This window comes from Sarcophilus harrisii, chromosome X (assembly GCF_902635505.1).
Source record: "Sarcophilus harrisii chromosome X, mSarHar1.11, whole genome shotgun sequence".
In the NCBI taxonomy this organism is placed as follows: Eukaryota; Metazoa; Chordata; class Mammalia; order Dasyuromorphia; family Dasyuridae; genus Sarcophilus; species Sarcophilus harrisii.
Window position 1 is genome coordinate 80,277,781 of NC_045432.1, and position 260,961 is coordinate 80,538,741.

The 260,961-nt window shown below is 47.9% G+C and overlaps 8 protein-coding genes across 17 annotated transcripts; 2 read left to right on the top strand and 6 right to left on the bottom strand.

The window, feature by feature from the left end:
- Positions 1-3,202: 3,202 nt before the first annotated feature.
- DLG3 (discs large MAGUK scaffold protein 3) lies at positions 3,203-71,050 on the bottom strand. 6 transcript variants are annotated; one of them, XM_031944979.1, is made up of 21 exons: positions 70,331-71,050; positions 67,537-67,590; positions 67,143-67,193; positions 66,402-66,526; positions 65,840-66,009; positions 65,361-65,497; positions 64,749-64,893; positions 64,346-64,505; positions 61,256-61,412; positions 60,940-61,042; positions 20,867-20,981; positions 9,722-9,898; positions 9,563-9,638; positions 8,716-8,815; positions 6,165-6,206; positions 5,316-5,366; positions 4,839-4,940; positions 4,471-4,643; positions 4,005-4,114; positions 3,798-3,889; positions 3,203-3,385 (listed from the first exon to the last, which is right to left on the bottom strand). In XM_031944979.1, the coding sequence occupies exons 1-21, from the start codon at positions 70,685-70,687 to the stop codon at positions 3,279-3,281; spliced, it is 2,604 nt and encodes an 867-aa protein (XP_031800839.1). In that variant the 5' UTR covers positions 70,688-71,050; the 3' UTR covers positions 3,203-3,278. The 6 variants fall into 6 exon arrangements, with proteins under 6 accessions (XP_031800839.1, XP_031800841.1, XP_031800842.1 ...); XM_031944981.1 differs by lacking the exon at positions 8,716-8,815 and adding an exon at positions 7,385-7,430 and having other exon boundaries at positions 70,331-70,687; XM_031944982.1 differs by lacking the exons at positions 6,165-6,206; positions 8,716-8,815 and adding an exon at positions 7,385-7,430 and having other exon boundaries at positions 70,331-70,687.
- A 5,586-nt stretch (positions 71,051-76,636) lies between these two features.
- Positions 76,637-92,814, bottom strand: GDPD2 (glycerophosphodiester phosphodiesterase domain containing 2). Its single transcript, XM_031945087.1, has 16 exons — positions 92,634-92,814; positions 92,409-92,533; positions 83,448-83,551; positions 82,967-83,060; positions 82,684-82,743; positions 82,465-82,563; positions 81,945-82,038; positions 81,722-81,867; positions 81,525-81,607; positions 81,278-81,428; positions 80,821-81,042; positions 80,482-80,630; positions 77,310-77,457; positions 77,094-77,176; positions 76,882-76,910; positions 76,637-76,772 (listed from the first exon to the last, which is right to left on the bottom strand). Exons 1-16 carry the CDS (start codon positions 92,812-92,814, stop codon positions 76,723-76,725), a joined length of 1,818 nt encoding a protein of 605 aa, XP_031800947.1. The 3' UTR covers positions 76,637-76,722.
- A 1,657-nt stretch (positions 92,815-94,471) lies between these two features.
- On the bottom strand, positions 94,472-182,639 carry KIF4A (kinesin family member 4A). 3 transcript variants are annotated; one of them, XM_031945040.1, is made up of 31 exons: positions 182,580-182,639; positions 163,430-163,570; positions 163,201-163,318; positions 156,778-156,968; positions 155,149-155,241; positions 151,800-151,966; positions 151,528-151,622; positions 144,541-144,657; positions 143,748-143,923; positions 142,960-143,021; positions 133,177-133,309; positions 132,417-132,475; positions 132,226-132,331; positions 129,338-129,394; positions 128,239-128,424; positions 123,840-123,943; positions 122,666-122,810; positions 120,870-120,980; positions 119,556-119,639; positions 118,880-118,993; positions 116,145-116,300; positions 107,268-107,362; positions 106,294-106,423; positions 103,479-103,649; positions 103,143-103,250; positions 101,890-101,967; positions 101,442-101,540; positions 100,746-100,913; positions 96,686-96,802; positions 95,277-95,399; positions 94,472-95,134 (listed from the first exon to the last, which is right to left on the bottom strand). In XM_031945040.1, the coding sequence occupies exons 2-31, from the start codon at positions 163,547-163,549 to the stop codon at positions 94,910-94,912; spliced, it is 3,708 nt and encodes a 1,235-aa protein (XP_031800900.1). In that variant the 5' UTR covers positions 163,550-163,570; positions 182,580-182,639; the 3' UTR covers positions 94,472-94,909. The 3 variants fall into 3 exon arrangements, with proteins under 3 accessions (XP_031800900.1, XP_031800902.1, XP_031800901.1); XM_031945042.1 differs by lacking the exon at positions 182,580-182,639 and adding an exon at positions 182,509-182,569; XM_031945041.1 differs by lacking the exon at positions 182,580-182,639 and adding an exon at positions 182,363-182,458.
- A 173-nt stretch (positions 182,640-182,812) lies between these two features.
- PDZD11 (PDZ domain containing 11) lies at positions 182,813-186,159 on the top strand. Of its 3 annotated transcripts, none has more exons than XM_003774956.2 (7): positions 182,813-182,891; positions 183,918-184,017; positions 184,745-184,828; positions 185,090-185,146; positions 185,384-185,482; positions 185,630-185,690; positions 185,845-186,159. In XM_003774956.2, the coding sequence occupies exons 2-7, from the start codon at positions 183,931-183,933 to the stop codon at positions 185,877-185,879; spliced, it is 423 nt and encodes a 140-aa protein (XP_003775004.1). In that variant the 5' UTR covers positions 182,813-182,891; positions 183,918-183,930; the 3' UTR covers positions 185,880-186,159. The 3 variants fall into 3 exon arrangements, with proteins under 3 accessions (XP_003775004.1, XP_012408860.1, XP_012408859.1); XM_012553406.3 differs by lacking the exon at positions 182,813-182,891 and adding an exon at positions 182,912-183,081; XM_012553405.3 differs by lacking the exon at positions 182,813-182,891 and having other exon boundaries at positions 183,899-184,017.
- Positions 186,160-187,654: 1,495 nt separating this feature from the next.
- Positions 187,655-190,666, bottom strand: LOC116420267 (ras-related protein Rab-6B-like). Its single transcript, XM_031944639.1, has 7 exons — positions 190,648-190,666; positions 190,295-190,348; positions 189,298-189,403; positions 189,082-189,193; positions 188,699-188,792; positions 188,486-188,552; positions 187,655-188,036 (listed from the first exon to the last, which is right to left on the bottom strand). Exons 2-7 carry the CDS (start codon positions 190,313-190,315, stop codon positions 187,969-187,971), a joined length of 468 nt encoding a protein of 155 aa, XP_031800499.1. The 5' UTR covers positions 190,316-190,348; positions 190,648-190,666; the 3' UTR covers positions 187,655-187,968.
- Positions 190,667-199,935: 9,269 nt separating this feature from the next.
- On the bottom strand, positions 199,936-200,878 carry LOC100932997 (arrestin 3). The gene is made up of 4 exons (XM_031945089.1): positions 200,632-200,878; positions 200,340-200,370; positions 200,136-200,196; positions 199,936-199,980 (listed from the first exon to the last, which is right to left on the bottom strand). The coding sequence occupies exons 1-4, from the start codon at positions 200,876-200,878 to the stop codon at positions 199,966-199,968; spliced, it is 354 nt and encodes a 117-aa protein (XP_031800949.1). The 3' UTR covers positions 199,936-199,965.
- Positions 200,879-212,889: 12,011 nt separating this feature from the next.
- P2RY4 (pyrimidinergic receptor P2Y4) lies at positions 212,890-219,043 on the top strand. The gene is made up of 2 exons (XM_003774965.2): positions 212,890-214,467; positions 218,533-219,043. Exons 1-2 carry the CDS (start codon positions 213,425-213,427, stop codon positions 218,534-218,536), a joined length of 1,047 nt encoding a protein of 348 aa, XP_003775013.1. The 5' UTR covers positions 212,890-213,424; the 3' UTR covers positions 218,537-219,043.
- Positions 219,044-229,594: 10,551 nt separating this feature from the next.
- On the bottom strand, positions 229,595-241,616 carry AWAT1 (acyl-CoA wax alcohol acyltransferase 1). The gene is made up of 7 exons (XM_031944585.1): positions 238,059-241,616; positions 237,093-237,200; positions 236,591-236,661; positions 233,968-234,172; positions 233,487-233,661; positions 231,962-232,161; positions 229,595-230,652 (listed from the first exon to the last, which is right to left on the bottom strand). The coding sequence occupies exons 1-7, from the start codon at positions 238,141-238,143 to the stop codon at positions 230,498-230,500; spliced, it is 999 nt and encodes a 332-aa protein (XP_031800445.1). The 5' UTR covers positions 238,144-241,616; the 3' UTR covers positions 229,595-230,497.
- Between the last annotated feature and the right edge of the window lie 19,345 nt (positions 241,617-260,961).

Sequence of the window (260,961 nt, forward strand, 5' to 3'; positions counted from 1 at the left end):
GCCTGGTATTTTTTAAGGCTCTTAATATAAATGGACTTATTTTTGGTCCAAGGTGTTTTCCGCATCTACTGAAACAATCATAGGGTTTGGGCTATTTCTTGTTCTTTATATGATCAGTTATGTTGTTTGCCTATACTGAACCATTTTGGCGTCTCTGGTCTGAATTTGATTTAGTCATGGTGAATTGTTTTCTGGATATATTTTTACGGTCTCTTTAAGAAATTTTCATTGTTTGTTTCAAGATTTATCAGTGAAATCGGTCTGTAATTCTTACTCTGCTTTCCCTCCCTCTTGGTTCAGGAGGCTGCCCCTGAAGAATAGTCTGGCTTCTGTTTCTGTGAGAGTATTTTTTGGTAGCATTTGCATTAAAGGCTCATAAAGGTTTAATAAGAATTCTCTTGTAAATCCAATGATCCTAAGCTATTTTTTAAAAAAATGAGATTGGGTTAAGCTCTCTACTTTTTGTTTTGTTAATTGGGGTAATGGCTTGTTCATTTGAATTCTCAAGTTTAATGACATATAAAATTTTCTGAAGATTTTGTTCCCCTTCTCCTTTAACTTATGGTTTAATGATTTACTATCTTTTTAAGCCCCTTAGTTTTGTATTCTTATTTTCTTTTGTATGAACCTTAGGCTTGCTAATGTTGTTTCCTAGTCTTTCTAGTTAACTACTCAGTTCATGGATCCTTTTTTTCTTTTATTAATATTTCAAGTTTGCAGAGGGAAGTTTTCCTGGACTGCTTTTTAGGTGTCCCACAAGTTTTGGGGTGCGTTATCATCTCAACCATAATCGTTACTGTGATTTGTTCTTTCACCTACTCGTTCATGATATCATTACTCAGCCTCTACTTAGGTTTACCTGTTTTGGTCCTATTTCTAGCTGCCTTTTTGCATATGTTCAGTTTGCTTAAAGGTGCCGCAGAATACGGGGAAATAGGTGTGCTTTAAGCTTCCCATGCAGCCTCCTGTGTCGGTCAAACCTTGGTTATTCAATATGTCATATGTATGTAATGTGTGGATTTCTTTGCTGAATTCAATTCTGAGAAGGCATATTAGTCTCCTAACATGTTATTAAGTGGAACGTCTTTATAATTCATCTAGCTTTTCTCTCAAGAACTTAAGATCTGGAACATCCCAATCTTTGGCATCCCTACCTCTATCTTATAGAGTACCAGAATGGAGGTTCTCCAGCACGGGGTCAGGAATAGAGCCCAGTGTCATTTCTATTCCTCTTCCCTTTACCAGCCAAGTGGCAGTCCTTAGTTCTTCCCCCCCCACCCGACCCCCCCCCCCCCCCCCCCACCCCCCGTCTAAGAAAGAAAACACACCGGCTTTCAAGCACTTGAAACAAAAGGAAAATTTCCCCCAAAAGGTCATTCATTGCCAACTATTGTTTATTAAAAAATATACGTCTCCTTGGAAGGAACAGTGGTAAACCAACTAATGTCAAGGTTACTTTTAATCTTTGCCTTTCTTCTCTGGGAGGGGGAGTGAGCGAGCTATGGTCCAGAAAATTCATTTTAGCTCACAGCAAGTAAGCCGCCCTTGTCCGATAACCCCTCCCTCACCTGGCCCCAGTGTAGTGCCCAGGCGAAGCTGCTCTTCCTTTTCCCTGGCACCCCAGCCTTGGACAGCTAGTCTATGTTGCTGGTAGAATAACAGTTGAATATGTTTCGGAAATTTGGCTAGGAGTTCCTAACTGTCTTAAGTACTGGGGGAGGGGTGTTTCTACAGTGCTCCAGCTGCCATGGGCCAGGAAAGTGGGGTGCAGTGTACCAGCTCTGGGGCCCAGATCCTCCCACGTTCTTCCCTGTATCACCAGTCCACAGTGGGTAAGAGTGAGACATGGCAAGGTAACCTACCTTAGCCAGGCACGTGGCCTTCAGGGGGAGAAGAGGGATAGAGCCCTGTCTGTGCTTTTTGTTTTGCTCTGGTCAGGCCTATCAGAAAAGGGCTTCTGCTGCTGATGCCGTTGCCGGCATTTGTGGGCGTACGCCCTGGGGAAAAAGCAAGGAGGCTTGATTTCTCACTATTACACGGATGTAGCTGTGCAGCTCAAATGTGCCCGATTTGAGTCTACTTTCCTCCCAAAGTAACAGTAAGCTAAGCAGCTGCTGGTGAGGGGGTGGAATAAAGGCAGCTGGAGAGAACACTCATTTAGTGGAGTGCTGAACCTTTCAGGTCCTAAGTAGTCAGGGCTGCTTCACTGCCCCAGCACAGAAGGAAAAGAATAATAGCTCTATATCTCACCCCCAAGCATCCCATAGGAGCCCTCTGGGTCCTTGGCCCCCCGGGGGGACCTGGCCCTACGGTGGCCAGGTCCGAGCTACTTAGAAAAAAACCCTCACGACATTGTACAATGAGATGCTCAGTTAGCAAGGGTGACATCCGAAATCATGAAAAGGCGGACACGGCAAGTAGCACAATGTGGTTTTGGTCTTAGAGCAGCTTAAAACGAACAAAAGGAAACCTCCATGCAAACCAATCTGGTGGGTGGCAGACCCCTGCCCCTGCCTGGGGAAAACTGCCAGCCAGGCTCAACTCTCGGGAGGCAGGAGGAGCAGAGGGGGCGGTGTCTACCACATTTCGTACCATCTTCGAGCCCTTTCCTGCCGGTTTGCCGGCGGAAAGTTACCATCGCTAAAGTCCCTAAAGGTTTTCTGGTCCAGCTGTGTATGTTTGTGTGTGTGTGTGTGTGTGTGTGTGTGTGTGCGTGTGTATATATGTATACATACATATATATATATATATTATGTTGGTGAATAATATATATATATATATAATAATTTCTATATATTTTATATAAATTACATATACATATAAATAAGATGCTTTCAGTTGCCATTTACATCGTACTGTTCAGAGCTTCAAGAGAGTGACATGTGGGAGAAAGGCCCCGGGAGCTCGTTGTCATGCGAAGCCCATTTCAAAATCCAGGTCTTCTGTCCTGAGTCTATTGACAATCCATCAGCCTTCTTCTCTGCTGCTTGGTTTGGAAAGAAAAACAATGAGTGATGGAGTGGCGCCTGAGCTGCTCCTGGGAAGGTCCATGCAGGAATGGGCACAGTCACGTGATGAGCGAGACGACATCATCCCAACAAAAAGAAACAGGACTAGAAAACTCAGTTTTGCAACAGATCTAAAAAAGGGGACAGGAACAGTAGTCATTGTTCTCACCAGAGGGACAGGGAAGAGGAGGAAGGAGGGGACGGGTTTTGCTCACAAGAAAATGGTTTTGGGGAAAGGGCTGGGAGGAGGCGAGGGGGGGGTGATGGTCTTCAGAGTTTTTCAGGAGATGGGACCCAAATGTAGTGCCCAGACTGGTCCTCGATGATCTGTTTGATCTTGTTATAGATTTCTTCCAGTGAGTCACCCTGTACGATGGCTGAAGAGAAGAGAACAGTCAGCGCCGTGTCCCGTGTCGGGGCACAACCTCCCCCAATCCCCAAGGCTAGTCTGTAAGGGTGGCAGGGGATTGACCGAAAGGGCTTGAGCTGGTTTCTTCATGCCCTTGGAGGCTCAGAGCCCAGAAACCTCTTCCTTTGGGGAATCATCTTTTCAAATGATCCAAGGAAAGGCCACATTTCAGTCAGGTGAGTGAAAATCAGCATGGATCTCCCCCCCCCCCCATCTCCCCAGGATTCAAAATCATGTCACACCCGAGACTGAGGGTGAAAAGCCGGCTCAGGTTGCTGTCTGGGTAGGTCACTAGTGGGTCTGAGCGTGGGAGGAAACGAGCTTTACCCTGAAGTTAACCCCTCTGACTAGCCTTGGCAACACGGACAGAGGCTTCTCACCTGTGAAGTACTCGCCAAACTCCTGCTCCAGCTTCATGGCCTTGTCAAAGATTTTGTTCGCTTGCTCATAGGTCTGTCTTCGGTTCATTTCCCTGCAGACGTGGGTGGGAGAAGCTTTGTCAGGCGGGGTTTAGCGTTCATGGCAATTGGAGGAAAAGTCCAGCCTCTCCCCCCTGCCCCTGCACCCCCATTTAAAAGAGCACTTACACAAGGGCTTCCACAGACTTGGGCTTGATGAAAACAGCAACCGGGTAAAGCTGGGCTTGCTGCAGCCGCTTGATGGCATTGCCAGACACGTCTAGGATGCAGTGTTTCCCCTGGGGGAGGAAGGGGAGCCGTGAACCTTGGGGAAGGGTCTGGGCTCACTAACCCTCGGACCAAGAGAAATCAAATCTGCATCTCAACTTCTGTGGCAGAAGGTTACAAGTCTCCCCTCGACCCTGCAGAGCCCGGGGGCCCAGAGCGGCGCTCACGTAAGTCCTCTTGTGGCCCCGGGGCCCTCACTCTCCTGGAATCTCCCGGTGTACCCAAGTCTCCCTGCCCTCAGGACTCTCCTCAACACAGTGCTGGCCAGAGAAACGGGCCCGAGAAACCTGGCTTGAGGTCCCCAGGTGGCCTCCCTAGAAGTGGCCCCCACACTGGGTCTCTTGGGTCTTGGTCTCTGAGGTCTCACCCTCTCTGCCACGGCCCGCACTGATTGGATGCTGGTGCCATAGAGATTGTCGTTGAATTGGCCCGCTTCTATGAACTTGTTTTCCTGAATGTCCTTTTCCATCTGCTCCCGGGACACCACAAAGTGATAGTCTTGGCCATCCACTTCATTTTCTCTTCGAGGCCGAGTGGTGTCTAAAAGAGGAACGCCGATTAGGGCTGGGCGGCCCACAGGAGCAAGAGCACGTGGGTCGGGGCAATAGTCTTCCTGCCACTGGTCCTGACCCGACACACCCCAATTTAGGCCCTGGTGTCCCTGAAATGGACTCCTTCCCTCAGAGAGGTTAGGATGGACCGAGCGCCGGACCGTCCTAACTTTGGGGCTCTTACGTGGTACGCAGGATCCAAATTTATGTGGGAATTCCGAAATCAGGTCATCGTTGACTCGGTCCTTCATGGGGCCCAGGATGATCACTGGCCTTGCATAGTGAACTGGAGAGGAGGTACAGACGCAAGATGAGGGCCCAGCGGGGAAGGCTCCCCACCCTCACCCTGGGCTCAGTCATGACTCGGAACAGAGTGAATCTCCTTCCAAGCCTATGGAAGGTCCTTTTATCGGGGGGCGCTCCAGTCGATAGGAACACCTCTAAATGGGGTCAGTAGCTGAGCAGAATCCCTGGAGTTGAATGGGTGGTGCCTGAGGGCTGCGTGAGGGGACCCAGTACTTTATCAGACCCACTCCAAGTCACCCTGCTCATCTTTTGGGGTCTGCGAGTGGCCAGGGGCCTCTGACAAACAATGGGACAAGGCAGTGGTTCCCGCTCCCTTCCTGCGGGTCCCCGGGGCCACCGTTCCCAAAGGGCTTACTTTCTTGCCGCGTCACTGGCTCATAGGATAAAATTGTGTCCTCCTGTCCTTCTGTAATAAAGAGTGGGGGGGGGGGAACTCATGAGTGTCTTCTAGGGCACCTCCCAACCAGGGGCAAAAACCTAGTCTGGACCTGAAAGGAAGCTCTCCCCTGGTGTGTGGACTAAGCCCTCACTGCAGAGGAGAGGAACTGAGGCACACCCAGTGCCCTCTCCCCATACCTTCGGTGGTATTTAAAGAACACCTACCTGGCCAGTCGCGACAATGCGGAGTCCTGCTCTCAGACCCTGCGGTTGTTTCCCCCCTAGCCTCCAAAGGTCAAGGCCCTATACCTGCACCCCGCCCAGGCCTGCAAGGTTAAGAGCCTGAGCTGGTTGGGGGTGGGGGAGGAAATTGCAAAGAGAACCAAAGGCTGCGTCACTGAATTCAGGGCAAAATCTTGACTGTTCACTCAGAAGCAGGGCTGCGTCGGGCCCCCTTTCTCTTAGGCTTCCTGAAGGCAGGGCGGGTTTTGGGTGGGTTTTTCCCCAGCACTGAGCACGCCGATGCCCGCTGCTGGGGGTAAGCATCTAAGAAACGCTCACCGGGCCAGATGGCTCGACACGCTGCCAACGGTAAGCTCTGCCTCACAGACCCTGTGCCTGCCACCAGGCCTCCCCCTGTGGGCACGCACACGAACCCCTTCCCTGACCCCCCCACGAGGGGAATTGGCCACAGCATCTCCAAGACTTCCACTAGGAGCAGGCAGGGTAGCACCTGTCTGACCAGAAGCAGCAGCCATGCACCAGAGGAATGAAAATGGTTAGAATGGCGGATGAAGCCACGAGACACGGCGAGACACACACTTACTGGAACTGCTCTCGCTGTCACTGGTGTTGGAGGTCACGCCCTCTGCAAGCCAACAAGAAAGAGACTCCAATTCAGAACACACCACCGAGGGCTCACACACAACTGTCACAGATGTTCTGGGAGACAAGACACGGAGGGGGGAGCAAAGCCAGCTCGGGGAGGGCGAGGGGGAAGAGGCGGGAGCGCTCGCGGAGGTCTGCCGCCAGGGGGCCGGATGGAGATAGAGCGCAGCTTTCTTCCGCGGCCCCCACTTGGCGAACGCTCCATACCGAGACGACCCCAAACGTTTCTCTCCCTTCCCTGGGCTTGGTGTGGGAGGGGAAGGAGGAGAAGGAAAGAGGACAGTCTTTGTCTCCCACCACAAGACAGATGGACGTGTTATGTGAATGGACAAACGCACGGGACGCTCGGGGGGGTGAGAGATGAGAGCCAGAGCGGAGAAGCTGGAAGGAAGGTTCAAGTTGGCAGCAACACCCCCCTCTCCCCTTCCACCAGGGCGGGCGCGTGAAGATGAGACACGAACGGACCAAAGAAAGAGGCCAGGCAAATTTCAGCCAAGACAACACTGTTCTAGGGGATGCTGTGGCCTCCCCCAAAGTGCAGCCCCCAGTAAAGCCCCTGGTAGCCAGAAGGACATGACACAGTAGGTCTGGCTCCAACGGGTATCCCAGCTGTCTGCTGCTTATCTTGAGTGAACTGGGCACAAACCAATGGCGTTCCCTCCTTGCTTGCTCCTCCCTGTTCCTACTCTCAGCTAGTTTCCCAAAACTGAAGTCAGGGCCTTCCAAAGAGCCAATGCCTAACAGCTGGTCCTTCTGTGGCGCTGGATTACGTTCACCGCCCCCCCCCCACCTTCACTTGGGCATTGTCACTGTAGGCTATGAGCCCCTTTTCCTGGTATCCCAGCACTTGGGCCCGGTCCAGGCCCTCCGAGGGCTCTCCCCCAAAACTACTAGTGCTGTGGAAGAACATATTCCACCAACCAGTGTCCCCCTCTACCTTCACCCCCCCCCCCATTAAGTCTCCCAAGAGTGAGGGGAAGAAGCCAGGTCTTTGCCACTGGAACAAGACTTCTCACAGCCATCAGGGCCCCCTGAACTTTGGAGGCCGGCCTGTTGTGGCTAGGACCGTGGGTCCTACGAGAACCCTTACGCCCCCACCCCCACTGCTCCACTAACATCAATGGAAACCAAAAGCGAATGGAGGTAAGTTGGACTTACTCAGATTCTTTGCTCCATAATAATCGTCACTTAACCCAGGGAAGTCCTGATTTCACAGACAGCGAGGAAATAAAAAGAGAAGGTAGGAAGAGATTGGAAAGAGAAGATGGGGGGGGGGGGAAGAGGGGAAGGAAGAATACAGAACCCAGAGAACATTAGTGACAGGCATACAGAACCACGCAAAGGGCCAAAAGCGCTGCGGCCCCAGCTCGCCCTGGGATGCCCAGCAGCACCACTTGGTGTCGAGGCCCAGCTGCTCTCACACTTGCAAATTCAGTATTAGAGAGCTAATGCCTAGCCTGGCATGGAGGGCCAAGCAGGAAATCTCCCCCCTGAGGGCCTGGTGGGGGGCAGCGGGTCTCAGGACAAGTAGGATAGCCACAAGGGAGGGTCCTTTGAAATCTTCCCACCACTTTGGAAACGGCCTCCAAAGGCTGAGCCCAGCCCCTAGACCAGTAGCCCCCCTCGATGGGCCTGGAGTTTGTTGAGTTACCCCAAAGTCCTCTGCTGTGAGAGGGGGGCCACCAAGTGCCCCTTGGTAGAATGGGAGCCACATGGGCTCTGCCATCCATTTCCCCCAAACCACCCCAATGAGCTCAGTGCCCAGAAACACCTCGGCCCACAGAGAGCTCCTTTTCAAAACATGGGAACGGAGGCCAGGAACTTGGGGCGCCATCCCCCACCAGCAGCTTCTCATACAAACCACAACAGCCATGGTGTTGCCCCACAAGCATCAGTCACAAAGGCCCCAGCCTTTCGGCTATCCCCATCAGCCTTCAACTCCAGGGTATCTTTGCATAAGCACCAAGAAGAGCCCAGTGGGCTGAGCTTGGGGTTCAGGAAGGCTTAACCCAAGCTAGCGGGGAGACACAGAGCTGCCTAATCCTGCGCTTCCCGGTTATTTTAGCCATATTTGCTGCCTCCTCTTCCAGCCCCTAATTTGAACACACTTAACATTAGAAATCAAAGAAACAAAGGGCTCGAGAGAGGGCAGGCCCGGCCCTCGCCAGAGCGGGGCGGTATACCCTCAGCCCAGCTCTGCCACAGGAAAAGAAAGAGTCTCTAAGATCCCTATAGAAAACCAAGGGAGTCTTGGATGAGGCAGGGCAGTGAGGATGAGAGGAAGAGGCCAGGGTGGAGCAGGGACTGGCTGGCAGGCTGGTACCTCGGAGCCCTTGCCATCCATCTCCTGACGGAGCCAGCTGTGGCCAACTTGGCCCAACCACCCTCCCTGGCCCTTTCCAGTGTCCTGAAGGAAGGAAGGAAAGAAGGAAGGCAGGCGTCAGAGTGCTGGGTGGGTGGGTGGCTCTCCCTATTCGGCTGCTACTTACGTTCCTGTCCGTTGTTCTCCTGGGTCACGTTCTCTTTGCTCTTGTAAAATGGAAACTTTCGAGAGAGGCGAAAACTCTTTTTACGTTTCGTTTTGCTCAACTGTGAAAGAACATGAAGATGGCGGGGAGGACAGGAAAAAAAACAGAACAATGGCTTTAAAGCATGCAAGGAAAATTAAAATGGAGACACGGGGAGCGATGTCAAGGACACTTGCTCACACATGGATTCTGGGAGGTCAATGGAGACTGATGGAAGAAAAGACTTATGGGTACAAGGCATGGAGGGCAAGAGGGTGCAGCTCCCTAGACCACACTCACAGCATCCACTGGCACTTCCTAAAGACCAAAGCTGGCCTCCTCCTGGGCTCCTGCCCTACCGTGCCACTTACAGAGATGGCCTCCGCTACTCCAGGCCCTTCCTTCCTCTCCTGCTCCAGGAGTTCTGCTCTGTGAAGCTTAGAGGAGAAAAGGGGTGAATGGAGAGGGCCCCTCATTCGCCGCAGGTGGAGTTTGGCACGCGGTGGCTAGCCGCCACGGCCCTCGCACCGGCACGAGGTGGAGTGTCCTGGGCATTCTGAGTCCAGGGACCCTGTGAGAGCTGTTGCTGCTGAAGCTTCCACCAGTTTGGTTCCTTTCCCTAATTTTTCAGGCTGCCCACAGGCATCGTGGCTTCTAGGTTGCTCCGATGCCACATCGACTCTGAGGGCGGCGAATGATCCGCATCAGCCTCGGACGCGCCAACCTTTCCTTTGCCGGACATCGGCCAGGCGGCCCCTTTGGAGGCACGCTTCGGACAAGACTCTGCCCGGGCCGGCAGCTTGCTTCCTGAGGCACCACACTTACTTACCCTGTTAGCCTCAATCATCCCTGTCCTGGCGTGGAACTTCACCGTTTTCAATCGGGCTCGCTCTTTCTTTTCCACCCTGGATGGAGGTCAGAGAGAAGGGTCTTTGTTAAAGGTGCTCAGGACCCAAGCCAGGTTCCCCCTGGCAGGGATGACACTTACCTCTTCTTGCTGGGGATCACGCCAATTTGTTCGCTCTCTCCGTGGGGGGTGACCAGTCTGGCCTGCCACCACTCATCATCAGAAGCATTGATGACATGGAGGATGTCCCCATAAGAGAAGCTGAGCCCCTGGCTTGGCAGACAGCTGTCCCGGGTCCGGTCGTAGTCAAATAAAGCCCTAAAAGGCAGCCAGAGCAGAAGGGCTTGTTAGCAGCCCCTTCCCTGCCCTTCTCTCTCAGCAAAGGCTTCCACTCCCTCCCACTTTCTAATCATACCAAAGAATTCCCGATACTCCCTTTTCCCAGGCCCTCCCTTTGTGATAACTTCCTGTTCTGTCCCTCTCCTGGGAGCTCTGCACTTTGCACCCAAAAGCTCACAGTGTGGGAGGCCTTGAGGCAAGCCCTGTAGCACAAGACAGTCTTTGCCCTCCAGGAGCTTGTGATCTAGTTGGGGGAAAAGGGGTGGATCTGGGACAGGGAGGATACACTGTCCAAGCAGCAGAGGGGGAACTTGAATTATTCTTGAAAGGAGACAGCAGATTCAGAAGCAAGAAAAGGTGAGCCAGGGCCCAAAGTGCCCCCTTTTTCAGAGGCCCTGAGGTAGCCTAGGCTACACAGACTGGCTCAGAAGAAACCCAATCTTGCCCATAACAGGGAAGGGAGGCAGGAAAAAAGCTGCCTGTTCTAATGAGGTTCCCCCAGAAGTGGGAAAGCAGCCCCTCTCATTTACAGACCAGGCCTGCTCCCTGCCTTCAAAATACATGCAAAAGAGGGGAGTGAGGCATGGGCAGCTGGTGGGAGAGGTCCTAGGAAAGGCCTCCTGCAGAAAAACACATTTGAACTGGGCCTTCAAGTTCTAACAGGTGAAGGGGAGAAGTATAAGGAGAACAAGGGAGCAGAGGCAGAGGGTTGGGGGGGCCGGCACCTGAAAAGGAGGCCTTCAAGTTGAGGAGCGCTGGTGCCGAGGCAGGAAGGTCACTGCCAACCATCGGCTCTGGGGACAGACATCCTCAGACATGGCTCCTGGTGCCTTTATTGTGGAGCCTTGAGACTTTCTGCTCAGAGGTGACTTGTAGTGAGGAAAGGATTCCCTTCTACCTTCATCATTTATGAAGAAGATGATCAATGGAAAAATAGTGGTCTGAGTCCAGCCTTTTTACCAGAAGCCTGGATCGGGAGTCTGGATGGCACTTGGCCTGGGCAGTAGGGCGCCCCCCCACCCTTGCAGCCCTTGAGTAAACGTACCAAATCCTAGTTTGTGTCAGAGGAACTGCCATGGGACACCTATGTAGAAGACGTGCAGCTGTCACTGTGTCATGAACGGGACAGAGTCAGGGAATAATTGGAAAACTTCCTTGCTGCAGGGAGGGCTCAGTGGAAATAAGCTGTTACCAATCTATGAAGAACCTAGCCCAAGTGGTTTTGTGACACCCTCCACTTCTATTTAACAGTACTTAAGCAGGAGTGAAGGAGGCAAGTCAGGGGTCAGAGTGACCTGGGAAGGAAGCTGTATTCTGGAAGATGGGGTGGCACAACTCACGTTTTCCTAGCTTTCCCAGAACAAAGGTCCATGAGGCTTTAAAAAAGCTCTGCCTGCTGCAAGGGAGGGGATGTATGTGTGTGGTGAAGGATGGTGAGTAAGGAACCGGGGCAGAATAATGACAATGGCAGATGTAGTCAGCAGTCACATGGCAGAGATTGGAGAAAATCCATTTCTTTCAAAGTTCTTCAGCTAGATAAGACACCAGGAGCAGGTAATTCTTCTGAAATTACAACCACCCAGTTAACAACACTGTCCCATCACCCTGAGGAAAGCCCTTTGTCTCCTACAACATACGCAACAGGAGCAGTGAGGAACAAGAACTGAAGCTTGAGGTTTCTCACTTCTCAGGTCAATTATGTCACAGGCACAGGGAGGAAAGGAAGATGGCAGCAAGTCTGTTGTTCAGTAAAAACATGGCCAGAAACTGGAAATTGAGTAGATGCCCATCAGTTGGAGAATGGCTGAATAAATTGTGGTATATGAATGTTATGGAATATTATTGTTCGGTAAGAAATGACCAACAGGATGATTTCAGAAAGGCCTGGAGAGACTGACACGAACTGATGCTGAGGGAAATGAGCAGGACCGGGAGATTATTCTATACTTCAACAACAATACTAGATGATGATCAGTTCTGATGGACCTGGACATCCTCAGCAATGAGATCAACCAAATCAGTTCTAATGAACTGAACCAGCTACACCCAGCGAAAGAACTCTGGGAGATGACTAAAAATCATTACACATTGAATTCCCAGTCCCTATATTTTTGCCTGCCTACATTTTGGATTTCCTTCGCAGGCTAATTGTACGATATTTCAGAGTCCGATTCTTTTCGTACAGCAAAATAACAGTTTGTTCATGTATACCTGTTTTGTATTTAATTTATATGCTAATATATTTAACATGTATTGATCATCCTAACATCGGGGGGAAGGAGGGGAAAAATTGGAAAAAAAGGTTTGGCAACTGTCAATGCTGAAAAATTACCCATGCATATAACTTGTAAATAAAAAGTTATTAAAAAGGTAAAAAAAAAAAATGGCCTAGAGCTGCACGTGACAGGCCGCAACAAGAGCGACAAAGAGATGGACTGACCACGTCCCAGTAACCCAATTATACAAGGTAGAGTTTTTCAAATCCGAGTTTAAAATTTGGCACCGTGATCACAGTGGGTGGCAGGGCAGTAACTAAGAGTCTACATGGTGATGGTTGCCATTACAAGCGCCTGTTTCCTACCCACCAGAACCCTAAGAGGTACAGTTTCCTATTGAATTGGATTTTTTCCTAAAAATGAGTTTCAAGGAAACCCTTTCAGCACTAATTCTCATTCAGGTCACTTAATATGAACACACACGCTAATCCTTGGCCACCATCTAGAAAACAATTCAACACACCACCAAAGAGTAATAAGCACCTGCTTTGTCTAAAGGGGAAGAAGCTAGGTGCTGCTGCTGCTGCGAATCGAATTTGTGAGCCTGGCAAAGTCACTTCACTCTGCTTGCCTTAGTTTCCTCATCTATAAAGAGACTTGAAGGAGGAATGGGCAAACCACTCTAGTATCTTTGCCAAGAAAACCCTAAATGACTTTACAAAGGGGCAGACAACCGAACAACAAAGCCTGGTGTCCTACACTAAGGATCTCCAAAAACTGCTAGGAAAACATTGGTAAATTTCAAGCTCTCCTGATTTCCCCCACAAACAGAACAAATTTGTGCCTCAGAGTGAACCTAGAAAGGGGAAGCAGCTAGGTGCTGCTGCTGCGAATCGAATTTGTGAGCCTGGCAAAGTCACTTCACTGCTTGCCTTAGTTTCCTCATCTGTAAAGAGACTTGAAGGAGGAATGGACAAACCACTCTAGTATCTTTGCCAAGAAAACCTTAAATGACTTTACAAAGGGGAAGACAACCGAACAACAAAGCCTGGTGTCCTACACTAAGGATCTCCAAAAACTGCTAGGAAAACATTGGTAAATTTCAAGCTCTCCTGATTTCCCCCACAAACAGAACAAATTTGTGCCTCAGAGTGAACCTAGACTGATGAAAAATCAAGAAGCCCTGGGGCAGAATAGGGGGATCCAAACAAAGAAAGACTGGGAACCCATGTGAAGTGTAAACACTTCCAGGCTCGCTCCATAGAAACACCAAGTGGTGACCCCTTGAAGCCATGAGACCGAGAAATAACCAAAGAGATTCTAAAGAATGAAAGATAGAACAGAATGTGAAATATCTTGTAAGAAAAACAACAGATGTGGGGAACAGACACTGTAAGAAGAACCGGACTACCTGAAAGCTGTGACCAAGAAATAATCCAAGAAAATTATCCTGGAGTGATAGAATATGAGGGGAAAGTAGAAACAGAAACAATTCACCCATCACCACCTCAACGAGAGATCCTTTGGGCAAAATGCACAGGAATATCATGGCCAAATTTCAAAAACCCCGGATCAAAGAGAAAATTTTGCAAGAAACAAGAAAAAAACAATGCAGATACGCCGGAGCTACAATTAGAATCATACAGGACTCATCTGCAGCCACAATAAAAGACCGCAGTCCTGAATCATACATACTGGCAATCAAAAGATCTAGGCCCGTGGCCAAAAATATCACATCCAGCAAAATTATCCATAGTACTGAATGAAAAAGAAATGGACATTCAGCGATTTTGCAGATTTTCAGGACTTTCAACCAAACCCAAAGTCAACAAAAAAAACCTTAATGTATAAAAAAGACTACATCCATGACTGATTTCAAGGAACTTAACATGGCCGTGTGTACCATATGTTTAATACTGACATCAGCAAGTGGGTAGCTCAAAAGAAAGATTTATCCAAATGAGGTGCAGACAAAGAATAGATACAGAGGCATTAGAGGGGGGAGGAGGGCTCATAGTTTGATAAACCAACTCACATTGGGAATGGGTTAAATATATACCATGAAGGATCTAGTCCCCTCCAAAACTTATAAAGAAATAAGGGGGGAGGGAGATGCTCAGGAGAGTCAGCAGGGATAGGAAAGAAGAGATATACATGAATGTCACAACAAGGATCAGGAGTCAAATTTATTAAAAAAAAAAAAAAAGCATGACTGGTAGTCATTGATGTTCAATGAAGTGAGAAATCTATAATATATATATCAGCTATACTAATATTGTTTTAGATGCATGTTTACTTAGGGGTAAAGTATGTGTATCTATATATCAAATATATCTGTGCTTAACTATAGACTGCTTGGGGCAAGGAGGGGGAGATGAAAGAGGAAAAAAAGAACAACCTATGAGGAAGCAAAGAAATGTCAGACACTCGTGAATATACTATTACATGTCCTCTCTTGAACTGGAAATTTATCGTTCTATATTTTGAATCCTCCCTGATGTTCTTCTGGGCACACAACAAGGTTCTGTTTGTTTTGGTTGATTTTCCTTTTCTGTCTTTTAAAAAAAATAAACAAATAAGGTTTTTTCCTCCCGAGAAAGAAAAGAAGACTAATAGCTGAGAAAATCAGGGAGGGCTCAAGCAGCACCTGAGCTGGCCCCAAAAAGAAGCTAAGATTCTAGGAGGTGGAGATGAGACAGGACTAAGGGAGAATGGGTTAGATCCGGTGACTCCAATGGCCTGAGTTCACTGTGCCATGCTAACCCAGAAAACCAAGGCGATCTTGGGCTGGCACTGCTAGGCCCAAAGAGGCAGCACCCCTGCTGGCCCAACTGCTCCGGTCGAGCCCCGTCTGGCCCACTTGCCTCTCGAATACACAGCCTAGAGCGGACACTGAGAGGCTGGAAAATGCCAACAGGCAGGAATTCAGGATTGGAACAAACCTTGAGTTCACAATGCAACATAAGAATGGATCTGAGGAAACTGGGTTAGAGTCAGACGTGAAGAGATGGCTGGGAGGGACCTTGAACACAGCTTACACAGCAGGGGCTCAGGCTCTCAGAGTGGCGACAGAGCTGGAGGACCGTTTGCCCAGGGCCAGAGAAGATTCTTTTTCCAGGTTTGGGCCAGGCCAAATGGTGGCCTTCAACCTCTGCCCACGGTCCACACTAAGCCCAGACTCAGGTGGCATCAGGCAGTTGGTGATTTGCCTCATCGTCCCTCCTTTGGGGAAGGGGAGAAGACAGAGCACCTTCATTTGGTCAAGATTCAGTGAGGTGTGTTGGCTAAAACCCCAGCCTTGCCCTCCCGGAGCTCCCATCCTCACAATACTGGCAGCAACAACACGATTCCAGAGAACTTTCACCCGCTCTTACCTCCTTAGAGGCTCCCCACATCACCATGCAGGGAAGGGGCAGCCAGTGGGAGAGATCTAGCACGTGCCCTGTAGTACAGAGGAGGAATGGAAGGCTCACAGAAAACCTGAGGGGAGCTTCCGGATCACAAGGGCACCGGATCTCACGGCTTCTCCAAGCCCAGAGACCAGTAAGTGTGAGGAGAACAGTGGAGCAAAAAGCAGGACTTGTTGAGAAATCTGAAGTCCCCCCCCCGCACATAAGCAGAGCCACTTATTATAACCTAAACAAAGTTCGAATCAAAGTCAGCAACAGTGAGACCAAAGGTGACGTGGCTAGGGTGTGGAGTCGAGGGTCACCAATCTGTCCCTTGCCTTCTGCTGTGCCCAATGGGTCACTCTAGTACTCTCTCCCTGCAGCCTCCAAAACGGTTCCTGGGACTGGGGGAAAGGCAGGGACAAATTGATGAGGGGCCCTCAACATCCCAACCCACCTCCAGGTGGGCAGCGAGGGCCCAGGCGGTGGTGTCCGCAGTTGGTGGAGAATCAAGGCTGCCTCTCGGAGGCAGAGCAGCAGTCCCATTCCTTTTTCTTCCTCCTGTGCCCAGCACTGAACACCCAGGTTCCTAATGAGGTGCCTATTGCCACTGGATTTGACTGTCCCTTTTTGGAGCCAGAGAGCTCGGTTTCCCAGCCTTCCCCTGCCACTTAAATGTAAAGAGTGGTCAACATTCACTTTTGTAAACCTCAGAGTTCCTATTTGTTTCCTGCCCCTCTCTCTGGGACTGAGTTTCCTCAATTACAAAGGGAGAGGTTGGGCTCCATCTCCCAATCTCTGACCACGGCAGCGAATGAAGCTGGGTGAGGATTTTCACTATCTTGTCGTCTTATCCTTAAGATGTGTTTAAAACCAGTAATAAATGTGTGGTTTTGCATTGCACGGATTGTTTCTGCCCAAGCGTGGGGAGTCCCGATGAGTCTGTATTTTACAAAAGGGGGTGTTATTCCAAAAGTGGGACTCGTTCCCTATTGAGAAGTGGGTGAACAAGGTGACTGACGATGAAGAAAATCCGGAAGCAGGGGGGGAGGGGGGTGTCGCAATGTTCTTCCAGTTATTTGGGCTTTTCTGCCCGACCTCGAGGGCAGGGCATTGGGGAGGAGGGAAACCATTCCCAAGGGGTCACAATCTCCACAAGCCCTCTCCTAATTGTCGAAATGCTAAAACAGGATCTGTCCTGTGTCTGGGGAGAGCTAATCTATGAGCGTGGGCTCGCCCACCAAGAGGAGGGGGGCTCCTTGGGGGCTGGGACCATCTCAATCGTGTATCTGCGCCCTCGGCGGTGGCAGGTACACATACGCGCTCGGTGAACAACCAACATAATGCTGCGGAAATAAATGGAGGCTCGGCTGCCCAGAGCTGTGAGCTGGCACAGATCCTGAGGTCTCACAGGAAAATAGCACAGCCCAGAGAGGGGAAGGACTGTCCCAAGATCAGCTAGCCAGTGAATCAAAGATGTCATTTGGGGGTCAAAGGAGGGTCACACATTTAAGTGGGCAGCGCTTTGGGGGAGGTTAGTCTGCAGAGGCTAGAGAGAGGACGGGACCAGGGCAGACTTCTTCATGTCCACCAAGGTGGGAATTCCCACAGACTGTGGGAAATTCAGGACTGGGGATCCTCAAAAGGGGCGTGATTATGCAGACTGATTCAGGAGTAATCCTGGGGGGGCGGTGTCCCCAAAGCGCTTTCTTTATGAGTTTATTTCACAAGGTGCTCATGATCAACTTAGATCTGAAACCTTTGTTTTAGAAACGGGGAAAAACTGAGGCCACTAGGACGCTGGCACTGGCCGAGGCGGGACGTGGCTGTTGCCTCCTAGCACCAAGTCCGGTACTCTTGTCACTACATTAAGCTCCCTCCTGCACTTGCAGTGAGAGGAACTGCACCGGATGGAATCACCAAAGGAGACAGATAGGAGAAAAAAGAGCACCAAGGATGAATGTGGGCTCAGCCCCTCCTCCCTTACACAACAAGAGCTGACCGAAGGATCAGACCTGGGCTCCGGCGGCTCGGCCGCGTGGGGAACGAGGGCCCACTGTCTGGCGACGGGATGGATACCCGACGTGAGCGAGGGCTTGAAGATGAAGCTGAAAGTTTCAAGGGTGGTGGGGCTGTGGTGGGAGATTGGGAAAAGAATGGGATTGGGGGGAGGCGGGAGAAAACGTGAAATTCAGGAAGCCGATAGGACCTCCAAATCCAGGTGTCCCAAAGCCAATGAGGGCCCAGAGCTGGGGACGGATGCCAAGGTTGGCTGGAGAGATCTGGGAATCCTCTGCCATGAGATGATCCCGGATCTCATGGGAGCTGAAGAGATCCCCACACAAGAGAATAGAGAGCAAACAGAAGGGGGCTTTGGGCAGAGAGTTGGGGGCTAACCACCCTCAGTGGACAGGACCTGGTTGAGGGTCCAACAATGGAGACAGAGAAGCGCGAGAGAGAATCCAGGAGGAGAGGGGTGCTAGCGCGATCAAATGGTGCCTGGAAGTCCCAGAGGAAGAGCGGAGAGAAAAGGAAATTAGATTTTGGAGGAGCTTCAGAGAGGATGGTTTCAAGCCAATGGACTACCCAAGATTTAGGAGGAAGAGGAAACCGAGGTGCCTGGCTGAGGAGGGGAGAGCTCAGGGAGGACACCAGGGAACTGAGACACAGATAGGGTTGTGAGCCACAGGCAGGAAGAAACCGAAAAAGAGAGAAACGGGGATGGCGGAGGTGTCTGGAAACCCAAGAATCCAGTGGGAACTGGTGGCCCAGTGAAGCGTCCAGATTCAGTCTCAAGATACTTCTAAGCGACCCCCGGAGGGCTGGGGCCTGAATGACAGCCCCCACATCCCAGGGTTCTTAGGAGAGCCAATGAGAAATGCCTTCTACTTATAGCCTGAAGTACTTGGGCTAGTTGGCCAATCACCAACCATTTAAGCACCTACCCTGGGCTGGGCACTGAGCCAACAAGCACTGGGCCCACAGAGGGGATGGTGGAGCTCACCCTCAGACCAGAGAGACAACAGACTCTGTGAAACAAACGAGGACAGGGCGCTTTGGGGAGAGGGGGCAACCACGGAAGCCTTCTCCAAGCAGAAGTCAGATCTTGAAAGAAACCCACAATTCTCTGAGGTAGGAACGCGTTCCCAGCAGGAGTGTCAGGGCCCAGCTCCACCTCCTCAGTGTACGGCGGAGGTCAAGGTCACATCAGCGGGATTCCAAGGCGGGGTTCTCTGGCTCCAAGTCAAATGCCCTTTCCACTTGGAGTCATTCACAAAAGCCTTTCCCTGGAAGCCTTCCCTGGCCGCGGGCCTGACTCGCTCTGAAAGCCCCCGGTTTACTTGGCCCTGGATCTTTGTGGAAACCTGCCCGACCAGTTTTCTTGGGCTCCAGTACTCCTGGGCCCGAAGAGACCTTGCTCACAAAGCCGACGGCTCCCAATTTCCCCCCATCTCCGACGGGCAGCCCCCCAGTCTCCGAAAGGCAGCCCTCCAAACTTCTTCATGGCGGACAAGTCTGTTTTAAAGCTGCGAGCCTAATATAAGCATCTCAATGGGGCACTGCGCTGGGAGGGGTGTAGAGCACAAAAAAGAAAAAGTCCCAGTCCCCATCCTCATGGAGCTTAAATGTGTGCCAGCCCGGGAGCTCCAGGTCACACCAAATCCCAACACCCGTCTGCCATGTCCCTATCCTCTGTGATCATCAACCCCAATTCTCTGTCGCAACCCTGGGGCTGCCCAGCATTACAATGTAGCCAGAATCTGGCCTGGGGAATCCCCTGAAATCATGGCTACGGGCATGAGCACCAAGTTACAAGGCCCAGCCTGGTGCCCGACACACAGCAGGTACCACCTAGAGGCTGAGGGACGCGCTGCTTGATGCCCGAAGGCTTCCCTACCAAATGTTTCCTGAAAGGAAAGACTCTGAACTCGGCCCTGGAAGCAGTCAGGAACACTCCGAGAGTGCTTCTGCTTTCTCCGAGTAGTGAAGTATTTGACTCTGTCAGTCACCAGGGCTGCCCAGAGGCCCCCACCCCAGGAGTCCAGCCTGGGAAGTCACCGAAGGACACTCGCTGCTTTGGAAGCTCCTAGAGGCCGGGACCAGGCGGGGGGACGCAGAGGAGCGTGCAGGGAAAAAGGGCAACGGACTGGGAGAAGCAGGCAGTCAGCAAAGTGCATAAAGGGGCTCTGCCCACCCGGCCTCGGTCAGGACCCGCCCGTGTCCGCTGATGGAGAAGCCAAGGGGTGCAGCCGAGTCACCAAAGCGTGCTTCCTCCTAGTTCCATTTCTCTCCCTTCTCAACGTCTCTCCACGATCCACAAGGATCCCCTTGTGGGGCTTTGTTGAGAGGGCTATGAGGGCGATGACTAAAGGAAGGGCCAGAATGGAAATCCCTTCCCTGTTACCCCGGGAAGGGAGAACTGGGACATTGGAGAGGACAGGGGAAATATCTAAAAATTAAGCTCCAAAGGAACTGCCTCCAAAGCAGTTTCCCACATTCCCTGGAGAGCCACATCCGGGGGCAGGGGGGAGGCCCACTCGTTTCGATTCCTTCCTAGCAAGGGCTCCAGCTAGACAAGACGCCTTATTTTTACTCCCAAGCCTAGCAATGCTCCCTTTCCATGCCCCTCTTTTCCCCTCAAGCAGGAAGTGGATTTCAGGCTTAGGCAAAAAGAGGGAAAAGCACTATTAATACACAAGGAGACCAGCTGAAAAGGAAAAGGGAGGTTTCTGGGAGACTATCTGGCCAAAAAAGCTGGCTCCCTTCTGTATTCTGGTATTAAAAGAAAAATAAATCTAGCAAGGTATAGGATTCCCCCCCCCCAATCGGGAGCCAAAGCTCTGCCAGAGTTGCGACAGCCCCAGAATGCTTCCAACGGGTACCACCTTTCTCAAGTGGAGGCAGCCGTGGCCACGTTTAGCCCCCAAACTAGTCCCGGGATTTCTGTTTCCATTTTCCATCCAAATGCAGCTCCTCCTAGAAAGCCATGAGTAGGAAGTTCAGCAGCACCGTGGCCAAGTTCAAGGTGCAAAAGCGTGGGGCTCTAGGGCTCAGACTCAGTGAGCTATATGAACTGAAGCCTCCTAAGGAGAAGGGGGGACACCAGGCTTTCCCCACTCTCACCAGACAAGAGTACTGAACAGTATCATCCACCCAACAGGACTCTGCAGCAACTCCAAGGATCGGGCCCACTGAAAGAGACCCTGAGCAATTCTCCAGTCTACAAGCACCCGGGAGCCATGTTTGTCCAGCTCCAGGAGTCCACGCTCCCTTGCCTGCTGGCTAATCGGGAGGCCGGACAGAGGTAGGGCAGACGAGCTTTCTGAGTCCGCGCATCTTACCGGACGTAGAGAGACCTCTTCTCACTGGTCCGAAGTGACCCAGATCCGGAGCTCATGCTGCTGTTCATCATCTGTTCCCGCAAGTCATGGATTTTGGATTCGAAGCGACTGTACTCTGAGGGGAGAGCGAGAAGAGAATAATTAACCCAAGGTGCCAAGTGGCTTCTACAATGCAACTTCCAGAAGCAACTGACAGATCTCTGTCAAGTCGATTCGGAAAGCAGCACCCGCCAAGCGCATTGCTTGTTGGCCAGGAGCCAGGACCCGTCTTACCTGGGAAGGGAGAAATCTTTCCACCCCGATAGGAGGAAAGAACACGCTTGAGAAATGGGCAACATTTGGACAACCTGAGCTAGAGAAGGCGTTTGTTGGCCCTGAAACCTGATCCTTGAACAAACAAACAACTGGAAGGAGCTTCTAGTTTCTTCTTTGCAGCAACATCAAGACCAAAGGAAAACAGATGGTAGAAGAGACTCCCCCAGCCCACTTTAAATAACAGATGGCCCCAAATATAAAGAAAAGAGTGGTCGGAGGAAAGGCCCCCAAGGCCACTGCCTCCTTCTCAATCCAGGCAGCAGAAGCAAAAAAGGGCTCCTCACTTTAGAGGGAAGTGCAACTTTAACAAGCAAACTCATTCAACTCACTACGACTAGGTCGCCACCTCCCTTGCCCTGTACCACACTGGCGTATCTGCTCCAGAAGCTCATGTCCCGTTGCCCATCACGCCATCCCAAAGAGCCCTTCCCTTCTCTTGTTAAAATCCCAAAGAAAGATATGTGATCTGAACCATGGGGTCGGGGGAGAAAGGTGATTATCACCACCGGATTTGCCACGAGACTTTCTGAAGTACCAACTTCCCCTAGTGCATTTCCACGGAGTTCATTTTGAATGCCCATCCCCTTCACAGAAACCCACCTACTAGGTAAAACAAGGTGATGGGTATAACCCAGGGATATGGAAATGAGAAAGAGTGAGCCAACTGTCACTCAAATTTGTTTTTCAGAATGGAAGGCCTTGTTTCTGAGTGAAGCAGGAAGTCCCTGCCAGGCCGATTCCACAAGACGCCACAGAGCGCTGGCACTCGGCACCCCCCGTCTCGTCTGGAGGGTCACATGGGCAGAAAACCAAACACCTGTTCCGACATATGACGCTCCTCCTTTCCTTGGTAGGGCCTGGTGCCCTTTAGCTGAATAAAAAGGTCAGTGAAGGTGGAGGGAAGGGGTGGGGTTCCCGCTCTCCACAAAGGCTCGGTCTACAACTCCCGGGCACGGCAGGCCCAGAAGCGCCACCGAGTGTTCTGGTAATTTGTCTTCGCTCTTCTTTTCCTCCCCGAAATCATGGAGGAAGCACCGTAGTCACTGACTCATCTCAGGTGGAAAAGGAAAACTCCAAGTGTGGGCCCCCCACCTCCCAGCTGATGTTGGCATCCCACCGGGCGGGTCCGAGGCCTTGGAGTAAGGAGGGGCTTCCAAGGTGTCTGGGGAATTTCTAAAAAGCCATCGCACACTGGAGCTGAGAGCATCCATAACTCCCCCCCCATCTTACAGAGAAGGAAACGAAGGCTCAGAGAGGAAAGTGAGTTTGCCAGTGGACACAAAGCTAGCGAAGAGGCAGGAGTGAGCCTCTCTTCGAAGGCTCTCAGAGCTCAATCAATGACAAGGAGCTCATTTTACTTCTACATTTCATAATAAGCTACCTTTTGGCGTGGGGCTACCACTAAGCATCTTACGTTTGGGTCTGAACGATAACCTTCAGAAGCACAAAATGGCAGAGGCTGGGCTAGAGCAGAGCTGCTTAAATTTCACTTGCCCAAGAAACTTTTGTGACCCCGAGTACATGGGTATAGAAACCAAACACTTGGAGATGATAAATCCCAACTTTGTGACACTCACATTCAGGTAGCAAAGGAGGCTGCAAAACATAATTTAAGAAGTTGGGGACTAGAGAACAGTTTGGCCGAAAAGGATCTTGAGGTCCGAATGGAGCCAGCAGCGTGAGCCGTGAGGCCTTTGGGCCACATTAGGATGAAGGAGATGATGAGCCTGATGGATTGCGGCCCTCTCCCCTAGCCCAACACCACCTGGAATATCTTGTCCAGTTTTGGATACGCTTTGAGAAGAAAAGCTGGGGAGAATCTAGAAGAGGGAGGCCCAGATGGTCAAGGGCCTCGAGTTCATGTGAGCAGAAGCACCTGGAGGAATGGAGCAGCTCAGCCTCAAGGGGCACATGGGAGCCCGGGGACTCGCCCTCCTCAGAGGGCTTTCTAGCGGGCACTAGCTGCACCAGATGGCTGCTGAGCTCCCTTCTGGCTCGAAAATTCTGATTCTACTGAAAAGAAACATTCTCGGCCCCTTTTCTTTTAGCTGGTGTTTGTGACTGGCCCCTCCCCATAATCCCTCCCAACTTTCTCTCCCCCTCCCCCTCCCCTCCCACCAGAATGAAATTTTTCCCCTATAAAACTAACATAAAAGGGGTAAAAACCCCTTTATTTTACAGAGAAGAAAGTTGAGCTCTTGAAAAGGGGAGAGGTCCCCGAGTGAGGGGGTCAAGTTGATCCAGAATCGACATCGCCTTTTCTCCTTTCCTCTGACTGTCGACCGGCCCGGAGCCTTAATACCCATTTGCACGAGAGGGGCCCGGGTGCCTGGGGGGGGGGGTGCCGGTGCCGGTGCCGCCACCAGCCCAAGCTCGGACCAGAAGGGTGCTGGGACCGCGCTCGGCTTCCTGTCGCCAAGCCCTCACGGATAGAGGGAGGCCGCTACCATGTGGCAGGAAGAGATCCTGGCCAAGTCGGGCCCCTTTACAGGGAAGATGGATGAAAGACAGAAGTATGTGGTAAACCCAGGGAGGAAAAAAATAGCTGTCCTCATATCTGTTTGCTCTTTAACAACTTGTTTTTATTTTCTGTTCTCTGGAAGCTACTAGTTCCATTCCCCTCCCACTGAGCAGCCGGGCCATGATAGTTGCTTAGTAACTAGGTTCCTTCAAAGGGAATTTTAGAAAGTCTTAGCCGGAGCACACTTCTCCGGCGGCTTGAGGTGACAATCCGGCTTTCGTGAAACTTGGTGCTCCGAAGTGAGGGTGTCTGCCCGGCGCTCTCCTGGGCTCCCGGGTATTTCTGAGTCCGTTGGGGCTATTTGCAGAGCGCTTTCTGGTTGGCTGATGGCATGTCATTCGCACGGCCCAACGACCCTGGGAGGCTGGCACTATTATGAGACCCGGAGGTGAAGGTCGGGGGTCAGCCAGCTAACAAGCCAAGGCCCTCTATCAGCAGCAAGCCTGGGGCCGACTAGGACATAGCAGCTGGGGGACATGGGGATCCCAGCCCCGGGATTTCTGAAATCACGTGACCTTGGGCAAGACCCAAATACCTCAAACCTCAGTTTCCTTACCTGGAAGTTTCTGGGGCTGCTCCTAAATTCTTTGCTCCTGTGTATGTGAAGAAAGACAGAACCCCTTTTTAAGCATTTCTTAAGCACCTACTGTGTGCTGGCATTTATTTGCCAAATGCTTTTTTCCTAACAGGATCTCATTGGATCATCACAATAACCCCACCACTCTTCTCCTCGTCTTACAGCTGAGGTAACGGAGGCATAGGGTTCAGTGACTTGGCCAGGATGACGCGGCTAGGAAGTGTCTGAGGTCACATGTAACTTCAAGGCTTCCCTGCCTGGAGCCTGGCCTGGGTCTTCCTCCACTGTGGCACCCCAACTGCCTCTAGGACTCTTATGGAAGAGTGACACACAAGAAGCCGTCCTTCTGCTCAAGCACAGAGACTGCTCTCAAGCGCCAAGGGAATGCTCACCACCTTAAAGGACCGCCTCTTGACCCGTCTGCGGGTGGCAAGCCCTGCCATCTATCAGGATGGGGGCCAGCTGAACCTCCAGGTCCCTCTGATCCTGCTGGAGGATAGGGGTGCTCAGAGCCAAAAAGCAAAGCTGGCTACAGACCGAGAGCCCGTAACTCAGCAGAGCCACCCGTGCCAATTTGGGCAGGCCACACACAGCCAGCCACAATGACGTGCCACGTGAACGTGGCAGGTGTGAGATTCCGATGGAAATGTTGAAGTGAGACTGGGAAACAACTCGGAGGGGAAGGGGGGGGTTCTGCCTCCCGCTTGGCTCCGGGTCACAAAACAGCCCTGCCCTCCCCACACCGTACTGCTCCCCACATCCCTTCCATCACTGAAAGCTGAGCTTGGCAAAGTCAGAGGGACACCTACGTCTTGGCAAACCGACGACTACGTGTCGGTCACTGTGCCGAACTGGGACCACAAGGAGGGTAAAAGGCAACCCCTGCCCTTAGGAAGTTTACAGTCAGCTGGGGGGGGGGTGACATACAAAGGTCGGTACAAAGAAAATGTAGACAGGGTAAACTGAGGAAAATCCCAGATGGAAGACTAAGACTAAGAAGGAGCAGGAGAGGCATTCGAAGTGGGCCTTGAAAGGTAGTCACAACATGGAGGATGGGCACCATGCCGGGTGGAAGACCGCCCACTGCAGGAAAGGTCCAGAGCAAGAACCCTGAGGTCATTGGCACTGGACCTCAGAAATCACAATGGAAGGACACTGGAAGGGGGAGGGTGAAAGATGACATGGCAATATCAGGGTCTCCTCTGAGGCACTCCCTCCTCACCCCAAATTGTACCGAGTATTCTTCCTCCCCTCAGATGATGAGCCCACCATAGCTCACAACTGCCCAAGGAGCACACCTTCTCCCTCTCTCTTTCCCCTTTTCTCTGTCTCTCCTTCCTTCTACCTGTCTCCCTTCCTCCTCTTCTCACTCTGCCCCTCTCTCTCCCTGTGTGTTCCCCCCCTCCCTCCTCTCTCCCCCTTTTCTTCGTCTCTCCTTCCTTTTCTCTCTTCCTCCTTTTGTCTCCCTCCCTTTTTTCTCTCTGTCTCCACTCATGACTCCCAAATCAACCTCCCAGCCTCCATGGTGTCAACACTCACACAGGAAGAACAATAGCGCCAGAGGTGCCTACCTCGCCAAGCTGCCGTGAGGCTCAGGGTACTCGTGTACAGTGCTTTGTAAACTCTAAGGTGTTTATGGAAACGGCAGCTATCACCTCTGTTATCTACAGCTGTTACCTCCAGGTTTATGCTCGACTATCCCCCAAGACATGCTATTTCCCAGTGTCCTCCTCATTCTCCATGGCAGTCCCATCCCAAGCCAAGGTCACAAGCAGTGACCAGCTTCCTCCAGTCTCTTTCGGATTCATCTCAGGCCTCCTTCCCTTAAATCCCGTTCGCTTGCATGTTGTGGTGTCACCTTCCTGAAGTCCCGGTCCTCTTGGAGAACAGAGAACAAACAAGCACCTTCACTTCCTCCAGCTTCTAGCCACACTGAAGCCTGCATCACTTCGAGATTGGTGGGGCGAGTCTTCCCTGCCCCCTCGACCACTTTTATACCCACTGAAATAATCTCTTCCTTCGTTGGTCCCCAGCCAAAACTCATCCTGCGGCCTCAGCCTGGCCTTCAAGGCCTCCCGTCCCTCCACACCTCAAGTCATCTCTCATTACTTCACAAAACCCAGCCGTGCCAACTTGTCTGGCTTTAAATATTGCTCCCTCCACCCCGAGTGCCCGCCCGTTGCCCTCCATGCCAACCCATGCCCCTGATCTCATCTAAAAGCCAGCTTCGCGTTGCCTCGGTCTGGGCAGATTTCGATGAGCTGTGGCAGCGGATTCTGCTCGCGCCCCATGACCTGGCAAGTGAACCAGGCTCCCCGGGGAGGACTCACGCGGCACTCAATCTGAGCTGCCATCCCACAGTGGTCAGATGGGTGACAGAGGCCCTGCTTCCTTGCCTCCGAGGATGCTCCGAGAAGGCAAGGGATCCTCCCCCCTATCGCTTCTCTGGTCGAAGCGGACAGTCGCAGCCTCTCTGTCCCATGCAGGAATCTCCTGGATGGCCGGAAACGGAATACTTCTAGCACCTAGAGGGAGAGCGCTCCCAGAGCAGCCCGTTCCCTGCTCGGGCAGGGCTGCTCACTGCCAAGTGCTGTCCCAGGAGCCGAAAGCTGCCTCTCGAACCGGGCTGTGGTCAAGAGGGGTTCCTGAAGGGACTAGATAAGCTTCTGCCTCAGGGAGTGATGGCGCTGAAGCAGCAGCTGGGAACAACCCAACCATGGGCCACAGGGAGAGGGATGGGGCTGGGAGGAAAGGCCTGGGAGTCACCCAGGGCAGCCGAGTCCAACTCGGAGAGCCGGGGCCACTAATTAATCCAGTCACCAGTCGGATCCCTGCCAGGCCAGGCTCAGCGCCACGGAGGGGTTATGGTATTTTTCTGTCTTTTGTGAACTATTTCCCCAGGCCATTTTGTCACACTGAGGAGCATCTGACACCCCCCTCCCCCTTCCCATCTAGAGCACTGAGTAGCTTACCCAGAGTCATACAGTCAGCATGTATCTGAAACCCTAAACCCTACCCACACCTCGACTTCATCAATATGACTGATACAAATGTGCCCCAAGAAACAGCAAAGGCCAACCTCTGAGCCCGGCTTTTCCTCAGTCCCAACCATCTTCATTGGCATCCCAGCTAGCATTTCCATAGCACTTGAAAGTTTGCAAACACTTTACAAACAGAAAGTCAATCACAGGAGGCGGGGTCTATTCCTATTTCACAGATGAGGAAAACGAGGCAGAGAGAAGTGAAGTGACTTACCTAGGATCACACAGCTAAGGCAGTATCCGAGTCCAAATTTGAACCTGGGTTTTCCTCCACTGAGTCCGAGCATCCGTGAGGACCAAGGAGGCGCTCGGCAGCTGGCCTCGTGGGAACCCTGGCCCACTAACACATGGGGACCCGGTGCTATACCCTCCCACCTGCCTAAGCCTGCTCCTCCAATTCCCCCAACGGGCACCTTGGATTCTAACTTCACCCTTATAAAACTGAGGTCCTACTGCCTCCCTCCCTTCTAAACTCCCCACTTTGTGGGACCTCTCAACACTATCTTCTCCCCTCAATCTTCTGCCCTCTCGTCCAATCACTGCTCATGCCTTGTCAAATGTGGACCCCGAGTTCCCTCCCGCCATGACCTGTCTCGTTCCATAACGAGAACAAGTCTCGTGCCCAGACGGTGGCTACCAACGTGTGTTCTATAACCTCACCAGGGCCCTCGTTTCCCTTTTCCTTGCTCATTTACCACGCTCCCCAAACCTCTTCTTTGCCCGCACCAACCACACTCCCCTAGATCTCATCCCCTATTGAGAAAGTGGAAAGAAACCGTCCACCGTGAGCTGCCTCTTCTCTCCAGTGGATTCGCCGCAGGCTCAGAGGAAGCGGCGGCCCTTCTGCTTGCCAACACCAACCCTCTATTTTTCCTCTTGATCGTTGCCAACTCCTTTCTAACTCTTCTGGCGGGTGCCTCTGTAAAATGCCCTCATTCTCAACCTCTCTCTAACTACTAGCTCCTCCTCTGCTGCTACTGACGGATGTGTCCCGCTGCCTTCACTTGACCCATCTCTTCTACTTTTTATTCCCATGACGCCCCCTCTCTACTTTTTTCAGTCTAATGGCTAGAAAAAAGCCATCTACATCTCTTCCTCAACTTTCTCACTTCTCAACCCACTGCAATAAATTGCATTTTAACAGTCAAATATGAGGGCTTCTTCTCAGTTTTCATGGGGCACTGTCTGGCCCTACTGACATCCCCCCTCAGATGCTTTCTCCTCCCAGGACCAATCTCACCTTCTGAGGGAGTAACTCAGGGTTCACTCACGGGGATCTCATCGACTCCAAGGCTTCAATGTTCATCACGCAGACAATGACCAGAATTACTCACCTGTCGAGCCCTTATTTCTCAAAAGCGTCAGTCCCACATCACCAATTCCTTTCTAATAATAATGATGGTGGTGATAACCCGCATCTACATGATGTCTACAAGTGCCAGGCACTACGCAAAGTTCTTTACAAACATTATCTCACTTGGTCCTCCCCCCCTCCCCCCCGCAAAGGTAGATGTATCATTACTTCCAACTGTACAACCGCCCACACTGACAGTATGTACAGGACTTCTAGCTTCCCTTCTGAAGTCCTACTTCCTGCTATTTGCTACTTTCCACTGGCTACTTCTATCTTACTGTACTGATTAGAAAGGAGTGAGGGAACAGTCTGGGGACCGGAACGAAATATAATTTTAACACAAAGGGGTTAGATTCCATGATCTCTACGATCTCTTCCAGCTCTAAACTTATGATAGTACTATGACTATCACCTTTTTTCTAGAAACTATGTTTCTTGTGCAATGATCAACTCTGACAGAGTTGGATCTTTTTTTTTTTTTTTGCTGAGAAGAGTTAAGACAATTCCAAAAGATTCATCATAGAAAATGCTATCTGCACGCAGAAAAGGAAGTATATGAAGTCTGAATGCAGATCAAAGCATAATTTTTTCACTTTGGGGTTTTTTTCCCCTCTTTTCCAATTCTTTCACAACATGACTAATGTGAAAATGTTTAATATAATTTTAAATGTATAACCTATATCAGATTGCTTGCATCTTGAGAAAGGTCTCTAGAGAGCAAAAAAAAAAAATTAGAACTCAAATCTTATAAAAGTAAATTTGGGGCAACTACATGGTGCAGTAGATAGAGTACCAGCCTTGAAGTCAGGAGGACCCGAGTTCAAATTTGGCCTCAGACACTTAACGCTTCCTACCTGTGAGACCCTGGGCAAATCACTTAACCCCAATTGCCTCAGCAAAAAAAAAAAAAAGAAAAGAAAAGAAAAGAAAAAGAAAAGAAAAGAAAAGAAAAAAAAAAAGAAAAGAAAAGAAAAGAAAAGAAAAGAAAAGAAAAGAAAAGAAAAGAAAAGAAAAGAAAAGAAAAGAAAAAAAGTGAATGGCAAAAACTAAAATAAAGAAATAAATGTATGAAATAAACTAAAAAATAGAAGTCATGTTTCTCACCAACCTGAGATTCAAATGGCTATCATACTGCACTGTTGACAGATAGTAAGCTTGTAGTTCCTTAAAACGTCAAGATCTTTTTTTTCAGACAAACTGTGGCTTAAACCATGCTTTTCCCATTTACCATTTATGAAGTTTATTTTTGGAATCCCAAAGCCCTGACATTTATCCCTATTGAATTTCCCCTCAATATTCTAGTTTGTTCGGATCTTTCAGGATTCTGATGGCCATTCGACGTGGGAGCTATCCATTTCAGCTTTCTGTCGGCTGCTGACCCGATCGCGCATGCCATCTATGCCTCGTCTTCAATCACTGATGAAAATGATCAACCACACAAGGAGGACGTACTCAGTTCTGTAGGGGAGACCCCCGGCAAGATGACATCAAACCATTAACAATGAACCCCGTGAACAGCCATTCAAGCAGCTAGGAATTCATGTAATCGTACTATCTAGACATCTCGTCCACATCTCTCATCTTTTCCACTTGGCAGAAATAAAGGTTTAGATCTACATCTTATACCACATACCACAATAAGCTCAAAATAGATAAGTAATCTGAAAATAAAAAGCCACAGCAGAGGAAAAAATTAAGAGAAAAGAAGATCAAGTACTTTTCATAGATACAGCTAAGAGAATTATTAACCTAGAAAGAGACAGGGGAGTTCATAAAAGTTAAAATGGGTACTTTAATTTCAATGACATGAAATCAAAAAGCTTTTGTGTCAACAAAATCAATGCTGGTAGAATAAGAAACCTTTAGAAAAAAAAATTTTTTTTTGCATCAGGTACTTCTTAAAAAGATAAATCCAAAAAAGGTAAATTTCCATTAATTTCCAAATATGACTAAGGTGAATTAGTGGCCAAAGCACGTAAACAGTTTGCAAAAGAACTGTGAACTTTTAACCACATGAAAGATTGAACAGTAACAATTATAGCCATAAATCAAAATAACTCTGAGGTTTCACATCATATCCAGAAAACTGGCAAAGAATAATAAAAGATGGAAATTGCATGCAATTTGATAGGAACTCCAAAGCTACTTGGGAAAACTTTAAAAGGTGCATTCTCTTCTACCAAATTAAAAAATGCAAAAAAAGAATGATGAAAATAGTTATATTATTTGACCCACTGATTCCCCTTGTAGGCTCATAACCTAAGAAGATTAAGGTGAAAAAAAAAGTCTCTTATACAACAAAATATTCAAAGCAACACGTTTGGTAGTAGCCAAAAACTAGGAGCAAAGATGCCCATCAGCTGGGGCATGACAGAACAAACCACGGTCTGTGAACATTTGTAATGCCATCTTACTATGCTGGAAGGTCAAGTATGATGAATACAAAGAAGCAAGAAAAGACTTATATGAACAGGAGTAGAATGAAATAAGCAAAACCAGGAAAATAATACTACATGTCTCTAAAGTACTACTTACATTACTAAAATAATGTAAATGGATGTCATCCTCCCCCCCCCCCAAAAAATTAAGCTGAACACTATGAAAGTATAATGACCAAGTCTGGCCCTCTAGACGAACGGAAAATTTATCTCCTTTCCTTTTTTCCAGAGGTGTGGCAGAATATAAACAGTGCCAGGTGATGTTGATATGGTGGTTCCTTTTGCAGCAGTGCTTTTTATCCACCTTCCTTTAAAAAAGGATCTTTATTAAATGGGTAGGGGATAAAAGAGAGGTATGTTTCAAAAAGTCTTTACATCAGTAAATAGAAAAGTATTCCTTAACCAAATCTAAGTGAATGACATCTACAGCAGAGGTTCTTAACCTGGGGATTGTGAACGTGATTTTAATTCAGTGTGGTAAGTGTATTTTGACAAAATGCCTCCACTATGTAACCCTATGCATTTTACTGCCATAATGAGATCCCACTGGTAAAATGCTTTGTAAACCTGAAAGTGCTAGATCAGTGCTAGCATGGATCACAAAGTCCAAGGAGGGCCAAGGACTCTTAAAGAGCTGCCTGCCAAGTTCCCTGGGGGCAGGCAGCTACCAGGAAGCAGTGCTACAAAGTACAGGGCACTTGGGCCTGGAGGCAGAAGACTCAAGTTCCAAAACAGGTTCAGATGCTGACTAGATGGACGGCTTGGGAAAATCAAGCCACCTGTCTGCCTCAGTTTACTCATCTGTAAAATGGGAAAAATAACAGCACCTATCTCCCAAGGCATAAAATAAGATCCTTTTTGTAAAGTGCTTTGCAAACCTTAAAGCTCACCAATTTCTCCTCCACAAGCTCTGTCTCCCTTTCACCCTTGTCTCTGTGTCCACGGCCACCACTGGACAGCATCCACCAGGCTCTCAACTACAACTCTGGCCCTCCCTGCCTTTGGTGCTTCCCACGACTGCCCAAATGATATTCCTATAGCAAGAGGCTCATCATGTCATCTCTGATCAGGGCCGAACTAGCCTGTTGAATCGTGGAAGCCCTTGCAGGGCACCTCCTGCCCATCTTTCTTTTTTTTTTCTTTTTAGCTTTTTATTTATTTATTTTAATAGCTTTTTATTTACAAGTTACATGCATGGGTAACTTCACAGCGTTGACAATTGCCAAACCACTTGTTCCAATTTTTCCCCTCCTTCCCCCCTCCCCCTCCCCCAGATGACAGGATGACCAGTAGATGTTAAATATATTAAAGTATAAATTAGATATACCATAAGTATACATGACCAAACCATTATTTTGCTGTACAAAAAGAATCGGACTCTGAAATATTGTACCATTAGCCTGCAAAGGAAATCCAAAATGCAGGTGGGCAAAAATACAGGGATTGGGAATTCAATGTAATGGTTCTTAGTCATCAACCAGAGTTCTTTTTCTGGGCATAGCTGGTTTAGTTCATTACTCCTCCATTAAGAACTGATCATCATATAGTATTGTTGTTGAAGTATATGATGATCTCCTGGTCCTGCTCATTTCACTCAGCATCAGTTTGTGTGAGTCTCTCCAGGCCTCTCTGTATTTATCCTGTTGGTCATTTCTTACAAACAATAATATTCCATAATATTCATATACCACAAGTTATTCAGCCATTCTCCAATGGATGAGCATCTACTCAGTTTTCAGTTTCTGGCCACTACAAACAGGGCTGCGCAAACATTTTGGCACATACAGGTCCCTTTCCCTTCTTTAGTATCTCTTTGGGAGATACTAAAGCCCAGAAGTAGCACTGCTGGATCAAAGGGTCTGCACAGTTTGATAACTTTTTGAGCATAGTTCCAAACTGCTCTCCAGAATGGCTGGATGTATTCACAGTTCCACCAACAATGTATCAGTGTCCCTGTTTTCCCACTTCCCTGCCAACATTCCGCATTATCTTTCCCTGTCATTCTAGCCAGTCTGACAGGTGTGTAGTGGTATCTCAGAGTTGTCTTAATTCGCATTTCTCTGATTAATAATGACTTGGAGCATCTTTTCATATGGCTAGAGATAGTTTCAATTTCTTCATCTGAGAATTGTCTGTTCATATCCTTTGACCATTTATTAATTGGAGAATGGCTTGATTTCTTATAAATTAGAGTCAATTCTCTATATATTTTCTGCCCATCTTTCAACAATGATTTCACATACTCTCTCTTCCCTTCCAACTACCAGCTCCATCTCCTATCTCCATGTCTCTGCCAATGCTTGGAATGCCCCCCAATCCTCCTGGAATCTCTGGCCCCCTTCACGATCCTGCTCTGCTACTGCCTCTTAGGAGAACCAAATTGTTACTGCTCCTCTCCCTCCCTCTCAATCATTTTGCATTAACTTTGGAAACGATATATCTGTACTTATCTATGTAAATGCCAGAAGAACGTAAGAAAGAAGTACCTTTGGATTTTGTAACCCCAGTTCTAAGATGATACCATTAATACTCTTCTTTTGTTTGAAAAGAGGTCCCGGGTAGGTCCAGGCCTGCAGGGAGTGGAGGAAGTTGCCCCTTCTACCAATGCATGTTGGTTTACCGCTCTACAACATAAGAGGTTCAGAGAGATGCCTATGGGGTCACCCAGAGTCACCGAGGCAGGATCGGAGAACAAGCCATTCGGATTCAAGAAGATCACCGGGACAGGTCACACATAAGAACCTTGTATGGAGCGTGTGTTTATTAAGTGTGTGCTTAACTTACTGTTGGCAAACAGGGCCGACCACAAAATGGAGAATCACGAGAGCAAACCAAATGAGAAAGCCCAAAGGGCCCTAACCAGAGCCCATCCCTAGAACCCAAGACTGCTCAGCAAAACACACCTGTCCTCCTAAGGGCAAAACATTTGCTTTTCTCCAAAATATGAAAAGCTACAATTATTATATTTTATATTTAAGAAAACTGGATACAGATGAAAGGTACTCAGCCTCTAATCTCAAATCTCAAAAGCATGGGGGTTTCCCAACTTAGAGGTCATTGACTTCGTCATGTTCCATTCTGGCTTATCTCAATGTGAGAGAGAACACCAAAAGGCAGGGAGACCAAAAGGCAGTTCTCGGAATGAAGAAGCCTAAAGGTCCCACGATCCCCCAGGGAGCAGGCTTAGAACAAAACTACCAAGCCTGCTCTTTAGGGTAATGAAATGCCAAGTCAATAGTAATAAACATCAGTCTCTTGAAAGCATGTGAGTAACTTTGACATAAGAATAAGGGGAAAATCATGCAAACTTTACACTTTCAACATGATAGGGATTGAGAGGACCCAGGAGCTGCTCCCTAAAGACAATGGCTCAATGTGCTGCCATAGCTCCAAATGGGTAAACCAAGATCTGGGCATCACGAGGAAAGGTATCGGAACCCAGTCTACCGTCCTCAACCCACACCGGGATTCAGTCATGCCGGGGAGAGGCCATGAGCAGTTCAGATCAGTACACTTGGTAAAAGACAGGGAGAAAAGAGAAATGAGAATGATCAAGGAAATGGGCTAGTAGATAGCACAGTGGATGAAGTTGGGGGGAGGTCTATGTCTTTCTGAGCTCAAATCTGACACTTACTAGCTGTGTTACCCTGGCCAAGTCTATACTGTTTGCCTCGGTTCCTTTGTCTGTAAAATGAGCCGAGGAAGGAAATAAGTAATCGTGCTAGTATCTCTGCCCAGAAAAACCTCCAATGGGCTCACAAAGAGCTGGACACGATGGAAACAACTGAACAACAAGGAGACAGAAGGAACAACTACGTTTGAGACTAACATCCCAGTGGATGAGCAGACTCCCCCCAACCCCCACATTCTACCTATGTCTGGCTAGTTACAGGTACAGAGCTTGGAGCAGGACACACTGGTGGGAATCACTAGGACCCAACTCTAATAGATGATCAAAATCAGTTTAGTGACCTTCTGCACTGAGAAAGGAAAGATGAGGCTCCAGAATGGCAGGAGTGGTGAGGAGGAAAAGGAGGAAGAGGAAGGACTTGAGTAAATCTGGTAAAGAACAGGGTTCCCTTAATTCTGGAGGGGAAAAGATGAAGGAACAAGAGTCTGGAAAGAAAGGGAAAGGGAAAGAATCCTAACCATGGCTCTAGGAGAAAAGAAACCTAAAGAATAAAAAACAACAAAATGACAAAATTTAGCTTGAGACTAAAAGGTGCCCCTGGCAGTAAAAATCAGGAGGATTTATTAAAATCACTTGTGGGGGGTGGTAAGATTTCCAAAATACTTTCTATCCATTATTTTGTTGGCTTCTCCAAACACCATGTAGGATGTGTCCTAATGGCTCATTTTCTTCCTTTTTTTAAGAGCTATTTTTCTCCCCCCACACACTTAATATTTGATTTTTTCTAATTACAAGTAAAGATCGTTTTCAATATTTACTTTGATAAGATTCTGACTTCCATTTTTTCTTCCTCTCTTCCCTAGATGGCAAGCAATGTATAGATTATACATACACAATCATACTGAACTTATCTCCACATAAGTCATGTTGCAAAAGAAGAATCAGAACAAAAGGGGAAAAACCACGAGCAAGAAAATACCCCCCAAAGTAAAAATCTAACAAGTCGGTTTCTAGACCAGCAGTTCATGCCTTTGTAATGCTTTACTCTCCGTGAGAGAAAGTTATAACAATAGCTACACTTGATTTACAAGCAAGGGAACTGCCTTCTGGAGTGAAGTGCCCTCTCTAAGGTCACACAGCTAGTAAGTGCCAAGGCTAAGGATGTGAGCCCAGACCTCTCTGCCACTACCTGGCTCTACCCAGAACATTGCCTGATACAAGAGACAATGGCCACAACTCCTTGGATGCTTACAAAGGAACAATGGGCCATGAGCTTTTGCCATTCCAGACCTCCCCTTTTCATTCAAGTACTACTTAAGACAGACTAGAAACCACCATTCTAGTCATCTAGTCCAGCATTTTTTCCAATTGTGCTGGAATGGATTCCCTGCCACACACAGGTGGTCTGTGAACAAATGCCGGGGTGGGAACTACCCAAGTCATGGAGTCCAACTCCCTCGTTTTAGAAATGTGGCACTCGGGCCCAGCCAGGGGTCATCCTGGAAGCCACTAAGATGGGACTGTAACCCAGAGCCAGGGTGCTTTCCACATCATCATATAAGATAAGTTTTTTATGTGTATGCCAAACTTGGATTTATACCAAATAGGCGTAATAGGTGTGAAAATAGGTGAAATTCGGCCCTACTTTCTACAGACTAGCACCTACAAATAGGTTCCGCCAATCCATCTTAAGCCCCCATATGCTTCACAGCCACATGACGCCCCCTAGACCGACCCACATTCTCACTGTCCTTGTTTGTTCTATCCTAGAAGACCTCTCTATCCTAGAGACCTTCCAGAATCAGCCAGACCACAGTCCATATTCCTGAACTTGGGAATGCTGACCTGAAGCCCAGAAAAGCTTTTCATCCTTTCTTTGTCTTGGTAGATCACAACAATAACAACAAACTTTTCTTCAACTTGACAAAGTGTCATTTTAATCACCTGTGGCAATAGCCCACAGAACATTCAAGTGAGGGCAGCAAGAAAAGGGCAACTTGTCCCAAGACTATGTCTATCTGAATTCTAAATTCTGAACAACGTCCTTAGAATTACAATAAGCCTCCAAATAGCCCGGAGAACTCAACTCTACTAGGATGGAATCATTGTCAGAGGGCCCAGCCCCCCCAGCCATCACGCCAGCCCCCAAACTAGATTGGCAATGGTTTTCATCAGCGCTGCCATTCCAAAGATCCATCAACTTCAAGCTCCACAGAAGAACAAGACATTTGGTCTGCACAGAGAATGAGATCACCTTCCAGAATTTGTATCCAATTACAAAAAGCCATCACTTTATCTACCTGTCCAGCCTATAAAATGCCAAATAGTTAAAAAAAAAAAAAAAAAAAAAAAAAAAAGGACAGTTTTCAGAAGCATTTCTATCAACCTCAGAAAAAAAGATGGAAAAAAAAGATAACTCAAGTCAACCAGCATGCTGATTAAACACCTGGTACCAATACCAGGGATTGGGCTAAATCCTGGGGATACAAAGAAGGACAAAGGACAGTAGCACCCCCAAAGAGTTCCCAACCCAGAAGGGAATGCCGAAAGCTGTGTACGAACAAGCTCAAGAGAGGCAAACTTGGAGATGGTCAATAGAGGGAAGGCCCTAACACGGAGAACGATCAAGGAAGGCTTTTTGCAGAAAGTCGGATTTCTGCTGGGCTCGGTCCTCGCCAGGCTGCAACACCAGCCTCTCTTTCCCTATCCTGGAAGTGCCCTCTGCCCTGGACTTCCAAATGGAGACTTCAACCAGAAACTCTGTGTCAGAAGCTGGCCAGGCTGCACGCTGGACTTTCTCCCTCATCCCCCTGAGCCCGATTTGCAACTTTTTTTGTTCAACGTGTTCCACTGTGATGAGGCAACAACAAGCTCCTTGAGGGTACATTCCAGCTCGTATTCCATTTCATTTGTCCTCTCCGGACCTACCACAGTGCCCAGACATAGGAGAGGCAGAATAAATATTTCTTGACTTGGCTTGAAGGAAGACAGGGAGATGGAAGTGAAAGGGGGAGAGCCCTCGGAATAGGGGTCAGCCAGTGAAAAATGCGTGTGTCTGAAGGGCAGGTGAGAGGAGGAAAGGCTAAGAAAGACAGAAAGGCAGGAGAGGCCAGGTTACAAATGATTCTGAATGCCAAACGGAGGATTCCAGGTCTGATCTTGGAGGTGATAGAGAGTCACTGGAATTTACTAAATGACAGAAAGGGGAATGACATGATTAGAATTATGCTTCAGGAAGCTTGGAGGAGAGAAAATCCTAAGCCAGGAAGAACTGCCATCAGGCCATAACAACAGTTTGCTCAAGGACAGAAAAATTTGGAAAAGCAACTACAGTTAGTGGAAAAAGGTGTGGATAAGAGAGGTATAGAAGGACTGCCTCGCCACAGAGAGGGTCCAGGTGACATCACAGAATTTCCATTTGAAGTGGACCCAGGCAGGCCGATGTCATGATTTCTTCCAGCTTCATTTAGTATCATGCTTTAAAGAACGAAGGCAGTGGATGGTGGGAGTAATTCGGGGCAAGACAGGATAGGATAAAGGAGCCGGTGACTGAAGAGAGGGCAGTGTAGGCCTAGGGGTCAAGACGGGGAAGGAAGGAGGGTATGACTAGGGCAACAGTGATGCTTTGGGAGAAAATGTAAAGGGTCAAGGGGTTGGAACTCAAGATGCGGATTAATGACAGGGTTTTTAGGGTTGTGAGGCAGAAGGGAAATGACAACAGACTGTGATGAGGGAATTTCAGAATTCTTGACCATGGACCTATGGGAGATGGTAAGATCAAGGAGATGGCCATCCTGATGGGTAGTTGAGGTAGGAAAGAGGAGGAGGAGGAAGTCATGGTTTTTAATTTAAAGTAAATTGAGGAACAGGGAGTTCAGAGTGTTTGAGAGACTACTCATATGTATGTTTAAGTCCCCTAACATGAGGGAAGGAGTTGAGGAAGAAAGCAACTTATGAGTCAGGCATTGACTCATTGATAAAAGAAAGGGAGAGTCCTGGGAGGGGGTAAAGGTGGGGTCAGGAGATAACAGCTCCCAGATTTCTGATTAGCTGGTAAATCTGAATTGAGTAAACCTCAAAGGAAGAGGGGTTATGAGTGACAGTGAGCTGGAGGGCCTAATGAGGGGAAGGTGTGGGGAAGGGTGCGCAGCCTGTCCTTGGTGTTAGAAAGGAAAACAAGTCCGTTACCTATGGCGCAGGAATGCCGAAGAGCACAGTGGTTTTAAAGTATGACTGACTGGGGGGGAGGAAGCAGTGAAAGGGGGGGGGGTCAGAATCGCTGGCATGAGGAAGACAGGATGGGGGTGAGGGTTTGTTCATTAAAGAATGAGGTCAGGCGGGTTCTCAATATCCTGGGGATTCAGTCACAGGGTGGAATTCTCTAGTCAGTAAGGGTGAAGCGTGTAGGACGAAGGGGAGGGACCCATGCTGGAACAGGCTCAGGTGAAGGGACGTTCATTGTTCACCATTTCGGGACACAAAGTCCCCAGAATGGCATTAATCAAGTGCTGAGCACTTAAGTGATTCCTACGTGCCGGGCACCAGACTGATATCTGGGAGTACAAAGAATAAACAAAAAGTCGCTGCCATCCCTGAGCTTGTTCCAGCACGAAAGTCAACCCTTAATCAATGAGCAGCACAAGATAGCTCAGGAGCAGATGGAGAGGAACCTCTGAGGGAGAGGGTGCCAGCAGCTGGGAAGAGAAGGGAAAACCTCCGGTTGAAGCTTCAAGGAAGACCAAAAATGGACGAGGTGAGGAGGGAAAGTTTTCCTGGCATGGGGCTCGGCACACCAATGCAAAGGCAGAGTTGGGAAATGGAGAGCTGCACGTGGCAGCCATCTTGCCAATTTGTTTTTCCTTTTCCTTTTTAAAAAACAAAATGTTTGTTATAAAGAACACCGCTGTAGGAGGGCAGATAACACGGGGGAAATGTAACGTAAAAACAAAATATATCCATCAAAATAGATCGGAGACTATTGCAAGAGTCCAGGTAAAAGGTGCTGAGAGTTTCAGCTGCGTTGAGTGGAAAGGAGAGTCTGCACTGAGACAGTGTAGAGAAAAACAAGTGCTTGCAAATGTCAGATCAGCCAGGGCAGAACAGTGAGGATGACACTGAGGGACCAGCACGATGGTGATACCCTCCACAATAAAAGAGAAGTCCAGAAGAGGGGAGGAAAGGGAGGAATCATCATCATCATCAATATCATTATTTCTGTAGTGTTTTATAATTTCCACCTCATTCTCACAACAACCTTGGGAAAGAGAAGTCACACAGCGAGTAAGTATCTGAGGCCAGATTTAATCTTTGACATTCCTGTCTCCAGGCTCAGTTCTCTATCCACTCCAGCACTCCCAAGCTGAATCTACCGATGGGGAGAGTGACAGATTTGGAGAATGAGTCCAAAGAAACAGCGAGTTCCCAAAAGGACAGCAGGAAGGTTCAAAGTCAATCCTCAGGTCTCCTCACTATTGTCCTCAGCTGATGGAGATGAGGGGGGGGAGCAGCCTGGCCTTTGGGGGGGGAGGGCACTGACAGCTGACCCTGAGGGAATGCCCAAAGGTTTCTGAAGCAGCTCACACCTACGTTCTCATTAGGCTTCACCACAACTCAGCAATGCTGATGCGACAGGTATGTTCAGCCTCATTGTACAAAAAAGCTCAGAAAGGTTAAGAAACTTGCCAGTGGTTGAATTTCAACCCAAGGCAGGACTTCAAAGTCAAAATGCCATGTTTCCTCTCCAAAAAAAAAAAAAAAAGATTTTTAACCTGGGGTCCGTGGATGTATTTCAAGGGGTCCCTAAACTTGGATGGGAAAAAAATGCCATCTCTCTTTTCCCTGAAGTTTAAAAGAAATTTGTACTTGATTTAATCATATGATTCCCAACATTTTTACAGTCAAAGGTTCTGATAAAGGCCTCATTTCCAAAATATAGAGAGAATTAACTCTATAAGAAATCAAGCCATTCTCCAATTGATAAATGGTCAAAGGATATGAACAGACAATTCTCAAAGAAACTGAAACTATTTCTAGCCATATGAAAAGATGCTCCAAGTCATTATTAATCAGAGAAATGCAAATTAAGACAACTCTGAGATACCACTACACACCTGTCAGACTGGCTAGAAGGACAGGGAAAGATAATGCGGAATGTTGGAGGGGATGTGGGAAAACAGGGACACTGATACATTGTTGGTGGAATTGTGAACACATCCAGCCATTCTGGAGAGCGATTTGAAACTAGGCTCAAAAAGTTACCAAGCTGTGCATATCCTTTGATCCCGCAGTGTTTCTACTGGGCTTATCTCCCAAAGAGATCTTAAAGGAGGGAAAGGGACCTGTATGTGCCAGAATGTTTGGGGCAGCCCTCTTTGTAGTGGCCAGAAACTGAAAACTGAGTGGCTGCCCATCCATTGGAGAATGGCTGAATAAATTGTGGTATATGAATGTTATGGAATATTATTGTTCTGTAAAAAACGACCAGCAGGATGATTTCAGAGAGGCTGGAGAGACTTACAGGAACTGATGCTGAGTGAAAGGAGCAGGACCGGGAGATCATTATATACTTCAACAACAATACTGTATGAGGATCAATTCTGATGGACAGGGCCCTCTTCAACAATGAGATGAACCAAATCAGTTCCAATGGAGGAGGAATGAACTGAACCAGCTACGCCCAGGGAAAGAACTCTGGGAGATGACTAGGAACCACTACATAGAATTCCCAATCCCTCTCTTTTTGCCCACCTGAATTTTGGATTTCCTTCACAGGCTGATTGTACACTATTTCAAAGTCCGATTCTTTTTGTGCAGCAAAATAACGGTTTGGACACGTATACTTATTTTGTATTTAATTTCTACTTTAACATATTCAACATGTATTGGTCAACCTGCCATCTGGGGGAGGGGGTGGGGGGAAGGACGGGAAAAATTGGAACAGAAGGTTTGGCAATTGTCAATGCTGTCAAATTACCCAGGCATATATCTTGTAAATAAAAAGCTATAATAAATTTTTTTTTAAAAAATCATATGATTCCCTTCAATGATAAATTCTATCACTGGCTTCACCAGGCTGAATGAGGAATCCATAACACAGAAAAAGATGACCAACCACCACTCTAAAGCAAAGCACACTGTGAGTGGCGACCCACATTTAGTTAACATTGAGTTAAATGTGGGGGGACATGAAATGATGATTTATCAGGAAATATTTGATTTGCATACCTATTTTATCTCCCCATATACCCAGGGTCATGTAAAAATCTCTCAAGTAAAAAGGAGTCACAAGCAGAAAAAGTTGAAGAAGCCCTGGGCCACAGGAAGAGATATTGTTCTAATCTAAGCCAATATAAGAGGTCAGCAGAAGTCTGTGACACCGGGAGATAGGGGAAGGGAGTGGAGCTGTTCCCAGCAGCAAGAGTAGCAGCTTTGGGAGTTCTCAGCCCAGATGCAGTAAGGAAAAGGATCAGATAACTGATCAGGAAGAGACCATAGAGTTAGGGCAGTGCTAGTACAAACCGCCCAGTTCTACCGCCCAGAAGCAGTTCTATGGTAGAGAAGCACTTGGGGTCAGTCCCAAGGGACCAGAGACGAGGGTCACAGCTCCAAGGCCAAGAGGAGGGTTACTGCTTGCAGGGGGGAAGGGGAACAGGTAAAAGACCAGAGCACAGACAAGAGAGTGGTCACCTCTCCCCAGTTCACATCACCTTGGAAGCACTGACAACTTATAGAACCCCAGAACAATTTCTGAGAACAGTAGCACAAAAAGATCTGAAGCTTGTGAGGTGGAGTTTCCCCAACCCCAACTGAACAGAGCCCAATTTTAACAAAGTTCATGCCATCCACATTCACAGAGAAAACTATGGAGACTGAATGCAGATTTAAACATACTATTTTCACCATTTTTTTCTTCTCTCCTTTTTTTTCATTGTTTTTCCTTTTGATTTCTCTCTCCCAACATGAGTCACATGGAAATATGTAAAAAAAAATGAATGTATATTGAAAATTAAATTTAATTAAAAAGCCCATGAAGTTCAAAGTCAAGAAATAGGTGGGAAAGCTAGTAAATAACCACAAAAGAATTTCACCATAAAAAACTACTACAGTGGCAAGGAAGACCAAGACAAAAACTTAGAACAAGATAACAACATTGAAAATAGCTACAATAAAGTCTCAAAGAAAACTGATAACTGGACCCAAGGCCAACAACAATTCCTGGAAGCAACAAAGAGATGAAGGTGATAGAGGAAAAGTTGGAAAAAGAAATTAAGAGTATTAAAAAAGAAAGAAAGAAAGAAATGAGAGTAATACTTGGTTTAAAAAAAAAAACTCAATCTGAAGAAAATAACACCTTTAAAAACATAATTAACCTAATGGTTTAAAAAAAGAACACAGAAGTTCACTGAAGAAAATAATTTCTTAAAAATCAGAATTGGGCAATTAGAAGCTAATGAATCCATGAGACCTCAATAAAACAATAAAACAAAATCAAAAGAATGAAAAAAAAGTAGAAGTATGAAATATCTCATTGGAAAGACAACTGACATGAAAAATAGAACGAAGAAATATAATTTTAAAAATTATTAAACTACTACAAAGCCATGATCAAAAAAAGAGCCTATATATCACATTTCAAAAAATTATAGAAGAAAACTAACCGAATATATTAGATCCAGAGGGTAACAGAAATTGAAAAAAAAATCTACTGATCACCTCCTGGAAGAAATTCCCAAATGAAAATCTCAGGAATATTATATTCAAATTCCATAGCTCCCAGATCAAGGAGAAAACATAAAGCAACCATAAGGAAACAATGCAAATATTGTGGAACCACAGTCAGGATCACAGCAGATTTAGTGTCTTCCATGTTAAAGGAGCAGAAGGCAAAGGAACTAGGATTACAACCAAAAATAAATTTCCCAGCAAAAACTGAGTATAATCCTTCAGGGAGGAAATGGATATTCAATGAAATAGAGGACTTTCAGGTAATCCTGGTAAAAAGACCATAACTGAAAAGAAAATCTGACATTCAAACACAACTGAAGAGAAGTATAAAAAGATAAAACATGAAACAGAAACCACATTGTTTTGCCTTCTCAGTGGGTTGGGGGTACGAGGGAGACCATTTGGAACAGAAAATTTAAAAAGAAAATATTAAAAATAAGGAAATAATTTTTAAAAGGACTAGGTCTCTAGAAAGGAAACAGAAAAGCAGAAGAAATGAAATTAGCAGTATGCTCTGTATTAAATATTCAATGATCAAGCTTTATTAATGACAGGCAAAAGTATCACAAGAATATTCAGCAAACCCTGGCCAGCCATGGTCTTAACTTCAGGGCTCTGCTAATGTGAGTTCAACTTAGTTTTTCCTCCAGTCACAACCCTAGTTAACTTTAGACATGGCCCCTTGAGACCAGGAAGATCAAAAATGTCCAGGAAACATAGAAGCAAATCCAAGGTGGCTTACTGGCCAGGAAGCACCAAAGCAGTAAGTGACTAAGAAGTTTTTGAAAAAGGAAAAGGCAATTTGAACTTCTCAAATGGGAGAGAAAAGGTGTGGGGCCTACAAAATACAGGGTAAAAAGATGGGACAGTGAGGGGAGCAATAAGAATCCCAACAGAGTCAGGAAACAGTCAGGCATCCTACCTGGCTTGAACAGAAGGTGTATACCACTAGCAGGAAATGAAGCTGAACAGTTCATTGGAAGCTACGTCAGGCTTTAAAAGCCAGGAAAAACTGTTTGGATTTTACTCTGAGGGCGACAGCATTCATTTGCCAAGCGTTTATTAAAGTACCTAGTATGAGTTAAATAGTTTTCCAGCAGGCATGTGACAAGTGGTGTTTTCAGGTGAATCCACCAGAGTCATGAACAAGGTTAAATGGATTAGAAGAAGAAAGAAGACACTGAAGAGAAACAGAGAAGACCAAGATCCCACACTTAATCTCCTAAAGACCCCATTGGCACATCAGATTTAGGGGTCAGGCCATCTGCCTCGGCAGTCACCCAATACCTCTGATTTCTTTTTAATTGGGCTAAATGAAAAACCATCTTTGAGTGAAAGAGAGAGAGAGAGAGAGAGAGAGAGAGAGAGAGAGAGAGAGAGAGAGAGTCTGAGTGTGAGTGTGTGTAAAATAGTGACCTGGCATCTCTTAGATGAGAGTCACTCTCACTCCTGACACTTAGTATAGCATGTGACCCCAATCCAATAATTTCATGCCTCAGGAACCTGTTCAGAAATTAGTTCAGAAATCCCCTTTTCATATTCCTGTTTTGAAACTTCACCCTAAACAAAGATCATGACTATTATTCAACATTGTACTAGAAATGTCAGCTTTAGAAATAGAAAAAAGAAAGAAATTAAAGGAATTAGAGTGGGCAATGAGAAAATAAAACTATCACTCCTTGCAGATGATATACTTATTAAAGATTCCTAGAAAACCATCCAAAAACCTACTCAAAACAATTCATAGCTGTAGCAAAGTTACAGGATATAAAATAAATCCCCACAAATCATCAGCATTTCTATATGTTACTTGACAAAGCCCATCAGCAAGAGATAGAGAAATCCCATTTAAAATAGCTATAGACAAAATAAAATATTTGGGGGACTATCTGCCATGACAAACTCAAGAACTATACAAACACAATTACAAAACACTTCTCACAAAAAGTCACATCTAAACAACTGGAAAAATCTCAACTGCTCATGGGTAAGCTGAGCTAATATAACAAAAATGACAACTCTGCCTAAATTGGTCTACTTATTCAGTGCCATAACCAAACTGCCAAAAACTGTTTTATAGAACTAGAAAAAATAATAGCAAAATTCATCTGGAAGAACAAAATATAAGGAATATCAAGGGAATTTTTTTCCTCTTTTCTTTCTTTCTTTTTTTAAATCAAGGGAATTAATGAAAAACAACAACAACAACAACAACAACAACAAAGCATGGTGGCTTAGCAGTACCAGACCTAAAACTGTATTAGAAAGCAGCAGTCATCAAAACCATTTGGTATTGGCTAAGAAACAGAATAATGGATCAGTGGAACAGATTAATATACAAGGCACAATAATCAAAGCCCATAGTAATCTAGTATCTGATAAACTCCCAAACTCCAGTTTCTGGAATAAGAATTCACTCTTTTATAAAAATTGTTAGGAAAACTGGAAAATAACTTCAGAATCTCAGCATACATCTACATCTCACACCCCATACCAAAATAAGGTCAAAATGGGTACCTGATTTGAGCATAAAGGATGATACATAAACAAATTAGGAGAGCAAGGAAAAATTTAGCAAAATGGATAACTTTGATTACATTAAATTAAAAAGGTTTTACACAAAGCAAATAAGATTAAAAGGATATAAAGTACAAAGCAATGGCTTGTGTGGTGTGTCTGATAAAGGTCTCACTTCTAAAATATATAAAGAACTGTCTCAAATTTATAAGAATGCAAGTCACTCCCCAATTGATAAATGGATATGAACAGTATTTTCAGATGATGAAAATTAAAACCATCTATAGTCATATGAAAAAATGCTCAACCCCTCCCCCCAAAAAAGCTCTAAATCACTTATTGATTAGAGAAATGCAAATTAAAACAACTCTGAGATACTACCTCATATTTCACAGATTGGTTAAGATGACAAGAACAGAAAATAAATGTTGCAGGGGATGTGGGGAAACCGGGACACTAATGTATTGTTGGTGGAGTTGTGAAATAATCCAACCATTCTGGAGAGCAATCTAGAACTATGCCCAAAGGGCTATAAAAAACTTTGCCTACCCTTTAACCCAGCAGTGCCATTACTGGGTCTGTATCCCAAGGAAATCAAAGGAGGGAAAAGGACCCACATGTGCAAAATTGTTTGCAGCAGCTTTTTTTTGGAGACAAAGAATTAGAAAATGAGTAGATGCCCATCGATTGGGGAATGGCTGAACAAGTTGTGGTATATGAAAATAATGGAATATTATTGTTCTATAAAAAACGATAACCTGATTTTAGAAAGACCTGGAAAGATTTGCATGAACTAATGCTAAGAAAAACCAACAGAAAACACCAAAAATGTGCAATGATCAATTATGAAAGATTCAGTTCTCAGTGATCCAAAATTAATCCCAATAGACTGGACAGAAAATGACATTTGCAACCAGAGAAAAAACTAAGGACACAGAAGGTAAATCAACACATGCGAATATTCACTTTAAAAAAAAAATCTCTCTTATGGTTTTTTCCCTTTTGTTCTGATTTTTCTTTCTTAACATGACTTATATAAAGCAATATGTATTCAAAATAAATTTTTTCTTAAAAAGAATATAATTGCTTTCATATAGGACCAATGAATGTCCTGATGGAAAGACTCCAAGGTTTGTTTGTTTTTTTAAATAGTCTTTATTTTAAATGCAATTTTCCCTTTAATTTCTTCTTTCTTTTGTTTTGAATATTCAGGAATTTTGATGATTTTTTGAGTTTGATTTATTTAAATTATCTATTTTTTATTTTTATTCTGGACAATTTATATTTTGTAAATATTATTCCATTTCATCCCATTATTGTTGGTATATAATTAATTAGAACAAATCAATAATTTCTAGTAGGAAAAAAAAAAACTTCACCCTATCTGCCTTTTAGGATACATTAAAACTCCAGTTTATCCTCATGGGATGGGAATGATTTCTAATCAAACAGTATCTCAATATTTGAAAACTTTCTCAGGCTCAGCTCAAAAGCCACCTCTTCCATCAAATCTTTCTTGATTTTCCCAGTTGGGAATGTGCTTCCCTTTCCTGGACTTTTCTTAATCTTCAATCACAGGTAGATTCTCAATAGTGCACATCTGCAGATATTTGATTTCCTCTTCTCAGGCCTAAAACGCCACAAGAGCAGGAACTATATCTTAATGAGCTTTGTACCTCTTCCAGAACTCTGTGCATCAAGCAGATGCTAAAGAAGTGGTTGTCGAATGAACAAATGTAGCAAAGGTTTAGAAAGAGGTCCCTCCTCCAAGCCATACACAGGCTTCACTTCCCTTTCTAGGCTCGACCTTTAACTGCTGAGGGAGAGCTGGATGAGAATCTTTCCATCTTTAAATAGCAATGGCTTCTCTCTGTATGGAAGTAATATGTTCTTCCTTTCTAGAGTCACAAAAAGCTAGGGCTGGAAAGGATGTCCAAGGTCAGCAAAGTCCAACCTTCTCACTTTATAGAGAAGAAAATGGAGGCCAACAGAGGGAAAGGGTTTTGCCCAAGATCTCCCTGCCAGCCAGGGAGAACGCAGAGCAGCTCTGCCGTAGCATGCTATCTACTGGGTTTCAGGAATTTTTTTTTAAATACATATATACACACACATACACAAATGCGCGCGGGTACATCTTTCCTATCTGACTCTTTCATTAAATTCTGCTCCATAACTTGACTTGCTATTACTTAACCTCCCCCCACCCCAGGAGCCCTCCCCCTTGTCTTCTTCCCTCATCCTTTGCTTCCCATATGCCCATCCCACTTCCCTTAATTTTTTAGATTTTGGAGGGTGCTATACCCCTTTCATGGTATATATGTAGTGTTGCCTACTGAACCCCTTCTGATGGGAATGGAATTCTTTCTGAATGGAAAAAAATCACTTGAGTAGAGAAAAAGCATAACTACTACTTACTACTTTTCAGCCTGTGAACAAATAGGAACAAAATAAAGACTGAATTATCTGTATAATCCAATACTTGAAAATTTCTCATGTTACCTTTATCAGAAGTTTATGTAATTTCTGTTTTTAAAACATCACATATGATTAAAATGAAAACCAGAAACTCTTCCATTTGGGTTCAAATAAGCCTATATGTTGCTGCATCCCCAAACTCCCCAAAGAGAAGTTGAATAAATTTCTGTGTCTGCTGGTTCATGATAAGTGCTCATCTCTGGAATTCACTTGCTGACCTGGAAAATTCACCTCTCAATGCTTCCTCACAAGTATCTGCTTCAATTAGCTTTGGTATATAAAAAAGAACCAAGCTCTCGGGCTGTTTGCTGGTACAACTAAGAAATTAATCTTAAAAAGCAGCCTAATCACTGCCTACAAATGTAGCAGTCACCAGACAGTACCTGCCCCCAAATCAAGCCCTGCAACTGCATTGTGGCAAACACCCACTAGTAGCTTACAGTCTAATGACAGACATGAGGGACTAGATCATCTCAAGGCTGGACTTTAAACTCCCTCAGCATCACCTTCCATTTTCCTCTTCTTTGCTCTAATTTGACAGAGGTCCTTTGGGACACCACCACTCCAAGAGAACCCACAGGTGAGATGAGCTACCGCAACAAGGGTTGAGACAGTCAAAGATGCGACTTGGGGCTCACGAGAAATAGAGGACAGGAGCAACTGCCAGGCCCGCCTGGATCCCACAGCGATGGTCTCAATGACAACTATTTTAACATCTCATTATACACTCTACCATCTGAATTGAGCCAGAAAAAAAATAACTAATTTGGGGAATCAAAAGCTCAAGAATCTCAAGGGAACATAATGAATGAAAAAAGGTAGTAAGGGAGGGGGCCCAGCAATAACAGATCTCAGACTATCTTAAGCATTAAGCATCAAAACTCTTTGCTAGGGATTTAAAAATAGGTAAGTCAGTGGAACAGATCAGGTACACAAACCTACAGAAGCAAATCAACACAGCAGCGTAGGGTTCGATGAAGCTTCCGGGGTAAGGCTTCATTATTCACCAAAAACTTCTGGGAAAACTAGGAAGCAGTTTGTCAGAAAGCAGTTTTATATCCATTTCTCACACCATATACCAAGAAAAGCTATAAATGGGAACATGACTTAGATATAAAGGGACAAAGGAAACCAATTAGAAAGAATTCATGATCAAGGGACTGGTAGAGAGCATCACAGAAGAGAAAATGGACAATTTTGAATACATAAAATTAAAAACTTTTTTTTAAATAACCAAAGTCAATTTAGTTGTAATCAGAAGAGAAACAGTGAACTGGGGAGGGGGGGGAAGATCTTTATAGGAACTTTCTCTGACAAAAGTTTAACATCCAAAATATGTAAGGAACTGATTTAAATATGAGAACAAGAGCTGGTTTCTAATTGATAGTCAAATGATATGATTGGGTAGTTCACAAATGAAGGTACTTGAAGCTATCAATAGCCATAAGAAAAAAATTCTCCAAATCCTAAAAATGAGACAAAGATTAAAATCACTATGAAATTCCATTTCACACCCATCATATTTGCCAAGATGACAAAAAAGGAAAATGACAATTGTTGGAGGAGTTGTGGGAAGAGGCTGAGAAAAGCAAGTGGGAACTCTCACCATCAAGTCCCCGAACTGGACACATCTTTTGACTCAGGAAGACCTTTACTAAGCACAGACATTAAAGAAAAGACCTTGATGTGTATTTGTGCATATATTGTTCTAGCTGTTGTAGCAATGGCTGATCAAGTACAGAGAGAGAGAGGGGTAGATAGAAGCATAAAGGAATATCAGTATGCTGTAAAATATTATGAAAGGGATGGTTTCAGCGAAGACTTCTATAAACTGAAGAATCAGAATGAGGTAACCAGAAGCAGAACTTTTTATACAGTAACAACACTGTAAAGAAAAACTGAAAATTTTAAGAAATTTGATAAACGAATGAGCATTTCTGTTGCCAGAGGCCTGATGTGCTATACATCTCCTGAGAGAGAGGATTTCAAGGTGAACAACAAGATAAACTTTTTAACTGACTTGAATGTTCCCTTTTCATCATGATATAGTGAAGGTTCAATTAACTTTTCCTAAATCTTTTTGAGGTATAATTCAAACCATTTTAACAAACAACTTCCAAGTTATAGTGCTAGAGTTAAGAAGATAAAATCAAAAGTCCCTGTCCTCACGAAATTTATATTTTACCACAAAGATTCTTAACTAAGAGTCCAAGGAACTTTAAAAAAAAAAAAAAAAAGCTGATCCTAGTAGATGAATCAAATGAGTTTCCTTTGTGTATTTTTATTTACTATAGTTAACAAAATGATTCTGAGAAGGGCTTCATGGCCATAAATAAGATGAAGCCCAGTACTGGCGAAACAAAAACATCCATTTCTAGACATGGGGGGGGGGGGGTGTTCCTTGACCATGCATATTTGTTTATGAAGATTTTTTTTCCCCTTTTGTTTTCTCTGGGGCAAGGAAGAGTGTAGGGGAATGGAAAAAGTTGAGAGTAAGGGAGGGGTTTAGCAATAATATTATCCCCAAAAAAGGAAGAAAACAAAGAAGCATTTTTAAAATGCATAGAAGGAGCAGGAAAAAGTTCAGAAGGAAAGAGATGAGCAAAATGGCTTTGAGAGCAACAGATAGAATTTATTATATAATTAAAAAGAAAAGCAAGCTCTATGATAAGGAATTGTAGTTTCTTCTGCAACCCTCAACATCTGATTTATTTTTGATACGGAAATGCTCACTTTATTTGTTTTTTCATTAAGTTACAAGATATCTGAATGCATTCTACCCACAGGATGGAAAAAGCAAACCAAGCAAGCCCTGCCTGCTTCTCAGCCCTGCGTTGGGGGAATCCGGCTGGACATTTGTCATCTCTACATCTCACACAGGCTCAGCAAGGCCACCCTGGCAGGCAGGATGGCCCAGTGGCTAGACTTCTAAGGCTTATGGTCAAGGAGCCTTGGGTTCAAATCCCTCCTCGAACATGTCATTTAAGTTCTGTGTGCCTTGGGGATGGTGTGGCAGTAAGAGCAGCTCCCTCTTTTCTGGGACCACTTTGAGCACCACATGAGCATGTCCAGCAACAAGGACTCAGATTATCATCACACCCCCAAATGAATGGGAGCTTGTGGAAACAGGGGCTGGTGGAGGCTCTTTTTTTGACATCCTCAGCACTTAGCTAATAAATATCTGCTGAATGACTTGTCCAGGGTCACCCAATTTTGAAATGTTATAGGCCTGATTTGAACCCCAAGGATGCCTAACTTCAAGCACAGCACTCTGTCCACCATCCCATGCCTTTTTTTTTTTTTTTTTTTTTTTTTTTTTTTTTTTTTTTGCTGAGGCAATTGGGATTAAGTGACTTGCTAGGCAGTGTTAAGTGTCTGAGACCAGATTTGAAGTCAGGTCCTCCTGACTTTGGGCTGGTGCCCTATCCACTGGGCCACCTCGCTGCCCCTTATCCCATGCTCTTGAAGGAATGCAAAAGAGGGCAGGAGATTCAAGAAGTCTGGCCTGACAGTCCCTGTGGAGGTAGCGGGATGTGGTGAGCATGTCTTGCCTGCATCCTGGCCTCTGTTTACTCCTTCCTCTCTGTGTGGTGAAAGGCTCAGATCAGATGAGTTTTAAGATCCCTGTGGCAGCTCTAGCACCGATTCCGAATGCCAAAATTAGCCAAACTTTTGTGCTGGTGGACGCCCATGCCCCCTTTCACCCTACAACAGAAGCACTCTAAGACCCCTCGACATCACCTTTAGACAAAGGTCCCTTGCTCCAGGGCATGAAAAAGGAACAGAAATGCCCATTCTGTCAGCCTTCCAGCTCATGGGGTCCCCTGGTTCAGAACAGCCTGTCCTACTTAACAGGCTGCACCGGCTTCACAGCAAGGTGGCCCGACTTCTGTTAATGTATTTCGATGTTTTAGTGCACGTCAAATAGAACCTCTGCACTCAAGTGTCCTCGGGACTCACTTCAGCGGGGTTGGGACAATCGCAGATCCCTCAATCTCCATTAGACTGAAAATGTGGCCCACTTTAGACCCCACTTCTGGAAAAGGGCCCTCAAGAGTGTGACTGCAGGGACCTGGAGAGAGCTCTCTGGGCCCAGATGGAAACCATCACAGAGGAACACTTGGAAAATTCCTCTCTAGCCCAAGAACACAGCTATATTTTTCTATGACACCGACTACTATGGGACCTTGTGGGCTAATTTTGGGGAGTACTAGCTAAGCCCCTAGATTCAACCTAGTCTTTAACTACTGCCCTCCTTAACTTGGGCAATACGAGTCAAAGGTAAAAAGATGGTTCTAAAAAGTTGGCCCTGCTCAAGTGCTCAGGATCTGTTCAAAATGGATTCCTGAACTGATCCCAAAGAAATTTGGTGGGCCACAAAGAACCTTAGCTTTGCAAGGGATGTGGATGCAGGCAGGAAGGTGGCGGGCAAAGAAGCTCTTTGGGCCACGTAGCTCTGAGCGTCACACGAGGATCGAGCAGAAAGCTAGGGCTTCCTAGCTTGCCACAAGTTCAGGAAACAGCCATGGACGCCCCCAAACTCCAACCCTAGCCCCCTCTCTGTCAGAGTGGAATTTAAGACTGAAGTTTAATGTCAGGCCACACTAAGTCCTGGCAGAGTCAAAAAGCCTTTTGAGGGAGCAGAGCTCCAAGTGACAAGGGCCCTCCCTGCCTCAACAAGCATGGTGTGGGTAGGGCCTGCTGTGGAGAAAGTTCTAGAGAGGCAAAAACAAACAGTGGCCCTTACCCTCCTGATTCAATATGGGCATTGAGTCAAGACAGACTCGGGTCAAGGCCACTGATTTCATCAGTATAGAGAAGTCCCAGGGAGGAAACTCCTTCCCCCAATTCAGACCAGCGACCGTCTCCAAGGGACCAAATGACCAGCTTGGGGACAGACAGCCAGTTTTTTGGTGGCCAGTCCTTCAGCCATAGTAGAAAGCGGAAAAGGATAAACATGAGAAGAATTGAGCCGTTTCCCACATGGTACCCCTGCCAGGGCCCAGAAGGGAAGGTGGCTCACCCTCCTCCAAATGTCCACTGCTCCCTCCTGATCCCCCAGGGGCCTGGTATGGTCGCCTAGCTCCAGGCTCAAGCCAACTTGGCAAAATCACAAAGCTGGAAAAGATCTCAGGGATCGGCTAGTCCACCTGCCTCAATTCGACTGTGGGAGGCGGTAGTATGCCAGGAACTACAGGCTTAGAGGTTAGAACAACAGGGTCTTCTCAAGGGAGCCAGAATGCAGACAGAAATAAGAAGTGTTTTGAGGAAGGGAAGTAGGGAAGTACACGAACAACCTGGGCTGGGCTGAAGGATACATGGACAGCTTGGGGGGGGGGGGGGGAAGGAAGGACACAGGGAAGGCTTGCCTAAGGAAGAGGCCCTGGAGCTGAAGAGCTAAGGGCAGCAGGCACAACAGACCTGGCTGTAGGATGCAATATGGGAAGGCAAGAGGGGACACAATGGGAGGTCTCCACCTCAGAGCACAGCAAACAGCGCAACTTTTTTCAGGAAATGTTCTTTGAGAGTGGAGGTGTCTGGGTATCTGCAAAGAAGCATCTCTGGTAGTAAAACAAATTTATCCGACCTTTTTTTAGAGACTCGTGAGTCAGACCATGGAGTGTCTTAAATGCCAGGCAATAGGGAGCTACCGAAGGTTCTTTTTCTTCTTTTTTAGAAGGTAGGTAAAATTTGGTCCCACCTGTGTCTTTAGCAGTTACTGTGACACTATTTAGTGCCTGAACACCAGAGGGAAGAGATGGAAGGCAGGAAGGTCAATTAAGGGGCTGTCCAAGTAAGAGGCAAGGAGAAGCTGAACCAGGCTAGCTGAAATAGAAAAGCGCAGAAGGGGCTTCAGGGAAAAGATGGTGTGGTGAAATAGGCCATGAGGCCTGGATCTCCAGAACGAGGCAGGAGGAGGAATTGAGAATGACCCTGAGGTCACAATGCTGGACTAAGGGGATGAGGATGCCCTTAATAGAAATGGGGAAATATTAAGAAAAAAAGCCGGGGGAGGGTCGCGATTCAGAAGCTGAATGACTTGGTTACGGCACAGAGCTAACTGGGCAGTGAGGCCTCCTGTCCGGTTCTGGGCTTTCCCGCAGCTGCCTCGGAATCTTGACTGAGGAAAGCCAAGCCAGATAAACAGCTGCCCCTGCGCTTTCCCAGGCCGGTGACTAAGAGCCACCTAAAACACCCAGGATGCCGTACTGTGAATGTCAGAAATGTACACCACAAATGAGAGAGCCATGCAAGCCACACTTGCATACTCTGAAGCCAAGCTCACACATCCCCAGCATCCTCAGGGTACCCCAGGACCCTGCAGGCCTGGTGACCCCCGTTGGGCTCCATGCCACACACTTCTCTATGACCTTCTCCTCTGTCTTCTTCCTTTCTCCCCCTCTCCATTCTTTCTGCACCCCTCTCCCTTCACCCCTCTCTCTCCCTTTTCTATTTTCTGTGTGTATGTGTATCTGTCTCTCTGTCTCCCTCTCTTGCCTTCCTTCCTTTTCTTGTCTCTATTTCTCCTCCCTTTTTCCCCTTCTCCCATCCCATAACAGCCTCCCTCTCTCCTTGCTGGCACTAGTTGGTATCAGACCATAAGTACCTTCAGGTCAAAGAGCTGGCTTCCCTTTACAACTTCCACCAGAACCCGGGCAGAGACTGGGCCCAATAAAAGAGGCAGAACTCATTCTGGTGCCACTGGATCTGGCAAACAGCTTCTTGTACTGCCATCTTGCTCCAGATCCCTTGGGCCGAGGCAGAGAAGCCTCACACACCCACCCACCCCCATTACCCCCTCTCACAAAGGCTTCCAAAGCTTCCTTTTGGCCAAAGGGCCAGCAGCAGCTACATCCTCCACCCAAAGAGGTTCAAACCCGGGCCGGGACCCTCCGGCAATTTTAGGGGGAACCTAGAGAACCCGCCTTGAAAAAGTTTTAAAGATTGGTCCCCGTTCCCTTCCCTTCCAATTTTAATGAGTCCGTAGACCCCGTTTAGGAACGTCTGATCTAACCTAAAGAGAGCAAGGGCTCCTTCTCCTATCATGGGAGGAGGTGGGAAGCCGGTGCTTTTAAGTAAATAGCAGCCCCAAGCCCTCTCCACCCAGCTGGACTTTACATCCCAGTTCAGAGTGCTAGTCATAAAGGATTGCTTCCTGGTTTACTGAAGTGACCAATTTAGGACTCGCCTTGGAATTCTGAGCCACAAACTTTCCAGAAAATCTCCATAGTTGTAAAAAACCCAAACTGAGGGAAGAGCAAGCTGAAAGCAAGTGAGAACCAAGGTATCCTTAAGAGGAAGGCCCTTCCCTCCCAGATGATGGCCTCCCCTCATTCAGAATTCCACTGCAACAAAAAGAAGAGAGGCCACAGTCTGGGGAGGCTGGGCTCTTTCCAGGCCTCCTCACCTAAGCTGGAGGATGACTCCCAGGCTGCCAGGCCGTGGCCCATCACTGCCCTTCAGCCCACTCCTCTGGGACTTCCCCCTTTGCTGCCTGAGCAATGGCCACAGGCACCACAGAGCTTGGCACTGCCTCTGTTCTTAAACCTGACTTACCTGCCAGGAAGAGGAAGTCGGGCAATTGTTCCTCACTTTCTTTTTTGGATTCTTTCCCATTTTCTGTTGTTTGGGTTTTTTTCTTTTTTAATGCTTTCACATGTATGGAGTATGTGTGAATTACCTTGTGATTTTTAACTTTACTTAAAAGGCAGGGTCTGGAAGGCATCCAGCTAGGGATGTGTCCCGGGCCAAGCCCTGGGAGCAGGATGATCCAACCCCCAAAAGCGTGTCCGAATTCCTCCCCCAGCCTGCTTTGTCAACTAGAAGAGGAAGAGGGGAAGGAAGAGGAGGGAAGAGGAAGAGGAAGAGGAAGAGGAAGAGGAAGAGGGAAGGGGGAGAGGAAAGGGAAAGGAAGAGGAAGAGGAAAGGGAAGGGGAAGAGGAAGAGGAAGGGAAGAGGAAGGGAGGGGAGGGGAGGGGGAGGGAGGGGGAGGAGGGAGGGGGGGAGGGAGGGGGGGAGGGGGGGGGAGGGGGGAGGGGAGGGGAGGGGGGGGGGGGGGGGGGGAGGGAGGAGGGGGGGGGGGAGGGAGGGGAGGGGAGGGGAGGGGGGGGGGGGGGAGGGGGAGGGGGGGGAGGGGGGGGGGAGGAGGGAGGGGGGGGGGGGGAGGGAGGGGAGGAGGGGGGGAGGGGGGGGGGGGAGGGGAAGGGGGGAGGGGAGGGGGAGGGAGGGGGGGGGGGGGGGGAGGAGGGAGGGGAGGAGGGGGGGGAGGGGGGAGGGGAGGGGGGGAGGGGGAGGGAGGGGGGGGAGGGGAGGGAGGGAGGGAGGGGGGGGGGGAGGGGAGGGAGGGGAGGGGGGGGGGAGGGAGGGGGAGGGGGAAAGGGGGAAAGGGAAAAGGGGGGGGGGAGGGGGAAAAGGGGAAAAGGGAAAAAAGGAAAGGGGAAAAAAGGGGAAGGGAAGGGGAAAAAAAGGGAAGGGGAAAAAAGAAAGGGAAAGGGAGGGGAAAAAAAAAGGGGAAAAGGGGGGAAAAAGGGAAGGGAAAAAGGGAGAAAAAAAGGGAAAAAAAAAGGGGGGGAGAAAAGAGGGAAGGAAGGGAAGAAAGAGGGAAAAAATAAAAGGAAGGGAAAAAAGAAGAAGGGAGAGAAAAAGGAGAAGAAAAAAAGGGGAAAAAGAAAAGGAAAGGGAGGGGGGGGAAGGGGGAAGAGGAGAGGAGGGGAAAAGGGAAAAGGGGGGGGGAAGGGAAGGGGAAGGGAAGGGGGGAAAGGGGGAAAAAAAAAAAGGGGGGGAAAAAGGGGAAAGGGGGAGGGAAGGGGAGAAGGGGGGGGAAAAGGGGGGAAAAAAGGAAAAAAAGGGGGGAAAAAGGGGGAAGGAAAAAGGGAGGGAAAAGGGAAAAAAGAAAAGGGAGGGAGAGGGGGGAGGGGGGAAAAAAGGAAAAGGAAAAAAAGGGGAGGAAAAGAAAAAAAAGGGGAAGGGGGAAAGGAGGAGAAAAGGGGAAGGAGGGGAGGAGGGGGAGGAAAAAGGGGGGAAAAGGAAGGAGAAAAGGAAAAGGAGGGGGGAAGGAAAGGGGGGGGGGGGGGAAGGGGGAAGGGGGGGAAGGGAGAAAAGGGAGGGGAAGGAGGGGGGGGGAGGGGAAAAAAGGGAAGGAAAGGGAGGAAGGAAAGGGGGGGGAGAAAGGGAAAGGGAAAAAAAAAGGGGGGGGGGGGGGGGGAAGAGGGAAAAGAAAGGGGGGAAAAAAAAAGGGGGAAGGGGGGAAAGGGGGAAGAGGGAAAGGGGGAAAAAAAAAAAGGGAAAGGAGGGGAAGGAGAAAAAGGGGGGGAAAAAAGGGTAAAGGGAAAAAAAGGGGAAGGGGGAAAGGGGAAAAAAAAAAAAAAAGAAGGGAAGGGGTGGGGGGGGGGAGTGCCCAGCTTTTAAAAAGAAAAATTTTTTTTCATTTTTCCGGGGTTCCCCCCTTTTTTTGGGCGCCCTAAAGGGCCCTTTCCCAAAAGCCCTTATAAAAGAAACCCCCAGGCCCCCCAAACCCTTTCCCCCCAGGAAAATAATTGTTGGCAGCTGCCCTAAAGGAAAGGAGATGAACTAAAGCCTCGGGAAAAGAAGCCTGATGGAGCGAATGAGAACATGACCTACTGGAAGCCAGCACCTCAAAGGCCAAGAGAACCTCAGAAATCCTCAGCGAGCTGCGAAGCCTGCAATCTGGACACCTGGGTCCACTTTGTTGGGGACCTGCCTGCCAGGATTCCATTGCAGAAATATCTGTCCAGGCTCAGAAGGGGGGGAGCTGGGAACACTACAAAGTCACGTGTCACCTGCAGAAATGGCTTACAATTGTGTGTGTATGGGAGGGAGGGGGGGGAAACGTGGGGACCCATGACCAAATAAAACAAACTAGAGGGGATCATGCTCAGGGAGTGGGACAAAAAAAAAAAAAGGCAAGGAGCACTGGGAAGCCCAAATCTCGAGCCAAGGGGGGGACTTCAAGGAGCAGGTGACGCTAGAGTCCATGTTTAATGGGGCTAAGGAAGGAGGGGACAGCCTGCAGGGAAAAGGCCCCCAAGACCTACCCAGGGAACAGAGGTATCCAATTTAGCTGGAGCATGAGTTACTTGGAGGAAGAGTAAGTTCACACATGGCGAGCAGAGGCTCTGAAAATGGAGGCAGCTAGGACTTCAGAGGTCACCTGGCAGAAAGCCCTCCCATTAAGGTAGGGAAGGGCCTCAACCAAGGTCACCAGCCAGGAAGTGGTGGAGATGCCAGACCACCGCGGAAGGCTGGCCTGACCCTGGTGGGGAGCCGGACATTAAGAAGAGCCATTTGGTCTCCATGTAGCCTAGACTATTCCAGAGACCCGGACTGCCCCCGGATCCATGGCCCGAGGTGCTTCCTAGGTGTGGCTTCCTCATGCCATCCCCTGCTGGCCAATGTTTTGAGAGGCAGACTTGGATTGTTCCTTGTCCGGTTTTTCTCTGGAGAGGCCCAGCTCTTTGCTACTTTTTCTGACACGTTAGCTCTCTCCCTCAACGCCCTGCCTCCAAAATCCCCTTTCCGTGCCACAGGGGGACTTGATGGTCTTCAGGCTTAGGTAAGCAGGCCTGCTGTTTAACTAACCTTCCTCCACAGAGGCTCAGCCTCTACCTCTCTCTGTAAGGGAGCCAAGAGGCTGACCCACTCACTGAGCTCAATCGCTTCCCGGGAAGGGCAAGGAAGGCCTAACCAGAATGTAGACCAATTTGAGGAAGAATCAACAGCATTTACCACGGGGGAGGCGGCACAGCCAGTGGGAGGAGGCCAAAGGGAATCTTGGGCTTCAAAAGCACAAAACGGCTTTCAAGTGCCCACTGGCGGAGGCCTAGAGTGCCCAACTGTCCCTGGGAACCCCAGGCCACAGAGCCCGTCTGGGAAATAGCTGCTTTCCCTGAACCCAAAGACCGTTTGGGTGCCAGCTGCCCAGGTTGTGAGAGGTGCGCCCGCTGAAAGACTGAATGACCACCTGTTAGGGGAGCTCAGGAGGCCGCCTCCACAGCACCAGGCAAGGAAAAAGCTTTCCCTCGGGCCGGGCGCTCCCCCGCCCCCCCGCCCCCCTGCCCCCTGCCGCGGGGCCACCCCAACGCCGAGAGGCACAAAGCCCCGGCTCCCAGCGCGGGTGCCCTCCATCAGGCAAGGTGGGGGCTAAGAGCAGCAGCCCCGCAGGGAGGGGCCACCCTCCTTTTTGGCCTTCCAGGTGCCTTCCGACTGGGAGTCCCCGGGAGGGAGCCAAGCCCTCTCTTCCCACAAGCGACTTAAGAGCCCAGGGAACCTGCTCCGCTCCCCCCCCCCCCTCCCGCCGCACCTCCGGGACAAGCCCGGGGGCTGGGGAACCTCCGGGGCCCTCCCCCTCCCCCCAAGCTCCATCCGGGAGGGAAGGAGTTTCACGAAGCAGCCCCGAGACAAAACGAAGAGGCTTCCGAAGGCAAAGTTGGCCGGACAAGTGGTGGTGGGGCGACTAAGGCAGCGTCACAGCTGCTCCCCCCTCCCCACCCCCGTTTACCCAAAGCATCAGGCTGGGGAAGCTAGGGCCGGGCACGAGCCGGCGTGGGGGAGGGGTGGGATGGAGGACTTGGGGGAAGACAGGCTGCTGAGCTGGGAACTGCCACACGCCAGAATTGGGGGGGGGGGGGGCGGCGGTGCAGAGCAGCACCCGACGTCCCATCCCTACCGGGTCCTTCTACCCCTTCGGGTGCCCTCCATCTTTTCTTCTCCCTCCCGCAGGGCCCGGACTTGAGAGAGATCCCGGCGCCCGCCGGAGGTAGGCGCCCGGGGCCCAGCAGCGGCAGAAGCCGCCGGTGGGGACGGGCCGTGGGGAAACTGAGGTCTCGAACTCTCGGCCCGCCCCACCCTCACCCCCGGCTCACCTGTGCGGGCCCCGGGGCCTCGAGCCGGGGAAGCGCCCGTCGCTCTGGGTAGCCCGCCGGGTCTCCGTCCGTACGTCCCGCGCGGGAGGCCGGGGACACAAAGCGGGGAGCGCGGGAGGGGGAGCCGCGGGAGGAGGAGCCGGAGCCGGAGGCGGCGGCGGCAGCGCGAGAAGGCGGGGCTGGGCCCGCTCTACCCCGCCCGCCACGGGTCAGGAGGCGGGACTCCGCCCCGGGCCGCCCCGCCCCCGCCAATCGGCGCCCGCGGGCCCGCCCCTCCCCCGCCCGAGGTGAGCCTCGGGGGCACCTGGGCCACGGGCGGCCCCTTGCCTCATTTGCATAACGGCCCCGCCCCCCGGGCGAACACAAAGAGAGCGCGAGAGTCCCGAACGCTGAAGTCCGCTCAAAGGCCACTTCCAAGGGAAGGGCGTGGCCTGCCCCCCCCCCCCCCCCCCCCCCCCCCCCCCCCCCCCCCCCCCCGCAAGGCAGGGGACACCGACTCCCTCCCTCGGCGCCTCGCCTCCCTCCTCCCCCCACCTCAGGCCCCTCGCGGCAGCGGCGGCCCAGATCCCAGGGGGAGGGGGCGACCTCGGTCTCCTACCTTCCGGTCTGTACTGGGCCACGATGGTGACCGACTGGCCGGCCCGCTTCAGAGCCGCGGCCGCTTGCTCGTGGGTGGCGTTCCTCAGGTTCACCCCGTTCACCTGTTCGGAAAGAGCAGCCATGAGCCCATCCTCGCCGCGGCCCCGAGGGCGGGCAACAGGAGGACGGCGCGGTCCCCCCTGGGCTCCCCCGGCCTGAGGCGCAGAAGACCCCGGGACGCCCCCCACCCCCTTCCCCCTTTACGATTAAAGATTGGCCCGCACCCACCCCCATCCCCATCCCACCCCAGGCCCGTCCTTCCCCTGCCCACTCACAGAGAGAATTCGGTCTCCTCGGCGCAGCTCCCCACTCAGGTCAGCCGGGCCTCCAGCCAGGATGAAGGACACAAAAATGCCCTCTCCGTCTTCTCCACCTACAATGTTGAAGCCCAGGCCTGTGGAGCCTTTGTGCAAAACGATCTTCCGGGGCTCCCTGGTGGGAAGGAACACAGGGATCAGCCTCAAGTGGCCAGGGAACTAAGGGGGGGGGCTTCAGGCAGGCAGCTGCCCCCCGAAGCCTATCAGGCGTTCCCCCAAACGGGGTTTTTTAGAAGAGCCGCTCCATTGAGATCCTCTCCGCAGAAGGACAAAGGTCCTGAAATTGGGGTATTAGCTTATGGAGGCAGGGAAGATGCTAGCACCCACAGAAGTTTTCCTATTAGCAGATGTGCTACTGAACTGAAACCCAGCAGCCCAAGCAACCGGAGCCTCGTAGCGGTGGAAGCAAAGGCTTCCTAAGCTTCTTTCCCATCTGAAACGCTGACCCGAGCTCCTTCACATCAGAGCTCCCATTTGCCTGCTACCTGTTGTCTTGGGGGGAGGGGCAGAAAAGAAAGAAGGGTTGGGACTCCTCCAGGAAGAATGCTCTAATTTGGGGGGGAGGGTCACAGAACCAACTCCAAAATCACCAACGCTTTGGGAAGCTCAACGGGAAGCGGCCCCGCGGGTCCCAGTTCTCTTTGCCATGGGCCGGAGGTGGGTATACATAAATAATAAATCTCCCATTCAACCCCGAGCCCAGGAGCTGCTCCTCCTCTGCCTACAGTAACCCCAAAACTCCAAACACTGGGGCAAGTGAGGCCTTTAACCATCGCCGGTGCCTGGGATGTAAAGATCACAGCCTAGGCCGCCAAGTAGGGGAGCGAAGGGGATAAGTGAGGAAAGGTTCTCCTCACAGTGAAGGCAGCCATCTTGGCTCCTACCTGGTATCCTCTTCGGGCCTGAGGGCGCTAGGGGGCCACACCCAGAGAGACTGGGCTCTGGAGGAGCTAGGCCAAAAAACCAGCCCAGGCTTGGGCGGGGCCTCCCACGGGCCCCAGGCTGGGCCCCTACTGGCGCTCTCAAAGTGTCTCGTCGGAGTCGTTATCTCGGGGAAAGTAGGCAGCGGCGGCGGCCGCGGCCGCGGCGGCGGCCAGGCAACGGTCATCTTCGTCATCATCGTGGTCATTATGGTCCGTGTGGTAGTCATGGGTGCGGTGGTGGTCATCGTGGTCCGTGTGGCGGTCGTTGTGGTCCGTGTGGTAGTCGCGGTCATGGCGGTCGATGCGATGGTGGTCACGGGCGTGGTTGCGGCGGTCGTGGTTGCGGCGGTCGTGGTGGTCGTAGTCATGGTCTCGGTCATCTTCATCGCTGTCGCGGGGGCTGTTGGCGCCGTCATCCTCCTTCTCCTGGCCTTCCTGGTCCTCTTTCTGGTCTTCCTCCCCTCCCCCCCCCTTCTCTCCCACCACACCCTTAGCATCCTCTTTTGATTGGTCAGCCGCCACTCCCGCAGGTGCCACGCCGGCCTGGCTGCTTCTAGAACAGCAACCGCCCCCACTCTTCCTTCTCTTCCTCCTCTTCCTCCTCCTCCTCTTCTTCCACTTCCTCCTCCTCCTCTAACTGGTCCTCTTCTTCCTCCTCCTCTACCTCTTCTTCTTCCTCTTCTTCTTCCCTGATGGGGGGCTCCAGCTCCTCCTCCTCCTCTTGGTCCTCTTCTTCTGCTTCCTCCTCTTCGTGCTCCTTGTCCAGTGGCTCCTGGTCCTCTCTCTTCCTCATCCTCCTCCTCCTTCGCTTCTTCCTTCTCCTTCTTCTCCTCTTCCTCATCCTCCTTCCCCTTCCCGCCGGGACGGCCAGGTCGAGCCGCCGTGGAGAAGCTCCCCCGAGGCTCCCAGACGAAACTGGGGTTAGCCTCGCGGGGCTCCCCTCACAGCGGCTTCGGTCCTCGACACCTGGCCTTGACCACAGACTAGACCTGAAAACGCCTGCCAGTGGGCCTCGAGCTCGCCGTTGCCCTTGGGCCTTTACGAGTGCACAAGCGCCACTTCCGACAGTTAACTGAGCATGCGCCCTTGAGCCAATCGTTCCAGCTGGAAGGGGTGGGGGAAGGGCTCAGGCAGTGCCCCCTTCAGGTGGGGGAAGAGAATGCCATAGGACTCCAGACCGCGTATGGGGGAGGGAGGCAGGAATACCACAGACATCGAGACCCAACGTTCCACCTCCAGGGGGGTCGGGGCGGGAGGGCGCCTCTTGCGGCCCCGACCTGAGCGTTCAACGGAGGGCCATAACCGGTGTAAGGCGCCTCCGCGACCCAACCCTAACGGACAACAAAACCAGCCCTTTTGTAATTTACGGACCATCTCCAGACCCCGACAACCTCTCCCCATCTTTTGCCCCCCTGCTGAGTTCCCACCCCACCCCCAATTCCAACTCGCACAAAAGCACCCCCTGCAAGTCTTCTTCCGAGTCACTAGAGACTGTCTCCTTGAAGGGTGGATGGGAAGGGAGGAACCGGGCCACCAGGTCCCAGGCTTGGCAGGGCTGGAAGCGCCGCCCTCTGAGACTCTCTAGGGCACCCCCTGATTTGGCAGAAAAGGAAGCTGAGGCACACAGGGTGGGAGCCACTTGCCCAACTGCGCCCAGTTACCAAGGAGCTGGACGGGGCCTGGGACTCCAAATCCAACACTTTCGACCGAGGAGGGAAAAGGGAAAGACAAGAGACCAGACGGAGGAAACGGGAGAAAGAGAGAGAAAGGAGGGGAGCTAGCTGGGAAGGGGGAAAGGGAAGGAGGAAAAGAAGGCTGCAAGGGAGAATAAAGTCCCAGGGGAGTGCCAGGAGCCAAAGGGGTGAAAGGGCAGACAAAGGGGACTGAACTCGGAAGGCCAAGAGAACAGGGATGGGCCTGGGGCTCTAAGATCAGAGGGTGAGGGCCAGAAAGAACACAGAGAAGGGAAGAACTGGGAGAAGAGGGCCCGGGGGAAGGGCAGGGCCCACCTCCACTTTGTCTCTGCTCTACAACCAGGTGACCCAGTGGGGGGGGCTGTCCCCCACTGACACTCTGCCATCCTAGCCCCTGCAGCACCTCCAACACACCAAGGGCAGGTTCTTACCTGGTGAAGTCCTCCTCACCCAACATGTGCCGAGGGATGGGGGAGTAGCGGGCTGGGGGAACCTGGGAAGGAGCAGGATAGCTGACCTTGCTCTCCCCGGCCCCTAGGTAGCCCAGGCTGGAATTATGGCTTATGTGGTTGTCAGCCAAGGCAGAGAAAGCTGGAGTAGGAGAAGGGAGAGAAGAGTCAGGGACTGCCTTTCTCCCTTCCCTCCCACCCCCCTCAGCCTAAGTATCCCCCAGCTTCTCCACACCCCCACCCAAAGGCCGGGGACTGTTCAAAGGCCTGATCCGCCCATCTCATTGCTCTATGGCCAAAGTCTCGCCTCCAAAGAAAGGGAAACCCGTTACTCAGGACAGGGGTCAAGGCTGGCGGCCGGGGCTGAGGGCCGGCAGATACGTACTGCTGGCGTAGTCAGGCGGCGCGTACATGTCATTGAGGTGCACGCTGCCTGGCTTGGCCACTTTCAGATAGACCATGTCGGACGTATTTTTCAGGGACGCCACAGCTTCCTCATGCCGCACGTCCTGCAGGTTGGTGTTGTTCACCTGGGTGGACAGAGGGAGGGAGGGCTGGCACGCAGCGGGAGAAGGGGGAGCCCGGCCTCTGCGGGATAGGGGGCCTGAAGGAGTGGGGGACTCCTCCAAGAGGAGCGTCTCCCTGGGACCCAGTCACTGGCGGTGGCTTCCCGAAGGTGAAACTTGAGCTTAGGAACCAGGGACGTTGGAATGGCGGGGCCTTGGCAGTTTCTTCTGGCTCCAAATCTACTATTATCCTGTGATCCAAGTGGGAGCCGACCCTGAGGTGGAACCCACCTCCCAAATAAGAATTTCAGCTCAAACGGAGCTGGGGCCCCCGGACCATGAGCCTTCCCCCCCCCAAAAAAAAAATAAAATGAAAAACCACACTTGATGACATTTTTGGATGGGGAGAGTTCTCTCCAAGACTTCCCAGTATCCAGCGTCCATCCCCCATTAGAGAGGCCCGGCATAACCACCCCTCCCCAGGGTCTCACCGCCAGCAGCCGGTCCCCGATCTGTAGTCGGCCATCCTTCTGGGCAGCACCTCCCTCAATGATTTTTGTGATGTAAATACTGTTGTCTCCAGGGATGTGCTGGTTCCCAATCCCCCCTGCGATGCTAAAGCCCAAGCCTGGAACAAGAGAACAGGGCCAGGGGAGGTGGCAAGTGAGGGGGGGGGGAGGAGAAGAGAGGCAGAGATCTGATTAGTGGCCACCCCTGCTCCTCAGTGTACCCCCAGTCAGAACATTAGGGAATGAAAGCTAAGTCTGCCAGACTCGAGTCCCACCTTCCCAAAGCCACCCCTGGTGACTCAGTCCCAGGGAGACTTTCCTTTTAGGGGAGCCACCTCTCCTCCGGCCCCCTACCCTGTAGAGGCCAGCCCCCCCACTGCCATTGTATGCCAGCCCTCCCCCTCTCTGCCCATCCAGGTGAATAAGCTTCGGGGGGAAGAGGCCCACGGGAGTCAGCACACCTTTGGGTCCCTTAAGCAGGTTGACCTCCACCACGGTCTCAGGCGGTGGCTGCCTCCTCCTCACCACCAGGCGCACGACAGGGCCGGCCTCCTTGAGGGCCTCCACAGCCCGGCTGTGGACAACCTCAGAGACGTCCACCTCATTCACCCTCAGCACGCAGTCGTTCACCCTGCAGAATCCCCCCGTGGGACACTTCAGCACCCACCGGGTCCTCCCCTTTCCCCCGACTACAGCCCTGTCTGCCTGGCCACTCTCTGGGCCTCACCATAGGGCACCTGTTATCCTCTATAGCTGAGGAAACTACAACTCTGAAGGGGAGCCATTTGTCCCAAGTCACACAAGCAGATGAAGCTGGAGGGCCGGGGCCTAACTTGGTCCTGGGATCCCCAACTCGGTCCTGGGATCCCCACCGGGGCTAGCTCCTCTCTGCAAGGGCTGTGGCAGAGCACTTGCTGAAGACCCTGCCAGCCTGGCTCGGGGTAGGGGACGGGGGGCAGGCAGCACAAGCTGGGCCGAGCGGGCAGAAAACCGGCCCCGAACGTCTCCCCTCCTCCGGCTCACCCCAGCCTCCCATCCATGGCAGCTGCCCCGCCGGGGATGATCTTGGTGATGAAGATGCCCGGGTCTTCGGGGATGTGTGGGTTGTCTATCCCCCCTGCGATGCTGAAGCCCAGGCCCGAGTTCCCCTGGGGGGGTTAGGGAGAAAGAAGGAACTGCTCAGGGAGGGGATGAACAACAGGCTCCCTGAGCTTCCCCTTCCCTCCTTGGGACCGGGTCTCCTGGTGGTCAGAGAGGTGGGAGGGGGAGTGGGGCCAAATGCATGGCGCGAGAGACTCGGGAGGTCCACGGGTGGCCACGTCACTTATACAGATGCACTATGCCAACCCCTCAGCCTTGTGGGCTCTCGGCCGGTGGGCCAGATCTGGGGGGCCGCCACGAGGAGGGTGCCGGGGACGTTTGGCCTGCAGGTGGGATTCCTGGGCCCAGTGCTAAGAAGGCAGAGGGCTCTGGGCCTTCCCTGGGGGAGGTGAAGGGAGATGACGGGAGGGGGGACAGGGAACGGAAACTTTGGGCTGCTTGCAGAAGTCACCTTGGAGCTCGGGGTTTCTGAGCCCCCAGGCCTCTGTGGCTCAGGCTGTGGGACCATGACAGGGGACCTCGGTTTCCCCAGGGGTTTGGTATACTGCGGCCCTTTTAGCAACAGCCTTTGGCACAGATGTGGCCTGAACCCCCTTTCTTCTTAAAGATCGCCTTCTCCTTGTGAGCTCAGCCCCTACGTCTGTGTTCCCAGAATGCACTTACCCGTTCCAACACAATCTCCTCGTATTTGAACATCCCATCACTGCCATTTACCTGGGGAGAGACACAGACAGTTCCTCAAGTGCCTTCCTATTCTCCCCTCCTCCCACCCACCCATCATCCTGCCTTCCTAACCTCCCACCACCCCTCCGCTCCCCAGAGCAGAGGAGCCTAAATCTACAGACAAGGGGGAGGGGGTTTGGGGAGAGAGACTGTTGGGAAAGATGGAACTGACTGGCAACTTAATTCACTCTGTCTTCTGCTCCAAGAAACACACACACACACACAAACACACACACACACACACACACACACAGACACTCACACATGGCCCTCTCAGGACCAGGACACTTGGCCAGAGCAGCGACCCCAGTTCAGACCAGAGGGGCACACTCACCGAGAGACTGGGCTCCAGGGTCTCTGCATTCACCAAGATGGGGGCAGGGCTAGCCTGAGGGCAGAGACAGAGCACCGTGGGAGAAGGGAATGGGTCCTCTCCCTTTTGCTTCCCCTCCCCCCGGGGGGCCACCTGGCCCTGACCCTCCAAGGCTGGGAACTGACTCCCAGGCCCTTCTCCGCCAGAACCATCCACGTCAGAAACCACTGCCCATCCCCACCCCCACAGTGAATACAAGGGGCCCGGGCCCCCGTCCGACCACGCTGCAGCCTGCTCCCTGGTGCCTGAGCTCAGACCCCTGGCCCTACTCCCTTTTCTAGGGCTGGGGCCCACGGGGCCGGGGGGGGGGGGGGAGGCCGGGGCTCACGTCCCCTACGTCGGACAAGCCGGGGCCACGCCGCATTGCTGCTGATGGAGCTCCAGCCCCCTCTGGGTGGAGCAGCCCCGGGGGCTAGCGGTGACTCCCCAAAGAACAAAAGGGCAGCCTGGGCTCTGGGAGGCGGCCGCTGACACCCGGACCCCCCCGGGCCGCGATCACACACATGGCCATCTCTCCCGTGGGAACACAGCCCGCGGAGCCCGACAGCCGGCTCCCCGCCCCCGCCAGTGCCGGCACTCGCCCCCGTGCCTCCTCCCAGCCTTTTCCCCAGGGCCCCACATCCCTCACACTTGGGATCAGCCCAAGAAAAGCCGGCAGCCCCTGAAGCAGCAGGGAGGAGAGGAGACTGAGCACCAAGGAAATCGGAGGGGGTGGTGGGAGGGGGAGGAGGGAGGGGGATGCCCCCCCACCCCGGCGCCCTCGTCCTCTGTTCTAAGTGGAGATGGGAGAGGGGATCGCGGCAGCGATGGGGTGGCCCCCAGCTCTTTCCCAGCTCCCCCCCCCCCCCCCGGCCCGGCACCCGTGGGCAGCGGAGAAGTGGCTGCTTCTGGCTTGTCCCAGCCCCAGCCACGCCGCCCGCCCTCGGGGCCGGAGGGCCGGGCGGCCGCACATACGTGGGGCCGGGCACATGTGTGCACACACATGTCCTGCCGAGTCTCGGGCCGGCTTCACCCGCCCCGGCCCTGGCCCTCCCCCCGCCCCCCATCTCTCTACACAACTGAGCTTCGGGCCGCATGTGTGGGCGGGGGCGGGGGGGGGGATCCAGAGCTCCCCCCGGCCCCGATCCCCGGCCAGGATGCTCCCAGGCAGGTTCTGCTCCCCTCCCTGAGCCCACTCCAGCCTCCAGGCATGGCATGGCATGGGGGGAGGGGGGAGGGGCCGATGGGACCGGGAGGGTTAAGGGGGGAGGACAGAGAGCCAAAGGTACAAAGATAGGAGGCTGCAGGTTGGACGGAGGAGGCCGGGGAGCAAGAGAGCTGGCCAGCCTCCCTCCCCGCGCTCCCGTCCTTCCTGGGGAACCGAGAGCCCCGGACGTCGGCTGTTCCAGCCGACGGGCGGGAGCTGGGGAGCCCTCAGCTGCCACCCCACCCCGCCCCGAGCTCCCCCTCCCGGCTCGTCGGGAGGGCCCCGACCCGGAGCCATGGGCAGACATGGACGTCCGCCCCCTTCCTCCCGCCATGCGTGGCATGCCAGGGCCCTGGTTCCGCCGGTCCAGACTCCATTTTGCTGCCTCACACACATGCTCCTTCCATTTTCTAAGCTGGTGGCTGGGCTGGGGGGAGAAGCCGGGGTTGTGCCCGGCACCCAGGGAGCTGGCGAGCGGGACGGAGGCAGGGGCAGGGGGAGACGGCTGCGACCCATCGGGCGGCAGCCGAGGGAGGGACGTGGCACACCGGGGCAGTCCTCCACACCGGGGCATCTTGCCTTCCACCGGGCACCGTGCCGTTGGGGGGCCCGAAGAGGGAGCTGGCCCTGCTTGTCTCCCCCCCTTCCCCCCCCCCGTGGTTGCCCTTGTCCTTCCCCCACCCCCTACTCCCCAGACTGAGCCGACGTGCCGGAGACAAAGGAGCCGGCGAGGAGGCCCACGGAACATCTCGGACAATAGAATCGCTCCATCTGCCCACCTCCGCCGGGCCGGGCGACGGGGCGCTGCTACCGAGCGGGCGCCCCCCCCCAGCCTCTGAGGTGTTGGCTACCTCCCGTCCCTCCCCTGCCCATCGAACGGCTCACCGCGGGCAGATACCACACACGCGCGCTCACACTCGCTCACACGCACACGCACTCACACTCACACTCACACGCACGGCCACATGCCAGCAGATACATACATTGAGCCGTAAGAGCCCTTAGAAACATATCATGCAGAAAGACACCCACACACCCACACCCACCCCCACACACACACTCACCCACACACACACACACACACACACACACACACACACACACACACACACACAAAGAGACCTGTGCAGAGGGAGCTCACAGGCATCTAGCTACAGACGTGCACACAGGCACATGGAAATCCATAGAATCGCCTTTCTCCCACACACACACACACACACACACACACACACACACACACACGAGAAACCCACAATCCTCCTTCTCCCCCGGAGATGCGCCCCCTCCCCAACATACATACACATAGAGGCAAAAATCTGACACCCAAACTGGGGGAAATTTGCCCTTATGGGGTGCCCCTCACACACGGGGCCCCTGAAATTCTCCCCAAATGGCCACACACACACACACACGCGCGCGCGCGCACACACACACTCACTCCCTTCTCCCCAGCTGCATTGATATCTTCTCTGAAGCTTCGGTTCCCTCACACTGCCATCTTCAGTCCCCCAACCCTCCAATTTCCTGAGCGCCCCCCCCCACAGCTCCCCTCTCCCCCCCGGTCCATACCTGTTCATACCAGTCCCGGTTGGTGCAGGTGCACTCGGGCCACCAGCCGGGGCCACTGCCGTTCAGTTTGGGGGTGCTCTTGCCCGGGCCGGGTTTAGGGGTCACAGGCCCCACGTCCCGGCCTGTGGGGATGAGTTTGGCTTTGGTTCGAGGGGTGGGGGCGGCCCCCGCCTGGGAGGGCAAGGTCTGGGAGCTGTAGCCCCCGTAGCCCCCGCCGCCCCCATTGCCGCCCCCTCCTCCGTAGGGGTCGGGCACCTGCCAATCCCCGTAGCCGGGCGGTTCGAGGCGCCTGAGAGCAGCCAGGCGTGTCACCTCGTAGCACTCCGGGCACTTGCAGCAGTGGTGGTGTTTGTGCATGGCACTTGCCCCCGCCGCTCGGCCCCCCCAGCCTCCGGCCACCTCGACCCCGCCGGGCTCCCGGGCACAATCGCAGGGCTCCGGCCAGGCAGGAGGGGGGACCCGGGGGGGAGCTCGGGCCGAGCGGGGCCTGGGGCCGGGCGGACGTCCCGGGGCCTCTGCCCCGACGCTGCCCCGACCCCACGGCTCCCCCTCCAGCACCGGTGGCTCCGTGTCGCCTGTGGTGGCTCCTGGGCCCAGGCCCAGAGGTGGCTAGGGGGAGGGACCGGGAGGAAGGGAAGGCTGGCTCCTGAGAGGACCGCGCCTGCTCTGGTCCCCAGGATGGAGCCGAGTGGAATCAAGAGCATCTCTCCCTGGCTCCCAGAGCAGTTGCTCTCAGCCAATCAGCGCGCAGATTCGGGCAGAGGCAGCAGCAGCAGCAGGAATGCTAAACAGCAGCTCCTTAAAGGGACCGAGGCAAAGGCAACCGGCGCTGCCTGCCCCCTCCCCCTCCCCTGCTTGGAAGCCCCTTCCCCCCCCCTCACTCTCTCAACCCAGCTCCTGAAATCTTGGGGGACGGCGCACTTGGAAGAAGGATCGGGGCGGGGGGGGGGGGGGCCAGACCTCGGAGCCGCTTCAGCCTCGGGCTTCTTTGTGCCCCCTCCCAGAGTCACCAGGGTCTTTGCCCACTCTTCTTGAGGATGGAACCACGAGAAGCTTGGCAACTCTGGTGCTCGCCACGGGGGTGAAGCCCCCGAGGATGGAGATGAGACCCAGGGGCCTGGGGAGATGGGGGGGGGAGGTCCTCCGGATGGGAAGATATATTCGTCTGCTACTCCCTGCCCACCCGTCGTCCCACTGCCTGCTCTCCCTCCCCAGCACCAGTCGGCTCCCTTCGAGACCCTCGTACGATCAGGCTCACCCCGACCTCTGGCCGACTCGTCCAGACCGCCAGTCCCGCCTTTTGCTCTCACCCACCCTCACCGTCCAGTGCATCTTCTTGGCCTCCCTGCCTCTCGGAGGCCAGGAAAGCCGAGGCTACAGGACCCGGACTGGAGCCAAGCTGGGAAGGGAGCCCCAGTCATCTAACACCTCGTTTGCCGGGGAGCCGCCCAGCAGAGTCACCCCCACGGCCCACGGGCTTGTCCTGGGGTGTCGACAGCCCCCTTTCCAGGGGGACGTGAGGACTGTGGGGAAGACCCTAAAGCCGGTAGGTTGAGCTCCCCCGAGCTGCGCACAAATCCAAGTGACAGGTTTCTGGGCTCCAATGAGTAAGGTCACTGAGACCCCCCCCCCCCTTCCCAAGAGCAATATCCCCACCGGCGGGTGCTGCGGCTCCGTCCCAGCTCTTTTAAGCTCTGGGATCCCAGAGAGAACAGAACTGAGGAGGGGAAAAGCACGAAGGGGAAAGCTAATGGGGATGGGAGGCTTCTGTAACTGAGGCACAAAGCCCGGGAATGGGGAGGGAGAGCTAGGAAGGCCAAGGGCCAAGGACTTGGAAGCTTGGGAGAGGGGCTCGGAGGAGGAGCTTTCATTTGGACCTAGGGACAGGTGGAAGGCCAAGGGAAGGTGGGCTGCTGAGCCCTCCAACGACCCTGACCCTGACCCCAACTCCACCCCCCAAGTCCAAGCTTTTTTGGACTCTTTCCCATGGTCTCCCGGGAATGGGGGAGGAAAGAGAGGTCCCCCGCCTCCCGCTAGCCTGGAACTCTAGCTTCTTACCTGACACTCCAAATAGGCCTCTGTTTCTAAGGGAGAGGGAACTAATGGTCCAGGGAGGGTCAGGGGCCGGCTAAAGCCCCTCAGATGTCTCTAGGCCATGGAAACAACCTCCCTGAGAGGAAGCCTCCCGAGGGGCCACTCCCGCTGGGACCTGTAGGGGAACTCCAGCAGACTGGGAAGCAGTGCCCGAGGTTCCCCAGCAGATCCCTTGGGAAACCCTGGACTGTGAAGGGCTAAGCCCGTGGACGTGGCTCCGGGACCATTCACAAAGTCGCTGACGGGCGCTCGGCCAACATTCCCAGCCTGGAGCATCGGACCCTTGCTCGGACCCTAGGGCTACCCGGACACGGGCCCCTCTGCCTCCCCCCCCCCCCGATCCTGGAGGGACAAAGGGGGAGCCGTTAGCGTCTCTGGGGAGTCTCTTAAAATGTAAGGAACAACTAGGTGAGACTGACAGGGTCTTCATCCCTGGGGCTCCGGTCAGAGAGCTCAGCCTGGACCCAGCGGGAGAAGGGGACGAGGGGGGCAGATCCTTTCCCGGCCCCGGCAATGACTAAAGCCCACCCCGACACACCGGCTTGGCCGGCGGTGGGACCCTGGGTTTCCCAGCCCGGCCAATGGGGCTTGAGGGCTTCGCGCCCTTCCCCCTCCGTCAGATTCTGGGGACCAGGATGCTCTGGTAGCCCCGTCCCCGGGTTGGGCCTGGCAGGAAATCCGGGTTTGGGGCCTGTCAGTGCCGTGGATGCTCCTCCCCGCTCCCAGCCTCACTTTCCCACTCTGGAAAACGAAGCAGGCCGATGGGGCGGGGAGGGGGGAGGGGGCTGTCTCAATGGTGGCGAGTCCGGCTCCACCCAGAAGAAGGGGGCCGCCGCTCGGGCTCCCGAGAGCAGCCCCCTGCCAAGGTTAAGAGCAACCCCGCACACCTGCAGGTGGTCGCTTGTTGCTAAGCAACAGCAAGGCCTGAGTCGGCGCCGAAGGGGGGGGGGGGAGTGCGGTGGGATGTTCCCACCCTCTCCCTTCCCCAGCCACGTCGGGAGCCGAGGTCTCCGGCAGGGGAGGTGAGTGGGTGTTGCCGCTGCCCCCCATCTGCTGACTGTTGCCTCGAGCTCCCGGCTCCGCTCCCGCCCGAGCCCGGAGCTCCGGCCCCGGCAACATGGAGCCGCTGACGGAGCCCACTCGCCTTCCCCTGCGGCTCCCCCCTGCTCCGTCCTCGGGGGGCAGCCTCGTGGCCAAGAAGGCCGCGGGAACGACTGGAGGTGGGGGGGGCGGGCGGCTCGGCGCCCGCCCCCGCCCGCCCCCGCCCCGCCCGCTGGCAGCCGTGCCAACCGGCGCAGGTGCCCTGGAGACCCCCCCACGGAGCCGGGGGTGGCGGCCGGAGCAGCGCGATCTGGGGCTCGGGCAGGAAAAAACGGCTCTTGCTGGTTTCTCCGGGGTGGGAAGCAGAGGGAAGAAGGGCTGGGAACAGAGACATCAGGGGCCGGCCGCCACCCCCGGCTCCGTGGGGGGGGGGGGGCACCGAGGCTCCGCCCACTTCCTCACTGTCCCCGTTGAGCCCCTCGTCAAACCCTGGCCAGTCTGGCCCCAGCCCCAGCCCCTCGTGCCCCGACTGTCTCAGTACCCGCCACTGCTTCCCGTCTCTCCCCTCTATTGTTCCCACGGTTTCCTAAACCCCAGTCGGGTCCCTACCCAGACCCAGGGCAAGGGCCGGTGGTTCCCTATTATTGCCTCTAGGAGAAAATGCGCCGGCCCCACATTAGCATCACAAACCCTTCCCGGCCTGGGTCTAAGGGTAGAGCCTCGCAGCTCCCCCCACGCCCCCTTCTGGCGGGGCTCAGCCAAACTGGTCTTCTCACTGTTCTTCACACAACCTCCTGCCTCTGCCTCTGCCTGGGAACCTCCGGCAAAACGGAGCCCCGCGCCTCCCTCTGCCGAGAGCCTCCCCTAAGCCTCGGGGCCCTCTCTCCCTACCTTATTCTGTATTTTCCTGTTGCACCACCCCCCCCCCCACCCTGGTAAACCGTGGCTGGGGGGGGGGGGTTTCCCCGCAGACCTTATCTCTACCACCCAGCCTAGAATACGCGCTCTTGGACTGAACTGAGGTGCTGAAAACCTGCTAGTTTCTCCCCCTCCCCCCATTTCAGCTGAGGAGGCTGATCTACGGCTCCTCTGGCCAGTCTCTTGGTTGTGGGACTTCAGCCTCTTCCTCCCTGGCCTCGGGTCCCAGGATCACCGGCTCCCCACGGGGAGCCTCAAAGGAGGGAGGGAGCAGCCGGCCTTTGCTCCAGGACTAGGAGGCTCTGGGCCCAGGACCTCCTGGAACAGGGGGCCCTCCCCCCGCGGGGAGCCCCGATTCTGAGCCCGCCGGGCCTTTGGGGTGCCGGGCGAGGCGCCGCTCCCGAGGGTCCCCAAGGGCTTCGCTCCCGGGCTCTGGGGCGGAGTAGCCGTCCTGGCCACTGTCTGGGTCCCTGCCATCCCCAAAGGGCACGAGATGGAGCCGGAACCCAGTTTCACGTGGCCCTGAAACCGAACTGGGTTGGAGCTCGGCAACTGCTCTATTAATAGCCCCCCAGCCCAGCCCGCTAGCCCCAGCCCCGGATGCCAGGAGTTGTGAGTCAGCAGCTAAAAATAAGGGAGCAGGAAAACTCGAACCCCAGCGAGCCGGCCCTCCCGGGGGCTCGGGGCTGGGGACTGCGGCCCGAGATCCTCCCAGCCCCAGGAGCCCAGGTGGGAGGCGGGGGAGGGACGCCCCATGGGGGGAGGGGGGGGCTGGGGACCGGCTCCCGGGTGGGAGCTGGGCCGAGGCAGACAGGTTGATGGGAAAGACGGCTAAAAAACAAAAAAAAGGAGAGAGAGCGAGCCCCAAATGAGCCCTCCCGAGACTGGCACCTGCCCGGTCCCTCCCATGCCGCACGTCCCTGGGGCCCCGGGAAAGGCTACTCCCCGGGAGGAGCACCAACACTGGGTGGCTTCCCTCCATTGCTGCTTTAGTTCTGGCAGGGAGGGGGGGGAGGAGAGAGGAAGAGAGGAGGGCTTGCAGGAGCTCCGAGCCTCTGAGCAAATTCAAACTCGCCCCCGCCAATCAAGAGGCGGCTTGTGCTGTAATCCCCACATCCTGTTGCCGTGGACACACACGGATGCCTCCGGCGGAGCGCTGTGGGTACCAGGGCATCTCCACGGGGCAGGGGAGGAACCGGGCACGGCGTCCCGCCCGACAGCCGCCTTCCCCTCCCCCGCCCCCTTCCCCTCTGACCGGCTGACATGAGAAAGGAAAACTCAGGCGGGCAGCCCGGAGGAGGTGGCCCTCTCTCAGCTCTCTGGCTCCCGGTTCTCTGCTCCTGGCCGGGGAGTTTTTGAAAGCTCCGAGCCCTGGGAGAGGCTGGGAAAATCTGGAAACGGAGGATTGGGAGGGAGAGGCCCTGGGCAGGAATACCTTAAACCAGCCCTTTGCCCACGTCAGTGTCAAGTTTCCATCTAGAAAGGGGGGTTCGGACCAGGCGGTCTCTCCAACAGAAGGGGAAACTGAGGCCAAGGGGTCGAGAGGTTGGGCCAAAGTCTCCCAGAGTGCCCGAGTGGACACTCGCACCCAAGTCCTCTTGCTCCAAACCCGGGGCCGTCTCTCAAGCCCTTCCTCTGACTCTCCGTCCCCTCCTTTAGGAGACAAGGTCAGACTCAAGGTGACGGAGGCTTGCGAGCTCCGAGGCCGGAGCCTGACTTTGGGCCGCCGGGAGCCCCTGCGGCCGTCGGTGACGGGCCGGGGGTGGCGGGCTCCGCGCCGGGGGGAGGCCCCCCCCCCCCCAAGTCCTCAGCTCCAGTGGCCGGGCGCTGTTGTGCCGGCCCGTGGAGAGGCAGGGTGGAGCTGGGAACGCTAGGTGGTGCTGTTGGGCAGCTAGCGGAGGCAAGCCACTCCGGCCCGGGGCCCATTGGGGTCCCCCGCTCCTTGGCCCACCCAGAGCCCAGGGTCGTCCCCACCCCCTGAAGCGCTAAAGACAAAGGAAACAATGTGGGGGATTCCATTCATTGAATGACAGAGTCAGAGAACACCTTGTTCGCGGCGGCCCCCAGGAGCTGGGGCGGGCAGGGAGGGAGGTGGGGGGGGGGCGGCATCCAGGGAGGGTCCGAGGTCCCCCCTCTCCTCCGGGGGGGGCGGGTGGAAGGACGTCCCGGCCAAGCCGGGGGCCTGCCCACTCACCCACCACGGGCCGCCCGGGGTCCCGACTACTCCCAGCCAGCGGCGGTCCGGCAGCAGCGTCTCGGGGTCACCGGTCCCACCCAGTGGAAGCAGGAAATCCTCAGGCTATAGAGGGGGTAGGCCTGGGGGTCAAGGGCCACCTCCCTCATTCCAGCAAGTTGTTGATCTTGGTGAGCAGCACCGCAGTCTCTGAGACTGGAGGAATACAGCGAGCGTGAGGACGGACAGCGGAGGGGACGGGCGGGAGCGGGAGGGCAACATGGAAGCCCAGGAGCCAACAAATGGGCAACACCCGAGCTCTTACCGGCCTGCTCTCTCTCCTTGGCACATTTCCTTTACGGAGGAAAGGGTTGTTCTGTCAGTCGGGCGGCTTGAGCTTCCCCCCTCCCGGCAGCGCCCCCAGTTTGGGGGCTTCCTGGTCACGGGGATGGGGGCCCGAGGGGCCCCAAGCCCCGGCGGCCCCTCGGGCTCGTGTCCGTGACATCGCGGGGGTGGAGAGGTCAGAGGGGCACTCACCCCTGTAGGAAGAAGATCCAGAGGAGCAGCAGGGCAGACACACAGTCCGAGACAGTCCAGATCACCAGGTAGGTTCGGGGGGACTGTAGAGACATGTAGGGGTGAGCCCTCCCCTGCTGGATGCTTTGGGGGGGGGGAGAGCAAGGGTTAAGGGTTAACAGAAGGCAAGGACGGCAGCGGAGGGGGCGGATGGAAAGGGAAGCCAACGGTCCTTACGATGAGCCAGACGGGATGGGGCAGCTGCTGCAGCAGCTGGCAGGCATTGGTGGTGACCGAGTCGGCCCCGGCGCACCAGAGCAGGGAGAAGAGCCAAGGCTTGTTCACCACAAACAGGTTCACGGAGACGTTGTCGCGCTGCAGGAGCCTGTGGGTGCCGGAGAGAAAGAAGAGGGTCCCGTGGGCCGCGGACTCCACGGGGCCAGACAAGTGCCCCCCGGCCTCCGACGTTTGGCGCCTCTGGCCGGCCCCGGCTCGGCCCCGACACCTTCCCAGCGGGACTCGGTAGCTTTCCCTCCAGGCCCAGCTTCCTCTGTGGCTTCCCAGAAGCACCATCCACTCGCCCAATCCCCTGCACTCGAAAGCCCAGTCCTCCTCCACTCCTTCACTCACGACCCTCAACGAGTCGCCAACTCCCATCGGTTTTCCCTTCATAACATCTCTTGCACCTTCTTTTTTACATCCACTCTTGGTTGGGGTCTCATCACCTCTCACTGAAGAGCTGCAGCAGCCTGTTCCGTGGACTCCCTGCCTCTAGTCTCTGCCCCTAGTTGCCCGAATTGCCACCTAAATCTTCCCGCGTCTTGGCTCCGATCATTCACGTTCTCCAAAGCCTGCAACGGCTCCCCATCTTCCGCTCTCCATCAACAACCCGGAAGCACCCTAACTTTCAGGCCTCGCGGATCCCTTCCGAGAACCCTTCTAGACTGGCACTTAGGGGACTCCAAAATCCAAAGGAAGCCAGGATGGGCATACAACCCGTGCCCAGGTAGGGCACTACTGGGTGATTTGAAGGACAGAGCACCAGAAGGAGTCAGGAGGGACTTCCTGGAAGAAGTGGCCCAGGGGATGAGCCCCAAAGGAAGCCCGGGATTCCGAGAGCCTCCCCCTGAGGAGTGAGGGCATTCCAGGCACAGGAGACAGATGAAGGACAACTGGCGTGAAAGATAGAGAGTCTACAGAAAGGAGCAATGGGGATCGCGACCCCGGGCTGGGGGAGGGCTTTCGAGGCCGGGCCAGGGAACTGGCAATGTGTCCTTCCAGCTACTGATGCCTCCTCCGGGCAGTGGGGAGTCACCGGGGAAGACTGGCAACTGTGGGAAGGATGCGGAGTAAAGAGACCAGCGACCGGGGCAGCCTGCCCTCATCCAGAGGTGGAACGAGGGATCCCGGGGGCCATAGCATCGAGGGAAACGGACATGAAGAAGACGTTAGGGAAGAAGAATTGAGAGGATCCAGCAAATAACTGGAGGGTGGGTGGGTGATGGAGAGGAAAGAGCTCAGGCTTTGGAGCCGGAGGGAGCTACTGGAAATGAGGAGGAGCTGAGGAAAGAGGCCGAGCTCAGGCTGAGGCCGCGAGGCTGGAGATGGGCAGCAGGAGGTTGGGAGTTCAGGACCGGACTGCAGATGAGCCCTGGGTGGGGAAATGCAAGTCATCTGGCTAGGGACAATAATCAAATCCACAGGGAGCGATGAGCTCACCCAAGGAGGGCGTATGGGGGCCCGGGCCAACATCCAGGGTCGGGGGGAAGGAGGCACGAGACGAACCAATTGAGGCAACTGAGAAGTACTTGGGCAGATGCAGGAGACCTGCAAGAGAGCCTAGAGACAAGGGAATAGGGAGGAACACAAGGTGTGCCGGGCCCGAACTTCTGAAAGGGAGAGCAGGAAGAGGACAGAGACCCGGCCAGTGCACCGAGGACAGAGAGCCGGCCAGTGCCCTTAGTGGGTGACAGACCATAGAGCAGTGGGGGAGAAGGGAGAAGAGGGGGCGGAAGGGGGGCTGCGAATGTCTGCCAAACCGTCCCAGAGTCCAGCTGTGAAAGGGAGGACAGAGGAGGGTAGCTCAAGGGCATGGCAAGGCAAGTTGGGGGTTGTTTGGTTGTTCCGGCCGGGGGAGAACGGAGCATGCTGTTAGACGGTGGGGAAGGGAGCCACAGCTAGGCAGCAGAGGAGGGGGAGAGAATGAGCAGGCAGAAGGGAATGGTGTCCAAGGCTTGAGTAAAATGTCGCTCTTGATCTCTTTTGGAGAGTCTGGAGGAGAGGAAGTGCTCCCTGAGCGCTTGCTCCTCCTCCTTTTCTCCTCTCCCCTCTTACTATTAGGGCTCATCTCGGAGCTCCAGCAAAGTGAGGGGGAGGCAAGGCCCCAGGGGCAAAGGGGGGGCCCCTTGGACTCCGGAGGGGGCGGCTCCCACACAGAGGGGACTCTGCCGTAATGGACACACATGGGATTCATGATTCACGCACCCAAGAGCCTACGATCTTCCATCCAAACCTGAAGGGCCCTTAAGGTCCACCGAGTTTAAGCTTCTCATTTGACACAGAAAGAAATGACTTTAGTTTCGCCACCACCGAGCTGAACTTTGTCTTTGTGAATACAAAGCCAGTCAGTAGGTGCTGTGCCGGATGGAGCCCCCAGCTTTGCAGTCTGGGAGATTCATCTTCCCCAGCTCAAATCTGGCCTCAGACACTTCCTAGCTGGGTGACCCTGAGCAAGTCACTTGATCGTGTTTGCCTCAGTCTCCTCATCCGTAAAATGAGCTGCATAAGAAAATGGACAGCCGCTCCAAGATGAACCCCCGAATGGGGAATGAGGGTCACACACAACTGAATAATGAACCACAACAAAGGCAGTGAGCTTATCATCGGGCCACGTTATCTCCTTAGGGGTCGATTACGGTGGCCAGAGGTTGGAGCTCATTCTCCAGGAGGGGTTGCCATTTTCCCAGAGGCAGGAACATCCATCCCTAAACTGGGTGCTCCCAAATGGAGGTTACCATTTAACCCGCGCCACCGTGCACCTCTCTCTTCAGCTCTTCCTATGAGACAGTGCAGGACAGTAGGAAGAGCTGGGCACCCGGGGTCAAATCCCCCCACTAACCACTTCCAGGCCTTTGGGCAAGTCGCTTTTCCTGTCTGGCTGAGGAACCAGGCCGTCGGACTGGACAAAGGCCTGGAAGAGGGCCGGATTCCTCTCTGGCAGTGTCTAACAAAGGCTTGCCCCTCGATAAATATCCGTTAATGAAGGGGATGGCAGAGCTCTAGCCAACCCGCCGTCGTCCCGGGCCCCCCAATTCCTCTTCCTCCCCTAGACCCGGCCCCGGAAGGGAAGCCTCGCAGGTACCCATCCCCGCCCTCTCCTGAACGGCTCCCTCTTTCTCCTCATGCTCACTTGATGTCTGTCAGTGGAAGGTCCTGGTAAGGGAGGTTGAGGCGCTGGGGCCGCTCAGTCCCGTTCTCCTTTCGATACCCATACACCTGGCGAAGGCCGGGCGCCCGGCGTTGTACCTCAGCCCGTTCTTCATCCGGCAGCCAGAGCACCTGGAATTTGGGGGGATTTGGGGGGGCAGAAAATGCGGAGTGTCACCGTGGCCGAGGCCATGGGGACGGGACGGGATCCCCTGGGGCGGGAGGTCGGGGTCTCCAAACCACAACTCCCTTCGTGGCCGGCTCGTGGGCACGGGGGGAGCCAAAGCTAGGGGTCGGGAGGTGGGGATCCCCAATATATCACCATGGCCTGGGGCACCCCGGCACTCAGCACGGCATCCAGGGTGCGGTTGACGAAGGTGTGGTGATACGTGTGGTTCGGTGGGGGTCGGCGCAGGTCAAACATGACGGAAAGATTGAGGGGGGCGGCTGCCAGCAGCAGTTCTCTCAGCGACGGCACCGTCTGGTTCTGGGCTTCCCGCCGGTCAGCGTCCGAGAGCTTCTCGGACCCCCAGAATGGCTTCCTCTAGAGTGGGACACGGGGCGCGTAGTTCAGTCACTGAATTTTAGAGAATCTGTCCGCTCACTTTGCACACTGGGAAACCGAGGCCCCAGGAGGAAAAGAACGTGGCCTGAGTTCTTAGTACATTTGAGACCGAAACCTGGGCCCCCGAGTCCCCTGGCGAAGCTGTGGGAGCAGGGGCCACTTCTAGCTGACCCTCCGTCACCCCACCCCCCCCACCCCCAGGGCACGTCCTCACCTCCAGGAACCAGGTCCCTGCATTTAACTGCTTCAGTTCGGCCCAGGAGAAGTCGGCGCTGTGTCCGGCCGCTCGGTCGGGGAACACGGAAGCCACGTTCGTGGTCCTCCCCAGACGGTCGTCGTGCATCAGGAAGGGCACTCCGTCGGAGCTGGGGGCACAGGGTGTGTCGGGGAGGCCCGACCTCCACCCCCCACGCCATGGTTACCCTGTGCCCTGGACTCTCCCTCCCCATGACTTCCCTCACCTGACCATCACGTCGGTCTCAAACACGGAAGCCCCGCACTCGGCGGTCTTCTGGAGGGACATCAGTGTGTTCTCGGGGGCCAGCTGGGAAGCCAAGCGGGTGAGCTTGTGTCAGTGGGGATGTGAGTGGGGGGAGGGGAGTGCTGGGGGGGGTGGTCTTCCCTCCCTCCCCTCCCTTTCCCCATGGTGCAAGCTCACCATGGGAGCCCCTCGGTGCCCCACAAGCTCGGGCTTCTGGGGAAGTTGGTCGTGCTCCATTAGGCAGGGGGACGAGATGCCCAGGGGGGCCAGGTAGATGGCCAGGGCCACCCCAAGGAACAGGAGCAGCAGCAGCACCTTGGGATCTGTAGGAAGAGGGGAGATGTGACGGGGTGGCAGGGGGAAAGGGCCCACGGGAAGACGGGAAGGCCGGGGCTGGTACCTCTTTTCTGAGCCCTGTAGAAGGTGTCGGCCACTGGCCAGGCCAGGAGGGTGATCGCCACCACTGCTCCCAGATGCAGAAACGGGGCTGTGGCCTAGGGGGAGGTAAGCAACGAGGAGCGGCGCCCTCCTGGAAACCCCCATCTCCCTGCCTCCTTTCCCTTGGGAGTCTGGGGCCTCCTATGGTTTTAGGGGGTCCAAGGTGATCCATTGTGGGAACTTCCCGAGTGTAGGGGGATGCCCAAGGAGACGCCCCATCCAGTAGGGGCCAAGAGAGTGACGAATGGAAGGTAGATTGAACCGACCAATGGGAGCCAAGAGAGAATGACAAATGGTGGGGTTTAGATTGAATCATCTAATGGGGGCCAAGAGAGACTCTGATAAGTGGGGAGTAGATTGAACCGACCAATGGGGGCCGAGAGAGACTGATAAATAGGGGGGTCGATTGAACCATCCCATGGGGGCCAAGAAAGACTCTGCCAAATGGGGGCTCATCCAACGGGACCCCTAGAAATGGTCACCTGCAAGGACAGGTGAAGGCTCTTCCACTCCTCCTGCCACTGGATTTCCAGTCCCACCAGGGCAGCAGCCACCAGCAGCACAGTCAGCAACAGCAGCCCCTGAGAACACAAGCGGCCTGACTTCCATCCAGGGTGGCGGGGAGAGGCGTGGCCCCGCTTGGCTGGGACGCACGCCCCCGCCTTCTCCACCTCGGCCCTGGCACCCCGGCCCTTACTCACCTTGTGAAGCCAGTGCAGGTGCAGGGGCTGCCCACACAGATGAAGCAATAGGGCCAAGAGCTGGGGGAAGAGGGGGCGGGAGCAGTGAGAGGAGAGCTGGGCTCCCACGGACCCCAGGGTGACCTTGGCCAAGCCCCTTCGCCTCTTTGAGACTCAGTTTCCTTTTCTGTAAAATGAGAAGAGCTGGCCTAGGTGTTCTAACTGACTCTTCCATTGGGCCCGTGATCTATGGCAGAAGGGGAGGGGCCAGGGGTAAGGACCGGAGCTGCGAGCCCGGACCTACCAGCAGCAGGGTGGAATACGTAACCATCACCGAGGCGACGGGCAGCAGCACCAGGGACCAATCCAGCCAGTGGCCCCAGTGTCGGAACAGGAACCTAGGAGGGGAAGGGGCAGGGAGGTTTCCAAGCTGGGAAAGGGCTGGCTTGGCCCTCATGGGAGTATGGGGGGGGGGGGGGGGCGGGGCTAGGAACCGGGGTCCGGCAGATGCCTTTCAGGGGGACTGTGAAGGGTTTGTGGGGGGAGGGGGAGGGGGAGTGGGGCTGAAGGTCTCTGGGTACTCGGCTTATGAAAGTGTGGGAACTGGGTGGGACTGCCAGAGGAAACTGGAACTCTGGCTTCATTTGGGAGTGTGTGTGTGTATGTGTGTGTGTGGACAGGATGTGTGTGCACACATGTGTGAACCTGTGCGTGTAGCACAGGGTTTGTGTACACGTGTGTGTGCACGCCTATAGTTAGGGGATTAGGTCGGGTCTGTGACACACTCATTGAAATTGTGGAGATCATTGAGCAGAACGAGCCCGATGTACAACCAGCCCAGCGAGAGCAGGAAGGCCGCAGCCAGGACGCCGAACCAGAAACAGTCACCCTACAAAGGGGGGAGAGACGGTCAGTCTCTGTTTGGAGGGCCCCCGAGGACTGGAAGATCTAGGGGTGGGAGACCCACCTTGGAAGGATGATTAGTATCCCAGAGGGATATGGCCCTGGTGCCCCTTTGGGGCCCTCCAGGGACACCTTGTGGTGGGGTTTTTCTCTTTTTCCAGTAGGTGACAGGTGAGGGAGGGCCATTAGGGAGAAGGTGGATTTCCATGGTAAGGCCAGATGGGCCCTTTAGGGAGGGACCCTAATTGTTTGGGGATTTGGCTTCCTCCTGCCTCTCAAGGGGAATTTTTGCCCAGGTGTGGGCGAGGGAAAGCTTGCCTTGGACCTGAGTCCTGGGGTGGGGGAAAGGAAGGGCACAAGGGGGGGACCCGAGGGCTCTTTTCTTTTCTCCTTGGGGGGTAAGTTAGATATTGGACAATTATTAGGGGGAGAATTGGAAGTTGAAAGGGCTGAGGCAAGACGTGGGATAAGGGGTTTACTGGGAGCACCTTTGAAATTGGGCAGTCCCTTGGGGACAAATGGGAGTGAGGGAAGTTTGCGAGAGGGGGGGGAGGGGGGTTAGGTGGGGTTTGCCCTGGACCAAGAAAGGGGGTGTGTGTGGGGGGTGCCTGTTTTTAAAGTCCTGGGGAAAAGGGAGGTTTGGACGGAGGGTTGGAGAGTGGGGGTGGGGTTCTTCCCCTGCCCCTCCCCGGGTCCACCCTCCGTTAAGTTTCTGCCCTGGGGAAGGCGGAGCCGGGGCAGGGTGTGTTGGGTGGGTGGGGGAGCTCCAACTTGGGGCAATACTTCGGCCTCCCTTCCGGACATGGGGGGAGGGGGGATGGCAGGGGAAGGGGAGGGGGGGACTAAGACAGAAGCGGGCTCCAGCCTGGCCCCCCCCCCCCCCCCCCTCACAGGCCGGGGGCGAGGTCAGCGGGGTCCCGGAAAGTGCCCCCCCCCCCCCTTGCAGGGAATTGTCCCGGGAAGTTGGAGCCTGGAAGGTGCGCCGGGAGAGAGCCCCCGCCCCGGGGCTCCCGGCCCCTCCCGCCGGCCACCCTGCCCCCACCTCGCGCCCCCTGACCTCCCGGGACCCCAGTCCTCCCCAGCCCGTGTCTCCAGCTCCTTCTACAAGTGCCACCCCCCAGGGAGCGCCCCCTTCCGTCCCAAGGGGGTGCCCGTCCCGGAGGCGGAGCGCGGGGAGCCGGGGCTGCTCGGGGTCCCGGCCGATGCCGGCCGGGCGTCTCGCTCCGGTTCCAGCCGGTCCGGGAGCCCCCCCCCCCCCCCCCCCCCCCCCCCCCCCCCCCCCCCCCCCCCCGGCAGTCCCCGGCCGGACACCTGGTCTAGACACAGCTCCTGTCGGGGGCGCGCGCACACACACACGCACGCGCGCGCACGCCCCCCACACCCCCCACAGAGACCCAGGCGCGCTCACGTTCCCGGCTCTTCGGTCCGAACGCGTCCGTCTCCTGGCCGAGCGGCAGCGGCAGCCCCGGCGCCTTCTCCTTCTCTTCCTCCTCCTCCTCCTCCTCCTCCTCCTCCTCCTCCTCCTGCTCTTCCCCCTCCTCCCCCCGGCTCCCCCAAGGCCCAGGTAGCTGCGCTCCCGGCGCCTACGGGCTGCGGGGCAGGTCACGGCTCGGGGCAGCGCGCGCCCAGCCCGGCGCGGAGCCCGGGGTCAGGAGCGGGCGGCGGCGAGGCCGGAGGCCGGCGGGAGCCGGGGATGCGCCCGGGGAAGGAGGGAGCGGGTCCTGGGCCCCCGGCTGTCCCGTGGCGGCGGGCGTGCGCCTCCCGGCTGCCCCCGGGGCTCCTTCTGTGCCCCCGCCTCCCCGTCTCTCCTCCCAGCGGGTCGGTCCCCTGTGGGGCCGGGGCTTTGTCCTGGCTCCGGGAGCCCGGGGCAGGCTGGGGAGGGGGAGGTCAGGGAGGGGGAGGCCGAGGTCGGGAGAGGCCGAGGAGGGGGAGGAGGCCACAACTTTTGCAACTTGCACAGAAAGGAGGGGCAGGGGCAGGGGCAGGGAGGAAGGCCACGGCCCCGGCTGGAATCTCCCCTGGGAGAACCGAGGGCCGGCTCCCATCCCTCCTCCAGGCTCTGCCCCCGGCCGTGCCCACAGACCCTGCGCTCCGAGCGGCCCGACCCGGCCCCGGCCCCTACCTGCTCCCAACAGTTGTGTTTGAGGCCCGTGTCCCCTCCTCGTCCTGTCCTGCTTCTAGAGGGTCGCAAAGCTGGGCCAGGCGGCCAGGGGTCCCTCCGGCCCTTCGGCCCCGGGGCAGGGGCTAGGGCCCCTCTGGGAGGGGGGGCAGAGGCGCTCAGGGGCCGCAAAGGTTCCCCGTCTCCATCTATCCCGGCGGCACTTGGAGCCGAGAGAAGAAACCCTGCCGGGTGCCAGGGCCCAGCCCCCCTCCCCGCTCCTATTGTGTCCCGAGAGGCCCAGGCTGGCGGCTCGGGAGGCTCCCCTCTTTCCTTCCCCATTAAAATGCAGAGCGGCCGAGCGCTTGCCGGCAGGCCCGGCCCTCCCGGCCCCTCGGCCTCCCTGGAGACGGCCCGGCCAACACCCCCTCGGCTCCGAGGGGGCCGGCGGAGCGCCCTCAGCCCGGCCCGGGTCACAGCCTTCTCTCCGAGCCCGGGAGGAGGGAGAGGCCGCCGGCGCAGGGCTTGGGAAGCTGCCCCGGGCAGCAGGAAGGAGCCGGAGCCTGGAGAGTAGCCCTAGGTCAGCCCCCCCCCCCCCCATTAGTATTTTATTTTTCCAATGACACTTAAAGCTAGTTTTCAACCCTCCCTCTATAAGGTTCGCGCTCCCACCGCCCTCCCCAAGACACTGGATTAACACACACACGCTCACATGGATCCCACTAACGCCCTGGCCTCGGGAGAAAGACGAGGCAGAGGAACAATGTGCACACAAAGAAACAAAAGCCGGGAGAAAATGCCCTGGATCACTATGGGTCAGAGAAATGTAAATTGAGGCAGCTCTGAGCCCCCCCTCCCCCCACCTCTCAGCTTGGCTAAGATGACAGGAGAAGAGAAGGATGGATGTTGGGGGCACTGATGATGCACAGCTAGAGTTGTGAACTGCTCCAACTCTGCCCGAGAGCAATCCGGAGCCATCCCCAAAGGGCATGCTTGCATCCGCGGGGGGAACTGCTGGGCCTGTGTCCCAAGGAGATCTTAAAAGGGGAAAGAACCATGTTTGTAGTGGCAGCAAACTGGAAAGTGGAGGCCCTGCAATTGGAGAATAAGTGACGATATATGAAGGTTATGGGATAGAAACGACCGGCAGGAGGATCCCAGAGACACCTGGGGAGACTGACAGGGACTGATGCTGAGGGAAGCCAGCAGGGCCGGGGGATCATTACCCACAGATCATCGGAGGATGAAGTGGGATGGATGCGGCTCTTTTTGACAGTGAGGTGATTTGGGCCAGTTCCAACAGACTGGGGATGGAGAGAGCCGCCCGCACCCACAGAGGGGCCTGGGAGCCCAGGCAGCCCGGGAGTTTCACCGGGCTTTGCTTGCTTGCTTTTGGCTTTCTCCGTCCCCCCCGATTTTTTGATCTGTTTTTTTTGGTGCAGCGCGGTGATTGCGGAAGGCTTGACTGTGTTTAAACATTCCTTGATGTCTAGGGGAGGGAGAGAGAGAAACTTGGAACACAAGGGTTTACAAGGGTGGATGTTGAAAACTGTCAACATGGATTTTGAAAAAAAAAATATTTTTTTTTAAAAGAAAGGGGAATCTGGGGGGGGGGGGAAGGGAAAAACCTTGAGAAAGAAAACAAAAAAGTGAGAACAACCCGCTTGGATCCATCCACAGGCTCAGTTCTCTCTCTGGATGCGGACGGCGTTTTGCATCCCAAGTCTACTGGCATTGTCTCGGATCTCGGCATTGCTGAGAAGGACTAAGTCTACCATAGCTGATCACCAGCACGGCTGATTAGCACACGGTAGGGCAGTTACTATGGAGTCTCACTAATCTCAAATCTTTCTCTGTAGGCGGGTGGCTTCCTTGCTGCCATCCCACGTGCACCCATCTCCTCCAATCCTCCAAAATCTCTCTTGATCTGACCATCCCATTAGCTCTTGCCATATAGATTGCTTTCCCTTCCTAGCTAACCTCGACAAAGCCCGATGGCTCCACTTCCTCCCCCCCTTATTCTGCTTCCAACCTCATCATTCAACAGCTTTCTCCCAAGTTGCCACTTGCCAAATTTGAATGGCCTTTTTCTCAGCCCTCATCCTTGAATCCTCTGTAACGTGAGTGACGTGGCTGACTCCCCTCTTCTGGATCTTGCTGCCCTCTTCCACTTCCCCACCCGCCTGCCCCCTGCTTCTTAGTTTCCTTTGTGGGATCTTCAAGTCTTGCCTACTGTGGACCCCAACCTCGGGACACCCCCATGGCTATATTCTGGGCCCTCTTCTCTTTTTACTCTATATCATTTTCTCCCGTGGATTTCATTGCTCGGAGCCCCCGAGCTCTCTCCTGAGTTTGTCTCTCATCACCAATTGCCTTTTTGGACATCTCAGAAACTCACCATATTCCAAACTAGAACTCATCCCTTTTCTCCTCAAATCCTCCCTTCTTTCTAACTTCCTAATGTCAGGGGAACCAGCCCTGGCTTCTGAGTCACCCAGGCTTGGGAGCTCAGTTATCATCCCTGACTCCCCACCAGCCTTCAATTGTTTCTGGACCATGGACATTGTCATGTGGTTGGTCTCCCGCCTTCTGCTTCCTCCTTAATCCTAGCACTTTCCTTTTGCGATGACACTCCATTTTCACTGCAAGTACTTTGTAGGTACACCTTTTTACATGTCGTCTTTCCCAAGAGAATGCGAACTCCTTGAGGGCAGGGACTGGGTTTTTTGCCTTCTTTGTACCCCCAGTGCTCAGCAGGGAGACCCTAGCTCTAGAAGCCGCCCAGTCCACTTTGGGATGGCCATAATTGTTCAATTTTTCCCAATTTCAAGCAGACAGGGCCCGGTATATTGTAAGTGCTTAATAAATGCTTGGCTGACTTCAGTCAGAACTCTTGCCATGACATCGTCATCCAACATTCTTGGCATGGAGTCCCGGTTTGTGGAGGTCATCCTCAGGGGACACACCAAAGTAGCCTTCCTTCCCCCAGAGAGGCAACGTGGATAGATAACTGTCCTTGGAGCTTTAAAGACCAGAGTTCAGGTCCCATCTCTGATACCTCTTGGCTCCAATCCTGCCCCTCTGTGCCCTACGCAAGACTCAAAAGTGTCTTTAGGAGGTACTCACCTCCATTGGGAGCGGGGGTTTCCTTATCTGGGAGTTCCCTATATCATTGGAAATTACAGTCCCTATGTCCTTAGTTCCTCTTGAAAACTGGTTAGAGGAGCCTAACCTTTATGGTAGAAGGAAGAGAAAGGATGAATGGTCATGTCACACATTTGGAAATTGAGAGTCCTCAGCAGCCAAAAGGAACCCCCACTCTTGTGACCGTCGAGTCACTTCACTCACGTGCAACTGTCTGTGATCCCATTTGGGGTCCTCTTGCCATTTCCTTCTCCAGCTCATTTTACAGATGAAGAACTGAGTCAAACAGGGTTAAGTGATTTGTCCAGGGTCATACTGTAAACATCTGAGGCTGCATTTGAACTCGGGTCTTTCCGACTCCAAGGCTGGTGCTCTATCCCCCGAGTTGCCCAAACCCCCGTTGTAGCACGGCCAATATGGTCATCCAACCTTTGCTTGAAGACAGGCAGGGAGACCCCTGGATGGGGAAGCAGCCCCGGCCACTTTTGGATGGCCATGATTGTTAGAATTTCTTTCCCAATTTCAAGACTAAATTGGCTTCTCTGCAACATCCTCTCGCCATCGGGTTCTGCCGTATCGGGCCAAACAGAACAAATTTCAATCCCTCCTGCCCCGAATACTTATTTTTAAAATATATTTTTATCTCATTAAATATTTACCAATTATATGTAAATCATTTATTTATTTATTTGAGCTTTTTTTTTTCTTCAGAACATACGCATGGATAATTCTTTGACATTAACCCTTGCAAAACCCTGCGTTCCAATTTTCCCCCCCTCCTTGCCCCATTCCCTCCCCTAGATGGCAAGTAGTCCAATATATGTTAAACATGGTAGAAATATATGTTAACTCTAATATATACATATGTATTATGCAATTATCTTGCTACACAAGAAAAATCAAATCAAACCAGGAGAGAGAGAGAAAGAGAAAGAAGCAAAATAAAATGTGAGGAAACAACAACAAAAAGAGTGAGAATGCTATGTTGTGATGGAAACAACAACAAAAAGAGTGAGAATACTATGTTGTGATCACAACATAGCATTCTCACTCTTTTTGTTGTTGTTTGACAGTTCCCACAGTCCTCTCTGGGTGCTGATGGCTCTCTCCATCATAAGATCATTAGAACTGGCTTCAATCATCTCACTGTTGGACAGAACCACGTCCATCAGAATTGATCATCGTATCATCTTGTTGTTGCCGTGTATCTCCTACTTCTGCTCATTTCACTCGGCATCAGTTCATAGAAGTCTCTCCAGGCCTTGCAATGTAAATTGTGAATAATTATTTCTCAAAATTTTGGTTCCAAATTTTCTCCTTTCCTCCTGCCCCTCCCCCTTCTTGAGAAGACAAGCAACTTGATATTGATTATGCATGTGAAATCGTGTAAAGCACATGTCCATATTAGCCGTGTTGCAACAAAAAACACAGACAAAAAATAAAACGAAAAAAAAAAAGAAAGTAAAAAACAAGTATGCTTCAATCTGCCTTAAGAATTCGTGAGTTCTCTCTGTGGAGGTAGAGAGCACCTTTCATCCTAGATCCTTTCAGATTGTCCTGTTTTGATCAGAGCAGCTAAGTCTTTATTATTGTACCATATTGCTGTTATTTTGCACGATGTTCTCTCCTAGTTCTGCTCCCTTCCCTTCACATCAGTTTCATGTAAGTCTTCCCAGATTTTCCTGAATCCCTCCAAGACTGCTTGGACTAGTAGTTCACAGTTCCATTAACAATACATTAGTTGGAAACTGAATGGATGTCCATCAGTTGGAGAATGGCTGAATAAATTGTGGTATATGAAAATTATGGAATATTACTGTTCTGTAAGAAATGACCAACAGGATGATTTCAGAAAGGCCTGGAGAGACTTACACGAACTGATGCTGAGTGAAATGAGCAGGACCAGGAGATCATTATATACTTCAACAACAATACTAGATGATGACCAGTTCTGATGGATCAGGCCATCCTCAGCAATGAGATCAACCAAATCATTTCTAATGGAGCAGTAATGAACTGAACCAGCTATGCCCAGAAAAAGAACTCTGGGAGATGACTAAAAACCATTACATTGAATTCCCAATCCCTATATTTATGCCCACCTGCATTTTGGATTTCCTTCACAAGCTAATTGTACAATATGTCAGAGTCTGATTCTTTTTGTACAGCAAAATAATGTTTTGGTCATGTAGACTTATTGTGTATCTAAGTTATATTTTAATATATTTAGCATCTACTGGTCATCCTGCCATTTAGGGGAGGGGGTGGGGGGGGTAAGAGGTGAAAAATTGGAACAAGAGGTTTGGCAATTGTTAATGCTGTAAAGTTACCCATGTATATATCCTGTAAATATTTAATAGCCTTTTAAATAAAAATAAAAAATAAAAAATAAAATAAAATTTGATTAATGGTGGGGAGGGAGGTAGCACTGCCTTATATAAGATTAAAAATAATAAACTATTTCAATAAAAAAAAACAATACATTAGTGCTCTTCAACAATGGGATGAACCAAATCAGCTCCAATAGAGCAGGAATGAACTGAACCAGCTACACCCAGCGAAAGGATTCTGGGAGATGACTGTGAACCATTACATAGAATTCCCAGTCCCTCTAGTTTTGTCCCCCTACATTTTTGATTGCCTTCACGGGCTAATTGTACACTATTTCAGAGTCTGATTCTTTTTGTGCAGCAAAATCACTGTTAGGACATGGATACATATATTATATTTAACTTATACTTCAACATATTCAACATGTATGGGTCAACCTGCCATCTGGGGGAGGGGGAGGGGGTGAGGGGAAGGAGGAGAAAAACTGGAACAAAAGGTTTGGCAATTGTCAGTGCTCTAAAGTTACCCATGCATATATCTTGTAAATAGAAAGCTATTAAAAAAAAAAAAAACCCAAAAAACAATACATTAGGGTTGGGGCAGCTGGATGGTGCAGAGACCTGGCCCTGGAGTCGGGAGCACCTGGTGTGACTGTGGCCACTGTCGATCCCAATTGCCCTGCAAAAACCCCAAACCTCCCTGCCCCCTCCCAAACCTAGTGAGTAAGTGTCCCAAACTTTCCACATCTCTTGCAACATTTGTCACTTTCCTTTTCTGTCATGTTAGCCAAGCTGATTAAGCGTGAACTGGTATCTGACTTTTAATTTGTATTTCTCTAATCAGCAGTGATTCAGAGCGTTCTTTTGAGTGACTACTGATAGCTTGGACTTTTCCTTCTGAAATTCCCATGACCAGGGCTGGCTCAGTGTTTAGGAGGCTCCGGAGGAAAGTGTGGGAGGAGAGGTGTTGGACGGACCCCCAAACTGAAAGTCTTCAGAGCCATTGTGCTGATCTGATTGCCGTGTGCCCACGAAACCATGGCAGAGCCGTGGCAGGGCAGCGAATCGCTTCCATTTGAATCGTCTTAGAAAGATTCCGAAGGTCACTGAGTGAGATAAGGTACCGGGCACTTCTCGAGCTGAGCTGTCAAGCATTCCAACTCTACCGGACAGAGGGCAACTCTGCCGGGCTGGCCACGTGGCTCAAATGCCAAAAGGATGTCTGCCCCAAACACTCTTTTTCAGAGAACTCACACTAGGCAAGCGCTTACAAGGGGGGGCAGAAGTGATACTCTCAAGGTCTGTCTGAAGTACTCTGAATCAATTGCAGGACACGGGTGGCACTGGCACAGCACCGTGCAGTGTGGCGTGCCCTCGTCAGAGAAGACGCTGTACTCTGTGAAACATGAGACGTGCACATTTAGAGCCAGTTCTATTCCAAATGTTCATCTGGACTATTTGTGCTTGACTGATGGTAGAGCCTTCCAAGCACATACTGGTTTGATTAGTCACAGCGGACACACTGTACTTTGACCACAGCACAGTGATGTCGTTTTGATCCTCTTCAAGAATGAGGGACAAAACCAGTACCATAACTCGTTCAGCCATTTCCCAATCGATGGGCATCCTCTCAATGTTCGATTTCTCGCCACCACAAAAAGAGCTGCTTAGACACATTCGTGTACAAATAGACCCTTTTCCCTGCTCTCTTTGGGGTACTGGGTCAGAATATCCAGATTATAACTTTCGGGGGCTTAGTTCCAAATTATTCTCCGGAATGGTTGGACTAATTCACGGTCCCATTAATGCAGTAGCGTCCCAGATTTTCCACATCTCTTCCAACATGTCATTTTCCTTTGGTCATGTCAGCCAATCCGATTGTGAGGAGGTATCCCACTTGTTTTCATTTGTATTTCTCTAATCCGTAGTGATTAAGAGCATTTTATGTGACTCTTGATAGCTTTGACTTTTCTTTCTGAAAAGCACCTGATCATATCCTTTGACCATTTGTCAATTGGGGAATGGCTCTGATTTTCATAAATTTAGCTCAGTTTCCTATTGATTTGAGAAATGAGGGCTTTATCAGAGAAACTTGCTATAAGGCAGCAATTTGGAACTCTGCTCAGAAAGTTGTTAAACTGTGCATACCCTTTGACCCAGCAGTGTGTCTACTGGGCTTATCTCCCAAAGAGATCTTACAGGAGCGAAAGGGACCCAAGTCTGCAAAAATGTTTGTAGCAGCCCCTTTTGTAGTGGCCAGAAACTGGAAACCGAGTGGATGCCCATCAACTGGAGAATGGCTGAATAAATTGGGGTATATGAATAGTATGGAATATTATTGTTCTGTAAGAAATGACCAACAGGATGATTTCAAAGAGGCCTGGAGAGACTTACACGAACTGATGCTGAGGGAAATGAGCAGGACCAGATCATTATACATGGCAACAAGACTATACTATGATCAATGCTGATGGACATGGCTCTCTTCAACATTGAGATGTTCAGTAATGAAGAGATTCAGCTACACCCAGAGAGAGGACTATGGGAAATGAGCATGGACCACAACATAGCATCTCCACTCTCTCTGTTATTGTTTGCTTGCATTTTTGTTTTCCTTCTAGGTTTTTTCTTTTTCTAGATCCGATTTTTCTTGTGCAGCAAGAAAACTGTATCAATACGTATACATATATTGTATTTAACATATACTTTTTCATATTTAAGTGTTAATTTTTTAGTTGATTCTCAAAGTTTTCTTAGGTTAAAAAAAAAAGGTTTTATTAGAAAATTTTGCATAGCTGTTCATTAAGGAAATTGCTCAAAGTTTTCTCTCTTTTTTTGTCTCCCTGGTTGAAGTATCAGCACCATGCTTGTGTCACAAAAAGAACCTATGCACCCAATACTTAAATAGCCATCTGTCTCCACCCTGTGCTTCCTCTACACTTGTTCCTGCAACTGATTCTCATACGGCATGATCTTGATGCCTCTAGACCCTCCCTCTTCTCCTACATCCTAGTTATCCTCTTCTCCGTTCTCTCTGCGTCATCAATCTGCTTCCTAAAATGTGGCGCCCACAACTGATCCCTCGGTATGGCCCAATGAGACCTTCCTCCAGGAAGTTGTGCCTTTCTGAATTCAGTCCAAGATTGGATATCACATCAACACAGTTTGTTTCACTGGATTCCGGCCTACTCCTTCCCACCCGCGCCCCTCAAGCATCCATTTAAGGCCACGAAGAGACAGAAAAAATGATCGAGTCTGGTTTCTGCAGTGACTTATCCGCCGTAGGTACACAGGTAAACAGACCATCTTCCCTAACAGAGAGACAAAAGGCACACACGATTTCAAGTTTATTTACCCAATATTAACTTAACAAAATGTCATTAACATTTGCCAGAAGACCAAGGGTCTCTATTCCTACGAGAACAATAAGCCATTCGTCTTCTCGGGCCGAGGGCGGACATCTCCTATGGATTTGGATGGCACCAGATTGACTTCCAACATGAATCCTGGAAAGGGGAAACTTCTCAACTGATAGATCAATAAACATACGGGACTTTTTAGGATTATGGGAATAATTCATGGCTCAATAGTTCCAGGAAGGCTGCTCACAACAGAGGTAGCTTCTGGAGATAACAGGGGGAAGTGGAGAAGAGAACAATTTCTTCTTTATTATGCAACAAATAATCAGAAACCCAAGAGAGGCACTAAAGCCCCCTCCCTCAACAACCTCTAAAGCAGCATAAAGACACTGCCCAGGCTCGGCTGACTAAGTCTAGTGGCCCGCCTCCTCCTCATCGACGCAGCCAGAGAAGAAGTTGATCGTGCTGCTCAGAACTCGCTTCTGCTTCTTCTTCTTCTCCTTCTCCTTCTCCCCAGAAGCCTTATTCTCCTGGGAGGCAGACGTAGGGCCAGACTCGGAAGAGGCAGGGGAAGCAATCTGCTTCTTTAACTTTGTGGCGGACAGCACCTGGCTCGCATCGTACATCTCACGAAGGATCTAGGATGACAGAGATGGGCATGAGCAAGGTCCTGCTATCAGCAGCCACCCAGACGGGCGTCACTCTGAGGTCAAACGACAACTCTCTGACATGGCTATCCCTTCCTGACACTGCCACAGCCCAATCCCCGGCAGTTCCTACCTTGCTAGTGGGCGTAGCACAGACGGGATTGAAGAAGCTCAGGCCTGGGGTCACTTCCGTGGGATCCTCCAGCTTGAAGGAGCCTTCAGAGACGTGAATACTTTCCAAGCTGCTGGATGTATCCTGAGAGACGGACAGGCAGATTGTCACAGTGAGATCTCGCCTGCTCCTCCATAACCGATCGGAAGCAGCGTTTGCCCGGCTCTGACGACGTGCACGTCGTTCAGAGGGAGGCAGCAAGGGGTTAGCCTCGAAGGGGTACCAGTGGTGGCCAACTTATTTTTTCTTGCCAGAGAGGAAAGGGGTTTGAAGACAAGTGCTTTGTATTCAACAGGACCATCATTTGGTACACTGCCATCTCTCTAATTCCCATTTGGGATCCCCGGGAAAGGGCCAGAAAAGGTGACTGGACAACGACCCCACCGTTTCCAAGGCAAGTCTAAAACTGGCCAGGTGTGGGCAGCTGAGTGCACCGTGCTGGCCGCTGAAAACTCAGGAAGGGGCGGTTCTCCTCTTTAGGCTTTGGGCTCACTGGTTCCCCAAGATAAAGGCCAGCATTTAGTGTAGTTCTGAGAGACCAGCAAGGACGCCTCACCTCCTTCTAACTGTGACATGAAGGCTGGGCTCCCAGAAGTTGGCTCAGTATACATTTTCCTGAGAGCAGCATGCTGGCATGCCCCCTCCCCAATTCCTTTCAGCTCTAAGCCTAGGATCTAGTGCTAGACTTGGAAAATACCTAGGCTTTCTAGCTTTGTGACTAAGTTACATTCTAGGATAACTGTGGATCTATAAGAAGCGACCTCATTGGGCTGTGGGGAACCTAAAACCTTCAAGTTCTATGGAAAGGAGAGGAATGAGAAAGGAAGTTCCACTGGGGAGGGGACTTCCCTTCCTTTTTATCTTTCTAATACCCAGCAAAGGGCTTCCTACAGGAAAGTACTTGAATGATCTGTATCAGCATAAGGAGACTCCCTGTATGGGAAAAGGGCTGCAAAGTAACCCATTTAGTCAAGCTGACTGGTTGAATATTCCATTTGAGGAAGAAACCTGGAGGAAGCAGCACGGAAGGAAACCCGAAATAAATGGACCCCCCTCCACACACTCTGGGATGAGGGGAAAGAAGTCAGCTTAAGAGGGCTTAGCATTGCTCAGCTCTCGTACTGTATCCCACGGTTAACACACTGGGTAATTTCGCTGAACTGACCTTTTCTCCTCCTTTTATGCTTGGATCCAAGGGCTCAATGGGAGGAGAGAAGAAAGTGTAAGATTTGAAAGGGAAAGCCGGGTGTAAAAACAAAGAGATCAATAAAAATAAATATTTTTTACAAAGAACGTTCTGGCTCAGAGGGTCCGTCTTTCCCAGGGAAAGGCGAGCAGGTTTGGGGTAAGGGGCAAAGACATCACTCAACTGCTTGCAGTTCTCGGTTCCGGCACCTTGTAGGGTCACAGACACAGTCAGCTCCACAGTCCATCTTTTGTTTCCTGCACCCGCACTGTTTGTTTCCACACCAGCCTTTGCAGGTACACTGTGGGAAGAAAAGAAAACGCCTTAGAAAGCGGAGGGACTTCCAGTCTTCCTTCTACAACTGGCTTCTGCATATCCTCAAGGCACCCCGACTGTCCTGCCCCTAAAACAACCAAGTCACTGTAGCAGCTAGAAGCCCCAGGATGCCTAGTGACAACCTGGAAAAGGCTTTGCTGGTATTATCAATTGTTCACTCATTTGACGAATGTGCATTTGTCAAGCACCCACTATGTGCCAGGCACCCTGCTGCTGGGTGCCAGGGATGCTGTTTTTCCTTTGTTTTCAGAGGACCAATGATATCTCAGGTGCTATCTTAACTTGGGAACCGGACTGAAATGAGGCAGAATTGCACAGAACCGTCAGCTTCGCCCCAGCGGCAGGATGAAAGTCAGGATGACCAGAGACGGCTCGGGATGCAGGGGCTGACCTCGCTTTCTTTGACATCTGACTAAACTAAGGGTTCCCCTTTGTTTAGTCCCGCTTCAGCTGCCTTTCTGGCCATTGTAATGGGCCCGTACCCATGCTTCACCAGGAGAAGTCTTCATGTGCTTGGGGTATGTCTCCCTAACTAACCGTTGGGGTCGAGGCCTGTTATCCTCAACCTGGTTTAGCCAGTCTACCGGGGCAGTTTTCCTGGGGCGTGGCCACTCTGTGTGCTCCAGCTTCTTGGAGTCACGGGAAAGAGTCGGCCGAGTCGGGCAGATGGACAAGCAGCCTTGAAAAGGGCTCGTTCTTCTCAACTCTCGGGCCTTGCATTTTATGTAAGAGATTACATTTTCATAGGGGAGACAAGTACACATAAAAAACCTACAAGGCACAACTGTACAGTGAATAAACACAAGAGGTGATGAGGGTCTGAACTAAGGTGGGAGCTGGGGCAGGAGAGAGAGGGTTGGATGTGAGATCGATTACGAAGGTAGAAAGGGCAATATTTGGCAACTGGTTTGGAAATGTTGGATGTGGAATATTATACTAAAGTCAAGACCATTGGGAGCTGGAAGGATGGCAAAAATAGGCAACTTTAGAAGCCTCTCAGGTTTTTTTTTTGGGGGGGGAATGATCACGAGTTCAGTTTTGAAATGTTGAGGTTAAGGTGTTGGAACTATCCACTAGGCAACAGGCCTGAAAATCAAGAGGGGGCCTGAGGCTGCAGAAAGATGGTAAAGTGTCTGAGAGCTGATGGGATTGTCAAGAGAGAAAAGAGACTGAGAAGAGAAGAGAACCCGGGACAGGAGACCTCGGGGAACATCCACAGTTAGAAAGCACAATGTGGATGATAAAGCAACAATGGTTACTGAGGAGCAGTCCGGAAAGAACAGTGCCCTAAAAGCTAAGAGACGAGAGAGGATCCAGCAGAAGGTGGGCAGTAATGGAACGGACGGGGAGAGGATGAGGATGGAGAAAACCTCTGTCACATTTGGCAAGGAAGAAAACATTAACAAACTTTGAAGAGCGATTTCACCTGAATGAAGAGGTCAAAAGTCAGCCCTCAAAGGAATGGTAGAAAGATCCATTAGAGCTTATGTAAGACCAGAGACTGAACAAGTGGGGCTCCTTAAGCTAGAAGAGCAGGGTTCTGGCTGTTACATCCTGTCCCCCTTTGATACCACCTCCTCAAGAATTTGGAATAAAGGTTTTGCAATCCAGGAGGTGAGGGGGAGCATTTCAAGGAGGAACGGCTGACATGGTGAGGAGGGCGTTTCAGAAAGGGGTAATTTTCCTTTCATTTTTAAGGTGTGCAGGAAAACATGGAGGCACACTTGCACGATTTAGTGCAAACTTCTTTCTCTCAGTCCTTTTGCTCCAGGTCTCCCAGCACTGGCTATGAATTGGTAGGAAGCAAAGAAAAAGAGCACCAGGACAAGAGTTGAGAGCTGGGTATGTTGGGCTTATGCCTAGCTCTATGGACCTAGCTCTACCTACAGCTATAAAGGAAAGATAGATCTTCAAAGTGCTTAACAGCTGCCTGGGCAAGAGCGCTGACAAACACCATCCGGGTATCGTGGTTGGAAAAGTATCTGCTCTAACCTAGTCTTAGAGATTCCCCGGATGGTGGAACTGGAAGGGAATTTTGTTGACAAGAAAGCAAAGGCTGGAGAGTGTGGGCAGGCAGACTCAGCCCTATTACTTATTACCTTTGATTACAGGCAAATCATCAGAGAGATCTGAGTTTCATTTTCTTTATCTGCAAATTGAATCTAACAATACCCACAGTCCCTCTATAATGCTCCGTGCTCAAGATCAAAGCCCAAATATTTCAAGTTTCTTGGTGCCCTTTCTATGGCCTACACTGTCTATTCATTAACAGCTCTTGGCCCCAGGTAGCAGGGCTAACATGGGGCAGCAAGATAGTTCGGCGGACAGAGTGCCGGGTCTGGGATCAGGAAGGCCCAAGTTCAAATTCCATCTCTGTGTGAATCTGGGCAAGTCACTTAACTGGTATTTACTGGAATCCACTGGAGAAGGAAACAGCCAATCACATGAGGAACTCTGGCGAGAATCGTTCCCTCCCCCCCATCCCCCCCACTACAGCCACAGGGCCACGGAGAGTTGGATATAACCGAATAGCAGCTGCCACAACCACACGGCTAAAGGGCAGACTGGGCTCTGGGGGTGACTTTGGATAAGTCACAACTTGAATATTTACTCCTTTTTATGACCTGTCAAGCACACTTCTCCAGTCTGTGCTGAAGGCTCAGAAAGGAGAAACGCCACCTTCTGACATCCCTTTACTAAATTGCCTGGCCCCTAATGTCCTCTTATGCATCTCCCGGGGCCTCCCTCCCTAAGTCTTTGTCACTCAGCTGCTCGACTTCAGCTACCGAGACCTGCTGTCTCCCCCAGCTTTCTCTGCCCTTTGTCAAACACCCCCCTCACCATATCAGTCTCTTCTCCTTTGAAATGTTCCAATACCGACTCCCAAGCCTTCCCGGTCCCATCTCACCCGGCTCCAAGCTCTAGCGCACAACCACACTGAGGTTTTAGAACCACTGAGCTCCTTGAAGATGGGGACTGTTGGTCGTATTCCCACTACACTCAGTCCAAGGGATGCTCAATAAAGTGTAACTCACTGGAGATTCTAGTCTCTAAGGGCCAGCTTTTCTCTGGCACTGTGGGAGTCGTACAAGGAGTTGACAGTTATTGTGATGAAGCAGCCTCCCAGCAAGCCAGCTGTTTTCACGAGGGAGAGAGAGAGTGAACTACACCAATGGCCAAAAGAAGGCTTGAGCAGCCCCGATGGCATCAGGGAAGAGCAGCGGCTAGTGAAAGGACAAGGGAGAGGCTCAAAATGGCCTTCAAAACCATCTAAGTATGATAATTAGGCAAAAATGGATTATTACTGAATAAAGAATATCAGATTGTTCCTGAATGGTTTTAATCTGGTAAATGAACTCCTGATAGAGCATTCATCTGAAGTCGATGTCTTCTCCAAAAGATGGAGAATCAGTAGGGCAGAACTGGGTGGAGAAGAGAAGGCTCCTGCCCAAGTTCTGTTATTTTTTCTTTCTTTCTTTTTTTTTGCTGAGGCAATTGGGATTAAGTGGCTTGCCCAGGTCACACAGCCAGGAAGTGTTAAGTGCCTGAGACCAGATTTGAACTCGGGTCCTCCTGACTTCAGAGCTGGTGCTCTATGCACCGTGCCGCCTAGCTGCCCCTGACTTGGTGTTTTCAAATCAGCCTCAATGTAACCACGTGGAGCATTTACTTAGAGAGACCTTGAAGTGCAACTAGCAGGCAACCTTTGACAGCCTCTACACCAGTCCCAGGCTCTGCAGAGCTGGCTTAATAACTCCTCTGAAAGACATTAGGGTCTCTTCATAGGGTTCTAAGAGAACACAGGAAAGGGCAAAGTTGACTTGGCTCAGACCCAGTTCAGATGCTTTAAATGCTGTGAAAGCCAGGGTCAAGGACCGTGGCCAGAGATCTGGGGAAGTGGCTCTCACCCCTTGCACGTTCTTCTTGGAAATTTTGAGTGATTTTTTTGGCTTCCACTCATCATCATCCTCATCGCAATCAGCTTCGCTCCCAGAGGGCTCTGTAGTAGATTTGAGATCCTCGACTTCCACGGTCTGTATGTGGGACTTTTCTTTTGTCAGACGGGAAGGCCTTGGCTAAAAAGAGAGAAAGTTAGAGTTAAAGCGAAATTAAATAAAATGGGCGCCACATCCTTTCTGGCAGCTGCTAACAGCTACACTTTCAGGGCAAAGTCTTTGGATTCCATCGTGCAAATTTTACTTGGCTTCATCAGCTAGGACAACTCTACTTTTTAGTTTCTGGTCTCACAGAATCCCAGATGGAATGAAAATGGGAGACTGAAAAATCTGAGGGAGTACTGAAGGGTTCCATGATCTTATGAGATAGTCTATATCTCTGGACCGAGAGCTGAATAATACTTCTCCTTCCCTAAAGCTGGGATAGAGACCTCCTCTGCAAGCACCGTCCCGTTCCAAACTTATGGGAACAGTAGCAGTCGGCCTTCTCCAGATTTTCCGGGACAGTCCAGGGCATCAGAGCTTGTGGTAGATATTTTATTAAAGGAGTTCTGGGATTCTGCTGGCAACTTAAGAACCCACCAAAAGCTACACTCACAAACCAGGGGTATGAGATAGCATTGCCGGCATTAACTCTGGCCACTGTACCTTGGGGGGGACATACTCGAAGGAAGAATCGGGAGACAGAATGCTAAGTTTTGGAGGGTGAAGTTTCTGTGAGCTCACGACTCGGAGAAGGTTCAGTTTCTGTTTGAAAAGAAAGACAAAGCATGTATGAAGCGGTGGGCAGCCTCTGAGGACACAGGCAAAATCCAAACTACTCAGTATCAAGTGAGCTCTGGCCTCCTCACTTCTAAATCGCCGTCAAGTTACGACAAGGCCACGGCAAAATGAGTTTCTGCTTCCCCAGATGAGACTTAGATTTGGACAAGGGCAACTCAAAAATTCACGTTCATCTCAATGTGAAATATTTATGCTCTAGAAACTCAAAACACAGCACAGAGTGGAGTCATCTGATCATACTGAAGGCTACTCTTCAATAAGACTTTTGGCTTCAGTGGCCTTGCCAGAGCTCACCTTTGAGTGTGAATCCTACCTGCTTGATGGATTCATTTTCTTGAAGCAGCAGCTGGTTTTGCTCACACATTTCTCGCATCTTCTCAAGTTCTTCATCCTATTTCCAGGGTAAGTGGGGTTATTTGGGGCACTGCCTGTGGACTAGCAAACCACTCACAAGGATTAAAAACACACACGGCTGCTAGTCGTCACACACTGGGGAATGGAACCAGCCAAAAAACTCTTATTCTGGCTTCAGGAGCAATGAAAGCCAGGCCTTATCTCACTGCTCTAGGCAGTCTAGACTCCAGTCTAGGCAGCCAAGCAACTTTCCATTGCCCAGCCCGGTTGAGGACATCTCTGCTTTTCTTGACTGGTCCAGCCCTGCTTTCCCCTTGTCAGAACGAATAAGAAACTTGTGAAGGCTCAGCTTTTGTTTGCCAAAGCCTTGAGCAAGTTTGTTTCATGGCTTCAACAAGCGGAATAATAGATGCTAAGCAAATATGGTCCACATCATAGCTCTGTGAGGAGAGACTCAAGGAAACCTAAAAAATGGATTCAGATTGGGGGGGGGGGGTGTATGTGTGGAATATTCTAAACTGGGAAGAAGTTAAGCACTGCAGTACGTTACTACAAGATGCGATGCTCCTAACCTCTGGAAGGGATTCAGATTCAAGGCACTTTGCCAACATGTTGGATACTAAGAGCCAGTTCAGAGATACAGAGAAGCTTAGGTCTCATCCCTTTGCTCTGGATAGGCTGTATTTAGGCCCCGGGACAGGGAGATACAAAGAAATCCAAGCCCTGCCCTCAGGGAGTTACAGTTTATCACAGGAAGCAAAGTGTACACAAAGAAATTTGTCCAAGGTCACTTAAGGGGAGGGAACACTAGAGAGATAAGGAAAGGCAGCCCAGAGAAAGTGGCAAATAGGCCAGGGAGGGACTCTCAGAGGCGGAGGTCATAAGGGGAACTTTTGCAGGAGGCACAGCTTATGCAAAGGCAGGGAGGGAGGCAGAGAATCAAATGACAAGTGTGGGGAAAAAGTACTGGAGTTTGACTTCTAATAGGCAGAATCACTGAGCAGTTTTACTTAACTGTTTTAAAAGGGTGACTGTCGGGGGTTGGTTTCGGTGTTTCCTGGTCTTTCATCAAAACATAAAAACCCAAGCTACTCTGTAGGAGAAGCTAAGGAGAGACTTTTACAAAGGAGCATTGGCTCACAGTTCTGCCCCCATGGCCATATTCTCCGACAAGTCTGGGGCCCCCTGCCCCAGGGAGGGCTGCTTTCTCACCTGAAACTTTAGCCTGTCAACCAGCTGCTGCTCCCGTTCGTTGATGGACTCCGCTACCTGGCTCTCTATAATTTGGTTTTGCTGCAATTGGCTAAGGAGGTAGAGTACCTAAAGAAAGACAAATCCTCGATGCTGAACGCTTCACAGATAAAGTGTTAAATGTCTCCTGCCCAAAGAAACAAAGCAATTCCAGGTTATCCCCGATGCCGATTGAGGCAATCTCAGTGAATCAGGGTTAAGCACGCTGTTCCTGTATAGAGCACTAGCTCTGGCTAACAGGCAAAAGTATGAGAGGATCAGCTGGTTGAGCCCTGGGCCCCGTGCTGGCCACTTCACCTTTTCCTGATGCTGTTGCTCTAACTTCACCAGCTGCTCCTGAAGCTCATTCTCCACCTCAGTGGTGTGATTCCGTTCCTCAAAGACCATCTTTTGCAGTTCAGAACAGTTGTCCTTGCTCTGTTTCAGGTTGCTTTCAAGTTTGCCGAGCTGTACTTTAGAAGAGACCAACTAGAAGGGACAAGAGAAGATGAATTAATCCAGAAAACTACAACTTTTTTTTGCGTGTTAGGCCGGGCAATCACCATTTTCCTAAAATGAGCAATAGGCATGGTACACTGGCAAACAAATATCTGAAGCCTACAAAAGGCCTTCCCTTTTTGGCTTCATTTCTCCAAGCAGGGCTATAGCCAACACCCCGAGAAATAGGCTACGACACGTCACAACTCTGACACATGCATGAAGGCAAACCCCTGAAGCTCAATTGTGTCCCATCTCACTCTGTGCTCCATCTGCTAGCATGTGAAAACCTGTTGGCTGAGATTACATTAAGTGGGTCTGGTTCCTACATGTTTCTTCTGAGATATCAAAAATTTGACTTTACTTTTACTTCAGGGCCTCCACCATGAATTGTAAATGTTTATAGCGATCAGGATTCTTGCATGAGATTATGCTGATTAACCCAAACCAATAAATAATAAACAAACATTTATTAGGAGCTGATTACCGGCCAGGCATTGTGCTTAATGGGGAGGATACAGAGAAAAAGCAACAACATCCCAGATCTCAAGGAATTGACATTGTAATGTGAGACAATCTGTACCCTAATCTGTTGATACTGGGAGAAAAAGGAAAGGCTTCCTGCAGAAGCTGAATCTTAAAGGAAGTAAGGAAGCAAAAAGTCAGTTTGGGAGGGAAGAGCAAGCCAGGCATGGGGGATAGTCAGTGTCAAGGTATGGACTGGACACACATAGGTATAGACAAGCTACCTACAGAGGCGAGGGAAGGTAACCTTAGAAGGAATTGAGAAAGGCCTTGTGGGTGAGGTGGCTCTTGAGCTTAGTTTTCAAGTCAGAGACTAAAAGACAGAAGTTGGAAGAAAAAGAACTCTAGGCATGGGAAAAGCCAGCGCAAAGGCAAACAGATGGAGTGACCTGTGCAAAGAATAGCAACCAAGCCAGTCTGGGCACACTGTGGCTTGCGAGGAGGGTGTAGAAGTTAGGAGACTAGGGAATGCAAGAAGGGGCTAATTTGTGACACCTTTGAAATGTCAAACAAAGGATCTTTGATCCTGAAGGCAACAGGAAGCCTCTGGAGATTAGGAGTAGAGAGGTGAAGAGGTTAAATTTACATTTTCGAAAAATCCACTGAGCCAGTGGCTGGGAGAGAAGCCTTCCTCGGGGACATCAACTAGGAGGCTCTTGTAGTAGCCAGTTGAGACCTAAGGAGGATCTAAGCTGGAGAAGTGGCCGTGGGAGGAGAGATGTTCGAGAGAGAAACATTCTAAGATCTGGAAACCAATTAGCTATGTAGCATAAACATGCCAGAGGAGCACAGGACAACTGGGAAACTGGGAGGACCATCAATGACATCAACAGTAACAGAGAAGCTCAGAAGAAGGGAGGGTTTGGGCACTTAGTGGGGAGTGAGAGGGGGAAAGATAGGGAATTCTGTTTTAGGCACGATGAGTTTGAGATGCTCGAGGGATAGCCATTTTGAAATGTCCAACAGGCAGCTGGTTATATGGGACTAGAGCTCAGGGAGAGACTAGGGCTAGATTATGAGAATCACGTGTACAGAAATAACTGAACCCATGGGGACTAAGGAGATGACTAAGAGAGCCAGTACAGAAGGAAGAGAAAAGAGAACTTTGGACAGAGCCTGGGGTGGAGGCAACCACACCTACCTGTGGTATGGACACACCAGTGGATGCAACATGGATGACGTAATGGCAAAAGATAGGTGGGAGGAGAACCAAGAAAGGAGAGGGCATCCAGGAAGGAGAAGGTGGCCAACAGCGTCCAGTGCTGCAGGAAGGTCAAGAAGGATGAGGATAGAAAAGAGGGCCTTCGATTTGGCAATTAAGAAATCAGCGGAGAGAGCACCAATATGAGGCTGGAAGTCAGAACGTTGAATATTTAGAACTGAGAGGAGAAGCAGCACGGGGAGCTGTGAAAATGAGGAGAAACAGAGGTCAACAGCTGTTAGGCACGGCAGCGTTTTGGTATCAAAGCATCTAGCGTTTCTGAAAGATGGAGGAGAATTAGATGTGTTTGGAGGCAGCAGGGAAGGATCCAAAGGGAGAACCTGAATAGCATGGGAAAGAATGGGGGGGATGGTGGGTAATCTGCTGCAGGAAATAGCCGGGATGATGTCATATATCAAGGGGTTGACTTTGGTGAGAAGAACAGACATTTACAAATGGTTGTAATGGTTCCGCTCTTCACTTGTCTCCTCCGAAATGCTTAAAGGAGGTGGTACAGACACTTTAAGATCCTCTCTCTTGTTTGGACCTCAGTCCAAATGGAACAGGCGATTATAATTTCCCTTAGCAGGGAACTTCTTTCCTTAAAAAACAAAAACCAAAGCAAAACCCCTCCACAAAAGGCCCAAATCTGTTAATGGTCACTGCCCTCTGAGTCTTAATACATGGCCCTGACCTATTCCGGCCATACTTTTGAAAAGCCAGCTTAAACCTTGTACTTGCATGAAATTGCTTAAGCACCTTTTCGCTACTTACTTCCATCAGACTTTTCCAGGCCTGCTAATCTGATTTATTGGCTTCATGCTGAAGTCTAGTCCGATAAGCGAGCAATCTCCCAGATCTACATTCACACAGCCATCCCCTTAACTCCCAGCGCCCAGAAAAGCTTACCTCTCTTATTAAGCATTTGAGAGCACACTTGGCCTCCACAATGGTTGCGATGTTTTCCCAGCGGTACTTCGCCCTATCTTCATTGTCTGCATCCAGCAATTTCTGTTGGAGATCAGCAATTTGGGCACTCCTTTGGGAAAAGCAACAAGGACATTCATTGCCGGGCTGCCCGAGGACTAAGAAGCAGACTTAGGGAGGTAGCGACGAAGTAGGGGAAAGGACACTGGATCTGAAGTCAGGAGAAGCTGGGTTCAAATTGTGTTTCAGACAGATTAGCTGTGTGACCCTGATCAAGTCATTAAACCTCTTGTCCTCAGCTTCCTTGTCTGTAAAATGAGGGTGATGGACTTGATCTGTAAGGGAATCTGAGATCTCTTTCAACTCAATGAAACCTAAGAGCCCTGAGGAGACTCTTCTAAATCAAAGGGAAAATAAACACACACATACACATCAGATGAAGTTCCAATCAAACTCTTAAAAAGACACAAATTCTTTTTGTAATGTTAAATATTGTCTTATTTAGCTCAAAAAGTCTACAATCCCAAGTAAATCAAAAAGATTACCATAAAAGTTCTTCAGGATTCTAGCTAATGTGCCTGCAGAAATCCAAAGGCATATAATACTAGCCTAGAACACTAGAGTTCTTATCTTCAAATGTAACCTTGGACAAGTAACTTTTGCTCTGTTTCTCTATAAAAGGAGGGGTTGGATGACAGCATTGTTGAAAGGTCCCAACCAATACTGGGTTCCAGGGAAATTCTATCCTCACTTTAGACCATTCTTAAGGATCCAGGTTGGCATTTAACTGGCTCAACATTTCAGAGATACCATGATCCTTCACTGTTACAAATGAAGCCTTTTCACACAAAACATGTTGAATTTACTTATTAAATCCACACAACCAATAGAAACCTAGTTTCCAATTTGACATGAAACTATGAGTCTTTTGAGTGTTTTAGGGACAATCATCTTACCTGAACTCCATTTCAGTCTCCAGACTCTCTATCTGTTTTGTGATAGTATCATTTGATTCAAAATTTTGCAGATCAGCAAGTAAATATGTTTGTCTCTGTAGAAAAGGATAAAGGGGTTAACAACAGGAGGAGCAAAGAAGCGGTGTCTTGCTCTTTTATTGTATTGCATCAATCAAATGGATCAACACATGTAAAGAAAGCACTTTGCTAACTTTAAATGCTATGTAAATGCCAGCTATTTTATTATTATCTATTTCTTGACTTTTCCTTTTTTTCCCAGAGTGTTTTGATGACATTTTAAAATTTGAAGCAAAGGCCATCTTTACTTAGTCCCACCCAGCCAGATCTCCAAGTGTCTTCTGAATATTCTTATCAGTTTTTTAAAACATAAATTTAATGATTTTATCCAAAAACATCCCGTGGTATTTTGACTGCTATAGAATTAAAAATACAATTTTTTTATTTGTCATTTTTACCTTGTTAATATGATTTCATGAATCTTTAATATTCTTTCAATTTTGATTTTCCTTGGTATTATACTTTTATAATTGTCCCCACATAGGTAGGTTAATACTCAAATAATTGACATTTATTATTGTAAATGGGGTTTGTTTATAGTTTTGCAAAATATTGCTAGCAAATAAGAATGAAAGAGGTTATTATGGGTTAATCTTGCATCTTGCCACCTTTCTGAACTCATATTGCCTCCATTAACTTTATGATTGAGAAAAATGGATTTTCTTGATATGCTATCATGTCAACTGTAAATAATATTTTGATCTTTTCATTTCTAATATTGATTTGCCTAATAACTGTGTCTTCTTTGAATATTGTGTAAAACAAAAGCAGTGCATAGACACCCTTGTTTGACACTCATTTTTAGTGAGAATATTTCTCTATTACATATTAGCCTGGCTTCTGGGTTAAGAGTCCTTTTATAGAATTAAGGAAAGTGTGTGTGTGTGTGTGTGTGTGTGTGTGTGTGTGAAGGCATAAAGATTGGATTCTATCAAAAATTTCTTTTATCTACTAATATATATTATATATATATAAATAATATATCCACTAATAACAACATTTTGGGTGAGTTTCCCTTCCTCCTCCCCTTTACATGTTATATCATCAGTTTTCCTGCTATTGAACTATGGTTCAGGTAAAAAGCCTGTTTGGTCATTATGAATATTTTTTGAAGAAAGATTTATTTTAATACTACTAGTGTAGTCTGTGATTTAGGCTGAATTGCCAAAAGCAATTTTATTTAACCTATTATAAATCATTTTTATATAAATCATACAAGTCATTTCTAGCTTGGAGAGAGATGGTATTAACGGGCATATTTTCTCATGCCTTTCAATCTGACCTTTGGTTCCAAGACAATTTAAGGTGACACCTATGAGAAACCTGAAGAATATATTAAAATATATTTAGGGTTAACATTCCAGAACAACCCAGTGCCTTTCTGAATTTCTTTCTTCAAGCACTGAAAAAGTTCCTTGGAGTGATCACAAGCTTAACTTTGAATGCAAGAGGACATTGCCTTTGGGTAGGTTGTAGAGCAATCAACAGAGAGTGAAAAGGCTATAATCTTATCTTTGTAAGAGTTAAATTTGTTAATCACCATTTATCCATTTCAAAGGAAGGCTTTTATTTCTGTAGTTCTCACTTTCCTAGGGGGAAAACCTGGGGAGAGTTTTACATAGAAGAAAGTATTTTTATAGAACTAAATATTTAGAGAACTAGACATATAAAAATATATACAAGAAACTGTTAAAAATTTAGGAAGACAGTTCCTAGGACACATATGATAAATGATCAAAGGATATAAACAATTTTCAAAAAAAAAAAAAAAAGAGCAAATGGTTATCAATCTTATCTGAAACATTTGAAACTAGAAAAAAAATCAATAAATTAAAAACCTCTAATTAAACTCAAATAGAAAACTTGAAAATAAGAGATTAACAAAATTGAAAGAAAAAAGCAAACAATGACTTAAAGGGAGAAGGAAATGAAATTATTAGTGAGAAAAATGTGAATTCACGCATATTAAGAACTGAGTAGAAATTGTATTGCCCAAATTATGTCAATAAAACTGGCAACAAAATAAAAGGGATGAATATTTGCAAAATCGCTCAGATCAACAGAAGAAATAGGAAACGCTAATGAAGAGAGACATGCCTAAAATAACCCAATTTTGAAAAAAAAATTGAACAAATCATAAATGAACTCCCAAAGAAAGAAACCCTAGAGCTAGATAAATTTACAAGTGAATTAAAACAAAAATTCTTCTTCTTCTTCTTCTTTTTTTTTTTTTTGTATTTCAGAGTTGATTTTATTAGCATTTGTCTAACCAATAGTGATTTTTAACATTTTTCAAGTGACTATTGATAGCATTGATTTCTTTTCTGAAAACTGTATTCATATACTTTAAACATTTATCAATTAAGGAGTGACCTTTATTTTTACAAACCTGACAATATTTTACATGCACATGTGTTAGAAACAACACATTTATTACATACACTCAAGATTATATACATACATATGTGAGTATGTATGTATATGTAATTTTACTGTCTATGGCACCTTTTCAACGAATGTGGCTTCCTTGATTATCTCTTTCAAATGAGTATATTTTTGCTTCTGCTTTATCTCATTTTATGATTTCTACTTTTGCTTTTTTAAATCAATCCATAAACATTTAAGTGCTAGATACTAAGGATACAATGTAATATAACCTGCCCTTTTAAAAAAAATTTATTTTAAAAAATAAGTTTTTTATGTTTTAAAGTACATGCAAAGATAATTTTCAACATTCACCTTTGCAAAAACCTTGTCCTCCAAAATTTTTTTCCTCCTCCCTTTTCCCCCCAGACAAATGATCCAATATAGGTTAAACAAGTGCAATTTTTCTACACATATTTCTACATTTATGCTGTAGAAGAAAAACCAGATCAAAAAGGAAAAAAAAAAAAATGAGAAAGAAAAAAAAACAAGCAAGCAAACAACAACAACAACAACAAAGGAGAAAATTCTATGTTGTGATCCATTTATTCCCCATAGTTCCCTCTCTGGATGTACATGGCTTTCTGTATCACAAGATTAAAAAATTAATTCTAATAGCATATAAGCAATTTGAAAAATAGCCAAAGAAGGGGTCCCTAACAAACTCCTGCTATGAAACAAAGCTGGTTCTGAAATCTAAATCAGGGAGAGTCAAAATGGAGAAAAGAAAACTACAATCTATTATCCCTAATCAACAACAGTATAAAACTTTTATAACAATATATCAAGAAAGATTATACACCAAATTTCTGGGGGGGAGGATTATGGGAAGATGGCAAGTAGGTTAGAAAATTCTAAGCTCTCCAGATTTATTTCCTCCACAAATAAAACAAATTTGCTCCTTAGGGCCAACACAGACCAGTGTAAAAACAAAGCTGCCTTGGGGCAGATGTACAGGGTCCTCCAGAGACAACCATAGAAGATCCAAGAAAGACCCCAGGCTGGGAGTTATTGGGTGTCAATGTAAACATGGCCAGGCTACCTCCACAAAAACAAGTAGCCTTGGGGTTAGCTGGTTCTGAGTGAGCCTCAGCCCCAGCCACCTTGAAACTTTCACCTCCCAGACTGAGTCCCAGACTGGGAACCTGAAGATAAGAAAGCCAGGTCCATGGGTGTTGCTGAATGGTAGCCCTGGCCCATCAAATGGGGCATAGAAGGGTGTTTACATTAATTAGTGTGTAGACTAATGGGGATGGGATAAAATGGGAAAAGATAAGAAGGGGAGAAAACAGATTTGAAAAAAATTTAAAAAGCTAATGCTCCACCTGACTAATAATGAGATGCAAAGCAAGACAATTTTAAGGTACCACACCCTCCCATCCAACAAACAAATAATCAAACCGCCTTGCCAGTAGTTAGAGAAACACATAATGCAATTCATTGCTGATGGAAATGCAAATTTGCAGATTTTTTTTTTTTTGGAGAGCCATCTGGCATTGTGCAGCAAAAGTTACAAAAAATAAGCATACCCTTTGACCTAATGATTCCATGCCTAGGCATATATACTCTGAAAATACTAGCTAAAACAAAATAAGAGCTCTCTGTTCAAGTTTTCATGTAATTACAAGGAAAGAAAAGCAACCCAATGTCCCAAAATAGAGGAATAGTAAAATAAATATGGTACATTAATGTGACAATACAATAACGTAAGGAGAATGTACAAATATAAAACACATATAGAAACATGGAAAGTCCTTTGTTAAATAATGCAAAATCAGAAGAAGAAAGTGGAGACTGACTACAACCATATCAAAAAAGGAAATGAACATTAACGAACAAAGCAGGAATGATAAAAAGAGAAATTATCTTATTCATTGAAAATTAGTTATTTTAAATATAATTAAAAATCAAAAAGCAAATTCATCTGTTGAATATTAAACAATATCTTGCTAAAAGAGGGAATCTATGTTGAAACATTTATGGAGCACCACTAAGTTAGATACCCTTAGAGTACCATAGACCATAGTTCCTTATCTAGGCTTTAGAGAATTTAGAGTTGGAAGGGTTACTTAACAACTAAATGATTCCATTCCATACTCAGACAAGAATTTTTACTACATCATCCTTTTGCTTAAAAACCTTTTGCTCGGGGGAGCCACTACCCCCCAGACAGCCCTTTACAGTTCTGAATGGCTTTAATTATGAGGAAGTTTCTTTTTTTTATTAAGATTAAATTTAGTCCTTTGTAGCTTCCACCCATTATTCCTTTGGGGCCAAACAAAGCAAGCCTAATCCTTCCTCCAAAATATCACCTTAAATGCTTGAAAACAAGGAATATGTTCCCTTTGCTTCTCCAGGCCAAACATCCCCAATTCTCTCAACTGACCCTCATAATGGCAATAACTCAAAGCCTTTTACCAAGCTAGTTTGCCCCTCCTTTGGATATTGCTCCTGCTTATCAATGAATAGCTTTTCTAAAACCCGATGCATATTGATGAATATGGAACTAGAAGAACTGCACATTTAACCTAGATCAGATTGCTTGCTGTCTTAGGGAGGGAGAAAAATTTGGAAGACAAGGTTTTTGTGAATGTTGAAAATGATTCTTGCATGTATTTGGAAAAATAAAATGCTAATAAAATGAAAACAACAATAACAAAATGTGATGCACAGAACTAAATCTAACACTCCAGAGCACTACATAACGGTACTATCACCTCCTTATTCCTGAGAGCAATGTTTTTCCAAAGCAGCCCAAAAATCCCATTCGATTTTTTGTTGTTACTATTACCACACTGTTGCCTTTTATTGGGCTTGTAGTTTGCCAAAATCCCCAGATCTTTTTCAGATGAACCGACAGTTCAACCATGATTTCCTCATGTTATAAAGCTTTTTAAAAAATAATTCTTCAAGTTTTTTCAATATTTATGAGTTCATCAGTTCTCTCTCTCTGAAAGTGTCTATCATTTTTTAATCACTCACCAGTCCTACGGAACTATCTTGGATCATTTTATTGATCAGAGTATCCAAGTCTTTCACAGGTAAACAACGTCGCTGTTATACATAATGATCTCCTAGTTCTCCTCACTTCACTTTACATCAATTCATACAGGTCTCGCCATGATTTTTCTCCCTTTGTCATTTCTTATAGCACATCGGTACTCTATTACAATCACCTGCCATAATTAGTTCAGCCATTCCCCAACTGATGACTATCCCCTCAATTTCCAATTCTTTGCCACCACAAAAAGAACCGCTAAAATTTTTTTGTACAATAGGACCTTTTCCTTTTCTTTGATCAATTTGGGATACAGACTTTGGGATACAGATGGTGTTGCTGGATCAAAGAGTACAAACAATTTTATAGCTCTTTGGGCATAGTTCCAAATTGTTCTCCAGAACAAGTGGATGAGTTCCCTAGTCCTCTAGCATTTCATTAGGGTACCTATTTTTCCATTATCCTCTCTTTTTTGGGGGGTGCTGAGGCAATTGGGGTTAAGTGACTTGCCCACGGTCACATAGCCAGGAAGTGTTAAGTGTCTTGAGACCAGATGTGAATTCAGGTCCTCCTGACTTCAGGGTTGGCGCTCTATCCACTGCTTCACCTAGCTGCCCCTCATCTTCTCCAACTTTTGTCATTTCTGATAGGTGTAAGGTGGTTACCTTAGAGTTGTTTTAATTTGCACTAAAAAAATTTTTTAACGTTAGCTTTTTTGTCATCATTTTCTATTTTTGTCCTTCCCTGAAGTCGATTTCTTAAACCCAACTAAGAATCTATATTTATTTCTCTAAATTTCATCTTATTTGATCGAACTCTTTAATAATAATAAAAGCAACAACAACTAGCATTTACTACACAATGTTTCAAAGTTTGAAAAATACTTTAAACGTTATTTCATTTGATCCTCACAACATCTCTGAGAGGTAGGTGCCATTATGAGAAGAATCTGAGGCAAACAGAAGCTAAATGAATTGCCCAAGGTCACACAGCTAGTAAATGCTCAAGGTCAAACTTGCTCAGATTTTCTGGACTTCAGGTCCACTGAGCTTTGTCCTGAAGCATCTAGTTTCTAAAATCTCTCTGATTCCTCCTTAACTTGCAGGCAACACAAAGCTAATGATGATGCCTCCCAGCCTTTTCTCCAAATCACATTAAGAAAGTAGCAAAAAAATTTCTGAGGTTTCACCTCACACCTTGCAAACTGGCCAAAATGACAAAAATTGACAAGTCGGTGTTGGAAGGGCCGTGGAAAGATGGGAACGCTGCTAAAAATCACACAAAGCTACAACTATTTTGGAAGCAATATGGAATCATGCAAACAGTGACGAAAAACATCCATAACCTTTGTACCAGTCTCTATTATTGGATTTCTACCCCAAGGAAACCACTGATCAGAACAAGTTCCTATATGCTTCCGAAGTATTTTTAGCAGCACTTTTTTTGGTGATAGTCAAGAATTGGAAACAAAGTGGATATCCATCAATTGGAGACTGGCTAAACAAATTGTGGTACGTCAATGTAATGGAATATTACTGTCTTGTAAGAAATGATATGTGACAAATACAGAGAAGCATGGAGAGATCTATATGAATTGATGCAGAATGAAGTAAGCAAAGAGCACAATGTACACAGTAACTCCAACAGTGTAAATAGAAAGAACACCATCACACCAAAAAAAATCACAAATAAACATAGCAAGATCATAAGATCAAATAGGAATCAAATGAAGAAATAAGAGAAGACACTCATGGTGTTACAAATTGTACGTGTTTTCAGACTTTAAAAAAGTTTTGATCAGTTGTGCTGACTTTTTTCTCTCTTAAAAAAAAGACTGTCACGTGAGATGGCTCTCAGAGAGGAGGGACACATGGGATGACTATGGTGATGGGAAAAACAAAATATCAATACAAATATTTTTAAAATGTTAAGCAGTACTGGGCCAAGCATAGACAGAACCGTTAATGGATGATCTGGATCTGATCATTCAAGTAGTTTTGAATTCATCTAACTGGACTATCATGTAGGACTCCATCTCTCCATCATTTCCACATAAATAGCATCGCATCAACTACTTTGCTAGAATTTAGGCAAACTATCTACAACATTTCCCTAGTATATCTGTCAAGCAGTGGTATCTCAAAGTCAAAAGACATGGATGTATTAGGCACTTTTCTTATATATTCCTCAACTCTTTGCCGGAATGGGTATGGCATTCAAAGCTTTGTCAAGAGTATTAGTGGATCTGTATTCAGTTAACTATTCCAACATAATTAATTTCTGGCTTTGGTAATTCTTGCCAATTTGCTCAACATGAGGTGAAAGAGAGTATTCCCCTAAGTAGTTTGTTCTTGGTTTGATTGAGCACTGTGCTAATATTAAACCGGGCTATTTCTGATAGTCCAAATCCTTTATAGTCTCTTTCAAAGTCCTATCTCCTTCACTCGGGGCTCAGCTAGTTTTCTGGGAGCCTTCCGGAGTCTTGGGTTCAGTGGAGAAGTGAAGAAGGAGAGCCTGCCACACCAAGGTGGCGTGAGACGGGATGAATCTGTCTAAGTCCAAGGGCTTGTGCTCCAGCCTTCGGTTTGCTTGTCTCTCTCAATCTCCCTGGCTGAGGCTTCTAGCTTATATGTCACACACTGAGTACAAACCAATCATTATATCATTAGGAAACCATTACTTATTGGAGGATTAAATCAATGCTAAACTTTTAACCATTGTCTCCTCAATTCCATTTAGTGCCTTGTTTCAAGTTCTGGCCCATAACATCTCCTTGTGGGGTCAGATCAATCATACTGAACCAGGCTAAATGAGATAACGATTATCTCTATCAATTCCACTGACTGAGTACCTTGTAAGAATCCTTTGTTTCAAGTTCAGAGTTCTGGCTCATAACACATTCTGTTCTCTTTTCATTCATCTTCATCCATATACTTTGTACTATATTATCCATTATGGTTTATCGATTTCCTTGCAAAAGCAAACTTTTTAAATATACAATACTATCCCCTTTCTGTTTTTGCCTATCCTATTTCTTTCTGAATAGGGAATTACTAAGCAGAGCCACCTTTGCGTTTTGGGTCTCGCCCTCAGTGCTGTCCATGAGGCCAAATCTGTCTCCTACTGTACTGTAATTTATTGCCTATACTTGGGGTATTTGTATACAGATATTTAAAGCTTCAGAGCTTTTCACTGGCTCCTCTCCTTGGATTTAAGAGTAGAATGGAAACAACCATAAATTTGCTTAGTTATAGAAAAGCAAAGTAAAGTAGCAAAATCATTCTCCCCCCCATCTAAGGAAAGAAATTCTCTTGAGCAGGAAGAGATTACAGAGTATCACTGATGGCAAAATTTCTTCTCATAAGGCACTTACTTACCCGGAGTTTGGGAGGTGGGTTTTCTCTAGCATCCTTTTTCTGTTTGAGCTGAACAAGTTCCTGAGCTAATATCTTGCGATCTTCAAGGAAGTCATTCAGATGGCGTTTGGCTTCTTCAGTACTGACCATAACTTCTATTTCATTGAAAAGCCAACTCTAGGAGAGAGAGACAAGTAAAAAACCATGAAGGTCTATGTCAAAAACATACGAGAATATACAGATCACACAGACTGGATTCAGTCTCATGAAAATGTCAACAATTTTCTAATAGCAACACACTATTTCTGCCTATACTTAAAAAAACCATATAACATAAAAAAGTTTTATCTGTAATATCTTCAAGTGCTATAGGATGTGCCTGATAAATCACTTCATTCACTAAATTAATTTCACTATCTCTCCCTTAACTACAACCCCTATCTTTAAACTAAAGGATTGCAACATACATGTGGATTTCCCTTCAAACATGCTAGCTGTTCAATTCTTCAACGTCAACTCCCATGATCCCTTACCTCCACATAACCCACTTGTAAAATAGTCATGGTTCTGATCTGTCTTCAAATACGTTCCTACTTTTAAAAAATTTTCACTAGAAGAGCCAGATGGAGACTGAGTATAGATGACAGCATCGTATTTTCACCTTTGTTGTTGTTGTTTGTCTGTCTGCTTGTTTTTCTTTCTCATTTGTCCCCTTTTGATTTGATTTTTCTTGTGCAGAATGATAAATGTGGAAATATGTTTATAAGAACTGCACATGTTTAACCTATATTGGATTGCTTTGCTGTTTAGGGGAGGGGTGAAGTGGGTAGAGAGGGAGATAAATTCAGAAAGTTTTATAAGGGTGAATGTTGAAAACTATCTTTGATTTATTTTGAAAAATAAAAAGCTATTATAAATTTAAAAAAATAAAAAACTTTCACTAGGTTTTTATCATGCCATCAAGACATCATCCCCTCTCTCCCCTTTTCAGCCAAAGTCCTAAAAAAAGCCATCTCTGCTTGCCTCCACTTCCCCTCTTCTTACTCACTCCTCAACCCTTTGAAATCTGGCTTCCAGCTTTTTGATTAAATTGCTCTTTCTCAAAAGCTACTGATGATTTCTTTATAATGCTGTTGTCCTTGAACAAGCTGTTCTCTTTATTTTGTTCTGCATCAGTTCATGCTACCAAGTGGTTTTTTTAGTTATCTCTTTCAGCATTTCTTGCAACACAATAATATTTGATTACGTTCATATAATAGTTTGTTCAGCTATTCCATAAGTGATGAGAACTTTTAGATTATGGTTATTTTCTTTTTCTATTTTAATATTCTATTCATGATCTTTCTTCACCTTCTTCTACCTCTTTTCTAGCTAATGTATTCTACTAACCCTCCTCTCTTTTCTCTCTTCAAAACCTCAGAATAGAACCAATCTACTCTGTACTCCTTGATATTTCTTAACACTCTAAATAACTTTGAAGACATTTAAGTTTCCAAAGGGACACATCTCACCCCCCTTCATCCCCCTACAGTGTTAGCAATACTCTCATCATGCAGTCCTTGTAAATGCATTGAAAGCCCTTCCTAATATGGATCCAGTCGACCATCCTAGGGTCCTAGGATAGAGATGTCTCTATCACCCTCCTTCATGAACTCAACGTGCCAAACAAACTGGCCCAGTAGCTGTTCTTCATCTGCCCGCCGGGTCCATCTCTTTTTGTGCAGGTTAATTCCATGTTTGGCAAGCATCCCTTCCTTAACTTTGCTTCCCAGAATTCCTAGCTTCCTTCAAAGCCCAGCTCTAATGTTACCCCTTAGTAAGGCTCACCCTGATCTTCCCAGTTGATAATACCCCCCTTCCCTGAGAAACTACTTTTTACTTAACTTTGTTTATATTGTGCCCCTCCCAAGAAAAAATAAACTCCTTGAATATAGGGATCTCAAGTGTCTTTGAGCTAGCACCTAATACACAATAGGCACCTAATAAATGTTTATGTAATGAATAAGAATGCCATTTGTTTCCTTTTTCTTCCAGGATAAGATGCATGGTTCAGCCTGGCATTTAAATCTCTCCATGTTTGGATTCTACTGGTCTAGACCGCAGGCTGTGTCCTGGATGTGACATTTCATCTCGTACCTCTCTTGTCTCCAGCACCTGGAATGTCCTTTTGCTTTCTGCTTTTGCCTCCCAGGATCCCTTGCTTTCTTTGAAGCATACACATCTCACTTGCCACCTCTGTCAGGAAGCCTTCTTGATCCTCTGAAGTGTCAGTACCACCTCCTCCAAGGAGATACTTTGCATAACTACATATACTTCTCTAAGTTTAGTCCCTCAGTAGAGGGGAATCTCCTTGAGGCAAAGAGAGATAAAGTGACATGCCTAGGGTCACACAGCCAGCATGCGTATGAAGTCAAATTTGAACTCAGTTCTTCCTGACTTCAGGTCCAGTGCTCTATCCACTGTACCATCACCTACCTGATACTGAAAGCAGCATTTTAAAACGCTTTCCTGATTCGTTTAGTTATTAGGTCAAAGGTTTTGAATAATTTCCCAGGGGAAAGCAAACCAAAACATTATTTTGAAATCTCTAAGCAATCAATAAACATTGATTAAGCACCTACTATGTTCCAGGAATTGTAATGCTACAAAAATAGGCAAAAGCTAGTCCCTGTCCTCAAAGAGCTTCCAATCTAATATGTTCCTCAAAGCCTAAGCAGTCATTTCTCCCTCCTTCTTCAAGTTCAGTTGGTCAGTACCTTCACTCGAGCTGCAGCTCCTTCCATTCCTCGGTTCTGGCTCTCTTTCCGCTTCTCTGCAACCTCCCGCTGTTTCTGGAGAGCATCCTTGAGGCGCTTGTTGGCAGCCACTGCCTAAATGGTATACATTTCTGTTGGCTTGAGGAGGAACTAGGAGAAAGTATTCCCAACCCCAAAGGACAAATCTATGGGCTCCGAGCCACATGGGAAATAGATTTGACTCCGTAGCCCAATTGGCAGGTCACTTAGGGAAGTACTACTGTTGTGAACCTAAAAGAGACACAAATGTCAAGGATCCCATTCACAGAGAATAAAACAAACACAACAGATGTGTTCTTGCTGAAAGTTTCAAGCATAGATTTTAAAAAAATCTCAGGTGATGTTTTCTTCAGTGCTTAAAAACCATTATACTAGTTACTTACATCAGTACTTCGTTCTTCGCCTCCTCCTTTTATCAAGGTTTGAGATCCACACTTGAGGCGATATGAACAGACTCAGGACAAGACAGACCAAAGAAGAGGACCTTCGTGTTCAATATTCTGATGAGGCTTGTTGGTCAAGAATGGCTCTACTTAGTCACTCAGTATGTGGGCTCACTTAAAGAATGAATTGTCAGCCAGAAGACTAGAAGGACAGACCAGACGAAGCAATCTCGAAGAAGACACGGATTTCTTACCTCCTCAGTTTTCCGTATGAGGACATTGGATTGTTGCTGGAAGTCCTTTTCAAGCTTTAGGAGTTCATACTGCCTCTTACGATCCTAAGAAGAAAAAGGTTTAATCAGAACATACTCCTTCCTGGTATTCATTTGAAATAAATTGATAACACAAGAGGAGCCATTCTTCAGCTTGTTCTCTCTCTCACTGGCACTGGGAACTGGCAGTACCCAAAACCCGGGGTCCCTTGTCTATTCTGGACTGACTGCATACTGCCAGATGGATGAGAGAACTGTTCTCTTCCTCTCCGGAGAGTCCCAGTGGTCGGCAAACAGGAAAGGAGACAATGCTACGCAGGCAGCCAAGCCATGGATATCAAATTGGAGAGGGGCTTCATTTTTTTCAAAGAGGCAGATTATTGAAGACAGATACCGACGGCTCTAGCCACAGAGATATCCGGAGAGAGAGAGAGATGTAGGTGTATAGAGACATATCGATCACTCTCTCTCCCCTTTATCTGCTTCTCTTTCTCTCTCTGGATCAGAGAGGCAGCAAACAATACAAATGAAAACACTGGGATGTCAGATGAAGACGAAACTATCCCTCTAGTCCTAGTCAGGAATAATGCTCTTGTGAATCTCAATCCTTAACTCATCCCTCTCTTACACAGCATTTGCACCACTTGCTTTTTCTTACATTAACTCTTGTGTAGTTGCCACCTGTCCATGAGGATTAGATTCCCAGAAGGCAGAAACCTTGTCCTAGTATTATTATCACTGCACGTTTCCATAGCACTGGAAATTTTACAAGGTGTTTTCAGGAACATTATTTCCTTTATCTCCCCACAATCTTACTATGTAGGTAGGCTAGTAGTTATTATCCCATTTTACAGATAAGGAAATTCTACCTTGAAGTGGTCAAGGGATATGGTCAAGGTCACACAACTAGTCAGTGCAAATCTGGGACAAGACCCCCACATATTGACTCCCCAAATCAGAGCTCCACTAGACCATGTTTCCTCAAAGAGAATTTTGTACTTAGCAGATACACAACCAACATTTGTTGAATGCTTTAATTTCTTCCCTCTCCCCTCACACCCTGGGTGCGGCAATTGGGGTTAAATGACTTGCCCAGGCCCAGCCAGGATGTTAAGTGTCTGAGGCCGGATTTGAACTCAGATCCTCCTGACTTCAGGGCCGGTATTCTATTCTTTGTGCCATCTGGCCACCCAATGTTTCAATTTCTAGAGATACTACCTGTTTCAGGAAAAACTACAAAGAATACCTGTCAGTAAGCCAAGTCAAAGGCTCTTAAGGAACCATGGAGAAACTCACTCGTTCTTTCAGCTGGATTACTTCCTTGTCTTTTTGTTGCTTCCAGTGTCTAAAATTTTCAGCATCTTCTTTCATCTTACGCATTAGCTGTACTCTTTGGTTTTTCATTGACTAGAGGGAAAAAAAAAAAAAAAAAAAGGATTGCTTGTTTCTGAGCCCATGTGCAAATGAATAGACTCATCACTAAAATTCAGATTTTGCTGGGGCTACAACCTAATTCTGTTCCTGGCTGGGACTTCCAAATAGAGTGAGACACACTTTAGAAATCAATAGTTTTATGCCCTTTAACTCTGAGATTTGATTGTCAGACATATGTGTCAAGGAAGTCAATGATAAAAAGGAAGTACCAATTCTATCAAAATATTCATAGCAGCACATTTTGTAGGAGCAGAGATATGGAACTAAAGTACATGCCCTTTAATTGAGGAACGGCTCAACAAGTTGGGGCACATGAATGCAACAGAATATTGTGCTCTGAGAAAGGATGAATATGAATAATATAAGGAGACATGGAAAGTTGTATTTGAGCCGATAGAGAGTAAAATCAACTGATCCAGGAATATAGCACACAGGACTATCAGTATGTAAATGGAAAGAACAACAACAATGAAATGGAAAATTGTGTAATTATAATGACCAAATTTGGCACCAACTACCTCATTTCTTTGCAAAAGTGTGGAGCCAGGAGTGTGGAATGAATGAACAACATATGCTGTTTGGCTTGGGTGATATTTTGGTTAATTTTTACTGAACTGCTCAACCTCCCCCCCCCCCCCCCCCCCCCCCTTCTTTTTTTATTTTTTGTTGTAAGGGTTGGTTTGCTGACTGGGGGATGGGAGCGGAATATATTAGATAATGAAAATGATATAAAAACAAAATATACTAATATATTTTCTTAAATCCACAAATGTAGATACAAGTGCAATTTGTATTTCAGATCTTGAAATGTATAAAATGATGCATCAAACAATAGGGTCGGGAAATTTCCACTGAGTTTCAGTGTCTAAACAATTTAACAGCCCACTCAACTGACAATGATTTCCAAGGGCTCCATAAAGATAATGCAGTAGCTGTACATGCTGGGACCAGATAGTTGAGGAAGAATAAACCTTACAGTGCAAAGAAGGTATATGTCACACAGACTGGATGGGGGTAAGGAAACAGGAAATCACCAATGAATTTGGAGATGTCGTGGCGCTCCAGATATGGCAGGAAAAGCATTAAAGTAGGAATTTTAAAGATTAAACTAGGGTTATGCTATTCAGCTTCTGCTACTACCAGTTACCTTAAGTATTCTCCAATAGAGAAATAATAAAGCCCTTCCTGGCATCCCTCTAACTAGAAATTACCCACATGGAACAAATCCAGGTAGAAGTAGTGGTTAATAGCTCCAAATAGGACATTAAAAAATTAACTATTTTTAATGACATTTTTTGTTTTCCTGTCACCTAAATTTCCCTGTATATACCACCCCCACTTGTGAAAAATCTATCCAATACAACAAATAATTATTTTTAAAGAAAAAGGAAAAAAGAAAACCCCTCAGCAAAATGGAACTACACCTACCTATCTATTTTTCTAATATATATATATATATATATATATGTTCCATACCCATAGACCTTCCACTTCTGCAAAGGACTAAGGGGAGGTGTCTTCTCATTTTCTTTGGGGTCATGCTTGTTCTTTCAAAATACACACAAAGATAGTTCTCAACATTCACCCTTGAGAAACCTTGTGTTCCATATTTTTTTTTTAATTTATAAAAGGCAGTATTTTCAATACTTTCTCATTACCCGTATCTCCTGGTTAAGTTTGGAGACTGTGTGTTCTGTGGATTCTTTTAACTTAAGAAGCTTTGATTGCTCATTCAATTTTTTCTTCAGGTCAATAATTTGCCCTTCCAGCTCTTGGAGTCGTTTCCGACGACGCTCACTCAATCTGTATAAAAATATAATAAGATCAAAAGTTCAACCCTGATGTCAAGTGGTACAATACTAGACGGTATGACCTGACCTAGTGTTCGGTAGTAGGCAGAGGAAAGATCACATGCCATCCTCTAGCTCAGTCTGAAGAATTTTCTTGTATAATGGATGCCTGATAAGCCAGAGACTTGACCTTGTTTCATCTGTCTGAGTACAGGAGGCCACAATCAGCTCCAATTCACCTTCTACCACCACATCCTAGAAAGCAGTTTAACCTTACTTAGCTTTACCAAGAAGCAATACATCCATTTTTCTAACACTGCAAAGGAAATCAGATGTGACAAATATTTGCCACATCAAGGAAAAGGAAGGTGGGATAAGGGGTAAAGTAAAGCATTGAGGCAGTTTTAGTGAAGAGTAAATACTCTTTGGTTATTATTTGCAAATGACTGGTAGTTGGCTGAAGAAGTCTCCCACTGACTAGTAACCTGGAGCAATGGATTCATTCTAAAGCTGTATGACTACTAAGCCTCTGACACTTCACAAATCGCAATTAACTCAGACTTTCTAGATCATTTCTTATTCTAAAGGGATCACCCTCTTAAAAACATCCAATGCAATCAGATATCATGACAGGATGACAACAGAACTCTAAACATTTTGGGAAGCATTGCTACAGAAGAAATGGATACATATAAACGTACACACATAAATTTATAAATGTATACAATAGAACAATTTTCAGAAAGTAAGTTTTGGTTCCATCACTGAAGTGCTTCAAATGGAGGCTGGATACACCTCTCTAGGTGGTTGTAGAAGGGTGTCTTACTCGGCTCCAGATTAGATTAGGTCCCTTGCAACCATGAAATTTTGTGAGTAGCTTCTTGTGTGTCTGTGTCTTGTCTTTCAAACTAAATTGTGACTTCCTTGAGCGTCAACAAGAGCCATTGCCCTAGTCTTCTTTGGATCCTCCCCACCAACCCCAGAATGTTTAGCAGAGTGACTTCCCCATAGTACTCAATAGAACTGATGATTTGATCCTTACTTGGCTTGGTTGACATCCTTCTTTGTTGAATTAAGTAAAAGGATCAAGTCTTCCTTTTCCTTTTGTAGATTGACAACTTCCAACTCTAGCTTTTTCATGTTATCCTAGAAGGATTATGAATCAGAGAGAAAGAAACCATTTACCAGGAACGAAAACTTCTTCTGCATCTTAAGTCTCGGGGGGATTTACTGACCTCCCATGAATTATGTCAATATGAAACCACTACCGAGATATAAAAATCAGAGAATGGAAAATAATTCTGTAACAGCACTCACAGTTTTCATTTAACAAAAAAATGATAGGTAGTTTGGTGGTTTCCATGATTGGGAAAACCCAATGAACAGATTCTTTCCTGTTTCCTTCACTCTAAGACAGATGAAAGGAAGGTGGCTAACATTGGTTGTCAGTTAAGATTAGATTCGGGGTAGGAGTCAACTTTGGATGGACAGGAAGAGTCAGAAACTAATTAGTACCAGAAATACTTCTTAAAGAGCCTACAGCACTTAAAAAAAAAAAAAAAACAAACTAATATGCTTTTTACTGCATGTTTTTTTTAAATCAGTTTAGCTGAACTTTCCTCAGTATAGTCCAGTTGTCCAAAAAGTATTAAAAAAAAAAGATTAAGAATTACAAGGAGACACTATAGTAAATATTCATCTTATAATAACAGAATTTAGCATAATGCTCAAGACATAGCAAGTGCTTAACTGATTGATTATTGAGAATTTATGTAGTACTTTAAAGCTTTGTAAACTCCTTTGCAACTTTTTTTTCTTTTAATCCTCATAACAATCTTGGGAGGCTAATATTATTGTTATTATTATCATGCCCATTTTACAGATGAGGAAAATGGAACTGACAGATGTGAAGTGACTTGCTGAAAGTCACATAATTTTTAAGTATCTGAGGCAGGACTTAATACAAAGGTCTCTCTGCCTCTGAATCAGAATTCCACCCACTAGACCACCTAGCTGCCCAAATTAAGTACATTTTACTATTACCAGGTCTGGACAAAAAGAAAAATCCCCAAATAAACCTGAGTAAAGGGTACAACAAGAAAACTCCAGCATTGGGATGTGTTGAGAGAAGCCTTCGATCATATACCAGGCCGGGAACCCTAGACCCTGAAGCTGTGGTTGGTCAGGCAAGGACACAGGGTGTACTATTTTGACCAGAACTGAGGCTCAGACTAGGAAGGCAATAATTGGCAAGTGCTCAGAAAGAGAACTTCCCTAAACAGGCCTCTGCGTGTATAATAGTATTGGTGCACAGTGGATGGTGGAACAGGATGGCCAGCAGCTCCAGAAGTATTAGAAAAACCCAGTTGCTCATTACCTAGAGCCTAGATAATACAGAACAATAAAAGAGGAAGCCAGCATTTCTTTGAGAAATACATAGAACGGAGTCCTGACACAAAGTTCCAACTCGGGAAGTAAGGCTAAAAAGAAGGAATAAAAATAAGAAACCACTGATAAAAAACAAATTTAATAGAGCCAAGGTTGCTCAACAATAAGTCAACAAACATTTATTAAGCACCAAACTAAGCATTGGGGATATGAGAAAGGCAGAAGCACAACCCTTGCTCTCAAAAGGCTTATGCCCTAATGGGGGAGACAACATGCAAATAATTATATACAAACAAGCCACAATCAAGATCAAACAAGATCTAGCAATTACTACATCAAAGGAGAGGAAAGTTTGGAATGGGATATTCAAAAAAGGCAAAACAGGTTTATATTCACGAAGAACCTCTATGCAATAACTGCAATTTTACAGAATAAAAACAAGGTCTTTAATGAAAGAAAAGATTTTTTAAAGTATTTCTGATGAAGAAAACAGTTTGAGTAACTAATCTGAAATGCAAACAGAAGAGTTAAGGAAAATACAGAACTGTGAATACATCTAAGCAATTAGAAAGGACTATATAATAACTGAATGGTTTATATTATAAAGAGAAAAAAAATAAGTGTCCCTTCAGAACCCTAATATCTTCAAGGGTTAGAGAAGGAGTAAGTGATAGAACCAGGGATCAGTTTGGTTCTATCTTGATGATTTTAAGAGAAAAAGGAAAGGGAAGAAAGAGGCCTGAAGATTAGTGTCTCCTTGTAATTCTTAATTAACAAATATGGAAAGGGTGTGGGTGGGCTACAGACAAATTTCATTTTAACCTGGATTGAAAAAAAAAGCAGGTTGAAAACAGAAAAACATAAAATTTGGTATAGAAATACATTAAATGCAACAGGGAATCTGGTGAGAAGGAAGGTGCATATTAAGAAAGAGGGGTAGATTCAAGGAGAAGATAGTCATAAGCAAAAACAAATTATAAAAAAAAGCAGCCTAAGAACCTGTTATCAGTGACTGAGTGGGGTAAAAAGAAGAACAGAAATAGATTGCATCCAATACAGACCAACAGTTTTGAGCACACTCCTCTTATATCCAAGACATAAGGAACTGACTTAAATTTATAATAGAACCATTCCTCAATTGATAAATGGTCAAAAGATATAAGCAGACAATTCTTTAAGGAAGAAATCCAAGTGATCCAAAGTCGCAAAAAATACTTCAAATAATCATTTGAGAAATTCAAATTCAAACTACCCTGAAGTTCTACCATGCCATCTATAAGATTAGCAAAGATCATAAAAGAAGAACATGGCAATTGTTGGAGGATCTGAAAGAGGTCAGGAGGCCAAATGCATTGCTAATGGAGTTGGCTATAGGTCTAGCCATTCTGGAAGGCAATTTGGAACAAGGCCCCAAAAGTCACTAAACCGTGCATCCCCATTGATTTAATACCACCATTACAGCACATATCCTCCAAAGAGATTAAAGAAAGAGGAAAAAGATCCATACATATAGAAGTACTTATAGTGGTGTTTTCTTGTACTAAAGAACCAGAAACAAAGAAGAACCCCATCAATTGGAGAATGGCTGAACAAATTATGGTACACATCTGTAAAGAAATGATAGCGGATACAAAAAATAACAAAAGGAATGGTTTCAGGGAACCTGGAAAGACTTGTACAAGTTGATATAGAATGAAGTAAGCAAAAATAGGAGAATTTATACAGTAATAATAACATTGTAAAAAAAAAAGAACTCTGAACTCTCATCAATATAAAGACCAACCATGACCTCAGAAGACAGATGAAAGAGCTGGCTACTCACTTTATTTACAGAGGTGATGGATGCAAAGTAAAGAGTGAAACAGATTTTTGGACATGGCAAATGTGCAGATTCATTTTGCTTGACTAGACTTACTTGTTTCAAGAATTGTTTTTTTTTTGTACAGTTGTGTATGGAAAAGTGGGATGGTTGGTATGAAGAAGGGGGCTAATACTACAGTCACTCTCCAAAAAGAAGCATTTAAAAAATGTTAAAAAAAAAAAATGAGAGAGAGAGAGAGAGAGAGAGAGAACAAACGAATACCAAAGATCAAAAGGGAAAAGAGCTCATGTTTTGCATATGAAAGGTAGTTGGGAAGTTTCATGTTTGCAAGCATCTTTGAGTCTAGGAAAACACCAGATATAGACTGATGCCTCAGTTGCTACTAGCACCTTTCCAAGGAAGTAGAAGTGTTCTTTCGGGCCACTCTCATCCCTAAAAGGCACGTTTATCTTAACCTCTCTTGCTATTGCAAAGTGATGGTGCTGGAGGGAGCAGGAGGGACAGTGAAAATCATTTGGTGCAAAACTTATTAGAACTTTTCTTCTCTACGTGTACGGGTAGAAACAAAAAAGTCAATTTGGTAGGTCTATATAGGTGTAAACATACAGAGTGGGTAGAGGCTCAATGTATATGGCTGGAAAGAATGGAAGAAGACCATGGAGGAAACTTGTCCTGACAACTTCACAGGTAAGTCAAACTAGAAAGGTTTAACTGAAAAAAGTTGAGCTAGGAGTAGAAGCCAACCTTTGTGGAAACCTAATAGCCAGACCCTGGCCTTGAAAGAAGTACCGTTGTGACTCAGAAAGAAATACTATGAAAAACAATTTAGCCACCGGTCTTGTGATCCTGAGTCCAAGAAAGGGAATTCTTTCTCTATTTTTGTACTGTAGCTCAAAGTAATAAAAACAATCTGGCTGCAAAATCAGAACCTTGGTTTTATCATTAGAATATGACTTTGCCTGAAAGCAAGCAAAGATTATCCTTTATAGTGTTATCAAACTACATTTCTTTTCATATTCTGCAAAGGCAGACACTCTGAAGGATAAAATAAATGATAAGATCCCTATCCTTTAGTATTTTAAAAGTTTTAACACTCTATAGCTATATTGGGCCAAGCCCTTATCTTCTGAATTCAAAATGAAGTGCTCATAATCTTCAGCAGGGAAGTCCATTTAGGGAAAGAGAGATGACAGATATATCTAAATTCCAGCTCTAAGTCAGCAGAATTTACCTGGTACTGGAACTGAATGGGCTGCAGGTTGCTGTCACTCTCACTAACTTTCTTGGCCAGTGCTTCTTTCAGAGCCAGAGCTTTATTCAGTTCTATCAGCTCCTTGGACATCTGAGCCTGGCGCAGTGCATGTTCCGTGGAGAAACCAGCAGAAGACCTGCTGGTGTTGGGGCTGATTTCCACTTGCTACAAGAGAAAAGAATGATTTGCAAAAGAAACAGGCATTTGGGACTCCCTCTGTCTTGTTACCTGGACAATTCTCTTAGCTACTCCATTATTTATAGCTTCTCTTTCCATCCCAACTATGGTCACTCTTATAAGACTCATCTGAATGTCTGCCAGGTTTGTCCTAAGTCATTCATCTCATGGCAATCACAAGCGCTACAATCCTAATCAGCTTCTCCAACTGACGACCCTAGAACTCATCTTTTCTCCCAACAATAGTTGTCTGGGAAACCTGTATCTTAGCTCTGCTTATTACCACTGAGCTAGATTGTCTTACTCATTTTCTCTCATATTTTTCACAGAGGAGGCCCTCAGAGTTGGAAATTGGGAGCTGTAAAAATGGAAGTGGTGGTAGTAGTGAATACCAGCTCTTACAGGGCAGCTGTTTCTGTACCTTTAAAAGCACCTAAACAACCTGATTTGTGGATTCACTTTGGTATCTAACCTTTGACCCTAATCTGGTTTGTTCTCAGTGACTCCTACCCTAGTCACCTACCATTCTGTCATTCTGGTCTCTCAACACAAAAGAGGCTTTTAACTCGAAAGGACAACCTTCCTTCTGTTTCATCTCCAATCCTTTCTTGCTCCTGGACACAATTTCCTAATCCTTTACTTTAGCTCCCCAGACAATTTATGAAACATAAAGGATGTTGCCTAAGAAGGCTTCTGGAAAGTACAGGGCACACACACGGCAGCGGTATCAGTATGTGGCTCTGCCAGACTTTACTAAGTACCAGGTATTAGAGACAGAGCTTTCCTGAATGCTGGGGCACTCTAAGAATGGCAGAGAAAGGGGCTGCGGAAGACAGGCTAAGTCACAGGAAGGAGCTCGGTTCAAGCTAGCAATCATACACAAAAGGGGCCGGTTACTCACAGTGTCTGGCTCTGTCGGAGCATCGGCAGGCGAAGCCACACACGCATCAGTATCATCCTGTGAAACAATCATTTTTAGAAATTATTTCTAATTTTTAGAAAAAGGCTTTTAGTTAAATCGACAGACATTTTTAGAGCAGCCATTAAAAAAAAATCTATATTTAGAAACCTTGTTAATGGATCAAGCTCAATTTTGCAATCATCTATCCACCAACCCATGAATCCATTTCACATCTGCCACCGTCTTTTTTTTTCCCCCCATGATGAAAAACTTTGTGGCTCCTGTAAAAATAAGGCCATATGGCAAATGCTGTGGCCTCTTCTGCTAAAGATGATGCCATCAGACTGGAGCATTGTCCTGGAAAATTGGCCCTTTCCTGTTTCCCCAACTGCTCTTTCTTTATATGATTTACCAGTTATCTTCTAAGTCAGAAAGGCTTTGCTTCGAGTCTAGCTTGGGTACCTTCCTGGCTGTGTGACACTGAGCAAGGTACTTCTTGAAGAACACAGTTAAGAGACAGTACCAACCTTCACTGGCATGTCAATATAATAGCTAACATTTACACGTCAGGCACCAGGCCAAGAGCTTTCCAATGGTCTCATTTGATCCTCAGGACAACCCTGGGAGGTAGGTGTTCTTTCAGTTGAGGAAATTGAGGTAGGCCAAAGTGAAGTGGCGAGCCCAGCGTCGTCACACAGTTACCAAGTGTCTGAGGCTAGCTTTGAACTCACTCCGGGCCCCGAGCTCGATGTGCTGTGCACTGATTTCACGTCAAAGAAATCACAGGAATGGTTCTCCCTCTCTTTCTGCCGTGTCTTTGATGTATGTTTTAGAGTCAGTAAAGCACCATCATTTCAGAGAACAAGAACCTGGTCTAGAGAGATCAATAAAAGCACCAGCCAGGTCCCTAATTAAAAAACTGCTCCTGAAGCAAATACGGTTCAGTTTCTGTTTGGGACACAGAAAGCAAACAGAGACCACTTCTATTTGGATTAATGAGTTTACATTGAGTTTAACCACTAAGGGACTTGAGCCTACATACTAACACTCCCTCAAATACCTGCCCTCAGAGTTCTTCAGTTGACTATTTCCATGAACTCCTCATCTACCCCACCTCAGCTATCTGCAGAGATGGCCAATCCCCCTGATCTTGCATCACCCATAAAAGTTCCACTTCCCCGTTCAGGAATGCTGTAAGTCCTTTATCTGATCCCACTACTCCCTCTGCCTTGCAACTCCAAGCCCTGAGATCTTTCCCAGGCCATCACCTCTGTACCACTCTCAATCACTCTTAGTTTCATTCTCTTCCTTCCCTATTTGATGCCTTGACCAAGTCAGTTCAACTCTCCACTGCCCTCTTCTATTGGGCCCCTTGCCCCCTTACCCTCTTGCCAAACTCGATCCACCCCCTTCAGGCTCAGGTTGCCCCCACCATGTAACTCTTTGCTCCCACTTCAGGTGCTGTTGAATGAAGCTGGAGAAGATTAGGAAACTCTCTGGCCAAGGGCATGGACTAAATCGAAGTACCTAGCAGGGTGCATGTGTCCTATAGGAACTTGGTTTAAACTGCCTAACTTTAAATCCTTGTGTTAGAGTACTTTTTTCTTTTTTTCCTGAGGCAATTGAAGTTAAGTGACTTGCCCAGGGTCGCATAGCTAGGAAATGTTAAGTGTCTTAGGACAAATTTGAACTCAGGTCCTTCTGACTTCAGGGTTGGTACCCTATCCAATGTGCCACCCAGCTGCCCCTTCAGAGTACTTTTTTCAACAACAATTCCTTGCTCTTTACTCATTTAAAGGTTACAACTAGGAGGCTTGTGTAATATAAAATAAGGCCTGCTTCCAGGCAGAGTGGCAAAGCTCAGAAATGGTAAGCCATCCTTGCTGGGACATACAAATAGACACTTGCTTATTTTTGTAGGATGTAGGCACTATCTCCAGAGTATACAAATTCCTTCTGTGGCATAGACTCGTGTGTGTGTGTGTGTGTGTGTGTGTGTGTGTGTGTTTTTACAGATAACTGTCTTAAGATTTTTAAGAGACATTATTGTATTCTAGGAATTTAAATACAAGAAAACATATACAAAGTGCTTTGCGAGCCTTAAAGTTCTATAGTAATGTGAGCTATTACTATTATTAGAGAACCAGGAGGAAGAGAGTGGGATAAAGTCTACGCAACCTCAACAAGGGTGTTTGCACTCCATAAGGAACATGACAACTGCATAATCATGAATGTTGATCAGCCAGGTAGTACTATGAAAAGGGGGCTGCACCTGAAATCTGCCTCCAATACAACAGCAGAGTTAAGAGCCTTGGATAGGGAAGTCTGTTTCGTGGAAGTCAGGAGGTTCTAACACCTTTCAGCCCCCATACTTCCTATTCAATATGAAAAGGAACAGGCCCTGGCTATAAGGCAGAATGAGGCTCTTCACAGTTGCTGTGATAGACAAAGGTGACATACCGTCTCACAGCGGCTTCCCAAATCAAACTTGTACATCAGCCATCTCAACAGTAGCAGAATACCATCTTCTTTAGCAGATCAGAAACTGCAGCTCCAGGTAGAGGGAAATGTAGGTGGTCATTTTTAACAGAGGCAGAGATGGAGCTACCCATGGTCACATCTTGCTCTGGGAACAATGCTGTCCTTCAGTTAGGCCTCAGCTTATTTAATTTTGCATTATATATGGGAAGAGACCTCTCATAACAAGGCTGTCCTCTCTAATTTAGTAGACAAACAAACCTGGGTGCTCTTCATGTTCCAGATTGTGGCAGGGAGCCACATCACCAATCAGGTGGTTGAATGCGGCAAGGGGCCCAGTTTGATTGTCCAAATGGATACACATGGGCATAAGTGGCCCATGTAATTAATACCATCTTTACTTGACTTACCAAGAGCTGAATTATCATAAGTTGCAGATCATGAACTATCTCCAAATTTTCTTTTAAGTTTTCATCCTCCAGAGAGTCTATCAGTTTTTTCAGATCAAGCTTGCACCTGAAAGTTCAAGCGCAAAGATCAGAGGAGAGACTATGGAAGGTGGCACCGGGCCCTCACAATGCCCAACTGACAAGAAACTTACGCCGCATGTTGCTTGAGCTCTTCTAGCTTGAAGATCAGCTTGTCATTTGCTTGTTCTGTCTGTTACAAAAACAGAAGCCCATCAGAGGCCTTAACTAATTATGTTCACCTATGGCTTGGAAGAAAACACCTGGATGGAGCAGATGCTGTCTCTAGGGCAATCTTGGAGCACTTCAAAGGTTTTAATTATTTACAGAGAAATTCACTGCAAAACTCAGCAATGGAAACCGGCTACTTCATTCTCACTCTAGTCACCACCGACCGCTTTCCAAAATACACACGACATGAGAGTTATCAGACTTGCCACGGGAGCTTATACTTTTTCTCCACAGAGAAGTTTAGGATCATGTAGGAAAGCTGGGCTTCCTGGCCACTCCCTAGTGTATAAAGCAACTCAACAGATACCAGGACTAGAGGGTTGCCTACATAACCTAACATCAGGACTAAATGTTAGTATTGCTCTGGCAGGGCGAACAAAGCACAGAGGTCTTCCCAGAAAGGGAGGAGGCTGGGATATGGTGTAAAACCACCTAAGAAGAAATATAATGTAAAAGTGTAAGTAAGAAAATGGCTACTTCCACGAACATCGAAATTGGTACTGAAAAGACCCACAGGTTTTGCACCAAACCACTTTCCCAGAAGGATTTTATAAATACCTTTTATTCCATCAGTTTTGCAAAATAAGTAAGACAACTTAAGCTAGTCAACATCCAGACCATCTGTAGCACAAGGCTTCTACTACCCAGTTCTTGTAGTCTCACCAAAATGATCCTCTCCAACATCTGGGCCGTCTGACCAGCTGCCTCACTTAGTCCACGGCTTAGCTTTTCATTCTCCTCACTCAGAGACTGATTCTTTTCCATCAGGGATTGTAGATTCTCTGATGGCTCCACACTAGAACAGAAATCAAGTCATGAGAAAAATACCTGATAAGGTCCAAAAAGAAATTTCATGGACCATTTCTTAGGGAATAAAAGTGCCCCAGTTACCCCCTCCTCATACTTCACATGGGTCTGTTCATATGATTATATTCAATTTAGTCCAATGATACTTGGGGGGAGAGACACACAGGACTTTGGAATGAGAACAACTATTTCTTTGACACATCTCTCAACAGAGAACTCAGAATCAGATGTGGTTGTGATAAGAATAGCAATCAATGGTTATTCTCTTTACCATCTTTGCTATAGGATCAAGCCACTTACATATATATATGTAGGTAGGAAGAAGTGAAGCGAAATTTTCATCGACTAGCCCTATGGTCAGATAGTATATAGGAGTAGTATCAATATTGCTCAGCACAATACTACGGGTAAAAGACAAGGCCAAAATTCAGTCTATTCAGACACTGGAATTGAATACCAAGGCGCTTTTTTTTATTATAGCTTTTTACTTACAAGACATATGCATGGGTAATTTTTCAGCATTGACCCTTGCAAAACCTTCTATTCCAACTTTTCCCCTCCTTCCCCCCACCCCTTCCCCCAGATGGCAGGCAGACCAATACATGTTAAATATGTTAAAGTATATGTTAAATACAATATATGTATACATGTCCATACAGTTATTTTGCTGCACAAGAAGAATCAGACTTTGAAATAATGTAAAATTATCCTGAAAGGGAAATCAAAAATGCAAGTGGACAAAAACAGAGGGATTGGAAATGCTATGTAGTGGTTCACACTCATTTCCCAGAGTTCTTTAGCTGGGTGTAGCTGGTTCTATTCATTATTGAACAAATGGAACTGATTTGGTTCATCTCATTGTTGAAGAGGTCCACGTCCATCAGAATTGATCATCATATAGTATATAATGATCTCCTGGTCCTGCTCACTTCACTCAGCATCAGATCATGCAAGTCTCTCCAGGCTTTTCTAGAATCATCCTGCAGGTCATTTCTTACAGAACAATAATATTCCATCACCTTCACATACCACCATTTATTCAGCCGTTCTCCAATTGATGGGCAGCCACTCAGTTTCCAATTTCTGGCCACTACAAAGAGGGCTGCCCCAAACATTTGTGCACATACAGATCCCTTTCCCTTCTTTATGATCTCTTTGGGATATAAGCCCAGTAGTAGTAACACTGATGGATCAAAGGGTGTGCACAGCTTGATAACTTTTTGAGCATAGTTCCAAATCGCTCTCCAGAATGGCTGGATGTATTCACAATTCTACCAACAATGTCTCAGTGTCCCAGTTTTCCCACATCCCCTCCAACATTCCGCATTATCTTTTCCTGTCATCCTAGTCAATCTGAGAGGTGGAAGAGGTAGTGGAAATACCAAGGCTTTTTACAGATGACTTCAAGAAGAAAAACTGACAGAAGTGAAATGAGCAGAGCCAGGAGATCATTATATACCTCAACAATGATACTGTATGAGGATATATTCTGATGGAAGTGGATTTCTTCAACAAAGAGAAGATCTAACTCAGTTTCAATCGATCAATGATGGACAGAAGCAGCTACACCCAAAGAAAGAACACTAGGAAATGAATGTAAACTGCTTACATTTTTGTTTTTCTTCCCGGTTATTTCTACCTTCTGAATCCAATTCTCTCTGTGCAACAAGAGAATTGTTCGGTTCTGCACACATATACGGTATCTAAGATCTACTGTAATCTATTTAACATGTATAGGACTGCTTGCCATCTGGGGGAGGGGGTGGAGGGAGGGAGGGGAAAAATCGGAACAGAAGTGAGCACAAGGGATAATGTTATAAAAAAATTACCCTGGCATGGTTCTGGCAATAAAGTTATTTAAAAAAAAAAGAAGTGAGTTAATGGTGATGGCCAGTGGCCAAGAGCATATGTCACAAGCTATCATAAATCAGAACGTCTCCTTCCCAAAAAGATGGAGAGGGGATGGAGAAGAGAGAATTCTCTCCCTTTTGCTTCTCCAGAAATGTATATTTCATTGCCTTCTGTTTCCTTGTTTTGTTTACTTTAAGTACCCACTTCCAACAGAAGAAGAGGCAGCAGGTTATAGATATCCCTGTAGAGCATATACGTCATTTCTTGCCCATTCTGAAGAAATGAGGTATGATCTGTCAAAGGATATAGACAGGAAGTCTCAAAAGAAGAAAGGCAAGCTATCAAACACCAGATTAAAAAATTCTCTGAATCACTAATGATAGGAGAGATGGAAATTAAAATAGCACTGAGGTTCTACCTAATAACCATCAAAAGGGCAAAGATCATAAAAGAAGTAAATGATGATTGTAGAAGGGGTTATCAAAGGACAGGAAAAACTAATGCATTGATGATGGAGCTATGAACTGATGTAGTAGCTCTTCCAGAATGCAATTTGGAAGCAGGCCTCAAAAAGCACTAAATTGTACATACCTTTTGATTCAGCTCAACCACATTTTATGCCCAGAAAGATCAAAGGCAGAAGGAAAAGAGCCACTTGCACAATATTTATAGCAGTATTTTTTATCATAGCAAAATAATGGAAATAAGGCAGGTACCTTTCAATTGGAATGGAATAAATATTATGATACATGAATGTAATGGAATATTATTGTGCTTTAAGAAAACATGAAAGAGAGATATTCAAAGAAACCTAGGAAGACTTATTTGCATTGATGTAGACTGAAATGAGTAAATTCAGAAAAATAATTCACATCATGAAAATATTGTTTAAAATAACTTTTTTCAATGAACAAGAAATTACTTTCTTCTGCTTCCCCCTTTGCCTCTCCTACTAGAAAACAAACAAAACAAAAGAATGAAACATGGATAGTCAAGCAAAACAAATGATTTCATTCTCTATCCTGAATCTATCACCTCACTAAATGATTTCTGTATTGTAAATGTAATTTGTAAATGGAAACTGAAAAACTCAACAATTCTGATGGATGTAATTACAAATGGCGACTCTAAGAGCCTGATAATGAAACTTGCTTCCTACCTCTTTGCAGAGGGGTAATACACTAAAGGTGCCAAATGCGATACACATTTTAGACATATCCCATGTGTATATTTGGTTTTGATTATACTTATTTATTCCAAGAATTGGGGACACGGTGATAAGTCAAATAAAACAAAAGGGGGAAAAAAATTCAAGCATCAGTGAAACATTTAAAAATACAAAGAAAACAGAATGCTCAGACAAGGAAGGGAGTATGCTGCCATGTCATATTTCATACATATTTTTTAAATCCATAAACTGGGTATATGTAATGAAGATTCTCACACACACACACACACACACACACACACTCATCCTTTTCAGTTCTTTGTACATAAAATGTTTGTGTTTGTTGATGTCAATCAAGACTGCAATTTTCCACTGAAAAATGAAGTGGATCAACAATATGTATTTTAGTTGGTATGAAATGTTCCCAAGGGATTTTGGAAAGGTCAAAAGAACTGCAATTTGATTCAAAGACTTAAGGGAAATGGAATAATCTTTAAGACAAACAGGGGTTACTATATTGGATGGTAACCAGCTGCTGCCCTTAACCTTCAAAAAGGACAGAATAGGGTTTCAAGGATAAACTAGATGAGCTCTTAGCCAGTTCAAAGATTCCACGAACTCAGAAGGCCTCCGAGTTTTCGGCTTGTTCATAAACAAAAACTGTAAGGTGGATCTTATCAAAATTAATATGAGTGTCTCATATTACATTGTGGAACATTTGGTGGTTAGGAATTTAGGAAGGCACACTGTTGAAAACAATTCATTATTCTAGATGAGGGATTCTTAACCTAGGGCCTGTGAATGTTTTTAAAATACTTCCATAACTGCATTTTGGCAGAATTGATTTTCTTTGTAACCCCAGGATTCTTATGGATCTAAAAAACATTATTTCAAAAAGAGGTCTGTTCCCTTTGTTGCTAGTTTATGAACTTTACCAAAAACTGGTCCATCGTGTTTATTATCAGTTGGCCAGTTGTAACATTGAATATATATCATTATTTTATCTTTCAAAATTGATAAAAAAGGGAATTACGAAATCCAAGTTAACCAACTAAAATTTGGCAAGTTATGGGCACATGAGTCATTTTAGAATCAGAGAATATGAAAGCTCGATGTGACCTTAGAGAGCAACTAATCCAAATCTCTCATTTTATGGATAAGGAAACTGAGACCTGTAAAATGATTTGCTCAGAATAACCCAACTAGTAGTAAGTGGCAAAGTCAAAATCCGTCTTTTGCCCGAGTCCAGTGTTCTTTCCCTACATCGTGCTACCTCTTTGACTTGAGACAAATTTCTTAAACACTTACATGCCATAAATGATAAGTACTATAGGAATAAAGAGAATATAGAACATAAAAATCCTCAAAGCTAAAAGGGAAAAAAGTTGGTAGTAAAGAATTAAAACAGCTCTATGGTTATGACCTGAGGCAGCCATATGGAAGGCTGGGACGACAGAGGAAACGTGCTCAGACTAGCATTAACACAGAGATGTAGGGCTATGGTTTGTCAACTGTCATTCTGCAACAAAGAGGCAATGTGAAACCAAGATACTTTCTTGTATTCTATTCAATTGCCTATGTGGGGAATCAAAGTTACAAGTAAACAACTGCTGATATCAACTAAGTTTAGTGCAAAAGCTTTATGGACCCTTCTCTAAGAAAAGATAAAGGAGGTAAAAGGGTAAGGTAAAAGAAGAGGGTAAAAAAAGAAATAAAAACAGAGACAAGCTTTCTAGAAAGTGAATGGGCAAGGACTTTCTGGGATGAGGGAGGAATGAAAGGTCATCTCTCCTCAATATCTTCTTCAAACAAATAAATCAATCAACTACAAAGAGAAAACTCAAAAGAAAAGTAAGGAATTGAGCATGACTAGAATCGATGGACATATTGATGAAGGAGTTTATAAATGGCTATGAAAAAGAGAAAGAGAACCGGCTCAAGTGAAAAACAAAAAAAGCTTATTTCCCTGGAAGATACAAAGTAGAAAATAAATAATGCAGAAAACAAACTCAGGAAATTCTAACAATGGGAAAAAAAAGTTTGGACTCAAGACAGACAAAAGTTATAATGTATTCATTAAGGTAGGACAAGCAGAAAAAAAGTAATAAGAACTGTTGGCCTTCAAAACAAGCATTTATCAAGCTTTCATCTTGTGCCATATACCGGGTACTGCTTACTAAACGATGGGAACACAAAGAAATGCAAAAACTGTTTCTGCACTCAAGGAAATTACATTCTAATGAAGGTAGAAAAGAGGCCGACTAGAAAATTTCCAAGTTGGAAAAGTAGGAAGATTACAAATGAACAGAATTTACAGGCTATCCAAAAGAGTGAACCCTACATTCAATTTAATCAGACATATCGCCAAACTTCAGGATAATGACAAGAAGATGATTTTACAAGTAGGCAAAAAGAAAAATATCTCATATAAAAATTCATTAACTTGAATTGCACAAGACTCTTCTATAAAAATGAAAAATAAGAGAAGCAGATGGAAAAGGATAGCCTGAAAGCTCAGAGAAAGGAATTTGAACACAAATCACTTTCCCAAAGAAACCAAGTATTCTTTTCTAAAATAAAAAAAGTGTCACTTAAGAATTCATAGGTATAAAGAATTAAAGACAACCAGTAAGTAGCACCCTTAAGGCAGCTTTTGGTATATAAATGCAAGAAAAAGCCTAAAACTTTTCAAAATAAATACTGGGGGAAAAAATCAGTGGGCTGCTTATATGGGTGATCAACTAGTTGCTCCCTCAATGTAATCACCACAGGAGGAAAACAAGGGAACAGCACAATGAAAAGAGACCATTATCAATATATAGACTAAATGACATAGAAGCTACATGTAAAATCAATAATGGTGGAAGATTCAAATATTTCATTTATAGAACACAAAGCAATAAAAAAATAAAGAAAAGGCCCACATTTGAACAGAGTTCTGAAAAAATTGCATTCAATAGTTATATGGGGAAAACTCAATGGGAAAAGTGAGGAATACCTCTCCTCACACCCCTCGGACTCTCACAAAAATTAAATGGTCATATTCTAATATACAAGTTACAAATAAATTTAGAAAAAAGTTTAATACAACATTTGCAAATAATAATAGGGCAGCTACATAGCTCAGTGGATAAAGCTCTGGGCCTAGAGTCAGGAAGATCTGAGTTCAAATATGGCTTCCAACATTTACTAGTGATCCTGGGCAAGTCACTTCATCTCTCTGTGCCTCAGTTTCCTCAATCATAAAACGGAGATAATAAGAGCACTAACCTCTCAGGGTTGTTGTGAGGATTAAACGAAATGATATTGGAAAGTGCTTAGCACAATGCTCAACGTATATTCACTACTCTAAGGTTCACAAAGGAGAATAAGAACTGGAAACTAAAAGCATTCCCAAGATTCTGCCCCAGAGCTGGGGTTCCATTGCTAACAGGAATTTGAGGGAAGAAGCTCCTTCTACCAAAGCAGATGAGCAGTTGTTCTTCAATTTCCTTTCCTTCTTAGAGCTGTTCAAGGCACAGAGAGTTTAAGTGAATTGTCTAGGGTCACAAAGCCAATATCTGTCAGAGGGAGAACTCAAACACGGGTCTTCCAGGCTCAAAAGCTGGTTCTTCATGTTACTTCCCATTAATGAAGACAGATGAAAAGAATACTGGAATTAATAGGGGTTTTTTGGGGGGGGGAAGATAAATAAATACTTGTTAATTGAGAAATATTAAAAAAATAAAAAAGGACATTGGCTAAAATATAGCAATATATAAACTGGATGATGATGAGGATGATGACATGATTTCTTATGATCATGACTTCCATCAAGAACATGAGGATGATTCAATCCTGGGGAAATAACCAGTCTAACATATTGTAATACTAAGAAAATGAAATTTCCTTATCTAGTCAAAGAGTCTTTGTGAGCTGTGGTGGTTGAACAATAGCTGCTAGACCTGGCGGCAGGACAGTATTCAGACATCAGTCAGCCAGGTGCTGTTGCCACTGATCCCGGGCTATACTACTGACAGTCTTACACTCACTTCCACAATAAGGCTGAGAAGGGCTTGATGGTGCTTGTTAAAACATCTGAAAAGTTAATTTCCCCTTAATGATAAAAAGTTATTTGAAACCACAAAGTCTCTTTATGTGTAATGCAAAAACAGATTTTTACAATAAGAAAATGGGTTAAAATTAGGCTATCTACTCTCACTATTACCTTTTGGAGAAGTTTTTAAATTTTAAAATACAAGCTAGAGAAATAAAGCAAGAGAACTAAATTAAGAAAATAAGCATAGGCAAAGGATTTGTTAAAAACATCCCTATTTGCAGCTGGCTTATTTAGAAAACCTGAGAGACCTGACTTTAGAAAATTGAGATAATTGCTTCAGCAAATAATGAGACATAAGATATACCCACAAAAAGTCATCAGCGCTTCTAAAGACCATGAAAAAAAGGACAGAGTAATGTGGTATAAAGATAGTAGAAGCTAGGGAATAATACAGACTGACTATAATTATGCAAATGATAAATAACACTACAAAATGGTGATACTGTGGTGAGTTCCAATGAATAATCTCACTCCAGGAGAATTGAGAAGGAAAAACCTGGCTCTTCTTTTAGTAGATAGGAAGTACAGAACTGTTGTCTATACCATCTACATCTTGCTTGATTTTTCTAAAGGTCTTTTTTCTTTCTTTTCTTTTCAAGGAAAATACTAGGTAGGCGTTCAATGGAGAAGGGATAATTAAGGCAAAAAGATTGGTTGAAACAAAAAGCAACAATAAAAATGTTAAAGACACAAAAACAAATGGAACTTTTAAAAAACTCGCATTATTTATGATGACAAAATATTAGCCATTAACTTATCAAGGCACACACAAGCTGTAGAATAGTGACAACGATTAAACAATCTAAACAGAAGAAAAGAATTAAGTAATTTGCATATCATGGCTAGGTCGGGCCAAAATTATAAGCTTAATATAACACCAATCAAAATACTAATAGATGGCCTTCTCTGTTCCTTTGAAGTGATAAGAAACTATATGAAAGAACAAATGAACAAGAAGCAAGTGGTAAATTATGGAAAGAAAGACAAATAGATTGCCAGAACTCAACTTCTCATGGGGCATTTATTATAAGGTGATTAAAGGTAGAAAGCACTAGAACTGTTATCTTATTTGGATCTCACAAGCTCTACAAATGGTGGATACTATAGATACAATCCACTTTAATAGACAAGCTTTATAGCTCTGATCAGAGCTACACAAATGGCAGAGACACCATCTGAACTGAGATCTTCCTGGCCGAACCTTGCCTTTGATCCCGTTCCCTCCTATCTTCTCCATCAGTTCCTTCATTGGAATTTCCTCCCTTTCCCCCCTCCTGCTTGAGGTTTTATGCACCACAAGTGGTTTTTTTTTTTTTTTTTGGACACCTGAGCACATTAAAAAAAAAAAAAAAAAAAAACCTTACTATATCTCTACAAGTGATTAAATACTCATAAAAACCAAAAACAAAAGTTTTTTAAAACAGAGCTAAGACTTTGTAAAGTCTGTCATGTGAGCTTTCATATAGTGAGTTTTAAATGTCTGATTAAAATTAACTTTTCGGATCCTGTTCTTCCAATAGGCCAAAGCTCTAAACTAAATAGCAATTTGGAGGTAGGTTGGAATCTGCAATGTCCAGCTTACCAAGATCATACAAATTGCAACTAAAGTGAATGTCCAGAGCTGCCCTCCTTTCATTAGAAAGATATGCAACGTTGTATTTAGTCAAATGCAGTTTGTTTTGCCAAACTTAAAGAAAATGTTTTATATAAAACAAGGCTCACTGGATCAGCCAGGGTGTGGAGGGTCTATTTGGAAATGAATGAATTCTAAAAGCCAAAAAAAGGGAATCAAAACGTAAAAGAAATTGAGAGTGTAGGGATTTGACCAAAGTAAAGTCGTGGTTTGTGTCACCTCTCCCCCCACCCCCTGTAACATCCTGTTTGAATATAGATGGGTCATCCAGTCCAAATCAAAAGAAGAGAATTAGAAAGACAACTTGCCAAATACTAAAGAACCAACCAATTAGTATTGTTGTAATTGTGCTGAGTGATGTCAGGAGCCCCAACTAGGAATGGAGGAGAAGCCACTGTTAGAATACACAATTTACAGTTCTGATGGACCAGGCCATCCTCAGCAACGAGATCAACCAAATCATTTCCAATGGAGCAGTAATGAACTGAACCAGCTATGCCCAGAAAAAGAACTCTGGGAGATGACTAAAAACCATTACATTGAATTCCCAATCCCTATATTTATGCACACCTGCATTTTTGATTTCCTTCACAAGCTAATTGTACAATATTTCAGAGTCTGATTCCTTTTGTACAGCAAAATAACGTTTTGGTCATGTATACTTATTGTGTATCCAATTTATATTTTAATATATTTAACATCTACTGGTCATCCTGCCATCTAGGGGAGGGGGGGGGTAAGAGGTGAAAAATTGGAACAAGAGGTTTGGCAATTGTTAATGCTGTAAAGTTACCCATGCATATATCCTGTAAATAAAAGGCTATTAAATAAAAATAAAAAATAAAAAAAAAAAAAGAATACACAATTTAACTAGTCCAGGACTCTTACTTGATAGACATGGGCAGGGTCCCTCCATGGGTTTGCAGCAACAAAACTTGCAGTTGCTGTACCTGAGAGAAATCAAAGAAAAAACAGCCTGGTCAATTGAAAGCTACTTATCTTTTGGAAGTCAGATTAATTAATGATTAGAAACATTTTCATTTCACCCAATGCCTATTAAATTTCTGACAATTTTGAGACATTTCAAAGGGGAAAAAAAGTGAGTAAGATTTGGTTTTGGAGAATGAAGGAAAAGAAGGTCTGGAACAATGGTGATTCAAGTGACAGAATAATGAAGCAGGGAGGAAGAACTAATGAGTTTGCTTTTAGATAGTTCCTTCACTAAAATGACAGGGTTAGATTGTTTTACCTCCAAGGACTCTTTCAGCTCTAACATTTTAAATCTATGATTACTTAATAGATCCTTGGGAGAGGCCAAATGGTTATATACCCAATTAGGCTACTACATGCTTAGCCAAAAGCAAATACAGATTTCTGGTTCCCAGGTCCAGAAACTCTCTTCTATGTCTTTGAGATATGCATGGTAGAAAATCTTTATCTCACTGTAGAGACTACTTCTATAGCTCCCTGAGATTTGGGCTGAAGTAATTTTTAGGGCATGATAAAAAGAAGAAATCCAGTAGGGAGCCATTAATGTTTTTGAACTGGCTAGACCATCTTAAGAAAATTTAACAAATAGGATTATGTCCCAGCACTAAATTAGTATTTCTTTAAACCTATAATGATAAATTAACACAATAATACCAATGACTCCCATCAAATTCTGTCTCTAGTACCTGTTGCTTGAGATGATTAAGTTCAGCTGTCTGAGGATCGATGTTGATGATGGGTTTATTCTTGATTTTTCTTGCCCTGTCAGCATAGCGCAGTGTATTCACTGTTTCTTCTAGGTTGGAGTCTGCAGGACTCACACAGGCAATCATGAGAGTATGGCTATTACCACCTAGTGAGTCTGAAAAAGAACAATGTCCTGGTGTTGAAACCAAGTAAGGAATATGCAGAGAAAGCTGCCAATTTTGCTGGATGAATTCAAATCTGGAGGCTCTAAAAAACCTTCCAGACTTATGATGGAGATGTGGCGCTCCTGAGAAAGGCTAAGGTTTTTACATTTTTTTTACGTTGAGATTTACTGTTTGTCCCCTAATCTTACTTGATAAAGGGCTTCCTGCTGTTCTACAGAGCAGTCCCTAAGGCCTAGTCTAATCATATCAATGTCGCTTCTGTCATCAGACATTCTAAGGATGCCCCCTCTTGGTGAATTTTATATTTTGTTTTGTTTTTCTCTTGGTGAATTTTAAGCAGCAAAGAATCCTCCCTGAACACCAACAGTCGCAGATACTGCTGAGCATTCTTTTTAGCCAAGAGCGTTCAGGACTGAGTGGGCCTCAGCCACCAAGCAAGCCTTCTCTTGACCCCGAAAGCTGCCTGCCATTCTTACTACCTTTTACCTGGTCACAGACCCATATCTAGCACAAATCACAATTTGAATTTTATCAGTTCCCAGTCTCTCCCATTCCCAAATCATTAACCTAAGATCCCTCACTTTGTTTAGAGGGTACATGGCCTTACCTTGAAGCAGACGGGTTAACTTGGAATCTCTGTAGGGGATAAAGCCACTCTTTTTGTCATCTCCAAGTGCACTAATTACATTTCCCAGGCAGAGAAGCCCTCTGTTAATATTAATACCTAAGAGTAAGAAAAGAGAGAAATCAAAATTATGTTGACTTATCTAGCATTAGAATTCTTTTTCCTAAAATGAGACAAAGAACAAATCCTTGAGAAACACTCAAAATTAGTCCTACTTAGTTCTCTAAGAAAACCAGGTGGAAATCTGGCACCAAGCATTTAATTCAATGGAGTTCAAAGAGTTTAATGAGTTGCTTAAGTTATACATTAGCATACTATATAATTAAATTCACTGGTGTTTTTCACTCTTTTACCAAAGAAACAAAAGTAACCTAGTTAAGCCTAATAGGCTAACTCACCTCTTGTCTCTCCCCTCTAATCTGTCCTATGCAAATAAAACTTCTTAACATACCCTTTAAAAAAATTTCCAATAATATTTCATTTTCCAAAAACATGAAAAGATAGTTTTCAGCATTCATTTTCCAAAGACTTTGTGTTCCAAATTCCGCCCCCACCTCTCCCCAAGACAGCAAGCAATCTGATATAGGTTAAATATCTGCAATCCTTTTAAACATATTTCCATATTGGTCATGTTGTGCAAGAAAAATCCGACCAAAAGAAAGAATACGAATTAAAAAAAGGTAAAAATACTAGGCTTCAATCCATTAATGTATCCTTTTAATCATGTCAAAAACCATTCTGAGCTCCCCATCGCTTAGCAAATAAAGAAATGCCTTCGCCTGGCTTTTAAGGCCCTCTTATAAGCTAGCTGCAATCTCTCCAATCCTCCCACCTGTTTTTGGTCTTTGGATGCTCTCTCTACATAGAGCTAAGCTAAACTAGTCACCGTGAATTCCATCTCTGCAGACCACAGTCTTCTCATGCTGCTAAAGGCTCCCCTGTCTGTTCACTCTATTCAGCTCTTCCACAGTATCTTCTCTGTGTTCCCACTTGGTAACGATCTATCTCAACTCTTAATAGCACCTCAAAGGTCCACTATCTACTGAGTACATCATTCAGGGCATCTCAAAAGTTTTAGTCAAGTTCTAAGACTTTGAGGATAATTTGTACCAGTGATGTCAAACTCAAATAGAAATAGGGTGGAAAGGGCTGAAACTCTGAGTTGATGCAGAGGACGGACAACCGAGCACTTAAGGCTAACTACCGATTGGACAATACTCTATTAGCATATGCTTGGAAAATGGCCCTTCCCATTATTCTGTGCTGGTTCAATCTTTTGGTGTATACTGAGAATTGTGGGAAGGATTAGGGGGTGGAGTAAGACAAGCCAGGGTCACTTTGGCAATAGAGGAAGACAAGGAAGATCCTGCATCCATCCTGTTCATTTCTACCCGTAAAGACCAAAAAAAAAAAAAGGACCCAAGGACTTTTGCTTATCCTGACTTTGGCTGATTCTAAGGTAACCAGGGTGCTAACTTGGTCTTCACAATAGGGGATCACCCGAACCATATATAAGGATCCCTGCAAGTTGCATGTTGACTTAGAAAATCAAAAAATATCATTTGCAATGTTTTAATTTACTCTTTATTTTCATTTTGCTTCACTTATTTTCATATCAACTGGGTGCGGGAAGAGGCAAGAATCTGCTTGCTTCAAGTCTCTCCCTATTCCAATCCATCCTCTATTTAATTATCAAAGTGATTTGCCTAAAGCACAACTCCCATCATACCTCTACTCAATAAACTCCAGTGGCTCCCTGTTGTCCCTGAGATCAAACACAAAACACCATGTTTGACATTCAAAGCCTTCATAACGTAGATTCCTCCTCCTACCTTTCCAGTATTTTTATACCTCACTCCCTGGAACACATTCTTTGATCCAGTGACACAGACCTCCTGGGTGGTCCAGAAATAACTCCATTTCAAGGCTCTGGGCATTTGCTCTGGCTGTGTCTCCCCCCCCCCCCCAAGCCTTCAATGTTCTCTCTCCTTACTCCAACTACTGATTTCCTTGGATTTCTTTTGGTCCTACAGGAAGCCTTAATTCCAGGCCCCTCCTATATTTATCCTGCCTAGAACTTGCTTGTATTTGCTGGCTCTCTTTTGAAGGCAGGGGCTATCTTTTGAGGTTTTTTTTTTGTATCCCCAGGGCTTAGTAGAGAGCTTGGCACATAGTAGGTACTTAATAAATGTTTCATTAATTGCTTGATTATTTTGTTAAAGTTTCCCAATTACATTTTAATTTGGTTCCTGGCAGGACACTCCAGGAGCAAACTTTTTAAAAAATGTTTTATTTTGGAAGCCACTGGGATTGTGACTTGCCTATGGTCACACAGATATAAGGGTCTGAGACCAGATCCTCCGGATTCCAGAGCCTGTGCTCTAGGCTACTGTACCACCTGCCCTTCCCCCTGCCCCTGAGCAAACTGTAAGTTTATGAAAGATAGTTGCCTAAAATTAGAATGAGTTGCCTCTAGAGATGGTTGGCTCACCCTCCTTGGAGGTCTTCAAGCAGAGGCTGGTATGTTAAGGTGTATGGATTGGCTTAGATGGGCACTGAGGCTATGTTTTATTTAGTTTTATGTCTCCCTTAGCATCTCCATGGACATAGTGCCCTACACAGAGAAAGCAGCCTATAAATGTTTCTTGAAATAGTTTCTAATATGAAAAATGTAATTGTCTTTTCTTGTCATTTTATTCTGAAAAGAATTATCTATAATTTATACTTCATTTCATAGGATTTAAATTCTTGTTTTTAAATATAGAAAAGGATATGGACAGATACGGTAGCTTTGGGTCTAGCTAAAATATTTGCTTTCCCATCATTATTATTTTGTAATGAAATCGATTGCCATGTTTGTCCCTTCCATTTCCAATACTCTTAATCTCTCGTCTCTTTTCCTCTCTACTGGCTTCTTTCCTTTTGACTTCAAATGTACAACTGTCTTTCCTCTTCCCTAATTTGGAAGGATATGGTCCTCCTATGATTAGGAGGACCACTCCCTTTAGCCATCAATTCTTCCAGGTGGGGGCTGTAGACTAAACATTGCCTCCTTATCTCTACCAAAATGTGAATTTCATCTCTGCTCCTTAACTGAAGATGGCTCCCAAAATGTCACTAATTCAACATCCTTTTTCCTTTGACTTCTTGTAGGGTAGGTTTCCTGGAGTTGCACAAAACCTGACATCTCCATTTACCTGGAAACAAATCAACGAAGAACCTACAACTATCTAATCTCATCTCTTTCTCAATGGGCTCTCTAACTCTGCCTGGACCAACTTCTCAATGGTTAATATACTCCTATCCCGATAATCCTAAATTGACATTCAAATGCTATTCCCTATGCTCCCCATTTCCTCAAGCCTTATCTACCTCAGCCATACTTCCCCAATGTGCCCCTCCAGCTCCGAAAGCTTATTCCACTGTGTCCTCTAGAATGCCTGCTCCAGAATGAATAAATTTCCTTTTATCTTAAACCTCTTTCTGTCTTCTAGCCCACAATTAGACATGGCTCTTGAGTGATAAACACTGCTTCTCACTATCCCCTTTCCAGGAGTGGTTACTTTCATATCCCTTCCTCAACTCAATGGTTATGAAGAAAGAGGTAAAATAACTCCCAGCTCTGTTGTTACCACTTTCAGACACTCCCTTAACCACTTACACTAATTAACTTCTTTTCCTTTTAGGTTTATGTTATCCAAATTTATTACCCAATCCAAACCCTTATGGTTATCTATAGCTCCCCATGACTTCCTGTCCATATACTTTAACATATTTAACATGTATTGGTCTACCTGCCAGCTGGAGGAGGGGGTGGGGGGAAGGAGGAGAAAGGTTGGAACAAAAGGATTTTCAACTGTCAATGCTGAAAAATTACATATATCTTGTAAATAAAAAGCTATAAAAAAAAAAAAAAAAGAATATGTGCTCCTTGACAGCAGGTACTGTGGGAAGCTGTATTCTCAGTGCTTGGCACAATGCCTGGCACACAGGGTTTAATAAATACGTGCTGGCTAACCTTACTGAAACAGGACACTGCTGACCACTCCACCCTTCTTGAAGTGTTTCTCTACTCTTGGCCTCTATGACACTATATTCATATGATTCTCTTCCCTCATGAACTATTTCTGTTTATATCATTACTCTAAGGCTCTATCCTTGTTTTTCTGCTAATTCTGAGAATTCATCTATTCTCAAAGTTTGATTTCAGAATGCTGATCATTCCTAAATCTAGCCCTCCATCCCTGCCCTTTCACCTGAACTATAATTAATTCTATAAGCCAGTTCTAGCTATCTCCCCATTACTTTACCTCAAAAGTACAAAAACAAAACTCACTCCCCCTCCCTTTTATCTGACTCTGGTTCCCTCACCCAGGAAATTATCCTTTTCTAATTTTCCTTTGTCAGTGTCATCAATTTTTTCTCAGCTAGTGAAAGTTAGAGTCATATGTGACTGTCATTCCTTAGATTCAGCCAGTCAAGTTCTATGGATTCTTCTTTCCAGCTGTATTAATTCCTTAGTTCTCATCTTTTCCACTACCGGTCCTTAGCACCTCGTGTCTAGATTACAGCAACCTTCAAGTTAACCTTTGTGCTTCCATGATTTTCTCCCCGCCCATGCCATGAATCCTTCCTAATCAGTGCTGCCAAGCTAATGTTTCTTTAAATCAATTTTAGGCCATTCCTTTGCTTACAAATCTACAGGGACTCCTGATTTCCTGCTGCATCAAGTCCAAATTCCTCTAAGCGTTTTGGAAAGTTCTCTATAATTCGACACCAGATTATGTCACTTCTTATTACTCTCTACATGTTCCCATTGCTCCAGTGGGGTCAGTTGCTATCCGATTCTTTGAGAATGCTCTATTAATTCCCCTCTCGCTATCCTGGCTTGTGGTTTTCCCATTATCTATCTAAATTCGTTTCTATTATGTGCCTGTCAGTGTTCACTTCCATCATTAATCCCTTTTCAACTATTTTAACTTAGACTAATATTCTTTTCTGAACTCCCATATCTTGTACCTGAGATAAGGTAATTGGTCTAATTTTTAAAACAAATATACTAGAACTTATCTCTCAAACTCAGTAGTTGCATCTTTAGAAAAAATAAAAACTTGTTTGTTTACAACATCTCCAAAGCAACTAATATTCAAGAAAAAAATTATCCAATGTGGGCATTCAAAAACTTACTGCTTCTTGAATATTACAGCAAGTAAACTGTCAGAAAAAAGGAGAAGCTTTTCAGACCCTACCTCCTGAGTCATCCATGGGATTTCATGCAATTTTGCCTGCTCCTACAAAAGTATAGAACTTATTTCCTACTAAGGCCTAGTGGGCCACTTGAGGAGATACAGAGGGAAACTATCCAAGGTCTATATGTGTTTTGAGTGTTTGGGGGGAGAAGAAATTAAAAAAAGGTCATGCTAAAGGCTTTTTAGAAGAGGTCATATACCATTTTATTCAATTAAGTATAGGTAATAAAAAGATATTCTGGTTCTGTCCTACGACCAGTCATGACAAGTTTATTGAATTGAAGTGAAAGAGGATAACTAGGAGAGATGGGAAAGCAGCATAGCAAATACACAACTCCTTGTGAGGCTGCAGCCAAAGAGAGCTAACATTTTCCATCTACCATTAAGAACACCGGTAACAAAATAGAAAATGATGTTCTACCCTTGTATGAGACTACTATATTCAGAATTCTATTATGTATTAGAAGTAAAACTATAACCAGTAAGTGGCCATGGTCACCATGGCCACAATGGATATAGGAATGCCTCACTTGTCTGCTGGTGGGTCTGTTTGCTGCTGCAAGTCACTCCTCACTCCAATTCATCTTCTAGTCAGCCACTAAAGTGATTTTTCAATAAGCTCAGGAGGCTCCTATCACCTCCAGAATCAAATATAAAATCCCCTGGCATTCAAAGCCCTTTATAACCTAGCCCTCCTCCTACATTTCATCTTTTTTATACCTTACTCACTGATACACACTCTTGACAGTTCCTGCTGTTCCAGGGAACAATACACTTGCTTCTTGAGTCTCAACATTTCCTCTGGCAATACCCCACGCCTGAAATGCTCCTCCTGCTCATCTCTATCTCTTGGCTTCCCTGGCTTCCTTTAAATCCCGAGTAAAATCCTCCCCTCCTTTGACAGGAAGCCTTTATTACCCCCTCATAATTCTAGGGCCTTCCTTCTTTTAATCATTTCCTATTTGTCTTCTACACAGCTCGTTCGTGCATCTTTGTTTGCTCGTTGTCTTCTCCGTGAGATGATGGGCTACTTGAGGACAGGGATTGTCTTTTGCCTTTTTGGTAGACTCAGAACATTGCACAACAGCTGGCATATAGCGGATGCTTAGTGAATATTTCTTGACTGACAGGAAAATCTGGAGATCCAAGATCCCTAGTATCCAGTTCCAGGATGCCATAGTTGACTGTGAAGATATAGTACCCTAAAACTCAAAGAGCTGGGGAGACTGAGGGTGGCGTGAAACCCTAGCAGAAGGTGTTAGGGTTAGGGTTATAGTGATTATCCTCTCCTCCTCCAAAGAGGGCCACTCAAACTTTTTTTTTTAATGTACAGAAGATAAGCATTTGAAAAACTTGGAAAAGTTTTGAAAGTAATGTATGTATTTTAAAAAGTATTAATGAAATGTAGAGTTTCACATATCATCTTCTCTTTGTGTTCTGTTTTATATGTGGAAATTAGTGTCTTAAGTTCAAAATTTAACATTTTAAAAATATTGGTTTAAAAAATAGCTTCCTAAATGAATCCCTTTCCAGGGCCCTGCTGTCAGCAAGTATCTTCAAGCAGTCTTGGTCTCCTTTCTTTGTCAATCATTAAGTATCTCCTATCAACTTACTCCCGATTTCCTAAAACTGCTACCTCTTAGGTTTAACGTGGGTATAAATGAAATTGATTTAAGGATCTATGGCTTTCATCTACAATAATGATGTTAAATGTTCTTACCTTCTTTTAGACGGTCTCCTTCAGCTTTTGTTTTCTTCTGCCTTTCAGAACCAGCCAAGTCTACAAGATGCAGCTTGGATCGAAAGACACTATTCCTGTGATAAAGACAGGATGACTAGGTGGAACCAGTATTTAAACCCACTATAAAGAATCAAAGCTAACTTCTATAATCTTAAAAACAGATGAGGTGTTACGCCAATTCAATCAGAGCAATTTCAGCTTCAGTAGAGTTAACACATGAGAAATATTGACTATAAATATTATAAACGTACTTGTCACATTTCTTTTTCTGTTCTACAGAGATGGTGAAGATGGCATGAGATCGGGAAGACTGGGAGTTCATAGCTGTGGAGGCCACAGTCCTACAGTTGTTGCCCTGCTCCAAGCAGGACACCGTGTCCATGGCAAGCGAGACAATCTTTTCGGTGAGTCCAATGATCTAATTCAAAGGAGAGAAAATTTCCCATAACTCAAGTGCTGGACCAAAGGTAGAGTTACTGAAGGGAAAGTACTGTCTTTGTTTCAGTATAAGTTTAGTAAACCTTATTGTGTAACTCATATTTGAAAACTATGAAACCTAGACTGTTTTTAATGATTACCTCTGCTAAGGTCTGGACAGTTAGGATCAAAAGGCAGCGATAGCCCTAGACTCCAACAGTCTAAGACACCAGTCTTGGTAGTAGGTTGGACTTCAGTCTGTAATACATACCAGAGGCCAAAGGGCAAATGGATAGCTGCTTAGGGCTAACTAAAATCACCTCTAGTTTTAGGGAGTCTTGATTGAACACTCCCCTGTATCCAACACCATAAGACAAAATCAGCAGTACAATTATCTCTTTTCCAACTTCTCCCTGTTTGGTCCCACACCCCTTCCTGTATTCTCCTCAATTTTATCATGGGTTGGCATAGTAGGAAGAGTAATGGACTGGGAAGTCGGGAACCTGGGTTCTAGTCCAAAATCTGCTAGTAGTTAAGTTGTACAACTGCGGGCAAATCTTTTCTCTGGACCTCAATCTTCACCTCTGTAAAATGAAGGGATTGAACTAGATGACATTTAAGATTCCTTCCAACTCCGTGAAGTCTGATTTTATCATAATTCCTAATTCTTTATCTCCAGCTCTCATCTTCAACTGTGAGCTGAATATTTTGATTTCAAAGGCCTCTGTAAGGTGCTTGCCAGGTTGACCTTAAGAATTTTAGCATTAAGACTGGAAGCTCCTTGAGAGCATCCAGTGCTTAACACAGTACCTGGGACATAGTAGGGGCTTCAAAAATGCTGACTCGTTATCTGAGTACTTAGAATCCTGCAGAGGCTGATCTGACCCAAACTTAAACTTTTAACCTTGCCCAAATATCTGTGGATTCTGAGATTGTGAAGGTCTTTTAGGAGAAAACTCTGGCCAAATCCAATCGAAAAATTGGAGAAGACCTGGGGGGTGGGTGGGGGGAGAATGCAGAAATGGAATAAGCTGTTTTTGAGTAGTTGGCATGTGGCATAGTCAGGTGCAGCAGCTCTATCCAGATTCATTTTCTTAAAAGCCCTTGCCAACTCCTCATGAAGCCCAACGGCTACTGATGTTTTTGTGTCCACATACGATAGTTCCGCTGTCAGCGATGACACTCGATTGCTACAACAAATCTGTTCTATTTTGTTGTCCTTCCATTTTCACTTATAAATTCTTGCGGGAGGATTTGGCTAAGTTGGGTTTCATGCCAAACTTTCTGCAAACTCATTTCCTCCACAGCTTCTTTATGTTATTTTGTGAAAGATTGTTTGTGATCATCTGTTATCTTTCTCTCTGAGGTTTTAGAGTGAGCTGGTATTCAAAATAGATGTTGCTTTCAACTACTATAAATCTGATGCCAAGCAGGAAGAAATGCTTTCTTTGCTGGCTAAAGTTATGGGTTCTTTTTGACCCCATCTTTATCAAGACTATTTATGTTGGCTAAAATTCCCTATGAAATAATGGTCATTGGAGCAGGTTCAACTTTTATCTATTTTACAATTTCATACTGCTCAGTGTCAGCTCATTTAAATAGACTGAAGCTGTTACAATGGCAGGTAGTATTTTCTTGTCTTTATCTTTTCTTCTAACTTGGTGCTGATTTGGACTTCTGTTTTAACAAGCCCAGGTTCAAACTACCCAGATATCTGATTTTGAAATGATTCCCACAAAAGTAACTAGTCCTTCATTATGTGTTATGAAATTGACTTTTTTGGGGGGGAGGGGATGTTGTTTATTTGTCCTCTACCTACTATCTTCTGATTTACAGGTAAACTTAGTTTGGAGGATCTTGTTACGTCCTTCATAGAATCTACTTCAGTCTCTACAACAGACCTTGGCACAAAAGGCTACAACCACTTTTATTATTGGTCTTTCTTCTTATGCTTGTTAAGAACAATGCAAATTGAGAGTCACCAAGTATTCCACAAAACAATATTTTTTCTTGTTACCTTTCGGTACACAATGAAATCATCTCCACCCATTCTTTTATTCCAAGGAGAACTCAAATGGTCTTTCCATCTAGGAGGTCTTCTGATTTCATTTAGAGCAAGAATGTCAATGTTGACATAATTCAGTTCCTCCAGGAGCATTTCAAGGCATCAGTTGTTGGACTCATGTTTAGACCACCAACAAATAATTAATGGCCTATATATAAATGTCTAAAAAACAGGGATTTTTAGCACCCTTTGCCCCACTTTACACCATTCTGCACTGCAGAAGGAGAAGAGGATCTCATACAAATATAGTTTTATCTGTTTTGTGGGTTCATCATCTAGTGGTCAACCTGCTGGTGATGAGTTTTTCCATACCTAACTAGGCTGTCCTAAGGATAGGAGGGGCAGCCTGTCACAGGGACCATTCTCAAAGTGTTTTCATTTTGGTAGAGAAGGTCAGTTTTGTTTCTTTGAGGTCCAGTCTTTGTGAATCCGGGGTCACCTCCATGCCATGATGAGGCAATGGAGTAGGATTTGTATAGTGTAGATACTCAGAAAAACATTACATTCTCTTTGTCTAGAATGACTTCTTCTATCAACTATACTCATTTTTCAAAGGTCTAATTCATTACTGACTGCTCTAATCTTCACTGATCTCTTTTGAGTATTTATTGCCTAGATAATACTAAGTAAAAGGCAATGATCTAAAGTGTTTCTTGTATGTCTGTCTTCCCTCTCCAATTAGACTCTAAACTACCTAAGGGTTTCTGTATTTCCTAAGGAAGTTCAACTCCCTAAGCTTCTGTATTCTAAACAACTCCTCAATGAATACTTTGCTATCAGTATGTATATGAATAGCAATGGGAATCCTTAAGAGAACAGAGTGTGGCTTTCAGGACCTCCCTGCCTCTACCCTCAAAAAATTTCCATCCAGGAATATATTCAGCACAACCTGGCTTCAAAGGATATAGGGGCTATAAAAATCTTAAGGTATGATGTTCACAGTCATTTATGTAAGTTCCTTAAGGGCAGGGAGAGTTCCATTTTTTTTTTTTTTATCTATGTATCCCCAGTGCTTAATACAATACCTTACACATAGTAGGCATATCCAAGTGTTTGCTGAATTGAACCTTACCATCAGCACTTCCAAATATTTCTGTCACAAAGAAAAAGCAATTCACCTTTATGCCTTCCTTAGGATCTTCTCGTATATTTATTTGTGAGGATTTCTCTCGAGATGGGCATAGCAGGTCTAGAATCTCCTCGTTGTAGATCTGTTACAAAAACAAGACAGAAGAAAAACATTAGAGCCACCTCTTTCTGCTGGGCATAGGTGGTGATGTTGGGGATCCCTACTCCAGAGGAGGCTTGAGGCTGGCAGAACTCCTGAACTCAGGAGGTCTGAGATGCAGTGTGCTAAGGTGATTGCAGTAGGTCCAGCACTAAGATAATAAGGATGGGCTAAAGTAGGGAACCAAACAGAGCAGGTCAAAGGTGATCAATGGTGGCATCTGGCCAATACTTCCAGTCTTCTTCAAACAGGAAGATCCAGTCTCCAAAATAATTACAATAGCCTCTCAAACCCCCAAATCACATTCCAGAAATTTCATTTTTATACTAAAGGAGAATTCATAAGTTATATTACAATTTTTCCTTTATAGTCAAACAACAGGCATACATCCATACACATAGACACACACATAGATACACACACACACACACACACACACATGCACACACGCACTAAAGAACAGAACTAAAAGGTGTCCCCAAATTCAGCAATTTGGTCTTGGCAGCTCCCACCTTCATTGCTGCTTTTATTTCACAGATATTTAAGAGATATTAACAATACTCTCTCAACAGAAATTCAGCTAACTTGCTTCCAAGTACCAGGTCTTTGAATGCAGGGCTCATAGCCAAAGCATCTTAACCACACACTTAGTCAGAAAAGGGTCCGGTAGTAAGATTTTAAAAAAGCTCAAGCCAGAGGTTCTTGATTTGGAGCCTATACACTTAAAAAAAAAATTGTAATAACTATTTTAATACATCGATTTCCTTTATAATCATATGCATTTTACTCATTTAAGTAAAAACAATCATCTAAGAAGAGCTCCATTGGTTTCCCAAGACTGCTTCCTCTTTTAAATCTTCCACAAGGCTTCCTCCTAGCCCATTTGTAAATCAAGCTTTCCATGAGGATCAAAAAAATCTAACTCCTACTCTTTGAAGTAGGCAATCTTGTCTACAACTGGTTTTTTTCCTCCTATGAAAATGGCCACCTAATTTTCTGGAGCATATTAATGACATGGTCCTGAAATACATATGTTCAAATTGTCAGGTTAGTACCTGACTTCTCAATTTCTTTGCATTTATATATTGGCTCATAGATCTAGAGCTGGAAGGGCCTTTAAAGGCCTCAATTAAATGAAAAGGAAACTGAGCCCAGGGAGGCCAACTGACTTAGATGGAGAGAATAAGTCTCAGAAGCAGGCTTTGAAGTCAAGTTCTCTAACTCTAGCTAGTGAGTGTTCTTATCACTGTACTCCACTACTTCCACCTCTACCCCCACCCCCCAGACCCACAGCCATTATTAATGTAGGCCTCAGTTCATTTACCCAACTTACTAGGTTAACAGTGGCAATGATATTTACATAGCAGTGAACTGAAAGTTTCCAAAGAGTTTTGTACATGGCATCATTTGATCCTCACAACCACTCCAGCTAAATGTCTTAGTTGACAAAAGCAGAGTCTACCCTTTAATTCAATAGAGGTTGTTTTGAATTCAGAAAACTTGAAGTTATATCTCTTACCTCCAAGTAAGACACTTTCAGCGTGAATTCAAAATCCACCTTCTTGTCCATTTCGGTGAAAAGTAGTTGTATTACCCGAGGGATGACTCCAACTGTCGATTCATGCTCTTGAGCTGCAGTATATGCACTTCCCATTGAAAATGTTTTTCCAGAGCCAGTCTGTCCATAGGCCAGAACAGTTGCATTATACCCTAGGCAGAAGAACAGAGATTATACACTCTGTGGTTCTCGGAACCTTTTCATTCCAGAAATAACCTGGCCTATTTCAATTAGAAGCCAATAACTCTTATCATCACTCTGTCAGCCAAATTAAAATCAAGCAGGCTCAAAAACACTCAGACCTTTACTCCTTGGATTAGAGTAATATGACTGTAATTAAGTTTCAGAAGCCATGAAAAATAGAAGCCTAGTATGAATTTGTTATTAACAATCCCCTTGGAAAGGGACCTGTATGTGCACGAATGTTTGTGGCAGCCCTTTTTGTAGTGGCTAGAAACTGGAAACTGAGTGGATGCCCATCAGTTGGAGAATGGCTGAATAAATGGTGGTATATGAATATTATGGAATATTATTGTTCTGTAAGAAATGACCAACAGGATGATTTCAGAAAGGCCTGGAGAGATTTACACAAACTGATGCTGAGTGAAATGAGCAGGACCGGGAGATCATTATATACTTCAACAACAATACTAGATGATGACCAGTTCTGATGGGCCTGGCCATCCTCAGCAACGAGATCAACCAAATCATTTCCAATGGAGCAGGAATGAACTGAACCAGCTACGCCCAGAAAAAGAACTCTGGGAGATGACTAAAAACCATTACATTGAATTCCCAATCCCTATATTTATACCCACCTGCATTTTGGATTTCCTTCACAAGCTAATTGTACACTATTTCAGAGTCTGATTCTTTTTGTACAGCAAAATAACGGTTTGGTCATGTAGATTTATTGTGTATCTAATTTATATTTGAATATATTTAACATCTACTGGTCATCCTGCCATCTGGGGGAGGGAGTGGGGGGTAAGAGGTGAAAAATTGGAACAAGAGGTTTGGCAATTGTTAATGCTGTAAAGTTACCCATACATATAACTTGTAAATAAAAGGCTATTAAAAAAACAAAAAACAAAAAAACCATCTCCTTAGCTAAAAACACAAATCCAAGTATATTTTGCTATCAGTTAAAAAGAATCCCTATGTACTAGAATGCAATTATCTAACCCAAAAAGCCAAACCACTGACTTACTTCTACCACAGTCAGAAATCTCCAGGGTAATTCGGGTGCAAAGCATAAACAAGCTTCCTCTGATCGCCTGTTTCCTCCTCATACAAGCAGCCACTTGGGCTCCAATGTTACTGGGACCTCCTAACTCTGCTAATGATCTTGGAGTCAGCTTTCTTTCACCAATCTGTACATAACACCTACTGTTCTCAAGCCCGTGGAGTGCAGAAGAAGAATCAGATGGCCTGAGTTGAAGGCCCAGTCTGCCACTCACTAATTGCAACCTTAATAAGGCCACCCCAACATGCTTGTTGTGATGATAAAACAAACTGGATATAATTGCTTAAACATGTTTACATATATTGGATTTAACATTAAAAAAAAAAGAAAAAACAAATTGGTATAATTTTAGGCTGCACCTGCATGTATCTGTGTGTAGGTGATGTTGCTTCTGTCCTTGGTCCTGCTAAAACCACTCAGGGGCTACTGATTATTGTGTTAATGCCAGGAAGCTGCAGACTCTCCCAAGGTCTTAAGAGTTGCCAGACTAACCTCCTCGTTTCTGTTTTAACAGTTACTCCACTGGTCATCCAGGGGAAGGCAGAGATAATAGTTTGCCAGGATTTAGGAAAACATTTGACAAATTCTTTCCTTCTATTCCCTTAGACGAGATATAGACTACTATACTGTTAGATGGGAGTCTGAACTAAATGAATGGCCCTAAGAGATGCCATTAAAACATCCCTATGCCATCTTGGAATGGAGGGACCTAGGAATATGAACTTGGCCCCTGGGTTACCCAAAAGTTTACCAGTGACTTGGATCAAGGTCTGAATGGCCAGTTTATCAAATACACAGATGATTCAAAAGTAGGATAACAACGATCATAATAACGGCCAACATTTGAAGTGAACAAAGTACCTTGCAACCATTATCTCATTTGATCTTCACAGCAGGACTAGGAGGCAAGTACTATTATTATCTCCCTCTTATAGAAGAAAGTGTGGCAGAGAGAGAAGTGATTTGTCACACAGCTTTAGTGCCATGGGCTTGGAATTGAGGTCTCCTGGACTCCAGCAGTCTGACCACTTAGCTGTACCCTGAAACAGCACATCTGTGGCACTTTAAGGTTTCCAACATGTCTCACATATATGAGCTCATTTGACCTTTATAATGCCCCTGAAAAATCATGGAAATGGAAGAAACTAAGGGCAGGGTTTGGAGTGACAGTTAACACTCTGGATGACAGTCAGAATCTGCTAAATTTTGAAAGGCTAGAATATTGAGGCAAACTCAATTTGAGATGAAATGTGGACAAAAAGTACGAAGCAGTGGGGGGAGGCACTTGACTTGAATTTTGGAACACTAAGATTCAAATCAAACGCGTAGGATCTAGATTTGTAATCCAGGTCATTCACTTAACCTTTCAAGCCCCAGTTTCCTAATCTGTAAAATCAAGAGCCTGGACTTGACCAACCCCTCTAAACTCTCTTCCAGTCCTAAAATAAGGATCCTCTACAACTAGGAAGTAGTGGGAATAGACAGCAGTTTGTATGAAAGAGTTGGAGATTTCAATGAACTGCAACCTCAGAATATGGTGACCGCCCCCCCCCCCCACAGGCTGCCCGGTGGTGCAGAGTACCCGGAACCGGGAAGGTGACAGTCTCTCCGGCTTTGGCCCTGCCCAGGCCCAGAGTTCTGATCTTTTCTAGGTACCACATTTTAGGCAGACAAACTGAGAAGCTGAAAAAAATCTAGAGAATAGTGACCAGAACAAGAAAGAAGAGTCTTCAGAATGTGTCAAGCAAGCGTTGCTAGAAGCAATTTGGGAGCATATAAAAGCTACCCTCAAATATCTGTGGCCAGGCTTTGCTCCAGGAGACCAAACTTAAAGGAGTAACAACCTGGAGGCAGATCTGGGCAAAGAACTAACAATGAGAACTATTCCAGAGTGGGCTGCCCCAAGAGGCAGCATTTCCCCTCACACTGGAAGGCTTTAAGCAAAGGTGACATGAGATGATGTGTTTTTGTCACATCTGGGCTAGACCAAATGACCTCTGAGCTCCCTTCCAATTCTGAAATAGTCCCGATTCTCCCATTAACTAATATATGACTACAGTCAAACCATTTATGACCTTTGTGTGCCTCAGTTTTCTTACCTGTAAAAGGATGGGATTCCAATGCATGCTATCTAAATGGCACTTGTAGGTCAACTGTTCTAAAACCTAAAAAGAATATTGCACAGAACTTTGCATGCAGTAAGTGCTTAACAATTGCTTGGTGACAGACAAAAAAGTGTAGTTATTTTGTCTGTGGGTCATCACTCACTCTCCTCTGAAACTCTGTGAAAGTTTTTGGCTTACGACCTCTGAAGGTCACTCTAGCAACATTTTATTTAGAGAGTATTAGTGAATAGTTAGGTGTTCCACGGTTTTTGTTCAGCTGTTTCAGTCATGGCCAATTCTCTGTGACCCCATTTGAGGTTTTCTTGGCAATGATACCTCTGTGTGCTTTGCCATTTCTTTCTCCAGATAATTTTACAGATAAGGAAACAAGCAAACAGGGTGAAGTGACTTGCCCAGGGTCACACATAGCTAGGAAGTGTCTGAGTCCAGATTTCAACTCGGATAGCTGGGTCTTCCTGAATTCAGGCTCAGCACTTTGTCCACTGTAGTGTCACCTAGCTGCCTACATTTTGTATACAGAACATAAGTTAATTTGTTTTTGAATACCAAGGATCATGTCACTCATTGTTCTGTAACGTAACATGTATTAATGTACGCCAGGTCTGAAGCCGAGAGGTTGTTAGCCTTATTACTTAAAGGTCCAAGGTTTCTGTCCTTTGTATTCAGTTAATTTTTTGGACCTCTGTGCTCTGAGTGTCCCTGTTGCTTCTTGCCATCAGTATGATTACCTGCTGTCTGTTCCAGTCCCTTCTGTTATTTTGATACTTCTCTTGAGGAAGGGAGGATGAACATAACAAGGAAGAGATTTAGAATCATTTCAGTTGGCCGCTCTTATGAGTGTGGGCTAGTTTGGGAACATTTCTTTTGGCGGCCTAGAAGCTTTTTTGTTTTTGTTTACTTCCTGATTTGCTGGCTCTATTACCAAGTAAAAGGCTGTCAGTTAAGTGAGCTTTGAAAACAAAATTTTTTGTACCTTCCATAGTTCATCGTTTTATAATTTCGGAAATTATTTTAAATCAACCATATTCCCTACATTAAAAAAAAATGCAACCCAAACCTTTTCTATTGGACACAGATCTTGCAAATAAAAGTCAAAACATTTGTATAATAATGGACATTGTACCTAAAGCACAGATAAACGTAGCACCTTTAACCTCAAGGAAAAGCACCTATGGAAAGTCTACTCTTCTATTTCCATGAGAACCACAGAACCATCAGGCACAATGGCCTGTGGCTCACCCTGCAGCTGCAGAGCCTTGGCCCTGCAAAAAAGCCCAACCTTAACTTTGATCTCAACAGACATCAAAGGGGACAATGTTACTCTCACTGTAATCAACAGTATACAAACTAGTCATACAAGTACATTGAATTATAAACTTAATTAGAACATCCGATTATCAATTAGGATCTAAAATCTGTCAATCAGAAAACTTGGGTTCAAATTCACGTTGATATTCACTTCCTGTTGGACTCACCTCCAGCTCCTCACCCCTGGGGGTAGTGGACTCCGGATACTCTTGAAGGCCTCTCTCCCTTAGTGTTAATCTTATTGTACAGGTCAGTTCCCACACAATCTGCCTTTAAGGGCAGCCAGATGGTCCAGTGGATAGAGCACTGACCCTGGAATCAGTTCAAATCTGGCCTCAAAACACTTAAATACTTTCTAGCACTGTGACCCTAGGCAAGTCACTTAATTCCAATTGGAAAGAAAGACGAGAAAGAACAATCTGCCTAGAATAAATCTTAAAAAAAAAATCCAAGATGGAGAAATTGTCACAGTTACATAGCTACAAATACAGGGTAGGTTTATGAGGCACCAGAAGTGAGGTCACATAAGAAAAAGTAAAGTGGGCAGACCTAGAGGGAAGATGATTGCTGTCTTCTAAAGTGTGAATGGCGACTGTGTGAGCCAAAGTTAGCCTTCTTGACAGCTTTACAGAGCAGCTTGTAGTGTTTTAGCAGAGTCTGGAACTCGGATTTTGGTAATGAAGTTGTGTTTGACAATCTCTAAGGTCATTTCAACTTGATAAATCCTTTTATTTCTGATTCTTTTAGATGAGATGTTCTTAACCAGAAACAGCTAGGTGGCAACTGAATAGAGCGCTGGGCCTAGAGTCAGGAAGATCTGAATTCAAATGCCATCTTAACCACTTACCAGATGTGTGATGCTGGGCAAATTACATAACTTGTTTGTCTCAGTTTCTTGAACTACAAAATGGGGGTAATAATAGCACTTAGCTTCCAGGGTTGTTATAATGATCAAATGACACAATCTTTATAATATACCTAGTAGGCAGTAGGTACTTAATAAATGCTTGTTCTCCCCCCCTTCTGTAAAGTCAAATGGAGTTAAATGACATCTTTACTTCTACATAATTGGTTTCCTTTGTAATCCCATAAATTTAATTTTATACACAAATATTATTTTATATAAATCACATTTGTATATTTATGCATGATTTTATGTATATGTTAATATATTTCATAGATATTATTTAATAATATTTAAGATTACTTAAATATTATTAATTTAAATTCTAAGAAGGGGTCCTTAGATGGGCTTCACTGAACTGCCCAAGGGCTCCACAACATGAAAAAGGTTAAGAAAGCTTGTTTTACAAGATTTTGCAAGGCTGAATGTTGAAAACTATCTTTTCATGTATTTAGAAAATAAAAAGTTATTATCAAAATTTAAAATAAAATAAAATGAAATGGTTGAAAAAAAAAGAGGTTTGCCTTTTTTTTTTTTTTTAAAATCCCTAAATATGTCATGTCATTTTGCAGTTTAACTTGTAAACTGAATCAGGGCACCCTGGAGATCTACAAGGCAACACGTCAGCACAGTAACTAGGAGTCACTCTGAATGTTCTCACGAGGTGATGTCTGGTTTTTCAGTAATGAAGGCTTAAGCACGTATAAAGAGTAAGAAGGCTCAAAGCACCCACAGCATGGACAGGCTGCCCCAGTGACTGCAAGGCTAACCCTCAACACCAGGGCAAAGTGCTCCCTCACCTTGAAAGATGCCCTTTATGAGAGGAGCAACTGCTGTGTTGAAGACTTCTTCCTGCTCCACTGACGGGTCGAACACAAAGTCGTAGGTGAAGCATTTGTCCCCATTGCCAACTACCACCTGGAAGAGCAAGAACAGAAGGGGGTGCTCTGGGTGATGAGGATGAACCCACTCACTGGGTAAGGTCACTGGGTCAGGAAGCCACTGGATTCTTCCCTTCTGCCCCCTTACCTGAGGTTCTCCAGGTACAAAGTTAAGGCAGCTATGGCAACCTTCATCCAGTTCCCTGGGGAGAAGTGGGCGGCAGCGCAGAGCCACCTTGACTGGGATCCCTTTCACTTCTTCCTTCATCACGGTTTCAAACTCTGAATCCTGCCAAAAGGAAAGGTGAGAACTGCTTAGTGGGGTACCTGATTCAAGGACCTCTCCATCACTTTAGCCTCCTCACAAAAACCCCAATATCCTGTTTTCTTATCTCAGTTTCCACCCAACTGCCACAATGTCCTCAACCTCTCCAACCCCCAGATCTCTCTGGCTTTCTTATAACCATTTCAATCTCCTCAGACTACTCGTCCCCCACTCTCCTCACACCCCAAACCTCTTCACTCTTCACCTTCTAAAAATCTCTTCATCGCTGCCCCTCCATCTTCTCAGAGTCTCTTGGCCTCCATCCTACCAAATCTCTTTACCTTCCAGAATACCAACATGCCCTTGGCTTCCCCACCTACGGCCTCCGGCCTCCCGCCTCCGCCCCCCCCCTCCCCAATTTCCTCACCTTCAGGAACATTAACACACCCTCAGCCTCCAATCCCGAAAGCTCCTCAGTGCCCCTCTGCATCCGCCCAACCCAATCTCCTCAGTTACCAATACCAACAACCCCTCCGCCTCTATCCTTCCAAGCTCCGCCCCTCACTCTGCCCATCCAATCTCTTAACCTTCCATAACACCAACTTCCCCTCATTAATCCAACCCAATTTTCCTTCCCAATTCCGCCCCACCTCAATCTACTAAGAGTTAATAATACTAACATCCCCTCGGCCTCCATTCCCCACATTCCTCAACTTTGGGAATACTAACATAACCATGGCCACCATCCAGCCAAGCTCCTGAGCCTGCGCCTTCTCAATCTCTTCACCTTCTAGAATAAATTTCCTGGGCTTGTGACCCACTCCATCTCTTCAACCTTACCAAGACCACCAACCACACGGTCTTTGCCCCCCAATTTCTTCAACTTCGGGTTGCAAATATTCCCTCAGCCTCCATACTGCCCAATCTCTCCACCTTTGTAAATTCTAACTTCTCCTCCACCTCCATTTCAACAAGCTCCTCAGCGCCCCCTTGGCTTCCAGCAAAACCAATCTCATCACATTCCCCTTCCAGAATAGCAACATTTGGCCCCGCCCCCTACCTCCCAACAGTCCCTCTCTTCCACCCTAACCAGTATCCTCCATGTTCTCAATAAAACAACCATGCACTCCTTGGCCCCCAATTTCCTCAACTTCAGGAATACTAATATTCCCTTAGACTCCACAGCGCCCAATCTCTTCATCTTCGTAACTACCAACATCCCCTCGGCCTCCGCCCTCTTCCAATTTATGCACTAAGGGGAATAGTAACATCTCCTCAGCCTCCATTTCAACAATTTCCTCAGCGCCGCTTGCCCGCCACCCAAGTGAATCTCTGCACCATCCTCTTCCGGAATAGCAAAATCCCTTCAGGGCCCCCCCCACACCCCATCTTCTCACAGTCCCTTGGCTTCCGCCCAACCCAATGTACTCCGAGTTCTCAATACCAACAACCACGGCTCCTCTCCCTCCAAATTCCTCAACTTTTTTCGCTCACCCTCTATACCACGCAATCTTCACCTTCTGAAATACCAACATCTCCTGGACCTCTACTCCTTCAAATTTATGCACTTTGGGGAATAGTAAAACCTCCTCAGCCTCCATTTCAACAAGTTGCTCAGCGCCCCCTTGCCGGCCACCCAAACGAATCTCTCCACGTTGCGCTTGCGGAATAGCGACATCTCTTCAGCGCCCCCGACCCCCCACCTCCACATCTTCTCACAGTCCCTCAGCTTCCGCCCAACGCAATGTCCTTCATGTTCCCAACACCAACAACCATACACTCCTTGCCCCCAATTTCCTCAACTTCGGGAATACTAATATTCCCTCGGGCTCCATTGGCCTTCTCCCACCTTCCAGTGCCCCCTTCAGCCCCACTTCCCCATCTCAAATTCACTGGGCTTCCGCCCAACCCAATCTCCTCCATGTTCTCAATACCAACAACCACACGCTCCTTGCCCTCCAATTTCCTCAACTTTTTTCCCTAAGCCTCTCCCTTCACCCCTTTTCCCAACATCTCCTGGCCTCCCCCTTCAATTTCTTTACCTTTGCAAATTCTAACCCTCCTCCCAGCCTCCATTTCAACAAGTTGCTCAGCCTTGCCCCACCCAAACCAATCTTCCCATTCCTTGAAATAACACCCTTCAGCCCCCGCCCCCCACCCCCCATCTTCTCACAGTCCTCCTTCCCAACCCAAATTCCTCTGAGTTTCAATACCACAACCCTCCCGCCCTCAATTTCCTCAACTTTTTTCCCTCAGCCTCTATACCCAACCAACTTCCCTGATTACCAACGTCTCCGGCTCACCCCTTCAATTTCCTCCCTTGCAAAATTCTAACACCTCCTCGATTCCATTTCAACGTTGCTCAGGCCCCCTTGGCCACCCAAACGATCTCTCCGTTGCCTTGGGAAAAACATCCTTTCAGCGCCCCCCCCCCACCCCTCTTCTCCCACGTACCTCGCCGCCATCCCAACCCAATCTCCTCCGTGTTCTCAATACCCAACAACTTGCACTCCCTCCCTCAATTTCCTCAACTTTTCCCCTCAACCTCTTCCAAATCTTCACCTTAAAACCAACATCTCCCTGGCCTCTACCCCCTTCCAATTTTCCTTGGCAAATTCTAACACCCTCAGACTCCATTTCAACAAGTTGCTCCCGCCCCCCCCACGAAAACCAATCTCGGACTTTGCGGCGGGGATTAACATCCCTTCAGTGACTCTGTCCCCCCCACCCCCCCATCTTCTCACAGTCCCTCGGCTTCCGCCCAACCGTCCAACCCAATCTCCTCCGTGTTCTCAATACCAACAACTACGCACTCCTCTGCCTCCAATTTCCTCAACTTTTTCCTCAACCTCTATACCTCTTCCCCCAAAATACCAACATTCCTGGACCTCACCCCTTCCAATTTCCTCACCTTGGGTTCTCCCCTCAGCCTCCATTTCAACAAGTTGCTCAGCGCCCCCTTGCCGGCCACCCAAACCAATCTCTCCTTCGGAATACAACATCCTTTCCCCCGCCCCCCCCCCCATTTCTCACAGTCCCTCCTTCCCCAAATTTCTCTGGTTCTCAATCCAACAACCACCGCTCCTCCCCTCAATTTCTCCAACTTTTTCCTCAGCCCATACCACAAAATCTTCACCTTCTATTAAATTCCTGGACCTCTACCCCCCTTCCAATTTCCTCACCTTGGCAAATTCTAACACCTCCTCAGCCTCCATTTAACGTTGCTCCGCCCCTTACCTGAAAAAATCTCCACTTTCGGGCAACATCTCTTCCGCCCCGACCCCACCTCCCCATCTTCCGGTCCTCAGCTTTGCCCCAGTCCTTCATGTTCCCAACACCAACCATACACTCCTTGCCCCCAATTTCCTCAACTTCGGGAATACTAATATTCCCTCGGGCTCCATACCGCCTAATCTCTTCACCTTCCGAACTACCAACATCCCTTCAGCCCCACTTCCCCATCTCACATTCACTGGGCATCCGCCCAACCCAATCTCCTCCATGTTCTCAATACCAACAACCACGTTCTCCTCTCCCTTCAATTTCCTCAACTTTTTCCCCTCAGCCTCTTCCATCAATCTTCACCTTCAATGAACATCTCTAAACCTCTACTCCCTTCAATTTCCCTCACCTTGGCAAATTCTTCCTCCTCAGACTCCCATTTCAACAAGTTGTCAGCCCCCCCTGCCACCCAAAACAATTCTCTCGTTGCGCTTGCGGTAACATCCTTATGCCCCGCCCCCCACCCCCATCTTCTCACGTCCCTCCTTCCCCCAACCCAATCTCCTCCAGTTCTAACCAACAACCACCCGCTCCTCCTTCCAATTTCCCTCAACCCCTCATCCTCTAACCCGCAATCTTCACCTTCAAATCCCATCTCCTGGACCTCTACCCCTTAATTTCCTCACCTTGGCAAATTCTAAACCTCAGGCCATTTCAACAAGTTGCTCCAAGCGCCCCTTGCCCTCCCCGACAATCTCTGGGCGTTGGCTTGGATTGAAAGATCCTTCAGGCTCTTCCCCCCACCCCCCATCTTGTCACAGTCCCTCCCTTCCAACAATCTCCTCCAAATTTCTCAATCCAACAACCACCCTCTCCCTTCAATTTCCTCAACTTTTCCCCTCAGCCTCTATCCATGAATCCACCCTGATTGCAACATCCTAAACCTCTCTCCTTCCAATTTCCCACCTTGGGAATTCTCCCTCCTCAGACCCATTTCAACAGTTGTCCCCCTTGCCCCACCAAACCAATCTCTCCCCGTTGCTTGCAGAATAAACATCCCTTCAGTCCCCCCCCCCCCATCTTCTCCGTCCCTCCTTCCCAATTCCTCCGAGTTCTCCAATACCAACAACCACCGGCTCCCTCCCTTCCAATTTCCTACCCCTCAGCCTCCCCCCCCAATCTTCACCTTCTGAAATACCAACATTCCTGGATTTCCCCCTTCAATTTCCTCACCCTGGCAAATTCTCCCTCCCCAGACTCCATTAACAAGTTCTTGGGCCCCTTAGCCACCCAAACAGTCTCTCACGTTGGCTTGGGAATAACATCTCTTAGCGCCCCACCCCCCACCTCCCATCTTATCCACAGTCCCTCACTTCCTTGCAAATGTCCTTCATGTTCCCAACACCAACAACCATCACCCTTTAAACCTCCCCAGGTCTTTGCCTTTGGGCTCCCTTCCCTAATCTCTTCCCCGGAACCCAACACCCTTCAGCCCCACTTCCCCATCTCAAATTCACTGGGCTTCCGCCCAACCCAATCTCCTCCATGTTCTCAATACAAACAACCACACGCTCCTCTCCCTCCAATTTCCTCAACCCCTCAGCCTCTATACCACGCAATCTTCATTTTCTGAAATACCAACATCATTTGGACCTCTACCCCTTACAATTTACGCACTTTGGGGAATAGTAACACCTCCTCAGCCTCCATTTCAACAAGTTGCTCAGCGCCCCCTTGCCCGCCACCCAAACCAATCTCTCCACGTTGCGCTTGGGGTAAACATCCCTTACCCCATTCCATTCATGTTACAATTCCTCCATGTTTCCCAATACAACTCCCTTTTCCCTCCAATTTCCTCCCTTTTTCCCCCAGCCTCTATACCCTGCAATCTTCACCCGAAAACCCCTCTCGGACCCTCCCCCCCTTTCCTCACCTTGGCAAATTCTAACACCTCCTCAGCCTCCATTTCAACAAGTTGCTCAGCGCCACCCAAACCAATCTCTCCACGTTGCGCTTGCGGAATAGCAACATCCCTTCAATGCCTCAGGACCACCACCCTCCCATCTTGAAACAGTCCTCCTTCCCCCCAACCAATCTCCCCGTGTTCTCAATACCCAACCCCGCTCTCCTCCTCCCTCCAATTTCCTCAACTTTTCCCCTCCAACCTCTATACCCCAAATTTCCCTTCTGAAATACCAACATCTCCTGGACCTCTACCCCCTTCAATTTCCTCCCTTGGCAAATTCTAACACCTCCTCAGCCTCCACAACAATTGTCAGCCCCCCCCACCCAAACCAAATTCTCTCACTTGGCTTGCGGTAAACATCCTTAGGTCAGGCCCCACCCCCCCCATCTTGTCACATTCCCTCCCAACCCCAACCCTATCTCCTCCTTTCCGAATACCACAACTGCCTCTCTCCCTCCAATTTCCTCAACCCCTCCTCTATCCCAAATCTTACCTTCGAAATACCAACATCTCTGGACCTCTACCCCTTCCAATTTCCTCCCGGCAAATTCCCCTCCTCAGACTCCATTTCAACAAGTTGCTCCAGCCCCCTTGCGCCACAAGCAATCTCTCCGTTGCCCTTGAGTAGCAACTCCCTTCAAACCCCCCCCCCACCTTCTCACAGTCCCTCGGCTTCTGCCCAACCCAATCTCCTCCGAGTTCTCAATACCAACAACCACGCGCTCCTCGCCTTCCAATTTCTTCAACTTTTTTCCCTCAGCCTCTATACCACGCAATCTTCACCTTCTGAAATACCAACATCTCCTGGACCTCTACCCCCTTCCAATTTCCTCACCGGCAATTCTAACACCTCCTCAGCCTCCATTTAACAAGTTGCTCAGCGCCCCGCCCCCAAAAATCTCTCCCACTTGGGAATAACAACATCCTTTCAGTGCCTCAGGACCCTCACCCCCCCATCTTGTCACAGTCCCTCGGCTTCCGCCCAACCAATCTCCTCCTTTCTCCAATACCAACAACTCCATTCCCTCAATTTCCTCAACTTTTTGCCTCACCTCTATACCCCAAATCTTCACCGTCTGAAATACCAACACCCGGACCTCTCCCCCTTCCAATTTCCTCCCTTGGCAAAATTCTAACACCTCCTCAGCCTCCATTTCAACAAGTTGCTCAGCGCCCCCTTGCCCGCCACCCAAACCAATCTCTCCACGTTGCGCTTGCGGAATAGCAACATCTCTTCAGCGCCCCCGACCCCCCACCTCCCCATCTTCTCACAGTCCCTCAGCTTCCGCCCAACGCAATGTCCTTCATGTTCCCAACACCAACAACCATACACTCCTTGCCCCCAATTTCCTCAACTTCGGGAATACTAATTGGCTCCCCCTAATCTCTTCACCTTCAACTTTAAAATCCTTGACTTCCCCATCTCAAATTCACTGGGCTTCCGCCCAACCCAATCTCCTCCATGTTCTCAATACCAACAACCATGTGCTCCTCGCCCTCCAATTTCCTCAACTTTTTTCCCTCAGCCTCTTTACCACGCAATCTTCATTTTCTAAAATACCAACATCATTTGGACCTCTACCCCAAATTTCCCTTTGGAATTAACACCTCCTCAGCCTCCATTTCAACAAGTTGCTCAGCTCCCCCTTGCCCGCCACCCAAACCAATCTCTCACGTTCCTTTGAGTGAACATCCCTTCAAACCCCTTCCCCATCTCCATTCACTAGGCTTTGGCCCAATCTCCTCTATGTTTAATACCAACAGCCTCTTCTCCTCCAATTTCCTCAACTTTTCCCTCATTTCATACCATAATCTTCACCTTCAAAACCAACATCTCGGACCTCTACCCTCTTCAATTTCCTCACCTTGGAAATTCTTTCCTCCTCAGCCTCCATTTCAACAAGTTGCTCCGCCCCGCCACCAAACCAATTCTCCCGTTGCTTGTAGCAACATCCCTTCAGTGCCTCAGGACCCCCACCCCCCATCTTGTCACAGTCCCTGGCTTCCCAACCCCCAACAATCTCCTCCTGTTTAATACCAACAACTCCCTCCTCTCCCCAATTTCCTCAACTTTTTCCCCTCAACCTCTATACCACCAAATTTCCCTTTGAAATACCAAATCTCCTGGACCTCCACCCCCAATTTCCTCCCCGAAATTCTCACCTCCTCACCTCCATTTCAACAAATTTAAGGCCCCCTTGGCCCAAACCAATCTTTCCCCTTGCGGAAACAACATCCTTTCAAGCCCCCCCCCCACCCCATCTTCTCCCAGTCCCTCGGCTTCCGCCCCAAAATTCCTCTGAGTTCTCAAACCACAACCCCGCTCCTCGCCCCTCCAATTTCCTCAACTTTTTCCCTGCCTCTATACCCGAATCTTCACCTTCTGAAATAAACATCTCCCGACCTCACCCCTTAATTTCCTCACCGGCAAATTGAACACCTCCTCAGCCTCCATTTCAACAAGTTGCTCAGCGCCCCCTTGCCGCCACCCAAACCAATCTCTCCACGTTGCGCGGGGATGAACATCTTGCGCCCCACCCCCTCCCCATCTTCTCGTCCCTCAGCTTCTGCCCAATGCCTTTTGTTCCCAACAAACTGCCCCTCCTTTAATTTCCTCCAACGGTTAATATTCCCTGGGCTCCTCCCCCAATCTCTTCACCTTCCAATTCCAACATCTTTTAAACTTCCCCTCTCTTCTCTTGAACCCAACTCTCCGTTTCCCAATACCAACCAGCCTCCCCTCCTTCAATTTCCTCCAACTTTTTCCCTCACCTCTACCCATAATTTCACCTTCTGTAAAACCTCTCTGAACCTCTACTCCTTCCAATTTCCTCACCTTGGAAAATTCTCCCCCTCAGACTCCATTTCAACAAGTTGCTCAGCCCCCTTGGCCACCCCAAACCAATTTCTCGTTGCTCCAGAAACACTTGTTTCTGCCCCCCCATCTTCTCACAGTCCCTCGGCTTCCTCCCAACCCAATCTTCTCCATGTTCTCCAATCCAACAACTACGCCTCTTCCCTCCAATTTCCCTCAACCCCCTAAACCTCTATACCCCCAATCTTACCTTCTGAAATACCAACATTCCTGGACCTCTACCCCCTTTTCCCTCACCGAGAATTCTCACCTCCTCAGCCTCCATTTCAACGTTGCTCCGCCCCCCTCCCCAACCAATCTCTCCCACGTTGGCAGGAAACATCCTTTCAGCCCCCCCCCCCTCCCCCCATCTTTCACAGTCCTGGCTTCCAGAAATTCCTCAGGTTCTCCAATACCAACAACCCCCGCTCCTCGCCCCCAATTTCCTCCAACTTTTTTCCCTCGCCTCTTCCACAATCTTCACCTTCGATTACCGCGTCTCCTGAACCTCTACCCCTTCCAATTTCCTCCCTTGGCAAATTTGTCACCTCCTCAACCTCCATTTCAACAAGTTTCAGCCCCTTGCCAACAGAAACCAATCTCGGGCGTTGCTTGGGATTTAAACATCCCTTCAGACTCTTTTCCCCCAATCTTGTCACAGTCCCTCCGCTTTGAACCAGCAAAATCTCCTCCGTTTCCAATACCAACAACCCGCTCTCCTCTCCTTAATTTCCTCAACTTTTCCCCTCAGCCCTCTTCCACCCAATCTTCACCTTCGTGAACATCTCTGAACCTCTACTCCTTCCAATTTCCTCACCTTGGCAAATTCTAACACCTCCTCACCTCCATTTCAACAAGTTGTAAGCCCCCCGCCAAAGCGATCTCTCCACGTTGGCTTTGGGAATGCAACATCCTTTCCGCCCCCCCACCCCCCATCTTCTACAGTCCCTCCGGCCAAAATTCCTCTGAGTTCTCAATACCAACAACCACACGCTCCTCGCCCTCCAATTTCCTCAACTTTTTCCCCTCAGCCTCTATACCAACCCAATCTTCACCTTCTGAATTACCAACATCTCCTGGCCCTCTACCCCCTTCCAATTTCCTCACCTTGGTAAATTCTAACACCTCCTCAGCCTCCATTCCCAAGTTTCAGCCCCTTGCCTGCCCCAAAACCAATCTCTCCCCGTTGGCTTGCGAACAACATCCCCTTCAGCCCCCCCCCCCCTCCCATCTTCTCACAGTCCCGGGGTTCCAAGTCCAACCCAATCTCCTCCGTTTTTAATACCAACAACCCGCCCTCTGCCTAATTTCCTCAACCCCTAACCTCTGCCTAAATCTTCCTTTACCCATCTCCTGGACCCTTACCCCTTCCAATTTCCTCCCTTGGCAAATTCTAACACCTCCTCAGCCTCCATTTCAACAAGTTGCTCAGCGCCCCCTTGCCACCCAAACCAATCTCTCCACGTTGCGCTTGCGGAATAGCAACATCCCTTCAGCCCCACTTCCCCATCTCACATTCACTGGGCTTCCCGCCCAACCCAATCTCCTCCATGTTCTCAATACCAACAACTACGCACTCCTCTCCCTCCAATTTCCTCAACTTTTTCCCCTCAGCCTCTATACCATGCAATCTTCACCTTCAAATCCAACATCCTGCTCCCCCTTCAATTTCCTCACCGGCAAATTCTAACCTCCTCCAGACTCCATTTCAACAAGTTGCTCCAGCCCCCTTGCCCAACCAAAACCAATTCTCCAGTCGCTTGAGAATAAACATCTTTAGCCCCGACCCCACCTCCCCCATCTTCCACGTCCCTCAGCTTCCATGGAAATGTCCTTCATGTTCCCAACAAACAACCACCACCCTCCTTGCTTTTTTAACCCAGAATAATAGCCTTGGGGCTCCATCCCCTTCTCTTCACCTTCGTTAAACATCCTTAGCCCCACTTCCCCATCTCAAATTCACTGGGCATCCGCCCAACCCAATCTCCTCCATGTTCTCAATACCAACAACCACGCGCTCCTCTCCCTCCAATTTCCTCAACTTTTTCCCCTCAGCCTCTATACCACGCAATCTTCATTTTCTGAAATACCAACATCATTTGGACCTCTACCCCTTACAATTTACGCACTTTGGGGAATAGTAACACCTCCTCAGCCTCCATTTCAACAAGTTGCTCAGCTCCCTCTTGCCCGACACCCAAACCAATCTCTCCACGTTGTGCTTGCGGAATAGCAACATCCCTTCAGCCCCACTTCCCCATCTCACATTCACTGGGCTTCCCGCCCAACCCAATCTCCTCCATTTTATTAAACCTGACTCTTCTCCCTCCAATTTCCTCAACTTTTTCCCTCAGCCTCTTACCATAAATCCACCTTCAAAATCCAACTCTCCTGGTCTACCCCTTCCAATTTCCTCCCTTGGAGTTCCCTCCCAGCCTCCATTTCAACAAGCAGCCTTCCCCCACCCAAACCAAATTTCTCCGTTGGCTTCTTGGAACAACATCCTTTGGCCCCCCGCCCCCCCTCCCCATCTTCTCACAGTCCCTGGCTTCCCCAAAAATTCCTCATTCTCTCCAACAAACCGCTCCCACCCTCCAATTTTCCCTCAACTTTTTTCCCTCAGCCTCCCCCCTCTTCACCTTCTGAATTAACGTCTCCTGAACCTCTACCCCTTCAATTTCCTCACCTTAAATTCTAAACCTCCTAGACCATTTCAACAAGTTGCTCAGCGCCACCCAAACCAATCTCTCCACCTTGCGCTTGTGGAATAGCAACATCCCTTCAGTGCCTCAGGACCCCCACCCCCCCATCTTCTCACAGTCCCTCGGCTTCCGCCCAACCCTATCTCCTCCGTGTTCTCAATACCAACAACTACCCACTCCTCTCCTCCAATTTCCTCAACATTTTCCCCTCAGCCTCTATACCATGCAATCTTCACCTTCTGAATTACCAACATCTCCTGAACCTCTACTCCCTTCCAATTTCCTCACCTTGGCAAATTCTAACACCTCCTCAGCCTCCATTTCAACAAGTTGTTCAGCCCCCTTCGGCCAAAGCGAACTCTCCTTGCTTGAAAACATCCTTTCGCCCCGTCCCCCCCCCCCATCTTCTCCAGTCCCCCCTTCCCCAACGTCAACCCAATCCCTCCATTTTCCAATACCAACAACTCCACTCCCTGCCTCCAATTTCCTCCCTTTTCCTCTCAACCTCTATCCCCAAAATCTTCACCTTCAAAAACCAACATCATTTGGACCTCTACCCCTTAAATTTCCTTTTTGAGAATAGTAAATCCTGCCTCCATTTCAACAATTGCTCAACCCTTGCCACCAAACCAATCTGTCCGGCGTTCATAGCAACATCCTTTCAGCGCCCCCGCCCCCCCACCCCCCATCTTCTCACAGTCCCTCGGCTTCCGCCCAACCCAAATTCCTCTGAGTTCTCAATACCAACAACCACACGCTCCTCGCCCTCCAATTTCCTCAACTTTTTTCCCTCAGCCTCTATACCACGCAATCTTCACCTTCTGAATTACCAACGTCTCCTGAACCTCTACCCACTTCCAATTTCCTCACCTTGGCAAATTCTAACACCTCCTCAGACTCCATTTCAACAAGTTGCTCAGCGCCACCCAAACCAATCTCTCCACCTTGCGCTTGTGGAATAGCAACATCCCTTCAGTGCCTCAGGACCCCCACCCCCCCATCTTCTCAATCCCTGGCTTTAAACCCCCAACCCTTCTCCTCCTGTTCTAAACCCAAAACTACCCACTCCTCTCCCTCCAATTTCCTCAACATTTTCCCCTCAGCCTCTATACCATGCAATCTTCCCCCGAATTACCCTCCTGAACCTCTCTCCTTCCATTTCCTCCCTTCAAAATTCCCCTCCTCAGCCTCCATTTCAACAGTTGTTCAGCCCCCTTGCCGACCCCCAAAAGCGAATCTCTCCCCGTTGGCTTGGGAAAGCAACATCCTTTCGCCCCGTCCCCCCACCCCCCATCTTCTCACATCCTGGCTTCCCCAAAATCCAACCCAATCCTCCATGTTCTCAATACCAACAACCCCGCCTCCCTCTGCCTCCAATTTCCTCAACTTTTCCTCCAACCTCATACCAAATCTTCACCTTCAAATACCAACATCTCCTGGACCTCTACCCCTTCCAATTTTCCTCCCTTGGAAATTCTAACACCTCCTCAGCCTCCATTTCAACAAGTTGCTCAACCCCCCTTGCCACCAAAAATCTCTCCCGTTGCTTGCAAAACCTCCTTTCAAGCGCCCCCCTTCCCCATCCCCATTTTCTCCGTCCCCCTAACCAAATTCCTCAGTTCTCAATACCAACAAACCATCCTCGCCCTCCAATTTCCCTCAACTTTTTCCCTCAGCCTCTCCCGCAATCTTCACCTTCTGATTACCACGTCTCCTGAACCTCTACCCACTTCAATTCCTCACCTTGGCAAATTCTAACCCCTCCCTCAGACTCCCATTTCAACAATTGTAAGCCACCCAAACCAATCTCTCCACCTTGCCTTGTGGAATAACATCCCTTGTGCCTCAGGACCCCCACCCCCATCTTCTCACAGTCCCTGGCTTTCCCAACGCCCAACCCTTCTCCTCCTGTTCTCAATACCAACAACACCCCTCTCCTCCAATTTCCTCAACATTTCCTAGCCTCTATCCATGCAACTTACCCTTGGATTACCAACATCTCCTGAACCTCCTCCCTTTTTCCTCCCGGCAAATTCAACCCTCCCAGCCTCCATTTCAACAAGTTGTTCAGCCAACAAGTTGCTCAGCCTTCCCCACCCAAACCAATCTCTCCTAGTTGTGCTTGCGGAATAGCAACATCCCTTCAGTGCCCCCCCCACACCCCCCATCTTCTCACAGTCCCTCGGCTTCCGCCCAACCCAATCTCCTCCGAGTTCTCAATACCAACAACCACGCGCTCCTCGCCTTCCAATTTCCTCAACTTTTCTTCGGCCCTATATAACGCAATCTTCACCTTCTGAAATACCAACATCTCCTGGACCTCTACCCCTTATTTTCCTCCACCTTGGAAAATTCAACACCTCCTCCCTCCATTTCAACAAGTTGCTCCAGCCCACTTAAAAACGATTCCACGTTGGGGCGGAATAAACATCCTTTCCCCCCCCCCCACCCCCATCTTCTCAGTCCCTCCTTAACCAAATTCCTCAGTTCTCCAATCCAACAAACACGCTCCTCCCCAATTTCCTAACCCCTCAGCCTCTATACCAACCCAATCTTCACCTTCTAATTAAACATCTCCGGACCTCACCCCTTCAATTTCGTCCTTTTAAATTCTAACCACTCAGCGGCATTTCAACAAATTGCTCCACCCACAAAACCAATTCTGGACGTTCTGGGATTCAACATCCCTTCAGTGACTCTGTCCCCGCCACCCCCCCATCTTGTCACAGTCCCTCGGCTTTTCCCAACCCAATCTCCTCCGTGTTCTCAATACCAACAACCACGCTCTCCTCTCCCTTCAATTTCCTCAACTTTTCCCCCCTCACCTCTTAAAAATCTTCACCTTCTGAAATACCAACATCCCCTGGACCTCTACCCCCTTCAATTTCCTCACCTTGCAAATTCCCCCTCCCAGCCTCCATTTCAACAAGTTGCTCAGCCCCCCGCCACCCAAGGAATCTCCCCGTTGGCTTGGAAAAACATCCTTGGCCCCTCCCCCCCACCCCCCCATCTTCTCACAGTCCCTCGGCTTCCGCCCAACCGTCCAACCCAATCTCCTCCATGTTCTCAATACCCAACTCCACCCTCTGCCTCCAATTTCCTCCCAGCCCCTCAAACCCTCTATCCACCAAATCTTCCCTTCTGAAATACCAACTCTCCTGGCCTCTACCCCTTAATTTCCTCACCTTGGCAAATTCTAACACCTCCTCACCTCCATTTCCAACAATTGCTCAGCCCCTTGCCGCCACCAAAAATCTCCCACGTTGCCTTATTGAAAACAACATCCTTTCAAGCCCCGGCCCCCCCCCCCATCTTCCACAGTCCCCCCAAACAAATTCCTCGGTTCTCAATCCAACAACCACATCTTGCCCTCCAATTTCCTCAACTTTTTTCCCTCAGCCTCTAACCACGAATCTTACCTTCAATTACCCGTCTCCAAACCTCTCCTTAATTTTCCTCACCTTTTAAATTCACCTCCTGATCCATTTCAACAGTTGCTCCAGCGCCCCTTGAAACCAATCTTGGGCGTTCGCTTGCAGTTAACATCCCCAGTGACTCTGTCCCCATCTTGTCCAGTCCCTCCCTTTTCCCCCCAACCCAATCTCCTCGTGTTCTCAATACCAACAACCCGCTCCTCTCCCTTCCATTTCCTCAAAATTTCCCCCTCAGCCTCCTTCCATCAATCTTCACCTTCTGAATTGAACATCTCCGAACCTCTCCCTTCCAATTTCCCCCGAAATTCCCCTCCTCGATCCATTTCCAAGTTGCTCAGCCCCTTGCCAACCACCCAAAACAATCTCTCACGTTCCTTGAAAACATCCCTTCAGTGCCCCCCCCCCATCTTTTGTCCTGGGCTTCCGCCACCCCAATCTCCTCCAGCTAATAAACAACTCCATCCCTCTGCCTCCAATTTCCTCAACCCCCTCCACTGTATCCACCAAATCTTCACCTTCAAATACCAACATCTTGGACCTCTACCCCTTCAATTTCCTCCCCTTTAAATTCTAACACCCCTCGCCCTCCATTTTCAACAATTGCTCAGCGCCCCCCTTGCCCCGGAAACCAATTCTGGAGTTGCGCGGGATTAAAAACATCCCTTCAGTGATTGTCCCCCTCCCCCCCCATCTTGTCACAGTCCCTCCCTTCCCCCAACCCGCCCAATTCCTCCTTTCTCAATCCAACAACCCGCTCTCCTCTCCTTAATTTCCTCAACTTTTTCCCTCAGCTTACCAATCTTCACCTTCTGAATGCTTAACATCTCTGACCTCTACTCCCTTCCAATTTCCTCACCTTGGCAAATTCTAACACCTCCTCAGCCTCCATTTCAACAAGTTGCTCAGCGCCCCCTTGCCGGCCACCCAAACCAATCTCTCCACGTTGCGCTTGCGGAATAGCAACATCCCTTCAGCGCCCCCCCCCCCCCCCCCCATCTTCTCACAGTCCCTCGGCTTCCGCCCAACCGTCCAACCCAATCTCCTCCATGTTCTCAATACCAACAACTACGCACTCCTCTGCCTCCAATTTCCTCAACTTTTTCCCCTCAACCTCTATACCACCAAATCTTCACCTTCTGAAATACCAACATCTCCTGGACCTCTACCCCCTTCCAATTTCCTCACCTTGGCAAATTCTAACACCTCCTCAGCCTCCATTTCAACAAGTTGCTCAGCGCCCCCTTGCCGGCCACGGAAACCAATCTCTGGACGTTGCGCTTGCGGATTAGCAACATCCCTTCAGTGACTCTGTCCCCCTCACCCCCCCATCTTGTCACAGTCCCTCGCTTCCGCCCAACCGCGCAACCCAATCTCCTCCGTGTTCTCAATACCAACAACCACGCTCTCCTCTCCCTTCAATTTCCTCAACTTTTTCCCCTCAGCCTCTATACCATGCAATCTTCACCTTCTGAATTAGCAACATCTCCTGAACCTCTACTCCCTTCCAATTTCCTCACCTTGGCAAATTCTAACACCTCCTCAGACTCCATTTCAACAAGTTGCTCAGCGCCCCCTTGCCTGCCACCCAAACCAATCTCTCCACGTTGCGCTTGCGGAATAGCAACATCCCTTCAGCGCCCCTGCCCCCCCCCCCCATCTTGTCACAGTCCCTCGGCTTCCGCCCAACCGCCCAACCCAATCTCCTCCGAGTTCTCAATACCAACAACCACACGCTCCTCGCCTTCCAATTTCCTCAACTTTTTTCCCTCAGCCTCTATACCACGCAATCTTCACCTTCTGAATTACCAACATCTCCTGGACCTCTACCCCCTTCCAATTTCCTCACCTTGGCAAATTCTAACACCTCCTCAGCCTCCATTTCAACAAGTTGCTCAGCGCCCCCTTGCCGGCCACCCAAACCAATCTCTCCACGTTGCGCTTGCGGAATAGCAACATCCCTTCAGCGCCCCCCCCCCCACCCCCCATCTTCTCACAGTCCCTCGGCTTCCGCCCAACCGCCCAACCCAATCTCCTCCATGTTCTCAATACCAACAACTACGCACTCCTCTCCCTCCAATTTCCTCAACTTTTTCCCCTCAGCCTCTATACCACGCAATCTTCACCTTCTGAAATACCAACATCTCCTGGACCTCTACCCCCTTCCAATTTCCTCACCTTGGCAAATTCTAACACCTCCTCAGCCTCCATTTCAACAAGTTGCTCAGCGCCCCCTTGCCCGCCACAGAAACCAATCTCTGGACGTTGCGCTTGCGGATTAGCAACATCCCTTCAGTGACTCTGTCCCCCCCACCCCCCCATCTTGTCACAGTCCCTCCGCTTCCGCCCAACCGCGCAACCCAATCTCCTCCGTGTTCTCAATACCAACAACCACGCTCTCCTCTCCCTTCAATTTCCTCAACTTTTTCCCCTCAGCCTCTATACCATGCAATCTTCACCTTCTGAATTAGCAACATCTCCTGAACCTCTACTCCCTTCCAATTTCCTCACCTTGGCAATTCTTAACACCTCCTCAGACTCCATTTCAACAAGTTGCTCCAGCACTTCCTGCCACAAACCAATCTCTCCACAGTTGCGACTTGTCGAGATGAACATCTCTTCAGCCCTGCCCCCCCACCCCCCATCTTGTCACAGTCCCTCCTTCATGCCACTAACCCTAATCTCCACCGTGTTCTCAATACCAACAACCACGCTCTCCTCTCCCTCCAATTTCCTCAACTTTTTTCCCTCAGCCTCTATACCACGCAATCTTCACCTTCTGAATTACCAACATCTCCTGGACCTCTCCCCCTTCTAATTTCTTCACCTTTGCAAATTCTAAAACCTCCTCAGCCTCCATTTCAACAAGTTGCTCAGCGCCCCCTTGCTGGCCACCCAAACGGATCTCTCCATCTTGCGCTTGCGGAATAGCAACATCTCTTCAGCAAACCCGCCCCCCCCACCTCCCGATCTTCTCACAGTCCCTTGGATTCCGCCCAACGCAATCTCCTTCATGTTCCCAATACCAACAACGATACACACCTTGCCCCCAATTTCCTCAACTTCGGAAATACTAATATTCCCTCAGTCTCCATACCGCCCAATCTCTTCACCTTCCAAAATATCAACATTCCCTTGGCATCTGCCCCCTTTCAAATTTCCTCACCTTTGGGAATACTAACATCTCCTTGGTCTCCATTTCAACACGTTCCTCTGCTCCCCCTTGGGCACCACCCAAACCAATCTCTTTACATTCCCCTTCCGGAATACTGACATCCCCTCAGCCCCGCCCCCTCCCCCATCTCTTCAGTCCCTTGGCTCTACCCAACCCAATCATCTCACTTTGCCATATACCAACAACCCCTCACCCTCCTGTCTCCGCCCCCCTCCCCCCACTTTCCTTACTTTTGGCAACATAAACATCCCCTCAGCATCCATTCTCCAGATCTCCTCAGTGTACCTTTTGGCCTCACCCACCCAATTCCTTCACGTTCCTCCTCCGGAATCCCAACACCCCCTAGTCCCTTGGCCTGCGACCCTCCCCCCCCACTTTCCTCACCTTAGGGAATATTAACATCTGTTCCGCCTTTGGCTGTTCCCTCCCCCCCCCCCCAGCCCCAGCAATTTACTCAACTTCGGGAATGGTAACATCCCCTCAGCCTCCATCCTGCCATGCTCTTCAGCATCTCTTGCATCTTACCTGTCCAATCTCTTCACCTTCCAGAATACCAACATCCCCTCAGCTTCCCCCACTCACCCAATCTCCTCAGTGTTACCAATACCAACAAGCCCCAGGCCTCCATCCATCCAATTTCCTCCCTGTCAATAATACCACATCCCTTCACCCCTCCCTCCAACTTCCTCATCTTCGGGAATACTAACATCCCCTTAGTCTCCATCCTACTCAACTGCCCCACCTGTTAGCAATACCAAGATGCCCTTGTCCTCCACTCCCCCATCTCTTCAGCTTCCACAGCACAACATCGCCTTGGCTTCTGTCCCCCCACTTTGCTCATCTTCGGGAACACTAACATCCCCTCGGTTTCCACCCAACCCAGTCTCCTCAGTGTTACCAATAGCAACCTGCCCTCGGCCTCGATTCCACCCAGTCTCTTCACATGCGGAATATTAATATCCCCTCGGTCTCCATCCCACTCAGTCTCCTCACCTGTCAGCAATACCAAGATCCCCTATGCCCTCGCCCTCCGCCCTCCCCAATCTCCTCAGTCTGCACAGCAGCCACATCCCCTCGGTCTCCAACCCCCAATTTCCTCAGTTTCTGTCCCCAATCTCCTCAGTCTCCACCACACTAACATCCCCTCGGCCTCCGGCCCCCCAATCACCTCCGCTTTCTCAGGCCCTTCACAACGTCAGCATACTGTCAACTGCCTCCCCTCCCCCCAATCTCCGCAGCGTTCTGACTTCCAAAGTCTCTGACTTCTTGACTCCAGCTCAGCCTATTCAGGTCCCGAATCTACTCCTGTCCCTCCCCCACTGCTCCCTCCTCCCCAATATCTCTGCAGTCTCCTCACCTTCAAAATCTCCTCAGACTCAAACCCTCCCCACAAGCCTCCTCCGGAGAGTCGCAATCCCCTGAGCCTCCTCCCCCCCAAAGCCTCAAGCCCCCCTCGGCGCCCCCACCGTAGCCTCAGCGGCCGCAGGGCCTCGTTTTGACTGGGTCCTCCCGCGCCGCGCCGCGCCGCGCCGCGCCCCTCGGCGCCGCTAGGTCTCCGCGAAGCCCTGGCGCACCCCCCACTTTCCACACACCCCCTCTGCCAGCGGCTCACCCGCGGGCCTCCGGACTCCCGGCGGCACAGATCCCTCCCGAGGCCTCCCGGCCCCGCAAACCCCACCGTACCTTTTAACCGCCAAGTTTCAAATCAGCCTGGGAGGCGCCGGCCAATCAGCGGACGGAAGAAAGGAGGCGGGGCCTCCGGGACAGAGGCGAGTCCCGGAGCGCAGGCGCAAAGCGCCCCGGCTCTCGCCCCGCCCCCTCCGCATCCCGCCCCGCCCAGGGAGACACCGCGGCTGGGTTGGGCTCTCCCGAGCTCCCCGCCTGCTGGGGGGGGCGGGGGGGAGGGGGTTCTCTTCGCTTCCGCTTCCGGCTCTCAGTCTCCGGCACGGGCGCCCGAAAGTCCAAGCTGGCGGTGGCGCCGGAGCCCCAGTCCAGGTGAGGCGCTGCCCCGCGGGGAGCCGTCCCGGGGACAGGGGCACGAGGGCGCGGCCAACTGTCAACGGGCTGGGGGCCGCCTGGGGAACGCGAAGCTTATTGCCCGAGAAGGTTGGCTCGCCCTGGCCAAGGGCTTCTGCCCTGCCTCCTCCGAGCTGCTCTGCGCCTGCGCGTCCTTGCCCCCTAAATGGTGAGGAGGAGGCTTGGCGAACCTGGAAAAACTGGGTTCGTGCCCGTCTCTCACACTTAGTTTGGGATCCTAGGCGACTTAGGCTTACGCTTAGTGCTCACTGGCTCGTCTTAAAGACCTGTTAGTGGCTCCTAGGAGGTGCTAAGCTCTTGACCGATATTTGATACAGCGACCCTCTGAAGTAGGTGCAGTCATGATCTCCATTTTATAGATGAGGAAATTGAGGCAGATGGAGGTACAGAGTCAATCAGCTAATAATTTTCTGAGGCTGACTTTGGATTCAGGAGTTCTCGATTTCAGGCCCAACCACTCTATCCGTTTTGCCATCGAGGTGCGTGCAGATATTAATGTTAACTCATTTTTGTCCAGCCGGCATTAGCCGGATGAGGATAACGTGTGGAGATTGATTTGGGAGGGAGGGTTTGGCTCAGATCACCTTGGCAACGTTCTGATCAATGTTCTGATTGAAGTATAGGATTTTTAGAGCAAGAGTTAAAAGGGGCTGCAATTCATTCATTCATTCATTTCTTTATTTGTTTGCTGAGGCAATTGGGGTTAAGCGACTTGCCCAGGGTCACACAGCTAGGCAGTGTGAAGTGTGTGAGAACAGATTTGAACTCGGGTCCTCCTGACTTCAGGGCTGGTGCTCTATCCACTGCGCCCCCTAGCAGCCGGAGGGGTTATCCTTATTTTCCAGGGGAAACAGCAAAGACCCAGAGAGAGGCAGCGATTTTCTCCAAAACGGTCCAGAACTAGCACTCACTCTCTCAGTCACGTGTGTGCCGGTTTGACTCCCCCCTCCCAGCTGAATGCCAGTTTATGTTTGTTCTCCTCAGCCCCTCCCCAGAAATGGAAGGCCAGATTCCTTATGATGATTACCCGGTGGTCTTCTTGCCACCCTATGAGAATCCCCCAGCCTGGATTCCTCCTCATGAGGTGTGTTGTTTTCCCCTTCTTCTTGTGTGGGGCCAGTGGGGAAACGGGGAGGCTGTTGCGACTCGGGTTTGATGCCTGGAGTATAGAATGGAGTCGGTGACCGATTGTAGGGGAAGGCTTAGAATGAAACGATTCTGCCTCATTGTCCTGCCTGGGAACCTTCTATAAAGGCCTTTTGACATTGTGCCCTGTCCCTGGTACCTTGGAAGTGGGATTGCAAATCCAGTGCGTGCCTCCCTCGGGGAGCCCCTTCTAAACAATTATTTGCTGTTAAGTCATTTCAGTTGTGTCCCACTCTGTATGACCCCATTTGGGGTTTTCCTGGCCAAGATACTGAAGTGGTTTGCCATTTCCTTCTCTGGCTCATTTTACAGATGAGGAAACTGAGGCAAACAGGGTGAAGCGACCTGCCCAAGGTCACACAGTTAGTGTTGGAGGCTGGATTTGAACTAGGAAGATGAGTATGCTTCTCAGCCCAGTGCTCTGTCACCTAGCTACCCTAACAATTTACTGGACTCTAATTCTTGCCCAACCTGTCCCTTCGAGGGCATTCTAAACACGTAGAGCCCAACGGTTTTCATTTCTTCAGGAGGAGAAGACTCAGCCTCCTTGTGCCAAGTCCATGACCACTCTCTCTTGTCCTGGCTCCAGGATGAGCAGAAAGTAAAACAGAGGGAGGACCTCTGGACAGGGAATGTGATTCCTGGGGGTGGGCTATGTATTGCAGAGGGTCTACCACCCAGACTACAACAATGAGTTGACCCAGTTTCTGCCTCGGACCATCATGCTGAAGAAGCCCCCAGGAGCCCAGGTGAGCCTGCGGAGCGTCCTTTTCTTAGACCAGGTTGAGTTGATCTTGCCGAGGGTGTTGCTTAGAGCTTGGCCTAGGATTGAAGTAGAATAGTAATCCAAGGCAGACCCCATTTTCCCCCACGATCCTGGGAGTGCTGAAATGCCACCCCCGATTTTCCTTTCTCTCTCTAGAAGAGCCATGTCAACTTTGGTGGGACTAGATGCTCTTGGCCACGTGCCTTCTCCGTTGAATCTCCTTCCCTGTGTCCTTCTCTTACAGTTGGGATTTAACATCCGTGGGGGAAAGGCCTCCCAGCTGGGTATCTTCATCTCCAAGGTGGGTCAGCGAACAAGGGAACGTCCTGCATGATATTTGACTAGCTGGTCTGCAAGTAGAGCTCTGGTTGTCCCGGTGCTAGGAGATGGATGCTCTCGAGTTTACAAAGCGATTCTTTATTCTTGGCAGACCCACCCCCTGACTGCCAAATCGGCTGCCCCCTGTCTGGTTCATACAGTCTCCCCTACAAAGCCATTTTCCTACAACACTCCCACGTGTCCTTCATATTCCTGACAGGTGATTCCCGACTCGGATGCCCATCGGGCAGGACTACAGGAAGGAGACCAGGTTCTAGCTGTCAATGAAGTGGATTTCCAAGATATTGAGCACAGCAAGGTGAAAGAGTCCCCAGCCCCGTGGATGGGTCAGATTGGGCAACCCAGGAAAGTGTGACACGCAGCCGGTGTTGGGGGTGTCGGGGCCTGTATTGGGGGTGCCCGGGGCCCGTGTTTCTGCTTTCTCCTAGCTCCTTCTGCCTTTCAGGCTGTGGAGATCCTGAAGACGGCCCGAGAGATCAGCATGCGTGTCCGCTTCTTCCCCTACAGTATGTTTCGGAGTGAAGGGCCCCGATAGTCACGGTTCTATTTGTAATGGCCGAGGGCCCCGGGTTGCAGCAAAAACTGGGAGCAGAGGGGGAGGCGGGCTTTCTGCCATGAGAGAGCTGTACCCTTTCTTCTGTGGATTTTTCTCACCCCCAGATTACCATCGCCAGAAGGAGAGGACTGTACACTAGGAGCTGCACCCTTCCCCTGCATGTAGAATCTCCCTGGAATACCAGACTTAGAAAGCACCCAGGAAATCTTGCGCTGAACCAGACCTCAGCCTGCACTGCCCTCAACTACACTGCACTTTCTCTCATTTCCTGGGTGGGCTTCGGGCCTAGTAAAGGCAAGGGAACCTTTCCAGGGAGAATCCCCTTCCTCTCCGCCAGCATTGATCTGTGACAGGAAGCCCAATGAAAACCTCGTTCCCCCTCTCCCCTGCTAAATAAAAGGAAAAGCTGGATTACTGGTGACGTGGCTTTATCATTTGGATCGGGCAAGTGCCACATTCAAGGCAGGGAGAGGGCGGGCTGTGAAAATCTTTGTAACAGGCAATGAGGTGGCAAGTAGCGCCCGCCTCCGCCACGGGCACTGTGCTCGAGGGCTTCTCTCCTGGTTGGCACAGGCCCCGGCTCTGGTGTCCCCAAATCGGGGCAGCCTCGTCTGCCGTCTCTCCCACCCCGAGTCCCGCTTCCCTTGTTTTCGGCACTCATAGCTGAAGCCAGCTGTACAAAACCCTGGTTTGCCACCCACCTGGGGCGTGGACCTGTACAAAGGGGAGAGTGGAGAAGGGAAAGGATAACAGGGTAGCCCCAAGTTGGGGATCTGAGACCAAAGCGGAGCTGAGGAGAGCAGCTGCCAATCCCATGCCCGAACTGCAAACCAACCAACCAATGTTGCCAAAAGGCCTTCTAGTCTACCCGTTGTCTGGCCGGGAGGTAAATGGGGTGGCATGGGGCTCATTCTAGAGCTGCTTAGGCCAAAGAAAGCCATTGTGGTGGGCCAGGCGTGAGGGAAACTACACCTGAATGAGGGGATGCCCTTAGCTCCCAGCCTTGCCCGGGGCTGCGCAACCCTCACTTCTGTCTCCTTCCCTTTGCTTACCCCAGAGCTGAAATTAAGCTGTTTAACGCCCACCCTCTTCCTGGGTCTACCATCCTCTTCCTCCCCTCCACCTCTGAAGTACGAACCCTACTTGTTCCTGCAATCGAGTGGCTTCCCGAGCCCCTACTCTTTTGGACAGTGGGAGGGGTCTGGCCCTGTGCACCCCTGTATTTCTTCTGCCACCCTTCTCTTTCCCACCGTTCGGGATGGCTCCCAAGATGGTCTTGTCGGGAGGCTGGCCAGGCTTCCGAGCTGCCCGAACGCGCAGGCGGTCAGAGGCCTTGGCCGATCGGGTCAGGCCGGCGGGGGGGGGGGGGGGGGGGGGGGGGGGGGTGGAAGTGAGACGACTGGCGTTCAAGGCCGAGAGAGAGGCCGGATGAGCAGGGGACGGAGCGGGATCCCTGCCTGTTACAGCCCAGACTGTCACTGTCAGGCAATCTCGGTTCGCAAATTGCGGTTGGGCCAGAGAAGAGACTTGTGGGAAGTGGGCTCGAGCCCCTCGGCGGGAGCCGATTGGCTGAGCCTCGACGGCTCGCTTCTATTGGTCACACGGAGAGCTCCATTTCCGCGGCTCTCTTGCGATTGGCCGCTCTAAAAGTCACGGGGTTGCCGGGAGGGGCGGGTTTGTTTACTTGGGGACCTTCGGTCTTTGCTCGCTCCCCGTCCCTTCTATTGCAACCCCCCCGGCCCCCCCCCGCCCCGGGACACCTGTGAGGTTCCCTCCCAACCGACCGTGGGTAGGGGCGGGCTGGCGAGGGGCCGCCGCGAGCTTCGGGCCCAGGGGGCCGAGGCTTTCCGGAAGGAGGGGCTGGGCGGCGCCGAGGGGAAGAGGGACACGCTGGGGGGGAGGGAGGGGCCGGGCCGATGCTAAGCCATTTATTAAAGAAGCGAAGGGGACAGGGGAGACCCGGGCGAGCCGGGCAGCTTGAGGCCGAGGGCCGATCGACACCTCCCCACCCGCTGAGGAGGGAAGGCTGGACCCGGCCTCCTCTGTCTGTCTGCCCGGGGTCCGGACCGCGGGGGCGGCGCCCGGGAAAGAGGCGAGGGGCAGACGGAGGTGATGGAAGGAACCTCGGAGGGGCAGCGAAAGTAGGAGCGCGAGGTTCAGATCCACCACGTGGAGCCCGCCCGCTGCGAGGGGGGGGGGGGGCGGGCTCCCCCGAGGGGGGCGGGTTCTTAGCAGGAGCAGCCGCCGCCGCCCTCAGCGTCCGGCTCACTCGCCTTCTCCAGAGTGATCTCCACCACTGGCCAAGGAGTCAAGGAAGTTCTCGAGCAGGGGGGTGGGGGGAGGGTGGGCCAGAGGAGGGAGGGGACTCCTGGGGCGGGGGGCTCGGGCTGTCGGGAGAAGTGGGGGGAAGTGAGGGGAGGCTCAGTGAAGTAAACTGGCCCTTTGTCTCCGAATGTTGTCCTTCCTGTCTCTGTCTCTGTCTCTCTGTCTCCCTGTCTCTGTCTCTGTCTCCCTGTCTCTGGCTCTGTCTCCCTGTCTCTGGCTCTGTCTCCCTGTCTCTGGCTCTATCTCTCAGGGCAGGGCATGTTGGAAGGGGCAAGTCCTCTGGGCTCAAGTGAATAACTCAGTTCTATTTTCTTCTCCTCCTCAGGTGCCCAAAGTGGGACCTTCTCAGCTCCCGGCCCCCACCCAAGTTGCCTTATAATCCCCCCCTTCCCCCCCCCCCCCCCCCCCCAGACAGGATACGTTCGCTGGTGCTTTCCTCTGGGACACTGTTCATGAAAGGCAGCACAGAAGCCACTCGGCGGAAGAGCTGGGGAGGTGCAAACATGCAGAACACATAGGCGTCCACATATAATACAAGCTGTTCTGATTTGTGTTGGGAGGCCGGCCGGGATGGCCCAGAGGAGAGGGGGGTTGGGAGGGGCTGCCACCAAGGGAAGGAGAACCAGGTGTTACCTGCTTGACGTTGTAGCCGGTTTTGGCGCTAGTCTCGATGAACATGACGTTCAGGTCCTTGGCTTTTTGCTTTCCCTCCTCTGGTGAAACTTCCCTGGATACACCAGAGAGGGAGAAGTTCAGACATGGGGGTATAAAAGACAATTTTTTTCCCCACGAATAGAGGGCCCGGTATTCAGCTCAGCAGAAGCCTAAGACAGCCACCAATTCTGCCGCTGCTCGGCTTGGGCCAAGACCCCCAGAAGGGCCAGCCCCAAGCCTCTGGCTCTACATCCTGGCAACCCCCCCCTCCCCTCACACAGGCCCGTCTAGAGCTCAGGTACCAGGTGACCCACAAGAGGCCCTCAGTCTCTACCCCGAGACACAGCCCTTGCGCCTCTCACCTCTTATGGCCCAGGTCATTCTTGTTCCCCACCAACATGATGATGATGTCCCCACCGCGCTCCGTCCGAACTTCCCGGATCCACCTGGTCGTCTGGTAGAAGGTGTTAATGTCTATAGAGAAAGGGTATGGGGGGGGGGGTCTAAGAATCTGGGAAGGTTCTTACCCCCATCCCTTTCCCCACTTTCCAGGACCTCACAAAACCCCAGAAACCCACTTGTAATATCATAAACAATAATAGCAACAGTGGAGTCCCGGATGTAGCTGGGAATGAGGCTTCGGAAACGCTCCTGGCCGGCGGTGTCCCATAGCTGCAGCCTGATCTGAGGAAGACAAACCCCACCCCCCCCAAGGTCAATTAGCCACCTTACACGACTTAGACAGAACCAACATTTATCTGGAGGAACAAAGATCTAGGATCTCAGGGGAAATGATGAACCAAGTAGGGATGAAGGGTGTCCACCTTAAATGGAGACTAGCAATAAAAATGATTTGGTGCCGGTTAAAAATGAAAAGCTAGATCGGTGGAACACACTAGAGGAGCCAGATCCAGAAGTAATCCAGCCTAGTGTTTGCCACACCAGGGAACACAAACTCCTGGGAGAACGGTTCTGTATTCAACGAGAATGGCTGGAAAAACTGGAAAGCAATTTGGCAGAAAAGCTCCAAATGAATACCCGAGCTGAGCTTAGCAGGGAGAAGAGAAGGGAAGGAGGTGGCTTGGGCAACTGTGGTCTGGAGCAGCCATTCTTAACCAAGAAAGAGGTGGAGGTGAGCAAAAAGGGAGAGCTGGGCGACTTCCCGCCCCCACGGAAAAGCTTTTGTTTGAGCGGAAGGCAGCTGAGAAGGCACAGTGCCTGGGGGTGATGGCAATCTGCATCCCAGAGCTCCGACCAAAGTTTGATAGCCGAGCTACGAGAGGGATTACCAAATGGCTCAGACTATGGACAGGCTGCATTAAAATGCTGTTCACCAGCCTTCGAAACTGGAGAAGGCGGGGAGCTCGTGCCCATGGCGGGGTGGAAAGGAAAGCTTGAGGCTCCATATGCCCTGCCGGGGAGGATGCTGCTTTGGAGTCCGACAGCCCGCTGTGCTTTGTGGCACTGGGCACTTCCTTCCCCCTCCGCACCTTTTGACAAAATGTTACCAGGAAAGAGTTGCCTGGATAACAGGACGGTCACGTCCGCCCGACTCTTCAACTTTTGGTCACTTACTGAACGATCCTCCAGGTACATGGTCTTAGACAAGAAATCGATCCCAATAGTGGCCTGAAAGAGAGAGAGAGACAGGGATACAGAGGGAGGGGAGGGAGGGAGGGAGGGAGAGAGAGAGAAAGACAGAGACACAGAGAGAGAGAGACACAGAGAGAGAGAGAGACAAAGACAGGGAGAGAGACAGAGAGAGAGAAGGAAAGAGACAGACAGAAAGGTGTTGGAACTGAGTTACTAGGTGACCTCTCCCCCCAACCCAAAGGGGAGGCCAAGTAGCTGCTAATGTCTGCAAGTCTCCGTGTCCCCGCGCTGCCTTGAAGGGCTGGGCGGGGACCCCTTCTCCCCGGTCCCCTCACCTGGTAGTTGTTTCAAGCTTTACCGTCGGTGATGGGAATCTTTCCCCACTGTGGGCGGGAGCGGCACGCTGCTTTAAAAGGGCCTCCCGCCCCCTCCCGTCGCTCCTCCTCTCCCCCTCCTTCCGCCCTCCCTTCCCCCTCGCGCCCCCGCCAGCGCCCTCAGCCCTGGCGGTCCCGATCCTCCTCCCGCCCTCCATGGCGTCCCGATCCCCCTCCCCCCCCGCCCCCGCCTCCGGGCCCCCGGCCCCCCCCGTCCGGGCTCCCCACGGCCCCGCCCCCCTCCCCCCCCCCCCGGGGTCCCCACGCCCCCCCCGCCCCCCCGCCGTCCGGGCTCCCCAACCCCCCCCCCCCCCCCTCCCGTCCAGGTTCCCCCGGCCCCGCACCCCTCTCCCCAGAAAACCATCTTGAACTTGCGGCGCCAGGCCAAAATCGAAAGTCTTGGTCCCATAAACGTCCAGCAGCGCCGGGCTCCCGTATCCCGGACCTCTCGGGGCAGAATCCTTTAACCCTGGCGTCTCTGCTGGGCCGGCGGCGACCTGGAGGAGGGGCTGAGGCGAATACGTCGGGAGCCCGGCGGTGGCCGGCCCACGCCCCCTGGGGCCCGGCCGTGCCAACCCGCCTGGGGAGGTTGGCCTCAAACCGGCCCGCCCCCGGGGAAGAGCGGAGGGCGGAGCGGGCTCGGCACCGCCAGCCCCTCCCCTCCCCCTCCCGCTCCCAGCCCCCAGGTACTCCGGGAAGTGCCGCCGCCGGCAAAGGTATCCTCAAGGCCCCCACCCCCAGGATCGGGTCCACGCTCCCAGCCCCTGAACTCAATGGGATGCGCGCGGGAAAGCCGGGCAGGGGCCCGGGGGCCTCTTGCGCGGCCCCGCCAAGGGGAGGCGAGGCAGGGATTCTCATTTAGGGGAGGGGCGGAGAAGCTAAGGCCGGGCGCGTCCCCGCGGGCTTCTGCCCCCTCCCTCCCCTCCCCATCTACTCTCCCTTTCCTCCTTGACCTGGAGAGCTGCTTGCCCCGGCCTGTCCCTAAGGCTCTGGGGCCGGTGCCTCCGGCCCCCCCAGTCCCTCTCCCATTGGCCGGGGCGGAGGAAACTGGACCCCTTGACCAGCACGGACCAGCACAGCAACCCCCTGCGACCCCCCGAGGGGGCGCCGGAGGCTCGAGCTGGGGAGGCGGGGGAGGGGCAGGAAGGGTTCGAGGCTCCAAGGCCGGAGCCCTGAGCATTGGTCACCCAGAGTGTCAGGGAGAAGGGCCCCCCAGGGCAGCGAACGCCACTAGTGATGACCGAAATCCCCTTTCCGGTCACCAGTCCCTCCCTGACTTTCTCCAACAAAGGGGAGCCCGCTCTTTCCCGAGGCTCCCCGGGGCATTGTGGGGCAACAGGAAGGCCACGGGGACCCCGTTCCCGCAGCTGCTCTTTGCTGGGCCCTCTAGGGTTGCCCTAGGAGGGGCTTCAGTTGGATGGTCCCGGGTCAGAGCCCCCTGTCGGGCGTCGGGCCCTCGCGGTTTGGCCGCTGCGGGGGGGGAGGGGGGGGGGAGGGCAGCAGCCAGGGAGCCACGGCCTCGCTCCCCCAGTTCGGACCCCAAGCTCCCCTCGAATTTCCATGAATACTCGATTCCCTAATAAAAACCCACCGGCCCCTGCTATACACTTAATGGCCATTAAGCCGGAGGAGCCGCCCCCAAACCCCGATTCCCAGCTGTGGCAATGGGAGAAGTGATCTCCGCCCAGATCATGGAACGGACCCCAGAGGCCCGAGGCTTCGCACCTGCGAGACGCCCCAGCCCGACCCCGCTGCGGGGGCCGGAGGCCCCCGGCCCGCACGGCCCAAGACCCACGTTTGGGCCTCAGACTCATAAAGAAGGTCCTGGATATTCTGTTCAATCCAAGCCCTTTGATCATCTGCGGAGAAGATTCGGGGCTCGCGGCCAAGGACAGCCAGTGTCCCATTATAGTCTGGCTTGTCGGGCCGCAGTCCAGCGCCTTCCCTTATCCAGCCGCTCCTCGCAGACCCACCTGGTGACGTCATCGCGCCTGTTGCCCCCTCCCCCTTCCCCCACCCCCCTCGGCCATTCATTCCCTGCCCCCCTCGGAACAAGAAACACAGTCTGCAAGTCAGTCTACTTTATTTTGGGCCACGTTCAATTCGTCTCACGGGGAGCCACCCGGGGCCCAGGCTCCATGGGCTTCCTTAGTTGTCCTCAGCGTTGGGGGCCTCCTCCTCAGGCTCCTCTCCCCCCTGGCCCTTTGGCCACCTCTGAGCAAACTCCTCGATGATGATGTCCTCACTTCTGCAGCGGCAGCAAAAGGAGGAGGGGGAAGGGAAGACAAACTTTCCCTCTTCCTGGTCCTCCCTCCCATGTCCCAGCCTGGACCCTCCCTTCCCCTGCCCTGCTCCTTTTGCCCTCTCCTTCCGGTCCCCCTCTCTCCCCTTCCTCCTTTTCCCCTCTCCTCCTTCCCTTCCCCTCTTTCTCTCTCCCTCCCCCTTCCCCTTTCCCTTCCCCTGCCCTACCACTGTCTGGACAGTCTATTCCTTGCCCTCTCCTCTAAGTTACATCCCCTCCCCAGTACCCCAGGTCCTTTCCTCCTCAGAGGCAGAGAAAGCAAGCAAAAACTACGTAAGGAAAACCCCTCAACCCCATTGTCCCACACAGAAGCAATCTCCTCCAAAAACTTAAGCATTCCAAGAAAAGGCTTAAAGGTAAGTTCCAATAGCCCCATATCTAAAAAGTCCTCCCTCCCCTTCCCCCAATACCTGGTAACATCTACATGTGAGAAACACACAGTAAAAACAAATCCAAACTTTAAAACAAGAAAACTTCACCAACAAGCAAACCAACCCCCTCTGCAACAAAAACTTCAAGTAAGCAAATTAAAACTTTAATCCCAAGAAAAGAGACAAGACTGTCACACAACATCATTCCCTCTAAACTAAAACTACCAAAACCATTTCATTCAAACCCCTCACCCAACAGAAAAACCAAAACCCAAGAAAACAAAAACCACCAAAAACAACAAACAAAATTAAACAAAACCTCTGCTTACAAATTTCAAGCAATCTCAGAAACATGCCTACTCAACAACATCTAACCCTTCCAACATACAACCCGCTTCTGCCCTCCCCCATGTCCCCACTTCCCACCCCAACCCACCTAAACCCCTCCCCAGAAACACACCCATAAAATAGCAGAATACATCAAACTCCAAAACACCCCTCCCCCTCATACTCACTGCCAAGATGTCCCCAGTCATTGACCTCCCCAAGCCAGAAACCACCCTTACTCTCCCCACCTCCTCTAGTAACCATCCCCATACGCCCTTCCTCCCTCACCTGGATATAGATCTCCCTAGAATGCTGAGACAGAAAAAACCAGGAGTCAGCAGCTAGGCAAAGAGACCCAATTCCCCTGAAGTAGGCGAGTTAGAATAATCACCCCATGAGACCTTCCCTATCGAGGCTGCCTTGAGGTATTTGGCCTGTGTGTGTGTGTGTGTGAGAATGGAGAGCAAGCTTGCCCAGGAGGGAATTAGGAAAGAGACCCTGAGCAACAAGGCCAACAAGAGACAGTGTAAAAACCCCTGCTCTACCAGAAAGCTTAACTAGAGACTCCACCCTCCATGAACACCCACGATGTTGATCCTGACTTGGTAGGACACTAGGATCCCCAGAGCCTCTTTGTCCGTGCCGGGCTGAAGACTGAGAAGAAGGGATTTTGTTGTTTTTGAGGGGAGAGTGATGGTGGGAGTCACCAGATCCCGATGGGTTTTTCCCTTTAGAACGCCCCCTTTCCATCCTGATTGGCTTTGCTCTCCTCTGGGGCTTTCTGGGGCTCCCAGAGAGGGAGACCTCAGTCTACCAATGGCGATGGTCACGTGATCCGGAAATGTGTCCAGGGGCGGTAATGGGACCGAGTCCTTTGGGATGTAAAGGCAGAGTGCTTTCCAGCACACTAGGAGGCCTCTCTCAACATAGCTCTCCCCGGCCCAAGTTCAAGTTCCTCCAAGCCCTCCCCAGTCAGAGCCCCTACACTGCTTAGAAAGGTAGAACAGGAGAAGACCCGGGGAGGCAGCCACGGCTTCTCTTTCATTTTACAGCGGCCTGGAGAGAACCAGGGAGCCGTGGAGGGAGAAATAGCTAATAAGCAGCAGGGCTGGAGTAGGAACTGGGAAAGGGCCAATCCTGCTTCGGACAATTCCTCAACTTGCCTGGGAGAACTCTGGCTAGCTAGATTATGGGCACAGCTTCACTGTCATCCCCTTGACATCCACTAGCACAGGACAGAGCCCTTAGTAGGTACTAGGAGATACTTGTTGACCCAAGGAGACGCACAGAAAGCTATGTGATCTTAGGCAAGTCACTTTCCTCTCTGGGTCTCCGTTTCCTTATGTGCAGAATGACAGGGGTGGACTAGATGTTCTCCGAGGTCTCTTCGAGTTTACGACCTCAGATACTCCTATCCGTGTTCAATAGAATATTCAATTCAAATCGGCAAATACTTCTTTCTGACCTACTATGTGCAAGGTCTTTTGCTGAGCCCTCAGATTCTCTGACTATTGACCGGGGGGAAAGGTGGACTGAGGGAAGAGAGAGGGGACCATGGAGCTGGGGGATTGAAGTCGGAGGCCTAGGGCACCCTGGGGAGCTTGGCTTTCACCCTTCCAGTGGCTGGGGCTATTTGTGTTGATGGTCACCCTCGACTGTCACCTGGATTTTCATTTTCTTTCTTTCTTTTCACCCCCTTCTTTCTAACCGCCTTCCTCTTCTACCTTTCCGCTGGACTTTCTCCTCTTCCCTGACACCCTCTGATGGCCTTAGGTCTGTCAGGTTCCCACCCCCCCCAGGGATCGCACTGGTTGCTAATGGCCAACAGGGCTAGGGAGACGGTGGAGCCCTGGCCTGGCCCGCTTCGCTCTGAGGGCTCTGGGTGTGTGCTAGTGGTGCATTGGGAGTCCCTGTGGAGGAGGAAGGCCAGAGGCCGGGAGGGAACAGAGCTATCCTCACATGGTACTCGAGGCCAGGTTGGTGTCTTCATGCTTAAGTTTGCCATCCAAAGCCAGGCCCTGTTTCTGACGGTTGGCGGCCAGGGTGGGGGTCGCCGTGAAACTTTTGGAAAAGGTAGAATTAGCAGCCACAGTCTCTCTGTTGGAGGAGGGCAAACAAGGACCCTGGATGAGAGGAGCGACTGAGCAGAGACTAGTTCTAATCACTTGGGGGAGGGGGTTGGAAAAAGCCCTAGACACTCACTGGACTCTCTGGGCAAGTCATTTCCCCTTTCTGTGCCTCAGTTTCCTTTTCTGTAAAATGATCCTCCCCCGTAAAAACGATTCTGTCACATGTGAAAGGCTGTCTGCGTGATTTCTAGCAATGCTATGCAACTTTAAAGTCCTTCTAATGTCCCCGAGGGAGGCAGGAGGTGTATTAGTAGGCCCACTTGGTTGTCGGTCAGTCATTTGCAGTTTTGACTGACTCTTTGTGACCCCGTTTGGAGTTTTCTTGGCAAAGATACCGGTTTGCCATGTCCTTCTTCAGCTCATTGGCAGATGAGGTAGCACAAATAAACAGGTGGTATTCCTTAGGTCCACAGCTAAGCTCCCAAGTCAGATTGATCTGTGAGGAAAGTCTTCCTGATTTGAGCAGAAGCTCTAGCCAATCTAACACCTAGCAGCCCAGCTCCATTTTCTAGATAAAAGCAAGGGGCAAGAGACATAACACCCAGTTTTATTATAAACCTAGATTTTCTGACTCCATGATTCAACCCCTCTTCCCCTTCAGCAAATGTCCCTCCTACCCCAGCACAAATAGAAAATTCTACTAGGTAGCAGACAATTCAAACTCCTGGTATCCAGCAGTGTCAAGTCTAGAATTGAAAATAGTAGAAACAACCCCAAAGGGGTGAGAGAAACCCCATGTACCTCTACCTCCCTCCACTTCAGAAGGTAGACATCCAAAAGCAAAATTTAAATTAGAATGCCCTCCGTGTCCAAAGTCACCTCCCACTTACCAGATACCACTTGCACCCAAGATCCAATTTTTCTCCAGCTGCGCTCAACTCTTTCTGCCCACACATAACCCTTACCCCCCTCTGTCTATTTTTCAACCCCTTCCCTTCCGGCCCTCTGCCTACCCTTCCCCTTCCCTTTCCCCTTCCTCCCACCTCGTCTCCCCATATAAAAGCTCTCACCCAACTCTTCCAAGAAAAGGCATTTTATTACACCCCATCCAAGTAGAAACACCTCCCCGTCTAATCACTACATCACAATCCAAACCCAAAACATATCTATGCTTCCCCAATTGCCCCTACCAAAACACCCTTAACAAAACTGCAAACACTTTCAACACCTTAATACGCTTACCATTTATTAATATCAACATGCAAAACCAACTCCCCATGCTTAATAAACACCGTAAAATTTCAATCCATCCTACCAATGAAATTACCTTCACCGCCCTCCCCATCCCACATCCCTACTCCCCTTGCCCAGAAAAAAAACCACAAACCTCCTTATCCCATCAACTTCTAACTTCAGAAAGGTAGTCAAACGAAAAGTACCCTGGTAATCTCAGCCCAGGCATAAACTGTCCAGAAACAGCTTCTACACCTTCAAAACCAATTAACCACACAGAATTTCACAAAGAAACTTATTTACCAGTAAAATTTCCCCTACCCTTAACCTACTTTTCCTTCTCCGAAACAGGTACTCAACACCCTTATTTCTCTCCCCATCTAAAAGAAACATTCACAAAAACTGAAGTCTATACAACGAAAGTAAAAAATCCAAACAACACCTTCCCTAACTGCCACAGAAAAACAACAGCTTATCCTTACACCTATACCCAAACACATACCTTCTCTCTCACAAACACAAAAACGAAAACCCTTAAAACCACCAAAAGTAAAACACCCCAACCTAAAAAACCAACTCCCATCACTCACAAAAGTCACCAAACGCCACCTGCAGAAATTTTCTCCTCTACGCCCTAACATAACTCTTGCCCATCCACTCACACCACGAAAAAGAAAAACACTCCCATGCCGCTCCCCTCACTACATTTTCCTATTTATCCCTCCAATTTCCCGTCTTCTCCCTACACTCATCCCACAAACTTCCCCAAAATAAATCTACCTCCCATCCTCAGCATAACTGCAAAAGTCACACAAAACATTAGTAAACATGCCGAAAAAGTATCCAAACAAAGAAACCAATACCACTTCAACATACCCACCCCTCGCCACCACCCCTCCCTTCTCTGCTCTGGCCCACCCTCCCTCCCGGCCCATTCCAACCCCAAAACTTAAAACTCACAGCAAAAAACCGCCCGCCGCACCAACATACGCCGCATGCAAAAATTTGCCAAAACACAAAACCCACCAAGAAACACCAGAAAACACCACCGTCTTTCAAACATCACATCCGTCATCCAACATAAACTTCATCCAACACCACAACACCAAGCAAAGAAAAAGCAAAAACACCACCAAAACACAAACTGCCAATGCGGCAAGAAAAACGCAAAAACATCAAACAAAACCCCAAAACACAAGCAAACAAACACAAACACCATACATAAATAACTCCGCAAATACCATCCATACCATCTTTCAACTCCGGTGCACCCATCAAAGTCAATTGCACCGTGCCAAAAACACACCCCTCCCAAAAACAACAATACATTGCTGCATTTAAAAGCAACTAAGCCCATTTCACCAGAAACGCACCGCATCCCCATATCTAACTTCAGCGCTCTACAAGCACAAGCACAAGCCAGAAAACCGCCACCATCAAAAACTCAATACCAAACAACACAAAATAAAATTTAGCCATCTGGTAAACCTCATCACTTCACTATCCGCTCCGCAAAAACAAGCTCCGAAATTTTATAACTCCAACACCACAAACAGCACCACCGCACCACAAAACCACGCGCCGCCTTATCCAATCTAAAACCACGAAATCGCCATCGCACCATTTACGCCATCCGCATAAAACTCGCAAAAGTAAAACAAAGAAAAGCAAACAAAGAAAAAACCATAATAAAAGAAACCAAAAAACAACCTCATAAACTGAAAGAAGCCAAAATACCATTTACGCCATGCAAAGAAAGTAAAACCGTAAACAAAACAAAAGCCAAAACCTCACAAACCATCCAAAGTAAAATTTCCCTAACTACGTAACCCTAAACACATCACACCCCACCCTATTTACCCTCCAATTTTACTCATCACAACACGCTAAAAAAGCAACATCCTCCATTATAACCCCTCCACAAAAGTCGCAAAAAATGAAACACAACAAGCAACCGCCATTGCACAAAACCTGGCAAAGTGTCCCCTCCCCGCAAAATGCCATTATTTGCCAACAACTTTCTTTTCAGCACAGAAAAACAACATCCGCACTACTTCTTCCGCTTTAAAATTTATTTCCAAAAAATTCCTTCTAAAACACAAACTTTAATTTAAAAACGCCGCCTACAACTGTTACTTTCCTCCGCTTACATCCACCAAACTCGCCAGAAAGCCATCCAGAAAACCAGCTTCGCCGCACACCAAAATAAATGCAACCGCCAAGAAAAACCAGCAAAAAAACACCAAAACCAACTCACCTCCCTCCCACCTACCGAAACACTCCAAACCTGTCTCTAACCTCCCAAAAACACCAAACTACCTCTTACACCGTAGAAAAACTTCGCACATCTTTAACTCAAAATTCGCACCATCCGTCAATGCTTTTACTAAAACTACGCCCCCAACAGAAAACCTTCCCATTGCAGTTTTTGGTACTGAGCTCTCTGAGTCCCTGAGCACACAAACTCATTTCTCAGCTCTTCAGTCTCCTCATCTGTGAAGTCAGGGTGCTGCCCTAGGGGCGCTTTTAAGCATTTCTTGTCTCAACTCTTGGATTACATGGAGCGGCCCTGACTCCAGCTCTTCCTGTTCTTAGTGCTGCTTGGAATGGGATAATGACATCCCAGAGACATTATTCTCTGAGTCTCAGCAATGGGATCAGAACATTCTCTCTTCTTACCTAATTACTTCAGGACCTGGGGAAGGGCAGCATAGTTCCCCATCACAGACTTGTAAGATAGTCTTGTGTGTCGGTCTCTGTCTCTCAGTCTCTGTCTCTCTCTCTTGTCCTCTCTGTCTCTGTCTCTTTCCTTCCCACTCCCCTGTCTCCCTCCTTTTCTCTCTCTCTATCTCTCTCTCTGTCTGTCTCCCTTCCACCCCCCCTCTGTCTTTGTCTCTCTCTCTCTCTCTCTCTCTCACCCACCCACACATACATACTCCCAAATTACCTTTTCGATCTTTCACGTTCTCAGGGTCAATCAGGACAACACCATCTGTGGAAGTGGATAAGAAGGCTTGGGGGAAAGTGCCCTTGGAGAGGACCCCCCTCCCCCCCATTGGTTTCCTTCTTTTTTCATGCCTTTCTTTCAGGCTCCCTCCCCGCCACCCTATTGATGTCAAAATCTCTGGCCATTTGGACGTCACTGACCAATGGGTTCCACTGAGTCGATATGGTCCACAAAGTCCCGTTTTCCCAGGTAGACGGAAAGCTGTTAGAGGAAAAGCCCCTCCTGTCATTCTCCAAGTCACCTCTGTGTTTGATCCCCCTCCATACCATGACCCTCTCCCCAAATCTTCTGGAGATCCCCGTGATGTACATTGACCTCCATCCAACTGGCCTTCAGCCTCTCACCTTCCCATTGGAGCAGGTCTTCTTAAACACCCTGAAGAGTAGGAGACAAAGAGTTAGTTGGGGGGGGGGCAAAGTTTTTGTGGAGGAAAAAGGTGCTGCTGGAATCAGGGGGAAATAAGTCATGGGAATATACCTGGGAATGAGAAGGCAAGGCAAGGGCTGAGAGCAGGAAGGCTGGGAGCTAACCCTTTGTGCTCCCGGCAAGCATTGTTTTGGGGAGGAGTAGTGAAGTTTTGGGGGTATAGAACATGAGGTGGTCATGGAATCACAGGGACTGTAAAGGATGTCTTACTTGGAGCTGGTGGCCATGGGCTCAGTTTGGGGGCACCTCTGAGGAGGGAGGCAAGAGGACACCTTGGAGTGGGAGCTGGAAGTCCTGCCGTGGAACTTGGTGTAAACTCGGGCGATTCCTTCTCTCTGGGCCCGTCTCCTGAGCTATAAAACGAAGGGGTTAGATGGGAGATCTCTGAGGTCCCTTCCGGCTCCAACACCTGTGACTCTCGGAGAAAGGAGGGCTCAGTAAGTTGGCTCCCTGACATCTCGATCCCCTCTACCAGCTCCTGACTCCCCGCAGGACTCTGAGGAGTGTGGGTAGGATGGACAGGCAACAGCAGAGCTGTTACCTGGCACCCAAGAGATTTGTTTTCTTGCTCTCTTTTCTTGCTTCCCCCTCCCTGACAGTCCTGGGCCCTTCTTCACCCCCCCAATTCTCCCTTACTTTACATTATTATATTATTTACATTACTCCCTATTTAATATGTGTGTATAAATATATGTGTAGACACATATATCCAAAGAATATTTCTATACATACAAACACATATATCCACAGAATATTTACACACATGTACACATATGTATGGATTCAGGAAAAATAGATGTACACTTTTTTTCTTATATTGGTTTGTGGTATATTTTGGGGGAATGGCTGTACTAGTGAGCTGGAGTTCCCGATTTTCAGCTCTCGAGTGATAGGAAAGTCCGGAGGACTTGGACTGAGTGGGCGTCCCCAGGGTTAGTCAGACCATACATGGAAGGAAGCTAAAAGAGCGATCATGGCGTCTAAAAGGGAGAACGTGATAGAGAGCTCACGTTCTCTAGGGGAGAACAAGTGAGGAGATTGAGTGGGGAGAATTGGATAGGACCAGAGAGAGCAAAGAGGGGAGAAGGGAAAAGAGGGAATGGAGGAGAGAAGCAAGTAAAGGTGAGCACAGGTCTGCACCCCGGGAGCTTGAGGGCTGGTTTGCTAAACTAAAGAAGTCATCTGGAGCGCCGCCCTGTCCAGAGCTCTGTTCTCAGGGAGAGAGGCAGGGCTCTGACCCTGGGCAGGGGGAGAAGAAGACTCTTTCGGGCACTTGAGGCAGAAGGACCTGCAACTAGAGCCAGTTCTGCGCTGCTGCCGGAGACCTCCGGCCCCAAGGCTTGCAGGAAGACCTGCCTCCTGGGCTGGATGGAGGAGGGCCTCGGTGCAGCTTCCTGCCACGGGCCCTCAGAGCTCTCTGGCAAGGCTACAAGCATCTTTTGGCTACCGAGGAGGTGGAATGAGCAGCAAAGATCAGAGGCTCGGGGCCTTACGCCGGGAAGGGCCCCCAGGTTCTGCTGATGCCGACCTGTTTGTTTCATAGATAAGGAAGGATGCAGAGGCCTACAAAGCAAAGGCGGTGGCTTGTCCAAAACACCAAGAAGCAGGAAGAGACTGAGACTAGACTCGCACCAGCTCTTCTGGATGCGAAGCCCTTCCCTCATGCCCTTCTGCCACGTTCCCTCCCTAAGGGACTTCGGTTATTGGGGGCCGGGGGCCCCCGGCTTTTTAAGTGGTAGTAAAAGAAGTGGGCCTGAAGGCTTTCCCCCCTCCCACCCTTTCAGTCCCCTCTCCTCATATGGCCATCCCAATGCTCGCCTCTATCCCCAGCCCCATCATCTCCAGCCTCCAAATCTCCCCAGCACCATGTGGGATGCTTGCTGGGCCTGGGGCTCTTCCTGCTGCCATCTTCCTGGGGGTGGAGGTGGGTGGGGGGAGGGCTCTGCGGGCCTATAGCTAAGGGGCCTATGGCTAAGGGGCCCAGGGCCAGCCAGCTCCCGGGCTCTGTCACATAGGCTCACCTAGCTTGGGCGTCAGCTGGCTCAACTGGAAGAGGGACAATTTCCTCCCAGCACCCTCCCCCTTCCAAACGCCCTTGCTAGCGTAGGCTTGTCAGACACAGGTGGGCAGAGGGGACATGGGACAGAACTGGAAGGGCAGGAAATATTACCTGGAGAGAAATATGAAAATCAGCCCAGCTCCTACTCTGCTTTCACTGCTCTTGGCCATGGTCCTTTTATAGCCCGGGCCCTTGGGAGGGGGCTTTGCCCGATTAGCTCTGGGGTGGGGGTGGGGGGCATTGAAGTAGCACAGCCCCTAAGAGCTCAGGAAATAAGAGTTTGGAAAGCAGATTATGGGCTAAGAGATTAGCTCCTAGTGGCAGGGAGTTGACCAGGGAGATGGGGGTTTTAGCGGCCCTCCTTCCCACGCCTCCCCAGTGCCCCATTTCAGGGTTCTCCAGGACTCCCTGGCAAGGCTCCTTCCCCTTTTTCTATCCACACACCTTAAGAAGATTCTGCCATGTCAGACTGGGTGGAAGAGGGAGTGGGGCCCAATTTCTCTGATGCTGGGACCCAGGGGACATGTATGGTGGTAGAGGGCAGACTGGGAGTCACAAACCCTGTGCCCGGCACTTTCTAGGGCTTGACCAAACCACTTCCATTCTTTGAACCTCTAGTTTCTTTCTCTCTCTCTCTCTCTCTCTCTCTCTCTCTCTCTCTGGCAATTGGGGTTAAGTGACTTGCCCAGGGTCACCCAGCTAGGAAGTGTTAAGTGTCTGAGATCAGACTTGAACTCAGGTCCTCCTGAATTCAGGGCTGGTGCTCTATCCACTGCGCCCCCGAGCTGCCACTAGTTTCTCTTATCTAAAACCCCATTTGGTAATTCCAATGACATCTGCCTCCCAGGGTGTAGTGAAGACCAAGTGAGGTGGATGGATGGACGGACAGATGGCTGGATGGGCAGATATGTATATGCATACATACATACTGATTGCTTTGGAAACTTTCAGTGAGCAAACCGATCGATCGATTGAAGCCCTAAAGTGCAAAGAGACGAGGGCCCGAGACAAAATCTTAGGGGATGAGACAGAATCTTAGGGGACGCTCACGCTCGGGAGGGCAGAAGATGGATCCACCAAAGGAAATTGAGTTCTGAGACAAATTGCAGAAGGAAGACCAAGAGAGAGAGCAATGTCCCCGGGGCTAGAGGAGGTCAAAAAGTGTGTGGGCTGAGGAAGGAACATCTGATGACCGGACCTTTGGTAACCTTGGAGACGGCCATTTCAAGAGAGTGGGAGAGCTGGCAGCCTACGCAAGGAATCGGGGAAGGAATAGGCAGTAAAGGGAGGAGTCTGGCGTTTTTCTCTAGGCGTTTAGAAGTGCAAGGCTGCTGAGATATGGGATCATAGTTTGAGGAATGGCAGAAGCAAGGGAAGGGTTTTGTTTTTGTTTTTGTGTTTTTACTGAGGCAATTGGGGGTAAGTGACTTGCCTAGGGTCACACAGCTGGGAAGCGTTAAGTGTGTGAGGTCACATTTGAACTCAGGTCCTCCTGACTTCAGGGCCCGTACTCTATCTACTGCACCATCTAGCTGCCCCAGGGAGCTTTTCTTAAAGGATAGGATAGGATATTTACAAATATATCTATTTCTAAGGTATGTGTACATAGATGTTTGCATGTAAGTGTGTGGGTGTGTGTGAAAGACATAGAGAAAACACAGAGAGAGATAGAGAGAGACAGAGGAAAAGGATGGAGCTGGAATAGGGGAGGAGAGCCTGGCCTTTTTCTCTCTGGAGCAGGTAGTTTCTGGATTTTACAAGGCAGGTCTAGGAGACCAGAGGACACCAGTTGGAGCACGGCCTTGAGGGTAGAAGGCCTCGGCCCTGGCTCTTAGTTTGCAGCCTCCTTCTCCATCTGCCGGTCTCTGGGGCCCAGCTAAGCCTGTGTAAGTGACCCTAAGCAGCTCTAGTGCTTGGCCTGATAGAAACAGAGATTGAGGCTGGGGTTTATTCTTGGCCCTTTGACCTGCTTAGTTGCCCTCACCAGCCCTTGCCACCACAGAAGATGGATCTCTGATCTGCCTCTGAGCTGACCTTAACCTGCTTTTCCCAATGGCCGGTGTAGGCCTGTAGGGCCAACCCAGCTGGGGGCAGGACATCTCTTTGTTCTTTTCATTTTGTAGAATTTCTTTTTTTGTTCCATTTTGAGTTCTGAGCTGTCTCCCTCCCATCCTTAGCCTGCATGAAAGAAGGCCGACATTTGACACAATATTTATGCATGCACAAACACACACACACACACACACACTCACACACACACACACTCACACACACACACACACTCACACAGGTCCTCCATAGTTGATTTGAATGATCATATTACTCAGAATAGCTTAGCCAACCACCATTATTCTTCGAACGATTTCGTTCCCGTGTACAACTTTCTCTTGGTTCTGTTTGCTTCACTCTGCATTATTTCATGCAAGTCTTGCCATGTTTTTCTCAACCAAGCTGCTCAGTAGCAGAGCTTTTGAACCCACCTCACCAGGGTCTTCTCTTCACCAGGTCCCAGATCTCCTGGTCTCCTCTCCTAGTACTGCCTTGACTAAAGGTGGCCAGGATGCATCTAGATGTCCCTGACTTCTTAAGTCTACACAAACCTGGTCCTGGAAACATCATGGGCTATTCAGAGACAATCAGAGACTCACATTCTCCCAGGACCCACGGGACGGTGGGATCGGATGCTAGATACATGTGGATTCAGGGAGGACGCGGCAGGGTTCCGGACAAACGCCAAGGAATCAAAATGAACTCAGCCCAAGGTCAGATCTTAGTGAAACTAGGGAGTCTACCAATTTTTCTTGTACCCTTTCCTATTCTCTGCCTCACATTTCCCCCACAGATCCTCCAGGATCCCCCTCCCAACTTTGGATCATACGAAAAGGTGCTAAGTGCATCATCTAAGCCATTGGATGAAAACATTAAATAGCACAGAGTCAGAGACAAAGGAGCGAAGAGTGAATATATGAGAGAGATTATGAATGTGATTGCCAGGAGGACTTGGCAACTGATCCGGTGAGAAAGGGCGAGAGAGAATGAGGAACTGGAGATGATGTCTCACTTGTGAACCTGGGTGAGTGGGAAGATGAGGGTACCTTCGAAAGTAGCAGGGAAATTTAGAAGATGGGGAAGTTTGGGGGTGGAAGGTAGGGAGTTTAGGTTTAGATATACTAAATTTGAGAAGTCCATGGGAAATTCAGTTTGAGATATTCAAGAGGCAATTGGGGATGTGAGGCCAGGGCTTAAATAAGAATAAGAGGACGAGAGACTGGAGAGAGGAGGATAAGGTAGAATTGAACAGATTCACCAAGGATTGGGAAATGGAGAAGTAAGAAGTCAGGGCAGGGGTGATAACCTGGGAAAGAATTGAGGAAACAGAGGGATTGGAGGTCGTGTTGAGTACAAAGACTGGGATTCAGGATCGGAAAGGAGAGGGAGATATAGAATGACAGCAGACTCTGATAGGTAAGGGAATTTCAGAGTTCGTTAACATAGAGGAACCCTTTCTGTTTATGGGCAAGATCATGGGTGTGTCCGTCTCTGTGTGTTGCTGAGATGGGATGGAGTGAATCGCTCAATCATGAGAAATTCTGCAGTTGAGGAACTGGGAGGTAAGGGCATGTGAGGGACTATCCGTGTGTATGTTGAAGTCCCCTAGTGTGAGGGCAAGAATACAAAACCAGCAGGAAACTAGAAAAGGGAATCCCGTCCAAAATGACTAGGAAATATATGAAATATCTCCGAATCAATCTACTAAGACACACTCAAGATTTATTCTTCTGCCAAGACTCTTTACAGAAATAAAGGAAGGCAAGCAATTAGATTGATGTTCATGCCTTGTGGCTGGACCTTGCCAATCTAATAAAAAATAGCAATAGTGTGGAAATGAATTTATAGGTTTTGTGGTATGCTAATCAAAGTTCCAAGGGGATTCTTTTTCAAGCTACATAAAATAATAACACAATTCATTTGGAGGAACAAAAGGTGTAGAGTCAAGGAAAAGCATGAAAAAAGAAACAAAGAGGACATAGCACCCCCAGATCTCAACTAGACGCAGACTATTACAAAGTAGTAATCACTATGACAATTTGGTCAAAGCAGAGAAGAAAATCTAAGTCTATTAGCATTTCCATGATCTTTCAGATAACAGGCCTGGCAGACAATGGAAATAAACTGAGTGGGGTCTAATGTGTTGATACCATGCTAGCATATATTCTCTGTGGTCACTGCTTGCTTTTAAAAATGTTCACTACTTCACTCTTTAATAGCACAAGTCATAATTTTCCCAGCAATTGAAGTCAAGCTCACTGGCTTACATTTTGTCAGCTTCAATACATTTTGATTTTTGAAAATCATTACATTAGCCTTTCTCCAGTTCTATGCATCTCCCCCTTTCTCATAATGCTTCAAAATTCGCTGTTGTCACTCGGTAATCACACCTACGACTTTCTTCGGTTCCTCGGGCCTGGGGACTTGAGCTCATGGAAAACAATTTATGCCTCCTCCTATTTCCCTACTTATCGGGGACATCAACTCTTCTTACTTAGTCCTTTCTGTTCTGTTCTTTCCACTCCAAAGATCTTTTCACTTGGCAGAGAAAAAAGAAGGAACGCAAGACTTAAAAGCTCTTCCTTATCTTTGTCATCAGCTATCTTGTCCCATCTTCTTCATCCCTGGCTCTTAATATTCTTTGATTTTCTTTTTCTCCACACATTTTTATTGCCCTTAGCTCTCTGCTAACCTTTTCTTTTTACACAGAGTCATTTTCAGATACAGGAACCTACTCCCAAATAAGACTTCCATTCTAACAAAGGGAAAGATGGTCAGGAAAAGTGACTGTGTCTGATAATGGAGGCAACATTCTGTACACAGAGCCTCATCTCTCTCCTTCAAAGGGGGAGATGCTTCCTCATTCCTTTTCTGGGGCTCATGTCGATTATTTTGATCACTCAGAGTTTGGCTTTGTTTTAATATTCTTTCCATTTATGTCGTAGTCATTTTGTAAGTTGTTTCTCCGGCTTGGCTCACCTAGCTCTTTATCAGTTTTTATAAGGATTCTTGTGCTTCTCTGAATTTATATTCATCTGTTTCTTAGGGCTCAGTAACATTTTATTATATTCACATAGTACAACATGCTCAGTCTGTCCCTACTCAATGGGCACTTACTTTGTTTTTAGCTCTTTGCTGCCATAAAAGTGTTACTATGAATATTTTTTGTTTCTTCCTTGGGGGTACGTGCCTCGCAGTAAGATCTCTACATCAAATAATAGGCTGTATGGGGTGTTTGGAAGGACCAGAACCTCCAGTGTGAGGGCTCGCTGAACTCTCTTCAGGGCTGCTCATCCACTTTTGGTGTTCACCTGTTACCCGATTCTCCCCTGTGGCTTCCAAGAAGCTATACCATGTGCGGTGGCAATACCCTGGTGAAACCATCTGTACGGACTGGCTAAACCAGGTTGAGGGTGACAGATAGACCTCAAACCCATTGGTGAGTTGGGGGGAATATCTACCCCAAGCCCGTGAAGACTGCTGTCAGCAGAATGGGTGGATGAAAATAATGATTTCAATGGCCATGAAGGCTTCAGTGGGCTTAGAGTTTGGTCAGACATTGAAGAAGCCAAGGTCATCCACTGCATCCTGGACCATTTCCAGTCATCCTGACTTTCATCTTGCCCCTGGACTTCAATGATTCTAGAAGAAAGAGTGAACCTGATGACTTTACGGGACTCTGTCTCACTTAAATCCAATTCCTCACCCTATGATGTCATCATCGGTTCTCTCAAAAACAAAGGACAGATACCAACGTGAACATTTTAGTTATTTGCAAACAAAAGCATAATTCCAAATTGATTTCTAGGATGGTTGGACTATTCACGATTCCAACAAAATCCATCAGTGAGCTTGTCTTTCTGCAGTTACCACGTTGGCCATTTCCATCTGTTGCCATTTTTGTTAACGTGCTGGATGTGAAATGAAACCTTGTAATTATTCTGATGTGCAGTTCTCTTGTTACTAGTGATTTGGAACATTCTTTCTTATGGCTACTAAGAGTTCTTTTGAAAACAGTTTTTTTTAAATTATTATTTCTATTGAAAATGGCTTTTGGGCTTATGTACTTGTTAGTTTCCTCTGTGTTTTGGAGAGTCTTGTTAGAGATACTGGCCACACTTTTTCTCATTGAAAGCTTCCCTTCTTAATCTAGCTGCCCTTTCTTGGTTCATGCAAAATGTGGAAATGAATGGGATTGAAATGCTCTGTTGTCAATGAGGTGATTCAGACCATCTTGTGATGGAGAGAACCATCTACACCCAGAGAGGAGACTGTGGGAACTGAGGGTGGAGCACAACATGGCGTTTTCACTCTTTTTGTTGTTGTTTGCTTGCATTTTGTTTTCTTTCTCATTTTTTCCCTTTTTGATTTTATTTTTCTTGTGCAGGATGATAATTGTAGAAATATGTTTATACATATTGGATTTAACATATATTTGAACATGTTTAACAACAACAAAAAAAGAATGATTGGAGTGAAAAAACAGAAATGTTCTGTTGGCTCTGCTGTCGCTTCTCTCCCTAGTCATAGTTGTGAAAAGGACGTTGCTTTTCTGTCCTGGCGCCAATCTTTTGTGCCAGTGCCTGGCTCTTGTGTCCATTGCCTGTTACTTGCCCTTGCTTCCATCCTCTGTAGATCTCTTTAAAAACTCAGTGGTTTAACATAGCATTTCCACTCTTTCTGTTATTGTTTGCTTGCATTTTTGTTTTTTTTCCCAGGTTATTTTTACCTTCTTTCTAAATCTGATTTTTCTTGTACAACAAGATAACTATATAAATATGTATACATATATTGTATTTAACATATACTTTAACATGTTTAACATGTATGGGAGTACCTGCCATTTAGGGCAGGGGGTGCAGGGAAGGAGGGGAAAAGTCGGAACAGAAGGTTTTGCAAGGGTCAGTGTTGAAAAATTACCCATGCATATGTTCTGTCGATAAAAAGGTATAATCATGGAAAATTTTGTATTGCAATATTACTAAAAAAAAAAATCCAACAACAATAAAAAACCCCCTCAATGGGTTAATGAGTTCCCTATGTTTAAGATCATCCTCTTTAACCACTCCTTCATTTCCCATCATGTTCCTCTTTGTATCTTTGGAATCTAATTAGTACCGTCCTTCTGGGGCACTCCTCCAAAGTTGGAATAGTAGGTCGGGATCCCCAGAGGTCAGCCACTATCCTAGGGTTCTCCTGTGTGCTTCTCATTAACACTCAGATCACTCAATCGGCCTTGAGCAAAGTATTTGCTTGGAAGGTAGAACAAGAACGGTGGTTACAAAAACATTCCCCCAGAAGACTGGGGTGTGTTCACCCACAAATACATACAGGACCCATGGGAAGAGTATACTTAGACTCAGAGTATGGAGGCAGTGAGGCCATCTGTAAAGAACATGGGTGGCAAAGGGGTGACACAGCTCCAGATAGTGGAACCTCAACCCTCTGATTGTAATTCTCAGCTCCCAAACCTGGAGTACTCCAGCACTAGATTCCATGCATAGACCTAAGGGGTGTGATTGTCTCCGTCACAAGATATTTCCTGTGAGTCATCATCCATCTCCAGCCAATGGACAAAGCCCTGTTATCCTCTCTTACTGATAAGGGTTTATTCATACATTTACATGGAAATTCCCTTCAAATCTGTAGTTCCTTCATTTTTGAAAAGGACCAATGATATTACAGGGACATCTTGACTTGCGAGTGAATTGGATTTAAGTGAGACAGTCGTACAAAGCCATCAGCTCCGCTCTCTCTTCCGGAATCACTCAAGTCCAGGGGCAAGACAAGGGTCAGGACAACTGGAAATGGCTCAGGAGGTTCGGTCGCTCTGCTCTTCTCAGAGTCAGGGGATATAGGGCCAGGGTTCACTGTCTCCCTGTTCCTCAGTTCTCTCATCTGCAACATGTACCTACACGGTGTCCCTCACAGAATTGTAAGGAATAGGCTTTGTCAGTTCTAACACATGTAATCTGAGTCCTGAACCTATGAACAGGGGGCTCTCTCCTCCTCATTGGTGGAGATGGCTGTTCTGTGCCTGCAGGCGGAGCATCGGTGGGAGTCCCTTCAGTCTCTCCGAGCCTCTTCAGTGGCTCTAGGCACTTCTGGTTTCCATCTTGGAAAGAGAAGATGGACATGGTCCACCTGACTTTCCATTACTGAAAAAAAAGCCTCCGAGAAGAAGGTGACAGGAAAGGAGCAGGCAGCCTCTGTGATATCCCCCCCCACCCTATACCCCCCCGTCTCTGAGAAGAGGAGAGTGACTGAACCTCCTGCTTCCCTTTCTAGCAGAAATTGATGTGTCCCTTGGAGAAAGTTGGCGGGAAGGGAAGTGTCCCCCTTCCCCCAAGCTTGCTACACTTGAGACTTTGGGGAGTTTCCCTTTGGGTGAGATCTGAGACTCACCTTTGATTGAAGTGGGTTACCTTGCTCCCAATGGGAGAACTCCTTTCCTTTCCATTGTCTAGTAGACTTTCTCCCCCACACACTATCTCCGATCTCTATTCATTGCTATTCAAATCAGATGTGTGGATTTCACCACTACTTTCTTAACAAAGCATATACAGTGTAAACAAAGCGTATACATTGTAAAAGTTTGTAAAAATCGGTGGGAAAGGGATCAGACCTTGCCTATAGAGCTTGGGGGCTTGTCCTCTCATCAATGAATCGGTGCTCAAAAGTCAGCTTGAAACTGAAAATAACATCTCCTCGACGATGATATTCAAAGGAAGGGACAGATCTAGTTCTAGCCCTCTACCCCCCTCCCCCTGAAGAGCAGAGGGACCCAGCTTCCTGCCTCCCTTTCTAGCAGGAATTATGTCCCTTGGAGAAAGTTGGCGGGAGGAACAGAAGGGGCAGGAGAGAGAGAGATCCCGCCTTCCTTCCAGCCACATAGGAAGGGCCTCCTGACACATGAATTATTTTGGGAGCCTAGGGCAGCTAGGAAGGGCGTGGGGGACGGGGACAAGAGAATGGGGGGAGAGGAGGCCGGTTCCAGAAGGCTCCACTAGATGGCGGCAGCAGCAGCCTCTAGAGAGTGGAGAGCAAACTGGCTTGGAGGAGCTGGGTCACGCCTGCAGCGTGACCTTTGTTCTATGCGGATGAATCCATGTGATTGTGTGTGCACGCGCGCGTGTGTGTGTGTGTGTGTGTGTGTGTGAATATGAGTGTTTGGGAGTGTGACAGTGTATGTGACCATGTGTGTGTGTGTGTGTGTGTGTGTGTGAATATGAGTGTTTGGGAGTGTGACAGTGTATGTGACCATGTGTGTGTGTGTGTGTGTGTGTGTGCATGTCCGTGTGTCAGTGTGTGCTCATGTGACTGTGACGTGTCTGCCGGTGAGTATGTCAGGCTGTGAGCGTGTGTTTATGTATGAATGGGACCGAGTGTGCAAGTATGTGTACGTGTGTAGGAATGTGTCTACATATGGGAGTGACTGTGGGATTGTATGAATATCCACCATCTGTGTATTAGTGTGTGTGCCACCAGGGTATTGGATGGGTGTTTGTGAGCGGCACGAGTGGATGACTGGATGTGTGCACATGTGAGCAGACGTGAGCATGGATATCTGTGTCTCGGGATTGTATGACACACACATGTTTGTGTGAACATACACCAGGGAGTCTGTATTTATGTGTAGGAACATTTATGTGTAGGAGAACATATGTTCCCATGTGCCCCTTTGAGTGTGTGCTTGTGTGAATGTGTTGAGAGTGAAAGGCCACGGAAGTCCAGGGTTAGGGCTGGCTCTGGAACCCGTCCGAGACGCTGCCATCAGAGACTCAGCTGAGTCCTTCCTTCCCCTCTGTGAAACAGCAGGGCTTCCTCGGGCCAGATTTCTGTCTTCTGAGGGAATTGTGCCCCCCCCCCATCCACAGGCCCACCATGGGTCCCTCTGAGCTAGGAAGGCCCTGGTACCCGCTGAGCTCCTGGGCTGGCTCAGCTTCAAGGCTTCCCCTTCCTCCTACCTCCAGGAACCAGTTTAGTGCTTGTCAAGAAAATATTCCAGTCTAAACTTGCCCAGACTTCCCCTCCTTCCCCAGGCCCCTCCCCTCAAAGCCACAGTTTTCCAGGGAACCTAGGCCAGGGGGGGCACAGGACTGAGTGAGACGGGATTCTCTCCCCGCTTCCCTATAGAAAGCCACCGCAGGGGCCACGGGACAGATGGCCCATATTGTCTGGGTGACTCTGGGCGAATAACCTGGCTTCCCCGGCCCCCGAGGTTCCTCCTCTGCCCAAAGAGGTGGTACGAGCTGGTGTCTGAGGCTCCTGGCATTGAGGATCCTCAGATCTTGTGAGCCTATGAGCTTATGGGATGGCATGGCATGGGAGGAGGAGCAGCCCTTCCCCTTGGGCCCCGCCCTCCAGCTATGCCCTCAGGCACAGGGAGCAGGCAAGGCAAAGACACCTGAACTCAGCTCCAGGGGACCAGGTAGGAGCAGCACCAAGGCCCGTGGCTAGCTACGGGTGAGCCTAGGGCTCCCTAGCTAAGCCCCCCCTCCCCCCCCCCGGCCTTCTCTTTGCCCTTGTGATCACAGATCGGTGGAGGGGCTGGGAGGCAGCCTGAGAGCTCCCGGAGAGCTCTAGCCTGCTTGGACCTGGGAAGGAGAGCCGGGAGCTGCTGAGACGGGAGTGCCGGGCTCCACCTCCCTCTCCTCTCTTGGCCAAGAATCAGGCATCCTGGGTTGAGATCTGGCCGTCCTTACCCACTTTGAAGGGCAGAGGCCACTGTGGGCCTCTGACTCTGACACTCCCTCCTCCACCTTTTCCCGAGAGCTGAGGTGATTTCCCCTGCCGCCTTATCTCCTGGTTCCCAGAGTAGGGTATTCCTAGGTGCCGGGACTCCCTGTGCCCACCAGGGGCCCTCCTTCGAGGTGGCCTCCCTTCCTCCGGGCCATGGCCAGCAGCGAACCCCCGGCGCTCGGCTCCCCCAGCCCGTCCCTGGGGCCCGGCTCTGGCAGCGGGGACATGGAAGTGGCCTGCTGGTTTGACGAAGAGTTCAAGTTCATCCTGCTCCCGGTCAGCTACGCCGTGGTCTTCGTGGTGGGCTTGAGCCTCAACATCCCCACCCTGTTCCTCTTTCTCTTCCGCCTCCACCCCTGGGACGCCACGGCCACGTACATGTTCCACCTGGCGCTATCTGACACCCTCTACGTGCTGTCGCTGCCGACCCTCATCTACTACTATGCGGCCCGCAACGACTGGCCCTTCGGGACCGGCCTCTGCAAGTTTGTGCGTTTTCTTTTCTACTGGAACTTGTACAGCAGCGTCCTGTTCCTGACCTGTATCAGCGTGCACCGCTACCTGGGCATCTGCCATCCGCTGCGGGCCCTCCGCTGGGGCCGGCGCCACGTCGCTAACCTCATCTGCCTGGCCGTCTGGCTGATCGTGGCCGCTTGCCTGGTGCCCAACCTCTTCTTTGTGACCACCAGCACTCGAGGGGACACCACCCTGTGTCACGACACCACAAAGCCCGAGGACTTTGACCACTACGTCCATTTCAGTTCGGCCGTCATGGCTCTGCTCTTTGGGCTCCCCTTTCTGGTCACCCTGGTGTGCTACGGCCTCATGGCGCGGCGTCTGTGGCGGCCCCTGCCCGGTGCGGCCCAGTCCTCCTCCCGCCTCCGCTCCTTGCGCACCATCGCCGTGGTGCTGACTGTCTTTGCCATCTGCTTTGTGCCCTTCCACATCACCCGCACCATCTACTACTTGGCGCGGCTTCTGGAGGCGAATTGTTACACACTGGGCATCGTCAACATCACCTACAAGGTGACCCGCCCGCTGGCCAGCGCCAACAGTTGCCTGGATCCCGTGCTCTACCTCCTCACGGGGGACAAGTACCGGCGGCAGCTGCGGCAGCTCTGCTGCAAAAGGCCCAATCAGGCCCGTACGGTTTCCTCCCTGGTACTTGTGTCCCGGCCTGAGGAGAGCAGCTGCAGGTAGGGGGCGACCCCGTCAGGCCTGAAGGCACACCATCCCAATGGCAGGGGGATTGGAATATTGGGGGGAGGGGGCAATGGTGTCTGATGAGACTACCCTGACAGGGCTGGCCCAGGCCTCCCTTTGCCCCCTAAGAGGCTCGGGTTCCCAAGCGAGGAACCGGTCCTGGAAGTGGGAAGGAAAGGTCCCGGTCCCCAAGTTCTTTCCACCTCCATCTCCAGCTGGGGCTCTGCTGATGGGAACGGACTCTAGCCAAAGCCTCCTCATCACTTGGGAGCCAAAGCTGCTCAGTGCAGTCAGAGGGCTGGCAAGCTTTGCCTGGTATTTGCCACCTGTACGCAGACCTCAGTTTCCTCATCTGTAGAAAGATGGGGCTGGATGAGATGGTCCCTAAGTACTTTCTGTCTCCTCTGATCCAAAGAGCCTGTTGTCAATGCTGAGCTATTCCTTTCCATTTGGGGATGGACCCGTATGAACTTTTCAGGGTGTCAGACCCAAGGTGCCAAGACCTCTGGGGATTCTGGGCTGACCTGATTTATGTAATGCTGACAGACAGGAGAAGAAGGGGGGCGCCCGGGGATAAGGCCCCAAGAATGGGTGTAATCCCCAGCCCGTGTATTCCAGAGCATCCTCTGGCAGATGGAATACTTAAGGTCAGATTGTCAGCAGCTTAGAGGGAGCGCTGGGCCCCTGGGGGTGGGGTGGGGCCGCGGGGGTCACCCAAAGAGCCGGGCTAGGCTGACAACGGCCTTTGGAACCGAGTCTGCTACCGATTGGGCCTGCCTCCTTTATTGCTGTTTGCAGACAGCATATTTGCCCAACTTTCAGATTTAATTAAAGGCCAGTCGGGTCATAGACGGAGTGAGCCCGAGAATGGGGGAGCCACAGGGACCCTTCATGGACTTGTCCTTTTCTGGTTCATTTAGCTCTTGTCCTGGATTGCAGTAGGGAGGGAGAGAGGGAAGGAAGGAGAGAGAGAGAGAGAGAGAGAGAGAGAGAGAGAGAGAGAGACAAAGACAGAGAGAGAGAGAGAGACAGAGAGAGAGAGAGTGTGCAAGCCAGAGAGACTTGTGACCTCCAGGCCTTGGTTGCTCTCAGGCCTTGTAGGATGACAGCCTGGGCTTCCTTGAAGGAGGACGGCTGTTTGACTTCAGTGCTCTCCCAGCCCCTAGTGTCAGTGGGGTGAACTGGGAAAGGGGCAAGTTCTGGAATCATGAGCCTTGGGTTCGAATCTTGGATCTGACACTTATCTGTGTGACCCTGGGAAGTCACTTCCTCTTTCCGAGCCTCAGTTTCCTCCTCTGTAAAATGGAGATAGTAATCCTATCTACCAGGCAGGTACCTGCCTGGCCAGGTTGTTCTGGGAAGGTGTTTGATGACGTGTGAGAGCCTTTCCTCGGGCAGCTACATCCCCTTCTGGCTCCCTTCTTCCCTCCCAGGTTTCTGGTGCAGGCCCGGGAGCTCTCCTGCTGTCCCAACACCAGAGACCCTGAGAGCTGGAGCCTGGAGCTTGGTCTCAGCTCAGAAACTGAGATAAGCCTTCCTTGTCGTGAGTCTCCCTGACTGAGTCTCCCAACATTCAGACTTCGCTCCCGTCAGTCCGTTTGTCTTTGCTTGGCTCTCCCAGATGTCTTCAGTGCTGCCCCTGCACCCTGCACTTCTCCATGTCCTGACCTCCTGATCCCCAAACAGATCCAGGTGACCTGGGTCAGGCATATGACTGAGCGACTGGAGGAAGGAAGGATGGAGTGAAACGTTTATAACGTGCTTCTGATGAGCCGGGCTCTGTACTGAGCTCGGGGCTGAGACCAAGAGAAGTGTCAGATAGACTTGGAGTGTGAGGAGCTCCTGTTCCAACGGGGAGGGGGGCAGGACCTGGACGGGCAGGGTGAGGGGTGGGGGTAGGAGGTCATTTTCAAGGACTCCGTGGTCCTTTGAGCACGTCTTCTCCATTGCTAAAGCATACCTGACAGCCATGGGATGGCGCGGAGGCCTTGGGTGGTGAGAACTCTCTTTTTTGGCCCTTCCCTTGTGTTGGCCAGGGCTGGGGGTGGGTCACTTGCCAAGTCCTGGCTCTATAAGAGTCGCTTCCCTGGACTGTAGCTGGAAGCAGTGCTAGTGATCCGGATGCTCTGGGTATGGTGCTGGTCTCAGAGTAATGAGCCAGGATATCTAGGCTTGTCGCCCTGGGCCTACTATCAATTAGCTGTGTGTTCTTAGGCAGTTACTTCATCTCTCTGGGCCTTACGTGTTCCATCTGTAAAATGGGAGGGGTTTGGCCTAAGTCCTGTTGAAGGCTCCTGGGTCCTCGCTTCTTCCAGCATTGGGGCATCCCTAGCCATCAGGAGCTCTGCTGGATCTCTTCTGCTTTCCTCAGGCCTGAGGCCCGCTTGTTCTCCTTGACCTTGCTTTCTCCTTACCTAAGAAGATCTGGGCCATCTGGCCTGGCTTCCCTCAGTCATCCTGCTCTTCACATCCCGGGAGCTCAGTGTCTGCACTCAGCCTTCCCTCCAAGTCTGGAGCGGGGAGCCGTTCGAAGACTCCATCTGTGTCTGGGCTCTGACCTGTCCCCCCCAGCCTATATCCTCCAGGCCCCCTATCTGCTCCCTTATTCATCCCTGCCCAATTTGGCATCTTAGGCCTTTCCTTCCCACTGGGCCAGACCTTTCTGCTTTAAAAAAAACAAAAACAAAAAACAACTTCCAAACCTCTTCCTGTCTCAACCAAGCTTCTTTGCTAAAGCCCTCCTTTCCTCCCATTGGCCGTGGCCCCAACACATGCCATCTGGCCTCTGCCTCTCTTCTCCCTCCAAAGCCACTCAGTCTGCAGACCCTCTAGCCTTTGCCCCTGTCCTGTGTTCCGTGACATCCCTCCCCGTGCACTTGACAGACTCCTTTCTCATCCCCTGGGTTCCAATCAATCCGACACCATTTCTCTTTGTCTTTCCTCCTAAACCAGCCCCTCTCCTGACCTGACATCCTCCTCCTCAGCCATCCTTAGTTTTCCTTTCGTCTTCTCGCTGCCCTTCTCAGCCCCCTCACCTTGACTTGACCCCCAGCCTTCCTGATTCCTCCAGACTTGATTCTGTACTGTTGCTCACTTCTGATCCACGTCTCCTCCCCAGTCTGGGGCTTTACCGCTCCTTACTTGAACTCTGGCATTGGTGGGGAACCAATGAGGTAGCACCGCACTGCCCAGCACCGAGGAGACCGGAGCTCAAAATTGACCTGATACTACTCTGTAAACTACTTAACCACTGCCTGCCTCAGTTTCCTCAACTGTCGCTGCTGCCGCAGTTCTTTTCCTAACTGCTCTCTCTGCCTTCACTCTTCCTCTCATACAGATGCTCTGAGCCACAAAGGGAAGATTCATTTTCTTTTGCTTCCATCATGCTCCCTGGTTAGAAACTCATAAACTATAGGGTCAAACTAAACCAGTATCTCCAGTTTTTTTTTTCCCAACAGAAATCCTTAACTCCAGACAGACGAGTATTTTGACTCTTTCAGGAACCGTCTTTGTGTCCTTTCCTGCCTCCAGATCTTTGCTATTTCTGCTTGTCCCACCTGGAATACATTCCCCCCTCCAGCCCAACGGTAGTCCTTCTCCTGAACCACTTGTTGGCAATGCCAGACCTCTGGCAGTGACCACATCCTCCCCTGTGCCATTCCCATAAGTGACTGGAGTATTCTTGGCTATTTTCACCATGTGCCTTTGGGTCCTCCCCATACTCTCAGCTCCCTCAGGAGTTTAGACCCAGCTCTTTGTATCTCCCCTAGCATGGAAAGAGCTACACAATGAATATTTGTTGAAGGGATGGGAGGACGAGTGCAGTTGATGGGTTGTCTTTCCCAGCAGCGCTTGAGCTTTAAGATTGGAACCCAAAGGAGTGGGGTGATTTGGAGGCTATGGAGGAGGAAATAGATCATTTTTTCAGGAGGTGCCTTTCAATTTTCATCAAGCATGGGGCCTAGTGTTTGAATAACAGTCTGAGAGAGCCTCAGCAGCCGCCAACCAAGCCAACCCAACCTGAACCTGAATTTCCATTTCTTAAACATCTCTTCCAGATAATCAGCAGCTTTTCCCTGGAAATCTCAAGTGGGAGAGAGCAGCCCCCTCGTCTTGTGGACACAAAGTCTTCTTGGCATGTGGATACCCTGAGCGATCTGTGATTTCCTGGATGTGTATATTTCCTCTCATGGTGCAGATTTCAACTCATCCTGAGGAACTCTCGACATATCCTCCCATAGGTCCTCGATGGAGGCTCCATACAAAGAAGCAGGGTTAGGGTGAGCCTAACATTTCTGAGATATCCCATTCTGAGTTCTGGAACATTCAGGCTTTCACGGGAGCATCTGTTCAGAGAGATCAGTTTATGTACTCCCTGTACTTATTTTCAGATGAAGAAACTATGGCCTAGAGAAGGGAACCGACTTGCCTAGAGCCACATGGCTAGGAAGTCATAGCACTGGGATTTGAGCATGGGACCTCAGGACTCTACCTCCATTTGACTTTCTACTGGATCACAGTGCTTTTCTCAGTTGTCCTAGACTTTACCCTATGTTCCTGAGCTCTCTACCTGCCTCCAAGGGGCCTTCCTTTTCTTATCTTTGCCCTATCAGCCTGCTCTGATCCCCAAGTGGTAAATAAACCTGGGTCCCCAGCTTCCAGAGCCAAGGCTCATTCCATGGTGTTCTGGGTTAGTCTATCTTTGCGCTCCCTCAGCACCCTGCTTAATGGCTGGCAAATAGTAGGCATGGGATCCATGGACTGACCTGGACTTAGTTCACTGGTGAAGGGAAAGTGAGATGGTTTATTACCTGTTCTCCCTCCCCCCCATCCTTTTTCTGTCTCCATCTTCCTCCCTCTCCTTTCTTTTCTCCTCCTCCCCCTCTCTCTGTCTCTGATTTTGTCTCTCCCTCTGTGTCTCCCTTTCTCTGTCTCTCCATCCCTCTCTGTCTGCCTCTCTGTCTCCTTCTCCCTCCACCTGAGTAGCCCTGCTTCTCCACCAACAATGTCTGGGCAGCCTCTTCTCATCCTTGAGCCGGCAGCCGCCTCGGGTGGGAGCTTCTGGGAGGTGAGAGCAGCTCTCTAGCCCGAGGCTACCTGCTCCAAGGCTCAGAGGCCTCTTCTCCTGGCTCGTAGGCCCATTGACAAGTGTTGCTCTGCCCTGGTGAGAATGATCTCTCAGATGCCCTTGTGACTATCTGCCTATTGACTCTGCTAGCCATGTTGTGTCTCCCATTGGACCCAAGCCAGAGCTATTGCCTAAAGAGGTTGTACTTATACCAACAACCAGCTAGGACCTATCTGCTGGCCTTATTCTCCACTATCATCCAGTTTCAGGCAAGAGTCTCCTAGCAGGGGGAATCCCAGGCTTTCCTGTTTCAGGGTGAGGCTGAAACTTCCTAAGATCTCATGTAGTAATGGGAAGGATTTGAATGAATGCCCCCTGGTTGGGGGTACGGGGAGGGGAGGGGAAAGGGGGAACAAGACTGTACAGAAAAAGGAGGGGGATTTGCTATGGAGAAAACAAGTGGACAATATAGTTGGTCCCCAGTTCCTTGGTCAGGGTTACCTCTTGCTCCTCCCTTCCCCTGTCACCCCTTAGCCGGTACTGACCAGGAACTGCTCCTGTTCTGCCCTGAGAAGGATCCTGGGATTCAGGGGAGAGGGCAAATTAGGATTTGGTAGCTACCAGAATGGGATTAGATTACCATTCTGGTATGGATGGATTAGATGGCAAAGGGATTGTATCCAGAGAAGAACAGAGGATTGATAGTTTAGCTTTGAGGAACATCCATGGTTAGAGGTCAGGAATGGGAAAGGGAGCCAGAGCAGGATACAGTGGGGACATTCAGAGAGATGTAGAAGGAGACTTAACAGTGATATTAGGGAAAGAGAGGAGACTGAACCGTTCTTCACAGCAGAGAAGTGGGGAGCCCATTTACAATGCTAAAAGCAGTCACTGGGGTCCTTGGTTTTCCTTAACTGCCTTTCTTGATTATAAGGGAAGGTTCATCTGGGGTGAGGTGGGGAGGGGTGAATATCTGGAAATGACTGTGATGGATGACCAAAAGGCATCAATAAAACGTAATGTTTTGTTTTGTTTTGTTTTTTACAAATAGCTTTTGTATTTCAAAAATGAAAAGCAATAATTAGGAGCTATTTTTGCCCAACTGTATGACAATAAATCTGACAATCTAAGTAAGAGAGATGAGTATATACAAAAATATAAATTGCCCAGATTAACAGAAGAGGAAATAAAATGCTTAACTAATCCCATTTTAAAAAAAGAAATTGAACAAGCCATTAATGAACTCTCTAAGAAAAAAATCTCCAGGGCCAGATGGATTTACAAGTGAATTCTACCAGATATTTAAAGAACAATTATTTCCAATACTACATAAACTATTTGGAGAAATAGATGGAGTCCTGCCAATTTCCTTGATGCTGATACTTAAACCAGGACGTTACAAAACAGAGAAAGAAAATTGTAGACCAATTTCACTAAAGAATATTGATGCAAAAAATTTAAATAAAAGATTAGCAAAGAGATTACAGCAATTTATCAGCAGAATAATACATTACGACTAAATGGGATTTATACCAGGCATGTGGGGTTGGTTCAATATCAGGAAAACTAGCAGCATAAATGACTATATCAATAATGAAACTAACAGAAATCATATGATAATCTCAAATGCAGAAAAAGCTTTTGACAAAATATAGCACCCATTCCTATTAGAAACATGAGAGAGCATAAGATTAAATGGAGTTTTCCTTAAAATGATAAGTAGCTTCTATCTAAAACTATCCACAAGCATTATGTATAATGGGGATAAGCCAGAAGCATTCCCAATAAGATCAGGAGTGAAACACGGCTCTCTATCATCACTGCTATTATTCAATATTGTACTAGAAATGTTAGCTTTAGTAATGAGATGAAAAAGAAATCAAAGGAATTAGAATGGACAATGAGGAAACAAAACTATCACTCTTTGTAGAGATGATGGTATACTTAGAGAATCCTAAAAAACTACCTGGCACAATTAACAACTTTAGCAAAGTTTTAGGATATAAACTAAGCCCACATAAACCATCGACATTTCTACACAATACCAGCAGTGAGAAAATTCCATTTAAAATAAATGTGAACATTAGAAATGTGAACATTTGCCAAGATGAACCCAGGAACTTTATGAACACAATTACAAAATATTTTTCACACAAAATAAAATAAAATAAAAAATATCAATTGCTCATTGGTAGCATGAACTAATAATAAAAATGACAATTCTACCTAAATCGATATACTTATTTAGTGCTATAAAAATCAAATTGCCAAAAAATTATTTTGTAGAGCTAGAAAAAATCATAACAAAATTCATTTGAAAGAACAAAAGGTCAAGAATATCAAGGGAATTAAGGAGAAAAACCTGATCTAACCATTCTGGAGAGCAATTAGTCCAAAGACTATAAAACTGCATACCCTTTGATACAGCAATACTACTAATAGGTCTGTATTCCAAAGAGATCATTAAAAAAGGGGAAAAGGGCCCATATGTACAAAACTTTTTAGAGCAGCATTTTTTCTTTTTGTGATGGTAAGGAGTTGGAAATTGAGGGGATGCCCATCGATTGTGGAATGGCTGAACAAGTTGGGGTATATGAATGTATTAGAATACTATTGCTCTGTAAGCTCTGTAAGTAAATCTGTAAGGCAGATTTCAGAAAAACCTGGAAAGACTTACCTGAACTGATGTTGAGTGAAGTGAGCAGAACCAGGAGATCACTGTGCACAGGAACAGCAAAATTATGTGATGATCAACTGTGATGGACTCGACTCTTTTCCACAATACAGTGACTCAAGACAATTCCAACAGACTTGTGAAGGAAAATACTATCCAGATCCAGATCCAGTTTTCTTTTAACTATGGAGAGCGAATACAGATCAAGGCATACTATTTTCATTTCTGTTTCTTTTCTCGTGGCTTTCCCCTTTTGTTCTGATTTTTCTTTCACGACATGACTAATATGGAAATATGTTGAACACGATTGTACATGTATAACATATCTGATTGCTTGCTGTCTTGGGGAGTGGGAAGGGAAAGGAGGGAGGGAGAAAAATGTGGAACTCACAATCTTACAAAAGTCAATGTTGAAAATTATATTTATGGATAATTGGAAAAATACTATTAAGTGAAAACAATCGCTTTTGTAACCATGTTCCATTGTCCCAGTGTATCCTTCTAAAGGTAACTGAACAACTTTTTAAACTGGGTGACTTGGGCAAACTGAGTCTTAAGAAAGTCCCTCATGTACAAAGAATTGCCCTAGTAAGGTTTCTGAGTACTCACAAGAATTTCTCCCCTCCTCTCCTCCCTAACCTGAGCAGAAATCCCTCAACAATATCTCTGACAAGTAGACATTCTGACTCTCCGACACCTCAAATGATGGAGAACCACCACTTTTTTAAGGCAGCCCCCTTCACTTTCGAGGCTATCTGGCACTCCACCTTGCCCAGGTGGCTGGTGAGGGAGAAAAGAAAGGGTAATACCCAAAGGGTACCAAAAAGCCCTAGGATTTGATCCATCTCCCATAATTTCCCTATCCAAGTCCAGGCAATTCTCTAACCCTGAGGTCCCCTCCCTTTCTTAGGTGGCCCTTCCCCCCGACCCCCACATATGCATCCCACGTTCTTTAATGCCCCAGATATTTTGAGCCTGCTTTGTCTTTTTTGATCTCAATACCTTTTGTGTCCACAAACCCCATCAGCACCTCCACATGGCACCTTCCCAGCCTGCCCTGCTGGCACGTCAATGTAGGGATTTCACCTTCTAATGTGCCCATTTCTCTTATAAATCTATATGTGTGTCCTCCCTGAGGTAGTTCAGCACACTGGAGGCCTTGTTCTTGTGTGTCTTTTTAACTTTCGATGGACTCCTGGACAATCTTTGGGTTCTTCCTACCTCCTAACCCTCCCTTTTTTTTTTTTAGCAGAATCTCTTAGATGATAGATTCAGTCAGTTGTACCACAAAAATTTGCTAAGAGCAATGATGTCAGTGGGATCATTTATACCTTGGAAATGGGCCAACCCTACAAATCAGGGTTTAATTGTTTTGTTGGCTGAATAGACTTAAGTAATGAAGAAAATGGTCATAATGAAGGTTAGACTTAAAAAGTGCGTTGTGCATACTTTGTATTTGGAAAGCCAATTGTTAAATGTTTACCACCATATCCCTGATTAAGCTCCTATTATGTGTACTTACTATGTACACATAGTACATACACTGTATGACACACTGTGCTGTGTCAAGGGCTGGGCATTTCAAGAAAGGCACCAGTCCCTGCTCTTAAGGAGCTTCCAGTCAAACGAAGGGAGATGATATGTGAATAGCTCTGTAGAAGCAAGCTACAGATGGGATAAACTGGGGTTCATCACCAGAGGGAAGACATGGGTGTTAAGGGCAATTGGGAAAGGCTCCTTGGAGAGCTGAAACTTGGTGGAAGCCAGAAGGTTCAGATGAGGAGGGAGAGCATTCCAGGCCCAGGGAGATGGCCAGAGAAAATGTTCTGAGTTGGAGACAGAGAGAGTCTGGTTTGGAGAAAAGCTGGGAGACTGATGTTAATGTGTTGAAGAGTATGTGGAGATGTAAGGTGAAGACTGAAAAGGCAAAAGGATGGGGACAGCAATGAAGAGATTGTATGGGGTGTGTGTGTGTGTGAGAGAGAGAGAGAGAAAGAGACAGAGAGAGAGAGAGACAGAGACACAGAGAGAGAGAGAGACAGAGAGAGAGAGACAGAGACAGAGAGAGAGAGAGAGACAGAGAGAGAGAGACAGAGACAGAGAGAGAGAGAGAGAGAGAGAGAGAGAGAGTGAGTGTCAGAGAGAGTCCACAACTGAGTGGAAGATGGACCAGAGTAGGGAGAGACTTGAAGCTGGGAGACCAATGAAGCAATTATTTTACCAGTTTGAGAGTAGGAGGCCCTGTATCTAGGGGATGTTGATGTCAGAGGGGAGAAGGGGATGTATAGGAAGGATTTTCTGCAGGTAAACCAATAGGCCTTGAGAACAGATTGGATATGGGAAATGAGAGAGAGTGAGGAGTGAGAAGGTAAAAAAAGATAAGGGAGGAGAGCAGAAGGATCCTTGAGGGCGGGGCCTGTCAGACAGGTTCTTCCTCCTTGTCATGATGGGCAGACTCCCAGGTCCTGCTTCCCTTAACCTCTGATATTCAGAGGCCCTGTGTACTGGGGAGAAACCCCCATCCCCTGCTATTTTCTTTCTGTGCTCTCGTCTCCATCAGCCTCTGCAACCGTTAAGGACCCATCTGGGCCCTCCCATCCCATGGTGCCCTCTGGAAACTCAATTCAATTGTTAGCAAACTGTCCTTCATCCAAGGCCATTTCACTGCCATCTTGTGGAACATATGGGAACTTGGCCCCTCCAGGAGATGCTGCATCCCACCCCCCGCACCTGCTACAGGCCCAGTGACCGTGGATTTCATTGTCCTCATCTATCGAATGTGGATGGCAAAAGTAGTGCTGTCGTCAAGCCAAAGGTGTGGGAAGGGAAGGCACTCCTGCTAAGTGGGGACCACTCCCCTGTCTCCTCAACCCCCAGGGCCTGATCACCACCTTTCTTTCCTTTCTGGAGCGTCATGGAAGACTGCTCAGTTGCCTTCTGTTGCTTTCCCCCTTTCCCCAAATCACTGGGGGAGAGGGCGTATGTAGCCTCCCACCTTCTCCCTCCAACGTTTTATGTGAATAGCATCTGAAGGGGTTCTTATTGTCTGTGGGGGGTGGGGTTCTTTGTTTTCCCTTCATTTCAGGTTTAAAATGTGCCTTTTTGCTGAGTTTTAGAACTTGAAGGAAACTTCAACTACTGCATTCCCCTCATTTTACAGATGAGGAAACTGAGGCCCAAAGATGGGGAATGACTTGCTCAGTATTCCCTTAGGTCATGAGTAGCATAGCTGAGATTAGAATCCAGCTCCATATCTGCTAGTCTCTCCACTCTATCAGGCTTCCCCTTTAGTAAAAAGTAGTCATAACTTAAAGCCAGGTCCTGTGCCTCCAGACTACCGGCTGGTTCTGCTCCAGCAGGCTTGGCCACCGGCATGGGGCCTTGTGTCACCCTCCCACACACATCCATCTCTCTTCGGGAGATCGTCCCAAGTTTCTGTGCAGTGATGAGCATCCGGGCCCTTTAAGCCCCAGGCTTGTGCACCTGCTTCAGGGGCAGGCAGAGAAAGTCACTGCCCTCTGTCCCATAATTGATGCAAATACTCATGGATAATAAATGTCAGAGTTGAGACTAAAACCAAGGGTTCCTGACTCAACTCAGGCGTCAGAGGATCCAAGTTCAAATCCCACCTTAGTTATGAACTACCTTGGACAGCTCCCTTCCTCTCTGTGTTATTTTTTTCTCCAACCCATAAAAGTAGTAAGTTGGCCCCTTGAGTCTCCAAAGTCTTACCCAACCTTCTGTATGTATGACTCCATAGCCAGCATTGTTTCCACCAATCCCTAAATGGGCTCTGCTAAGGCACCCTAGATAAGAAGGCCTGTAGCCTTTCCTGGGCCCCCCTCTCTCCCCACCCGTATTTCAACTGCCTTGTTCTTATTTCTCTTCCCTTCTCTCTACTGTCATTCAGCCATTTGCAGTTGTATCCCGCTCTTCGTGACCCCATTTGGGGTTTTCTTGACAAAGATCCCGGAGGGGTTTGCCATTTTCTTCTCCAGCTTATTTGACAGATGAGGAAACTGAGGCAAACAGGGTGAACTGACTTGCCGGGGGTCACACAGCTAGGGAGTATCTGAGGCTAGATTTGACCTCAGGAAGATGAGGCTTCCTGCCTCCAGGTCCAGCACTCTCAACCTTTCTACAATCTTTCCCTTTGTGATCTCATCCATGCCTAAGATTTCGACTCTTCTTTCAGTCTAATCCCTTCCATACCCTAATCTCTGGCTACCTGCTCTATATCTCTGGCACTCTGAACTCTACAGATCTCCAAGCAAACTTTCCAACTCATATCCCCCCATCCTCAAAAAGCAAAAGCAGCAATGCTCCCAGTCACCCAGTTTCTGACTTTACAGTCATTTCTGACTCTTCCTCCTTGTTCATTCTCTCTCCAATCTACTGAGTTTGCCTGCGTAATCCCTTTTGACCCTTCCCCTCTTTGTAATCCCTCCTGTCAATAACTTACATCATCCCCCTCCACCCACCAGGCCACTACACTGGTTCCCCTGCCTTAGGTGCCACACTCCTACCAGCTAAATCCTCCCAGTGCACTCACTGTTCAGGTCAGGCCACTTGGAATGACTTCCCATTGTTTCTTGAATCAGATTTCACTCCTTCGCCGGGCAGCCCAGGTTCCACCCTTTCTTCCTTCTTCCCTCCCTGTCCCCTCTGACTCTTTCTCTCTCTCTCTCCTTGCCATCCCTCTTCACTTGCTTTCATATAATTTTCATTTCATTTCATTTTTATTCTGAATGTGTCAAACACAGAATACAACCAGCCTTCCCATACTTGAAAGTGTATACTCCTGTCAGGTAGAGCTCGAGTTTCTTTTGTAAGCATCTAGGGCTTTCAGAGCTACCCTGCTCATCTGGGCTCCCTTCTGCTCTCTTCTTCTATTTGGGGAGGGGCTCTTCTATCCTTGACTCTCCCTCCCTCCCTTTCTCAAAAAAAAAAAAAAAAAAAAAAGAACGGAAGGGAAGCCTTGTAATAAATCTGCAGTAAAGTCCAAGGCCGAGTCCCAAAGGTGTGGCTCCTGCCGACCCTTGGAGCTGCTTCATTTACCATGAGGCCTCTGCACTCTGCACTGATCTCAGTTATTAAGGCTTTTCCAGTTGTTTTAACATTATTTTACTCGTCTCCATGTTTTACTCGTGCCGATCTTTCCACTCTGTTTTAGTTCATACAAGACGAGTCTCCCCAGGTTTTCTCTGAAAATGTCCCCTTCATCATTTCTTGTCAAACCTTCAAGATCTATATAAATACTAATGGTTGTCATGATAATTATTATTCCTATTATAATAATCTTGAAGCAATTGGCGAGGGAATATACTCACAGGGCACAGAGTGCTAGACCTGGACTCAGGAGACTTTCTAATCCAGCTTCAGATGTTTCTTAGCTGTGTGATCCTGGGCAAGTCACTCAATCCAATTTATCTCTGTTTCCTCATCTATAAAATGAGCAGAAAAGGAAATTGCAAACCATTGCAGGATCTTTGCTAAGAAAGCCCCAATATCTCACTTAACACTTCTTAGCTGTGTGGCCCTGGGCAAGTCACTTAACTCCAATTGCCTCAGCAAAAAAAAAAAAAAAAAAAAAAAAAAAAAAGAAAGAAAGAAAAAAGAAAAGAAGAGAAAAGAAAGCTCCAAATGCCTCATGAAGAGTAGAACACGACTGAAAGTGAGCAAAGAACACCATAACCCAGGATGGTTGTGAGGATCAAATAAGATAACATGTTAAATTATTGCACAACACCTTGGACATAGTAGGTGTTTAATAAATAGTTGTTTTCTCCCTCATTACTGTTGTCTCTACCTAGTAGTGGTATCGCTTGGCCAAAGTTTCATGACTTTTGAAGCAAATGCTCCTTTTTCCAGAATGGCTGGACCAATTCACAGTTCCAGATATGATACATTAAAGTGCCTATTTCCTTATCTCCCCTACATTGTTTGTCCTTTTCCTTGTTTTGGTCAACTTGGTTAATCTGATGGATGTGAGGTTATTACCTCTGGAGTTGTTTTTAGTTTGCATTTCCCTAATTATTAGTGATTTTTAAAAACATAGCTAGTGATAATTAATTTTCACCTATTCATAGACCATAGCATAGTATAGACCCTTTGACCAATTATCAATTAGGGAATGGTTCTTATTCTTACACACTTGAAGCATTCTTTATATCTTAGAAATGAGATCTCTATCAGAATCATTATCATCATCATCATCATGATCATCTACTTCTCCTCCCCAAAGGTCTAATTCTGTTAACGGTACCACACTTGACCTAAAATAGTATCTAGGTTTTTGGTAGCTCCAATCTTACAATTCCACCCTACTCTGGAGCCATCATAAAGCCTGATCCTCTGTTAACCAAGTGACCTAATGAAGCCCATTTGTGGCAGGTAAGAGACAGAATGCCTTCACACCAAAGGCTCTTTGTAGTCTCTGCTGGTGAGAGGTCACCTTACCTTCTGGGCCTCCTCTGGTTTACCCCCAAGCCAGCCAGCTTCTCCTTTATTCCCTGTTCCTTGGGAAAGCAAGACCTTTCCTGGCTAGTTCTTTGAACTTGGGTCCCCACACTGATTGGCTGCCCTTGTTTCATGTTAATTCCTGGCTCCAACTTCTCTACCTGTCCTTTTTGTCCCTTTTGACTTTTATCATTTCCCTTCATACCTTCTGCAGGTCAATCAAATTGTCCTTGTTCCCTCCATACAGTCTTCCATCTCCCCATTTCAGACCGTTGTGCTGAACAACTCCTTTGTAAAGCTCTCCCTCCTCAACCCTATCTTGCTGTGCGTCCCTACTCTCTTTTAAGGCTTGGCTCAAGTGCCATGTCCTGCATGAGGATTTTCCTTATTGCCTCTAGCTGCCACTGTCTTCCCCCCTAAGGATCCTGGGTCTGTTTCATGTATCCTTGTAGACTCAGAGACTTTAGAGTTGGCAGGGACTTTAGAGGTCGTGGGGTCCTTCCCCTCATTTTACAGATGAGGAAACAGGTCAGAGAGGTGAAGTTACTGCCTAGGGTTCCCCAGCCAGTCAATGTTGGAGGCAGGATTCAAATTCAAGCCTTTCTTATCACCAAGTCCAATGCTCTTTCAGGCCACCATGCCACTTAGCTAAAGATTTTGTGTGTAAAGGTTGCCTCCATCCTAGAATTGAAGTTCTGGTGAGGACAGGGATTAGTTTTGCCTTTGTATTCGTACACTTGGCACACAGTAGGTGTTTTAACATGCTTGCTGAACGGTTAATTCTAATACCAGAAATCTGTTGGCAAAGTTACACCAACGGATGGTGGGGGGGGGGGGGGAATGCCCGGGATACAAAAGAAAAGGGTAGGGGGGCTTTTTGTTCTGACTTTTGTTCCCCACATCTTTTAGACGTTTAGTTTGTGTTAAACAAAGCCAGATGTGTCTGTGAAAACCCTGAGCAGTCAGTCAAACGCAGGCAGCACACTTAGCTGAATTTGCTTGAAGTGTAAAGGTGCTTTGTTTGAGCTTTGGAGCCCATTCTTGATTGAAAGGTTTTCCCACCCACTTGCCCCTGGACTAGAGAGTGTCTTTCATTCATGTTTCCCGGCTTTTTGCTACAGGGCCTAAGCAATTTGCTTCCTTATTCTGTCACCTTTTCCCCATGGTCTTCAGGGTTATCATTTTCCCCACATGAATTTACATTGCTGAAGGATTTATTGGTTAGATAGGTGCAAAGGGTTGTAGGAGAGACAGACTTATTCCTCCCAAGAAAGTAATGGGGCAGGTGGGTAATAAATAAAAAGGTGCCTGGGAGGAGATCAGTTGTGCTTTGGGGCTTGGGGATCAGCAGCTACTGCCGCCAAGAGCTCCAAGAGGGGCAAATCTCTTTCAACTCTGAGGTTGACTCCAGACAGCAGATCCAATTACAAAGAGCCAGTATTCTTGGGCAGTAGAAAGGCAGACCTCTATACTATTGTTGAAAAGTTGATCATCCTGGAGGGAGAGAGGGAGGAAGGGAGGGGAAGAGAGACTGTGGGAAATGTGGAATCTCACAGGATACGTGGCCATGGCTTTGGGGAACAGAGCTGTATAAGGAGCTGCCAGAGATAAGCAGAAATCTTGGTGAGAAGGGCTGGGGTCAGGGGTCAGGCCCACAACATCTTTGAGAGGTGGGGCTAAGCACATTCCTGGGGAAGGATGTTTACAGGATACAGTTCTTGTGTCTCCCTTGGTCAGAAGGGACACTCCTCGGCCTCCTCATCCCCTTTGACTCTTGGCTTAGCACATAGGATCGGGGGACTGCAGCCTCCAGTCTCAGCCTTCAAAGGAACAACAGCTCCTGGGTCTTTGAGTTCCCATACTGGGTCTTGTGATCATCGAACAACTTCTTCAGGGCTTCCATGTATATGGTGTGATACTTTTCCACTGTCTCTTGGCTCGGATTCTCCATCTTGGGGACCATTATAGGCTCCCCAACTGATGGAGCACATGGCAGAAAGAAGGACAAAAGGCATCAGAGCCTTCCTTGAACTCGTCCCCTCCCTTCTCCCACAAGGGTCCTAGTCTGAGAAGTTCCCACCCTCTCCCAATCTCCTGCCTCTGACCATGGTTCCTGTAGGCACTTGACCTGGACAAGTCTTCCCGGAGAATCCCCTTTCTGAGCTATCAAGGCCCCCTCACTGTCTTCTCCTCATTGCTCTGTGACTATCTGAAACCATCCATCCGCTTAACCACTCCCCTCTCCTTCACATCATTATTCAGTCAGTTGCCAAATCTTGTGGGTTGTACGGCATCTCCCATCTCTCCTCTTCCCTTTACTCCTATGGCCACCTTTCACCTGGACTATTGAATAACCTCCTAAGTGGGTTCCCTGCTTCCAGCACTCTTAACTAGACAATTAACTAATTAGTTAATTCCCTTCTTCAATGCATCCTCCACCTAACTGCCAAAGCAATCTCAGAACATAGCTCTAATCTTGCCACTTCCCCTCAGCAACCCCTGCTGGCTTCCCAGTAGCTTTAAGATCTAGCTGAGCTTTTCAGGTTGGCAACAAAGGCCTTCCTCCATGTGGTTCTTACCTCCTTTTCAGCCTTATTTGATATCCCCCCTTCATTCACTCTACATTCTGGCCCAAGCGGCTTGCTGCTGAGCCAAGCCACCCGCTTCATCTTGTCCTCTCTCGCCTCCGAACATCCCTACCAGTTGCCACCCTCTGCCTAAATTCTCCCCGTCTTGTACAGCTCCATTTGTTGGAATCGGTTCTCTTCAAGGAAGCGCCTCTGATGAAAGCCAGCCACCCCTCCCTCTTCCCTGATGTCTTTCCAAACACATTCTACTTTATATCATACTTAACTGTGGCCATGCCTTCTGCTCCTGTTAAACTGTAAACTCTACGAGGGCAGGGCCTTTATTTTTTTCCTTCAATTTCCAAGGAACAGCACAGTGCCTTCCCCATAGGAAGGGCTAGAGAAATGATCTTTGGATCGACTTGGATCATCTGTCTTCCTTTCATTTTAGGCAGGTGCCCTCCCTTCTCTGGGCCTCAGTTTCCTATTTTCTGAAATGAGGGGGTTGACCCAGATGACCACTCAGGTCCCTTCCGTCTCTTCTCTTCGGTCCTCTCTACTCACTTCGGGATGTTCTCCTCGGTGTTGTTCCCCAAGTTCCTCCCCTCTGTCTCCATCCCTTCTTAGTTCTGCCCTCAGTCCCATCTCCCTTAGCCTGCCTCGGCACCCCTCCCTGTGCATGGCTTGCTCCTGAGGTAGCCTCTCCCAGGGGAGCTCACCGATGGTGATGATGGGCTTGGGGAGTGGCAGAATTCCCCAGAAGTCCTGGAAGAAGCCACGTCCATAGAAGACACAAAAGTAAAAACCCCAGAAACTATGAAACCAGTTCTGGAATCGGTGCATACGGCTGCCCTCGGGGAACAGCACCTGGTGGTAGACTTCCGTCTCCCCAAAGGTGAAGGTCGGGACCAAGTGAGCCCTACAATGAAAACCTTATCGGTATGGCCAAAGAGTGACAGGACTGGTTAGATAGGTGCAAAGGGTTGTAGGAAAGACAAACTTATTCCTCTCCCACCCTGACTTATTCCTCTCCCACTAAAGAGTGACAGGAAGCTGCTTCCCTGAGACTCTTCTTGGCCCATACTCTGCCCCCACCAGGCCGTGGTTTGGGACTGAAGGTGCTGACGCTTCCCCCTATCCCCGTGCGATCCTGAGGTTCTCGGGAGGAATTCATTGCCAGAGGGAGCCACTACCAGAGTCCCTCTGGGGCCTAACTTTGGGTGTCTGTCATCCTCCTCTTCAGATAGCGGGCCCTCTTCTTGGTTTCCCCATTACCACTTCCTACCCACACAGACAGCACTCCCTCAAAGTGAACCGGACAATGTGGTTTTTGGTCTGGTTGGAGGGAGGATATAATGGAGAACTAAAGCTCCGAACCCTTGGCTTGGCTTAGCTTTCTGGAGATGGGCCCATTTGACTCGGGGAAAGGTTTCAGATGGAATGGAAGTGAGCACTCTTCATCCCATTTACCCACTGGACTCTTTCCTAACTGCGGGCTGTCACTGTACCCAGAATCTGGTAGAGTCTCAATAAGTCCTTGCAGAATAAATGAATTGTCTAGTTGAGAGTGGATTTATGTCCTCTCTCACTAGATTGTAAGTTCCAGGGGGAGAGACTGTGGTATTTATACCACTCTTCATTTAATTTTTTATTATTAATACTATAATTATTTATTAATATAATATTATAATTATATACAATAGAAGAATATATATTATTATTCTATTCTATATAGAATATTATTATATAATAATATAATGTGAATGTAATAAACTATTATTATTTATTATATACCCCAAACCACTTTTAGGTTTATGAACTCATTTGATCCTCACGACAACCCTGGGTTGTAGGTTTTGTTTTATTTTACGGGTGGGCTGAGTGAGCTGAAGTGTTTTGCTCAGGATTCAACCTCAGGCCTTCCTGACACCACGGTCCACCCTCTAGCTTCCGGACCACCTGACTGCTCACTTCCTGAGTTTACACTCGGTATCTGGCCCAGTATCCAGCACATCATTCTGTATACAGTCGGTGCAGGCCCTTAATAAGTGTTTCTCCAATGAATGAATGTGTTGGGTCTTGGCCCTCTACTAGATCCTAACCTTCCTGAAAGCAGGGATCGTGTCTTCTCTAGATTTTGTACCTCTTACTGTTCCTAGCATGTGCTCTGCATACAACAGGTGCATAATTTAGATTTGTTGACTGGAATCAGCTAATAATGTGGGCTGACCCAGAGACACCTACCCGTGCCGGAGGGCTGTGCGCACGAACCCTTTGCGTTTCTTGATGATCAGGGAGGTGTTGTTAGGTACGCTCTGCAGAGCCTCGCCAACGCCCCCAATGACGATGCCCACCAGATTCCCAGAGCCATTCTTGGACAGCATGTAGTCAATGGCGGGCTGACTCACCGGGCACACACCTGTAGAGGAAGCAAACCGCTGATGGGGGGAGGGCACAAAGGAGCCCAGCCTCAGGCCCTCACCTTCTGGCTTTCTCCTGGGCACCGATTCGTGCCCTTTTGGCCCACTTCAATCACTCCAATGCCAAGAAATGGCACAGAGGTCTCGGGGTGTCCCATCATGGCCCCGGAACAAGAAGCAAGGGCCGAAAGCAGCAGCGAGGGGGCTTCGAGTGAGTTCTCAGCATGAGCTCCTTCTCCCTGCCCGTGCCCAGGCTACCAGGGAGGGGCTGAGTGCCCGCACCCCGGAGGAACAGTCGGACCCACCTTTAGCCATGAGGTATTCCCTGATAAAGGGGATCTTGAAGAACCAGGAGAGCGTGGCCAGGTAGGGCGTGATGCCGGGGAAGGTGGTGGAGAAGCTCGTGGCCTCAGTGCAGAAGTTGCAGAAAGCCCCGAAGGTCAGGATGCCATGGGGATGAACACCCATGATGTAATTGTGCTCTGGGCTCAGGTCCTTAGTCTTCACGAGCTGGAACCAGAGTTGGGGGTAGAGAGCGTTAGAAAGAGATCACAAGGAGAGAGGGGGGGTCAAGCAGGAGCAGCACCCCTCCCCCCAGCTGCTTCAGTGAAAATGAGTGAATGAATGCATTGATTAAGCCCTTACTGTGTGCTGGGAACTAAGATAAGCCCTGGGGAGGCAAATAGAAAAACGGCATCAGGCTCCTGTCCCCAGGGGGCTTCTGGGCTACAGAGAGAAGCCACCATGTTACAGGAGCTGCATCTAGGGAGGGCGGGAGCCACCGAGGGTGGAATCGTGGGGAAAGTGACCCAACACCCAAGTCCTTTGCAAGGTGGCAATGTGGGTCAGATAATCAGAGAGTTAGAGAGGGGGCTGGGCAGCTGGGGGCAGAAGTGGGCTGGCGGGCCCCACCATAGAGACAGGCTGTGAGGGTTAAGACAGCACAAATGGCTTCGATTCAGCTTCATTGGGGGTGGGGTTGATGGGACTGTGTTTCCTGCCCAAGCTGGTGGATGGCAGCTAGGTGCCCAGTACCCAGAGGGCTGGGCCTAGAGGTGGGAAGATCTGGCCTTGGGCACTTACTGAGTGTGACTCCGGACAAATCATGTCTATATTTTCTCAACTGTAAAATGGGGATCACAACAGCACTTTCTTCCCCGGATTGCTGTGATGATCAAATGATAATCTAAGATAGTATTTGTGGAGCACTTAGTACAATATCTAGTACAGAGTAGACACTTAATAAAGTATTAGACTTGGTTTCATCCCTTCCTTTCTTTCTTCCTTCCCCTTTTTCCTTCCCTCCCCCCTTTCCTATTTTTCCTTTTCCTTCCCCTTTCCCTCCCCCTTCCCTTTTCCTTCCTTCCTTCCCTTCCTTCCCCTTTTTTCCTTCCTTCCTTCCTTTCCTTCCTCCTTCCCCTTCCTTTTTCCTTTTTTCCCCTTTCCCTTCCTTCCTTTTCCTTCCTTCTTCCTTCCTTTTCCCTTCCTTCCTTCCCTCCTTCCTTCCCTCCTTTTTCCCTTTTCCCCCTTCCTTCCCTCCTTCCTTTTTCCTCCTTTTCCTTTTTTTTTTTTTTTTTTCCTTCCCTTTTTTTCCTCTCTCCCTCCCTCCCTCCCTTCCTTCCCTTCCCCTCCCCCCTTTCCTCTCCTCCCTCCCTTCCTTCTTCCTTCCTTCCAACCAGTCCAGGGGAAAAGTCCAAAACATTCTCAAAGGAAACTCAGAATCCTCCACCCAGGACCCATCTGTCCATGCAAGGGCACCCCCCCTTCCACCTCTGTTTCAACCCCTGGACTCTTGCTCCTCCCCAGACCAGAACTTTAAAATACTTGAAAAAGGGTTTTTCAGTATTATAACAATCCATCTATTTACATTTAATTCTCTTTCCATATATTTTTAATCCCTAAAAACAAAATTTTAACAAATAAATTAAGATGATTCTCTATTATTAGTATTAGTCTAATTACAAACCTCCCTATGATCTGAAAGTCCATAGCTAAAGATCTGGGAAGGGGTACACCGAAGATAGAAACCTCTTTGGCCCCTCCCCTTCCTCTGTCTCCTCCACCTGGGGCCGGGCTGGCTTTCGGGAGGCCCTCTGGAATGGTGTCAGTGGAGAAATGCAGGAGGCAGGAGAGCCATCAGAGGCTGGTCAAGTCTTCTCTCTAAGTGCAGGAGAGCCTTCCTTTCCTCCTTCCAGGACAGTCTCTATCTTGAAATCTGCCCATTGCAGGTGTCAATCTTGTAGAACTATACCAAGTACCAGAGGATCATTATCTCAATTCTACCAGGTAACGCGTTGTTGTAGGACTAAATCAATCGTCCGGAGTTCCTGCCCTTTATGGCCCTCGGCACACAAGCTGTGGCCGCCCTCGGAAGCGGATTTCCACATGCCTGGTGACCGGCTGTGTATTCTCTGTACACCACGTAGGTAGGTGAGGTGCAGTGGGCAGAGAACCGAACTGGAAGTGGAGGCCTAGGACAGTTCTGCTGTCCGGGTGACCCTGGGCAAAACCAGCATCATTGGGCCTATAACATGAGGGATCTCCAGGGTTTCCTTTTAGCTTTGCCCACATGAGCCTCTGAGCCAAGTGCAGAAGGCTGTGGCTGTCCCCTGAATGCTAGGCTTTGGGGTGCAGTTTGCTTTGGGCCACGGTGGCTCAGAGCTCCTGGGCTGGCAGGGACAATGCTTGGCAGTGCTGCTGGGGGTATCCCCCAAAGTCAGGGCGGCCCAGCAGTGGGGGGGGGGGGGCGTGGTCCAGCCCGATTCCGGCTCAGTGCCGAGATCCCTGGGCCGCCTGTGTTATCCTCCTCTGGGCTTTGGGTCTGGGCTCTTCCAGGTTCGCCCCAAGGGTGTCCAGGAACGCTCTTCTTCTGGGGGCCCGAGGGACCCCACGGGAGAGGAGAGAGGGGCCCGGGCTGCAGTTGCTCACCACAATGGGGAAGTAGTCTCGGAGCATGGTCCAGACTTGCCAGTTCTGCACCCAGGCTGAACGCCTGCCACCTAAGGACACAGAGTGGGAGGGGGATGACTAGGAGCTTTGAACTCTAGAGCTTAACCTCTGCTTGATTCCCAGCAGCCGTGTGACCCTAATCGATTTACTTAACCTCTACGAACCTCAGTTTCCAAATTTATAAAATGGGGATGGTAATGCCAGCTTCCTCACAAGGTTGTTGCAAGGCTTAAACGAGAGAATGTTTGAAAAGCTCTTTGCCACTTTCAAGTGCCACCTAAGGGTGAGGGGATGCTGTCTAAGGGTGGGGGGTGACACCTAAGGGTGAGAGATGATACCTAAGGGTTGGGGTAGCACCTAAGGGTGAGGGATGATACCTAAGGATGGGGGTGGCCCCTAAGAGGGAGGGAAGGTGCCCAGGGATGGGGGGTGCTGCTGCTGCCCAAGGGTGGCTTGGGGTTGGCTGGGCAAGGGCCCTCACCTTGCTCGGGAGTCTTCCAGTCCAGGACAAGCCAGGCCACGTAGAGTGCAGGCAGAGACCAGAAAGGAGTGAGCAGCAGGTAGAAAAAGGCAGGCAGCAAGATCCAGACTGTTAAGGGGACCAGAAAGTTGGGGGGAAGCCCGGCTGGTGGGAGCTGAGAGCCGGGGCAGGGATCGTGGAAGCATCCTCAGCTCCTAGGCCTGACCAGCTCCTCCCGCGTCATCCCTTGGCAGCTGGCCCACATGCCTGGGTCCATCCACCCCTGGCGTCTGCTTCCCACCCGTGTAGCCATTCAGCGGTCCACCTTCCATCCCACTTCCCACCCTCTTCCACTAGCCTCTCCCCCTTTGGCCATCCCATACTCCTCTACCCAAGCAAACCTTTCCCCCTTTATGTGCCCACTCACCCCATCCCCCTGCCCTGTGCCAGTCCCCACAACCTGTTGCTTTGCTTCATCTGCTTGCTCTGGGCCCACCCACTCCCCTTTGCCCAAGTCCCCTTGCTGTCTTCCCAGCCCTTTGCGTCCCTCTATTTTGGGCATGTCTCCTTGTCCCCCGTTCTGCACACTGGCTCCTTGCCCAGCCAACTCCCATCTAGTACTTGTTCCCTGAGAGCCCAAGTGTGGGATCTCCCGACCCCTGTCTATATGCCCAGCCCATCCCTTGATCCTCTGGCCATTTCTCAGGCTAGAACTCTTCCCCAGCTTTACCGAGGGACCCTCCAGGGCGGCAGTCCCAGCAGAGGCTGGAGGAGGACGCCCGTTCTGCATCCTGCCCCTGGCTCCTTGGTGACCGTGGGGAGAGCACACTCCTTCCCTGGGCCTCGTTTTCCCTCTCTGAGCCATTGAGAGAATCTACTGGTGTTCCAGGCCCGGCTCAGTCTTCCTCCCGTCCCGTCCCCCACTACCCCCAATCTTTTGGCCAGGAACTGGCGGAAGACGAGACCCGTTCCCCAACCGATACTCACATATGGCCAAGTAAGTCAGGTGCCACTGACAGATCGCGAGGGCCCGGACGATGAAGCTGGCGTCGCATTGCCAGCGGGAGGGCATGGTACCCAGGAGCCCGAAGGAGGTGCTTGGCAAGGAACAGGAGGACCTGAAGAGCGGCGCTCAGGGATGCGTTGGGACTCTGTGGGCTGGCAAGAGCTCAGGAAACCTGTCACCTGGGCTAATAGTTTTTGTGCCCTTTTCCCCGCCTACCACCCACAGCCAGGGAGGAGAGGGGACTTCTTTCATGGCCTGAGGCTCAGGCCTAGGCCCCAGCCCAGCCCTCTTGCCCTTTGACTTCTTGGCTGGGAGACCCCCCAGGTAGTTCAGAGAGCAAACTGAGAAGACACAGTTTCCCAGAAGCCTGAGGGGCAGGAGCAGGCCCAAAGGACAGGCTTCTGTTTCCAGGCTTTGCTGGGATTGCGGCCAAATTCAGAGGAAATTGTTCCTCTGAACAAGTGGCTAAGGGTTCTAGATGACTAGCCTGGGTGAGTCAGAAGCCAGGAGGTGGCTTTCCCTTTCCCCTCATTGGCCTCTTCTTTAATGGCCTCACTGTGGACACTCCAGGGAAACTGAGTCTGTCCCCAAGAGTGGTTTACGACAGTCTTGGGAGGCTGGTTCACTCTACAGATGAGGGAACTGAGGCTCCAAGGAGACAAATGACTTTTCCAGAGTCACAGAGCTACAGCTTGTCAGAGATGGAATTTGAAGCCAGTGCTCTCTACTGTGGCAGAAGATCACCCAAGAGACATTGAGGGAGGAGTCCCTGTAGGAGGGGGTCTCTCTTTGGGGCAGATGTGGTTTGTTCATGGCGACTTCCAGGAGGGAGAGTGGGAAGCAGAGCACAAGCAGGGCCGGGTGCCGAACCTCTGCTTCCCTCCCAGGCCCCTTCTGAACCTCTTGTCTCACACCAATGAGGGCGTGGCCAACAGGACCCTTTAGAGCTGATGGGAGCGTGGCGGCAGGAAGGTGGTGGAAGGCTGGAAGAAGGAAGGCCGTGCGGTCAGGAACCTTTTGCTTAGTCCCGTTGCGGGCCCGGGGGCTTGCTCCTTCCCCAGCCTCCCAGATGAACTTGGCTGGGGACGATCGATGATGGGCAGACACCAACGGGGTGCCAGCGGAGCCACCCGAGCTCTGCTCTTGGGCCATCAGTGAATAGATTATGGATCTTTGACTCAGATGGGACCTGAAAGATTATCTAGTCCAACTTCCCTACCTTACAGAGGAGAAAACTGAAGCACAGAGAGGGGAGCTCACAGAGCCCACAGCCTGGGGCCCAGAGCCTCCTCCCACATCCTCTCTCTCCATATCATTTTCTTCCCTTCCTTGGAAGCTGTTGCCTTCCAGCTTAAGTGGCAGCCAGGCGGTCCAGTGAGGAGAACTAAACGGACACACTAAATGGGGGGCCCTGGCCAAGTCAGTTTCCCTTTATCAGCCTCAGTTTCTCAACTACAAAATGGGGATTAGATGAGTACCTAGCATCCAGGAGAATCAGATGAAACCACAAGGGGAAAGCTCGAGGCTCTTAAGTTTTTCTAGAAGTTCAAGCCATGATTCGGTGCCTTGACGTTTGGCTTTGGTCACCTCCTCCGGGCCTTCCCTGAGCCTTAGTTTATTCAGCTGTCGGATGAAGTGGGGGAGGGTTGAACCTTGAGGCAGGTCAGCTCCTGATCCTCTGGGCCCCGCAGCAGACCTGGTACACAGTGGGTGTTCAATGAATGAACGGCTGACCAACCAGCCTGCCGCCCAGGTGAGAGGCAAAGGTGTGGGACGTCCCTTTCCACGTTGGGAAAGCAGATGAAATGTCCCAAGTTACACTTCTAGCTGCTGGGCCTGTCAGTTAATCGCAAGTTGTCAGGGTGGAGTCCTCTGCCCATAGCTTCCTGGTGCCTTGGGCACTAGAGCACAAAAGGACTGAGTCACAGAGGCAGAATTCTGGGCTGAGGGCTGGGAATAGCAGTTTTGTAGTAACTACTACGAATAGTAATATTCCTAGTAATAGGAATAATATTGTGTTCTCTACTGTGGCAGAAGTCACCCAAGGGAAATTGAGGGAAGACTCCCTGTAGGAGGGGGTCTCTCTTTGGGGCAGATGTGGTTTGTTCATGGCCACTTCCAGGAGGGAGAGTGGGAAGCACTTTTTTTACGTACTTACTAGTACGTATTTACTAGTAAAATCGAGTTTCGCTGTCTCTGTCCAGAGGCCAGGGGACCCCTGTCTGGACGGCTGCCTTGTACCCTAGGCTGATCTTGGTGCCGGGGAAGCAAGGGAAAGAAATCCAAAGAACTGGGTGCTTCTCCTCAGCCTCTCACCTAGGGAAGAAGCAAGGGAAAGAAATCCAGACAAAAAGCTGGGAGCTTCTCTTCAGCCCCGCTCCCATCTCTTGCCACCCCAGGCCTGACCTCCCTTGCATGGGGGGAAGAGAAATCTCCCAGGCTCCAGATTCTTATTAGGAGGAGGGAGCTGAACCATTGCTCATGAGACTGACCATCTGGGCTTGCCCTAAATTTGCAACTTGGAAGGGACCCAGAAGTCACTGAATGCAAGCTAGATGTGAACAAGAAGGCCCTCTGTAACATACTCAGGCCTTCAGTGATGGGGCACCCAGTCCCTCCTGAGGCAGGTGGTCCATTCACTCGGGGAACAGCACTAATCGTGGGGAATTTTTCCTGACATCATGCTAAATTTGGCATCTTTGCAGTCTTCCATCCTCCTCATGGTTTCTGTTTGCCCTCTGGGACCCAGCAGATCAAGGGTAATCTCTTCTGAATCTATAACAGATACTAAAGACAGCTCATACGTGCCCCAAATCTGCACTTCTTGAGGCTAGACGTACTCCCAATTCAGACTTCAGATGGCGTGACTCCAAGGGCCTTCCCATTCTGGTTGCTGCTGCTGCTGCTGGAGCCTCTCCATTTTGTTAACACTCAGCATCTCAAAACTTCCTGTATTTTGGAGAGCCCAGAATTCAGCTAATGCGCCATTCATCCTCCTCTATTCACTTATTAGAAGTCAAAGGTCGGTGCCTTCAAAGAAAATATTGCTCAACCGAGATACGTGAAATACAGGGTGGAGTCCACGACTTCTGGCTCGGATGTGGCTGGAATTGGGGTCTTGTTATATGTTGCCCAGTTAGCCACTGCCAGGTCTCTACTGGAGCATTAACTAAGGATAATGAGCGCTCTTCTCCCATTGAAAGCAATTTGGAACGATACTATGTGACCAAAATGCTTATATCCTTTGACCCACAGATCTCCTTGTTAGACAGTTGCCTAAAAAGGCCCCAAGAAACAGATGCGAGAATGCACTTCCCATCTTCCTTTGCAGGGGATATGGCTGTGGAACATGGCACAGACTGGTTAGCTCAGTTGATGACATAGTTAGTTTTATTGGATGTTTTTCCCCCTCTTAAAATTTGTTGTTTTCAGGAATAGTTCTTTGTATTGGGGACATGGGAGGGATCTGTTCGGAAATGAAGGCGATATAAAAAGAGGAGCTAACAACAGAGATTTACTGCTTTTTCTTTTTTAAATTTATTTTTTGATTAAAGCTTTTTTTCCTTCAAAATATATGCTTGGACAATTCTTCAACATTAGCCCTTGCAAAAACCCTATGTTCCAATTTCCCCCCTTTCCCCAGCCCCTTAGTCTAATATGTGTTAAACATGGTAGAAATACCTGTTAAATCCAATATCTACAGACATATTTCCACAACTATCTTGCTGCACAAGAAAAATCAAATCAAAAAGGAAAAAAATGAGAAAAAATAAAATGCAAGCGAACAACAAAACAAGCAACAAAAAGAGTGAAAATGCTATGTTGTGATCCACCCTCAGTTCCCCTGGTCCTCTCTCTGGGTGCAGGTGGCTCTCCCCATCACAAGATCATTGGGACCAGTCTAACAGTAAAAATTTAAAGGTAACAAAGAAAGAAGTAGCCCAGTGCCCCCTCAGAGACCTGTTGGGTATCTCAACTCATGAATCAATTTGCCCTTCCTAATAGTGACCCAGTCAACAGTCCGAAAGCAGTTTTCACTCCCAGCTGGGCACTGTACCAGGCCCTGTGGGTGGAGGGGGGAGATAAAATAGAAACAGTGAATGCCATTAAGGAACTTCTGATCCTCTGGGGGGGGGGTAAGTTGGGAATGGGGATGCTAGCCATACATAAGTTAAGAAATACAAAGTAGAGAGTAAATGATTCTGAGGGGGAATGGGCCGTATATTGGCAGAGGCACCCAGGATCCTCTCCGAAAGAAGCTGGGAATTCCACAAGGTGCCAGTTCGTTCCAGACATTGGGGTCACTTGTGCAAAGACACAATGACAGGAAACGGAATGCCATGACTGCAAAACAGCAGGCTGGTTTAACCAGAACAAAGAGGGCGTGAAGGTGGAGCTATGTGAAATGACTGAAAAAGTGAATGGGGCCCAGATAGTGGACGCCTTGAAATGCCATTTTATCCAATGGCACTAGGGAGCCATTGAAGATTTTTGAGTAGATGAGGGGTGACAAGATCTGAGTTTTGTTTTTAGGAATACCAGTTTGGCAGCTAGATAGAGGATGGGTAAGATAGGGGAGGGAATAGAGTCTGGGAGAGCAATGAGGAGGCTATTGCAATAGTCCTGAATTAGGGTGGAGGCTAAATGAATAGAGAGGAGATGGATGTCAGTGATAAAGACAGGGAGATGCTGGAACTACAAATCGACTTGAGAGAGCTTATTATTAAATGTCTGGTGTGAGTATTCACACCTTCGAATTAAGCAAAGACTACAAATCCAACTTGATTATTTGATTGTCTAGGCTTAAGGAAGTAATGCATGCTTGGAGTAAGCTCCAAAATATGTTGTGGGTACATCATCTATCTATCTATACATCATCTATCTATCTATCATCTATCATCTATCCATCTATCCATCTATCTATCTATCATCTACCCATCTCTCTCTCTCTGTCTCTCCTATCTCTGTGTCTCTCTGTGTGTGTCTCTCTCTGTCTCTGTCTCTCTCTCCTCTCTCTCTATCTCTGTCTCTCTGTGTGTGTTTCTCTCTCTCTCTGTTTCTCTGTGTTTCTCTGTCTCTCTCTCTCTTTCCCCCTCTATTGGAGAACTGGTTGTTAAACATTTGCCATCACACTCCCGGATATAGAAGTAGAAACAAGACTTGGCAACCATCTGCATATAGGAGGTAAGGGAAAGAGAGAGTGGCAGGTGAGTTCAAGATTGTGGACCTCAGGGTGAGTGGTTGGCTGCGGGCGCCCTCAATAAAAATAAGAATGTTTGGTGGAGGAGTGGGTTCAAGGGGAAGGAGAATGAGTTCTGTTTGGGACAGGCTGGAAGAATGGGCTTTCTTGCCCATTGCCATGGGATCGGTCTAGGGGCAAGAGCCAGGATTCGTGAACTTGGGCAGCTAAAGGGGCCTTATTAAAAATGAATAAGTGAATAAGGCTTTTTTTAATCACTCTGTATGTTGGAATCTTTACTAAAGTGTTAAGACATTTCTTTACAAAGTGTTAAAAGACATTGGAGTTAATTTAATCTTAGAGTTATTTTGGGTCAGAACTTGAAACAAGATACTAAGTGGAACTGATTGAACAATGCTTGTGTTCACACCTTTAGAGAGCTCAAGTATCTAAGTACTCAGTGGAGTTCACACGAGAATTCAGGCTTAGTCTGAATTCACAGCTCTCTCAGGACCAGAGAGTACTCTGGGAGATAACCCAGAATCCCTCTCCCTCCAGAAGGTGGAGTTAACCTTTGGGAGATCACATAAATGAAGGAAACTCTTGGAGCTAGAAGAAGAATTTCTCCAGAACATCAACAGGGCTCTGAGACAGAACACTCTGGAAGAAAAGACTACTTGCCACAGACTGGAGATTGAGAAGCCACAAGTCGGAGCTGGCTGGAGGCTGAAGAAAGCCGAGGCAGAAGCCAAGGACAAAGCTACAAGATCTCTTGGAGCCAGGCAGAGAGATAGGCCTCAACTAACCAGGCTAACTTGTAAGGAGAAATAAACGTTTGCATTTTTACCAGCTGGCTGCGATTTTGGATTAATTATTGATTGTAACTGAGACTAAGGCTGCCTTCCAAGGAAAACCCACCACACTGTACCATGTACTTGTTGAATGGTGGGGATGCAAATGTATGCAAGGAAGACAGTCCTTGCTCCTATGGCCTGCAGTGAACTCGGAGTCAGAGGCCAGGAAGAGATTCCTACTATTCTGAAGTAAGGCTCTGGGTCCTTTGGCTCTTTCCCTTATGGCTAGGGCTGAAGGCCCTCCCAGCACTGCTCTGGCGTCTGCTTACCTCTTGGCCTCCGTGATGGCTCGGGAGAAGAAGCTCTTGAAGAAGATGCTTAGAAGTGAGCTGCATGAGAAAGCCATCTCTTGGGCAGATCAGCTGGTAGGGCTGAAGCTTCCTGGTGGCCAGATAGACTGGTGTCGATGAGCCTTCTTCACTGGGAAGCAGTTGTGTGCTCCTAGTATGGCCAAACAAGCCAAGGTCTGGGTCACTTCAGCATGGGTGGCCATTGCCACAAAAATGAGAAAGGGGACCTCTGTGGCATCGAAAGGGAGTTGGCAAACTTGACTGAAATGCACTCCCAAGACTGCCAAGGGATAGATGGCGGCTGTTACATCCTCGGGCTTTGGTCGAAGGGCACCTTTGTTCAAAGGGCGCCTTTGTTTAATATCTGAGTGTGGGCAGAGCTACCTGGAGTCTGCCTTGTTCAACCCGGCGTTTGGGACCATGGCTCATGACTCGGGGCTCGACGTTATTTAAAAGCTTTAACAAATTTACTAAATAAATTTAGCACAATTATTGGGAATCTTTCCAAGTCATCAATATTTCCATATGTTTCTCATATAACTGGAAGAAATTGCTAGAAAGGGAAATATTGTTTACAAAAACAACAAAATAGATAAACCAAATGGTCAGAAACTTACTAAGATACACGAGACCTTTATAAATTCAATCATAAAACATTATTTTCCAGAAATAAATTACAAATTAAGTTGAATCTGTATAGTTAAAATGGAAACTAACATCCCGTTTAGCTCTAGAGCCCAATTAACCTATGGATAAAATTCAGTGCCTATAAGTATACACTACAGAACTACATTTTAAAAATAACAAAATGGATGTGGAAGGACAGATTGACAAAAATCTCCAGGGCAATTGTGAAAAAAAATAAAGGAAGGAGAACTTGTACCGACTCTTTGCTGCTTTATGCATTCTTCTTGAATGATATTTTATTTTCCAACTCCAGGGAAAACCAATTTTGAATATTTATTTTTTAAGCCTTTGAAATTTAGATTCTTCCCTTCCCTCCAGCCCTGCCTCTCCCGGAGACAGCAAGCAATTTGATATGGGTCATACATGTGCAATCACGTACAGCCTATTTCCATATTGGCCATGTTATGAAAGAAACTGTGCATGACTCAGCTTCTTAACTTGCCTCAGCATAATATTAAAGATTCCAAATGTGAAGGAACCAACTAGGGACATTTTCTGCCGTATCCAGTTCTTATTAACGGGGGGAACGAGAAGCTGGGGTAGAGAGAGATGTTGGGAACCTTGTGGAGAGGCTGCCCTTCTCCCTTACAGGAAAACTGGCTCTAGTCTGACATGAACCTTGAATCTGGGGAAAGTGGATTTCAAAGGAAGGAAAACTGGAGTTTTATGGAATAAAATGCTTCAGGGGAAGTCAGCCCAGGAGGGAGAAGTAATCAAGATAGGTGATGCCCAAGAATAAAGTTCTTTTTTTTTTTTTTTAAATCAAAGCTTTTTATTTTCAAAACATATGCATGGGTAATTTTTCAACATTGACCTTGCATAGCCTTGTGTTCCAGGTTTTCCCCTCCTTCCTCCCACCCCCTCCTCTAGATGGCAAGGAATCCAATATGTTAAACATGATAGAAATATATATTAAATCCATATATGTAGACATATTTATATAGTTATCTTGCTGCACAAGAAAAATCAGATCAATTATATACTTCAACAACGATACTATATGAAGATGTATTCTGATGGAAGTGGATTTCTTTGACAAAGAGACCTAATTCAGTTTTAATTGATCAATGATGGACAGAAGCAGCTACACCTAAAGAAAAAACACTGGGAAATGAATGTAAACTGTTTGCATTTTTGTTTTTCTTCCCGGGTTATTTTTACCTTCTGAATCCAATTCTCCCTGTGCAACAAGAAAACTGTTTGGATCTGCACACATACATTGTATCTAGGATATACTACGACATATTCAACATGTATAGGACTGCCTGCCATCTAGGGGAGGGGGTGGAGGGAGGGAGGGGAAAAATCAGAACAGAAGTGAGTGCAAGGGATAATGTTGTAAAAAAAATTACCCTGGCATGGGTTCTGGCAATAAAAAGTTATTGAAAGAAAGAAAGAAAGAAAGAAAGAAAGAAAGAAAGAAAGAAAGAAAGATGAGATCAAAAAGGAAAAAAATGAGAAAGAAAACAAAACGAGCAAACAACAGAAAGAGTGAGAATGTTATGTTGTGATCCTCACTCACTTCCCACAGTCCTCTTCCTGAGTGCAGATGGCTCTCCCCATCACAAGATTATCTGAATCATCTCATTGTTGAGAAGAGCCATGTCCATCACAGTTGATCATCACGTAATCTTGTTGCCGTGTGTGATGATCTCCTGCCTCTGCTCACTTCACTCAGCATCAGTTCATGTGAGTCTCTCCAGGCCTTTCTGAAATCATCACTCTGATCATTTCTTATAAAACAATAATATTCTATAACCTTCATACACCATAACTTATTCAGCCATTCCCCCAACTGATGAGCATCCACTCAGTTTCCACTTTCCTGCCACTACACAAAGGGCTGCCACAAACATTTTCGTACATGTGGGTCCCTTTCCCCCCTTGAAGATCTCTCTGGGATACAGGCCCAGTAGAAACACTGCTGGATCAAAGGGGATGCACAGTTTGATAACCTTTTGAGCATAGTTCCAAATTGTTCTCTAAAAATGGCTGAATCTGTTCACAATTCCATCAACAATGCATCATGTCCCAATCTTCCCACATCCCCTCCAACATTTATCATTATCTTTTCTTGTCATCTTGGCTAATCTGACAGGTGTGTAGTGGTACTTCAGTTGTCTTAATTTGCACTTCTCTGATCCACAGTGATTTAGAGTGTTTTTTAATGACTACAAATGGTTTTAATTTCATCTGAAAATTGTTCATATCCTTTGATCATTTATCAACTAGAGAATGGCTTGAAAAGAACGAAGTTCTAAAGACGCCAAAGAGTGTCTTTGTTCCAAGGGAACAATTGTTCCAAAGAGAACAATTCCCAACAAGAAGAAAAATGGGATTTGTTTGAGACACTAATGTGAAAGCTAGGGCTTCTCCAACCAGCTGAGATTTTAGAGAGAAACATACTGAAGATAAAAGCAAGGTGAGAGATGGGAGGAGGAATCCAAGAGAGGGGTCCAGGTCCCATCAGAGACAGTGTCTGGGGAGCTAATGGTCAAAAGGAGCTGAATCTGGGGAGGGACCTAAAGGACCACAAAAAAAGATTCTTTTTTTTTTTTTTTTTTTTTTTTTTTTTTTTTGCTATAAAAGAAGAAGCAGAGAAGGGCTGGGCCCTGGTGGCTTGGGGTTGGTGGGAAGATGACAGCTGCCAGCAGAGAGAAGATAGAGCTGCTCAATTGCAATTTTCCTTCTGTTTTCTCCACCAAGAAGTATGACCTTTGTGCAGGAGATGTAGGGAGAAAAAAGATGACTAAGGGAACTGATAATCAAGATAAAGAAAAAGATAATGATGGAGCACTGAGCAGTCTTTGACAAACTCAAGTCCCCTCGGGCAGGGGAACCGCCATCTTCCATCCTAAAAGAAGTGGTCACTGACTGCCAAGCCACTATCAGGGATCACTGAAAAAGCCTGTAAAATGGGAGAGATCTCACAGGATCAGAGAAGGGCAAATATTCGAATTTCCCCAAAGGGAAGAAAATAGGGCCTTTCAATGAGAGGCCAATGGGTTCAACTTGGATTCCTAGGGAAATTCTACAATAGGTCATTTTAGAGCCGGTTGGGAAATGTTTAGAAAAGGAAGGGGTGATTGCAAAGAGCCAATGTGGCTTCCTCTAGAACAGGTCATTTCTCTTTTAGTTAGGACAATTGACCTAGTTGTTCTTTTTTTTTTTCTGAGGCAATTGGGGTTAAGTGATTTGCCCAGGGTCACACAGTGTTCATTTGTTTTGGAAGAAGACAGGTGAAAGTCAATCTTGACCCAAGGGTGAATTGGATTGAAGACAGAGCTGTGCAGAGATGGTCAGTCCCACTTTCTCTTCTAGAGGCATCGAAGTCCAGGATAGAATGGGTGACTGGCTCCTTCCATGGCTAACCAAGCTCTAAATGCTCCACAGTGTCAGCTGCCTTCATGGCTCTTGGAACAGACCGCTCTCATCCTCCTGCTCCTCCACCAGAGGAAGTCTTCGCAGGCTTGGGGAACACATCCCCCTAACTCACCAACGGGGCAGAGGCCTGTTGGTCACCTTCAGCCTGGTAACTGCTGAGACTGTTTTCCCACCCACTACAGCTTCTTAAAGCCACAGGTAAGAGTTGGCTGACGGGTGGACACCAAAGGTGGACACACAGTCCTGCAAAGTATTCAGTGGCCCTCACCCAGAGGTGCTCCTCCTTCCCCAACACCTCATCCAAGCCCTAGAGCAGCAGATGAAGAGAAGGCGGTGGATAGAGCTCACTTGGATTTTAGCAAGGTGTCTGATCAAGTCTCTCCGCTTATTCCTGTGATGGAGAATACAGGAAACTTGGGATCAGGTGATAATACACACAACTGGATTTCCAAGAGTCTGGATGCTTGGGCTCAAAGTGAAACTAATTGGTAATGGCTCTGTGTCAACTTGGCGGGAGGAGGAGAAGGAGGTCCCCGGGTAATTGCCTTGGGCTCTGGGTTGCTATTTCCTATTGGTATCCCTGACTCGATTAAGAGTCCACGTGGTCTGCTTGTCAATGGCCAGAAGACAATCAGCTAGGAGGGCCAGCTAAAATGTTGGAGGATGGATGGCATCAGTGCCCAAAAGGGCCTTGGCAGGCTAGAGAAATGGCTCGAATATTAATGAGATGATGTTCACTAGGGGTAAATGTGAAGTCTCAATACAGCCAAGCAGCGTCACGAGTGCGGGGAGGAGGAGAAGATGTGGTTAGCCGGGGCTGGTTTTGAAAAAGATCTGGGGGATTAAGGGACTTCAGGCTCAATACAGGTCAGCGGTGAGTGTCACGGCCTCCAAACAGACTGATTGTTTTAGGGCTGTATTGGGAGGGACAGAACTTCTAGAACAGGGGGCTTTGAGCTCTTGTCTCTCTCCCCTGACCTCATCAGTTCTACGCACCGTGGAGTAAGGCTACCAAGACATAGCAGAGCATCCAGAGGACGAGCAGGAGGGTGACATAGGCCCGGAGAGCAGGCTACAGGAAAGTCAGCTAGAGGAACTTAGTCTAGAGAAGAGATGAGTCAGGAAGGACATGAGGACTGCTTTCGAGTCTTTGGAGGGCTGCCATGAAGGAAAGATGAGCAATGTCCCGTTTGGTCCCAGAAGGGAGAATAGGAGCAGCACCAGGCGGCAGTTACAAAGGGGCTCGTTGAGGCTCGACATAAAAAGCAACTTCTTAAGAATCTGAACTGTCCCAAAGAGAGATGGACTCAAATCCCCATTCAAGTGCCAGTTCTTCCATGAAGTCTTCCTTGATTTCCCTGCCCCCATTCTACTCTATCTGCCAAACTGGTCCTGAATTCTCCCCGTTGCACCTCCCAGTGCATTTTGTCTGTATCATAAATTAACAGTTCTTTGCCTCGGCATCCTATGCTCCTGTGACACTGGAGGTTCCTGGAGGGCAGGAACTCATTTTTATCTTGCTTTGGAGCTGCCCTCAGCCTTTACGGAGCACCAGGCGCCTCAGTGTTTGCTAAAGTGTCCAACTCCCAGGTGTCTATTTCCCATCCATCCCAGGGAGGGGATGAACCACGTTATTTCTTTCTTGTTGACAACTCATTTCTTAGGTCATGTTGTTAAAGTCTATCAGATTCCCCACCCCGCCGGGGATGGAGATTAGGGGCAATTAGCTGAGCCAGAGGGAGAGAATCCTGGGGTGGGGAGGGACAGGGCGTGGTCCAAGTTACCACCTGAGAGGGTAAATAGAATTCAGTGCCAGGTTTATCTAGGATTCCTGGGGGTCAATAAAACCAGAGTGAGGCAGCCAGGAATCATGGGAGGGCAAATGACCTGAAGCTAGAGAAGGTCAGTATGGGAAGGGGAGAAAAAGCTCTGTTGACCTACTCCACCTCATCCTGCTTGTGCCCCTAGTGTTCATGAGCAAAAAAGAATCAAGTTTGCATGGAAATATGTGGAGCTGGAAGTGATCTTTGAGGTCAGTTAGTCCAACCTCTTTTTTTTTTTTTTTTTTTTTTTTTTTTGGAGAGAAAGAAACTGAGACAACTCAGAAAAGGGAAGAGACTTGCCTAAGTTCACACTGCCCAGTGGCAACCCATAAGGTCTCACTTTTTTTTTTTGGGGGGGGGGTAAGGCAATTGGAGTTAAGTGACTTGCCCAGGGTCACACAACTAGGAAGTATTGAGTGTCTGGAGTCACATTTGAACTCAGGTCCTCCTGACTCCAGGCCTAGTACTCTATTCACTGCAGCACCCCCTAGCTGCCCCCAGAAAGTCTCATGTTGTTGGAATATGGGGGTGGAGAGGCTGGCAGAATCTTTAAGAGACCAAACCTGTAGGTTCAAAGTGGCCATAGCTTGTCTGAAGAGTAGTTTTCCACTAATCTTCTGCCTGGAATGGAACAAGGGGCAGATTCTCCCGCAGCCACTTATTAACCAGGTCAGGATGGGTTGGCAGTTTGCCTCTGAGGGCCCATCATGTTCCTCTTCTTTAATGGAGGGCTGATAATACTTGGCCCTCGTGCATCATGGGACCATTGTAGGGCCAGTGCTTTGCAAAGACGGCCAGGACTGTCCCTCACTTTTGGCATGGGGTGGAGGGGGGATCGTGGGGCCTGGAGGCGGGCTAGACATCTCTAGTCTATTCTCCATATCTTCCCCCCACCTTTCTCCAAAGGAGACACTAATTTCTGCTAGAAGGGGAAGCAGGAGGTCGGGACCAGAAGCTTGGCCACTCGGCTCTCCCTGGATCAAGGGCATACCACAATGGAACTAGGTGTGTCTGCTCCCTTAAATGTTGTTCCTCTGGACAGTGTGATTCTCAGGTCCAAGCTAACTTCTGATCACCGTTTCATTACTAGGGGAACGGGACCCCAAACTCTTATCCAAAGTTTGGCCTCTTTCCCACCAGATACAGTTTCACAGCAAATACATGTAGCATGTGGCAAAGAATCCCCCTTATCCAAGTCCGGCATGAAACAAAAATCAGAGAAAGCCAAGGAGCTCTCCCACTGGGAGATAATGCAGGGAGAGTTCTAGCTCTCACCCAAGGGGAAACTCCCTGAAATCTCTAGGGTAGCTAGTTGGCTCTAGGGGCATACGTGATAGAACTTGCCAACTCCTCTTGCATCAGTTTCTCCCAGAGTCGTTTCCTTTGGCAACCTGAAATGGCGTTGGCCGTGTGCATTTTCCCTATTCAAGACGGAAGCTACTTTTCAACAATGAGATAATTCAGGCCAACTCCAATGATCTTATGATGAAGAGAACCACCTACACCCAGAGAGAGGACTGGGGGAACTGAGTATGGTTCACAACATAGCATTTTCAGCTCTTTTGATTGTTGTTTACTTGCATTTTGTTTTTTTTCCTCATTTTTTTTCATTTTTCATCTAATTTTTTTTTGTGCAGCACAATAATTGTAGAAATATGTATATATATATATATATATATATTGGATTTAACATATATATTTTTAATATGTTTAATATATATTGGATCACTTGCCATCCAGGGGAGGGGAAGGGGAGAAATTTGGAACACAAGGTATTGCAAGATTAATATTGAAAAATTATCCATGCATATGTTTTGAAAATAAAAAGCTTTAATAAAAAAAATAAAGTGGAAGAAGGAATGATCCTGAAAAAAAAGATGGAAGCCAGATGTTCTTAAAGTGATTGCAGAACCCAAAGAAAGAAGATTCCTGAAGAGAGTCCAAAGAGACTCGGTGATTAGAAGACAAACTAAATTCTGCTCTTGCCAATTTTGCCCTGCCTTTCGCCCAGGCTCACAGGCTAGATTTCCACCAATGAGAAGAGAGTCCCTTACCGTGGGCTTGGGATTCAGTTTACACTCCTCTCTTGGACCGAAACTTTGTAGTCCCTGGCAAAGATCAGTAGAGGCAGGTCCCAAACCTGTAAGTATGCAGTATAGACAGAAGCACAAGCACTTTAAAACATTAAGAATGATTTTCCTTGGGTCCCAAGTAACCAATCTTTGGTACTTATTGAAACAGAAAGAAACAAATGCACATTAACAGCATATGCATGAGACACGGAATGGGACAGAGTATCACATGGGAGGATATTCCAGTAACAATTTCATACAAGAAATAATACATGTACGTTTATATCCATAGGACACAGCAATTGATCAAAAGCACGATCATGGCTAACAAAGCAACGGGGTTCACATCCCAGGTGCCCTAGTTTCTCAGGACTTCCATGTTGGACTGGCTGCTGGATCAGCCCACCTCCAATCCTAACTCCACAATCACCATAGCTCTGGCTCCTGGAGCCATAGGGATTGGTTCAGGCCTCGGAAATTGGGGATAAGCAACACAAAACAGAAACGAACATCTCCAGGCTCTTTTTTTGGAGGTGCTGGTATAATTCATAACGTGGCAGGGGACGCGGTGGGCTTCCCGCTAGGAAATCTGGACGTCCCTCCAAGGGCCTCTGTAGCTAGGGAGAGTGGGGTGGCTTCTCCATTCCCCTCAGGTGGCTCCCTCACTTTGCTAACAATCCCCAGGGGGCCACGGTGACAGTCTGGGCCCAACCTACCTTTTCATTCTTTCTGTGTCATTTCTCCCTTATTAGAACCCTTTGTTCTAGTCAGACTGTTCTGGAACATGCTGAACCCATTGTGGCCTTAAGGCTGTACCATTTGCCTGGAACGCCCTCCTACCTCCTCTGGGTCTTGACAAATTCTCCTTATTTTGCAAGGCCCGCCTTCCCTGAATGGTTTAGTCCACACTGATGCCTTCCCCCACCCCCAGCCCTCCTCGGGTTCTCAGTCGCTTTGGTGTGAACATGTGTCTCCACTTAGCTCGCAAATTCCTTGAGGGGATTAGATGGCTTACTTAAAGTCAGGGCTCAAGGGATATTTGGTGATGCTGTTGGAGGCCCGAAGGGAGGCAGAACACCTGGCTCCCAGTGTTCTCTATGTGGCATATGGCATCAGAGAGATCTGGCTGATTAGAAGTGATCCTTTTTCAGGCTCTGCTTGTCTTCAGGGAGGTCACTTGTTTGGACAGATGCTTAGGGCTAATGCTTGTTGGTGGGTGTCCCTCTATACCTGATCTCTGGGTTTGTTCAAGGGGTGGGGTTCCCACCTCCATGGGTATAGTGTGACTTCTCTGACTCACAGTTTCTCAGGTCTAGCCCCAGCCCTTCCCTCTCCAGCCTCCTTCGGCTATGCCCCCCTCCCCCCATTTCATCTGTCAGGAAGAGAGACAATGCACGTTTACATGAGGAAAAGGCCACTGGGTCTTGAAGACGAATGGGCCCCAAGCCCTCCTTAGCTCAGCTCAATTCACTTCCTACACTTGGGCCTTTGGAAATGGCCGGCACATTCTAGGGAGGATGGAGAGGTTTGTGTCCGAGGTGCTGGGATGATTGTGGCCTACTGGGAAAATTGCTGAGCTTGGGGTTAGCTCACATCTTCCCTCTTCAGCTCCTTCCTCAGACCTCCTCATCTTCCTAGTGCTGCTAGGCTCCTAGAACAAGAGGACAAGGGATGGAGCCCCAAGCACTTGATCATTGAGAGTCCAGAATCCAAGATATAAACTAGAAAGGGCCTTCGAAATCCCCTAGCTCACTCCCTTGGTTATAGAGGAGAAGTCTGGGCCCTGAAAGTTTAGCTGAGCCTAGCTCTGGAAGCCTTGAGCCAAAGCATAATATGTGAAGGTCTTCTGTTACTAAATGCTGTTGTAGCAGCCCTCCATCCCCACCTACCACCTGACTATTCCAGAAACCTCGAACCTCAGAGCTGGAAGCAATCTCAGACCGAGGACCTAGCCACCTGCCCTAACGTGATGAGGGAGCATCGATCCTCTGCTGGGCTCCAGACCCACCGGGGGAAAGCTACCACTGGCAGGGAGTCAAAAGCCAGCCCTCTTCATGTGGGGAGGTAGAAGCTACTTTGCCGTGCAGCTCCCATCACTGCCCAAGAAAAATGGTAAGTCCTCAGATTCACCTCTGGTCCCCACCCCTGCCCCGGGACCTACTTCTCCCTTCACTAGCACTGGGCCCAGGAAGGGCCTTTGTCTAGAGTCAACAGCATGAAATGGCAGGGCACGAGATGGCAGCGTAGGAGATAACGGAATGGCACAAGATGGCACGGCATGAGACGGCCCAGCATGAGCTAGCAGGATGGCAGCTTGTGCAATCTCGTCTTTGTGAAGAGAGACTGGCCTTCCCAGGCAGGCCAAATATGGGGCTTTTCAGCTCTGGTGAGCATATTTAAGCAACAGCATCACCAGCCAGAGTATCCTGGAAAGGGCAACCAGGAGCACTTGAAAGGGGTTCAGTCTGAAGAAGAGAAGGCTCCAGAGACTCTCTTCCTCATTTATGCCCTTCCCAACATTCTGTGGCACCCGGTACCGAGCACAATATATGACCAGATGGGCTGGAGCAGAGTCCAGGAAGCTCAGGCCAGAACACATGACTCCTTTAGAGGTAGCAGTCAATTCAAGTCAAAAAACATTTAACTACCTATTGTGTGCCAAAAAAAGAAAAAAAGGAGAACCCAAGCTGAGCCTGGAAAGAAGGCAGAGATGGGGAAAGAGGACTCTCCAGGTTGGGGGCAAAGCTTGGAAAGATTGCACGGAGGCTGGAGATGCAGGGTCCAGTTTAGGGACCAGAATATTGTAGTCTGGTTGACATGTCAGATTTGTGAAGGGGAGTAGCGGGAAGAAGTAAGCTGTCAAGATAAGTTAAAACCGGACTCTGGATGTGTGTCAGGGGGCATAGAGGATCTTACATGTCAGTCTAGGGGCTTTTTATTTTAGCATTGAAGATTTTTGAGTAAGAGAAGGACCTGGCCAGAACTGCGGCTTACTTAAGAAGGTGATTTCAGAAGTCGTATGGAGGCTGGATCGAGGAGTGGAGAACACAGAAGCAGAGAGGCTGATTGGGAGGGGGTCATACTAGGCCTGATGGGAAGTAATGGAAGTGTGAACTGGGCTGGTGGTTCCATGAGTGGAGAGAAGGGGATGGATGCAAAAGATGAAGGAAGAAATGACAAGATTTGGTCCCTCTTGGATCTAAAGAATAACACTGAAGTAGTGAAGCGAAGCCCGATAACCCAAGTGAACGCCCCAGATGGACTCATAATCGGATGGGCAATGACTGAACCAGCAATAAATAGAGTATCATTGTGCTGTCAGAAAGTACGAAAGAGCCAATGGCAGAGAATCCTGACCAGCTGATATGGCGTGAGGGAAGCACGAGCAGGAGGACAATGATATGGTAGAGACAAAGAGCTCTGAGAGGCTTCAGGACTCTGACACAGTGACAAATCATGTCCTCACAAGGCCAGTGATGAAGTCTGTTACTTGTTGCTTGAGGGGAAGTAAGGCACATAATGCAGAGACCTCCCTTTTTGGACCTACCCAGGATTCCTTTGTTTCCCTTGACTATGCTAGTTTGTAAAGGTGGGGTGGAATCTGCCCTCCCATCACATCCAGAGGCCAAACTGGTTTGATCGATCAAAAGGTTTTAGACTAAATGGGAAAATCTTCCAAAGACATTTGGCCAAGGGAAACAAAGCCTGCCCATTCCAATTGGCTGTGAATTATCGTTATCCTCTCCAGCTTCTCTATAAAAGCCCTGAGTTAGTTGGCACACAGGCTATTGAAGAAAGTGGTGGGAGTATACCATTCTAGTGAAACCTCCTCAAGAAAGAGCTTCATAGTGTGGAGGAGAACCTCGGCTGCACTTTTGGCCAGGTCTTCTCTCTTTTTTTAAATTTTAATTTAAATTTTTTCCAGGTCTTCTCTTTGAACTCCACCCCCCCACACACACACACACACCTTTGCCCCTTCCCACTTGGATCTTCTATCTTTGAATCATCAGTAGAATGTTGGACTTTCTGCTCACTGGTATCCTAACTGGTATCCTTAGATCAGCCAATAGCAATGTCTACATTGGCATTAAGGACAGATGGACACACATTTCCCCTCTATAAGGGAAACTTCTTCTAGTGACTTCCAACAATGCAGAGCTATGAGTTATTCCTTTGTCCCACCTGCTCTTTAAGCTTGAGCTCATTTCTCCTGGATTTCGGTAGGAGCTTGTGTCATACATAGTTGAGGAGATGTTTGTTACCATTTGTGCTTCCTCTGCCTTTGTAAATCCCCTTTCCACAAATCTACTTAAAGCCAGCTGACTAAATATTTCTCAACTGATATTCGTTGGGAGGAAACATACCAGTAGAAGCTCAAATCAATGACATTAGTTTCCCCTTAGAATATTGCCTAGAATTCTGAGGGGAAGATATAGCCAACTTCTGGCTACCCGACTTGTCAGGAGGAGCAAGAGTTGGGAGAAAAATAATGGCATCTTGGGAAAAGGACTCACATACAAAAATGTTTGTAGCAGCTCTTTTCATGATAACAAAGAATTGGAAAAGGAGTGGATGCTCATCAATTGGGGAATGGCTAAAGAAGTTATGGAATATGAAAGTTATGGAATATTATTGTTCTATAAAAAATGACAAGCAAGCTGATTATCGAAAGGGCTGGAAATATTTACATGAACTGATGCCGAGTGAAACGAGCAGAACCAGGAATACACTGTATATAGTAACAGCAAGAATGTGTGATGATCAACTATGAAAGGCTCGGTTCTTCTCAGCGGTTCAGTGATCCAAGGCAATTCCAATAAACTTTGGATAGGAAAATGGCTTTTGTGTCCAGAGAGAGAACTAAGGAGACTGAATGTACATCAACACATGCTATGTGTTTTCTCCCAACGTGATTCGTAAAGCAATAAATAAACTTAAAAAAAGATAATGGCATCCTGGTAAACATTTAATGATCAACTGTCTTTTTAGGTCATCCCTTCCCAGATTCATTTGTTCATTCATTATTTATTATTTATCTAGATTTTTTGGCCTAGGTGAAAGAGGGGATTCTTTGCCTTAATTGCTACCTAGCCTTAATCGCTGAATAAGTGCTGCCTCAGTCAAACTGAGATCTGTTGAAGATCTTAGCTTAAAAAGGCCAAGTTTTCCCATTTTATCCAGGTCATCTTGACCTATATCTTACCAGTGGACCCAGATGGCTCTGGAGGGGAAAGTGAGGCAAGGAAGCAAGGAAATCCACTTCACTCGCATGTCATGGCATCACCTCCCTAAAGTCATGGTCCTCTTCGAGAATAAAGTTCAAGGACAATTAAATCATTTAGTCGATCATCATACATGTTGCTCTTACAGTGCATGATACTCTCCTGGTTCTGCCCACTTCCCTCTACATTTGTTCATGTAAGTTTGGCCAGGTGTTTCTGAAACCATCCCCTTTAGCATTTCTTATAGCACAACAATATTCCATCACAACCATATACTGCAGCTTGTTCAGCCATTCCCCAATTGTTGTACCTCCTCTCAGTTGCTATTCTTTGCCATCAGAAAAGATATTTTTGCAATATAGGTTCTTTCCCTAGGGATACAGACCTAGAAGTTCTATTGCTGGGTCAAAGGTATGCATAGTTTTATGGTTTGGGGGGGGGCATAGTTCCAAATTGTTCTCCAGAACGATTGGACTAGTTCAGAATCCAGCAACAGTTCATTCTCCTTCATCCCTTTCAGTATTTGTCATTTTTGATAGGTGTGAGGTGGTACTCTCACATTTTTCTAATAGTGATTTAGATTTTGTATATGACTATAGATGATAGCTTTGATTTCTTCTTCTGAAAACTGTTCATATCTTTTCACCATTAATTGGGGAATGATTCTTATTTTTTAAAAAATAATAAATTGGATCCTGTTTCCTATATATTTGAGAAATGAAGCTTTTATCAGAGAAACTTGCTGCAAATTGCTTTTTATATTACTTTATTGACTATGGTATCTTTTAGCAAAATTAGTTTCCCTAATTATCTCTTTTAATTAGGTATATTTTTGCTTTTGCTTCGACTGAGATCATCACGATTGTTACCTCTGCCTGTTTTACTTCAACTGAAGCATAATGAATTCTGCTCCAGCCCTTAATAAAAATTCTGTGTATGTCTTTCTGTTTTAATTGGGCCTCTTGTAAATGATATATTGTTAGATTCGGGTTCTAATCCATTCTGCTACCTGCTTCTGTTTTATGGATGAGTTCATCCCATTCACACTCACAATTATGATTGTTGACTGTATTTCTCTTCATTCTATTTTCTTTTATTTTTTTTACCCTGTCCCTTCCTCAAAAGTCTGTTTTGCCTTTCACCACTGCCTCCCTTAATCTACTCTCCCAGTTATCATTTCTTTATATCTCTTAGCCCATTTGCCTTCTACTTCTCTGTTGGATAAGATGAATTTCTATTCCCAACTATGTGTATACGAACTTTGTGTGTATGTATATGAGTGTGTATATTCTTACTTCTTTGACTCAGTTCCGATGAGAATGAGGCTCATGTTCTTTCCTACGCCATCACCATTTTTTCCATTATAAAAACTCTTTTTTGCGTGCCTCTTTTCTGTGAAATAGTTTCCCACATTCTTCCTCTCCCTTCCCTTTCTCTGTGTATTCCTCTTTTTCTTTTATGACCATCACAACATAATAGACTCACACTTATGCTCTCGATCTAAATAGACTCCTTTTCAATACCCTATTGATGGTAAAGTTCTCAGGGTTATATGTGTCATCTTTCTATATAGGAATGTAAACAGTCTGACCTTATTAAGTCCTTTATGATTTCTCACTAATTTACCTTTATATGCTTTTCTTGAGTCGTGTGTTTGAATTCAGATTTTCTATTCAGTTTTGATATTTTTATCAGGAATGCTTGAAACTCCTCTATTTCATTAAATATCCATTCCCCCTACCTTGTAAAAAGAAATTGAATTTTGATGGGTAGGTTATTTTTGGTTATAATCCTAGCTACTTATCCTTCTAGAATATATTCCAAGTCCTGTACTTCTTTAGAGTTGTGACTGCTAAATCTTGGGTGATCCTGACAATGGCTCTACAGAATTTGAATGATTTCTTTCTGGATGCTTTCAGGATTTTCTCCTTGACCTTGGGGTTGTGGAATTTGGCTATAATATTCCTGGGAGTTTTCCTCTCGGGATTTATTTTAGGAGGTGATCAGTAGATTTTTTCAATTTCTACTTTGCCCTCTGGTTCTAAGATATCTTGGCAATTTTCCTTTATAATTTCTTAAAATATGATGTCTAGGTTCCTTTTTTTTTTTTAGTCATGGCTTTCAGGTTGTCCAATAACTATTAAATTATCTCTCCATCATCTATTTTTTCTGTAAAATCTTTCACAATTCTTCTATTTTTTCACTTTTGATTTTGTTTGATCATTTCTTGATGTCTCATGGAGTCATTAAATTCCACTTGATCAATTCTGATTTTTGAGGATTTATTTTCTTCAGGATTTTTTGGTCTCTCTTTTATCAAGCTGTTAATTCTCTTTTCACAAATTTCTTGCTTTTGTCTCATTTCTTTTCCCAGTTTTTCCTGTACCCACTTATTTGACTTTTAAAAATATTCTCATTCATTCTCTCTCTCTCTCTCTCTCTCTCTCTCTCTCTCTCTCTCTCTCTCTCTCTGTCTCTCTCTCCTTTCTCTGTTTCTCTCTGTCTCTCTCTCTCACACACACACACTCTCTCTCCCTCTCTCTCTTTCTCTCTCTTTTTCTCTCATTCTCTCTCTTTCTCTCTCCCCCCCCCCCACTGTCTCTCTCTCTCTCACACACACACACACAATCTCTCTTTTTAAAAAACTTTAAGTCATCTAAGAATTCTTGTTGGATTTCTGTCCAATACTGAGGCTTCACTTGTAGATGCTTTTAAGTCATTGTCTTCTGAGTTTTTGTCTTGAGTTTCCCTGTCATTATAGTGACTTTTCGATATTCAGGGGTTTTTTTTTTATTCTTTGCTCATTTTTCTAGCCTATTTTTTGACTTTCCACTTTGTATTAGAATTGAGTTCTACTCACTTCTAGGGGTGGGAGGGATGTCTGGCCTCATCTTCTGACTTCTATGTCCTGCTGCTTCCTTAGCTAGGTCTGGAGCCTATCGTGATGCAGGAGAAGTCTGGTCACTGCCTACCTAGTCTGAGCTTTGGTCTTTATCCAGGTGGGGGCCCTCCTCCTCTGAATCTGCAACTGCTCTTCTCTGCCCTGGGACTGAGATGCAGAACTGGGTAATGGGTGATGTGCTTTTTCAAGTTGTTTTGAGGGGTGTGTTAAGAGGGCTTGGCAAAAATGCTCACTTTCCTTTGCCATTTTGGCTTTAGCTTTTTTCTCTTTTTATGCTGGTATTGGGACATTATTTGATTTTACATTATTAGTCACGAATCCTGAAAATCACCCAAATCCATTTCATGTTTTTAAATTTCCCTTAAAGAGCACACTTTTTCAATCAGCTATCAGTGGTGAAGTTAGTTCCTGGTAAAGCCAAGAAGACAATTTGGAAAACAGCCAAAAAAAGCCAAGAAGACAATTGGAAAA

Coding starts and splice junctions, on each gene's coding strand:
- KIF4A (XM_031945040.1), bottom strand. CDS start 163,549: ATGAAGGAAGAAGTGAAAGGGATCCCAGTCAAGGTGGCTCTGCGCTGC. Junction 156,969..163,200: donor CATAAAGGGCATCTTTCAAG/GTGAGGGAGCAC, acceptor TCTTCTGCCTAG/GGTATAATGCAACTGTTCTG. Junction 103,650..106,293: donor TCAAATGCTTAATAAGAGAG/GTAAGCTTTTCT, acceptor TGTCCCTTCTAG/TTGGTCTCTTCTAAAGTACA.
- PDZD11 (XM_012553405.3), top strand. CDS start 183,901: ATGTTTGTTCTCCTCAGCCCCTCCCCAGAAATGGAAGGCCAGATTCCT. Junction 184,829..185,089: donor AGAAGCCCCCAGGAGCCCAG/GTGAGCCTGCGG, acceptor CTTCTCTTACAG/TTGGGATTTAACATCCGTGG. Junction 185,691..185,844: donor TGTCCGCTTCTTCCCCTACA/GTATGTTTCGGA, acceptor TCTCACCCCCAG/ATTACCATCGCCAGAAGGAG.
- P2RY4 (XM_003774965.2), top strand. CDS start 213,425: ATGGCCAGCAGCGAACCCCCGGCGCTCGGCTCCCCCAGCCCGTCCCTG.
- AWAT1 (XM_031944585.1), bottom strand. CDS start 238,143: ATGCCCTCCCGCTGGCAATGCGACGCCAGCTTCATCGTCCGGGCCCTC. Junction 236,662..237,092: donor CTGGAAGACTCCCGAGCAAG/GTGAGGGCCCTT, acceptor CTGTGTCCTTAG/GTGGCAGGCGTTCAGCCTGG. Junction 234,173..236,590: donor GAGACTACTTCCCCATTGTG/GTGAGCAACTGC, acceptor CTCTGGTTCCAG/CTCGTGAAGACTAAGGACCT.
- LOC116420267 (XM_031944639.1), bottom strand. CDS start 190,315: ATGTACCTGGAGGATCGTTCA. Junction 189,404..190,294: donor TGTACCTGGAGGATCGTTCA/GTAAGTGACCAA, acceptor TGTCTTCCTCAG/ATCAGGCTGCAGCTATGGGA. Junction 188,553..188,698: donor CCGGCTACAACGTCAAGCAG/GTAACACCTGGT, acceptor GCACCTCCCCAG/CTCTTCCGCCGAGTGGCTTC.
- GDPD2 (XM_031945087.1), bottom strand. CDS start 92,814: ATGTGTCTAAGCAGCTCTTTTTGTGGTGGCGAGAAATCGAACATTGAG. Junction 81,868..81,944: donor CTACAGGGCTCAGAAAAGAG/GTACCAGCCCCG, acceptor CTCTTCCTACAG/ATCCCAAGGTGCTGCTGCTG. Junction 77,458..80,481: donor CTTCCACTGACAGACATCAA/GTGAGCATGAGG, acceptor CGGCACCCACAG/GCTCCTGCAGCGCGACAACG.
- LOC100932997 (XM_031945089.1), bottom strand. CDS start 200,878: ATGTCAGGGAGCCAACTTACTGAGCCCTCCTTTCTCCGAGAGTCACAG. Junction 200,371..200,631: donor CCCATGGCCACCAGCTCCAA/GTAAGACATCCT, acceptor CCTACTCTTCAG/GGTGTTTAAGAAGACCTGCT. Junction 200,197..200,339: donor AGACCTGCTCCAATGGGAAG/GTGAGAGGCTGA, acceptor TTCCTCTAACAG/CTTTCCGTCTACCTGGGAAA.
- DLG3 (XM_031944979.1), bottom strand. CDS start 70,687: ATGCACAAACACCACCACTGCTGCAAGTGCCCGGAGTGCTACGAGGTG. Junction 20,982..60,939: donor GGCCCAGTACAGACCGGAAG/GTAGGAGACCGA, acceptor CTCTCCCCTCAG/AGTACAGTCGCTTCGAATCC. Junction 6,207..8,715: donor GGAGAACAACGGACAGGAAC/GTAAGTAGCAGC, acceptor GTTGGCTTGCAG/AGGGCGTGACCTCCAACACC.